General features: G+C 40.4%; 2 protein-coding genes across 10 annotated transcripts; one reads left to right on the forward strand and one right to left on the reverse strand.

The window, feature by feature from the left end:
• Positions 1–11,112: 11,112 nt before the first annotated feature.
• On the forward strand, positions 11,113–53,134 carry COQ8A (coenzyme Q8A). 3 transcript variants are annotated; one of them, XM_066316301.1, is made up of 15 exons: positions 11,113–11,235; positions 22,580–22,774; positions 25,020–25,430; positions 26,370–26,436; positions 33,655–33,735; positions 39,743–39,865; positions 43,298–43,383; positions 44,408–44,548; positions 45,635–45,716; positions 47,096–47,189; positions 47,994–48,135; positions 49,572–49,679; positions 50,402–50,467; positions 51,210–51,296; positions 51,775–53,134. In XM_066316301.1, the coding sequence occupies exons 2-15, from the start codon at positions 22,598–22,600 to the stop codon at positions 52,066–52,068; spliced, it is 1,959 nt and encodes a 652-aa protein (XP_066172398.1). In that variant the 5' UTR covers positions 11,113–11,235; positions 22,580–22,597; the 3' UTR covers positions 52,069–53,134. The 3 variants fall into 3 exon arrangements, with proteins under 3 accessions (XP_066172398.1, XP_066172400.1, XP_066172399.1); XM_066316303.1 differs by having other exon boundaries at positions 33,655–33,729; XM_066316302.1 differs by having other exon boundaries at positions 11,212–11,235; positions 22,585–22,774.
• A 584-nt stretch (positions 53,135–53,718) lies between these two features.
• CDC42BPA (CDC42 binding protein kinase alpha) lies at positions 53,719–240,154 on the reverse strand. Of its 7 annotated transcripts, XM_066316304.1 has the most exons (41): positions 239,673–240,154; positions 238,717–238,942; positions 180,878–180,969; positions 174,623–174,706; positions 170,245–170,340; positions 165,652–165,800; positions 136,977–137,070; positions 136,024–136,224; positions 135,189–135,437; positions 131,434–131,513; positions 130,316–130,482; positions 129,739–129,861; positions 123,611–123,744; positions 121,729–121,971; positions 121,348–121,458; positions 117,269–117,516; positions 112,363–112,468; positions 110,499–110,623; positions 103,561–103,666; positions 102,826–102,974; positions 101,601–101,692; positions 98,984–99,060; positions 97,774–97,821; positions 90,611–90,730; positions 89,850–89,930; positions 87,704–87,809; positions 86,045–86,181; positions 85,256–85,395; positions 84,299–84,380; positions 82,892–83,108; positions 82,072–82,134; positions 80,622–81,215; positions 78,610–78,707; positions 77,100–77,184; positions 75,478–75,601; positions 74,033–74,150; positions 67,820–68,005; positions 62,951–63,068; positions 62,078–62,235; positions 60,805–60,918; positions 53,719–53,979 (listed from the first exon to the last, which is right to left on the reverse strand). In XM_066316304.1, the coding sequence occupies exons 2-41, from the start codon at positions 238,910–238,912 to the stop codon at positions 53,947–53,949; spliced, it is 5,544 nt and encodes a 1,847-aa protein (XP_066172401.1). In that variant the 5' UTR covers positions 238,913–238,942; positions 239,673–240,154; the 3' UTR covers positions 53,719–53,946. The 7 variants fall into 7 exon arrangements, with proteins under 7 accessions (XP_066172401.1, XP_066172402.1, XP_066172403.1 ...); XM_066316305.1 differs by lacking the exon at positions 53,719–53,979 and having other exon boundaries at positions 56,056–60,918; XM_066316306.1 differs by lacking the exons at positions 53,719–53,979; positions 97,774–97,821 and having other exon boundaries at positions 56,056–60,918.
• Between the last annotated feature and the right edge of the window lie 48,204 nt (positions 240,155–288,358).

A 288,358-nucleotide genomic window follows, 5' to 3' on the forward strand; every position in this document is an offset into this window, starting at 1 on the left:
CATGCTGTTCATGCTATTCATTTAAAACCAGCTGTTTTCAGTGTGATGCCATGTTCAGCACTGCAGTCCTGGGTGAGATGCTGCTGTTGCATCACTCACTCCATTTTGTTTGCATTCTCTCCCTCCTTTCTTTTTGTAATAAATCATCCAGTCCTAGTTTCATTCCTCAAAGCCCCAAGCATAAGTCAGGGGCTCCCCCAGGCACTGCTAAATTCAATTTATTACATAAATAAAGATTTCTTCTGAGCATCTTCAAGAAGGAAAGAAATAAACCTACTGATCTGTCATTCTTCCTCTCACTTCCAGTCTCCTATCCCAGTAGGTCTCGCTAGTCTGGGTGGATAAAAGAGCACACAGCTGTCATTCCAGCTCTTGGCACTGAGAAATCTAGGGACAAGCTTGATATTGTTGGACGGGGCTTTGGGCAGCATGGTCTAACAGAAGGTGTCCCTGCCCATTGCAGGGGGGTTGGTGTTAGATGGTTTTTAAGGTCCCCTCCAACCCAAACCATTCCATGATTCTCTGTTGTTTGTGTCCTCAGGAGGACGAGGGGGTATCTTACTTCCTTGAACGCAGTTGTTTTGTAAGAAAGTAGTCTGGAGAGAGGTGGTACCTTTGCCAGAAGTTCTCCTACAACACTATTTGCGTGCTCCCAACACATGCTGTATTCCTCACTGAATTTACACCTTCTTCCTCTGCCCTCAGTCAGGTAAAGTGATGTGAGCTGTTCCCATTCTACAAGTGGGAAACAAAGCAAGAGAGTAAATCATGGAATCATAGAGCGGTTTGGGTGGGGAGGGACCTTAAAATCATCAAGTTCCAACTGGTACCTTGTTCATTACACCTTCTACTAGACCAGGTTGCTTTATCCAGCCTGGCCTTGAACACTTCCAGGGATGGGCATCCACAACTTCTCTGGGCAACCTGTGCCAGTGTCTCATCACCCTCACAGCAAAGAATTTCTTCCTAAACTCACCCTCTTTCAGTTTGAAGCTGTTCCCCCTTTGCCCTGTCACTACATGCCCTTGTAAAAAGTACCTCTCCCTGTTTCTTTTGGGCTCCTCTCTGGTACTGGAAGGCCACATGAGCATGCTGGCTTTGAGCTTGGATACATAAGGAAGATCTGTCTACATCAGATCATGGCATCAAACACCACCACACAAGTTACTGTTACTTCTTTTTTACATATTGCTTTGCAGCAGGTTTGCTATTACCCACCTGCTGCCACTCTAAATGCAAGACGTTTGCCCTGAGCACTGAAGGGGTTAAGCAAATATGAACTGTTATCTTCTTTGTGCAACACATTTGACAGGTGCCCAAGAGCACAATTTGGGAGGTGTCAGTGCTCAGCACTATTTGTGGCTCACTATTAAAAAGATATAAATAAACAGAGACTTCGAAGTGGAACTAGCTAAACTCCTTGATATAGAAGCATGAGACAGGTACAGGGCCAACTAGACGGAGTGGAAGTTTTCCAAAATGGGGAACTGTTTCAGCCCTATCAAATGCAGCCTGAGGTAAGGACAGCTCCCACAGCCAACTCGGGATTGGATTGGTGCAGAAACAAATGCCAGGAAGCCTGGCACTTCTGAACTTGCCTTGCAGAAGGGGGTGGAGTAGGAAAAGCATTTGGCCTATTTTCTCCTGCATCACTGGTTTCTGTGATTTCAAGGAGACCTTGCTTACCCTGGTATAACTAAAATATGAGTAACTCCACAACTAATTTGCATTTAAGCAGATTAGGAACAGTGTAAAAAGTGAAAGTGTGGAAAACTGATCCAGCCTATTTAACTTAAGCCATGCCATCTTCAACCTTCACAAAGCTTAATACAAGCATTAAAAATTCTCTCTGACTTCACGGAGCTGCATCTGTGTATGAAAGAAAATGAGCCTTCCTTCAAAACTTCAAGACGAGCAAAATCCCTGGAGGTAGGATTCAGGATTATTTTAAAGGCTACCTATCCTGTGTAACAACAGTTAGTAGCAATAAAATGCCAGTAGCATTAACAGAACTGCTCTAAACAGGAATGCCATTTCTTAATCAAGCCAAAAAAGACATGCCCTCTCTTTAAGCCCCTACCAAATAGAGTCTTTGTGGTATTCTGGGAAGTTCAGATTTGAGCTATTTTTGTTCTCCAGCTATTGTACTAATAGTTTTCTCAAGTGTTCTGTGAGTTTCAAGAGGCATGGAAACTGTTTAACTTTCTTTTTTAATATGGAAAAAAATCGCCCTGATTTGTGCCCCTGTGTGATTTGGGTGGGCAAGCAAGAATGAAATAGCAAATGCACCAAATGAGGACTTAAATAGGATGGGAAAATGAGGGCATTTTGCATGTAAAGGGCTAAGGCCCCTTCTCTGCTAGTCTTGTGTGCACATGCTACATAACACTGTCATGAAATAGGAGCGCTGCTGCAGAACAGTGAGAACATCTCTATTTCAGGAGAAGAGTAACATTTCCTATGCTGGGAAAGCAGACCACCAGCTAAACTGAAGCCACAGTTGGTACAGTGCACTGAGTGGAGGGTGCAGGGTGTAGTCACTCTGCAGGCTGCATCCTTAGATGCTGTATCTAGTGGGACTGCTGAAGGAAAGAGTCATCTTTGTGCTCACACCTTGGGCCAGAAATCTCACAAGTCTCTGGGAGCTGATGGGAGAGTGAACCTGCAGTGCTGGTTCTCAGCACTGCTGTGCTGGAAGGCAAAGCCTTTTTCCCTGCACACTAACACAGAGCACATTGAAATTACTCTGCCGTGCTTCCACTAAGGCTTTCCAAACACTTCTTTAGGCTTCAGGAGCACAACAGAGCAGAAGAATGCCATTAAACCTATTTTACAGATAGGAGCTGAATAATTTGCTCAGGGTCAAATGAAGGGCTTACCCTGGATGTCTGGAGCATCTCTCAATCAGTCACTCCTACCAGAGGCTCGTTAATTGCTGGTGTCTCCCTCTTAGTGGCACTCTGGTACGTGTCAGTCAGGATGTTCTGCCACCAGTCGGTCCCTCTCTGTCCAGGTATGCAGACACAGATAGAGATAGCAGAGGTTAAATTATGCAGTCCTGCTCAAATGGCCTCTGGAATTGGATTGATAGCCACAGCAAAGCAGGAAAAGGGTCAGTCAGCATCCAATGGTAGCAACGATCCTGCCTTCCCATCATGGTTTTGGCTTTTGGCTTTTGAAGCCACAACATCCCTGCAGACTGACTGCTAGAAGTAAACTGTCATGACTATTTGTGAATCATTGTCTGGCAAGTGGATGAAGGTTATGAATTTGTCCATTTGCCACACAGGCACTCAGAAACACCCTGCAGCTTTCCTTGTCTGTCCCACACCTTGCTGTGTTTGGAACAGCGAGGCAGGAAGACAGGAAGCCAGAACAAGTACTGGCTTTCAGGGCAGTGAAAAAACCCACGGTGTCTTGGGGATGATTCAAGGCTAGGGCAAGGTGGCTCCCTGCTCTCCAGCTCCGTGAGACATGGCAATGCTGTGCCAAAAGCTGGGCCAATGGCTGAGTTTGGCAGCACACTTTGCCATTAACCAGCAGAATTATGATGACTAATGTTAATTCTTAATTCCAGTAAAGTGTTCAAAAATAACCCTGTTTCTCCCATGTTCTCTGGCTCCAGCCTGCCTTTCCATTTAAAACAACTCTGCCCAAACTGTTCAGATAGCCCTTCTGTCCTTGGCAAAAGGCTTTTCAGAGCAGCTAAACACAGGCAAAGGACTCATTTCTGTTTGCCTAGCTTCAAAATTAATTTGCCATGTTTGCCCAGGGAGTGAATGGCTTTGCCAGTTATAATCTGTAAAGTGAATCCTGGCTGGAAGCTCCAAAGAACTGAGCCCTTCCACCTTGTTCATGCAGGATCGATTAAGGTACGTGTAAACAATCACATGCCAAGGGGAGAGAGCAGAACACCAAACTTTGCAAGCAAATGCAATTTACAATGAGGAGAAACAATTGATCTGTCTAGTCCAGACAAAGAACTACAGACTGAATAATGTTTAACTGAGTTGAACGTAGAAACAGAAATGCCATATTCTTGAGGCACACAGCTGCTAATCAGGCTACTGCACTCTTCCTCTTATTGAAAATGGTTTTGCTCAACACCCATAAAAAAGCACTGTTGTGTAACACAATTTGAACTGGCAAGTATAATATTGTGAATGTTTTACTATATAAATTGCTAAGGTGGCAGGGGCAATGGTGCCTGTCCCTGCCCTGCACTGTCCCACACACTATCCCAAGACAAGGACTGGTATCCTTTTCTTCCATTTAGTGCTTGTATCTGCACCTCTTCACTTGGCACTGTCCTCTTAATGCACTCCACCCCCACAGGCTCGTCTCCAGTCTCCGAAGCACCCGGGACCCACTTGGCACCCACATGGTGAAGTTTGGAGGAGAGGTGGGTGGCATGAGGCAGAGCCACGCCTGGCGTGGTGGTGTTTTCATGGTGTGCTGCACAGCCCTTTCTGGCAGCCTCCTGTCACCGAGGAACATGGTGTAGCTCAGGCTTGTTATGGCTTGTTACCACCTCACCCTGACAGTAGCACCTAGTTTTGTTTTCTTTCGTCATCCTTCCTTCCCCAGAGCAGCCCCCTTCTGGGTGATGTGGAAAGGAGAGAGGTGTGTGCGCGGGCACAGAGAAGCAAGGCAAAACACAGGGGGCAAAGGAAAGGTTTCTGTGTCTTCTTCACCCTCCCTTTTTTTTCAACTAGGGGACAAGACCATCCTTCAGCAGCCCCCTCTCCTCCACAGAACTTGACAGCCACCTCTGCTTACCTCCTCCCAGCCAGGGGTCTCGGAGCCCTCCAGCAGCCTCACTGACATTCCCTGCCCTCTCCAGCTGTGCAGAACAAGGCTGCTCACTGAAAGCCCCAGAAGGAAAACGGGGGTGGGAATCATGAATTTTCTCTGTGGTGACCAGGGACATGACCTGAGGGAATGGGGTAAAGTCATGTCAGGGGGTGTTTAGGTTAGACACTAGGAAAAGGTTCTTCAGCCGGACAGTGGCTGGGCACTGGAACAGGCTCCCCAGGGAAGTGGTCACAGCACCAAGCCTGACAGAATCTGAGAGGTGTTTGCCAGCTCTCAGGCACATGGTGTGATTCTTGTGGTGTCCTGTGCAGGCCCAGAAGTCGGACTCAATGATCCTTGTGGGTCCCTTTCAACTCAGCATATTCTGTGATTCTAGGAAATACCTGTCCTGCTCCCTGCACTACATCTTCCCCTTGGAGAGAAAATAATTATCTTGAGAACTGCCACACGACCCCCTGATGCTGTTTTACAACAACACAGACTCTGAGCTTCAGAAGGCTGAAATGATTCTTTTTTTTTGGGATGTGTCTCCTTTATATACTATTTTACACAGAATTTGATTGGTGACAAAAAGGCAAAGTTCTTCAATCACATTGGTCAGACCAGAGAGACATCAAGAAGAAGTCCCTCCTAGGAAAAGGAATGAATAAAGTTACAGCTACAAAAACATGCCTCTTGTTTACAGAAAATTCTTTGGGAAAAGAATTTCAGAAAACCAAAATATCTCAGGCACGAAACCAGGGGTGCAAACCGCTTCTGACAACACTAAATCATATTAAATTTAAAGTGCTAACTGAAACAGCATCTTGTCTCTGTCCCTTTGCAGTGAGTGGAGAGAGAAAAAGGAAGGACAAGTGCAATGAATGCCAGAATGCTCTGGGATGAAAATACACAGCTCAGAAACCAGAGCAGTACTGAGCTTAACAAAAAAAGCTCATCATTTGAATCCTATGATGATACTGGGTGTGCATCTACCACTAACTGCGTCAGAGAGATCCCATTTCTCTGAGAGCTCTTGCTCTCATTCTTGGCCATAAAGCCATATAAATAACATACAGTACAAACAGCATCACGGACACCTGCCAAAGTTTTGAAATACCTACAAGCTAACTACTAAACCCAAGCCACCTGTCCAGTGACTTCCACTGGAGTTGTTCCACTTCATCATCCCTATATTATTATGTTGATGGAATGCCATAAATCTACGTAGTCAGAGAAGACATTCCATCCGCCCTGAAGAAATTACCCTCTAGAGAAGATGAGTGAACTCAAGGCAAAACCCCTCAAGAGGTAACTCATCTGAGCCTCAGAAGCTGCATGAAGAAGGAGGGCTGAGGGAAACACTTCCAGAGCATTTTTGCTTTGTGGTTAACTGTATGAACATGAGAGAAGGATGGTGATGTATATTAGACATTCCTAGAATCATTAAGGTTGGAAAAGACCTCCAAGTTCATGGAGCTCGACCATACACATTGTGGTTGGAGAAACAGCTTGAGCTTGTCCCACAGAAGGGAATTTCTGAGTGTTCTCTGAACAGCCTGGATATTTTTCAACCTAATTACATGACCAGTTGCTGCTTAATTGAAGCTCCATTAACTTTTTTCCACAGGTTAGTAGTCTGCCTACTAATTTTCTGTTGCAATGGAACCCTTCTTACTGCAGGGCCCAAAGATCCTTCCAGGCTCTGGTTCTCTTAATTTCTTCTATTTGTAGAAGTTTAGCCCTTCTGGCTCATTCCTCTCTGGGATCATGTCCCACTTTGTACAAGGCTTTGAGGAAGTCAGCTTTCACCAAGTGCTTCAGGCAGCATCAGCAGTGGCAGAGGTTTATTTGGGTGCTTCCTGGCACCCAGTAAATGGTGAGCTGATCTCTGGTGGGCAAACAGACTCCTCTCAGAACTAGCAGTGAACAGGAAGAAAATCCCACCCAAGGGCCCCTACTGGAAGTCACAGCCAGGGAGCCTTGTGCTCGCCCTTCCCAGTGCCCTTCTTGCTGCTCCTACCCCAGGCCTGCAGCAGAGCTGTTTGTGCAGCCCATGAAATTGCACCATGAAGCCCTTCATTACAAAAATATCAACAAGCAATATCAGGTGGGGATAGGATGGCACAGCTAAAGCTTCTGCTGTGGAGTCAGCACTTCCAGCTGCTACATGAGGCTTTCCCACTGACCCGCAAAATTAGGGTATTTTGAGATTTAAGTAATCTTGAACAAACCATTTTAACACTAGCAGGGAGAAGCTTCTGGGGGACTCCCACACTAGTTAAATTGTAACTATTGGTTATAATATAAATTCATTATAATTTTGATTATATTTATATATATTATGAGAATAGATAGATCATTGTAGTACTTATACTTTATAATAATTAATATTACTATAATCAAACTAATAATGATTTCATCATAATTTAATAAAAGATTGATTTATATACTCCTCATAGTTGTAAGTTTCTTGCTAGAAATGCTCAGAAATGTTTCTAGATAAGGGAGTGAGTGTTGAAATTTGACTGAACAGACTGAATAGAACACTACCAAACTAGCTACAAGAAGTAAATGACAGCTGTATTGCCAAAAATGTTTTTTAGCTGATTTATTAATAATGGTCACTTCTTGTTATTAGAGCTAATCAGGAGTTCCTCAAAGTCTAGGAATTTCCTTTTTCACAAGACTGCTTTGGCTTGCTCTGAAAATTCAGCTCTGCACTGCACACACCTCCAAAAGAGTGCAGGTAATACAGCACAAAAATTGAATGAGGTTTAGACACTGACACAAAACCTGTTAACCTGCAACAACCTCATTCTGCTGTCACATCCCACTAGAGGCACTAAAGCATGAATGGATGTCAATGTTTAGGTATTTACAAAGAAGTTTCATACAATCATAGAGTGGTTTGAGTTGGAAGGGATCTTGAAGTTTGACTAGTTCCAACACTCTGCCGTGGACAGGGACATTTTCCACTACCCCAGGTTGCTCAGAGCCCCATCCAACCTGGCCTTGAACACTTCCAGGGATCAGGCAGCTACAGCTTCTCTGGGCAACCCGTGCCAGTGCCTCATCACCCTCAGTGTAAAGAATTGCTTTTTAATATCTATCCTAAGCCTAATCTCCTTTACTTTGAATCCATTCCTCCTTGTCCTGTTCCGACAGGCCCTCATAAAAAGGGCCTCTCTATAGGGACTAATTTCTTCCCTCTGTGCTGCTTGGAAGGGCTTTTTGTGTTAATGTTTGCACAGCACATCGAGCAGATCAGTTTCTACACAAACCCTGCCCAGATTCAGTGCTTGGATGAAGCTGCTGTTTCACCCACACTGCTTTGGTGGAGGGCACAAAACCAGGATCAGCCTGGGCTGATCCCCACAGGATTCCTGTCCACGTCTCCTGCCACTGGACAAGGCACAGCTTGCACAAGGCCTGACAGCATATTCATCTGGGATTTGGATTGGAGGAGTGCTCCATTCTCATTTCCTCTTGATGAACCTTCCCATTAAATAATATGACTAAGGCTGAAGAGAGAAGACAAGAGTATGCATAATGATTAGGGTCTCAGTGTGCAGGTGGGGTGCTGGTAAGTCTTCACAAGCAGAGAAAGGCACCTGAATTTGAACATCCCAAAGCCCAGAGGAACAGCCAGCAAGGCTGTTACTTAAACCACTGACACCCTTCCTGACAAAAAGGATTACTCCTTGGTCTGCTTTCCAAGTACAACACTCTGCCCCTTCTTTTTTTCAGGATTGAAGGGTGTCAATCTCATAATTGGTACCACTAAACCAATCCCAAATACTGACAATATTTTTTTCTCTATTACCATTTTTCCTCCATTTACAGGGAGATCTGCCATGGAACAGCTCTCCCAGTGCATCACATACATCATGTTCAACTTTTTATTCAGGATTTTGGACAAAGTAGGCAGCCATCCCCACAAAAAATTAGCCTCTGGATTCTGCATTGAGTCCTGGGTGTGCTGTCCCTACTCCCCCTAAGAACTAAAAAGTAACAAAGGGGGACATACACTATTTTTTCCCCAGCAGCTTCTGTCCAGCTTTCAGTCCTACCTCTTTGCACTCCAAATTAGGTGGGAACACAGACATTTCTCTCTTTAAGTACAGAAAGAGCTAGCCCTGAGCTCAAGTTCAATGGGTCTTTTAAGGCTGCAGAAAGTCTGGCAGGGGAAGGTGTGATGCAAATTGAACAGCAGTGGCAGAAATATCAAATGGTTTACCACGTGTGAATAAAGGGAACCAGCCAGGCCTGTCTTTGAGAGATGAGGAGAGCTTCACCCTGTGCTTGCTCTGCCTCCATCTCTGCATGGCAGCCTGCTTATGCAGAAACCCTCCAGTTCTCCGTGCTCAGCACAGTGAGTAAGATATTTCACAATTAATGCCAAGCTGATGCAAGCAAAGTGATGTTACACAGAAACTGAGCACTGACATCCAAATTTGGTACAGGAACAGATAAAAACCCTGAAACTTACCTCTTTCCAGATGAGGGCATATATGATCTTCCCTTTATTAGAAACAGTATGAACCTAATCAAAAATAGAACAATTAATTTGTGTGAATTTCCAGAGGTGTGAGTATTGAAATTAAGAAAACTAGGCTTTTTCTTTTTTTTTTTTTTACAAAACTTTTCAAGGCTGGTATCTTATTACAGTCAGGTTTTTGCTTCATCTACATATTGACTGTTTATCCCCTCAGCAAAAAAATCAGTGTCGTGTCTACTCTTTTCACTTCAGATATATTTTGTCTCCACACAGCCTGTGTGTTAAGCATTTAATTCAATAATGTGCCTTTCCCAGGGAACTGTTTCTTTTTCACCTTTCAAATTCAAATCCAGCCTTTCTAGCTGTGACTGGGGCTGGCTTCTAATTCGATAGTGTTTCAGTGATGAGTTTGCTAAATTTATTTGTAGCTGTCTGTTCAGTGCCTTACAGAGACCTCCTCATGGCTTATCTGGGAAGCTGAGAGGGGCTTGGGGAAGATGTAAATATTTTTATTTTTTAAAAAAACATGAAGGAATATGTGTAATACTTGAACATTTTTTGGTAGGATCATAAATACCAGCCAAGCAACCTTCAGTCTGAGCAGCTGGAGATATTAATCGTCTCCCTCTGCAGAGGAGGGCAACTTTGGCAATAGCAGGTTGGCAGTAATCTTCACAGGTTTATTACAGTTAAACCCCTCTACACACTTACAGCAGACCATTTATCCATTTTCCTTCTTCACAAATCCACAGCATCTGCAGCTCCTACTGACTTAGCTACAGGTCCTCTGGTGTGGATTTAAGAGCTCAATTCAAGCTACTAGTTAGCTGAAAAGGCCGGCCAAAGCAAGCAACTGACAGGGGTGAAAATAAAGCTGAGGGCTGTTTGTTGGTCACTCCCGCAGGTTATGCTACAACTAGAGAAGGACTGTGAATCCTGTTTGGTTTAGGAAGAAATGAATGATTTAATCTCCAAACGCTATCCGAATGCAGTCCTGCGCTGATGCAGCCGTGTGGCAAATGCACCAGAACGCCTGTATTGTTATTTTTCAGACAGGAAAGTTGCTGACAGCGGCGGGCGCTTACCGGGGCATCCGGACAATCCCGGAGCTGCTGCGGGCGCCCCGCCGCCTCTGCGAGACGGCACATCCCGGGATGGACTGCAGGGAACAAGGCTCCGCATTCGTCTCCAACGTGCACGCGAGCATTTCCCAACAACCTGACTAATTCCCAATGTCTTTCTGAGACGATGCTTTTTTGAAACCACACAGGCAGCCACAAACAGAGCTTTCCCGGACACGGAGCGCCACGAATGTGGAGCTGGGCGCTTCGCCTGGCATTTCCCTGGAGCCCGCCGGGCGCGGGGCTCCCGCCGGTCTCCTCACGCACATTAACGAGCGCTGTGGGAGCGGCGACACCGCGGCCCCCCGAGCCCTCCTTTCCCACCGCGGGACCACCCTCCCCCGCCCCGCCAGCCGGGACCGCGGCGAGACGCCGCCACCTCCGACCGCCACCGCGACCCGGCCAGTCCGCATTCGCTGCAGAAGGCCAGCCCGGGGGGAGGCAGCCCAGCGCCGGCAGACGGCCGCCGCCGCCCCGCTCGCAGCACACGCTCCTCACGCCCCGGCCCGCGCCCCCCCCGCCCGCCGCCGCACGGACCTCACGGGCCTCACGTCCCCCTGCAGCCGCCGCGCGCGCCGCGCCGGCCCCGCCCCGCACTGCCCGCGGCCCCGCCCGAGCCCGCCGCCCATTGGCGGAGGCGCGGGGCGCGCGGGCTCGGCCAATGGGAGCGCGGCGGGGGCGGGGCGCGCGGCCGGGCCGCGGCCGGGGGCGGCGGCGGTAAACAGGCGTGCGGGCCCGGGCCGCGGCCGCTGAGCAGAGCGGAGCCGAGCCGAGCCGAGCCGGTGGCCCCTGGGCTGTGCCGTGCTGTGCCGGGCCAGGGTATGGGAAGCGACCGCGGCGGCGGGGAGGACGGGCCGGGCCGGCCTGGTCTGGCTTGGGCCGGGTTGAGCCGGGCCGGGCCGGGCCGGCGGCGGGGGCAGTGGAGCACCCCGTAGTGGTGATGCCCCCGGCTGTGGTAGTGCCCCGGCTGTGGGAGTTGGTCCGTTGCGATGCGGGGCAGCGGCGCGGGAAGGGACGCGGGCGATGGCGGTGCTGCTGCGGGGAGCACGGCCGTGTCCGGCGCGGCGCCTCGGGCCGGGGGTCGCTGGCCCGGGGCGCGTTCCCCGGCGGGGGGACGTGTGCGGGGTCCGGCGGTCGATGGCGGCAGCGGGGCTGCGCCGGGGCAGGAGGCGCCTGGGGCCGCGGCCTTCCCGTGCCCTTGGCCGCGTCCCGTCGCGGTGCGAGCGGGGCCGGCCGGGTTCCGCCTCCTGCCCCGGGAGCCCCGCGCTCGCAGGCCCGGAGCGGCGCCTCAGGTGAGCGGGGAGAAGGGAGCCCGCCGTTCCGCCTGCCCCGAGGGCATGACGAGACTCTGGTGCCGTGCTGCTTTCCGGGCTGCTCCGGCTTGGAGCCTCGCTCCTCTCTGTCGCCGAGACCCATCCGCCCGGGTGGAGATGGGTGTGCAATAAAGCTGTTGGCTGTTTCTAAAGCTTTGCTTGTAGCTGAAATAGGGGTAAAAAACCCCTACACCCTGTGAGCCCCCTGACTCTGATAAAGTGCCTGAGGAAATGATCTTTTTATAGACAGTCTTGTAAAGTCTTTGTAACAATGTGAACAAGAGCTGATGGGGGGATACTTAGTTTTAAACAGACCTCGAACAAGCTACCTATAAATAACTACAAATATGAAAGTTTGGTTTGTATAATGTTTTTTCGTGGTTACTGACCACTTTGATTTTTGCAGGACTGTATCAGAAGAAATAACAGTATTTCTGATAGCCCAACAAGGTCTAGCAGGAATGTAGGTCAGGAGATTCTCTAAATTCACCTCCATGCAATGAAAATCCGAACTTTGTGGTCAGTTTTATGAAAGAAAAGCAAATAACTGAAAGAATAATTTTCCTAATAAGAATTAACCTAACAATTTCTGGAGGTTTTTTTTTTTCTGAGTTGCTTGTCTTTAAGTTAGATTGTTTTACTAGACTAGAGAATATGCAAAATAAGTCTTAGCACTGAGTGCAGAAGAATAGTGGCCAAAGTCAATAGTAGCTCAATAAAAGAGTTTAGAAGGTCTTACGAAGTTTTTCTTTATACAGACTGAATGCAGATTGGTGTCTAGGGGTATATCGGTGGTTTTGTATTTCTCTGTCTTGGGATAAGAACATTCATGTGTTGTCAGAGGGAGTTCAGCTGCAGTTCACAGGACCTGCAGCTGGCAAAGGGCAAGCAAGAACCTTCCTGCTCTTAGACCAGGTGAGGGATTTTTTTGTATTCTCTAGAGTTTTTTTCATTGCTGTTAATTAGCAGTGACCTTGGTAACCTTGAATAAGATATGCTTAGAATAAACAGTTTTATATTGTCCAGTCTTACTCGAGCTGGGGAAAAAAAATGTGTGACCTGCTGTGCTTTGACAATGTCTCCCTTTTAATAGTGAGGTAGTGAGATCAGTAGAGGAAAAGGTCAGATGTGGAGATTGCCTCACAGCTTTACTGTCCGAGTGCCGATCGCCTTGTTTCACTCCTGCCGATTCCGTGCTGTGCAGTGCGGCTCCGGTTAATTCATTTGTGATATTAACACAAGTTAATCATCGCTCAGTGCAGCCATGCAGCAAGAACAGAACTTGTTTGGGCTTCTCGTCTTCCAGTAGTCCTTTTAAAGGCAAGTGGTGTCTGTTGTTTCACACTCTGTTTTTTGTCAGGTTGTATTATTTTTCTGGAAACTGAGAGGGAACAAGGGACAGGAGCTGAATTCCTGCTTCTTAATTTTTATGTTAAAAGTAGTTGATTGCTTATGGAGTTGGGATTTTTTAGGTACAGATTGGTGGTTTTTTTTTCTGTCTGCATGTGTTTTTTCTTCGTTGTTTGAACCAGGGTGCAAGGGATGACGTTTGTCTCATGGTCTGTCATCTTGTGTCAGTATGCGTGGTATAAATTGTTTGATCCAGGTGGCTTGCCAAATATATCTCAGGACGTAGCTTGGTGCATGAATAAGCATTTCTCTTTTTCCTTAAATCTGTCCTGCTGGGTGAACAGTCCAGCCTAGGATGGAGGTGATGAGTCTGAGGCTGTATTTAGGAATCACGTCTCCAGTGGGATGTAGGTCTTCCTGTCTTGTCCTCTCCCTCTAAAACTGCTGAACAAAGAAGCCTGGAAGAGAGCCTTTTTACCTTAAGGAGCTGTATATTCTGGAACAGAACAGCTTTAAGAGAAGAGTAGCTTCTCTTTCAGCTTGTTTTATTAAAGTGCTGCCTTGTGCTACGAGTGTCTGCTTTCCGTCAGGACCTGAAGAGGAAAATCAGTTATTTGCATGAGGAGCTAAAATGCAAGCTGGCAGTGAAACACAGTAGTTTGAGGGTGTGAGTTCAATCACTGTCTGCTTTCTCACCCAGCACTGAAAGCTCATTCTATAGACACATTCCTATCTTCACATTTAATTTTTTATCTTTAGCTTCTCAGTTTTTTAGATGCCACTTGTTTTCTTCTCACTTCCCCTTCCCTCATATAGTAGATGGCAAAATTAAATCACCCTGAGCTGGTGACAAAGACCCAGAAAATACAGGATGCATGAGTTTTGCCCTTTCTTTGCACAATTGGGTTTCTGCACTTTATTTTAATGGCATTTTAATGGCTTTCATGTTTTGTCAGCCAGTAGAGGTGTAGAGCTAAGTAAAACATGTTCGATTCTGAGCTATCCAGTCTCTGAAATGTTCTGTGTGCTTCTCACAGCATAGAAAACGACATTACTTGCTCTGAAAAACTTAGCTATTAGTCTGTGGAGCTGGCTTTTAGAAACTGCAAGTTTGTATGTCTACTTAAACAAGCCTGCATGCGTATCCACAGTTTAAAAACAGGTGTTTTTATCTGGAAGCTGCACAAGACACTTGTCTTTTCTTAAATGTGTAGATTCTTTATGTGTAGACACCAGGAAAGATGATCTGCTTATGGTCTGTATGGCCCTGGAGCTGTTTCATGTGCAGGTGATAACTTCTACTTACAAAGTTCTCCGACTGTGTTTGTTTTGGCTCTGTAGTTTGTCCTGGTTTTCGATGTAGATTAGATCTTTGTGTGTGGATTATTAGATCTTTCGTTGTGGATTAGATCCTTCATTGCTATTTGTCCCTTCTTTTTAACCAGTTGCATGCCTTGGTTTTTTTCTGGGTCTGCTGAACAAGTGAACTATAAAAAGGCTTGGGGCATTGTTCTGAAATGTCACAGCTCTCCTGCTGTCTGGATTGTGCCATTTGGAAGGATTAAATCCTCATCGTAATTTGATACGGTCAAAGTGCTCATCAACAGAGTAGCTGGGATTAGGGAAGAGATGGAAGGGAGAATGTCTGGGCAGTAAACTGCAAGTGGATTGTTTCTTTTAAAGAACCCTTCTGAAATCAGTAAGCCTACAGTTTTACAGTTTTGCATAGTAAAGCTTTGTGGAGCATGACCTTTCAGAATTCTCTCTAGGAGTTCTGGGATTTTTCAAAGGCAACTGTATAAGCTGCAAAAAGCTTTGGTTTTTCTAGTTGGGAAAGGCAATGTGTTTCTAGTTTGGAAAGGCATTGTATTTATATTGTACAGTATGTGATTTCATAAAGTCTATACATAAAGAGTATAAACAATTGTAGATTACAGATTCTGTATCAGGGTGAGAGCTTGAAGGTTAGGCTTAGCTGTAAGAGAAATAGAGAAGTCATAACTCTCCTTTACCCTGGTGTGAAAAGTACCTGTGTGTGGGGAGCAGGAGCTGACAGAAATAACTTGTCTGTGGCAGAGCTTCCATGCAGGAGCTGTAGGTTCTGATAGACCATGTTCCTCTGCAGCACAGAGATCAGTTTGTATCTTCTTGAGGTAGTCTTTTTTTGCCTATGGCCCTCTTCTCGCAGGGAGGATTTGGCATAGCCAGAGGAGTGAAAGCTCCCACAGCCAGGGCACTGGTATGTCAGGGGGCTGTGAATAGATCAGGATGTGTTGTAAGTTGCTAAATTGGTGCCTAACCCCAGCTTCCAGGGCAAGACTGGAAGCCCTGAGATCCATACAGACACAAATACCTGCAGGATCAATGGTGGGATCAGTGGCTGTGGTGTTTGCCTGCTGCTCACAGTGGTGTCAGGGGGATTGCTCTCAGCACAGGGGCTGTGTCTGTCACCCAGAGGGACCTGTGGGGGTACCACTGACAGACTGGGTAACAGCAGCTCAGCGTGTGTGTGGTCTGCCTGGGCCTGTCCTGGTGCGCACAGAGGGTGATAAGCAAAATACCTTCTTACACCTGAGGGAGAACAGGTGCACAGCACAGTTACACGTTGTGTCTAGTTCTTGGAAAGGTTCTGACTAGAAGCCACTCCTGGTGTGGCAGTCACTCCTGGTGACTGTTGGCAATATATTGTTTAGCTGTTCAGCAAACCAGCTCTAAATCCTTGTTTAGCTTTGTTCTATAGGGGTGGATGTTTAGAGGACTCTGAGGGATAGGCTGTGTGCTGTAAGGATCAGTGTACTATGGAGAGCATTGGGATTCTGTTCCTGACCCATGCTTGACAAGCAATGTAAGTTTGGGCAGATACCTGTTCTCTTCCCTCTAAAGTAGACAACTGTGATATCAGTCCCCTTTCCTGAGCTTTTTGAGAGTTATAAGTGAAGAGAGGGGTGTGTGTTTAAATGCAAGAGGAAGATCTGCTCTTGTTCTTAAGACTTTTGCTTTAAGTAGTGTTGTATTTGAGTCTAAAGGAATCTGCAGTTGTTTGTGAGGCATAGCACTTTATTGGTTTCCATTTCCTAAATTGGACTCGATGTGCTTTTGGAAAGTCAAAACTTCCAATAAAAACAATTGTAGCATAACAGTGCATGCAAAAAAATTAGCTGCAAGTTGATGACCTCTTTTATTTATACTTTATATTCTAATTCAGAGTGCAAGACCAGTGGGGGAGATCTGTTGATTCCTGTGCAGAACTGTGCATCAGAAGGAGCTGAGCTTTGGTGGTCTCTTCTGCTCTAACTACTGAAGTGACTGAGAGAATAGAGCTGCTCTGCAGACTTGGGAAGGTGTTTGTAGTCTTCAGATTTTGTTTGAAGCTCAGTGTTTGGGTTTGATCAGTGAAGAGCTTTAGTGTAACCTTTTTATGAATACTGCTAGGTAGAGTTATTCCATATGGATGTGGGAGATTTGTCTTCTCAAGTAATGCTGGATGTTACCATTGATGGGGTGACTTGGCACTAATGAACTGTGCTTTCATGTAAACTTGCCATAAACCTAAATAAAGGTTCATCTTGTAGTGGTTCTGTTTCTTAAGTACATGCTTCAAGTATTGTATCTGCCAGAACCTCATATTAATCTGTGTGCTTGGAGGTCATGCTCCATTTTGATTTTAATATACTATTGTCATTGTTGCTGAGTGAATGATCTACATGCATGGAAGTAACCTTAATCCAGAGTTTATCAGAATCATTCATGTGCTTAAAGTTACACTTAAGGCTTTTGAGCTCTCCAGAGGGTGCAGTGCAATGCACTTATGAGTACAGCCCACTGCATAAGCAGGAGAGAAAACCCTTTTTTTCTTGTCCTCTAATTGTTTCTCCCTTTCCTCTTGGTAACAGAGGTAATACAAGATTGTGTTTTGGGTATAAATGCAACTCCAGATTGAATCCATCCCCAAGACCTAAAACTTTTTGCAAATGAGATAAATGGAATTTTTTTTTTTGGGCCCCCAACTGCAAAGACTTAATACTCAGGAGCAGACAGAGATCATGTTCTTGGGGGAAAGTGAAGGAGCAGTGACCTTAAAATGACAAGAGCTGAGCTGGATCTTCCTCAGTGTAATAGTGTGTACCCAGGACAGGATTTATTAGTGTACTGTGTTAAGGCATATCAGAAGTGACCTGTAATGAGGCCTGCACTCTCTTAATTGTGGTAAATCTTAATCATGGCTGAATTATTTCTATGCCTATATAGATAATTTCCATCTGTGGGTAGAAGCATACTGTGTTAATTTCAGGCATGTGGGCTGTGACTGTGCTCTTGCATGTCCCCAGACATTGTCCAGAAAGAAGTAAACTGGACGGGTGGTCCAGAGCATTCACCTAGCACAGCTGTATCTGTGCCTAAAATACAGCAGGCTGTGCTTACTTCTAAAGTGTCCAAGCATTCTTTTCACTCTTATGTGTGTCAAGTCATGTATGGGGAAAACTGGGTTTTGAACTAGCTGTCATTTGCCAAAAATGAGCGCTAAGCCTTCTGAATTTTGGTGGAAAGAGGCATTTGTCTGCCAAGCAACCCATTTTTATCAGTGTGTGTACTGGTATTGTAGTGATTAGGGAGCAAACCAGTTCCGCCTGCCCTTCAAAGGTGTTTGTTTTAAACGGCATTGGCAAACTGCTTTGTGCAAGGGTGGTTGTAAAGCAGCTTTCAGAGACTTGATGAATTCAGCTTGAGGGGGCTTGAGTGCAAGCCACGGGGCAGGACCAAATATAGGGCTCCTTACTCCTCTTACAGGTCACATCTTTAAAGGCATTTCTTTTGAAGCTGCAATGTACAGGAGTTATGGGGAAGGGAAGAATGAAGGATAAGCAAAGTAGTTTTTAGTTTGATTTAAAGGATGATGGTGGCAACTTATTCCTTTTAAAAAGCTGGTTTTGTGCCCTGCATGGTTAAAATTTGGGTCAGCTGCAACCCAAGGAGTCCAGCTAATGAAAATACATCTAGGCAGGGACCTGGCAGTCTGGTATCAAAGGGACTGGTGGGGAGGTGTGTGATGGAACTGAAAAAGGCCATGAATGAAAGGATCACATGAAAGGGTTGGTATGGCAACAAACATAAAAAAGAAATGGGAAAAAAATCTATCAAAGAACAGTTACAGCGCAGCTTAATGAATAATAGTTATATTGAACTTAGTCTGCTGTTGGTTCATGGCCAGCAATGTCCTGAGTATCTGGCCTTCTGCATCTTGTTTGTGGTGTTTATTATTTTATTCCAGCACACTCTTGCCACACTTGCTCTGATGGTGTGGGTGGTTATAACACTGAAGCCAGAGTTTTAGTCCTTGTTTAGATACAACTAAGATAACAGTGATTGTAATAAAGGATAATGGAGAGAGGGAGGATGTAGAGGCTGTTTTCTCTTCCTGACATGTGATACCTAATTATCTGCCTTACTACCTGTCCAAGCTAATATTCTTTTATTATTTATTTTCATTTATTTAGCATAAAAATTGAAGATAAAGAAGGCAGCTAAAACTGCAGACCTGAGAGGGAGAATATGGGCTGCTGTAAAACTGCTCTGGTTTTGTTTGGGAGATTTTTCAATGTTTTTACTTTGGTCAGTTATTTTGCATTATGTTGTTTTGTTTTTTAAATTATTCAGCAGTGTTTGAGTGTTTAGCAAAGTGTTGATAGTAGAAGTAGCTCCCATAAATTAAAAGAGGCTGTGTTATCATGCACAAAAAACTTTCAGATATGTTTCTGCTATTTGTATGATTAGGAATCTTGGTTTAAAACTTGGTCCATCCTATCTGTGTGTCTGTGTGTGTGTGTGTATGCATGTGCATATGTGAGTAAGGTTTTTCATTGTACAAGCATCTGGAAGGAAGCTCATGGAGTCTGAGGCAGATCTGTGTATCTGTAGGAGCACATGGAAAAGAAAGGGAATGAATGGAAGAATGTGTTTTTAAAGCAGGACAAATAGATGTTTTCATCTGTTGCTTGTAGTGAAGCTCTTGGTTTCTGTTATGGGCCTCTGATAAGCTGAGTGTCTCACTACACTTGCTTTTACACCTTCTGCCCAGTAATCTGGACTGTTGAAAAGGGGAGGAAACACTTGGCAGCCAGTCACTCTAGAGAGTGGTGGGTTGTGAGGCTGAGGATTGTTGCCCACAGGAGGATCCCGGGCATTGGTTTAGTTTTGCTGCTATAACTAGGCCCTGAATCAGGTGGCATCTAACCTGTAGAAGCCCCTCTGCCCACCGTGCAGACCTTGCCTGGTGTCCCAGGATGGCTTGGCTCGAGCTTCCACATGCTGGAAGGTGTGTGGGTTTTCCAGGGGTTCATTCAACTGTGTGTGAGAAGTTTACTAAGCCAAGACTGTCACCCCGCCTAATTTTGGAAAAGTGCTCATGGTCAACACTTGTCAGTCCTCTTCAGTCCAGGTTAGAGGCACTCTGACAGCTTGACATCACTGACTTACCCACGCTCTGTGCTAGCAGTGCTGACTTGGCTAGCACTAGGTAAAGAATCCTCAGGAAGCAAGTCAAGTGTGGTATGGACTTTGTACTAATTCCACTGGGAACCACTCCCTAATCTCTTTCTGATAGAGCTTGCTTGTACTGTATTTATTGATTTAGGAGGGTATGAATAGAACTTGTCTTTGGGGGAAAAATGCCTGCTGTCTGTGCTGGGAACTAACACAAGTGGAGTTGTTGGGTATAGCACCAGCCTTCTCAAAAGTATGTGAACCCTCTGTCTCAGTTTTTGTGTCTCTTGTCCTTGTTTGTGCTTACTGCTTTTTTCAGTAAAAAAAAAAAAAAAAGTAATTTTCCTAATGCTTGGAGTTTTTTTGTGTGTGCAATCTTTTACCTTCTTGATTACGTAGTATATATTTTATTTAGAATAGCCTGCCCTTTGGCAGCTCTGCATAGGAGCATGTTGCTGATGTTTCTGAGCTAGGAAACCCTTACCTGTTGCCAAGCTGGTTATAGCTGCTGTGCAGAGCAAGTGGGGCTGATAATAATGGAAGTTAGAGGGGTATTTTTACATATTTGCCCAGTGTAATGTCTTGTAGCTGAATCTGTGCAGGGCAGTAGGTCCTCTTTGCTTGTTGATATATTTAGCAGTGGAGGGTTGAATGAGTGTTGTGCAATATATGTTATCTACTTGTGGCAGCATTAGCTTCCTGAAATTTCTTTGGAGATTTAATCCTTTATAAAACCACACATTTAGCATATCGTAACTGTCACTTTATGACAAGGTTGTTGGCTGGTTTTGGGTGAAAGAAGTGTATAGTTTTACTGCTGTTGATTAGTAAGTATATATGTTAAAAACTATTTTTTGTGTGTCTGTGTTGTCCAAATCCGTATTGGCTTACCTTTTGTTGCCCTTCTTGGGATGGAGGAAATGAACTTTTTTTGCACTCAAGCTTTCCTTGCTGCTAACACTTGTGATCACAAAAGCACTCATTTCTTAATAGTGGCAAACTTTGAATGGTCTTGTTTCAGCTGGGACAGTACTGGGTCCTTGGCTGCTTTCTTTGCCTGGCTCTGAATTACAGGGACAGCCTGCACAGAAATGCTTTGAGTGAGATTCCTGTGGAAATTTCCAATGTGAAGATGTAGGGGTAGAAAAACACTTCCTGTTGACAGAGTAGATTTCCTTACCTGACGGGCAACTTTTGAGTTTAAAAGTGCATTATGCAATGTTAAAACAAATCACAGTGGTTACAGTCAGAGAGATGCAGGAGTTACACTTCTTAGAGGTCTGGAGCATATGGATAGGTCTTGTAATGAGAACCACAGAATAATGACCTAGGAGGGCTTGATTTTTATTTTACAGCTAATCTGTTATGGCCAGATTCATTGTAGGCACTTGACTGTCCTTTTAACTTACAACGTGTGAGCGTAACACTTCCTGACTGCAGTGCTTGTTCCTGATTTTTATCACTGATAAAACAGCGGTGGAACAAATATCCAGGTAACTGGGCTTTATCCTGCATTGGCATAATAACGTCTCACTGAAGTTCAGCTGAAGTAATCCTGGTTTTCCTGTGTGATTGCAGCAAAATTGTGTACTTAGACAGAAATTTAGCTTTAGCAGTCAATTCTTCTCCTTCATGACAGGTACAGCAGACATGTTGAGACAGAGCTTGTGTTTTCTGAGATGGTAACTAGGTCCAATTGCTTGTGGTGTACAGCTGGGTGCAGTGCCTTGTGTGCTGTTGACTCTGACCACTCGAACCACATCAGTGTATTAACATTTATGGTTGAGTATATGTGCATGTTCACAGGGTATCTTCTCAAAATTAATTGATACCTGTGGTATCAATTAAGTATGTGACCTTAGACTAGTGCTCTGTACCTGTTGCAGTCAGAATATTTTTTTTTCCTCTCCAAATCATTGCAGAGACTGCTGCGTGGGCAAGGTTGGACCATAGTCAACATCTTGGTTCAATTACAACTGTCTCTGTTTTCTGTGTCAGTAAAGATGGGAACATGTGCAATTGAGCCAGTCCTGGAACTGTGACCCTGACTGTGCTTTAAAGGTGTAGCGGATGAGTGAAATAAGCAGGTGAAAATCTCCCCTGCAAAATGGTTTTGTACCCCAGTCACTGGATTTCTTTTACTTGAACCATAGTGATATGGGGCAGTCAAGTGTCCTCAGCCTGAGCTTGGTTCTAGGCTGAGCCAAAGGAGTTGATGGAAATTACTCCTGCCAGACACACTCTGTCCTGCGTCCTGCAGTGCCCAGTTTGTATTTGAGGACACTGAAATTGCACAGGCTGTTGGCAATCTGAGATGGAACCCCTTGAAAAGGAAGGAGGGCTGAGTCAAAAACTCACTGTAGTGCAGCACTTTGCAAATGCTCTGGTAGGTAGGTGTTGTGAGCATGCTTAAATTTCCAATTAAAAGCAGCAGAGTGAGCTATGAATTGGGGATGGAACAGACCATGGAGCAGGCTACCTTTAGAGGATGGACAAAGCTTAATCACAGGTGTGGGAGTAAAGATATTTGGCTATGTAAAATGAGCAGGCACAGCTCCAGGGCAGGAATGGAATGTGACAGTGCACTTCATCAGCACTATCAGGACCTGAGAACATGCTCCAAGGCCCTGTAATAATTAATGATCAAATGTTAATGTTTTTAATCCACTTCTAACATCTGGAGGGAATCAAGACATTCTTTGCAGTGTTTACTGATATTTGCCTGTCTTTGCTTGCCCTGGTCAATGGTAACTTGGATATTTGTATGGAGTCCTGGAAAGTTATCCTAACTCATGAGAACAGGGACAGTTCTCTTTTCCTGGTGAGATCAGGTAACTAGCTGTCACTGAGGCTGGCCTGGGTGCTCTCTGGGCTGCAGACAAGTTCCCGTGGTGGCTGCTTGCCAAAGCAGGAAGAGGTTTGCTCAGGATATACTGCCAGCGCTTAGGGGACATGAAACCTGTCGCAAACTGGCTCTTGACATCTTGTCTCCCTGCCCCCTCTCCCTTTTTATCTTTCAGCACAGAAAGACATCAGTCATGGCGAGTGATGCCATCATGGTCATGAGGGGCTTGACCAAGCTCAGTAAAGCCATCCTGGAGACCCAGGCAGGACAGCTTCGGCAGGTGCTCCTCGGGGGAGACGCAGTCACCATTGCAAAGACTCTCCAGGCCACTGCTGAGGAACAGCTCAGTTCTGCCTTGGGGAAGGTGCAGGTAAGCAAAGCTCTTTGTGTGCAGTCTGGTCTGATGTTTTGCTTTTTCTCCAGGTACTTTTTTGGTTTTGTTGTGTGGGTGTTTGGGAACTCACATCTTGACTGAGAGCCTTGTTCTGAAGTGAGGGATTGATAGTAATAATAGTTGTTGCAATGCTCTGGGAGTTCTTTGGAATCCGTGGTGTGTGGAAAGTGCTTGGACGGGAATGGGAGGGGAATGTTACTGTTTTCCTTATGGAGTATTTAAGACATGCTGAATAAGAAAAGTGCTCTGTTCATCTCATCTTGTCAAAGTTCAAGCTCATGCTGAGATTGGTCAGTGGCTTTATTATTTAGAGTCTCCTTTAAATTTTGGGCACTGATTTACCTCTCTTTTTAGAGAGCGTTGGGAGAAGGAGCTCTTTTAGAGTGCATTGGATTTATCTCACTGCTGCTTCCTTTCTTGGCAGAATTGGTGCATGTGATATTTTTCAGAGTGGCTCAGGATCAGGTGTTCGCACGTTCACCACTTACAGGCCAGGCTGGATTTTTGGAACTGACTTTCAAATGAGGAACATAAGGGAAGCCAAACAGCAGCTTCCCTTATTAGAGATGGGGATAGGTTTATAAGAGCTTCACATTTGCTGTGCAGATCTTTCACATCTTTTGAAAGCAAGGGACTTATCTGTGGTACTTCTCTCTCATCATCCTTTAGAAGGAGTGTGTAGCTAAGATGATAATTTTTGAAGCAGAAACTAATGAATGAGATTTTGATGGTTTTTATGCAATGAGCAATCCATAGCTTCAGTCCTAGAATCTGGGCCTGCGTTTTCTTGGTTCTGTTTAAGCTTGCAGTAGAACTGACTTGTTTGTTTATGGGGATAGTGCTTTGTCTTGTCATTGTCCTCCTCTTGCACCCAGGAGGAGAGAGAGATGATGTTTTGTTTCTGTGCATGTTTCTCTGCACAAGAGAAGCTCAATGAGCACAAGAGCAGAACGCTTGCCCTGCATTCTGTAAATGGGTTGCAAGAGAAGCTGCTGCCAAAGCAGGGCTCAGTAAGAAATCTAAACATACATCATTTTGTTTTGAAGAGAGGAAGATCTTTTACATTAAGTGACAGGATTTTAGCTGTCTGGCATGTTTCTAAAAATTTCAGTATGGAAGTAAGGAGGCTTTCTTGCTTGGTCAGTATTGTGGGCCACAGTCCTCACCTGCAAACATTTCTCCTCTCCTCCCCCGCTGTGATGTTGAGGTTCAGAATAGTATGAGACCTGCTGAATAACAGGAAAGACCATGTTCTGGTTTTTTTTTTTCTCTACGGAAGGGAAATTTAATTAGTGTTTAGGAAAGAGCCTGAAATATGCTGCCTGCTTGCCTGACCACAGCAGGATTTAAAATCCTGTTGATTGCCTGTAATAGTCATCAGTTATTTTATGGTATTGCCACTGCTCAGGTAACTAAAATATGTCTACGAGTAAGTGAACAGGTGATTATGCTCTGCTTTTGCAGAGCATCTGCAAAAAAATCTGTTGATTTTTATTTATGTATTTATTTTTGACTGAACAGTGCTAAGAAATATCTGGATTTTGTGGGGCAGCTTTTGCAAGGTTAGGACAGAAATAAGTGTCAGGAGAAGCTTGCCTGGAGTGTGCTGTGCCCAATGCTGTTATCCTTGCTCCAGGCACAGAATTTTATTTATTTTGGGATGACAACACATAGTTTAGTGGTTGAATAATGGAATGTGTTTTGCAGTTGGTAGTGTCATGGCTGTGAAAGGCTTAGCTTACTCTGCCTGTAAGTAGGTATTTGGTATTGCTTCAGGTGGCTTTGGGCTTGGAAGTGCTCATGCTGTGTGACCAAAAACAGGATGAGAGGAGGGAAAACAGTGTTATTCTTATGTGATATTGCAGCTCCCATCACCTGTTGTTTCTGAGCAGTGCACTGCTTCTAGTGAGCTCCACATTTAATGATCCTTTCTGGCAGAGTATGTAAAAAAAGGTGTCTCCAGTTAAGGATACTTGGGAAACTGTTAAAGAATTTGTCCCATCAGTGGAGTTAAAGGGTTGCCAGGGATTTCAGGCATCCTCAGTGTCTCTTCCCTTCATTCTTGTCTCTTACAAGTCTGCAGTGCCAGAGTCTCGAAGTCTCTATAATTCCTTACTGTGGAGACATGACACCTAGCTGCATGCTCATCTATGACGACCATAGGTGGGTAGGGAGCAAGGTTTAAGATCTTTTCTTAAAGTATTTCAATTACTGTTTGCAGGAACTGGGCAAACAGCAGGAGAACTTTACTGACTTTGGTGAGGATTTTGGGAAAGACTATGACTTCTCAGCCCGAGAGCCATCAGATACTCGAATGGACTTCTCCACTGCCCCTGGCAAGCCTCAGGAACACAGCGCTGAAGGCCCTGCTTACTCCTACACAACAAATGGACCTTTTAGAAATGTTGATGAGACTGGAAGTTCTGGCATGAGTCAGAAGCCTTTCCCTCCCAAAATGGATGCAAGGTTATTTGGAGGCATTAGGGACCCTGGAAATCCTTTTGCTACTGCCTTTGGACAAAACAGAGCTTTTCACCAAGACCATTCCTCTGTTGGTGGATTAACAGCTGAAGATATTGATAAAGCCAGACAGGCCAAAACAGGTTCAGGGCAGAAACCCTACAAACAGATGGTATGTTGTTTTAATTAAGGATTCTCTGTACTGTGGTGTCTGTACTAAATTGCCCTTGCTCTCCTTCTGTGTTTCTCTCATTTCTTCCTCTTCTGTTATTCCCATTTTGGGAGGCAAAAGAGGGAAGTGTCAGTGCTCATTAACCCTGTGATCTTTATTCCGTCAACAGCTTTTCAGTCTCTCTTTTCACACTTGCTCCCTCTCTCAGATAATCTGACATGAGAGGATGTTTAAAAAGTGTACATAGGCTTAGAATTGGACCTAAGCTCCTCACAGTGGAGACTGTGGCTTCCTGTGTGGCATCTTGCAGTTGTAGAGGTGGAGGCAATGCTGCCCTAAAGCACAAATAGATTGGAGAGTAGCACAGCTCACAATTGTTGCTTTAGTGCTTCATGCCCTTGTGTGAGAGTGCAGAACTCACAAGTGCAGATGCTTGTCACCTGCTCTGACCTTGTGCCTCCTTCCCCACATCCAGTATCAGATGCCACTGTGGGCTCACTCAGGATATTTGATGAAACTCTACACATAGTGGCTCCTGCTGTTGTGTGTGGAGGAACTGTCTACAATCCTGTGAATCTGATGAGCCTCCATGTGTTCTAATTCCATGCATGGAAGGGAGTTTGAGTTAGCATTGTGCAGCCTCTCCAAGTTCAAAATACAAGGGCTGCTGAGCTGAAAGTGAAAATGGGGTTTCCAAACACAGATCAGCTCTTCTGTCTTTCCCACCCTCTTGTCCTCTCCTCTGCTCAGTGTGTGTGGTTTAGCTTATGATGTGTCTGTTCTGCACCGTATTCCCTTGAGAATCTCCCATTAGGTACAAAGCTTGGGATCAGTGAAAGCTTTCTGCAGCATGGAGTTGTTTGGTGCTCTGGCTTTGCCGGTGTGTGACCAGGTGCCCAGTTAACGTGTGGATCTTTGTTTCTCCTCTCTGCCCTGCAGCTCAGTGAGCGGGCGCGGGAGAGGAAGGTGCCCGTCACCAGGATCGGCCGACTCGCCAACTTCGGAGGTCAGTTTGCACTGCTGTCTGCCACGGTGCTTGCACGGGCTGGGTAATGGCTGCCTGTACAGGGCTCCTGCTCTGCAGCACTGGGCTGCCCTCTGCCACTTCAGCTTGCTAATAGCAAAGTGCTTTCCCACAAACAGCTTAGCTAGCTCAGGGCTCCATTCGGGATCTTTCACTGCTCCTAAAGGGTTTGGGGCAGATGATTGGGGCGTGCATAGTAGAGCTGCAGGTCTTCATGGTGACACATACCATATGGGCTGTGCTGTTTTAGTGGGAGACTGAGGTGCAGGTTGCTCCCCAGCTTGTACAAACACCCCGGTCCTGCAGATGTGATTGCACTGTGAGGAAACTCTCCCAGTTCTTACAGTGTGCTGTGACTGTCAAACAGAGACAGCTGGAGCAGCTGGTGTTTTAAGTAATCTTTTCCCAACCCTATCCTTGCTACTTCTCTGAACAGTGTTTAAATATAAAACATATCCTCCTGGTGTTCCTCTTCGAGCACGGGGGCATGATCACAGTCAAGGTCTGATCGACTTAGCCATTGATTGTAGACCATTTTCTCCCAGGAAGGATGTAAATTCTGAGCTTGTAAGATCAAGCTAGCTGAAACCTAAATGAATTTTACATGCAGAATGGGACTTACTATATGAAAGAAGCAGCTAAATATCTTAAGTAATACTGACAGATGATGCTTATTTAATGTCTTGTATCCAAAGCCATCAAAGGACATAACATGTTCCTGAGGAAAAAGGGATCACAGTATTGCAGGTGGAAAGATGAACACAGCTAGTCCTACTTAAGTAATCACTGGATGAGGGGTCTGTGTTACTGTGGTTGGGTTTTTTATCTGTACTGTTTTGAGATAGTGACCTGTCTAGGTTGTGAACAGTCTCTTGTGGCTCTTGTGATTCTCTTCCACAAAATTTGATAGAGAAGCACACGTACTAAGTAGACATCCTTGTGTTACAGATCCCAGAAGAAAGAAGAATAACCTGTCAAATATAATTCAAATCAACTATTATATTAAAAATGTTCTCTGTGTGTCATTTTGTCAGACTGATAAGCACACTGGGAGGAGCTGGGGCAGGGGCTGATCCTGTGCAGTGCAGGAAAAAACAGCAAGTGAATGTTGTGATCAGTTTTTCATGCTTGTCAGATCTCTTTAACCCTGAGTCTGTTGCAGGCACTCTGGCTTCACAGCATGCTTAGTATTCCTTAAGGGGAAGCAGGGTTCATGATCTATGTTTTGGAGTCACTAGACATTACTTTGAAACTCACTTGGCTGTCTTTTTAAGCTCTAGTAGCACACTGATCTCCATTCTAATCTAACATTGAATGTTATGAGAAATATCACAGCACTTTTATCTGTCATCTTCTGAGTTCATCTGTTGTTGCTTGCTGACAGCTGGTGCATGTGAAGTGGCAGATGACCAAATTTTCTGTGGACTTTGGGTTCCAGTGCTGTTGCTTTATGCTCCAGCTTTTGGCACTCAAGGCTGTTGTGTGAGGGAAGGCTAACTCATGCTTCTAGGGGAAGTATAACCTGTCTTCTCTTAACCTCAAGGTGAAAACCAAAACAAATAGCCCCATTAGACCACAACCACTAACGGAAAGTAGGAAAGAAAGAGATTCTTTATAAGCAGCATCTCCAGACATATGTGTGTCATTATGTGTTTTTGGTCTTGCTACTCTCCTCCAGTTGTCTGCTTTATATGATTAAAATGGCTGGCAAGACAGAGTGGTTGCCTTTAGAGGGCTTCCAAGGAAAAGTTCTTTTGCAGAGGTTGTTCAGATTTTCTAGTCTCTGCAATCTCTTGTTAGCATTCATTGCTTATCTTTCCCTCTGAATTTTAATTTGCAACAGCAAAGAGAAACAGTACTGTCAGTACAGTGTCTTAGCAAACAAGAGATGTGGTCTATAGATAGTTTATTTCAGTTTAAGATATCCCTTGGTAATATTTTGGGACTTTTTACAAGGGCCTGTGGTAGCAGGATGAGCGATAGTGGCTTTAAACTGAGAGAGGACAGGCTTACATTAATTGTTAGGAATAAATCCTTTATTCAGAGGGTGGTGAGGCACTGGCACAGCCTGCCCAGACAGGATGGGGATGTCCCATCTCTGGAAGTGTTCAAGGCCAGGTTGGATGGGGGAAGATGAAGAAGTATTGCAGGAAATACCACTGTTAACCTGTGGAATATTACTGAGGCAGCTTTGTCCTTGCTTCCTAGGACATTCAAATGATTAGAATCAAACCAGGAATGGCAGGTGGTGGAAGGGGTGATTATTTCCTGCTCTACTGCCTGGCTCTTTGCATTGCCTTAAAAATTATTGAGGGCAGGAGGCTGCTCCGTATCTGTGAGGGAATGTAGCTTAGAGCAAGTGAACTTCTTGTGCAGGGATTTTCTTGTGTGCTTTTGGATGCTATCTTCGTTTGAAGACCCCAAGAAATCATTCTGGGAAGTTAAGTGGTTGAGATGGATTCTTCTCCTACAGCCTCCACACCAGTCAAACTAGCATTTGATTCTTTTATTTTAACACTTTAAAAAAAATAAAACTCACTTTCTCCCCTTTATTTCCATATCAGAACAGTATTGTTTTAGGGTTGGATAAGATGGAATGATGTTGAGTAGGTAAAAAACAGAGTTCTTATAACTATTCCTGGGATTCAGATAGCTGAATTCCCAAGCTGTTGGCATGATCCCATTCCTCCTCCACTTTTTGCATGTTTTCTTTTGTCCCCTCCACTGTTATAGGGAGTGTTTAGCTGTGTCTCAGCCATGGTATCAGAACACTCTGGTGGGTGATGGACAAATTAGCAACAGGAAGGAAGAATACTTGGATTGCTGAGTTTGCCTGGCGTCTCACCTTTTCTGTGGGCAAAGAACATTTTACTGGAAAGACTGAAGATCATATTTTCCAATGCTTGCATGTAATACTGAGCTAATATTCCTCTGTGATCAGCATCAGATCCTCTACTGAACTTCTTATTCTTTTACATGTATTTTTGTATGCTTCTTGCAGCAGCCGGAGTGACTGCTGGTAGGTGTATTTATAGTACTAAATAGCATCCTTGACTTTTATTTATTTGTTCTTCCCAGGATTGTAATTGACAAAACAAAATTTTCTGCAGGTTTTTTTGTTCCATGCTTGTTTTGTAGCCTGATGGGTCATCAGTTCCACCTACTCAGTTCTTGATTTTTTTTTTTAAATTTCCATTCTCCCTTCCTTGCCTTATTTGACTTTTCTGAGCTGTTCCTGTCTCCCTTAATCACATTCTTGGTTTCTAAGTTTATTATTTTAATGATATAATAAGATTCTTTGCAATAAAGACAATTCAGGAAGCTTGCGGTGAAGTCCAGATTTAATGTGATTTTAACAATTTTGAAAACAACAAAAGCAGAAACCTGGTCTGTTGAGGTATGTTAGTAAAGTATTATGCAGGCCTGACAGCTGCAGGATTCAGACTGTGATGTGAGTGGCAAGTGAGTGTCTTGGGTTTGCTTGCCAAGGGTTTGGCTGCTGGGTGGTTTTGGTGAGAAGCTGCCAGAAGCTTCCCCCATGTCCGACTGCAGGATGGCTCCAAGCCAAGGCCATCAGCGATGGCGGCAGCGCCTCTGGGATAAGAGTTAAGAAGGGGAAAAAACGTGCACAATTGCAGCTGGAGAGAGGAGTGAGAGAAACAGCCCTGCAGACGCCCAGGTCAGGGAAGGAGGAGGTGGAGAAGGTGCTCCAGAAGCTGGAGCTGAGGTTCTCTGGCAGGCTGTGGTGAAGGCCATGGTAAGGCAGCTGTGCCCCTGCAGCCCGTGGAGGGCCACGATGGAGCAGAGTTCCACCTGCAGCTGCTGGAGGAGCCTGATGCTTGAAGAAAGCTGTGTGAAGCCCACACTGGAACACGTCTGCTGGCAGGACTTGTGACCCTGCGGTGGGCCTGTGCTGGAGCAGCCTGTTCCTGAAGGATTGCACCCTGTGGAAGGGGCCTGTGCTGGGGCAGTCTGTGAGGAACTGCAGCCCACGGAAAGGACTCACACTGGAGAAGTTTGTGGAGAACTGTCTGCTGTGGGAGCAACCCCACGCTGGAGCAGGGGAAGAGTGTGAGGAGTCCTCTCCCTGAGGAGGAAGGAGCAGCAGAAACAACGTGTGGTGGACTGACTGTAACCACTGTCCCCTTCCCCCTGTGTTGCTGGGGAGGGGAAGGAGGTAGAGAATTCAGGAGTAAAGTTAAACTCAGGAAGAAGGGAGAAGTAGGAAGAATGTCTTTTATGATTTGGTATTAATTTCTCATTATCCTACTCTGATTTGATTGGTAATAAGTTGAACAAATTTCCCCAGGTCGAGTCTGCTTTGCCTGTGATGGTGATTGCTGTGATCTCCCTGTCCTTATCTTGACCCAAGGGTGACTTGTTCCTGGTAGCAGGTGAACAGCAGCAGCTAAGCCCCATATAGCTGCTTACTCATTGCCTCCCACTGTAGAAAGGAATAGGAAAGAGCAAAAGAGGGAAAACAGGAGCTGAGATAGTTTAAGAGGGGAAGCAGAGAAAGCTCCATGTTCAAGCAAAGCAGCAAGAAGAGTTCATTCACAACTCCTTACTGGCAGGCAGATGTCCAGGTATTTCCTGTGAAGCAGGACCTCAGCATCCGTAGTGGTTACTTGGGCAGGCAAACGCCTTAACCCCAAACATCCACCCTTACATCCTCCTTTTTTGCAAGCTTGACTGCTAAGCAGCAAACAAACACTGTGATTATCGTTTGAAGATGCCTGAAGCCTTTGAAATTTCAGATCTTTAAAGCTTAGTGGCTGTTTAACCATGCACTTGGTTTTGCCTGACTTTGGTTTGTTTAAAACTATTGGCAATTTGGGTTCTTTGTTTTGTTTTTTGAAATTGGACAGAGTGAGCAGTGAGGAAACTGTAAGAACACCTACTGAAAAAGCAGCTCTTTTTCTAGTGCAGTCTACAATATTAGTACAGATGCTCAGCTGTGCACATCCGTGAGAGGGAAGGTAGAAAACACATTCATTTGTGGTCTGATCTTGCCCACACTGATGTAAACCCTAGCCACTTTTAAGCAAGCTGTAACCTCTCCAGCTTTATTCTGCAAGACAGAGTAGAATCTGGTTCCTAGTCTTTCATTTACCTTAGAAGTGTCTTATTGATGAAGAGATTAGAAACTTCAGATATGTTTTATTTTATGTCCAGGCAGTAAATCTGGTAATTTTTAGTTTTAGACGTTGAACATAGAGCCTTTAGAAGACAATGTGGTGTTTTTAATTTGAAACCAATGACTGCCGCTCAGTTCAGTCTAGCTCTGGTAATGACCAAGCTGATTTATGGTGGGGAGTATTGTTTTGTAGGTGGTGAAAGTGGGATCAAGGCCAACAGAAATGTTCTGTGAGTAGTATTTAGTCTAGAAAAATCACATCTTGTTGATGAGATATGTCTTTATTTGCTTCCTGTCTGACTCTTGGTAACTGCCTGCTCCAAGTTACTGTCTTGCATGTGGGATCTGAATGGAAATTATCGTGTATCAGCATTTTAGTAGGTGTTGTTTATGCTGTGTTTGAAATGCCTTTTTGCTTGTTTCCTGTGAAGCCTAGGGGTATTTTTCTCACTTTGTTTAGCTAATAAAATCTCTGGATTTCTGGTGCAAAGCACTTGCTCATTGGTGATGCATAGTTTGGCACAATTGAAGGGTCTGCATAAGTTAGTTACTGACATCAGACTTCCTTCAGTGCTGCAACTCCATGGAAAAACTTGCAGAAAATACAGAAAAATTTACAAAACCCCCAAATCCCACACAGAAATCATCCCACAAAAACCCTCACCAAACAAATGAAAAAACCCAAACCCCAAGCACCTTTGTAATGTCACTGATGCCTCCGGTGCTTCACCTTAGGCAGGATTCTCTGGCCCCAGTGCATGTAGTCTGTAAGACTAAAAGTAGAGCTGTTTGTGAAGCAGACAGACTACACAAGCCTGAAATTGGACTGGGGTGAGGGGGCTGTAATTGCCTGATGGGAGAGAGGAGAACTTCAGTGCAGGACGAGAGTCACCTTGTTTGTAGCCAGGCTTTCGCACTTGAGTCTACAAAACTTGTGCATGTAGTTCTTCCTGCACACGTGCAGAATGCCATGTGCTGGACAGCTCTGCTTCCTTCATTGTGCTGACTTTGTTCCCTGCTTGTTTTACCTGGGAAGTTCTCCAGTAGTGCCTTGAGGAGAGCTTGGGGTGCTTGGAAAGCAGGTGTACCCAGTACTGTCAGGAGTGTAGGAGTGAGTACGGCACAGCGGGATGCACTATTGCTGAGGAGATGTGGGGCAGCACCATCTGTTCTGGTTGCCCATGTCATTTATTATCCAGAAAAATAAATATTTTGATATTGGGAAGGCAGTGAGACCTTTGGTAGTATGGATTGCTGCCATGATAAGATCCATGCCTCATTTAATCTTCGGTGCTTTTGCTCTGGTTAGCAGAGGCAGATAACGCTGCTTTTGTAGTCACAGCTTAACCTGTGGCTGTGAAGCAGCACCCTGGAATTCACTGCTTGCCAGGGTGATAGTGCATGTGGAGTGCTGGTGCTTTGTCTCCTGGTCTTGCTGTGTGGGATTACTCCCAGCTCTTTGGGACTGCAGGTTGCAGCACTGCTGATACAAGGTGAGCCTCGGGGGAAAACATGTTTCTGTTCATCGCAGTAAATGAGTACATGGAAGGAAGAGGCAGATAATGAGCACAATTAAACCTAATGCTTAGACAGCAGGGTTGCAAAACTTTATGCTCTATTGGCAGTGGCTTCTTCCTAAATACAGTTTTTCCTCCATGGTGGGGAGTGAGAGGGATTCTATTCCTTCTTGAGAATTGTACTTTGAGAATCATGTTTGTGAGAGTTTTGGCTTCTGTTTTTTTCCTTCTTTTAAACTGCATGATTTGAGTCTACAGCAGGACATTAGCCAGAGCTCAAAGCTCTGAGTAACACTTATGACATGCTTTATAAAAGCCAGACTGGCCTAGGCTATGATTCTTGGCTGGCATGCTGGGCTGAAGAAATACAGGAGAAAACTCCTCAGTGTCAAGTGAAGATGACTCCATTGCAAAAGCCAGGATGTTCTATTAGAGCTGTTGTATGTTTGAATGTGTGGCTTAAAGTTAATTACCAAAAATGCCTCTGTATGTAGCTTGGAAGGATTTTTCATTCTGACTTGAGTCTTTTTTTTCCTTATTTTAAAGGACTAGCTGTGGGCCTTGGCATCGGGGCACTGGCAGAAGTGGCAAAGAAGAGCCTTAGACCTGAGGAACGCAGTGGTAATGGTAAGCCCTTTCAACGTCCTGGCATTTTCTTTTTTTCTCCTCTTTATTTTATTCCCAGACACAGTTTACCTGCATTTGCAAGATTTGTATTCTTTTGAAGGCTGGGTGGTAAGACAGAATAACAGGGGATATGGATAGTTCTTTTATTTTCAGTATTCTTCTTCATCTCTTGGCTCTTCTCCCATCGCAGTACACCACAGCCTCACTGCATAGACAGAGGTCAGAGGAATATTCCAGAGAATGTGTTTGTGCCAGCACAATTTGTACAGCTTTACTTTCTCATAGCCAACCCTGAGGTTGAGTACTATCCCTGTGCCCATTCTTGGATTGTCTTGACTTAACAATTTTTTTAAACTGCCCGGTGAAACCATGCATTTCTATCAGTGCAGAAACTTTAGATGAACCTGTCTGAAAATTTTGTTACTGGTTGCAGTCTGTTTGAAATTAAGGGATGTTCTGCCTAGGAGGAACTTGGAGGATGGCTGCTCTCTTGTAAGAGAGACAAAGCACTTTTTGCTCCTGTTAAATGGAAATTACCTATTTCCAGTATCTGTGTTTTGCTGCCTTCTAAATGATTCCCATAACACGCAAAAAGGCTGTGCTGCGCAAATTGACCTGAGCCTCTTTCCTTTCCAGCTTATTTGAAGTTGGAGGTAAACTGTTCCTAAGTTGTACCTGATTGTGTCATGGTGGCTTTCTTCTAAGCATGTGTTGGTAAAATATTGTGGGGGGTGTGTGGATGAATGGTTTGGGGCATAGAGAATTTAGGTGTTCCTCTCCAGAAAACATGAGATTACTCTGAAGTTTGTGGTTCCATTCACTTGTTTGTTATGCAGGAAAAGCTTTGGTGGGATACTGCAAAATTCAAGGTCTGAAACACTAAAAGAAACGAAGCAACCAAACAAAAAAATCCCAACCAATAGAAATTCCCAAACCGCAAAACACTTCAGGATATGAAACACATTCCCATTAGTGGGAGGCAGGGGTTGTGGATGACTCAAGACTTTGCTTGTATTTGGAATACCAAAGTGCAAATATTAACAGCTAGGCAATACAGAACAGCCCAGCAGAGAAGAAGGATCCTTGGCAAAGAGTTCTTGTTTCTCTCTAAGGCCTGAGGTGTTTGAGGATGGGTGGGTTTCTTTGCTTTGATTTAAGAACATGCACTCAGCCAAACACGGCTCATCCTGTAGAGAATCCTTGAAGGCTTTTTGCTTTCAGCACTTGGGCTGTTTGACAGGTTGTTGATACCTGTTGGAAACTGATGATTTGTGTTGTTTTTAACAGGCAGAATTGCACAACTGTTGGTATTTCCCTGCTTGCCAGAGTATTTTCTCATTGGGCACACCCCAAGTGAAAACATGAGCTTGCACAGCTGGGAAGTTTGAGGGAATAACATGAGTGTTGTTCCTCTCTCTTACAGCATGAGAAGGATTACTATTATTATTATTATTATTATTTTTAATTTAGAGGGCAGAAGACACTTTCTCCTTGCAATGAAAACAATTGCGCCTCTAAACTTTTATCTTCTTGATGGGGAAACGTCTATTTTTCTCTGTCAGAAGCCTGCTTTACAGTCTTGAATCCTGCTTTGGAAAGAGTGATTTTCTTGAACAAACCTTAATTAAAAAATAAGGCAATGAGAACTGCCAACCTCAGTGCTAGGCAGGGAATTAGAAAATGACCTGGCTTTTATTTTTAGGTGTTTGTTTGTCTTTCCTTGTTGCTTCCCCTCTTGCTGTCAAGTCTGCTTAGATAAGATCTTGGAGCAGTGGTTGTAAGGAGAGTAATATCAACAGCGGAACTGAGAATGGGCCAAGAGTGGCAAGTGTGGAGGTGAGGCAAAAGTGAAAGGCTTCCAGCCTCTGTACTCCTCTGGAGCTTCTCAGGCCAAGGACACAGGAGGGTTTCCAGGTGACCCAGGTACAGCCCCTAGCTAGTGTCCCTGGATGTGTTTTCCACAGTATTAGAGTGCTGGTAAGGCTCCAGGAGTGACAGCTGTCTCCATGGGCTCTGCTCCTGCAGAAATGCCCAGCAGAGGATAGGTGTACAGTGGGAGTCCAAGATTCCATTTTCTTACTGCTTTTCTGACAGTACCAGCCTGAGCTGTTCTTGGGGGAAGTCTCATGACATAAGTACCTCTACATTTCTTCAAAAATACTTTTCCTGATTTCAGCTTGAGGCATTTATTCCCGAGTTTTGTGGCTGCCAGCACCATGAGTTTGGGCTGAGAACCTGTCTCTCGTGAGAATGACATATTGTCGTGTTCCTGGGAAGCTGCTGGAGGATGTAATTTCTCTCCCTACTGCTGCAATATTAATAGGAACTTCTTGGCACTCTAGACTTAAACAAGTGAGATGTGTGTATGCCCAAAGGCATGCCTAAGGATTTCACACTCTCATTGGCATCCAGGAGTAATGAGGAAGAGTTTTCTCTTAGTTGCCCTCCTCTTGCCTAGTTAGTACAAACTAAAGTGTCTTCACACCTTTAAAATGGAGTTAAAAACACTGGTCCTTTAGTCCCAGCCCCTTAGCCAGACACTCCTGAGCTACACATGATCCTGATAGCACAGCTTGTACTTCTTCTTTCCATTGCTGTTATCACAGGGACTGCAAATTGGTACTCTCCTGCACATTCCCTAGCAATTGTGCTAGTGCTGATCTGTTTTTTCCTGCTCAGCTTCCCCATCCTGGTTTAGTAGCCACAGGACTCTTCTCTCCCTGCTCTGGATTGTCTCTGTTTCCATAAACAATTCACTTCTTCGGGGATTTAGCCTAGAATAAATATGTCTGGTAAAAGAGTTGAAAGAATTTCATCCTTTTCCATCCAAGCCTGATGTCCTGGGCATAAATTCATTCTGCTGCCAAATTCTTGTAAGTAGGTGCAGATTTCTTTGGGTTTTTTTTGTTTTCTTTTAAGCACTTAAGGCCCTGATTCTGCCATCTTGAGGAGCTTTGGCTCATCATATTTTGTTAAAAAGAGGATGACTGACTTGATTTCGTTTGAATTTTCGTGGTAGGCTGATAACCTCTGTCACTGGTGACCTTCATGGCAGCCTCAGTATTTAAAGTGTGTATGTAAGTACACGCTTGTATGTAAATACAGTATGAGGCCCACACAGGGTGGGAATGGAAAAGTAGAATAAATTCCCAGGAATTAAAATGAGAGTGCCCAAATAAACAGCTGCTGATACAAATATAGAGACTCTGGGTTCAAGGACAACTTTGTCACTTATTAATGATCTGTCCTGGGCAGTTCTTGGGGCACTGCACAAATGCCAGGCTGGACAGAGCCCTGACAGGCTGGCATTTGGCCTGGATTTGAACACAGTGGGATTTTCTTACAAAAGGCAGTCGTTCAATATCCTTGGGTTGTCAGTCTCAAGTGCTTAGGCCATGTTCTTGAGTATTCCCTTGCCTCAAAGTTTCTGTGGCAGATGGTCCTAAAAAAAATACCAAGTCCATTCACTAGTTCTCCATTTTACAGTGGTAAAGAAGGTGGAAAATGCAGCAGTGGGTTGCACCCAGGTTTGGAAAGGTTCATGCTGATTCTGAATTTGGGAAGGAAAGAAAATAAAAGTGGGTTAAGCAGTAGTGAGGGTGTGTTTGCTGCCTGTTCTGTGGAAGAGCTCACAGGCCCAGGCACTGTGGCTGCAGAAGTCTTGATTTCTGAGGTGTCCATGTTGCCTCACCTTGTATGTGATTCTATTTGCCTTTTTTTGCTTTCCCTCGGTAAATAGGTGAAACCAGCTTTGTCCTCTGAAGATGGGGAGGAAATAATGTGAGCCACCAAAAAGGTGCCAGCCCACTGAAAATTGGCCTATTTATTTCTGAACTTGCGGTGGGTTTTCTCCCCACTCCCTTTCCACTCAGCCTTGGAAGCCTGTGTCTGTTTTCTGTCTGCATGCCACTGACATAGTACTGCTTTCCACTCTTGCTCCCAGGTCACCTTCTGTTCATGCACACCCTTGTGGCAAAGTATGTAACCAAGAGCTGCTCCTGTGCTGTTGGCCTGCCTGGTGATCAGGTGTTGCCCCTGGAGGCTTGACTTCAGTGAGAAGCCTGCCAGAAGAGGATTTGGGACTGGCTGTGTTTGGCCCTTGCTCTGATAAGAGTTAAAATTGTCAGGGTTCACTGGCTTCTGATGTGGGTTTAATCATTAACTAACCCCTTTATTCTGTTGCTGACTCAAAGGAGGATGTTTCTGTTTCTGTGTGCAGTGGTGGGAAGGAAGATACGGCTTTGATTCGGTACTTTCCCTAGGTCCTGTGTGTCATCACATACAGGATTTGCCTCATCATTGCTAAGGACACAGTTTTCCTGATAGGACACTTGAGAGACAGTTTTTCAGGTGTGCAAAGCCAGATCCTTCTGCCCTGGGTAGCTCTACGTGTTCAGTCTCTAGGTCTCCTTACATCCATTATCCAGAGCAATATGTGCTCCGAGGATTGCAGTGTGCTGGAAATGGTGAATTCGAGACCTGTCCTGTTTTCCTGTATCTTGCTCTCAAGAGTAGGATGGCTGTCCTGTGTACTTGTGTTTTTATTCCTCTTTTTCCTGTACATTCTTTACCTGGGACAGGGATTCATAGATACATGTCCCACCTACAGTGCCATCTTGCTGCTATCCCACAAAACAGATGAAACAAAGAGGGAGGATGAAGGGCAGGAGAGCAGCCTGTACCTGACACATCTGTGCTCTGCCAGTGGAGAGTTCTGTGCAGTCACTTCTGCAGGGAAGGTCTGTAAGCAGTCCATCTGTTTGCAGGGACTGAAGGGTCTCTGTCAGATCAGTCACATGCATGGCACCTCAAGAAAATGGTACCAAGTTGTGGGAGCTACCAGAGTTTAGACAGCAGCTTCTTCCATCTGTCTCTGTTATCTCTCCTGTCCCCTGGCCAGTCTAAGCCCCTCTGTGTACCTTCCTGAGAGCTACCAGGAGATGGAGAGCATCTCTGGCTGCTCTAGTCAGCACAGACATACCAGTAATTTCCATCTGCTGCCTGAGATATCCAGGACTGTTTTCATCTGCTGTGCCTTTTTGGGTGCTGCTTATTGTTTATGGGGGCTTCAGCTGTTCTGTCCTTTGTTCCTGTAAAGTATTCTGAAAACGATATAGCTGCAAGATCAGCATATTAGCTGTGAGCTCTGCAGCCTGGCTGCAAGGCCTGACCTTCCTCCTGCTTGGCTCTCTGTCAGCAGGAGCTGATCTGCAGCCCCAGCAGAGGAGGTGGGTGGGTGCCTGCCTGCCCCCTCTGTCCCTGTCTACTGGGCATTGCCCTGGAAGGTAGTTCTGGGTTGCTTCTCCCAAAGGGACCACAAACTAGAATCCTTCCCCTCTTCCTTAATAAAAAAAAGGTGAAGTGGAGGGGAAGTGCTTCTTACACCACCCAATCCCCCTGTTGCAGACTTGGAACTGTGGCACTGGTTCGTACCTGGCTGTGTGACCTCTCTAAGCCTGTCAGACATGAGGCTTTACACATGCTTGGGGACAGGAAAGTGTGTGTTCGAGTGTGTATATTTTGGCCCTGTTCTGTCCACATTAAGAGGTTGGAAGAGGCCTGTTGGTTTGTGCCAGTGTGCTTCCAAGGCTTTTCAGGATTCCCCTTTGCTGTGGCTGACTCCTGCTGCCCTTCTGAGGCTATGGCTGTGCTGCAGCCCGTGGTGTGGGACTCAAGACACCTTTGCACAGTGTTTTAGGCTGTGCTGTCTGGCACAGTGAGTTCAAGCACCAGTGTCTACCCAGGATCCCAGACAGTTTGCAGAGCAGCACTGACATTCTTGGAGGCTGTGGCTTGCTGCTCTGGCCCTCAAGCCAACGATGTCAAAGTTGTCTAACGGCACATGTACAACTTCAGTCCGTGCCCCTGGGATTCAGTGAAAGCACTCAGTGTAGTCCTGGTTTGATGTCCCTAGGGAAGGGCAAATCTGTTGAATGTGGGCTAACACAGTGAAGTGGGCTTGCCAGGATAAGGGTGTTCTTCATCCACACTCTCTCCTTGCCCTCAGGGAAGAAAGCAGTGATGGATTCCAGCCCGTTCCTGTCAGAGGCCAATGCAGAACGGATCGTGAGGACGCTGTGCAAGGTCCGGGGAGCAGCACTGAAGCTGGGACAGATGCTGAGCATTCAAGGTAAGTGGCGGCACAGGTCCTCAGCTGTCCTTAGTGCTGCCAGGTGTCACACAGGGTCAGCTGTCTGCAATCAGGCAGCTTCAAGTGAATGTGGAGACTGAACAAATGGCTTTCTCCTGTGAGAGCAGTGATGGAAATGTTTGAGTTCCTCTAATCCCAGTATGAGATAAATAGATGCATGCACTTACACACCAGCACTTTCTCCATGTCTTTACTGTGTGTAACTGAAATTGGTTGACAATAGGGTGACGCTGTGAATTTTAGTGTCTGTGTTACAAGCAGTTGTTAAGAAGCAGAGCTCTGTTACACTCTGATTGCAGGTATCATGCTAGAAAGGAGGAGGGTCACAACAAGAATGTGATTGTGTTCTTTGTTCACCAGAAGTGGTCAAGGTTATGTCCACAGTACTCTCCCATTATAGCAACCTGTTTGTGGTTTACATGCTCTGTGGGCACTGAAGCTTTACTGGAAAGGCCAGTACAGCTGATCATCTTATCAGGAATAAAACACTTGTTTCCATGCTGAGAAGACTTCAAACTGCTGTTTAACCCACTGAGCTCTGAGGCCAGGGACCACAGGTGATGGCATGAGTGACATCAGTGTCTGCACTGAACTGTTAGGTTACCCCTTGAGGATGGCGGGTGTGCTCAGTTCAAACCTTATCTGGATCTTTCCAATTTGCCTTCCTGCCCAGCCTGACAGGGAAGGAAAGAACCAGCCAAAAATAGCTGTAGGACTTGTCTGGAAATAGATTTCAATATGTTTCTGAAACTGAGTGTCTGAAGTGCTCACTTTATTTGCCTTGTGCTGATACTTGAATTTTTGTAGATACTAGCTGATGAGACTGAATCTAGTAGAGTATTAAATACTTTGGGCTCACCAACAAAACAAGATCAGCCCACTGTCGCAGAGAACCCTGACTGGCATTTCATTTGCTAATCAATTGTTTAGCTGAGTGCCAGGCCCATGGCCACCTGGCAGAGCCTGGTGGGAGGTATCAGCTGCTGTGTCAAAGGCTGCCACCCACATGCTGTTTTCTCACCCTCTAGAAACTGCCAGGTGCCACTGATGGCTCAGTGCAGATCCTGTGCTCCTTGCTTTTCAGTGCCTCTGGTATGTGTGCTGAGCAAGCCGTGCCTGGAAATCAGCTCTGCAGTTAAACTCACCTCCATAGGTGGGATTGATTTCAGATTCTCGGGACACCACTGAGTTGTGCCTGCTGTGTGCCCAAGCCTGGTCACAGCTGCCCTAGGCCTGGATGTGAGTGCAGAGGGGGGAGCTGTGAAAGGCTGGCTCTGAGGAGCAGAAGTGCTCTGGATTTTTATAACTTGCCTGCTGTCTCCTAATGTTACGGTGCTCTGGCAGGAGTTCAAATGCTTGCTGATTGACTTCACTCTGGTGTCAGGAACAGGCCTCCAGCAACCTCAGTGGTTGTACCCAGCCTCCATTTGGACTCTTGCTATAAGTGTGTGGACTCTGCTGTGCCTGGCAAGAGCACAGGCCCATGGTGACCTTGCTGGGGAACAGCTGTGGTGAAATGAATCAGACACCATCAGCAGACTGTTCCTTGGGGTGGCTGTTTGGGCAGGAGGGTTTCATGCAGGTGCTGCCACTTCATGGGCTTCTCTGTGGCCTGGTGAGTGAATTCACTGCTTCTGTCAGCAGGTCTGGGTGCTAACTGGGGGCAGGGGCTCTCTGTAGCTGAGCACAAGTCACAAAGCAGTGTCCTTAAACCCCTGATGTCTGTTGTGTCTCCCTGATGTGGGAGTCGGTGGATTTGTTAGGAACCTACATTCCTTAAAGGTCATGCACAGAAAAGATGCCAAAGGCCCCCAGTCATCCTGTGTTCTGGGAGGTGTTGGAAAGGCAGCTGCGTTTGCCAGCTGAGAGTGCCCTACCTTGGCTCCTGCTTCGTGTTTTGTTCCTGTAAGGCCTCACCACTTCACCACAAAGACGTAAAATCTTATTCATCAGCATGTTGTAAGCCTGGCTTTGGCAGAGTTGCTTCCATGGCAAGACTGATTTTTGACATTGCTACTGAGTTTCTGTACAGTCAGCCTGGACTTGCAGGTTTCTTGGCTATTTGACGTTGTGCTGATCAACAAAGGGTGAGGGTGGTCAAGCATCCCAGTAAGGATGGATATCCTCTCCATTCTCCTGCCCAGTCACCAGGTGACACGTTGGAGCATGATGGTTAATACCTTCACGTAGCCCTGAGAATATTTTTTATAGTGTTCAGAGGCTGGGCAGTGATACACTATCAGTGACAGGGCAGGTATGTCTTTGTGTTTGCAGTGCACACGCAAATGCAATGTCTCACCTTCTTGCGGGTTTGTAACGTCACTGCAGGAGTTCTATTCACTGTTCCTGCAAAGCCTGCTCCTCTGCAGCTTCCAGTGATGGAAAGGGAGCTCCTCTTAAAAACAGTTGGTTCCACAGTGGGGTTTTGTTAGTACTTTTAAATGGTGCTATGGCTTCAGTGGGAATTTGTAAACAATGCTGAGTGTAATGTCACATCTCTGCATTATTTACCTTTTTTCTCTGTTTCTTTCCGCCCTTCTTCCCAGGACAGTCCTCTTAAGGTCTCTGTTTGTTTCTTGTTTCCTGAGACAGACATAAGGTGGTTCATGCATGTGTATTTGGAGAGGAACAGTAAATTTCTGTTTCAATGTCACAATTGTGTGTGCAGGTTCAGTTCTCAGGATCAAGGCCTGTAGCCTGAACTTCTCTGGTGTTGGGAGAGCAGCAGATAAATCTGATTCCTCTGTGATTGTTTATGAGATGAATAGTTTGCCAGCAATGGTAGTTTTTCTCTGAATTGTTGTAGAATCCTTTGCTCAAGCAGAGGACTAATCTTTCAAGATGCCCAGCCCCCTCCTGTTCTGAATGTAAATATTTGCTTGCTAAATCCTTCTGACTTAAAAGTTTTGCCTCAGTTGTGTTCTCTTCTGCCTACTTGTAGTTGCTCTGCCTTTGGTTAGTTGTTTACAGGAAAAGATGCTGAATCCTGATTTCTCCAAGAGTTCAGTGCTTGTGTAAGTGGTGTTTTGCCATTGCACAGCGTTCTAGAGGAGCTGCTGCCCCTTAAAATGAACTGGATTAAACCACATTGGGAGCCTCGGAGCACTGAGATGGCTCTCCAGGGGTCCCTTCTGTGACCCGTGTTTCCATGAGGCAGTGGCCACTCCTAGACCTGGATGTTTCACTGTTGGCAGCCAGAGGATGGGCTGGTGTATGACAGAGGCAGAGCACTTTGCTCTTGGGTTTGTGCAGCCTGTCACCACACCAAAAGAACTAAAGTATTACTTCTAAAACCTTCACTAGGGTGTGCCTGGGGCAGGACAGCCTGACAGTCTGAATGCAGGAGCATGTTTCTTTGTGTGTTGAAGAATGCAGCGCCTGCACTGACTGCTGTGTGCTTTCCCTTGGCAGATGATGCCTTCATCAACCCCCATCTCCAGAGGATTTTTGAGCGTGTACGTCAGAGTGCTGACTTCATGCCAATAAAGCAGATGATGGTGAGAAATATTCCTAAATGCTTGTCAGAGAAAGAGACAATGGACAGAAAAAATGTCACCTGTGACATGCTCTAGTAATGAGGTGGATGAGGATTTTAAAGAATATTTCCATGTTACATATTTTCAGTTGTGGGTAGCGTGTGATTCCTTCTCTCAATTATGTGCTGCCTTTTCTCCCCCCCAAAAAAATGGAAGAAGGGAAAAAAATGTGTGAGGTTTTCATGTTCTAAGATTAATGTTGATGGAGCAGGATGCTGCGTACAAATATGGTTATAGGGTCTTGTTGAGTGTAGCCTCTTCTTGTGTTTCCTCTTTCTTGTGCATCTTAAGCTGGTGTCTCGATATGTCTACATCCCATTTTAGAAACAGACTCACAAGCCTTTGTCTGCTGGAAAATTAACAGCAGCTTTGTCCTTACCATTTTGGTTAACGTGCCATCGAGAAGACCCAGAATGAAGTGAATTAAGTTTGCTTTCCCCAGTGTACATGTTCTCTGTAAATTCCCATGTAAAGGGTGATGCAAAAGGAACTGCCAGCACTACTTGTCTTCTGAAAGACACTAAGCAGAGTTAGAACTTAAATGTGGCAGTCTGGCAGGGTAGCAAAAAAGATGTGAAAGCAGGCTGTGATATTTCATTGTCAATATTGCCTTAAAGAGAGTCATGCCTGGATTGCTTCTGTTCAGCTTGGCAGCATGAAGAAAGAGGAGAAATAGTCAACTCATTTTCCAGAAGATAGCAAGTGGCGCCTAAAAGGAGATGTTTGTATTGCCAAGGCAGTGGTGTTTGTGTTCAAGATTAGGGCAGAGCCCCACAGAGATCCAATCAACACCTGTGCAGTGCTGGGGCAGCATTGCTGGCTGGGCCACTTCTTGCCTTGGTGTGCAATGACAAGGCACAGAGGATGATCTAGAAAGCAGGTTATAGGTACTCAGAACTCAGTCACCTTAGAGGAACATGATTTCCAAGGCTAGAAGTCTTAAATTTTTGCTTCTCATACTCTGATCCTTTTTGTTTATTTGTAGAAAACTCTGAACAATGATCTCGGCCCCCACTGGAGGGATAAACTGGAGTCCTTTGAAGAACGCCCCTTTGCTGCTGCTTCAATTGGTCAGGTTCATCTGGCACGCTTGAAAAATGGGAAGGAAGTTGCCATGAAAATCCAGGTGGGCTTTACAGACCAGCCATGTTATGTTTGTGCTTACAGAAAGGATGGGGAGCTACGTGTGTACTGCTAGACAAGCAAGAAACATTTTAATTCAAGTGAAGATACCATCTCTTACCTAGTGCAAGCTGAGTGGAAAAGACAGGAAAGGTTTTGCAGCTTGAGCCAGTCCAGATAAGCAGGACATATCCCACAGATATTTCACTGCAGTATGGGATAATGGTGCTGAAGGACTGCTTGTACTTTTAGGGCTGTATGGGAGGGTCCTACCTGCTCCATAGGTCAGTCCCCTTTCTGGGATGTGCACAAGCCCCAGACCCCTTTCTGAGAGTCAGCAACCTCAGGTGGCTGTTTCCAACAAAACTAAGTTCTAGCTAAAGCTCTTTGTACAGCATGGTTTATAATCCCAAGGAGTGAGGTCCCTTGCTGACTGAGCAGTATCCCAGGCAAAAGTGATCAGGTCATTGGTGGGTTTTTTGTAAGATGGGGAGACTTTAGAAATAGTATCAGTGGGTGCTGATGTCTTCTCAAGCTGTTTGTGTCCCAAGTACTCTCTGAAGTCGGGCCAAGGTAACAGCAGCAGAAACTCAGCCCTCTGGCATTAGCACACCTTCTCCTCAGCAGTGCAGGCTCCTTCCCTTCTTGACAGACGAGGTGAGAACAGGAGGAGGTGCCTCTGCCAGGGCTGAGCTGGGGCCTCACCATTTGCCCTACTGCTGGGAATGACACACTGGGGCTTCCAGGGGTGTGGGCTTTCAGCTGTGGGAGGGAAATGACTGACTGCTGTGGCTGCTGTGAGATTGGTGTGTCTGAGAACCCATCATATGTTGAAAGAATTCCCATCAGAGAATCTGAACAAGCCATTCTGATTGCAAGGAGCTGCATCTTAGCCTTTCTGTCTGTCCCCTGGTTTAGATGCTGGGCTTTGAATAAGCTTTTAGAGAAGGGATGCGTGGCTCAGGAATGCCCTGGCTTGTTGCCAGGCTGTAGGTGGATATGATGTGGGGGCAGTGGATGCTGAGCCAGGTGTTTTTATCATGTCCTGTTGTCTAATCTCCACACTGCCCTCTCCCATTCTGTCGCACAGTATCCTGGAGTTGCCCAGAGCATCAACAGTGATGTCAACAACCTGATGGCTGTCCTGAGCATGAGCAATATTCTCCCTGAAGGTAAAAAGACAGAGTCCCTGGCAGGCCCTGTGTTCCCACTGGTGCAGGTTGAGTTCTGCCAACCCCTTTCAAGCAGCGCATTTCTTGTATCCCCCTGAAGACTGGGGAAAGGGATTTAAGGGTACTGAGTCTGCCCAGGAGCAGATTTCCTGCAGAAAGCAGGAGAGGGAATAGATGTGGGCAGAGGGTGCAGGGCCAGCTTGGGGAGCCATCCTCTGTTCCCCTGTTCTGCTGCAGAGCTGCTGCTGCCTTTGCCTGTTCCCAGCCCTTGGTGGGGTGGGAAGTGCACTGGTGTTTATTTCTGGCCAGGTGGATGCAGACATCCACCAAAGTAACCTGCACTTGTCTCTGTGTGCTGTCTTTAGAGACAGACCCACAGGGATTATTAGCAAAGTATAAAGTGCCTGGGATTACTCACTTTTGATGGCTTTCTAGGCTTGGAGTGTGGGCAGTGTTCAGGTGAGGTAGTCTTGCTTTGTCCCATTATTTTCTGGTACATTAGGCAGAACTCAGTTCTTCTCCTTGTTTCCTTGTAGCCCTCCATGCCTACCATTGTATGCCCTTCCCAGATGTTCTCTATTCTTTCCAATCAGAGTTGTGGAGAACTGTCAGACTTAGAACTTGCTCAGTGTCCCAGCACATGGATAAGTCCCTTTTCCCACACGGGAATGCAGGACTTATTACTCCTTTTTCCAAATACCTACCTGCAGCAGCTGTAAATATTAGTGGGACTGTACAAAAAGTGGGACTGCTGCTCTAAAATCAGGCTGGGTGCTGACAGAACCTGGGACTGTTCTCTCTGGTGGCTGGGCAGGGCCCTGCAGAGGTTGCTGCAGCCCCAGCTGTGTCTGGTCCGAGAAGTAGATTGGGTTTCCAACTTCAAGGCTGAGAAGACTGGGCTTGGCATCTCCGGCGCTGGCTACGTGCTGCTGCTGCAGTGTGCTGTATTAGTCATGCTGACTGTTCTACCTGGCAGTGCCTGCTGCCACGTGGAGGCACATACTGTTTGGAGCCTGTTTTTGCTGCGTTTGCCCCGTGTTTGGGTGCTTGTCTTTGGTGTGTGTCCTGCACAGCCATGCCAACAGCAGGAATGGACAGCTTGGGCTGTGGGGTGGGAGCTGTGAGAGGACAGAGCTCTGCTGCGTAGAGCAGTGGTGTGGATGTACCTTGACTTAGGAGCACTTGTGTAGCCTGGGCCTGGGATTACTGCTCAACCTGCATCTAGCTGGAAATGCACCTTGGCTCTCTGGGGACTCCTGTACTCCTCAGCTCAAGCCTTGGCTGGATAGCAGGCTGCTCCTCAGCTGCAGCTCTGGAAAGCTTAGCCTGAGGAGTTCTTCTTTCTAAGCCTGCTCTCTCCTGTGCTGTTTGACTTTCAGGTTTGTTCCCAGAGCACTTGATTGAAGTTGTGAGCAGAGAGCTGGCCCTAGAGTGTGACTACCTGAGAGAAGCTGCCTGTGCAAGGAAATTCCAGTATGTTCCCATCATTGCCTTCAGCCTCTTCTCTTGTGTGTGTGAGAGGCAGGAGAGGTTGCTTAACTTCAGGGATGGTGGGGAGCTGACTGCCGTGCCCTGCCATGTGGCACAGGGGGAGGGTGTGTGCTTGTGGCTTGAGCTGTCCCCCAGAATCACCACCTTGTCTCAGCTGGGCATGGCTTCAGTCAGCTGAAACGTGATCACCTATCCTCCCTCCTCCCGTGCAAGTCTGTCTCTTCTGCCACTCGTGAAGGTGCTGCAGTAACTCCTGCAGTGCTCTTCTGTGTGCTCTTATCTCAGCCTGTTGTTAACTTCTCCTTTCCTTCAGCCCAGAAAGTTTACAGTTCAGATCTCTTAAAGCAGTTACCATCACCAGTACTGCCTTCTCCCTTGGCTTGTCATAGCATCCAGATTATTTTTACAAGGTGGTTGGATGCTCTTCCCGTCCTGCTGCAGAACTGCCCCTGTGGCACCGCTCCCCTTGGCAGAGTAATTCTTCCACGTGTGTAGTCTGGCCCTGGAGCCAAGTGGGGTGAGGAAAATAGCCCAGTGCCCCTTGATGCACCTGCCTGGAGCCGCCTTAGTATCACTGCTCTGGCAGGAGATGTGATCTCAGGAGCTGGCAGAAGCTGTAAGTCACTGGCAGGGTTTCTGCTGACTTATTCCCTACTGTAACTGCTGAGGAAAGCACCCAGCCAGGGTGTGGGGACAGGCTGGGGAAGGGCTGTGTGAGGTGTTGCTGATGGGTCCATGTGCTCTCAGGGCTCTTAAAACATTTTCCTCTCCTTTCTCCATCCCTAGGGATCTGCTGAAAGACCACCCCTTTTTCTATGTCCCAAGAGTAATAGATGAGCTGTGCAGCAAGCATGTGCTGACCACAGAGCTGGTGTCTGGCTTTCCCTTGGATCAAGCTGAAGGGCTGAGCCAGGAGATTCGCAATGAGGTAAACTGGGGAGTTTGTGCTTCTTGCTCTTGCTCAGAGCGCTGTGCTCAGCCTGCCTGTGACTGCCAGACTGGGGCATGCCTTGTGGCACAGCAAACCCTGAGCAGGGCTGGAGTCAGGGACTGGCTGGAGCCTTTAGGGAAGGTGGCAGTGACACTGGTACCTCTCCTGGCTTGTTTGGCCCTTGCAGGCCCCAGCATTCAGCACAGAGGGGTTGGAGGGGGCAAATGGCAAGGGCAGCTGAAGGGGAGGCAGCCTTGCTGTGTGATGCCATTGCTGATGACCTTAAGTTCGGGAGGGACTGTCAGCAAGGGAAAAGGGGTCTTATGCAGCTGCTCTCCTGGGCAGGATTGCAGAATCATCCCAGTGCAAGCAGTTGGGTGTCATTCCTGCAGGCCTGACCTGTGCTGCACAGGGGCTGCTGGAAAAATACCTGTCAGTAAACAAGACTAGGGATGTGGGGATAGGTAGGCGTTGGTGCTGAATATAGCCAGGGATTGGAGTGCTGTGGTGGGACAAGCAGCTGTTCTTGTAGCAGAAATAACTGTCCTGGTATTTGGATGTGTGTATTTCTTGGTGTGAGCTGTCAGCTGTTAGCAGGTCACTGGGGAAGAGAGCAGAGTCTGTTCCTCTGGATAAAGAGATCTCAGTGTCACATTAGATTTGAAGCTGTGCCAGAGCTGGCTGCCTACTCTTAGGGACTGTCCCCAGCAGTGAGCTGCTCTATCACCAGGACTCATTTTAAGAGGCTGTGAGCTGGGGTGCAGGAGCAGCCCTCCTTTCCTATAAGCAACTGGCCTGGCTGACCCTCTGCCTTCTGACCCAAATGGCAGTGTCCTGTAGCAGGGCTGGGCTTGCAGAGGGTGCTCTCCTCCTTCCACCTTGGATGTGATGTTTCACTCAGCTTTGCAGAAGCTGGACGGGGGCAGAGCGAGGCTGGCAGTTGTGCTGAACAAGCTCCAGCTTAGCAATTCTCACAGAAAAGCTCTGCTGGAGTATGTAGTTCAGCAGGGGGTTATTCAGGGACTGCTACTTTTGCTTCTCTGTGCCTGTTGGTCCTGAGCTGTGGCTCTGCTGCTCCTCCCTCCAGCCGGGTCAGTGCTGAGCCCACAGGAGTGCATGGTGGGTCTCTGTCATGCAAAATTCCCATTCTTGCAGCCACCCAGTGTGCAGTCAATGCTGGGAAGTTAAAAGGCAGGATCAGAATGCAGTTGGACGAGCACTGGAACTTCTGTGCCATCTGCTAAGGACATCCCATGGCAGGTGTGGGCTGGGAGTTGCCGAGAGGTGCTCCTTCAGCTCTGCAGCATAGAGCAGATGGTTCCTGCTGGTGTGGTGATGCGTTCCCTGTTTGCTGATGCCTGCTCCAAGTTACAGGTGTGAGCAGGGCTTGCTGCCCTACTCCTGACGTGTTTCTTGTCTCCTTGTTCTGGCAGATCTGTCACAACATCCTGGTGCTGTGTCTGCGGGAGCTGTTCGAGTTCCGGTACATGCAGACTGACCCCAACTGGTCCAACTTCTTCTATGACCCACAGCTGCACAAGGTAAGCCTGGCAGCCACTGTTCTGCCTGTACAAACATTGCTTTTCACCAGCTTTTGATTATTGCCCACTCCCAGAGTTTAATGAGCCCTTACTTACTGAGACGCCTCAGACTCCTGTCCTTGAGGCATGGGCAGACAGCACAGGGAAACCTCCCTTTGCTCATGCTCTGTAGGAAAGCAGAGCTGCTGTAACCCTGGCCCTTGATCAGTCACAGCTACTTCCTTAGCCTCAGGATCTGTTTGGAAGGTGGTCAGTGGGAAGCTGCAGCTGGCAGTGCTCTACCAGGACACACCTGAGCCCAGGACTCTTCAGTTAAATGCTCTTTTGCTGTGCTGAAGAGTAGCAATTCCTGCTCATTGGTTTGGCTGCTTGTTTGTGCCCTGTAGGGCAGATGGAATTGCTTTTTATTCCTGAGGTCTGTGCTCCAAAGTGCTGGGAAAAGGTTCAGTGCTGCTCTGTCCCTGTACATGCAGCCTGAGCCTGAGCAGTGGAGCTGTCAGCAGAGCAGGTGTGGCAGTGTGGGCACTGGGCACGGGCTATTCCTCCTCAGCCCTGTACTGGTGCAGCTGTTGGGGCTGCAGACTGGGAATAAAGAGGTCAGGGGCAGTTGGGATGCAGAGGAGAGCTGGGAAAGACAGCCTGAAGAAATCAGGAGCTTTCTTAAGATCAGGTTCTACCAGAATGGGTGACTCTCTAACACAGACAGCTTTGTCCATTTCCAGGTGGCCCTGCTGGACTTCGGAGCTACACGAGGGTTTGATGAGAAGTTCACAGATGTCTACATAGAGGTGAGGACTTGCACTGTGTCCTAGAGAGCTGCACTTAATTTTGCAAATACTCTTATCCCATAGCTGTTATCTCTTTGTACTGGAATACCTTTTGGGTGTGGAGGGAAGCAGGGCTGGAGGCAAGAGAGTGATCTCTGTTCCTGTTTCATTTCTTGCCGTGGCTCTTTGCACATGTGCTGCAGGCTGCCGGCTCTCTAAGTTGTGGTGTGCACAAAAGTGCACTGCAGTGATGTTTGCTGTGGGGCTTGGACAACAGGGTCTATCAGAGCACTCACAGTTCTGTGATTTTTATATGAGGATATGCAGGAGTTGCTTGCTCCCCATCTCTTCCTGAGATTCCTAGCTTTTCCACAGATCAGTTGAGGTGGAGTCAAATGTGCTTCCTGTGTGGTCACCATGTTCTGCACGTGGAAACTGAGCTGCCAGGGCCAGCAGCTGCCACCTAAAGCTGTTCACAGTCAGCTCTGCTGGTTCTTTGGGGGAGGGGCTGACTATCTGTGAAGCTTTTTTTTCTGTCCCTTACATTCTCTGAGCCATGTGTAGCCCTGTTGGGAAGAGCTGGATCTTTTAGCCTGTAGCTCTTAACCTGCCCAACATGCAGGCCCCTGAAGAGAGGGCAGAGGCAAGGGAGTGAGCAGGTGCGTGGTGCTGACGTGTGCTCCTGTGGCCTGTGCAGCAGTCCTGTGCTCAAAACGTTGTTCAGTCGTCTCTCGGCTCTCCTGACAGTATTCCTTCTACTCAGGTAATCAAAGCAGCTGCTGACATGGACAGAGAGAGAGTACTGAAGAAGTCCATTGAAATGAAATTCCTCACTGGCTATGAAATCAAGGTATGGAGCAGAAGGGTCTGATTTTGTGTTGGCCACAGAAAAGGTGGTTGCAGGTCTGTGAACTTCCCCAGATTTCTTCATGTGGTAAAAGTGTCAGTCCAAAAGCCCTTTTGATAAGCATGAGGAAGGAGGGTAAAAAAGGTTTTGGCTTTTGTTCTCACTTTAGGGAGCAGGAAATGAGGATACAGCTAGCCCCAAAACCACTGTCCTTCTTTCTCTCCCCCTGCAAGACCTTGCAGGTGATGACAATTCCTGAAGTTTCATGACAATTCCTGAAGTTTCAGATGGTCTTCTGGAAGGTCTAGTTGCTCAAAACTGTGTGAACTAAATGTATGTCAGTCTTGCTGAGGGCTGGAGGTTCTTTGTCATAGACAGGGCTGTTTCTCCTGAGCTGCTGCTATTTGCACTAGCATTTCTTTTCCTCCTTGGTGGTTGTCATGGCTAGTGGTGTTACTTACTTCTCTTTCCTTTTGGGCAGGAAATGGAAGATGCCCATTTAAATGCTGTCCTCATCCTGGGAGAGGCTTTTGCGTCTGAGGAGCCTTTTGATTTTGGCAACCAAAGCACCACTGAAAAGATCCATGGTTTAATCCCAGTCATGCTGAAGCATCGGCTCATCCCCCCGCCAGAGGAGACCTACTCTCTTCATCGGAAGATGGGTGGCTCTTTCCTGATCTGCACCAAACTGAAGGCCAAAATTCCCTGCAAAAACATGTTCCAAGAGGCATATAGCAAATACTGGAGCAGTAGGGGCAAGAAGCCAGAGGAGTAGTAAGCATGAACTTGTCTTGTTCTGAGGGCCCAGTTCAGCTGAGCCTTGCAGAGCGCGTTCCAAGCCTCCCCTGCGTTGCTCCCCAGCTCTCCATCCTCTTGAGATGCAGCAGCCCCGTGCCCTGGAAGCCAAGTGTGCATTCCACGAGGACAAAGCTGCTCTTTCCTGCTGTGTCTGTCCTACCTCGACTGCCAGCACAGCCCGCAGCTTGCAGGGAACTGAGTGCTTCTGTGCTGCTTCAAGGCACCAGCTGACTACCTTGAATGCATTTGTAACGTTGTGATGGTGGCTGCGTATTGAGAGGGTTTTATAACAAGTAGGGGAAGGAGGATGAGAGCAGAATTTAATATTGAAACCTGTTTGTAATTGTCCACAAATTGTTTTTTAAAAACCTTCCCTCTTTCAAGCTGAGGTGGAATTCAAGTAGTTTTAATACTGTGAATTTATAGATTGAAATACCAAGGTGTTCCCTACCACAGACACATCCAGCACCTCCCCCACGTTTTTGTAAGTCAAGTGGTGGCAGTCTGAGAGCCCTCCTGGATTCTACTGACATTGATTTAATGCAAGGGGCGTGTGTGTAAGTAGAAGTTTTATGCTTTCTGCCTCTTTTTGGCTTGCAAGCTAAACATAGGAAATATTTTAAAAGTCCAAAAATTGAGTTCCAGTCTTTTAAACACACACACATACACACTTTCACAACCCATCTCAGTTCTGGGAGTCAAACGTAATCAGCAGAGCTATGTCTGAGCACAAATAGTGGGATTCTGCACTGTCTGGTAGGTCTCAGCTTTCCTGAGGGCAGGTTAGATAAGCTACAACTCTGACACCGACTGCTTGCTGCACTCCTGACTAAGACCCTCCCGTGTGTGTCTCCCTGTAAGGCAGAACTTGCAGCAAGGCAGACAAATGTCCTGCCTCTGGTGAGCAGCTCCAGCTGAAATGTCACACAGTTCAAACCAGACGCACAGTTTTCGAGCTAGGAAATTGACTTTTGTAGGTTTTTGTACAAAGCCTGTACCTGTACGACTTCCTGATGTCAATAAACAAATGCTTGTGCGGTGGGTCTGCTGCCTGTGGCTGTGTCATCATCTGGTGTGGGAATAGAGACACTCAAGTGACCAGTGTTCCTCTTCTGGGGGATAAGCAGCAGTCCCCAGGTCTCCTCTTGTTGCAGTTGTTTGCTCAAGGAATTGCTACTACCCTTGCCATCCACCTGTGGCGTGTTCATGCGCTCATCCTTGCAGCTGTGGCACTGGTGCTAACTGTGACACATTTACTAGGAGCCAGCACATCAGCCTGAACACCTGCCATGAAAATCCCTGGTCCTTTACTTGCTTTTAAACCTTTGTTTTGATCACTCTGTTAGCTGTCTCCTGAACGCAAGGCTCTTTGCCTTTCCTCCACTTGTGAAGGAGAGAGAGGCTGTTGGGGTTAAGGCTTACTTGGAGCTTCTAAGGCAGGTGTCCTCATGTGGCCAGGTATTTCCCAGCAGGCTCAGCTGGTGCTGCTCGGTGACCAGAGCCCAGGAATGCCCAGGTGGTCTGCTCTTGTGCTTCAGCGTGTGTGAAATCCTGACACTTCAGAGGGAAAGAACAGGTAAGTGAATAAATGGTCTCAGGAGGGACCTCTGAGAAATAGGAAAACACGTTATGGTATTACCTTTATTCCAAAGACATAAACATATAAGCCACTTCATTTAAGACTTTGTTGAACGAGATGCAGCGCAGTTTAAATCAAAATAGTGGTGAGATTATTCTTAAGAATTTGAAAAGAGTTAACTCTGCTGTTCAGTGAAGTAGTAGTTTTGCATCAAGCAGTTTGTCACTGTACAAAGTCTCAGTAACTTTCCTTGTTTTGAGTTCTAAGACTCACTGTTTAGTTTTCCTCCTTTGGATCTAGACCTTGCAGCTGTAAAAACAGTGGAATTGTTTGAGCTGTTAAATGCTTATGTTAAAGGGAATTAGATTAGGTGAGCTTCATTTTCTGAAACTGAAGATTCAAGGCCAGCATGTTCAGAGAACTTGCAAAGATGGCAGAGTAAGCTGAAACATTACAGTTCACTTTTCCAGTAAGTACTTGTTCATGTGAGCCCAGAGCTTGTGTATACCATGCTGGGGCAAGAGTGTTCAGCTCCTGGCAAACATTCCCCTTCCTGAGAGTGTTTAGGAATGACATCCAGCTGAACAGTTTGTTTTGCGTTTGCATGAGGGCAGCAGCTTACAGAAGCTGAGATGTTGCTTTATTAGGAGAGCTAATTAGAGCTTTCAATCCCTAGTTCTCCTGGCCTTTTGTGTATGCTCTGAAAGCATTAATAATGGCTGTAGCTTTGTCTGGAGAGATTTGTGACAGGAGGAATTGTATGTCAGAGGAATGGCCAGGTAGAAAACGTGAGCTAGAAACTGGCTTCAAGTCAGAGACGTTGTGACATTGTGCAGTGAGCAGGAAAGCTTGATCAGTGCCAGCCACTGCATTTCCTTGAACTGCACTTGCAGAGTTGAGGATGTGACTGTTTCTATGCTGCAGGAAGCTTCTAGGGTCTAGAAAAACCTCTTGTGAAAACATTCTTTGCACAGGGCAAACTGCAGATTAAAGCTGCCTCTTTAATGACAGTGATTTTCCATTCTAAAGGATCAAGATTCAGGCTACCTCTGGTAGCAGTGATTTTCCTACCTTCTTTCTTTAGTCAGCCTGGCTGCTGCATCAAAACACAAAATGAAGGCTGAGGAGCTGAACAGGAAGTGAACATGCAGTTCAGTTTCTGCTTTTCTGACACCACAAGGCCCATTTCCAAGACCTTCACAGCTGTGATGTGCAAGTAGACCCCTGGGAAATCAGAAATCACTGATTGAAAAGCCAGAGCACAGGCACCAGGGTCTGTCCCAGAGGTACAGCAGCTGCCTCAATGGGATGAGCCATGGGAATAAATCCACATGAACTGGAGTGAAGGGCTGAGAAAGTAAACATTTTGGCTGAAGGAAAGAACAGGAGTCAGGCAGCCTAAGGCCTTGGTAGAGGTGAGACTCATGTTCCTGGAGGGGATTGCTGGTAGGCTTTGGCAATGGAAGAATGCCCAGGCTTGCACTGCTGGCAGTGGGGGATGAGTTAAAGCCCAGTCCTGTATTCCTGCTGCAGGGGGAGTGACTAAAGCAGGTACCAAAGCCAGGACTTAGCCCAGAATCACAGAGGTTGGAAGAGATCTCCAAGACCATCAAACCCAACCCTGAGCCCAGCGCCGCCTTGCTCACCATTAAACCATATCCTTAAGTGCCATATCCACACAGCCTTTGAACACTTCAGGGATGCTTCCCTGGGCAGCCTGTTCCCATATTTCACACGCGTTCCTGTGAACAAAGTTTTACTAATACCTCATCTAAACGGCCCCAGGCCCAATGAGGCCATTTCCAACATTACATCAAGAGGGGAATGAATGGAGGATGTACCAACACTCTCTGGTACAGGGAAAATTCCAGGCTGACTTGTGCCTGATGGGTGGATGACAGGAAAGGGTCATGGCACATGCCAAACTTCACAGGTATTCCAAGATCTACTTAAAAGTGCACAAAGGTCAGTGTGATGGTGGTAGCTCAGAACTAACAATCCAGCCTCTAACACTAGGACAACTGAAACATTTGATGTGTAACGACAAATGAAGGAGGAACACTAAAAACACTGGCTACAACTATATAACCACGCATTTCTTAGGTCATCACAGCATAGCTGACCTAAGAAAAAGATCAGGAAAACTGTAGTTCCATATAGCAAAGTATCCAGTGACTTTGACTTTGTATTTTCAAAAGATCTGGTTCTTTTTTCCAAAAGCTGTTAAAGGGATTTTCTCACATACTCCTTTTCTTCCCACTGTGCACTTGTGCAGATGTGCTAGAACCAGCGTGTTGTATCTCCAAGAACACCATCATTCCTCTTTCCATTTACTCCTCAAAGCTTACTGTGGAGAGGTGGGAAAAAAAGACAGAACATCTGCACTTCTAACAGTTCCCTGTTTTATTGCAGTACATCAAAGTAGGTTAATATTAAGTGTGTTACCAACATAAAATATTGGCGGTAAGTCATTTTTACATTGTTGACTGTTCCACCTTAAATATTTCTGTGCAAAAGAATCTACATCATTGTTCTGTAGCAGAGAATCTCTTACAATGTCCCCTACAACGTTGAGGGCATTAAACAAAAGAGTGAGAAGAGGCAAAAAGCAGAATCTTTCCCCCACACGCACACTTGTCAGCTTTTATACTCTAGAACAAAAAAGTGATTACATCTATGCCATGCAAAACTGTACAATAATATTACAATGAAAAACCTAAAAAACATATTTTAAAAATAAATGATATGAAACTGTCATACATAAAAAGGCAGGTATAGCAACACTGGTTTGTTTGTGGATTTCTTCCCTGTAGATGTGACTGTCTGAAATGGAGAATGGAAACAGGTTGTACTGAGCTGCGGCTGGAATGAGAGGAGTTGGAATTCAGACTGAAAAGCCTGCAGCAGAGCAGCTTCTGGAGGTGTTTATTGAATAAACTGTGAACAGCAAGTGCACAGAAGGATGTACTTTGTGTTAGTGCAGAAAAGTTGTCCCATTTCCTCCATGGAATGGACTTGTATTAACAAAAGAATCCACAGCAGGAATTGCTATGTGCCACTTTGATTCTCAGACTAAGGCTCAGGAGCTGTGGGTACTTGCACTGCAATAAGTTTTACCCTTAATGCATTCATTTAAAATTAAACAGCATTCATAAAATGGAAAAGAAACCCTTTTTCCATCCAAAAGCATGTTTGTCTTGTCATTCAGGGTCTGGCCATGCAATACAACACAGGGCCAGAATCTGTTTCCGTGTTAATAATCCAACTGTTCTGTTTGGAAAGGCTAACACACTGTGAACCAGTTAGGTGCAATTAAACTACATTTCTATAACTTATGCTTTGGACTTTTATGGTATGGCAAGACCCTTAACTTCCCTCTGCCATATACCTGAGAATAACACACCTGGGTTGTAACTTATCAGAATCAAATCAAAGAGAGAACATTCCTGACTCAGTTTTGAAACTCAATTTAAATGGGCAAAATGCACATTCATAAGAAGCCACAGCAATTAATGGAGGGGAAAAGAAACAACTACTTCACCACAGTCTCAGGAATGTTTTTTTTTTGATACCACCAGCTGTCTTCTACAGGCCAAAGGCAAGAGAGAAGAGAGTACTGTAACCCTGCTTTTGGGTTTATGAAATGTGGGAGGAAGCCACATACCTGTGTGTGCACATGTGCAGGGGAAAACTATTTACCAAATCTATTCCATCCTATAACCTGGAATCCTTAGTAGCTGCCTGAATCTGTTCAGATCCTTGTTGCCATCGAAAGAGAGGAAAAAAAAGGAAAAACCCCAACAACTCATCTGTTCAAGCACTGTCAAAAATGCAAACAAACACCTTCAGTCTCAGCCAAAAGGAAAAATAAAAACCAGCTAGATACACATCCTGTGTACAGAGAACATGTGCCACAGTCAGGAATTCAGGGGGAGATTTTAAGCTCCCAGAATAAAATGCAGCCCTCGACCTGTGAAGTTGAAGCAGTGCTACAGTGCAAAGGAGCAAACGTCAAACCTCAGGAGACAACTGCCTTGGAGATACCAGTCAAGAGTCTTACAGTTCAAATGACCAAGTTACTTTTCCTAGCCCAATCAAGCTTTAGAAAGCTCAGCTGCAGTATGCATACCAACAAAAAGAGATGAGCGTGGTTTTGAATTGAGCCTGTAACCAAATGGTCCCCAAATATATAAATCTATTTAAGCCCTAGGACAATTTTTCTCTTTTCAAATAAGTGATGTGGTCATTTGCTTTTCAACTGAGAGAACAGTTGCTGTTTCTCTTCTGAACAGACACGTATAAAAATGCAGAGGACCAAACTAATGATGAAATAAATCCTAGAGAAGACTGCTGAGGCTTGGACATTGTAGTGTACAGAGTGAGCCTGTGGAGCTCTCGTCCTCTGAGCTTAGTGTTTTAACACAGCTGAGCTATGCTCTGCCTGAAAATGTCAGGGGTTGGTATCAATAGATTGCAGGCACTGGAATGGAGTAAACATAGGGGTTTACTCAATTTCATCGTTTGCTGTGTGGTGGCTCTTTGGGTTCCATTTTCAGATAGAGCTTTAGCACAACTGTGGGGAAAAAAAGTCCATGGAAAACGATCCTGTGACCCTCTCTCAGGGGGACTACCATGCAGGCTGCTGTGTCTTTAATGACTTCTGTTTAAATGCCTTCTCTCAACATCAAAATAAGATTATTATTTAAATACAACATACAGTAAATACAAAACTAGTCTGCAAAGGCCTTGAAAAGTGTGTGGACATGCTTCACCAAAACAAGGGAATGGTGGGGAAAAAGCAGTGGCTATACTTGAAGCAATATGCAGCCTTTAAAAAGAAGCTGATGTGGAATTTCAATAATGCCAATAACGCCCTGCCTATCTGTCCCTCAGAAATACACAAACTTTTCTGGGAGGAATTACTTTCAGATGCTTTGCTGTTTGCTAAAGCTTTTAATTTCAAATGCCAGGCTTGCCTAAGTAGGAGGTGTGAAGTGAAAACAAACAACATGACCAGCTTGCTACTCTGAAATACCCAAATAGGAGAAAGACAGGCTTTTGATATGATAGTTTCTACAATAATTTCTTGAATTCCTGTCCCAAAATAACACTGAATGAGCTTAAATTTGGATAAGCCTCTTGATTCAGAGTGAAAGAGAAATCTTACCTAGGAGACCCAGCATGATTAAATGGATTAGACGATCTGTGTCTTGTTCCCTATGTCACATTTAGATCATACCTGGAAATTACTGTACATGGTTTGAACTTACCTACAACTGCTATTAGGAAAGACAGAAACTGCAAAACTACAAACACCTCTGTGTGGGTGAAGCTCTACATAACTGTTGACTGCAAGAATACAGAATGGTTTTAATGAGAGCCATAACAAGTTTCTGAAACCCACAAACCCCAATATTCTAAATACAAAAAGCCCTTATGTGTTTGAGTATGTCATAGTATGAAGTCAGCAACAATACTACTGGGAAGAGAGGATCATCCCAAATGAAAAGCACAATCTGCTTTGCTAACTAAAGAGAAGAGACATCTTCCTCTTACCATACATCTGTGTATCAGTTTTTCATTTATTCTGTCGACTGGGTGACCACTTCAGCTTTTTATTTTTTTTTTCCAACTTCAGCGGGCTCTGCCTTCCGCTGCAATACTTCCTGCCCTCCAACCTGCCCTGCTTTTGGAACCAAACAGCACATGAGCACATAGAAACAACTGCAAATTGCACAAACACACAGCACAGGTAGGGGGCAGAAGAAAACCAACTTTGCCAGTGCAGCAGTTGGGGGTCACCAGGCATCTTTGATTACCACAGTGTGAACAGTGTGAGGTCAGTCTTCAAGGTTCTTTGTTGCTACAGTGACAGCAAAGCCAGCCAGGGCCAGCTTTGAGCTAAGGGCACTCGTTTGGCTTATGTGTGTTAGCAACCAGTATCTGGTAATGACAGTAAGAGTTTTGCTGCTTAGGGGTGGTCAAGGAGATGTGGAAGACTGCTCCCTTCTGAGTTAAACCTGCTCACAGGCTGACCCAGGGAAACAATCCTGCTGAATGCAGCTGCACTGAACTCCCTTGCTGCCTGAAGGACCTCTCCTGTAGCTGCTGCAAGGCTCCAGCTCACAGGTGGCACACACGGAACCCAGGGCAGCTGCCGGGCTGACCAGTGCCCGTGGCTGTCGGGACAGGGCCTCGCTGCCAATTGTTGTCACTTTTGGAAAGGATGGGGACTATGAGGAAAGTAGGAATTACAGCTTCAGTTCTGCTACAGCCAGAAGGAGAGAAGTGTTGTGAGAGCACTGCAGGGGCTGTCCTGGCAGTGCAGCGAGCGCTGCGCACACGGAATCTCTGTCCTGTGGGAGGTTTTAGCCAGGCCTCCGAGTCTGTAAATCACCGAGCATGAAAACAGGGACAACACAAATCTTAAATTAAAGGCTCTCTTAAATAAGCATCCATCTTCTGCTGCATACACAATGCTTTTTTTCTTTGAATATATACATACGTATTTTACTCTAACATCTGCGTATTTATTTAAACTCTGTACTGTAGTAAAATATGCATCATTTTAATTAATAAGGATTTGCTGGCGACAATCAGATTGACATTCAAACGTGGTGGCTGAAAGCTTTTATGTGCCTCTGACATACTGATCATTCCCCATGGGGGGGAAGGGGTCTCTGTGCTACTTTTGTACAGTACAATGAGCTATTGTATGAAAACAAAATCCCTCTGAATTTTCTCTTGTTGATACTGGTCTGGTCTACTTACGCTACCTTTTGGAAAGTGGAAGGGGAGTGGGATAAATATGTCTTTAAAAATGAAGCAGCTGTAACCACAAAAATGAAACCAATACTAATACAAATCTACAGCATCTGATATTTACCAACACCTTAGCTTTGCTCATTCTCTGCTGTCATATCTGGGGAGGTGAGGCAATGCCGAACGGTGCTGAAGGCAGCCAGCTTTTACCTTCCTCTGTACCCCACTCCCCGATCCTTTTCAGACAGGGAATGGGGAGGGTTAGGAGGATGGAGGTGAGAACTGGAGCAAGTGAAGGGGACAGCCATGGGGACAGCAAGCTGATGTGATGCCAAATCTGAATGCTGAAGCAGTTCATGAGTCCCAACTCACGTGGTCAGAGCTCTCCAGGGAGAGGCTCTTGGTCTTGTGAGGAGAAACTGGGCTGGGAGGGCTGCTGAGGTTGGAGCTGTTCGATGCTGTCGAGTGTCTCGGAGAGTCAGAGTCCTGCAGCCCAGAGACACACAAGAACACCAGTAAGTAACAGGATAGCAAGTTTGGGGGTGACTGAGAGTGTCCCAGCAACAGTGGCTGGATTCAAAGGCCTCTGCAGATTTTAAATGTGTCCGAAAATACTGAGCGATCTTTTTTGCTTACAATTTCCAAGGAGACCTGAGATTAAGTGGTCAGGTCACTCTGCTTTCAGCAGGCGTAAGTGACACTGACATAAGGACACAGCACCAGTGGGATTCTGGCAGCCTGTGTGTGCTGTCAAGAGCTGCTTGGCTAGCAGAGTGTGCAGCTTCAGGCTGCCTGTGAAGCTACAACAGCTCCTGCCTTTTCACAGATTATGATCGAGATGCTCTTGCACTAAAATGAGAAATCTTTGTGGCTTCATCACAGCTCCCTCTTCTATGTCAGCCCTGGGGTATCAATTCAAACATCCTATCGAGTTACTTGGATCTTCCAGAGTACAGCAGAATGCAACTCTGAGCCTGAATCTGGGCTTAAGGCTGCCTTTCAGCTTCCACTGTCAGGATATATTCAGTACCATGAAAAGCCTTATATCATCTTTCATTTTCACACTCCTTGGTAAGGAAATGGGTTGGGGAAGTTTTTCAGGCCAGCTTCAGACTGAACCCTCCCATGTAAAACATTCCTGGCTGGAGGGACTGAGTTTAGCACTGGGCAGGATTTCAGTCCTATCATAATGATAGTCTCCACTGCACAGAATAGAAATTATTAAATCCAGTTGCTGCTCTAAATGAAATTATAGTTCTTAAATTACCTCCTTAACTTCTGAGTACAAAGTGTCTCCTGTGAAATGGTTGCTAAGATAGCTTATGAATCTTTGCACAGAAAGGTCAAAAGGAACATCAGCACTTCAAGCTGTTATATGTCACTATCAAGCTGTTACTCTACTGGGCCAGTCAGTATTTGGGGGAGCTTCATTACCCACACATCTCCAGGTAAGGAATGCAGAGATTTTCTGCATCTTAAATACCAGGACCAGAGTTGACACTTTGACCAAAATAGCGTGAAATACAGGAAATCCTTCTCTCCACTGTCAACGACTCCCCAACTTGCAGTCAGCCCCACGACAGGACTGAACTGCCTCATCTTTCTCAACACCCTTAAGGTTTCTCCTCCTCCTGCAGTCACTCACCTCTCGCTCGTAGTCCCTTGTGGGTGCATCGCTGCCTTGCTCCAGGCCCCCGGAGGACAGGGACCCATCTGAGGGCGATGCCATGGGCTGGCGCTTTGCTCCGTAGCTCCCTCCCGAGAATTCCCTCCGCAAAGCGCTGCCGTTCTGTGCAGACGATCCTACAACACAGGATTCAAACTCTGTTTCAGACCCCACTCAACACACCAGGAACTCGGTTAGCTGTTTCTCTGGCTAATTCTACTCTCCTGCAGCGTGTCCCAAGGTCCCTAGCTCATGGCTTGCAGGCTGTGTGAGCTTTTCTCTTGTCCGCTGTTCTTGTGGTTTATCCAGTCCCTCCCTTGGCATGTCAGTGTAAGAACCCTTTACACAGTCACTGTGCTCCCGACAAAGGTGGCAGTTGTAGAAACAGCAGCGGTGGTTACCTAATTCCAGGAGCCTCTTTCAATGCCACTCTTCCGTTCCAGCAGCCAGTTCTCCACTGTTTTATCTTCTCAGTGGTGGCAAGAGAGGCATCAAGTGCTACACAAAGCTCAGCAACAAAATTAATAACCATGGAGCTTGTGAACAACTTGTCACTGATTTAAAACACCTGAGCAGGAGCAAAGCAGCCCTAGGGCTAAGAATGTAATTTGAATTCTAACATCAACTTTAAAAAACTGACAAATTACAAATGTGGGATTCTCAAAAGCACTACCTGCTTATTCATGTGCTCCTTTGAAAGCAAGACTAAAAGACTCTGCTGGCACTGGGCACCAACGCAGCCAACCATCGCTTTGGAAAATCCTTATTCAGCATGGAGAGAAGGAACTGCAGGCAGCCCTTCCCCTGAGACCCCTGTGCCCAGCCCCCAAAGCAACACAGCTGTTTGCTTACGTGCTGCTAACCCGCTGCTTGCGCTCATGGATCGTCCTGGCTCCGTGCGGGATTTTGTGATTGACGGGATGCTGACGGAGCCGCTGAACACCGTCCGGCTCTCCTGGGGCCGAAGGTTCTGAAATGCACACACACACGACACGTTCACTTATCCACTGCTGGCTCGACCTTGCAATTCTGCCTTGTAGGGCCCCAAAACATATTAAATCCCCGACCTTACCACAGCTGAGTATCTGGGCAGCAAGTCAGCAAAAATTGCAAAATAATATTCTGCAGTTTAGTGCAGAGACTGGCAGCACACGCACCGCGGCAGTGAAGTGCTGAATTACATGGACATATGCAGGCAACTGAAAGAATACATGGAATAATTCCAGAATTTCCCTGAAAGAATGCTTTGCAAGCCTAATTAAGCTGCTGTAGATATATTTAAGTTACACTGCATAACGCCTTCTTTCTGAACACAAGCTTCCAAGAATCTCATTACAATTTCTCTTTGATGCCATTGTTTGTGTCATGATTGTGTAAGTTAATACAGTGTCCAGGTTAATCCCTAATGCTTGCAGAGTTATGAATAGATAGTGGATCGATCTGCATAGCAATTACTTATGAAATTCCAAAGGTGTTAACAGCATCCCTCCAAACCTACACTAGTTGAGCCAAAGTGAGAAGCAGCCTCCTGCTTCCAGCCTGCACAAAGAGGAGGATCAGAGCACTGTTTTTCTACATATTTTGATTATTGCTCCTATTTTGAATCCTGAGAGTTCTGGTGTGATTTTCTAAATTAATCAGTTACTGGACTGAAGTGGTCCTTTACCAAGGACATAAACCACAATTTCCTTACTTGGATATGGCAGTTCCTCAAACGTATACTGTCTTTAAAAGAAGGTGTAAGAGTATTTTGAAGCGAGTTCTGGGAGATTTTATTTCTGCTTCTGTTAACCTACAGCTGACTTTAGGGGAAAAGACTTCTCAGATTATTTAGCCCCTCTGTGTATGAGTTGATGAGTTGGTTTCCTAGCCCAGAGGGATGTGCCCATGTGTGTGATTTCAGCTCTGGCTGAACATGAGGCCTCGTCCTGCTCATCCGCAGGGTGTGATTTGCACTATTAAGTCAATACCATTACCTGGAATTAGGTTCAGGGAACCTTCATAGATGCACAATGTGGAAGAACTGCAGGTAGCTCTAAGAATTGCTTCCTTTACCCTTTACAGCTGACCCCCTCTGCAATAACTGTTAGTTTCTTCCTATTTATATTTAATTATTTCCCTATCCTCACACTGAAATGAAATGAATATATAAAACAATAGTTGCAATTGCAGTGCTTCTTTAAACTAGCGTGTTATGAAAATTGCAAACCAGAACAAAGATTCTACCCCCACAAGGATATTCTCAGAGAACCTTGGTACTACTCATGTCTCTATCTGTATTTTAAAATGGGTAATTAAACTGAGGCTTTGCAAGGAACAGATTTTATACAGGTCAGACTTCATCAGATAAATTTTACCAACCTGCTGCCAAATCCAGTCTTACAATAATCCTCGGAATCATTGCTCTGACAGACCACTTTGATCTTACAGTAAACCCTTGGCTTTTCATTCTCCCAGGGTGCCAGAAATGGCTGGTTTTTATGTGCAGCAAATAAGAATTAAAATCTCTCATCTGTTCCCAGATTTCTCACAAACACCAGCAAAAGAGAATTAGAAACCTTACCAATGAAAAAGCCCTTTTTACTTCTCCCTTCTTCCACTGCTGCACCATGAGGATTTATACCTAAAGGCTTGAAACAGTCTCTTAAATTATTTGTGGGATTATATTGCTGTCTCTTGCTTAGCTTCCCCCTTCTTTTTTCTGTTTTTAAATGTGAATAACCAACCTACTTTGTAGTACCAAACACTGAGCTCCTGCTTTTTCCCCATGCAGTAAACTGAGATGCAGAGTTTGAGCATCCTGGCTGTACCTAACCCATGGAGGCTTGCTCCCCTGACAATACACAAAGGAACTGAGGGATGAGTTACTGCTGTGTTTTGAGAGAGAAAGGAAAGCCAAGTGCAGCACCACGTGTGCACTGGGGTTAGTACACTGGGGTTGCAAGGCTGGTATAAACCTGCAGTGGCTCATTTTGCAAAGAACACAATTATGTTTAATGATAAGGTGATTAACCTCCTTCACAGTGACTGAGCAGACAACATACAGGCATCAGGGGAAGGAGGGAACGGGTGGGTGCACAAAAAGAGACTCTGTTTTAACAGGGTGTTTTAAAGATGATTATTTTTTGTGACCTCAGTTCGCAACGTCCATGTAATTCCTTGTAGAAAGTCTCTCCACAAAGCAAATCTTTCATCATTCCTTGTTCTAAAAATAAAATAAGCACATGCCAGGGATGCTGGCATTTTGGACCAAACCTCCTGGAAGTGGTGTGCACATGATGCAGGAAGGGGATTCAAAGGAAAATAAAGGCGGTTATTATTAGCGGTAGTTACAAAGCAGCACAATGCAGCAAGTTAAAAAACACAGAAAACAAAAGGAAACCTGAGCTTGCTTTACTTAGAGAGACAAAAACCCCTCATTTCGAGCAACAATTCAAATCCTAGCAGGAAAATTCATCCCCACTGCTGGACCAAATGGAGAAAGATGAAAGAAGTGGGGCCAAAAGCAGCAGCAGAGAAGCTGCTGCTGAACAAGGTGAATCACTGTGAAATAGGGTGAGAGGCCCAGATTAGTCCAGTGCATCCCATTCCAGATGGAAAGTGGAGCTGTGGGTTCTGTAGGTGCAATCACTGCCAGTGTTACAGAGCTTCTGCTCCTGCCCCAGCTGCTCCCTGGGCACCTTCTCCAGCACTGGGACAAGGGACAGGGTCTGACTGGACAGGTACAGCACCCACAGAAACTGTTCTGCCTCTGTTCCTCTGTCCATTGTGCTGCTTGTTCTTATTTTGGGGTTTGTTTTGTTTTAAAGTAGTGCTCTGTCCATAACACCATAAAACTCAGCTTTCAACTCTTCCATGAAATAATATGACAGACACTAAAAGCCTACTTTGACAGGTCATTTTTCAACTCTCCTATGGATTCCATGCTGTCCTGGTTCCAATATCCAAATCCTACCTGGGACCATGGCACTCTTCTTACACTTAAATCTCCAAACACAAAGGGAGGATGGACAGACATGAAACCAAACTCACAGCCTGGCTTTCCACAGAGCTTCCAGCATCTCTACCCTCAAGCCACAAAGCAGACACTTTCCCTCTCACAAGACTAAACCTCTAGTGCTCTGAGGAGCTAACAGGGCAGGATCTCAATGCTCCAGGCTGCCCACTTCACTTTTTTTCCCCTTCAATTTATGCTAGGAGGCTGCAGCATTAGGATGAAGGATGCTCCTAAAGAAAAAAATTGAGAGTTATTTTCTGAAGCCTTAGGGGTCATTCTCTACTGATCCCAGGGAGACTACTCACATGAGAAAGGGAAGGTAGAGGGAGGGTCACAATCCAGTGATACATCGCTGCACATTAAACACAGACAATTTTATAGTACAGTTGGATTAAAATAATCCTGTTAAAACCAGAACTGAAATACAGCTTCAGTGACCCTATAATGACCCTCTAGGAGAGAAAGAGTTTTCAATTCAACTTAACACTATTTTTTAAATGTTTTGCATTTCAACAGAGCATTCCTCTTGTGTATTAATGGCTGTGACAACTGGGAACTCACAGCAATGACATGACCATGCACGTAACCAGCCAAAGCTCAGCTGGGCAAATTGGTTTTGGAGCCATATGGAGGAGATTTATTTTTCTCCTGCATTTTTAAGTTCTGTCTAGTGCTGGATGCAGGTATGTTTCCAAAACCTTCCCAGTGACAGGGGTCCAGCACAGCAGCCCAGAGGCACTCGAAGCAGCCTGGCAGTGAAGGTTTGCCAGAAACCAAGAGCAAATGTTCCCATGACAGCAATGGGCATGGCCTGAACCCACACAAATCCTGAGCAAACAACAGCATCACACACATCTACCTACAGATTATTCCTGATTTATCTGTCCCAGGCAGAGCTGCAGGCCCCAGCATGGCACACAGCTGTGATGCACTGCAGGTACCTGTGTGCCTGCTTTACTTTGGTTTGTATTTCCACAGGACACAACAACCCCCAGGTAGGCAGACCTGGACGCACAAGGCAGGAACAAAAGGGAAGACCACTTCCATCCCTCCAATTTACACTGAAACTGGAAGGATGCCTACAGAACAGCATCCTACTTTTAGCCTCTGCCTAAAACTACCAGGTTTAATAGGAAGTTGCCATCATCTTTAATTTTTATCCTGTTTCTACATGTTCTAACTTCACTTATTTACTTTAACCTAGAAACTGCCTGAGGAACTATCTGTATCTCTCTCCATCTGTGTACTGTATTGTGCACAAATTCTCACATTCCATATGAATTCATCATAAACAAACAGCTTGAAAGCTTGGTCCAACACAGACAGATCCAGAATCTCTTTCTAATTCAGCCTGAAACACCAGCACTCTGCTGGAGGATGAACACTGTGGAACAGAGAACTTATCATTCAAAATTATCACATCCTTCCCGATTAAAGTATTATTAATTACAATCTTATTAATATGATTAAAAATTTTATTCTCATAGCAAAAGGTTTGGCCTGAACCTTTCTTTTTTTTCCTAAGGCCATGAAGTGTCTGTTTCTTGGCATGTCAGAGCTGTGGGAAGACCCCAGCTCTGATAGTGGCAGGTAAATTGTTTGGGACTAAAGAAAGTGGAGGGTGAAGGAACAGCTTACAAGGGGTTTTCTCCCACGTTAATAGCCAGGCAAAAGGAAAACCACACAGTGTTAGTAGAGTGAACACCTGACTCAGCCGTTCATACCCTCAGAGTGACAAAGTCTGGAGTACCGAGGACAGAGCGTGGAGGCGGGGAAAATGCAGGGTTTATGGAATCGTAAGAGAGGAATTTTTCAGCTGAATTAACAGTCATGTGGTAGATGTGCTCAAAGTTGCTCGGAGAGGAGATCAGACGGGAGTGATGATGAGGGAATTGATAAGGGGAACGCTGCTATCAAAGACAACAGAGAGAGAAAGTAATGAAGGATGGTTGTACAGGTTACACCGGCACCAGCAGTTCCACAAGCGCAGTGAAACACAGAGCAGGGACAGCAGACAGCAAACCCTGCTGGCTGTCAGCACATTGGGTCTGACACTGCCACCCCCAGTCCTCTGAGCACCTTCCTGACACACAGTCTGATGGGCCTGCTGCCCTTGCTGTTGCTAAAACACTAGAAACAAATAAAACTTTTAAGTCATTGGAAATCGATTCTAATATTTATTATTTTTTGATATTTCAAAGAGCACCACAGTTGTAAAAGGTGCTTTACAGACAGTTGAGAAGCATCAGTTCCCTGCCTTGAGGAGCTTACAATCTAAAATAGACGTAACACAAACAAAGGAAGGTGAACACAGGTGAGGTGGTGTGGGGAGAAGAAAAGATGAGCATACACAGCAGTTAGAGTTCGTTAAGAGATTTCCTTCTGTTATTCATGCATATTTAGCGATTCCATTAAAATCACCCGTACAACAAACACAGAGTATTTCCAACACGAGGGAACAGTGTTTCGACAGGGTGGGGACACAGGCTGTGTGGGGAGGTGAAGGGGTTAGTGTCAGACCACTGGGACAAGTCTCTCTCTGCAGACAGGTGACCGAAGCCCATGTCCTGCTCCACACTGACTTAACCCCGACAGTGCTGAGGGAACCTGGCACTGCCAGCCCTGTGCCACAAAGGACTGGGCCTTTCCTCAGCACATAAAGTGTGAGAGCATTGGGAAATTCAAATGGTTTTAATAGGTCAGCTGAGCAGCATGCTCCCAAAGTGTGATGTAAAGAAGAGGGGAGAAATAACCCTGCAAATTAAACAGGAACGGTTTCTAATTCATCCCTGTGGAATGTGCTGACACAAGTGCTCATAAAATTTAAAGCCATCTAAATCCAGATTTAATGGAAGAGATTTTCAAGGCTCGGTTTCCCTCCCTGTGCCATCCATACATGCTCAGTCAGCCTGCAGTGAGCTGGTTTCCTATGGACACCAGCAAATCAGAACACTTTTTTTCCTTTCTAACTTCTAAGTTGCTCTTCCCCTCGTCCAACTGATTTCATCTCCTTAAAACAGATATTTCTGAGTACCATTAGAAATGTTAGGACTTAAAATATAAAATATGATAAAAATATAGCTTACCCCTCCACTAAACCTAAGGCACTACTTCTTGTATGTGGAACGTATTAAAGTCTGGAAGAACATTAAGTCACATCCCAATACATTTTATCAAACATTATTGTTACTGTTCTCTTCAATTCAGCTGGTAAAATCCAACTTTTATTTTTTAAACACATGGTTATTATGAGGCTTTGCCTGTTAACCAAAACATCAATTACCACATTATGGTATATAAGACATAATATATATATTAAACTGTTCTTAGTAACTTTAGCAGCATCTAAATATCAGTACAAGAAGCCACCATTCCAAAATGGTCCAGGACAGCAGACTTTGCTGAGTTCTCTGCTCACAAGAGAGAGCTGCCAACAAAGCCAGCTACATTCCTAAAAGCCAATAAGGGAGATATGGCAGTGTCTAAAACCACAAGCTAAAAAGCAGAGGGTAGGCCAGCTGCAGATCATGAAAATATTTAGCCAGCATTCATGAATGTGAGAAAGCCACGATATGGCAACATTTTAAAAATGATACTCCATGGAACTTTCTCCATAGACTCCACCATTAGATGCATGCATGGGGTTCCCATTTTCTTTAAAGAATACCAAATATAGATATGTATTCATTTACTCTAAAAGTTTCTCAATTGAAACAAGCAAAGCTTCACACATCATCTAGAATGGAAGTAGAATGGCTCATGTATAATGAGGTCAAACTGAAGCATAATGTTCAAATATAATGGCAGTCAAGACCAGCTTTTGTATATAAAAATACTTAGGCATGCAGAATATGAAAGCAAAATCAATCCTGTACATCTGATGTACACAGAGAGGTGGTCTGTGCTGCAGTAAGTGCAGTTCCAGATTTCAGATCTTCACTACAAAGGAGCATCCACGATAAAGTGGCTTCAAGGGACAAGAGGGCAGAAGGGAGGCCAGACTGTACGGCCAGGTTAATTGGTGACAGGCTGCTAGGGAAGAAAAACATGTAAACAAATAAGTTTGGGGATACACTAACAGGAACGATTCTAAATTGTACAAAACAAGACAAAGACCCAGATCACAGCAATAAAACACAAATATGTATTGATTACTGCTCTGCTAATAGAAAACAACAGCTTCTGGTTTCTGCTGTGTTGCAGCCCACAAACACGTGTGCCAAAGCCACACTGTGAATGCTCACCATGAAGAAAAGAAGGATGCAAATTTACAGTTGCCCAAAACCCCCTAAATCTGATCTCTCTCTGAGCCTTGGGTATGGTTCTGCTCAAACACCAGGGCCCTATTCAAGTCAAGGGTGCCTGTTCACAGAGAGAACAAGGTGGGACTAGACCAATGGACTACAACTTCCCACAAACACACCTGAGTGTCTGGTGCATACCAAGAAAACTGGAAAACACTGAAAAACAATGCACAGTAAAAGCATCTTTCCCCCTTGTGTGGCTGCACCATCAAGGGCAAACAAACAGGTAGACATGTTGAACACAAACAAGGCACCTGATTTATCACATCGGGTAATGCAAAAGAGTTTTAAACACTCCCTTTATTCTGGTTACAACACAAACTCTCTACAGCTGGTCTTTTAAAATACATCATTAAAACAGTGGTCAGCAGAGAGCAAAGCAGGCTCTGTACCCATGAGGCCAGGCAGTGCAGGTCCTCTGCTGCCCACAGACACAGCCCAGCCCACACATCAAGGCCCCTCACTACTTCTCTCAGTTCTTGCCATTTCCCTTAAAAAAGGCAGTGGGGCTGAAGAGGATAGCTTTTTCCTGATTCACATTGCATCTATGAAGTGAGTATGTGTATATTAATGAAAAAATATAAATACATACATGCACATTAAATTGTCATTTGCTTTATAAAGTTCACCTATGTGTGCTAGACAAAAGCTAGGCTGAGCTGGCTATTTAGCTTGTAACAATCTCATTCAACACGGAGAATTAAATACCTATTCTCTATTAAAACCTATTTATACCTAAGGACCCTTTTGCCCATACAGCACTATATTGACTTCAGTGAAAGCTCATGCTGGGTGAAAAATTTCTATTGGTAGATCCAGGCAAATTTGGAGGTGCTCAAATAAACCAGAAGAAACCACAAATGAAAAGCCCCACTCCACTCTTTCATGCACTTTCCGCATTCCAGTACACCATAAAAAAAAAAGAAGCTGTACTACCTAAAATAGCTGGAGGAAGAGAATTTGAGAAGACTATTAGCCTTGCACTGCTTGCTACCTCTAGCCTCAGTCCCAAAAATGTATTTTACCATTCATTTCCACAGACAAGAACAGGCATTTCCAAAGTAAAGTGCTGCAATTTTTCCCAAAGTTTGCTAAAAAAATACTTTCTCTTCTGAACCACATTACTCCATTAAAAAATACAAAGGTGTTCCAGCTGCAAAATCAAGACACATGCTTAGCAGCACAGAAATCCCCCAGCTTTTCAACTATTGGGAATAAGGTATGAAACTGGTAAAATAATTCCATGTCCTGGAAAAGGAACCACCATACAGATGAACTGTACACAGGGCTGGATGATTATTCTTTACCTTGTGTACCGATTCTCCAGGAAACATCCTCTGCCCTCTTCTGATCCTAAATTTCTTTGCAATGAAATGTTAGACTCTATACATAACCTCAAATGCCCACATAACTCCTTTCCTTTTATTTCTGTGCCTGAGAAACAAAGTTCTTAGGCTGGAATGGATTAAACGAGAACTCAGTCCAGGCAGATACCTTACAGGAAGCTGTTGGAAAAGAAAAAGCTGCCTGGACTGAAGTAGCTCCTGATAGAACATTTATTTCCTAATTTCAAGCAATATTTTCAAATTCACACAGTCAAGTCACACATCAAGTACTTCATGCAAATCTGTACCAATTAAGTTAAGAATACAAATACAACATGACATTGCAAGGAACCAGTGGGAAAATATACAACAAATTGGCTTTCTCTTGCAGTGAGGTCTCCCAGTATTAAGACTGATACTTACTTGCAAAAAGGAGGTTTTAATAACAACTTTTAAAAAAGAAGCTGCAGCAGTGGAACAAGTGCAGGAATCAACTGTAAATTGTACATTTTCTAATTCTTCTCATCACTTTTAAGTGTGGAAAGAGACTCATGAATTTTTTTCAAAGCATCATATTGATTGGTAATAAGCACAGTACCAGTCCTAACTGGAAACAGGACCTGTGAGCTAATACAAGGCAAGTGCAATTAGAATGGATTCAAAGCCATTGAGAGATGACACTGCTGAAAATACGACATAAAAAATCCCCTTCTATAGGTAGAACCATTCCCTGTTTGACACTTGTGGGGCTTGGTTAAGTGTCCTTGCAGCTTTTGATTCCCATGAACTTTCGACTACTGATGGTGTGACACAGGATGACTTTCGCTCTACCTATAGAGGTAGCAGATTATTTTCTCCACTTGAGAAGAACCACAAATATTTTAAAGAACTTACCAGAAATGCAGAAATGAAGAAAGGCCCTGATCTACATCCTGCCCTCAAGCAAATGATCATTCTTTGTCTAATATTAGACACATGTAGTCTTGTATTCAGGTAAGAAAAACATACCTGCTAACACCTCTTGGATTTATAATGCAATTTCTAGAAATAGTTCCTTCATTATGTATTCATTAATAAAAGTGATTATAATTTATAAAAATGCACACATTCAGTATTGGTTTTTTCTCATTACACTGAATATATCTGTTATTGAGTGGCTTCTCAGAGTGTATCCAATACCAGCTTTAAAATAAATCAAGTGTAGACTTTAGTCAAGCATAACACAAAAGTACCATTTGCTTCAAAAGTGAGGTAAAATAAGTACCCAAAGACAAGAGATCAGGCTTCTAAACTAGTGCAACTGCACTTTATTTTCCAGTCTTATCTTTGTTTGCTTTGCACCTTTCAGCATCAGAAAATCCCAATTTCAGCACCTACTTCCTGCTTTCTGCACAAACTCCAAGTAGTAATGATGATCATTTTAGCCAGCAGATTTATGCTAATGCCTGAGTCCTATGCTGGAACAAATTTCATCTGTGTTTATGATAACATCTTATCTTTCTTACAGTGCTAACTAGCATCTTCTGAATCACATCTGTGTCACTGTGGATGTGCTCAGAAAACAATACAGAACACATAAACACATAAAAGATGCTCAAGGTAGCTTGAAGCAAGCAGTATGGTACTTCCTTATGAGAAAAGTATTAATTAGTCTTTATCTCATCACAGATTTCAGTAACTTCCAAGTGATTATTTCCTACATGAGGTTTTACGGAAATGAACACGTGCTATTACACATTTTCTTTTTTCTTTTTTCAACTTAAAAGGTTAGTTTTTATGCAAGAAGTTCAGTTTCACTGAGACTACTTAATTTGAAGAGAACAGGAAAAACAGCACATTTGGTACGGAAAGAAATTTGAGCAGTATACATTATTGAATTACTACAGGAAAACAGGCTGTAAAGAAATAGGCTAAGTTGGTGCTAAAGACGGGAGGAGAAAAAAGGAACTGAACTACAGTTCATGGAGAAAGGAATTTCTTTTTCAATATCCAGAAAGAGCACAGGCTCAAATAATGTAAACTTTGCCCCTTCGTATGGGTCATAAAAATTATCATCAACACTGCAAAGCCAACATGTCTTGAAACTCCAGGGGCATTAGGCACTCCTCCTCCCCTACTTAAGGCCTGTCCTACTCCTTGCTTCAATTTTTTTACATACAGCAGAGCATTTTTAGCTCCATTCCCCTCATTACACTGTTCCTGATGGAAATACGTCACTGATTATACATTAAAATTGCACTTGTTTTTCTCTCACTTATTTGCAGCCTCTGCAGCAGTCAGTCACTCTCACATGTCCTTTTGTACTTACCATTGGGAGGTCTTTGAGAATCTGTATGCCATCTCCTGGACCCATATGTGCTATGTGGTTAAAATTAGTTGGGTTAGAAATTAACTTATTTCTCATTTCTGGATCACGCAGCATCTCCCTGGAAGAAAAGATACTTGGTTTAGGTATTTCCTTCAAGGTGAGGATGGGCATTTATTTATAAAACATGTACAGCTTTGATTATCAGCTATTTTCAAATGGAAATTAACCAGTCTTAAACAATTCCATGAGTCTATGACTCTTTTAAAGCATGTTAACATGCTTTAAACGTGATAAACCCCTGCTGTCAGTACTGGTGTGGAGAAGGTTCCAGCTGGAAGAGAGGGCAAGGGGCCAGGATAAAAGAATGCTGTTTGCAGCCTGCCCAGTAGTTACTAACATTCACAGAATGAGCTGATAAAAAGCTCTGTAAGATGAGTAAAAGCCAAACTTACTTGTGATATATTACAAAGTGAAGATGAAAATGAAGTATAAAATATGAAAAGAGAATTAAAAATAATACTGCAGTACCTTTCTCAGTCTGTGGTCAGAATTAAAAGCTCTTCAAAATGGCAAGGATGCATTTCAGAATTCAGAATAAATAAAATTTTAAAGAGACCAAATGTCAATCAACTCAGAAAAGGCAAGAACAAGAAATGGAATTTCATCTCCACTGCAGACAGTTGTTACTTTCCTTAAGAGCCAAAAAGAAAGACAAACTGGGAGCCAACCAATGGGGCAAGATGTTGGAACTTAGAAAAGTGAAATACTCAGTTCTTGGACTGTGGCTTAGCACAGTAGCAGGTCACTTCCAGCGAGTGACAGCAAATGGTCAGTAACATCCTCTGCAAACACTGCCAGTAGGGCAGACCTGGTTTTGTTGCCAGTTAGGAAAGTATTTGTAACCTGCTAAAAACTCCCATTAGAAATACACCCTGAAGTCCTATGTCCCCTGAAGAGGTGTGTTTTGTGAACTTTATAGAAATTTTATGTAGTTAAATCTACAAATCAAAGAAAGAGTTGTCCTGGAATACTGCTGAGAGGAGAATCTCCTTCAGAAAGAAAAGCAGAACCAGAGCCTAAGAGTAATTAATCCATATGCATAGTTAGCAAAGTAATCTCCTTTTGCAAAGTGTTTATTGGAGAATTTTATATATACACAGTGTATGTGCACACCTATGCACCTGCATACAGTATGTGGAGGCATGCATTCCAAATTACAGCTGTTTGACATAATTAATCTGAACTAATTGTGCATCCAGTGCATATCCATATCCAAACCGGTATTAACACAAGTTCAACATTGAGGATTAACAGGGTAGAGAAGAGACAGGAACACCTGAATGTGCATTCCAGAAAGCCACACGTGAAGCACAGCCCTGGCATCAGTCAGTGTCCATCAGGGCCCACAGGCATGGACAGAAGACAAGTACAGGTGGAATACCGACCTCCTCTGCTGCATCCTCTCCTCCTCGGGCACGCGGAAGGAGTAGCGCCGCTTGTTGTTGATGCTCCGAACCATCTGCTTCCGGCTGTTGTCTGACGTCTCAGGCACCACCAGCTCATCCCCCTCTGAAATCAGCAGAGACATGGGGATGCAGTGGGGCACTTCCTTAGGTGTTCATGGAACTTGAGTTTCAACACCCTTTCTACCTCTGCTCTGCTAGTGTTGGACACCACCTCTTTCCCATCAAACCTGAACAAACATTCTTTGGTCTATGGCTTTCTTTGGCCACTATCTACCACTCTTATGTAGCAACAGACTTCACCCTTCTTCACACAGGAGCTGCCACACCTGGGTTCTCACAACACCACTGATACATTCTTTGAAATAAACATTTTGATGGGCAGGAAGGGAATCCGAGCCTTGTCTCAAAATTCCCTGGCGGATCTCACCGAGAATCACTAGAACAGTCCTGTTCTGCTGACTGTCTGGGAACTGAATGCAAGATTCTCTTTCATTCATTCCCTGCTCCAAAGAGAATACAGCTTTTGAAATGTCTGAACATTGATGTAATTTGATGAAACTGTGGGAAAAGGGAAGATTTTTTTCCACATGTGTACATCTGGCCAAGGGATCTTTATTAAAGACATGAAAAGGAAAACAGTGATAATCATACAACAGCTCTGTGACTTTGAATGAATGTTGCAACTGCTGTGTCTTGTTTTCTATATATGGAGACTAAAGCGATGCTCTTATTAAGCTACTGCTCACTGACAAAACAGTTTTTGTATGGAACTCAAATCTCTTCTTTCCTTAAGATCAACTCTACTGTTCAGTCTTTATTAGACTAGAAAATTCTCTGTATATACTTCCAGCGTATTTCTTCTCTCTACCACTGCCATTCCTTTTGCACTAATTTGCTGGCAATTTAAATAAGCACTGAAACAGTGCCAGCAGCAGTACATTTTTCTAGAGTGTTTATTTCCACTGTTTTCAGAAAGTTGTTAACAAAAATTTATAGCTTTTGGTTGTTGAAACAGATCATGTCCCCTCTCCACCTAAGAGGTTAAACAAAAGTTTAAGGAAATTCGTCAGGAGCATGCTTTTAAAGGAGCTCTAAAAAAGTAAAAAAAGTCAGAAAGACTCGTAGCAAAACCAGATTTTTGAAGCTAAAACTGTGGCACACAGTCATAGCTGGTGCTAATAATAAGTTATGAATACACCATATTACTTTAAAATGCTTGGAAAACATTTGTTTAGGTTAAATACTGTATTAATTTTAATCTAGTGCTGTCAAAATTACTATTTAGGTCTTTAATTGTGCAGGCATTTTCAGGTAGTGTTCTGGCAGGTGATCCCACATTTGGAGGGAGCGTCCAGTAGTTCTAGTTTCTAGTTCCAGTCTTCATTCAAGTCTTCACAGAATATTCAAAAGGAAAGAAAAAAGTTCAGGGAAGAGACACCATTGTAATCTCTGTGGAATCCATTAACTTTGGTTTTTTCCCAAGCTAACAAGGACGCAGACATTCAAGAGATCCCTTCCTGCAATGCACACATGCAGCCAAAGAAAAACACTCTTTTCTAAACAAAAATTTGCATTATGAAAATTGGCTTCTCTTTACTTACCTGCCATTTTATTTTTGAAATATATTAATCTGACTGTCTCCAGGCCTAAAAGGTTTAGTGATCCTTCTGTATTCAAGGGTCGTACCTGAAACAAGGAGAACAATCCTTGTAATACAGTAACAGTAATACATTAAACAGGAACGATTCCAAGTCATTAAAACCACATAGAAGAGTTCAAAAGAATTTTAAACCCTTTTTTTTGAGAATGAGAACAGAGTGGGTTGCCTAAAATTCCACTTCAAGACACAGGCTTTAACACCATTCCTCCCAGCACTTAAATGAATAGTTGTGTTGGAAGCTTACTTCATACATCAACTCAATTTTTTCTACTACATGTACAAAGCAATAAGCTGAGCTTTTACTTTGTGTTAGCACCATGTCACAATAATGCTCTGCAGCTTGATAAGAGCACACACAGACTGCTAAAACCTACTGGTATTTGTGATTTCCAACATAAAAATGAAAAATGCATTCCACACTCTGTAAACTGTGTTAGAAACAGACTCTTCATAATAAATGGCCATTTTGGAGACTCCTAAGTGTAGTAATTTTGTTTGCTGAAAGTAGCTTCATCCATTCAAGGCGAAGTCTTAAGCCAAGTATTAATCAAAGTACTAAATCACATTCTACTGTGTAGGGAAAATAGATCTCCAATTGCTTAATAACTCAAAGCTTGGACACCAGAAAGAACTTTCCCATAAAAGTCCGCATTGGTCTCTCCTTAAGATGATTAACAGCTGAGCACCTTGATCTTTGCATTATGTATCCTCACAGCACTGCCAGAATATCCTGGTCTGCATCTGACATGTGGGAAACTGATATGCAGAGATGGAATGACCAACACAAGACTAGAGGGGCAATGTCCTGCAGCTCTGTGTCACTGGAATGCCAGCAAAGGAATCAAGATGACCTCGATACAAAGCTTAAGTCAGTCTAAACTAAAGGGGAAAAAACGGACTTTTCTCTCTTCTTTCCAAGTACAGCTGAGCAAACTTCTAAATCTTCTAAATACCAAGGAAGTGTCAGTTTTCAGAAACATCTTCCTTTTGATCAGAGATCCAAACCTGACATCACCCTGTTCTTGGTGTTTCTACTGGTTACAACAAAATGTTCTAACCCTGTCTGTCTACAATATGCTCAAGCAGCAGGAGAAAGATTTTTCAAGGCCTGTTTAATTATCTTAACATCCACCATCCTCTGATAATAACATGAACATAATCAGTCCCAATGAAGCCATATGTAATTAATACCAATTAATTCCTCTCATAATTACAAAATAACAGCAAATCTAACATAGTCATATGCTCCAGATTGACCACTCATCTAAAACAGTGCAACCACATGAAAAACACATTTTGAATCTTCTATTTCCAACAAAAACGCATGAGTTTCTTTGCAGTAGCTCTTTTTAAAATTCAATAATGTCTCCACAAGCACTTTTAATGATGGCTCCTAAAGCAGTATTGAGTCTGGACATAATTCTGTGGCCCATACTGAAATGGGAAGTTACCTTTTTGAGAGGAATAGTTTGAATCCACTCCATGGAGTTCACGTCAAAGATATCAATTGCATTTTCACTGTAGACAGAGAGGTATGGTGCATTGTAACCTGAGAGGGAACAATGAGGTATCATGTCATGTGCTTTTAGACATGGCCCAAAATAGACAATTTCTTACAGTATAACCATATCTACTTAAGAAAATAAAACCAGTGCTCCACAATCCAACAACAAGCTTTGAAAAATGTGCTTTAACTAAAAAATGACCAAGAAATTTATTCTGAAGGCAAACTAGCATCACCTAAAAACTTACAACCTCCATGACTTTTCTTTTAACTTTGCTGAAAACTTTACTACTTTCTGAATTGTACGATGTTAAGGCTTACTCTGCCAAATACTGATGTATTTCAAAGGTTTTTTTCCTCCTAAAAGCCCCATTTTTAATAAAAGTCATATATTGTAAATTATGTGGTAGGAAAATACACTGCTCTATTTAATAACTTGAATGAACTAAGCTCTGAGTCTTTGGATTATGCACTAAATGAGCATCACTTGGAACTAAGCACCATGACACAGTCATAAAAGTCATGTTTCCTTAACTTTAATTCTCTCTTCTCGTTTTCTGGATTGTAAAGAAATCTTCTGCTACTTAACTGGCACATTTCCCCAGGATGAAATTTGGGACCACTTCTAAAGGAGAATTCAGTATTTCCATGTCGGCAATAAGACTGCCATAGTCTGCCAAGACTAACAACAGCATCCAAGTTGTGTTTAAATGTAAATGCTTTTGCTATAAAATACACCTCCATTCTGAGTTGGAATCCCATCAAATCACTTCATTTCAGGCAGTCAAAAAACTGCCACAAATAACAATGGCAAGTATAGATGAATTATGTGTGAAAAATAAGACATTTTTCAATCTATCACATTACAAAACCTTCTGTTTTGATTCATTCATTGTCTGAGTCCACTATAATAATCAATTTCATAAAATTGCTTGAAATCCAGAAGTAGAAGAAACCCTGTAAAAGTTGCTCCCTCTATACTCAGAAGGGCCTTCAGTCAAACGAGGTGAAATACTCCTCCCCTTTACAGTATGACTGGACTGCTGCCAGAATGAGGTAAGAAGGCAGACTATTCTAAAAATCAACACAGAATTGGGCTCATTCACTACTCTGAGTGTGGATTTGGCTAGTCTTTATCTGCATTCAGAAAGACTTTAAAAAGAAGAAGATAGACATTCAGGTCTGTTGTTTGGTTTTGGGTTGTTTTTTTTTTTTTCCCTTGAAACTGTCACAGAAATAAAGCCCCAGCTTTGAAATAAGGTGCAATAAATGTTTAACAGACCTTGGTGAAAACGAAAATATTGAAAAATTAGGATTATGAAATGTATTTTTTATATTGCCTGCTATGCATTGTATTTTGGAAGGGAAGAGAGAGACAGGAGGGAAACTCAGAAAGTGACTTTTTGAAAAAGCAGAGAGGAGATGAATAAGAAGGTTATTGACAAAAACTGCTGAGGAAGAAAAATGAACAAATAAGGAAAAGACAGACTAGTAAGTAGGAACAAATACCATTAGAGAAAAGCAAGTCAAACTACCAGATCCTGATGGCTGTCAGCATGAAGAAAGCTGGAACCACAATGCTGAGCCAAAGTATAACAACATTCCAAGACTGTAAATAACTACAGTCCAGCATTGGTGGTAGCAAATAAGAAGTTCCCATTAGCCTCTGCTGAACCTGAAGCTTTTGCCTGTATCAGAGTTAGAAATCCTGACTCATGATTCCTCTTTGTGTTCCAGCAAGTATAGACCAGTGCCAGAGCTGTTGAAACTAGCATAAATGAAGATTAAACCCTCTGACTAGATTAAAAATGGTGACAGGGGCTGAGAGCATTCATTAACCTGTCAAGTTCATTAAGCTGTAATTAGCCCTGAACTTCACCTCCAGTAGATATCAATACAAGCAGAGATCACTTGAGTGGACAGCAGCAAAGACACACACACACACAGAGCACAACTCACAGCACGAAGATGGAGTTGCAGGCCACATCAACTCTTGTTGCCTGGATCTTCGGCCCTGGCAGTCGACGTAAACCCCGACGCTGCTAAAACACAGCAGGTATTCTTTATTTGAGATCTCGACTGCACAGATGGCATCAGTTGGCTGCTGTGAGATAAATGAGAGCGTGTGGTCGTCTGGATGGAGCAGGCTGTATGGGCTGCCCTCTCCATGAAGGGGGTATTTTAAGAAACCTGACTGGTAGCCTACACAGAGACGGTCACTGAAGATGGACATCCACTGCACGTTTCCCTGCACCTGGATCTCCTTGATCTTTTTGTGGCGTGTCTTACTCTGATTCAGTTCGTAACAGAGCACCTGCCTTTTCATGGCTACACACAGGCAGGTGAGAGCTCCGTGGCGCACGTGTCCAGAAACTATGGACTGGCAGCCCTTGGTCTCTGCCAGCTTATAGAAGTCAGTCTCCCTCCCATCCAGGGCAGCCATGGGGAAGAGCCGCACGTGACGGTTCCGTCCTGAGATTACTGCAATGAGCTGCTCGCTCGGGATGAGCTCAATCTGATGAACCTTCTTATTGTCACCAACACGGATGATCTCTGAAAATCAAAACAACCCCCCCCACAAATTCAAGTAAGTAATGGTGAAGTGTGAATTGATTATAATGTGTATTCGAATAGATGAGCTAGAAAAGAAACCCAAGAAATCCCCTTTATTGCTTCCCTGCAATATTAAAAAGTACAGAATCAAAATCAGTATTTTAACAACACAGTATGTGGCAATTCTGGATAAATCTTCGGCTTTTCCTCATCAGAAATGGGAGAAGCAGATCTGATGCAGTAACAACAACTGTATTATTTCAGTATCCATTTAAAAAACAGTTTATAGCAAAAAACTACTGAATTAAGGAAAAGCCTCAGAGCTGAAACATACAATTAAAGATGTCATTTGTTGAGTTAACTTGGGCAATCTGTTATTACATCCTGCAGTACTGCACAGAAGTTTTCATTTCCAGTACCAAGGAGGAGGTTACACAAAGGATTAAGCTATGATTCTTGCTGAGGTGCACAGCAGGAAGTTCAAATGAGGGAGGTTCCGACTGAATATAAAAAGGAATGTTTCACTCTGAGAGTAATTTGCAACAGGCAGTCCAGAGAGATCATGGAACCTGTGTCCTTGGGGATTTTCAACACTCAACTGGATAAAGCCCTGAGCAACCTAATCTGAAAGCAGTATTGAGCCAGTTTCCAACAGGGAAAAAACCTTCAACTGCATTCCAAAAGCTGTATTTTTGTTACTGGAAAGGATACCCAAACCATGAGAATACCTTCTGGTCTCTCATGGAGCTGTACAGCTGATAATGTAGTAAATGATGAAAAATGAAACCAGGATATAGTAAATAAGAAAAAGATTATTTAGTATTAAGGAAATTATTACCAGTTCCTAGTTTCTTACCATCTTTGGTGACATGCACAACAAACAACCCTTCTTCATTCCCCAGAGCTATTCTTTCATGGTCTATGACATAAAGGAAAAAAAAGGTTATTTTTCTTTGGAAGTACCTTATAAATCACTTAATCAATAGTGATAATTCTCATTAACTGAGACAGTTTTTATAGTATATTGAAATAATTGCATACAAAGCCAAACCTAATATATTCATCTATTAAAAAAAGTTGGCAACCTCTCAATCTTTCAAATTTCTGAAAAAAGAAGTGTTTTCCCATTTCTCCTGTTAGTTAATGTAACAGCTAGAAACACAATTTTTAACAAACTGTTCAGAGAACTTAAGTCTAACAACAGCTTTGAATAATTTAAATAATCAGCATTTAACATATTTTATGCAGTAGTATTTGAAATGCTTAAATTCAATCTCTGATCTTACATTTTCTCAGTGGTCCCACCAGCAGATTTTAACGTGAGTGATTTACACCTACTCTGTTATAGCTCTAATTTTGCCCAGTTAGGGAATTATGTTTACACAGTAATAAAAGAGAAAAGTCCAATTCTCAGTCAAAATTATTCATAATTATGAATATTGGTGAATAATTATGAATATGAAAGAATAGAGGGAATACTCTTAAAAGATCTGACCAAAGTGCTGGGTACTAACTTGCACTTTTCTCTCAGGCCCATACATATTTCCATATGGGATGAAACCACTACATATTACTCGCTGTTCAGTCGACAACCATCTAACACTTCTTTTTCCTAAAAAACTCATATTTTTAGCATACCCCTTTTCCTTAGAGCTTTCTTCTTAATAGTTTCATACCTATGATTGCTGCTGACTGTGTTGTTTTGATGAGGGGCAAGGTGCTGTCATAAGCTTCTTTGGGAACATAGACTGAGCGGTCTTTGAGCTTGTTCTTCTTCAAGATCCTATGCAGCTCATTCAGCACGCCCACCCACTTGCTTTTTTCATTCTCTCCGTCTGCTAGAATCAGGATTGAACACTTGTTGCTGGATGCAGAGAGCTGGGAGGCTGTAACCTGCAAAAAAATAAAACCATAGTTTTAAGTCATGAGTGATAAATAATTTCCTCATGATTGTTTTTACAAGGGAATCAGATGGCTGTAAGTGCCCTTTTAATTAGCTGTCTGAATTAAGGAAGTAAAATTTTCTCTTCAGTTAATAGAAAACACTCTTATCTAAATCAAGAACCCACAGCAGAAAACCAGAGGCAGGTATCTTCAAGAACAGAGAAAATGTTGGCTTTATTTTAAATGCATTTATATTTATTTTATAATTCATAAATGTCTGCTCTAAATAAGGTAGTCAATTGTTTCTCACAGTAATTTTATAACAAAAAGTATTCTTAATAAACTTTTTGTATTTTTAAGAGCTATAGGTTTCATTAATAATTTAATGCAGCAAGAATGTTTTTTATTGAAAGAACGCTCTGTGATCCTTTTCATGCATTTGATACATTACTATAGATAATGTATCTATACGTAATGTAATAAGCTATTATAGATAAAATGGAAAATCCCTTTCGTAGGTTTTATCTCGTCTCAGCACACTGAGTAATGAACAGTCTAAAAACTGGAAAAACAAGAAGTGAAATACAAAGGCGCAGTAAAGAAATGATAGAGGAATTGATAAGACATCAAGGAGATTTCAATGAGGTCAAAGCTTTAAGAGAATATCTAATAAAAATAAGAATATTAGAATAAGCCAATGATGGCAAAATCCTGATACCAGATACTAGACAGAAATTTTGATGAGCATTTTGCTCTAAATTTCTATAGTATCAGATAAATGGGAGTTTCAGATAACCAACGCATAAAAAAAAGAAAGGTGTATAAAACAAAGACTCCAGCAATAACCCAGCCAGTTAAATTGAGAAGCGGAGGACAACTTGAGGAAATGAGAATGTATAAGGTCATGATACACAGAAGAATTTCAAATGACTAAGAGCAAGCAGAGGAAAATACATCATACTGTTAAGATTAAAAAATACAATCCACATGGAGATGAATGCTTGTCTAGATGTACCAGTGCTATTTTTACCACGGAAATGATTTATGTACATATTTTGCATTGCTGCTGCCATGGATACCACATGGGCAGAACCTGCCAAGGAAATAAAACACTGGCAAGCTGTCAGTGAATGCACACCACACACCACCCTGTGAAACCCTGCACGTCTGGGTTAGTAGGGTCAGGATGTAATACTCACCCTAAAGATACAGGGGATATCTTTCCGATTTGCATGGATGACATCTGAGGCCAAGACAGAACTCACTGAGAATTCTTCATCCCTTATGAAGACCATAAACATAATTGGAAAAGAGTTAATGAGCAAAACCTGTATGTTTGGGTTTTAGTTTTCCAATAGCCTTCTTTAGTGAAGGACATAACAAGTCAGCACCGAGATCTGACTTTTAAAATTATCCTTTTATCTGTATCTGCACATAAAATTCACAAATGCAATAATTAATTCCTGGAAAATGCTGATGGAAATAAATCTATTCAGATATTCTGTAACTGTTTTTAATATGTATAAATTAAAACCTTTAAAGAAAAAAGTTCAACTTAAAAAATAAGTGTAACAAAGAACACCTCACCAACTCTCATAAAAATCCAAACTCACCTAAAAGCTATAACCTACAGCAGTTTGGGATTTCCTGGATGAACTAATTTAGCTCAGAGATGAGCTTTACTTAGTTGCTATGTTAAATATTCTCAGCCTTCAGTGAGGCTGACAGTATTTCAGTAATACTGAAGACAGTGGCAACAAACTATTCAGCCCTTCTCAAGCAAAAATTGTAATACATTTACCCTATAACAAAATTTTATGTCTTTCAAAACTCTATTCAATCCCAAAATGATGTTATTTTTAATTCTTTATCCATTCCAATTTTTCTACACAGCTGAACAGATGCTCTTTGCACATAATGTAGTAATGGAAGTTAAAACATCCACATAAGAACAAACAAGTGTAGTTCAGGCTAACTACAAATAAGCTAACTCACTGGTCTTTTATTTTTTTATCCCAGAAAACTCGTGGCTTTCAACATGGATTACAAGGTTTCATAAAAGCTCTGGAGCTTGCTTACTGATTTGACAAAAAGGAAAAGCAGAACAAAACCTACCAGTGCCTCTGCAAAGCACCCACCAGCAGCAAACAGCTTACCTCATATCTATGACCTGACTCACTACCACGCTGGGCTGAGATGCTTTTCCTTCTGCTACATCATACAGGAAGAGTTTAAAATCACATATCACTGCCAGTGCTCTCTGCCAACCTTTCTTTACTCCAGCTGGCTTTGGGACCTTTAGAAAAATAAATTCAGATCAACTCTCTGTAAGTTTAGATGCAATCAAAAAATCAAACAGCACAAAAATCAGTTTGCTCATCTGGGCTGGAAAGTTTTAATTCAGTGGTGATATTAAGCAACATAAACAAGAGCCCAGGAGCAGTAAGACCAACAAATACAGACACACAGACAACATATTGTTTAATAAATAAACAGCACCACAGATTCTTTTTTTTCCTCATTTCACAAATTAATTCAGAGCTGTGTTAACAAATATGGAGAAAGAAACCCATCTCTAGCTGGTCACAGAATTATGGCCAAAACAATGTTGAATAAATCTTTTAATATTTCTTTGTAAATATCCACACCAGTGACCATAGACAGTACTAGCAGAAAGACCCAAAACCTCACAGGGCTTGGAGGATGATCTGATCTCTGGAGATGGAACTATTCAAGACCAACTCAAAGCACATTAACCAACAGAGATGGAGAGAGGATCCCTGCTGACAATGCTAAGAGCTGCTTTGTGAAAATTTAAGTCTTAGTTTCCAAACTGCTATCCTAACATGTAATTGAATCTATCCCCCCAATATTCAAAGTAATACCAGCTCTGGAAAACAATGCATTTAATGGAAGTGCCCCAAATGCAGCTACCTCATACTTACTCGGACATGTCCTTCATAAGCTGTTCCTATGCCTTTTTGGGGATCTATTCCCAAAGGTCCCTTAGTCTGCTCAGGAGGGATTGGACATACTGCAGGGGCCTTGTCTGCACAGGTCACGTGGCAAGAGAACCCACACACTTGTGAGAAGGAGAAGAAACAAAAAGATTTGATGGTTATTTCTTGTGCAATGCAAAAGTTGTGATAATCATGATGTGATTTACAAAGAAATCTCCTTTCTTTTTTTGAGCAGCATCTGAATGATCTCACTGAACTTTGCTACAGACAGAAATAAAACTCTGCACATAGCAGCAGTTCATGTTTTTATCTGCTCTAAGTCCTGAATTTCTCTTTTTCAGATAGTTTATGGATACACCTGGTTTGTTTCATCCAGATAAGAAAGAGCCTAAGATAATCTCTATTATCTTCCTTTAGGCTGAACTCTACTGCTAAACAAAAACCTGGAGCATTAGTTAAAAATAATAAGTGTCATTCTGTGTACATACAAACTAGAATAACTGCCATTCAGTACCAATTTTGCTTCTTTCTGACTTATTGACCAACAACTCAAAATAGATGCCTTTATGTTTGCCCTGCAACATAAAGCAAAGCTGCTGTCAGCATACTTGATCACTCACTGTGGCCTCTTATTGCTATTTTGAGTAAACTGAACTAAGCTCTTCTACCATCAACTGGAGTAGGAGTGTCCCCAGATAACTGGGCTGTAGGCAAATCCGCGGACGGCGGGGACAAGGAATTCTGCTGACCTGAGATATTCTAGAACACGTGGTTTTATTGCAAGGGTCGTGGGTAAAAGGGCCTTCCTTCAGCCACCAGCCTCGGCTGAAGGGGAGTCCCAAAGAGAGAGGGAGAAAGAACAGCAGGGTGAGAGCTGAGAGAGAAGGGAGCCAGAGAGCAAGGGGGCAGGGGGAAGAGAGCAGGAGAGTGAGAGTAGGGGGAAGAGCCAGAGGTAAGAGTTAAGAGCTAAGGGGTAAGAGGTAAGAGCAAGAGATAAGAGTTAAGAGCAGGAGAGGTAAGAGCAGTGGGAAGGAGAGGAGGAAGAGGTAATGTACTATCTTTGTGACAACACATTTATATCTCCTTTTGTGATGAATATTCTAATTTACAGTGACCAACCAATACAAGACACAAGATCCTATAGAGTCTACATACAGCCTGTAAGAACTACTATATTACCATACTGTGTTATATTTTAAACTCTAAAAACTACTCTTTAGACTTCTGTTTTGCTACATTGACCTTTGGATCCCTTAGCCAGCAGAAAGGTATTGTTCAATCTAAAGGGATTCTCCTTCAGCTAGCTATGCAATTGTTTTCAGGTTATATAGTACCTAAGATTCGGTATCCTACAACTCAAAGTAAGCTTTCATTTCTATTTCGATCATAGGTTTCATATTTTCAGAATTTTTGCTAAGGAATCATATTTATAAAGTTTCCTTGATTCATCTTTCCCAACACTGGGCAATCTGTTATGTTTGTTCAAAATGTTTGGCTTCTACTGTTAAAAGGCTGAAGCATGAGAATATACTGCTACTCCAAATATAAGCAGAAGATTCCTGCATCACCACACTACATTTTCTGTACCATTTGCATCTGTAAGACCTTCAGTTCACACTTGTTTGTGCCCTCCCAAGCGCTTACCTTCACAAGTACAGCCCTGTCGTATCAGACCAACCATCAGGGATGTGCACTGATTGCATTTTGTTGGTGTGTTAAACGATTTCACTACAAACTGGTGAGCTTTAGGCTGTGAAATGAGTAGACAAGGATGTTACCACCTGTAACACTTCTCAAGTACAGTTATTTCTTTCACAGATGAGGGCATAGGTGCACTGAATAAGGCAGCTTGTTTGTGTTTGCTGAAATGAGATCTGAACCAAAAAAATTTCCGTATCACAGTGCTTGTTGTTGCTAACTTAAAGCACCCTCTGTAAACAAAGCCATGGAAACTGGACCCTGACTCAGAACATGAGTTTGCTTCCCCTGCAGACAGGAAAGCTGCCAAAATGATTCTGCTACACTTCAGAAGCTGAACGTGTATAATAAACATGTGCTTGGTGGGCACCTGACTGTCAGCCCAGATCAACCCATAACAGTATTTTCTAAGCTGCAAATTCAGTGCTCCTCTGTCAGGAGAATTGCCTTAGCTGAAAGAAAAACAGCAGACTTTTTCAAAACTTTAAATTTTATGCCAGAAAGCCCTGACAGAGCCCCCTTTTATGGTGTTTAGCAGAGGCAATTCAGAGCACCCAATCTGAAGGCAAGAGCTGAAGTTGATAGATGAAGTTGATTTTGAAAGGGTTTTTCTTCCTGTTATTCCTTGGCAACACAGAGCACACGAGTAAGTGGTTTCATTCTCTCCCTCATCTCAAGGATGGCCGTGCTGATGCTGCTATACAGAGGCTAAATGCCTATGTAATGTTGCAGGATGATTCACAGATGGCCTTACATAAAATCCAGGAAGCTGTTTTGCTTTTCTGTAAAAACTCCCAGTGAAGTGACTACTGGGAAGAAAGGCCAGAACATAGGGTGAATGCAAACACTGTCCAAAAAATCCTGATCATGTATGTGATCTGAAACAAGACAATTTTGCAGACTGCTCTGGAGAGTAGGCATGTTAAAATTTTACTCACTTTCTGTTTTTCAGAGCGTAAGATAGCACAGCTAAGGCTCAAACTTATCCATATTTAATGACAGCTTTACAGCTACAAAGGCAGATTTCTGTCTACAGAATGTTCTGAGACTTGCAGAGAAACAACATCCAGCTTTAAACACTGATGTAATCAAAAAGTAAGAAGGTTCTTTAGGGGACACAATAAACTATAAAGCAAGTCATTACTTACGGAGCAAAATGTTTGCAAAAATTAATTTATGTGCACAGTAAAGTCCATTTTGCATGATTCCAAGTGCACTTACAGTATTTTTTTAATTGATCTACTAAGATGCTGCCAACAGAACACTGTCTGCTCAAAATTTCTAGCTCGCCTTTACACAAATGAATCTTCTGCTACTTTGCAATTTATCAAAGCAGAGAAACAGACCTATTAGAAAGGCTTACTTCATTTTAAGTTGCAGGAAAAACTGTCATTTTGAAATACACAGGAGATTCCTAAACCACTTTTCATTTTCAAAAATTTCAGAAGAATTTTTTTCCTTTAATAGCTTGTATTTATTCTTCATTTGCTTGAACAGACATAACCAACTGAGAATTAGCATACACTAGCTTATTTGGCAACAGCAAAATGGTTTCAACAACTGATGGAAAATCAGTACTTATGCAGTTAAAAGACAAAAGAATTGGAAATCTCTTTCTGCAGTGCTCACTCTACACTGCTTAAAACCAGGCAATTCTGTGGTTTCATTTTTAGGGCTACTCTTTGCCTTTTTTCAAGAATAAGCATCTAATTAGCACACAGACATGCTAATCTGAGACTTTCTTGTATGTAAAGCGCAGAGAGGCATGTTGGTCAGACACATGTCACAGAACACTAATTTCCTGGGACAGCACTTTCCTTTCTCCACATTCTGGCTCATTTAGCCCTTTCTAATATCCAAACTATCATTTTTCCTACAATCAAGTGTCTGTGGAATTCCTAGTGCAGCTTGTCACATCCCATAATGTAAGAACCAAGGATTTTTAACTTTAGAGAGCAACCAGCTAGCACATAAACACTCCTTCTAGGGAGTTCTGGTAAGATCAATGTGATAATCAGTTCTCCTGAAGCTGTAGCCCAGGGGTGACACATTGCCCTTGCTCCACAAAAAGTGTGAATGCTTGACAGGATACCTTTGGTGCAGAGAGTCCCGAGCCAATATATGCTGTCCTCATGGTCGGTGTGTGAATTGATCGGGGAGGATGATCTGTAACCTGGACAGAGTCCCCAAAGGATCAATCAGACATCAAGAACACACTATCAAAAGAAGTCTGGATAAAGGAAGAAGAGCATGTTGTCCCACCCACCCCATCTCCCAGCATCCAAAACATGAAACCAAACTGATTAATGCAGGACTGAAAAAAACAAATCTTATTTCTCAGCAAGATTCATCTCCTAAATGTCAAAACCAACTTCACATTAAACAACTGACTGGATATTTTCTAATAGAAAATAACCAGAAAACTATTTCTTTATCAGGGAAAGAGGATAATAATTATAGTTGCAGTCTTGCTAACATTTGGTAATAACAGGACTTCCAGCAGGGCTTTAAAGTGTGTTTTTACTAACTACATTATAACATAATCTTTGTGCCAACATTTCTTACATATTCATGACTGAGGATATGTTATGAAGAGAGACCATAACTAATAATTAATTCGTAGTTCCCATCCCTATTCAATTAACCATATGTAAAAGGAAATACAACATTCCTCAAATCACAGTTCATCACTAGTCCTAAGCTATTACAGAGTCCTAAACAGTTCTGTGGCAGAAGAATGAACTTCACCCTAAACAAAAGATTTGCAGTAGTAATTTTTATACAAGTGAAACTGTTACTCCTTAAAAATAAAAATAATAAAAAAATGACAAATATCTTTCAACTCTTAAGTACCTCAATTGGTTCAATCTCACTGGCTGTAGAAGGAGACCGTGATCTTGAATGGAGGTGAGACTTGCTATCTTCATCCCGTGATGGAGTATTAGACAACGTAAAATTCTCAACTGAATCAATCTATGAGAACAATTCAAGAGAGAAAAAAACAAAACAAAACAAAACAAACCAAAGAAATAAATCATGAATCAAAGACATCATTAAAAAAGAATTCTCAACTCTTACCAAAATAAGACATGGGAGCAGTAGAATTCCTAAGAGAGAACTGAGAGGATAAAAATTCAATTTTAAGCCACTTCCTAATTAAAAGCAACAACATGGAATGAAAATTGTTGCATGTAAACACGCCAAGGCTTCTGCTGAGAGGTGAGCACATGCATTAGAGCTGCTAGTTCAGGGCCCTGATAACCACATGAAGACACTTGTAATTCAGCATTTTTCAAGGCTAAGTATTTTTTAAATGCTACTGGGTTTTGTCCACTGGTAGCAGGGATTTGTTAGAAGTGAATTTCCACATAGGACATGTAAATTCCGGCAAACACATTTAGGAGAAAACAAAGAGAAAAAGCAGAGCGGAGTATATCCTGATAACTATATTTACAGAGAATTGAGGGGGTTTTGCACCCCATTTGAACTACAGAAACATCCTTACCAGGAACACAGTTTCTGCTGGGTAATATTTTCCTAGTCCTGGATATACAGAATGAAACTAAACCCAACACAGAGCTACACTGAACAAGGCACATAGGTACAAACAGGTATCTTGGATAACAAGTCATCTTTTGTTAGTACAGCTGAAAAAATCAGAGAAAAGCAGGATTCTTCCGTGAAAACAAGACATCTCCACAAAGTCTTCTATGTAAAATTATATGAGAAAAAAAGAGAAAAGGTGAAAATGCTTTTTTCCACTAATTAAAAAAGTACAAGCTGCAGGCCTGCAGAAGGCTCCATGGCATGCCTCGATTTTCTGGAGCAATGCTGTCATCAATTCTCCATTGCCAAGGATATGCCTAGCTTGCAGATAAACTAAAATAAGCAGCCATGTTTACAGAAAGCGTTTTAACATTCCACTGTTTCTCATCTCATTTGCCACTGACAATACTAAGAATTCCACAAACTTTACTGCTTTTTGGGAATCAGTTATAGTGCCAAGCCAATTTTATACATGCACACACAGTCCTGTTCTTCACGAGCTCAGTCACAGTAGCAAACAGGTTCAGTTGCTAATTTTATATATATATATACATATTTTTTTTAAATAGTGAGTTAAGTTTGATGGCTTCTAGTTTTCCCATAGCCTTCCAAAAATTATCTGGTGGCAAATGGTCATCAGTTTAATCAACTTAGGCATATTACCATGCCTGCAAGCATTCCTGAAATGAAAATGGGATATTCTCACACTGGGATACACCTGTTTACTACACATATATCATGTGTTTCAAGCATTGAGGCAAAAAGTAGCAGTAAAGCAAACATTTTGTGCTCAGATTTATCAGAAGCAAATAATAATTGAAAGCTTTACCCAGTATTAGAAACACTGATGCCTTAAGTAGTAAATCCTCAAATGCAACACGTTTCAATTATTTTCAACTTCTTTTTAATCCAGTCTAAACATGTGATAACTTGGAGTCCACCCAAAGACTGTTTAACCTTCAACAATTCTACCTCCTCCTTAAAAATGTTACTAAAAAATAAACCCAGTGAGTGACTACAGGCAAACTTTTTCATAGCAAGAAACAGACACTCCTTCTCTCCTACATGTTAAACTCAGAGATCTAATCTATCATTTCATAAATGTTTCCAGATACTCCAAAAGCTTTTCCTTTCAAAGTAGCATCTGCATACCAAAGAATTTTCATGGTGTCTATGAAAAAATGCAGTACAAGCCTGATATCAGTGATGGAACCTTTCTGGAATGTGCTACAAAGCCTTTGTGGTTGAAGACAACTGCTGAAATAGTAACAAATGCATTTTCACTTTACTTACAAACATAAAAAGCCCACAAAACACACAGAACCTGATCCACCACTGCAGAAGGGAATTTAATCACCACCTTCAGCGCAGAAACAAGGGCCTTAAGCTGTATTGCTGCAGTGATCTTGAGTTCCTGGCTTTAATGAGAACAACTAAGTACAAAAGCAACCTGACTCAACTATGGTCAACAGTTTATGAAGACCATGTTAGCACCTGTCAAACTGGTTTTAAACTAATCCACTGGACTACCAAAAGCAGATTTCACTATTTCCTACCAAACTGTAACAGCGTGGTTGTCTTCCACAGGGCTGTGCAGGTCTGAGCCAAAGCTGGCCAGTGTATAAACACATCTGGAGCAGAGAGAACTTCTGAACTGGAGGCACCACCAACAAAAACAACCAGTTATTCTAAGTTTGTTGGAGAGACTCAGCAGTGTGCTTTGAACTGCATGGGTAAGGACATCCTTAGAGCTGTTGGGCATTACTGCTTATTTATTGAACATTCAACAGAAATGCTTTGTATGCTTATTTATCCCTTCCATCATATCTGTATAAAAGAAACAAAAGTGGAAATATGAGATTAAAATGGGCATAGCATAACTGGTAGGAATTGGTCCTCACTGAGTCTGCTTTCATAACGTGTGTAGACATGTGTTTAAAAACCCACCTTGATTTTTGAAACACCTTAGACTTTTCCAGTTTAACCAGCTACAACACAGCCATCTGTTTTCTTTGTATGAATTTTTCCTATCCTACTCAATGCTCCATTTACTCAATTCCCCATTTCATGTTTATTTATCTTCATACTGTGATATTTTATATCATTTGCTATGATGCGCCTCCCAAATGCCAAACTTTGACCTTCTATGGGCAATTCCCATGACTTAACACATGCCCTCTGCTAAGGGCAAGGAAACAAATACACCCTTATCTGATGTTTGCCCATCTTCCCAGCCTGCATCTGCCTGATCAGCTTCCATACAGAACTTTCACATTAAAATGAGAAAGTACCCAAGGCATCCTCTCCAGTTTCAGAGATATTCCACTCATAGAGTTAACTGAAATGTGAAAGCACCCAAAGCATCTTCTCCAGTTACTGTGATATTCTGCTCATAGGATTTCCAAATGAAATAGTCCAAAAGCTTTGAGCCCATGGCTGTAAAACAACAAAAAGCACAGCAGGAGCAGCAGCAAACAGCAGCAGCAGCAGCACAAGACATGCAGTGAGGTAAATACACAATCCATACATTAAACATAGGCATGGACACAACAGGCAAAAAATAAAGGGCCACATAGAGTAAGACAGCCTCTTACACGTCTGCCTTTGTTAGCTGGAATACAGGAAGGAGAGCGCTTTAACAAAGAAAGGAGGAGAATATGTTACAAAACCAAACAGTGACATACATCACCTCAGAATTCCTCACTAAATCTCCAGACGTAGTGTTTAGACACACACAGACATGTTCATTGTTACAAGTATTGTTACAATCTATTCTGGGCCAACAAGAAGGAAGAAACATTAACAAAAAAAAAAAAAAAAAAAAAAAAAAAAAAAAAAAAAAAAAAAGGAACAGCTATTCGAAGTCCATAGTCTTACACTGTGCAATAGCAGCAAAACTGCAGACTACACTGCACAATTTATTTGCAGATGGCATCTCTATGCTTTGAACAAGATGAATGAAGTCATCCATTGGAGGCACAGTATGTCCAATTTAAAGTATCAGTATGAACCAGATTTAATCAACTTTATTATGAAAGCGCAGGTAAAGTCAAGGCTCTCACCACACACTACTGTGACTTATGCTGCTCAATAGTAAGAATTCAGAACACCATTTATTCTGTGGCTACTTACAGAGTTCAGATTCGTTTAGTCTAGCCAAAGACCATGGGGACTGCATGTGAGGTGAGACTACAGGAGAACTTAAAAAATCTATTTCTAATTTCTAATGTGTTACCAACAGGACAAAAAACACTATTTCTGAGCATGTAGGAAAAATAATTTTGTCAAGGGAAAATCGGATTCCACTTTATTGTTATGAAATCATCACAAATTCATCCTTAAATAGAACCTATTAAGTGTTTCTCGTAGCTAGTGAGATACAAAGATCCACCTGGCAAAGAACAAAACCCAATACTTCCACTGTCAGACACTTCTAGTGAACACAGGAGACAACACCTAGACAGTGTTACTGAGACAGCCTGCAACGCACAGGAGAAACAGCAGCAAGGGTTTAGAGTCACTGGGGATGATTTCCCTCCCCACCAAGACTGGAATTCAGGGACTGCAAACACATTCCTGCTCCCCTGTGTGCAGAGGACATACAAGGATTGTTTCTGAACGTGAGGGCTGTCACAGCTAGGAGGATTTACGCATCAGTTCTGCCAACCTGACCCAGCATCTTTTCAAGACAGGAATCAACAGCGAGTGCTACTCATCTGAGTAGTGAGCTACCACTTTCTCCTCAGCATCTGCAGGCTATAGAGGCAGCAGGACATCTATTTTTCTTTCTCTCCAGCAGAAATTGCAAAACTACTGTTTTTCTCACTGGAAAAATTAGAATCAACTCCAGTCATTTAGAGAGTGCTATAAATAGTTATGTTGTTTGGATGGCAGACAGACAAGACATATCCACCCTAGGAAACCCAGTGCCGTGTGCACATCTGTGTGCTAAACAGACTTCAGAGATCCTGCAAGGAATGCCTTGCAACTGCATCTGCACATTATTTTACATGCTCTCTGACCTTCCTTAACGAGGCACAGAGTCTGAAGAAACAATCCAGGCCATTAGAAATATTTACTTGGGGTTCTTTATTACAAGAGAGGCTTACCTGAACCCCAAGCAATATTGCAGCACTGCGTGAGCCTGACCTTGGTCTTGATTCTTCCTTGGTCTTAATACAAAGAACCCAATGAACCCTCACACTTCTGATGTTTCACTGAGAAGTTAATTCTTCTGGAGATGCTACAAGAAACACTGCCCTTCAAGGTAACTGCTGCCAATAAGAATCATTGGGAAGGGAATGGAGGTCACAGTGGACCAGTGGACAGGGAGCTTTAATACCCTTATTTTAAGTCCATATTGATACTAAACCAACTCAGTGAGCTAAATCATAAGCAAACAGTCATTTAGATAATTCAGACTATAAATTATGCTGTGAATGAATCAAGTGATTGTCCAATAAATCAAAGATGCAGAACTGACTTTCATAACATAATGAATGATATTGCTTTTCATCTACTAACACAGAGAACAGCTTTATCCCTCTTTCTAACAAAGACAGAATGTCCTGTACTTTTCTGCAAGGTGCTCTTCCCATCTTTGAGCAGCCAACTCTTCTTTTTCTGCAGTTTTGTCAGATGAGAGAGAATTCTGCCTTGGTGTAAAGAGACATGAGCCCTTGGTCAGTCTAGCCCAGAGACCCACTTTTGTCCAGTGGAACTGAGAAAAAAAACACTCCTGTTGGACTCAAATTGAAGATGGAACAGGGGAAGTTTGAATCCATGTGCAGGCAGCTAATTACATGCAACAATATAAATATTAATACCTGAAACTTTACCCAAGACTAAAAGGTAGGTATCCGCAAAGATTTGATCAGGGTGGACCAATCAAGAAGAACTGCTATCAAAGGATGTATGTCAGCAGTTGAAAATTACTCACTTGCATAAAGAAAAATAAAATTTTGTCAAAATGCTTGTGGAAAAAAAATGCTGCCTTCTTTAAAAAAGAATAAAGAACAGACAACAAAAACTAAGCAAAAATAAATACAGTATAAAGTACTTAAGTCTGCAAAATTAACTAGACAGCAACCAGGAAAATATCCAAGCTTCCCCTTGCAAAACAGAACATTATCAGCAACTGCCAATATGTCCTTTATTTCTCTTTTAACAGGTTTTAGGGGAATGTTTTAGATATTATAAAAGATAAATTTCTGTTCAAGAACCTGCTGATACAAACTAAGTATTCCTAATACTCAGGTAACATAGAACATATTTTCTTTAATCTAGATAAAGAAGATAAATACTATTCATTTTTTGTGGATTTACACAACAGGAAATTGTATATTTTAATTTTCTTCTTTTTTTTGAGTGTGTGGGTAAGAAAATTCCAACAGCATCAGCAAGCCAGAAGCTTTCTGTACGCTATACCAAAAAGCAGGTAAGTGCCTTCTACTACGACACCACAAATGAACCTTCATATACTGTCTGGGGTATAAATCTGATTTACAGAGAAAACATCCAGAAGGAAAGCATTTTTTCAAAATATATAAAAGGAAATGAAAGCAGCAGAAAAGACCCATATACCTCATCCCTTTTGCTACAGCCTTCAGAGCAGACATTTCTCAAACAATATTAATTTTATCTAATTTCGATGCCAATAGGATTACACTGTGTTAAACACATATGTATAACTATGTGTGAATGTATGTATGTATAATATGTATAAACAAAACTACGAGCACAGACACACACACACACAAAATTACTCCTACAGATCTGTAATGGATGGGGCTCTATACACCTGGATTTCAAAAATTTTATTAATAATTACTTTTATGGACCCACTACTTCAGTTTGGAAGAAATATAATGCAGTCAATTTTCAGTTTTTAACTCAATTCCCTTAGTATGCAATTAACTAGTGGGAATATTTGAACAAAGTCCTGACAGAAAACCTGCATCTCAAATGGCAATAAAAAGTACTAAGTTCACTTCAGTCATAATGAAAATGACACCTCACAATGCAGGATAAAAAAGAGAAAATATTTTATTTGAGCAAACAGAAATTAACTGTCTGCAAGGGAAGCATTTTAAGAGAAGTGAACAGAAAACTTATGGAAACAAGTCATGATAAAGGAATAAGATGAAGCAAAAGAATGAAATACATAAATGTGCTGATGATTTTAGAACTGCTTTTCACAGGCCATATCAACAGACAAGACCTAAAAGCAGTTTTCCCCCATCAGAAAAGCTTTTTGCAATAATGAATTCTTCACCTGCATTAAAGAAAAGCTTTTATTTCAAACCAAAACACCCATCTGTATAAATAGGTGTAAGGGTGCTATTACAGAAATACTATGTTCTCCACTGCAGTTGCAGATTTTTGAAGTTGACTGCATTAATGTTTGAATATTCCAAATCAATCAACTGATCTCTTATTGAGGGATTTACTGGGTTCAAAGTCAGACTTACGTCATCCATAAAATCAATCAATGAGGATGAAGAGGAGGAAAAGGAATCCTATTTTAATGAAAACAGCAGTAAAAAAAGAGAGAGAGAGAGAAAGAAAAGGATGAAGAAAACGGTTCAATATAAATAAAAGTGCAAAAATAAAGAACTGTAAACAACCAGTGGCAGTAATAGTTACCTCAGTCAGTTTTCATTAATTGCCTTTCACAGACAATTAATTAACATACTATCTGTAAAAAAACCAGTGTTTTTCCAGCACTTACTCAATAAAGTATTATTGCTATACTCTCAACAGGATTCTTATACTGAAAGTAATTTATAAGATAAATTATTACAAAGGAAAGTTTAAAACTATGTTAATTGTGAGAACTTCAAGAGAGAACAATGAATTAGTGAATACATACTGGAAAAAAGAGAATTTTGGGGCATCAGTAACAGCAGAAAGAGCAGGGATTATGCTCTTCCATTAGCTAAACGTGATGGTCCTTTATTTGTATCAGGAAAAAATGGGCAAACTTTAGATTACTGTTTAACTGTAAAGGTGGTGGCCTGTATCCTCTGAATTCAGTTTGACTGATATTTCACCTCAGCTATTCTTTTAAAAGAAAGATGATGCTTTGCTTACTGTTGATTAGAAAAGAAGATGATAAATGTACAGTATTTTTTCAAATTTTTCCTGCCAGGCTTTCTACCTAATCTGGTCTTTTGTCTAGAAGTGACGAAGGTATTAAACAGATTCATTTTTTAAATAAAAAGATCTGTAGAGAGGAGACGAATAGCAATTATCTGGATTTTACAGATCTGTGTAAAATGAGCAGATGATGAAAACAACCTAATAAACAGTAACAATGACTTCATGGAATACAATCAAGGATGATTTAGTAGTGTCTTGTTTTTACCAAACCACTACCTGCATTACTTAGCATTTTTTTGAATACAAAGAAAAGCCATTTAAACAACTATGCTTCTCATGTTCAGTGTAAAATCAGGCAAATTTCTGCATTCAAGATTTGAGAGAGAATTCACTGTGATTACAAGCATTCAAGAGAAGACAGCCAGCACTGTTAATGAAAAACAATCCTCAGGTACAATTATATACAAATATTATTGGTGCAATAGAATTAAAATACAGGAGCAAACTCTCAGCAAATACGCGCAGAACCCACACACAACAGCAGTTCCAATGACTGAGTTAGAATAGCTGTGCACTTACTTCAAATTGATCCAGAGCAGAGGTAGGCGCATTCAAAAATGCCAAGAAAGAATTCTGTGAGTCTTGGTGCTTTACACCTAGAAAACAGCAGCAGGTTTTTAAGCTACAGAAAAAAAATGACCTTCTCCTGGAGGACCTTTGCCTTGCTGAATCAGAGTTTTGAGTGTCCACCTGAAACACCTACATGTTTTAAAATAAGCTGCACATTTGGTTATTTTCCAGGGTAAATGATTTTTTTAACGGACAAGCACGTGTTTAATCAACCTTTCCCGAGCTAGGATGTGTGTGATGTGAGTTCCATGTGGAAACACGCTCTGTGTCCGTGTCTGTTATGCAGAGGGCACTGGTTTCTTAGGGGCTCATGTCCATCTGCTCCACACACTAATGCAGCAGGTGTCACCCCTGCTCTGGTGACAAAGGAGATGTCCCACTGTGGCAGGACAGTTGGAGCCAACAAAAACATGGCATTTCCAAACAAGATGGGATCCTTGAGCCACGCTCTGTGCCTGCCTGCCTCCTCTCCCTGCTGAGTGCCCAGCAGTAACACAGTCCTGGGTGAAGCTTCAGGTGTTTCTGTCACACCACACCATTTAAGGGATGCTCAGTCAGCGAGCAGAGTGAGAACGCTGCATCCCCAGAGGCTGGTGCACAATTTGCTCTAATTGGTATTTTTTAATTTCTTCTTTTCTAATTCAAGTTGCTGTGTGGGCATCTGTACTTCACAGATGTGTACAAACTCTATTCTTCTCAATGCTATAAACACATTGTATGCACATACTTATATATATTTATTATGACCAGAGCCTGCAGGACTGTGTGCATCTCAAAACAATGATGCTATCGGAAGCTACCTATTCCTTTTTTAAAATGTCAGTTTCTTGCTCTAATTAGCCGTATCACCCTGTATGTTCTAGATATAATCCACAGTGAATGAAGTTACAAAGAACTCTTTCCTCTTTAAAATATAAATACACTGAAATCACAGTGTAATTAAATACTAAAACTGGACTTCAAATTACTGCCAACTGTATGGAATACTCTCAGCAATCTTTTCTCCACTTGTCTAAATTTCTGGAACATATTTATAAACAGGAAAGGATTAGATGCTAATCTAAACAATCCCTTCCTAGAAATCAACTTCCACACACTGCAAGTTACTCTACCACTGTATCTTAACTACATTTAAACCTTTGATACAGTTCATAATTCAAACAGCAATGTATTTCTTTTAAGAGAAATCCAAATCAAAAATGGTAATGATTTAGATTTATATTTATATCAGATTATTTGAATAACTGCAGTAGAATATTACTAATATAATTCTGTTAAGAAACATGACTAATGTTTCCTTGAACAGTACTTGTTTTTGCTTGCTTGTTTTCAGCAAAGAGTAAGCATTTATCTCACCAAAACAGTAAGGTTTTAAACACTGGAAAAAATATAGGGTAAAATATGAATTATAAATTCTTAACATTATTTAACACAAAGGAAGATTTCAGAAGTCAAGTAACCATGCAAAATATTTAAGGAAGTTCAAGAACATATAAATGAAAGCTAAACATGACAAAGTATTTTTGTCTCCAGGGAGATGCTATCAAGAGCTTCTCTCCAAGCACTTGGAGGAAGCATAATCCTGGTATCGATGCTAAGCATGAAGACAAGGCAGTATCAATTCCCTAAGTCTTATTTGCTAACAGGCCCCATTTTTTAATGTTCTGTATAGGTTTGAATTATTTTTACCAGTCAATCAGCACTGGGAGGCCTATATATATAAGAGATGAATGTAAACTGTAATACTTTATTGACTGGCCAGCCATTAAGTTGGAAAGGCTGAACAATATTTGACATCCCAATGCAGCAATTGTTGCCAGGATATTTAAATTCTGGAGTTCACATAGTTCCCTACAGAAAATTAGGTAATTCCATTTGGTCTGAAAAATACTTCTTCCCATGTGACTCATAAAACACAAATATTAGAGCTACTACAGAAACTGCAAAGAATCAGCCAAGTCATTAATCAACTCTTAATGAATTTTTTTCATTGCAGAATTACCAAAAAAGTCTCTTCTCCCAGCAACAGTGTTGGACAGATGCAACAGTAATCCCAGAACATACTCTTAATACCACAGCAAAGCACTCATGACCACACTGCTCGTGTGGCTGCAAAGCCTATCAATGAAGTTATCCCAGAAACAAACAAATGCTATGAATTCCTCTGCAGTTGTTTACTCTCTGTGTAGACAGGTCCAAAACATTCAGAGATGAGCAACACTATGATCAGTACTGATGTCTAAACACCTTCACCCACCATAAAGGAGAAAAGGTTAGAAATATAGCTATATATGCTAACAGTTTTCTGGCAGTAGATTACCTTATGCAGGCCAAATGAAAACAATGCAGTCTCAACTCAAATAATACCTTACTGGTTCAAAGGCATCATAAAACAAAGGTGTATTACAAGTATTACAAGTGCAAATGCAACTACTGTGGGTACATCTTGACATACAAGTGTTGTGCTCACGTGTTGGTACAATATTTTAGTTTCAAGGTGACACTTGATTGATAAGATGCACCCACCAATGTAACACACTATTTACTTGGATATCAGTTGCCATACCCTTTTCTGATCTAAGCTCTTCTGTCTCCTTTTTCAGCCTTTCGATGTCTGCCAAAAGTTCCATGTTCTTCTTCTCAGATTCTTGCAATTTACTTTAAAAGAACACAAAAAATGTATATAAGCATTAAGAACCCAAGATACAAGTCACTCTTGTTCCTGATGTCTTCAAATGCCAGAATAAATCTACTGGGACCTGTTAAGCTCACAGAAAAAAACCCAGTTATCTAATTAATAGGTTCATGTTTTTCATGTTTCTAATTTCTAAGTAATTGCATGAGCTTGTATCCTGTGAATGAGAAAAAAAGACTGTATGTATTTTTATGTTTTAAAAAATCCTGGTTTTCATTAAAATTTATTTGTTAATTAAATACCTGTGATACTAATAGATTCAGCTGAACTATTTTTTTCTCAGTTCCTTTACAGTTAGTTGTTTCAGTGCTTTCTGACTCACAGCTGAAAGGTAACACTACTCTGCAATTTGAGCACATTTCTCATTCTTGCCTGTCAAAGCAAACACTGGTTCTCCTGTTCTTACAGAATTTCCAGCGTTGCCTGTCATCCCATTACCTGGCCTGAAAAGCATTCAAGGTAGGTGAACCAGATGTTCCCATTTTACAGGTAACATACTTGAATCTCAGCTCTGTCCTGCTGCTTTCCTAAAGCTGCATAACACACCAGAGCTCTGAGCTGAACCTGGACACCTACATATGGAATGACTTTCTACCAACCCCCGTTTTAGGCATTCATGTAACTCAGAATAAATTCTGTTGTAGGGGTAGCGAAGTAAAAGTGAGAAAGAGAGAGGTCTAAGGAAGGAATAAAATAATTCAAAATAGTCCATTAAGCATCATTACTTCTTACTGTGCAAATCAGTATGCAATAATTGATTTTAGACAGCTAATACAGTGCAGCTATCAGCAGAATGGAAAAAAATATACTCTAAGACAGAAACCCAAACTGTGGATTTGGATTTGTCATCACAACTAGGAGAGATCGTATTATTAAAGAGAAAGTGCTCCCTCTGAAATTCTTCAAGATTTCAACTTCCCCCCACAAGTGCTCAAACAATGAAGAGAGATGCTGTGGGTTTTTTCTCATCTGGGTGTATGAATCTGGCATATCATTCATGATCAAATTTCCACAGACAAGGTAGATAAATTAATGATTTGATGACATTTCCTGGGAGGTATCAAAGTAAATTTGCATGAGAAGAATTCAGTCTTACCATTCTGTGGAGATACAGGAAGCTTTGACTTTGTTCAGCTCATCTTGAATAGCCTGTTTGGCTCGGATTTCAGCATCCAGAGCAGACTGGAGCTCCAGCCTTGCAGACATATCCAGCTTTGCAAATCGCCGCATCTTCCAAGGCATGTCCTAGGAAAGAATCAAAAAAGGGGAGTAGAAAGAGTAAGAGGAAAGGAAGTTGAACATGAGGAATGTAATTAACTTCCAGAACTGCATTTCCCAGTCCAGTATGTCCTTAACGTAAGAGTTCATTAATTCCAAAATAATCTAAAATTAAGAGTCGTGTTAGTAGTGGTATTTCTGAATTCAAGTAACAAGTTCTACATTTTATGCTGATCTCAAAAGCGAAGAGATTTTGTGAAATCTGGTTTTGATGTGCCTCAATTCAGATGACAGCTATGAAGGACATCCACACTTCACAAGTGAAAGACTTGAAGGTTTTCATGAGCAAAAGCATAATTTCCTTCAACAAATTCATATATGATTATAAATTAGACACTTCAACTCTAACATAGATAAAATCACATTATAAAGATATTGGTGTTGAATTAACTGATAAACAGTAAATTTGGTATTCAGTTATTCAGAAGCTGTAGGAAAGTTTAACTTCCAATTAACATAGACTCTACAGATAGATTATTGCTGCAGTGGAAACTGTCAAACCATTGGTTTTTTCAAACAAAAAACCTTCTGGCATATGGAAGTAAAGTCTTACTGTAGCTCTTGCACCCAAACTGGAGTTCCTCAGGGCTTCCAGCTCTTCTGTCATTTTAGAGGCCAAGGCTTGAAGATAACCCCGAGCATCTTTTTCATCGCTTACCCTAAATGATTACACAAGAAAAAATAAGGTGTTTTAACCAAAAAATCTAAAAAAAAAAATGGAAGTCCCTTCAACAAGCCAACAACCAGAAACAGATAAATACAGAATACAAAAAGGGTCATAAAACATAAGGATAAAAACAACAACAAAAGCCCAAACAGTAAACCACACAGACCTAATTCTTTGCTGCTCTGTGGAGTTCCATTAAACAATATGCATCACTAAGACAAAGAATGAAAATTGAAGAACTACCTATCACTACCTATACCTGAAATAGAGATTGTGAGAAAAAAACATCTTCCAGCCTATTTTTAGGGAGTAAATTTAGACAAAATTCACAACAAATAATTAATGATTCAACTGTCCAGATAATGTAGGAAGTCATGGTTAACTTTACTGTACCAACGTGACTATGAGAACTAGCAGTTAAAGAGTGATGTTACTTCAAGAGTTGCTAATTAAACAGGGAGAGTCTACTTTTAATGTTATTAAACAGCATAAGCCAGAAGAGGCTCTCTCATCCACCAAGCTTGTTTTTGATCCAGACATGTTTTCTAGGTGTAAAGACAACAAGGAGGAGACAGGCCTGTTTTTCAGATTCTTTGATCATCAGTTACAAAGAAAGAACAACAACTTTCTCTGATTAATCACAACAGAAGGTTCTTTCTTCATTTTGCCTCAGGTGTTAACATAGAAAAGAAAGTTGCTAAAAAAATTAACTTACTGAAACTAAGTAACTTATTAAAAACCTAAAACAAACAAACAGAAAAAACCCCAACACCATCCCTCCCACCTCATTTCCTTACATACCTGGCTCTAAACATGTTCATTTTGCCCACAGAAGAGCAATCTCAGTTCTGCAACACCAAGCCTCATGCAAGACCCTGAGCTGCTCAGAGACTAGCAAGGTAATACCACAGCTTGATCACAGTTAAGTCTATCAATTCCAAACACTGAAATGTTTAGGATATGCTTTAAGTACTGAACCTCAAATAGCTCTAAATAAAATATAGGAAAGTGGGAAAATAGCTTTTCTATTTCATGAGAATTAACTTACCCTTGCTTCCTGATCTTTAGAACTAACTCTAAACCTAAGTCTGTTGGACTGGAGATAAGAGTTCTCCAGATGGTTGATTTTGTCTTGCAGTGACCTTCCAGCAAGGAAGTGTTTCCCTCTTCGTGCCTATAAGGCAATGAACGTTCTTCTGGTTGATACTACAGGGTTCATACACACACAGAACATGGAAATGGTGCTACTTGGAAGTTTACCATTAATAATAGAAGTTTCAACACAGATTTATAGATAGTTGCCAGGAGGCAAGCAAGACAGGGAACACATACTCTGAACTGTCAGGGGCAAGGGAGGAACTGAAGAGCTTTCCCACAGTGGCCTTAGGGCAAGATCACACTGAAAGCCACAGGGTAAATACCTGCAGTTTGTGGTGACTTCAGGGTGCACAGTTTAAGGTTTATTAAGGGAGGACAGACTACTGTAATACAGAGGAGCCAAAAGCAAAATTAGCAACCATTTTCCACAAAGCTCACACCCGACATCAAAACACAGGTGTTTACTGGGCTTTTTCTTTTTTGTCTCCTGCTTGTAATTTAGTTCAAGAGGTGGGGAGGAATCTAGGAAAACCCTACATGTCCTGACTATTAAAGTCAGTGAGAGTTTTTGTATCAATGACTCACTGTTTTTCCCAAGGTACACCAGAACTCGATGGATGCAGCATATCAACTTCTTTCCCCATAGCATTCTGGGTGACACATTTTGACAACCAGATAAAGACTATCTGAGCCTACAGAAACCACTTAGGCTGCAACTTAGGGCAAAAGATGTGAGAAGTAGCTAAAGATGTTTTTTGAGGTGGTGGGTGCATAATTAAATACACTGTAAAAAGAAAAAGCTTAAGCAGGAATAAAAAGAATGTGGGGCTCTCAAGGTGAGAGTAAGTTTTCCTGATGTATAAGGAGGGAGAGAGATTTAGGAATCAGCATTTAATTTTCTCTGTTCTCTAAAAGGTGAGGGAAGGTGAAGAAACATCATGGAAGGTGAAGAAACACTTCAGTTATTTGGTTTATGGTGCACAGAACCTTCAGGTTCCAAATGCCGAAAAACCGCACATGCAAAAACCTCAGAAGGATGTTCCACAGACAAGCAGAAATCTAGAAAATGAAAATTCGAAGTCAATTTTTACAAATATCTGTACAGAGTTCAAGGGAACTCCTCAAGCTCTGGAATACGGAAAAATTAAAGCAGTACAATTTGGGACTGAGGTGGTTTTGTTGTCCACTAGATGGCAAAATTCTCTCAATAATGACATACGTTATTAAAGATTATGTGGACCCAAGAGTGCTTGGAGCTTTTGTGTTACTGTTTTGCTGGGGTTGTTCCATTTGGTTGGCTTTAAAAAACTAGAATTAAAGAAAAAAAGAGCAAGAATGGCAAATTAACTCTTACTAATGTTGCTCTCCTTGTCCTCATTTTGACAGAGAGCCCTAACAAGCACAGCAAGAACGTTAAGGAAGAAAGGTTCTTCAGGTTCCACCCAGTTCCTTCTTTCTTCACTGAAAATTTGGATTAAATGTTCTCTTTTCAATAGAATTGCCTTTGCAAGCTTAGCTCCTTAATGCAAAGCATCCAGAAGAGCAATATGGTACAAATTCCTGTAAAATTAAACGTAACTTTTTGGTTGGAGCCAACATCGCGACAACCTTCACATAACCACTGGCTGCTATCTGTAGGGGGTTGTCAGGATGCTCAGGATGTCAGATTTCCCCTGGATCTCCGGCTGGGATATTTTACAATACAAAACGGACCCAGAAGACTAAAAATTTTTGCTCAACAGAGTGGTCTTAAAGCCCTGGGGTCTTACACCAAGCTCTGTTTAACCTGATTTAAAAGCGCCAAGGAAATCTGAGTCATGACTCCTCTAGTCTCTCAATGCTTTTAAACTTCTGTTGTCACACCAGTATGCTCAAAGTCTCCAACTTCATTTTTAATTTTTCCCCTGGTGTCTCCAATAAAATTTGGGGTTTTTTTTTAAAAAAAATACTTCTCTAAAAATTTTTAACACTTTCCTCTGCTCTCAAGCCTTGAAATTTCACCCTGCCCTCCAGAATTTGTATTTTAGAGATAATTAACCTGACTATTCTTACCTCAAACACAGCACATCTCAGAATTTTACATGTTTTGAGTTTCTTAACAGTTGGATGTGCACAGAATTGTTGCTATATTTTGTTCACAATTTGTGTGTGCTTTTTATTTTCTGAGAGCAAACAGATGTTAAAACAACCAAAAAAACCCCAACCCAAATTTCAGACCTTTTTAGGTTTGATTTAGTTAAGAAGTGTTGGGACGGGGGTAGTTGGAACTTTTTTTTTTTTTTTTTCATTTGATGGTGTTTTTTTCCATGAAATCAATTAGGATAAAATCAGTAACAGTATAAAAAATCCAGCTGATAAGGAAAATATTAACTAAATATTGTGGTAAACAACTGTGACAGCTTCTGGGCAGGTGAATCGAGGCCCAACATCCATTCTAGAGGTAAAACAGGTAGGATTCAGCTCATCCACATAAACACACTCAACAAAACAGAGTTATCCATCTGATATGAGTTGTGTAGGCTTCCTTTTCAAACAGTGGTGAGGACAACAGACTTCTAGAGTACTACTCACGGGATTTATTGAGTTGTCTCCCTTAGGACCTCTACAACTAGGTTAGATTAATCCCTCCCAAGTCAAGATTCTTGCCAAGTACACTGGGAATCACTACCAAGATTTCCAGCAACCTCCTTTCTGCACAGCACAGAACTACAGTACCACGGCTATTTAAAATATTTCTTTTTAAAGTGACTGCATTAACCTCCAGTGCAATTAATCTCCTTCCCCTCTCCCATAGGAAAATTTATAGTCAACTATAAAAGCCTCAATATTTCTTACTCTTGTCAAGGAATGATGAGTGATTTGGCTAATATAAACTCGTCAATATAATAGCTCCATTAAGGCTGAATGATCCGTGAGGGTTTGTTGAGTCTCCACAATAGAATTTACAGTGATAGTTTGATTCAAGTGTTTATATTAAAATATTGCTTTATTTATGGAATCTGGAGATAACAACAGCAAGATTAGAAGGTTTGCATATACCATCCCTTAATATGCAATAAAGCAGAGTAAGAAAGCAGGGAAAGGCTAAAGGGAATGTGATAAGCCATCAAAATTACTCACAAGTTATAAAATCTGCGAGAACTAGCCATTTAAAAGTGCCCCAGGAATCATGATGAAAGTGACAAATCCTAATCATCCAAAGTGTGAATTCAAAGTGATTTCTTAAGGAGGCGTCCTCTAGATGGCAAAGCACTTAAAAGAATTTAGGGACTTCCTGGGCTTGTGTTACTCCAAGCAGGGCTAAAACAAGTTCCTTGAATTACTACAATCTGCTGAGCAAACTGTTCACAAACCCAGAAACTAATTCCATCTACTGCCTCCTATCCTTCCTGGATCATGGTACAAAAAAAACATGGCAGTTTTTAGGAGGTAGAAATAATGCACACAAAATACATATATTAATGGAATATCAAGTTTTGAAGAGGAAGCCCACAAATTCTCCCCTACTTTGCTAGCTCTAAGGCATTCCATTGTCACACTGAAGATGTGGACAGGTACAGACTGGAACTGCACGTTCCTGTGAGGCAAACACCGGCTTGTGATGGATTAAATAAGACTAGTTTTCTCCAAAGTTAGGAGTGGCTTTTTTTTTCTTTTAAAACGTTTATAATAGATGCTTAAATACTTCATATAGCAGCCACGATCCCCAGAGAAAGGCCTAGTTTCAGTATGCAGTGCTGAATTCTAGGAACAGCAGATGGACATGACCAGATTATCTGGGTAACACATGGAAAAATCTAAACATAACAAGGAAAAAATGTGACCTAAGATAAGGCCTCACATAGCTGAAAAAATTTAACATAAGCAGAGGAAAGTATGGAGAGAAAACTGAGATGTGTTTAGTGATGAAAAACTGGAACCAAGCCAGGCTTTTTAAATTCCCATGTTTGCCCTCAGTATTTCTATTTTTTTCCTTTTCACATAATTATTTAATTTTTAGTTCTGTACTGTTTAGAAGAGATTATATTATCATAAGGAATCAGTAAAATGGTGCCTGTCATTCAGAAAGTTAAATCTTGCATGATCTTTTTTCAATAAGTATCTTCAGAGATAACGAAAAACTCAAGCCCAAACCATTTTACCCTTTACAGTGAAATCCCTACCATGAAAAATACTTTATCATTTGCCTGAACCACATCAGTAATACACCTTAAAATATTAAACACTCTCATTAAAGTAAGGGAGAGGGTATATTCTTAATGGCTATTGGTACATTTTTACATTGTGTTATGTGGAACAATCCACAATTAATTTTGATTTGTCTTTTCCTGTAACTGCCAAGTTATATGAGTGTTTTCGCACGCAAATCAGAAAAATTGTGTTTGATTACCTTGGTGCAATATGATAGATAAGCACTACCTTAAACCAATAAGGAATTTGAAATTATAGCCTTGTCTCACTTGTTACCTTGATCTTTTTTCTGAGTAAATATTTCCAGTTGGCCAGAAATTAAAAGTTGTTTAAATTATGAGTTAATTTTTTAAAAAAAGTTTTTGTGACTCAGGTTGAACACTACTACCACCATTATGAGAGACAAAATTTAAAAGGAACACACACAAAGTGGCCCCTTTAAAATTTTTAACTTCTGTTACAAATACAATGCCTTGAGACAAATTTGACTTCATAAAGTAGATCAGCATTACATACTTTTATACAACAAACATTGCTTAAAACACGCTGGAAACCCAGAGGATGGCCCTTATGCTTTGATATGTATTCACGTGGCACTACTCAAAAGCTAAAACTTCTCTATATCTCAACAAGAAAATTGCACTAACATTACAACAATATCAAATGAGGTTTCTCTAAAACAATGTTTCCCATTTTTGCCTCGACACAACAAATTAGATGTTTTCACTAACACGAGACAGGAAAAATGGGGAGGGAATAATCAATCAGTAACAGAAAAATACTAGTGTATCATGATGAAGTCGTCCTAGAAGTGGATGTAAAACAAAATGTCTGAAGGAAAACGAGTTTTGTAGATGTGAACCACTGCAATGGACCATTAAAGGTGAGGAGGAGACAAACAGGCATGATGAGGAAAAATAAACATAGATTAAAAACTTGGAATACACAATCTTTTTTCCTTTTAATAGTTTCAACCCTTTTTCTTCTCTTTAATTTACTAGAATTGGACAGAAGACTCTAGAAATATAACATCATTATTTAGCAGAAGAATCATTACCAACATCACTTGACTGGCTTTGTGGTAGTCTCAAATACTCTCCTTGTAAAAAAAAAAAATCACATAGAAGTTGCACTGTATTTGCTTCCTTTTGCCACATGCCAAGCAGATGAAGGAAATTAATGCCGAGACAAACACTCAGCCACTACTTTTCCCAGGCTTGTTCCCTCTCGGAGGCATGAGCTCCGCACATGATTCCTTTCAGCATTCTTCCATAGCCACAAGCCACACCCAATGGCCATGATTCTCCTGCACTTTGAAAAGCTCTATTTGGTGAGACACTTTCATTCTTAAGGAGGAACACAATTTTCTGGATTTGTATATTATTAAAATCTCAGCCAAAACCCCGGCAGAATCCCAGACGGGTGCGAGGTTTCACCTCAGCACTTCCAAGTGCCATGTGCAAAGACAAAAACTCAGCACCAGCTCCACCACACACTGAGGGGTTGCCGTCACACCGTGAGAGCAGAGCACTCACCACTGGATGATCTCAGTGATTTGGGCCTCCCAGTGAGCCACGGACTCCTTCTTATCAGCCAGGTCTCTCATCTCTTCCTCCAGCTGCCGATTATTCATACTCAGCCTCTCAAACATGGTGGTGAGCTGAAGGAGAATTTAAACAACTCGTTAAAGTATAAACTGCTGTGACTCCATCTCTGAGCAGACTCAAAACCACATGTTCCCCTCTCCCACACCTTGCATCTGCTTTAGAAATTGGTACTGGCCATGACAATAAACACCATGTAAGGAAAAAAGCCACAATCTCTTCTTATGTATTCTCAGCTGTACTGAAAAGCCACTTTTAAGGACTTGAACAGCATTTTTACTCTACCAATTTAATGAGTTTTCTGAGAATTAGTCTCCAAATACCTCTGAAACTCCTAGAAGGTTTCTGCTTTGCACCATATACATCTGGAATGTATGGTACAGCAAAATCTACAGTGGAAGAGCAAAGCAAAGGCATAAAAATTGTTAGGCTCAGATAAGATTGCTGAACCTTTCCCTTGTTTAGTAACCATGGAGAGAGAGAGAGACTGAACAGATACAGGCATGAGACAGTCCAGAGATTCTCCAGGTGTCTCACATTCCCTTATTTTTTGTTTGACTGACTTGGAGACAGGGAAATCGAAATTAAATGCACATCTCTAAGTACAATATGTTATACTAGCAATTAACCTCTCTCAATTCAAATTGCTGCCATTCATACAGGCACATTCGGCAAGACAAAAGCCACAGCGAACCCAAGCTGGTATTGGGAACTAAACCTTCATTATGTTAAGTAATTATTCAGAGAGTCAAATTGGAATCAGAGATCAAATAGATTTTATAGGAAGGCATGCCTAGGAAAATGAAATCTCAGGTGAAAGCTTCTTTTAGTACTGAAATATATTAACAATTCAAAATGATAAAAGAATGGCCAATTTAAAATCTATTTTGCTTTTTACTCCAAATATGAATAACTCCACACCCTATTTATCATTTAAATGGGCTTATAATTTAAATATGCCTACTTATTATATGTCATTTGACAAGAAAAACACAAAGGTAATGGGGAAGAGAGCAGAAAAACTATCAAAGTGACTAGGCTCTTTCTTAGTTTTCTTGGACTAAGCTTACCTATAGGCATATATATGGTCTGTTTTACACTAGTATGAAAATATACTATAAATTGAGCACAGACATGCAAACATGCTTACTTTGAAGAACACTGAACTTTCATCTTTTTTTTAGAAAATCTAATGCATTACAAAGGGAATAGACAAGTTTAGCAAGACTTAGGATAATGCACAATGAACTTGAATAACCTGTCAAAATGAACAATAAAGAGACAATCCAAATGCACGAAGCATAATTATTTTTTGCTCAACACAGTTCAGTTAATATGCCTTATAATTTGTATTTTTTTAGTATCTCAAAGTAACACTTTAATCTCAAAGGCTAGGAGGGGCCCTGGTATCTCAAACGATTGACATGCAAATGTACTCTAAGTAATCACATCATTAATGATGTATTTTTATATTTGGGTCATACAATGAAATAATCCTTTTTGTTGGCTTACAGTGCTGTCAGGATTAATCTTACCAAAATGCAACACCATCTAATTCCATTCCCACACATAAATACTCGTATGCGTATATATATATATATATATATATGCACATGCCTTCTCCAGTTCAGATGCATGTCAATACTTTATATCTAATATTAATCACCAATTTTTGTGTAACATCAATTTCTGTTTTCATTTAAGAGTTAGTAATAATCCATGCAGCCCCATATTTTCCAATCTGTACATAGCATACAAGAGTTGTAAATTCTGGGCTCAACTAATCAGCATTTACCTTATCAAGTTCATTCGTAAGTTTTTTGTTTTCCTCTGTCAGCAGAATCTTTTCTCGTTCATACTTTTGTTTGAACTCCGTTTCAAATTCCTCTCTCTCACTTTGGCTAAGGAATAAAGTGAAGCAGAATTAGAAAGTTTTCTATTCTAACTCACCCCATTATCCATTTAAACACAAAGAGATCAGTGCACACACACGTTGAAGGGAAGTGCTACACTGATAATAGCACAGCCTATTAAAATTAAGCAGTTTAATATACCACCATCTCAGGACTGCAAGCCAGCCTGTTGAATTTTAGTTAGTACAGAATTAACAGAGCTCCACCAAGCCAGTGTTTATCAACCCATTTATACAAATTTTATTCCTCAGATGTATCCTTGAAACAATGAGCAGCTGTAATCCCGCAGACCAAAGCATGTGTCAGCACTGTAAAATGCTCAGGGCACATTCTCAGCTTGCATGAGCATTATTGGAACACACAGGTTTCTATAATTCCAAGTTCCACATAGAATGACAGGCAAAAACGCCCACACATGAAACCAGAGCATACAGAAGCTAAGCTAGAGCACTTGAGGCTGGGTCTCTGATGAGAAAAGCTTATATGGGGTAGTCTTTGGGCAATGTAGAACAGCAGAGAAGTCATATGTGAACTGTAATTCAGGTATCATATACTCAGTATGAGCAAAAGTGGATGGTTAATTTACACATTCCTAATATCACCAGATTCTGCACCAGGTTTGGACCATTCTTTCTGAGAAAGTCTCACAGTAGCTGTTTTCCCCAAACCTTCCCTTCTCCCATGGATGTAATTCAGTAGATGAGAACCCCTGGCTGATTCTGCTTAATATCAACTTTGATCTTGCACTATGAATGTGAGAACCTGAAAACAAATGAAGCTGCAGGCCCTCTGCCAAAAAACCCATGGAATTTCCTTCAAGTGGTACACAGCAATGTTTTAGATGTGTAACTCCCACCTTGCATTTACTGTTTTCAGATTCATTAGCCTTGCATCTTGTATCACCTATTTACCAATTTTTCAGGTCACTGGTACAAAGTTCATCAGTAGTTGACAGAGCTATACAACAAAAGCCTCACATATAGAAAATATCCACTCAACAAATACCAAATGTCCAGTCTGAAAGACTTGAAAAAGTGTCCAGTATTAAAGTTTAACTCTGTAAAAATAAAATCCAGGAGAAATCTTGTCTTGAGTGCTGCAATTTTTTTTTCTAGATACTGATCAGAATTTTACACAATGCAAACATAAATTACATTCTTGTTTCTTTTTCTGAGATGTAGAAATACTACAGCTTTGCCTAATTGAGAGGACACTCTCCAAAAATGAGAAACGTCAGTGGTTGCAGTGAAACCAGTTAAGAGCAATGCTGGTTTGAATTTCCTACTCTTAATTTGAAATTCATTTAGTGCTTCAACCACTCTTTGAAATCTAGTACATGTTAAACTCCTGGTGAAATTCTATTTTGCCAGGCGTCCTTTGAAACATAACACTTCATCCTAGTAAAGTTACATACTATCTCACTGTTTAAATGCCAAGTTTGAAATTCACCACCACTCCTTTTCTATATCAACAGATTCCAGGCATACGATGAGCAGTGTAGGGAAAAGGCAGGAAGAGATTAAAAAACATTGGCTGTCATAGGAATTAACAATAGGTTCTGCTTCTGTTTTCAAGGCATAGATTCAAAGCTAATTTTGTAGACAGAAGACCAAACTAACTTTTAATGAATTTCTTTTACACAGCTTTCATGGCTTTGTTTAGGATTTTTTTTAAATTTGTCTTATTCCTTTAAGGCTTTAGGGCTCAAAGCAGCCATAAATGGCAGTGGATTAAGGATGCTGTGGATTAGTGAAACAGCCCAACATATTTATAATTTTCTATATTTTATATTCTTAATTCAGCTGGTGGTTGTCATTACTCCAGTAAGTCAGATTGCTACAGTGAAACACAGAAATGAAGATAAATTTGAAACAGAGGAAAATGTGGGTATCGTCTATCGCACCCAAACAGTGACTCAGCAAACAACAGAACTGTGACAGACTCCATAGGTGTACCTTGGACAGGCAGCAAGATCGAAATAATGCTTTTGCTTTGAAGCCTGGCATCCTCCTCTCCCATCAAATTTCTTCTCTCATCTAACATCTAGCTATGTGTCTCCTCTTCAATTTAAGAAAATATACACGACTCAGCTCTCTTTTTATCAGTAAAACTGCAGCAAACCACATACAAGCAATGTGAAATACTGCTTCATGGCATGACTTTGTCACTCCACTACTTTATTGCATCTGTCCAAAGTGGCCAAATATTTTATCTTACTGCTCTGAAACCAAGAAAAATAGACCTGAAACAAACACCAGCCTTCAGGCTTCTTTATATCACACAATTTAAAACCAGCAAATGCTGTTCTATAAAGTTCTCTGCTTTATAAATCCATCATGAAATGACGGGCCTAAAAGAAGTTTCCACAAATGTGATTTATTTTTCACTGCGTCTTCTTCTGAAATATTTCCTAATGGCAAGTCTAAGAAATGGAATCTCATGCTACACAGATCACTGGCCTGATACTGTGTTCCTCTGCTTCCAACGTTAATAGCATACAGTTTATGAGACTTCAGAAAAGCACAATCATTTTGTACAGGAAAGTAATCTCTCCCTTGAACTTATGCTTCTGAAATAGCAAAAGTTTGAAAGCTTAAGATTGAAGGAAACAAAGAAAAATATCTATTTAAAAATACAAAACAGAAACCACAATGTGCAAAGTACACAAAAATCTACATACAGATTTTGTCAAAGCTCTTACTGATCCTTGCTTAGAATAACCTATGCAATTCACTCATCTTACACCAATTGGTAATACAACCACATCCTAATACCAAGATCTTTTTTAATATGCACTGAAGATTATTTTTAGACTACTAAAATATTTTTGCCAAACTGTATAAGCGCACTTCAACTCCACGCCCACCCAAGCCTATTGTTGGAATAATTCCACTTATTTCAGCACAAAGCCTCCAGGTGCTTCCTTTTCAGTGCTTACATTCAACACCTCTCTACTGAAAGACTCACAGAAAGCTTTTCATGCCAGACTACAAAAGCTAAAAACAATATGGTTAAGCAGTTACAAAAAAGCTATGTTCTTTTAAGGAAAACTACCAAATATTGAGTAGCAACAGCAATTCCTGCATTCCTAATGCTTAAACTTCGTTTCTACATTGCAGAAGTCAAATCACAGCATTACTTGAACAGTGGACTTCTGCCTCTCTGTGGAGTCCTAATGCTTGCATGAGATTTTGCAGATTTGCTTAACAAAAGACAGATAAGATCAGGGCTTCACCAATCACTAATCATGTGCTTGGACACCTGACTTAACATGAAGCTGCATCCCTTGCCATGAGGAGCCAAGTGTCAGACGGTTGTTACGTGACCCGTTTCTGCTCACGCTTTAAAATGTTCTCTTACACAAACACTTGAAATACACATAGAAATACATGGTTATGACAGCACACACTGTGGATTTGTACCCAGTTCTTTTTTATTTATAGGGCGAGACCAGACTGAAAGAGCGTTTATGAGCTAGCTAGAATGGACATCTAGTTAGAATGCCTGCCGCTGTACAACATTAGAATTGGGAAAGAAGTTGTTTTTGGTGTGGTCCCTGTTTGGGTGATCCTTACAAACAGTTTAACCTGCAGAAAGAAGTATTCATGATTCTTTATTGAATATTCCTCCTTCTGAGACACTGCTGGACTTAAAAGAGTGTCATACCATCATCTTTGTATTTTACAAGACAGAATAGCCTTTTGTGCATTTGTAACTCATTGGTCAGCAAGATGATTAAGTTCTGTCACAATGAAAACATGCTGTTGAGGCAAATGTTACCTCTCCACCTAAAACAAAGCGGAAAACTCCTGTGCTGTTAGTAGATCCAGCCTATTTAATAGCTGCATGCTAGGAAGAAACAGTTCATGCACTGCATTCTAGGCTGCATGATCTATGATCCCTGCTGAATACAATTTACCAGAGATACAGAGTTTCCACCTCTATTTGCATAATTTTTTTTGAAAAAAATTGTATTTAATTTACTACTTATATTTAAGGTCTTGCTACAGTTTGGCTAAGCTCTCATGAGGGACTTCTCCATGGTTTCTCTCATCTGCCATCTTGCTACAGCAGCAAAAAGACTCATCTATATTAGTGCCTTTAAAGCATTCTGAATTTTTTATGAATGAACATGAGCATGTTCAATTTATAACTTATTCCCACTACTACACCATCCAACAGCAAAACTTGTTTTTATTGATGAATGCCTCTAGGAACAATCTCAAGGCCAGTTATAAGCTCCACCATGTGGGAGAGAAAAAAGCAGGTCTGACAAATTACCATGTCAGAAGAGATAAAGCAGCTTACGCCCACAGTAGTCTGCTGACTGATGTTAACACTGGATGGAACCCAGCATGGATTAGCCTCAGCTCACATAAAGTGACTGCTCCTGTGCTGGCAAAAATGTAAACAATACTTGATCTCTAACACATTAGTTTTGCATCAAAAGATGAAAATACCAAATTAAAGGAAAATGTCAAAAAACTCTTTTAAAGTGCAACATAAGCTTTCAGGGGTCAACTTACCCTGAGCTGCAAGTCTGTAACTCAAGTTACATACCTTGGAATGGTCAGCCAGTAAAACAGTTCTGGTGCAAAATTAACTGTTTCGGTACAAGGACATGGAGTTTTTGTTCTGTTCTGTTTTAAGAGTGACTGTTTTCAACCCTAACATCAGCTCAGCCAAAGTGCATCAGTCTGCATTATATTTAAGAAGTGACAGTGTGTTTGGAACAATACTAGGAGACTTCAAAGGGCTAAAAAACCGTAAATTTCATACAATACTCACTTTTCTCTTCTGGTTTTCTCTAACTTGTCTTTCAAAACCATGATCTCTTTCTTGAGGGCAAGTTGCTGGCTCTCTGCATCCCGCAGCTCTTTTTTCAGACTTTTTATTTCATTAGCATGCATTATTTCACGTTTGGATAATTCCTCTTCATAGAAAACACTCTTCTTTTCCAAGTCTGCCTTTAATTTAGTGATCTCTTGCTGGTGTTCTATACTGCTTACCCCAGGTGAGCGACCAACCTGTTTTTGCTAAAATAAAAAGCCCCAAATTAACACCCAAGAATGCTGAAAACGATGCTTAATGACAACTCAATATTCCAAAGTCTTGTTTATTAATATCCCGTTAGAGCCTTGAGTTAAACACATCTGTCTCAATTATTTTCAAAATTTCTTAAGAGCATGAATCTGAATGTCACTCTATTATTCTGCTATTTAAGTGCACTAATAGTTTTCAAGCCATTGAAAATTCGATCATCACTTTAAAAGCCCCTGGTCACATTCTGACTCCCATTAAATGCAGTCAGGAAGTGACCACAGAATTAAAGACTTGGATGCTTCCGCTCACACAGTCGACAGCAACAAGTTCAAGTGACTTTCAGAAATGCAGAATAAGGATGAGGATATACAGTTAATATATTCTGAAGGACAGATAATTTCTGTAAAAGCTATACTAAGACAAGCAGAGGCTTTACTGAAGGCTGAAGTCTAGCTACAGAAACACTATATGGATTGCATCAGGAGGGAAACCTGACCTATTTTACTTAAACTGCCCATTTCTATCATAGTGGATTAACAGGAAAAACAAGCTTTAAACAATAAGAGTAATTACTTCACTTTTCGCAGTTTCATAGCTCTCTTAGTGAGGTCTTCTGGCATTTCAATAGTCTTTACACACTGCTTCAGGATACAAACACATTTGCACCAAATGCTGCACTCACTAAACTCATTGTCCTGCCATAACATAGAGGAGGAGCAAGATCAGGTTCAAAATGAGATAGTGGCATGACATGCACTGAAATCCAAATATGGAAATAATTTTTTAGTGTCAACATATGGACAACTTGGTTTGGAATTTCTTCTGGTTTTTAAAGTATGTAATTAAAGGTATTCTAAGGAAAGGAAATCCATAAAAACACTGTTTTGAGAAAGTGCAGGCAACTGGAAAATCTACTTCCTTCTGGTGACTGTGTCACACCTTCCAGAGGATTGAAGGTATTTTGTTCATCATACCCCCATTCTTACCATGAGATGTTAAAAACCTCTCAGTCACCCATAATTTGGCATGGCTTTGGGTAATTTTCTTCTGCTGATGTATGAAGAGGCTTTAAAAGCTAAATGTCATTGCAGAACATTCCAATGAGCTCAATATGTACCATGACAAATTCTGTGAGAAAGCTGGGCCTTGCTATTTGTCAGCAAAAAACTGCAAAACCCCCTACATGTATGAGGCAGAGATGTGCTGCTACTGCACTGTTTTCTCTAACTCATCAAAACAACCATCTGTTTTGATCTAAGAGTAAAATCCTGCCCTTAGGATGCAGAAGGATAAACTGGAGCAAGAAGATGCCATCCTAACAGGTGATGCTTTGGAGAAAGAAAGTTTTTTTTTTTTTTTAAAAGCAAGCATCGGAATTTTTCTTTCATGCACAGGCAGTTAATTATGGAACTTGTTTGTTACTGCCCAACATCCTGAATTGTTCACACATACAGGGTAATGGAGCACAGAAAAAGTTTAGGCTTAGCAACATCCTCTATAAGGTATGTAACATTTTAGCGGAATTGCACATTTTTTACCACAATGGAAAGATACTATTGTAACCATAAGACAGATGGTTCAGTAGAAGAGAAAACCAAATGGTATTGAACAATGGCTTAGAGAACTAGAGAGATTTAGTAAACAGAGAATACATTTTTAATTGATGTAAACACATATTCCAAATAGATGCTTTCATACATGCCTATTTCAAATGGAAAAATGGTGCAAATGAGACATAATGCATCTCCTGGCACACTGACAGCTACTGTTTAATGCACCCCTCTCGGCTAACAGGGCACGTTTCTGACTAATATTGAGTCTGATTCTACTGAAAATCAGTAAAAATACATGACATCCTCAGGATCCCCTCTGTCCACACACTTCACTGACAAGTCTGCAGAACTCCAGCAGGTCAGTGCTGCAGCACTTGGCTGGACAGAAGGCACACTGCCTTCTTCCCAACAGGCTCTTCATCCATAAACTCTCTGACCTTATCCTTTACCACAGCCTCTACTCCTTTCCTGAGGAAGCTGCACCCAGTCCTCTGCACCTCCCCAGATGATCTGAATGAGCTACAGTGGCACAGTGGGCTGCCTGTAATAAGGGGGTTCACTTCTTGGCCAGCAGCTCTCTTCTCACTTAAGTTCCTTCAGAATTCCCTCAGGTGACTTCGTGTCTGACTCACCTGCGAGCTCTCCTACTTCCTGCAGTCATCCCAGACACATCCAGCTCATCTGCTCAGCCTGCTGCAAAGAACACACTGTGTGGCAATCTCCCCTCCTTCAGCAGTGAAGTCTGGGACTTGTGGAGCATTTTTTGCCACAGCTCTATTAGCTCAGAGATTGCCTTTTCCATCCCCAAGCAGCCCCATGAGTTTCCTGAGGTTTTCTGCTTTGGATTTAAAGAACTCTCTGCAATCATTCTGCACATCCTCTGCAAAATGCTTCCTAAATTCCCTTCATTTAGCTCTCGACATCCTGTCTACACTTAACTTTTCACCATTTATGGTCTTTTCTATTCTCCTCATTTGGAGAAACCTTCCTTTCTTCTTTAAATACTTCCTTTAGTGTAGGAGAGCTCCCTGAATTTAACTAAGGAGTCATGCAGAGCTTTTACTGAATGAACAGTGCAGTATCACAACAACCACATGTGATACAAAGTGCGCTTACTAGATTGTGAAATATTACCAATAAAGCTAAAATTCCCTTCTCCTCTTCTGACAAACTTGCCCTGCTCCTATAAATCAGTGTATCATTCATTCTCAACAGATCTCCCACAAATTCTTCTCACCTCTTAAACTGTCATACAAACTCCTTGCTGATGGGGAAGATTGATGGAAGCAGAAGAAACTGCTAATTGTTAATCTTCAGATAACAATCCGAATTCACAGCAGTAGAAAGTTTATTAATCCAAATTTCACAGTGAATGGATTTCTTTATTTTATTTTAGAAAGGAAGGACAAATAGAGGAATGTTTGCAAAAAACCACCAAATCTTCCGTGCCAAAACTTGAAGTTCATGAATGTCTTAGAGAATTCTAATGAAAAAAGACTCGGTTGGTCATTTAAATTAAGACCAGATTAAGACTAATCTCACATTTTGCCTAAAAAGTTTAGAATTACCCTACTGCACAAAACATTTGGAACAAGATTTTGCTGTAAATGAAGAGCAATCCACATAAATAAATTAAAAACTTGGTATTCAGTTTTTGAGAAAGCCTAATTCTCTAGAGCACCGCAAAAAAAGCTAAATCACAGAATAAAATAACAGTTAAGGTTCTTGGCTGCTTTAAATTTCTTCTTTTAAAATCACATGCACATGTGAGCAATCTCATCAATATAAACAAAGCCCTCATGCTCAATGCTGTTCTTGGGCAAAAATGCCTCATCTTCTGGCTGAGAGGCAGAATGTGCTAAAACTGCTCCTTTATGGTCACATCAGCTGACATCTATTGCACAGGAAACATGAGGAACAACAAAGCAGACAGAACACCAATACATAAACCTGCCTAGATTGCAGATTTATCTTCAAATATTCAACCATCCTATGCTTAAAAAAAAAAAAGAAGCCTGTAACAGGTAAAGTTAAATAAAATATTAATGGAAACAACGTGTTAAAACATGGTTGATTATTAAGAAATAGCACATCAGGCGAATGTTCATTTTTCTGTGCAATAACGCAATGCATGCCCGTGTTAACATTCAGCGCCAACTGAAGTGACAGACTGACAAAAAACCCTTTTGTCCTACATCTGAAAGCAATCAAACAGATCCAAGGCCTAGTTGACTAGTAAGTTTGCAGGTGTTAATATCAAAACAGACTAACCTTTAGCCCTTCTACTTCGCTTTCCAACTGTTTAGAGTACTGTTCACTCCTCTCTCGCAATTTCCTGTCTTTGGATGCCTCAGCAGCTGCAGCTTCAGCTTGGACTTCCAGCTACAAAAGTACATACGTTTTTAATAGATAGGATTCTGTGGGATTTTTTTCCAAAATCTATTGATGGTTTTCAATATAAGAGAGAAATCTTCAGCACCAAACTGAACACTTCAAAGTCTTAGAAAACAAAATTGATACTGTTTGAAATAACAGACAAAAGGTTAGATTTACAAATTAAAAAAAAAAACAAACACAAAACAACAAAAACCAACTCAGAAAACCTTACATATAACTTATTCATAGAGTCTAAACAGTCTTCTCACCACTTACTTCTTTTTTAAGTCTCTCTGTTCTGCGTAACTCTTGCCTTAAACTTTCTACTTTTTGCATCACCACTTCCATTTCTTCCTCCTTATCTCGGAGCTGGCGGGCAAGCTTTTGTTTTTGAGAGTGCAAGTCTGTCAGCCGCTCGTTCATCTCTGAGAATTCCTGCATTGCCAATTTCCGCTGGCTGTGTGCATCTTTCAGCTCTTTGGCTTGGGATTTTAATCTGTCACTAGACTCTGCCAGTTCCTACAGTTTAAAAAAAGAATTAATAAACCTAGAAAGCTACAAGGCCAATTCTGTCTTTGGATGCACATCTAACACCTTCTCCAGAGTGAACAGAAACGATGTATTCTTTTTTATTTCATGAATGTATCTACAACACAGATTGCATGCCTCTATAAATAAGGAAAGAGGCATGTTTTACACTACTAGAGTTAGTAAAACTCCATAAACGTAAACCAAGTAGGAATCTACTCCATTATTACAGGTAAACACAATGGTTTTCAAGCACTTGCATTACAATATAAAAATACCTTGCTTTCTTAATGCAAAATCGTCATTAGCATTGGGTTTTAAAAATTACTTAAACAAATGACAAGAATCTCAAGTGCTAAATGATTAAAACTGAATGGACAACTCTGCTCTATGAAAATCTTTACCCAAGAAGCTTTTGAAAACTGACCTGCATTGGCAAATGTGATTTCCATACACTGTACCTTAATATCAAATACCAGAGAAAGTTTCAGGCAACAAAACAGTGCAGTGAATAAAAGCAATACATGATAACTATTCTTTCCACCAGCATGAAATAACAGTGATAACTTCACACCACAATACCTTCACAAAGCTTGCTGTGCTGTACATTTGTGCCACCACACTACCAATAAGGAACCACAACAGTTTAAATAGTTCAATGGTGTTCAGTGAAACCAGAGCAGAAAAAAGAAGCAAGGAAAAGCAAATTTAGGATATATAAAAAAAAAAGACCAACAGGAAGAATTAATATTTGGCACTGCTGACATCCATGTAAATCTAAAAACATTTTTAAGGTTCTTAAAAGGAGATCCTAATCACTATGAGTTGGTTTAGAAGAGAGATGGTATTTCTGGGACAAACTGGCAGCTTTCAAAATTTTAAGAGCCTTAAGGGTCAGAAGAAACAGTGTTAAACACAGCTGGCACATCAACTTTAATGTGGACTCTATAATCACAAGGAAAAACAGGTTTTATATATTTCACACGTGATCACAGGTTGATTTAATAAAGAATACAAAAAAGAGCCATGAAAGACAGTATGTTATAAATAAGAAAATGAGGGAAAAGGGAGATAGAGAAGAAGACATAAAATCCAGTGTTCTTGAACTGTAGTTACTTGAAATTACTTTTCAATTTTCATACTTGGGCAATTTTTCACATCTCCCTTCTGGAAACACTTCTGTGACACAGCCTTAATACCAAATTCTTCACATTTTTTCACTGTTAAAGTTTTACCTATACTTCAGATTCAATTGTCTGGAATAGTTTTTCTCTACTCTGTCTTCTAACCCCTATCATTATCACCTAAACGTGAAGCTATAAAACCATTTTGCAGCCATCACGCAATTTGGGTTATGGAGTTGTCCCTATCTGGAAGCAATCACTTAGGGAGCACCCAGCAGTCATATAGACAATGTGTTAAATAATGTCCTTCTCTCCAACAAAAAAAAGGCAGAAAGCTAAGTAGGTCATGCTACACACTTGTTATCTGCCCGTTAGTTTTACACTTTAAAGTTATTACTAGCAAAATGGACCAAAAAAAAAAAACAAAAACAAAAACAAAACCAAAAACCAACCCATACGAAAACAGTCTTGAGGGTTTAGAACAGTTGCTGAAAAAATGATTTTACCTTATTAAGATCTTCTCTCTCTTGCTTCAGCGTTCTGACTTGCTTCTCAAAAGCCTTTATTTGTCTGGAAGCATCATCCAATTCCCGCCTTGCAGTGCTGGCCTCCTCGAGTTGCTGTTCTAGCTGACCAGATTCTAGAAAAAGCAGCAGAACTCTAAATATTCTAAGGGAAAAACTGTAATTCTAGAATAGCAGAGCCTAGCTGCTTGAAGCCACTTCAATATTTTTTCTGGTTTCCATTTAATCACAATATAAGATCATTCTTCTCTGGCTTAGAACAGGGAGCAGGTTGTTTCAGCTGCCATTATCTGCTTTTAAGGGAGCAGAAAGGTCACACCTTGCTGGAATACAACACAAAAATGGTAACAACTTGTCCTCTCACATTATAACAACCATGCTCTATACATAATTCTGTAATGTATGCTTTAACACAACATATACATTTGACTCCTTTGTGTAAGATGTAAGACATAATACACCTTTTATTACACTGTAATTATAAACAGTCTCCCTCCTCCTCCCAATTTTCCCCAAAAAGAAACAGTAAAAGTAATGGATCACTCAAGAGCTGGCAAGTGTTCTCCTGTCGATACTCTTTAAAATTAACTTCAGCTGACTTTACTTATTTCTAGTGTGAAAATCACTTGTTTTTATGTGATCTGCTTTATTACTACTATAAATAAAGGAGAACTATCGCAGCCAGTTTCTTACCAACAGTCAGCTACACAGTAACAGTACTTCTATGGCACAGTTAAATAATGTCATATAAATACCCTCAAAGTCTACAAGAAAAACTGAAATGCATAAAATATGGTAACTTAAATTTTCTAGCTATTGAGTGGGTTTTTTTTGCCTCGTGGGCTTTACTTAAGAACAAGACATAAAAGCAAGATATATAGGAAGGTAAGTTAATTCCAAGTTCTATGGAATCACTGGACATGCTGTCTTCTATTTCAGTTGTGGGCAGGTCTTCAGACCACTTGTATTTACCCAAAGAACAGGAACCCATCTATATTCTTAATAACAGCCTTTAACAACATTTTCATAAATGTAACCCTAAGGGACTGGCTCTTGCAGAAATCAAATATAAAAACACATACATTTTTAAAAGGGTTAATTTATGAAACACAAGAATTTTATAAGCAAATTAATACCATAAGCTTGTAGCCAGAAAAATATTCACTATTGTTTTAATTCATTGACTGTTGTTTAAAATTTTAAAAGAATGCACTTAAATAAGAGATGTAGCTCAAAGCCAGAAATTATTAACTGCCTCCCTTATGCAGTCTACTCTGAAGTCACCAGTGAAAAGAAAGTTTATATATGGCTCTGCTGAGCCAAGATAAATCTCTTTTCTGTGCATGAACTACTTTGTTCCACAGCTCTGTTTTCTTCTTGCATTGCTGCCCTTTACATATTTGGCAATATTAAAGATTCCTCAAAGTTTTCTCCTATGTAACTTAGCGAACAAAAATTATAACTTTGACCTCAAAAATTGAAAGCATATGCTCGCTTGTCATTTCCTGGAAAACCAGATAGACAAGAAAAATGTATTTTTCTAAGCCCTCCTGGTGACACTCCTGAATTTGACACAATTTTGAGTTCATTCTTTATTACTTTTTTAAGCAGGTGTTTACTCTTACAGTTTCAGAAAAGGCAGTAAAACAGGTTAAAGAATGTAACAAAAAGCTAGGTGTGACATGTGTGTTGTAAATGGCAATTTTCCATTTAACTACCCTTCTTGTAACTAACATTTTAGATAATATATGCAAACACTCACTGTGATATATTGTCACATTACATTTAGTTGCACAAGAGATGAGCCCAAAGCATAAAAAACTCAGCTGTGCACCTGAATGGAACCTTTTAAAAGTTCATCAGATTTAGCAAAAAATTAGATCCTTTAAAGGCTATCAGAAAACCTGGGACTAGCTCCCCTATATTTGGAAGAATTCAGATAGGGCCAACATCTAGTTTGTTTCTGTATTCTGCCATTAATATAGTTCTAAAATCAATCTCAAAACCCCCACAAAATCAAGTAAAATATAATATTCCCTTTTTATTTTATCAAATTTGCTTTTATTGGTTATATCTTAAGGCACAAATGAGTGTTTTCTAACAAATGGCTAGACCAGACCAAAGCATTCAAGTATATACTGGCAAAGTTGTGTGGTGACTGGGGATAGGTTAGACAACTCTACATCTTCCTCATTTGATCCCATTATTCGTTTCCAAACCAAACTCCAAAAGTATACGTTCTGTCTAGGAATAAATACACAAATATGTATGTGGTGTGAAGCAGAAAATTACTTTAGGAAAACACTTCTCAGTATTGACCACCCTCACCAGACTTTGACTTCTTTTCAATTTGAAAAGGTGCGCTGGTTTTGCATTGATTGACATTTAGCGAGGAAGGAAGAAGCCACCCACGGAAATGATTTTTCTAAGAGACAGTGTTAACAGTTTCCTCCATGCCCGGCTAGTTTTGAATAATGACACCTTGTTAAACCAGGAAGCTGAACACCCATCTGTGAACACACAAGTTAAAAATCGAACAGACCCCGGGAAAGCTCTCTTTTTTCTTCCACACTGGGGACAGGTAAGAGGCCGGCCCGGCGCCCTCCATGCTGGGCAGGGCTGAGCCGGGCTGGGCCGAGCCGGGCCGGGCTGGGCCGAGCCGGGCTGGGCAGGGCTGGGCCGGGCAGGGCTGGGCTGGCCCTGCCGAGGGGCCGGGGCCCTTCCTGGGGTCACCGGGCCCTGTCCCGGCCGGGCCCCGCGGCCGCCGGTCAGGACAGGGGAGGCTGAGGGAGCCCTGTCCCGGGCAGGGGAGGCTGAGGGACACTGTCCCGGGCAGGGGAGGCTGAGGGGCCATGTCCCGGTCAGGGGAGGCTGAGGGAGCCCTGTCCCGGGCAGGGGAGGCTGAGGGGCCATGTCCCGGGCCCCGCGGCTGTTAACCATCCTGCCCGTTCTCTCCTCCTGCCCGGGCCTGGCGGGGCCCTGCCTCTGCCACAGCGCTGGCCCGGCCCCTGAGATGGCGGCACGGCCCAGCGCAGCCCGAGTCCGTCTCCGTGACTGCTTCGGCCATCGTGACCGCCGCAGGCCCTGAGGACATACCAACTCCTGCACTGCACAGAGGAAACCTGCAAAGCATCCATCCTCTCAAGGGAGAGAAAAGGACAGAGGGAAGGCACCTAGAGAAACAACATGAGGACACCAAGGTCAGCGAAGGAGACAAGTCCCAGATGGGGGAGAATGAGGAGATGCCTTAGTCTTAGGCTGAAATTCTTTCGCAAGACCATAAATTCTTTTGCATAGACCACGGTAATGGACTGTAATACACTAGAATATCCCCTTAATTCATGGAAACAGTATGGGGAGATGGAATGTTCAAATTTCAGACATGAGCAAGGCATTTGTGCTGAAGTAAGTAAATGCTGAAGTAGCTGTGATCTCCTGAGAAGCTTGAAGAGAGAGAGAGATGAGAGTGATGAAGACCTTTTGCCCCCAGGGACAGAGGATGAAGAAGACCTCTGTTCCTGGAGATGAAGATCATCTCAGACAGACAAAGAGAACCTTTGCTTTGAACAGCTCATCCTTAAAATAGTACCCCATAAGTCAGATCTAGCCCATAAATGCAGCTGTGGGAAGGCTGAGATAAGGTGGGAGGGATTTCACAATTGCAGATTTCTGGGCAGCTGCTGTTTGAGAACTGTTTCTTGTGGAGAAGTCTCCATGGCATGGCAAAAGGGACTCCTCTCCCTAAGGGAACTTAACAGAAGACTCTTTTAGAGCTGGTCAGTTGACCTAAGTCCTAAAATTTTGTCTCTATACATCATCAGTGGAGAAGAAAAGAAAGTTGTGAGAGGAGGAAAAGTGTTCTGAAAGTTTTATTCTGTTTCTTACAGTTGTTTTTATAGTTTAGTTTAAAAAAAGATTTCTTTATGCCCTTTAGATTTTTGAGCCTTTGCTCTTTTCCTAGTCCTAATTCACAACAGAAAAAGAGTAAATAATTCTAGTAAGTGCATTGACATTTAGCCATCATTCAACCCACCACATTATTTGGTGCAATAGCTGGGAAACCTCAACTAGGCAAAGGAGAGCCACTACAAAAGGGATAGTAGATAAGTTGGGGAATGTTTCCACACCTTTACAGGTTTTTTTTCATTACCAAGGAAGTGATACTTTCAGCAATGAACTAACTTGTAGCTCAATAGTAAAGAATAAAATATAATTTAAAGGTGATTCTGATGTTTTTCTGTGAATGACTAGTCTCATTCAAAAGCTGATCTTGTAAATGCTGCTTTTCAGTGGCCCCAAAGACTCAAAACCTGATCTAAGGATTGTTGCAGAGAAGGAGTTTCTGATCATGTTGTCTTTATCCTTATTACAGCAGCAAGAGGAAGGACATTTGGCTGGAGCAAAATTTTACAAAACCCTTTGTCCTGATAAAGTGCCAACATGGCATCAAACCAGAGTGATCCTCCCTGAGCTAGCTAAGCCATGTTCCTATCCAAAAATAATGCCTACAGTACAATACAAAATTGCTGCATCACTCCAGAGCAGCTGTCCAACTGTGTATCTGTAATGGGCTTTTTTCAGACTACACAATTTTAACAGGCTGTAATCTATGTGCTGCACTCTGCAGTTCACACACAGCTGTTCTGCCCCATAAGGCAGCTGCAGAGTCTAAACACATCAACTCAAGTGTCTGCAAGTTAAGTTCAAGTTACTCTTTCTGTGGGTGTTGCTGCTGGCATTCCTGACACTTTCAGGATTGAATGAAATCTTGTCACAAATACAAACCAGAACAAATGCTTTTGTAGTTTCCTTCAACCTGTCTGGCTGTTTGTTTTTCCCTTGCCTCAGGCAAGATATGGACATATAACAGAGATATATTTACCACTGCATGTGACTGATTTTTCCACACAAAATGCAGATATTTTCCTATAAGATTAATTGGGTTTTTTTCCCTGTTTCTCTGGTTCCAGACCTGACACCTAACAGTCTCTTGTTAATTTTCCTTAATAAAAAAAGTCTTGCTGTGGTTCCTTCCCCACCCCACCCCCTTTTTTTTTTTTTTTTTTTTTTGAGATGTCTCTGCTCTCAAGATTGTATTTTAAAGACAGGTAGCAAGAGTTCTATGCTAGAATCACTGTGAGAGAAAATTCCCCTTAACTTAGTTCAGAATATCAAATCTAGAATACTGAATACTAGCCTTTAAAGCAGGCTAAAAAGGTATTAGCTAAACAGACAGCAAATTTGTTCACTCATAGCTATATTCAATATAGTGGTGCAATATAAGCCCTCCCTCTCAAAGTTCTTAAAACATGAATTGCCCAGAATCTGGGAAAGTAAGTCTGCAAAAAGATGAATCTTTCCCTAAACATCTCTCATTGCCTCTGTAAAACACACATACAGGCCTAAGTAGATGTTTGCTTTTTGACTAGTTTGAGAGTCCTGATAAAAGGCAGTATAACATTAATTTTAAAACGTTAATCTTTTTAGCTGCACAGATTTTAAAAACACTTCTCAAACTTAAAGTACTGAGGTACTTGACAGCCAAAACTTTAGTTTTCATAAAATCTTCAACAACTCTCAGAAGCAATGAAAATAAATGTTCAGTTTTGAAAGGAATGACAGCTCATGGACAGCAGAGCCGAAAGATGGTTCTTCTCCCTCTCATCTCCCTTTCCTCATATGCATCAATTGCCCACCTTGTGCTGATTTATCTGATCATAAGTTGGTTAAATTCTCTCTAACAGCGTTTTCCTTGTTTAATTGAGTTAATTAAAGTAATGAGAGAGTGCAGGGAATGCACAGATGGAAAAGGGCCATGCAGCTGTAGGCAGGACTTATTTTGGTGGCAGTTTTCTTTGGTGAGCTGGAAGTGCAGCCTCATGGCCCATTGTATCATCTCTCACGCACTACTACTTGCCACTTGGAAAACTCAAACTGAATTTGGAGAAAATGCTGAGGTACAGTGGAAGAGTGAGGGGTAAAATGAAAAGTAAAAATAAACTGGAAAACTCTTTCATACAATTGGAAAGAATTACAATTGGAGAGAAAAAACCAAACTTGACAAAATACAGCCTCCTGTTACAGCTTTTACATAAGTATTTACAACATACCTGTTACCTGTTTCTTCAGTTTTTCAATTTCTTCTTTCAAACTTTTAATTTCTAAATCTTTGCTTGCTGTTATTGGGCCATCCACTGTTGAATACTGTAGAGCCTGCACTGTCTGAGTGGACTCTAGAAAAAGATGAAAGAGAGAGGGACGAGTAACACGTCTGACATCTGAAGAGATCAAAGAGATACTACTCATCAATTAAGACATGCCAAAAGATCCTGCACTGGGAATTCTACAGTTTGTAATTTCCAACTATTAAGTGCCAATTTTTCAGCAATTGTCAGCTGGACAAACTAAGTTCTTAGAAGTTTTAAGAATTAAATGTTTATGCCATATTAACCAAGATACAGTGAGAACAAAGTTAACATAAGAAGTTGCATACATGGTGTATTTCAGGCATAGAAGTAACAGAAATTTAATTTGTCAACAGAAATAATAAAGAGAGTTCTTTTCTGCTAGAATGCATTTCAGGAGCTATATTTAATATTTTTTCCACAGCATAAACAGTACCTTACAAAACTGCAGGTTAATCTAAGTCTAAAAATGATGGAATTATTTTTTTTTAAATGACTATACCTTGCAGTTTTCTGCTAAGTTCAAGCTTTTCCTGTTCTAGACGTCTTATTCTCCTCTCATAAGCTTCTGTTGCTAAACTATCCTCCAAAGTTCTTTGAATGCTGGCATCAAGATCCATGGAGGGTGGTCCAGCTGTCAGTCTTAGACAGCTGCGGTCTGAAAGCACACTGGGGGAAAAAATAAATAGTATTGGATTTTACAACAGCCTGGTTTAAAATAGTGCTATAAAAACATCAACCAATAAACAGTTTGTTTAAGTTGTTAATTACTGTGGCATTTATTATAACATCAAAGAATACCTTGTTAGTATGTGCTCATTGGAAATTGAAATAATTTTTCCCTAGCATGCCTGATCTCCTCAATGCATTTTTTGTTACACAGAGTGGATGAACTTCCTGATTCAAAATCATTATGGGCAGTCTATGCTAGCCAGACAGCAAAAAGCAACAGCCTAGACAGTAAGATTACAATAACAGTTCATTTAAGAATAATTAAATCAAGTATCACAAACGCTTTAACAACAACAATCACTAAAAGTGGTGTGAAATTATCCCATAACAACTAGGGCATGGACATGTCAGAAATGCTGTGGCTACCCATGCACACATGCCACCACTTATGCAAATAATCCTTTTGAAGTCTAGGACATTCTAGGACATAGTCACATTCCCAGCAGAAACACAGGCCTGGTTTTGCAGTGATTGTAAAACATTCTTTCTTTATTTATTTTCATAAACAAGGAGCATATATACGGGACTTCCCTCTTTAGATTTGCAATGGATATGAGCAAAATAAATTCTACATTAATACCAGATATCAATTAAAGTAATTTTTACAAATTTTTACATCTAGTCTTAACTTTGTCATGTGCAGGTAACTTTATACATTCTCTAGTAACAACCTTTCTCATCAAAACTCCCTTGAGAACAGGTGCTGACCTTTACATGTAAGTAAATTTTACCTGCAGAGAGCTCATTCTTTTGAATAGAAAGCATTTTAGATAATGGTAATTTCCTCAATAAACCAGATTCTTTGATATCTGTTCAATATGTTTCAAAGACAGAAAGTTAGAATACTGTGTAATGAGCCTACAGACAATTTTGGAACTCTTAACTTACCAGCTACTTGTATATGTGAAACCCACAAATGGTAAATGATGGCCAGAAAATGCAGTGTGGGATGGTGGAGGCATTGTTTCCTAGAAAAATAATAGGACAGTTGAATAAGCAGTATCCTACTGAACCTAAAATAAACAGATTCTCTAGTTTAACCATATGAGAAGTGTTAGTGACAGTATCATGTGAACTATATTCACTGTCATTCTTATCTACAGCCCAAATATGAAACAGCATCAACTAAATCTATTTATAATAGCATTTAACATATGGAAAAATAGAACATGCTGACATAAAAATGCTTTTCTAATTAAATAGGCTATTGTTGGAGGAAGGCAAACTATTACATATAAGATGTGCCAATTTATTCCATCTTTTTTCCAAGAAGCTCTTAGCACAAAGAGCAATACTGTTTATTCTCTGGTATACTCTCTCTGCTAACCAGTCAACAGGGCTTCCTGCCTGCAGAATCACCAGCCCACTTCTGAGTGGGCCATCTCTATTTGGAGAGAACGATCAGCAGGCAGTTACTAGAAAGAAGTAATACAACAGAGTGTTCTAATCCCATTAGTCCTTTGACCATTCCTTCATTCTTGGCTCCTCTTTCTTGCCAGACAAAGAACTACAAACCAAGACAAATCTTTGAGTTTTTCTTCAGGCTAAAAGAACCTTGTTATTTTACTTGGAGTATTTGAAGTTCTAACATTCTTAAATGTTCTGTTAAAAGCTTCCTGTTTAACCCCAAGATGAAAGGTTTAAGTTAACCCCAAAGAAGATGATTATGGCACTGGAAGTGATAAAAGATTCTAAGTTGTCAGAAAATGTAATGATTTTTTTCTAACCCCAAACAAAAATGAAGAAAGGAAGCAGTTGTACATTTCTTTCACGTAAAACTCAGCAGGAAAGGACAAGGAGTAAGACTGCATTCAAAAGAAATCTGAAATTACCTTTCTAGTGGTGGTGTCAGCTACAATACATCACAACCTTGTCCTCTTAGCTGACAAAAACCTTCATGTAATAAAAGAGTTCCCCAACAACACTAATGATATTGCTAGGTTATGTAAATTCATGAAGTTGAGCTTTTGGAAACTAAGGACAAGACCAAATTACAAAGCCTTAACTTTCCATTAAATCATAATAAAAATACCAATTATTACTATGATTAGAAAAAGTAAAATTTTACTTGTTCTTTACATTTGCTTTCACCTTTCATAGATTCAAATTTCAAAACTCTCTTTACAGATAACTTTAAAAATAACAAATGCTTAATTGCATGATTGTAACAGCCCACATGACAGTTCTCAGGCACCACACAGGTTCCTTTTCTAAACTATTGTATCTATTGATAATAAGGTAAGATTCTGTAAAAGAATCTGTTTTGCAGAGATCAAGATATGTATCTCTTGCTGCTTGTGTGAATTTAATTGTCTTATCATGCTGAGAAAATTATAACTGAATCTATCATACCTCTCAATAAAGCTACTAAACCAAACAGTTAAAAGCTAAACACCAGCACAACTTAGGCTGCCTGAACAGCACAGTTTTGCCTTTTATTCTTCTGTGTATGCTCAACCTACTTTTTATATTTCATTATTATGTATGTAATTTTTCCATGGGACTATGGTTTCATTCAAAGTTCAGGAAGAATAACAATCATGGCTTTTCAACACTGTCTTTTATCTTCAGCATTGAGTTTTCCTCATTTGCTCTATGCAATTCAAATCTTGCCAAGAAGTTTTAGGGGAAAAAAAAAAGTCTCATGGGCTTATCTGTGGTGCTGACTTCTATACCAGCAGTGTGAGTATGTGTAACTTTTTAAAAAGATATATATGAAACATGGAGGAGAAAATACCTCCAAGTTATATATAAGGAATTTGAGGCAAAGCAATATGAAATACAATGTCCACTGGTCAAAGCAAAAATGTAAAATATTCTCAGTCATGCAATGCCTTAGGCTAGGTTTTTTCAGCAGTTCTGAGATACTAGATGTGAAAAGAAATGGCAAGAAAATAACATCCTTATATTAGAACAAAATCTTCACATGTTTCAAATTAGGAAACTGAAAAAGCAGCTCTAGAAACTGGCATTCATCTCTAACAGTTCAGGAGCATTGCTTTTCACCCCAAAAATGTCTTTGCACCTCCAAAAGCAAATTAAGAATTGGACTCGGTCTTTTCAGCTGAGAGTCTATTAACTCAGCAGAGGAGCATTCTTTCTTCACCTGCAGGTTCCTATTTCTTCACAATATAAAGCATTCACACTGCAAAGGCATAGTTTCACATGGGAGACTGGGCTCTAAAAGGAGGAGTGGTGCAATGGACAACACTAAAATGCGTGAACAACCTCTAAAAGGTATTTCAGCTTCACAAAGACCTGCTATACACAGCATCCACTCCAGCTACCCCATCTTCATAGCTGTTGCTGGAAAAAAATAATATGCAAACAGGTATCTGAAGACTGTAAACAAGTTTTAAGATAAAAATACTTCAGTTGTGAAGGAAGATGGAAATAACAGATGCAAGTAAGGAAACAAAATGAAAAAAATGCAAGTCATCCTATGCAGCTACACTGATTTGCTTAATTTGCCCATAAGGAAAAGGGCTCTGAGATTTAATCAGAGATCACAGAATCATTTAGAATAGAAAAGACCTTCAAGATCATTGAGTCCAGCCATTAACTGTCAGGTCCATCGCTGACCATGTCTGCACATGTTTTAAAAACCTCCAGTGATAGTTGACTCCTGGACAGCCCATTGGTAAAGAAATTTTCCCAATATCCAAACTAAACCTCCCCTTGCTCAACTTGAGGTCATTTCCTTTTGTCCTGGGGCTTATTACTTGGGAGAAGAGACTGACACCCACAAAGTGTTTTAGCCAAAGTGCTTTCCTTGTTTTAATGTGCAGCTGGAGAAAAGGGAATGCAAATAATGATCCTTTTGTCTATATCAATTCATGTTGCCTCTTATCTGCAGGCCCAGAAAACTGAGTGAAACTGAGATGCACATGAAGTTCAGAAATCAAAAGCAAAAGTGGTGAAAATGCTTTACCTCACATGTAAACAGTATGTTTCTGTATGTTTCAACAGACACACACACAAACACACCCCAAATATTTCCAAGGAGAGAAAAGAGGGCATTCCTCCAATGCTAAGACATCTACCATCTGTCAAAGGTCCTTTTCAAAAGCATAGAAACAGAAAGTCTAGTAAAATCAATAGTAGCAGAGCATTTCAAGCAAAAGTAAAAATATTTTCTTGCTCCTTAAGAAATGGCTGTACTATTTCTCCTGCATTTCCCAAAACTCAAGTCAGAGAAAAGGCTGGAAAAAGTTGAGTGGAAATGAACTGAATGGAATCCAACCCCCATATATGCAATTAGAGTAGAGCAATAAAACACAATAAAATGCAATATGCAAACTTATACTAAGTCTTAACAATGCACTGCTAGAAACAGTCTTGCAGAGTATCTGTATCTAGATGTATTATTCTTTATAGGACATGGACACTAAACTTGTTGCTGCAACAGATGTATATTAGCTAAAGGCACATAAAGCTACGAGGAATTTACAGAAGTTATCCTTACGCAAGTATGATTTTAGGACCAGCCTACAAACTATGAAAGTATTTCCCTCTCAGTTCTTCAAAGCAGCACCTAACTGTTATTTATGCAGAACACAGTGAAATAAACTGCCTTTTCCATACATTTTGTTTCAAAACACTCTACAAAGGCCGATTCATCAAAATGGTAATTGTACACTTACAGAGTTTTTTAAGCAATCGTCATCCACATCAAAGTTTGATGTATCAGTAGGGCTGCTGACTTCTGGGATATAAGGTGCCTCACAGTTCCTAATGTTGTCCCAATCAATCCCAGCAAAAAATGGATGGTTCTTAAAGTCTTCTATTCCATTTTGTCCAAGTCGATGCTCTCTGCTACAAATGAGCCTTCGGATGAGGTCCTTTGCACTTTCAGAGACATCTGTCACTTGAGCAGGAAACTGAAACCTCTCCTTAAAGATTAAAATAAGAGGAAATAGTTTATTACCAAGAAAAAGTTGGAAACATTACCTTCTTAGTGAAAATCATTATGTAGAAAAAGAAATGTGCAAACACTCCAGCTCTGAAATACATGCAGTAAGGTTTCAAGGTAAAAAGACTTCTGCTAAGGATAGAAACTATTAAGATTTTTTTGTCTTCGAATTTTTTTCCTTTATTTAAATTTCTCTTCCACTACAGCTGTTGAATTCTACAGCTAGCTCCATGTGGAAGAACATTTTAGAATCTTCTGCATAAGCCAAGGAAAATGGGTTCACCAGAAGAAAGAAACCCAACAGGATTGATGTCATATAGCCAACACAGACTCCACAGAGTGAACTAACAGCCATGTTTCCAAACCCAGAGTTTAAGTTTTAGCCTTATTCCAAAGCAAAGTCATCTGCAATCCATAACCATTAACTTGCTACATGGAAACATATTTTTCGTTCTACGTTTATGAACACTTAACATTATTAGTACATTAAAACTTGTATTTAAATACATGTTCAAGTTACTCCATTATTACAAATTAGCTTAGAGACAGACAGAAAGTGCACTAACTTTGTGGTTCATTATTTTCCCATAGGTCTCCACCAAGGACTCAGCATAAAAGGGCGTTTCTCCATAAAGCATTTCATACATGCAAACGCCCAGGGACCACCAGTCACACTCGGGCCCATACTTCCCTTTTCCATCTTCCATGGCCTGCAAGATTTCTGGAGAGATGTAGTCTGGCGTTCCAACTGCCACTGAAGATTGGACCTGGAGAAATTACATTTTCAGGATTAAAATCAACCTTCATCATCACAGACACTGTGGTTCTGTGCCCATGTACATATAAATTTAGCCTAGCTTTTTTGTCATAACAAAAAAAACTAAACTGAAGCAAAAGCCTCTAAATTCATGAAGTAATACTTAAGCATCCAAGGCACTGCATTAATAGGCATCTCAATAATATACTTTTGCTAAATTATTATCAATATTTAAAAACAGAAAAAGGACAGAACTGTCAATTGTCAGGATTAGAGCTAGTAAGCAATTATAAATCGGGTAATCACATATATTAGGTCCAATACTTTGTAACCCCGTGGGACATGACTGAACGTACTGGAATTACATTTTAGTCACACTTACTACATACTGTGCAAATTCAAATGTACATCATCACATTTCAGTATCTCATCCAGCTCACACTAAAGCTTACATTTTCAATAAAGATTAGAGCTCAGAGCTTAAAACCGAGGGATTCATAGTTCATAAACACCTACTTGGCATTGACAGCACAGCTTCTCTTTATTTATATATGAGTTGACTGTATGCTAGAAACTTTTTAATATACTGCAGATCCAAGCAGTCTGCAGCTGTATTTTCAAGAAAGTTAGTTATATACCAATACCATTTACAGTTCCATTTCATTTGCCATAAGGCATCTTTTCCCTTTATCAGCACATTTTGTGGCTATCAATGGACTGAAGAAAGAATATTTAGGCAATGTATCATTCTTTCTAATTTACCGTTCCATCTTCCATCAGTTTCAGACAAGAACCAAAATCTGCTAATCGAATATGTCCATTCATATCCATCAAGATATTGTCTGGTTTTATATCCCTGCAATTAAACAAATTCCAGGATTAGTACAAAATGTATTGCATAAGATGCATTCCAAGCATTAACTCTGCAACAGTCTTTTAATTCAAAACCAGCAACTCATCAGTACACAGAAGACAGTCGCTCATGACACAGTGAAATTTGCACTAGAGACATTCCATGACAAGGGCTGTAAATCAGTCAAATCCTACAGCTTCTTAATTTTAGTAAGAATTGTGTAGTTAAATTCCTCTCATGTCTCAAGGCCAGACAGGAGAATCTTACTTGCTCTGAGCTTTTGTATATAAGATTTTAAATAATCTGAAGAATTTTAGGGAAATGCTCTCAAGTGGAAGATGCATGCTTATACTGGAAAACAGAGCTGGAAATCAACCCCTAGATTTTACAACAGAACAAAAGCCAATGAAATCCTGAAAGAGTTAACATTATAAAATGAATGTTACTGATTGCTTTACAGACAAATCTCAAAATATCCACAAGCTAAAATCTTCACATTGCACCTGAGAGCAAATTTTGTTGTTGGGGGTTTGGTGTTTGGTTTTTGTTGTTTTGGGTTTTTTTTTTCTTCACAACTAGAAATCGAGTTCTAGACAAGGCTTACAGATAATTTACAATGGAAAAAAAAAATTAGAACCACAGCTTGAACAACATTATAGAAGCTATGGCATAAAGGTGTCGCAGTGTCACACACTCGGTGACAATACAGTACCAATTGGTTGTTTGGAAGGAAAGTACTTCCTGAATTTGTGTTGCTCAAAGACAAGTAGCAACCCATGCTGAAAACGAACTTTAGGCAACTTTCAAATACACCAAAATATTTACAAAGTAGAAAGCAAACACTGTAAGAAATCATACTTTCACAACTTGCAACTGAGCATAAAGACAATTCTTTACAAAGTAAATCAGAGAAAATAACCAAGTCCATTCTCAGAAGACTATTCTTCCACTTGAATTTTGCTGACACTGAATATGCCAAAGAATTGCAGCCTCCAGATTGAGATTGTTTTGTTTGTTTAACATTCCTTAAACACACTTCTAAATAAAAACAAACACATGCCATTGAGACTTCTGGAATTATAACTTCAGTTTAAAACACTTTACAAAAACATGCACCTAAAATCCAGTTCCTCCCAGAAACTGGACCTAGTTCAAGCTAAACAAAAACATGAGTCACCCTTGAGGCTCTATTTATCCATTTTCTATCTTTTAATATATTCCCAAGAGAAATAGTAATAACATTAATAATCATCATCATCATCCCAACCCCTCCCATTCAATCTCACAAAACAGCAAGAAAACATGAAAAATCTCATTGTGTTGTCAACACTGCAAAACCAAACCTGCAAACAACAATGAATGCACTTGAAGGAAGGATTTATTGCAGAAAATTTTCTGCATTTGTAGAAATCTTCAGGCATTTGTAATGCTCAGTAATAACTTCATATGAACAAGTTTTACAGTTAAGGAAAAAAGAAAAGACCAACTTAATAAAATACAAATTCTTTTCAGCTCCTGTAACAGAAGCTATGGGCTATGAACAACTGTTCTAAATTCTGAACTACATTAATAAAAGACATTTTGAAAGACAAGAATTGCTGGTACCTGCAGAGCAGAGTAGGCTATAAGCAAAGGGAAGGAAAATTATGAGCCCCAGAGGGGAACAAGGAACGGGAGTAATTATTGCCAGTGTAACTGAAGAGTGCGAAGGTGGTGATTATGGGAAAAAATAATGTCTTAAATCCTGCATCTCTACTGAGCCTGCAGCAGTTAGATGGCATTAGAATGATGAGTTTTGTTACAGGTTTTGTTTTGAATGGCATTTGTATACTCTCTTAAATTATCAGAACTGATCCTGTTCTAAAGAAAATATGGTATTCTCTCTTCAACATTCGCTTGACCTTCCCCAGCTAATCCCATTTTCTTCACTGTAAGGACTGGTTCCTCCTACTTCCATCTCAACTGCATTTTTATTCCTATATCTCCTATAGTCACCCCAAAAGTTGAGATGTCTAATCCTCCACAACATCAACCCCAAATTTCCTCCCCTTCTATTTCCTTCTTTCTCTTTCAGCTTCTTCACTCCTAAGGCCTCATCTCCTACCTGTTCAAATTAAACTAATCTTTTTTATCCCATGTCAGCTCCCAGCAGTTACTATTTACTCACAGTCCTGTTCCCACTGGCTTCCTACTCCCCTGATACAGGACAACTGTCCTCTTTCCTCGTGTCCAGTTCCTGTCCAATTTGCGTAGTGATCTTCTTTGGCACCAAAAGGAAGAGAATTAGTAACAGAGACCCTCCATGCTGTCTCTAGTGTCTGTTTATCAGCATCTCCCCAAATTCCTTCAATATTACAGCTCTGAAGCAGTGCAAAGCTACAGCAGAAGAAAACTGAAAAGTATTTAGGGATCAAACTCTGCACACAGTTCTCTGGAACTCCTATCAACTGGAATATTGAGGGAAAAATTATCATCTGAAAATATCTAGGTGGGGGACAGAGGAACGAAAATCAATCCATGACTCATGGAGGATTCTCTCTTGAGTTTCAAGTCTCCACGTCCCATAGAAGAAGACTTTCTCACTGGTTTTGTAATAATTATTTTATTAATTGAAAATCTACATAGGAAAAGCAATCCATGTCTCTTGATCTTGTTTCTGGAAAAAGGAACACTTACTGCTTCAGGCAAATACTAAGGAACAAAAATTCCAGAACAAGTATCTGAAATCTGGTAAAATTAATGAGCAAATAATGAAAAGTTATATGGCTTAGTGAATAGACCACTGGGCTGAATCTCTGTAGATAAGAGTTACCAGGTGATTGTGGGCAGACCATTTAAACATCACCCAACAAGAACCATGGTGCTCAGCAAACAACTAATATCACCTGGCTGGAAGGCTGTGGAGCCCAAATTCCCTACAAACTCTGTAATTAGTTCACTGCAATAAAAGAAAAAGGTCAGCTCATTTGAAATATTAAATACTAACACACTGTCAAGAAATATAAGCATTTGATATGAGCCAGATTTATCGTGGGAACAATAACTGAATGGAGGCAATTGGTCTGACACCACTGTGCTCTCTGGACACCCTGAGCCTGACCAAGCCCCTGACAGCAGCTTCTGGGGGAAGCTCAATGTGCACAAGGTGCAGGTCGCCAGAGCTGGGCCTGGCACAAGCCAAGCTAGCACTAATTCTTCAAATATGCTCCACACTGAATTAAGGGAACATAGGAACTCAACATACCCAAAGAAACTCTTTTTTCAATGAGTGATTTAACAGCGCCAAAGGAACCAGAAATCTGGATCAAATGAACTTCTCTAGAAACACATATATCCATTAAACTTTGACTCCACCAGAGTGTCCAGGAGCGACTTCTACTTTTCTAAGCTTTGTTGGCCTTGACTGTAAGAGAAAAACAGCTCTGCACAGCAGCTTTGCTGCTGTTTTCTGGAGAATACAATAGGCATAAACAGTTTGTAACACTGAACGCTTCACTTGCACCAAAAATGAGTGTGAAGGCCAATGAAAAGAAAAAATAAAGAAAAATCTCTAATTAATCCTTCCTTATAAAGCTTCTTAGTTTAATTTGGAGAGCCATTCTTCAGATTGGCATGTTTACACAGATGACTTCACTCACCTCTCTTTAAAACTGTTTACTTTCTTAAGCTGTAATTAAAACCCAAACATTTTACATACTAACTGTGTTAATATAAACAATATTCTGAAATAGGACTACAGCAGATACCTGGATTATTGCCATTTATTTTGATTTCTCTCTTAATGAGCCAGAGTAGAATTTCATTTGTTCAGTAAGTCTCAAGAAAAAGTATTCCCTCTGAGACATGCTAAATCCATAGCACATTCCAGCTGTAAAATAAACTAAAAAAGAATTTTTAATACATGTGACCGTATTTTTTCCCTGGATTCATTTCTGATCCTAAAAGAAACTTGAGGAATCGTGAGGTCTTGCATATTGAAATTTGGACTAGAAAACTCCCTTATATTCCTCACAACTTGATTATCTGATCATCTTATGGCTTCAAGGCATACACATTCCTGAGGTTCATCTATGTCATTCCTTGAATCACCGGATCAATGCAATTCTGTTATTTGCAAGACCACATGAAGTCCTCAGGTCTACAGAACAGGAAGCAGCAGATTTAGAAGAATCCTAATTTTGTTTCGAGAGCAGCTTCACAGAAGAGGGGACCAGACAAACAGAATGGAAGATGCATGAAAATTAGAGGGACAGTTATTCCAAGAACTGTATCAGAATGATTGACAGCAGTCATGTCAAAAACTAGCAAAGACTGTGCCAGTGGGTCAATCCACAGGCTTCTATTTTCTAAGTTAATGTGATAAAATTGTGGCATTAAAGATTTTGTGACCAGTAGAGATCCCTCTTCTTGGTAGCTGTACAATTACAGTGCAGAACTTACTTGGTTTAGTTGTTCATCTGTATTATTATCTTTTCTTTCAAAACATAAATGATCAGACAGAAATGGAGGAAAAAGCGAATCCTTCTCCTCAAGATTAACGAAAGTGGCCAGGTGGCACAAGTGGGAACCTCTTAATATGCCCAACATATCCTCCTTGGAATAAGCATTTGAGATGCTGATGTCCTTGCATTCACAACTGAGCTCTCAAAAAACAGCAGAACTGAAATGACAATGACGGGACTCACACTGTTCTAAATGCATCAACCACGATGTGAGCTGATCCTGAATAAAGAAATGGACCAGTCTGAAATCAAAGGATCAATCTGATAGCTGAGCGACTAGTTTATTTGAGCCCAGGAGATAAGGAAGAGATAATCTGGAGAACAAATTTTTATTCCTAATGCTAACATTAGAAAAGCATGGAAATCAATTAATTTTCCCAAACAGGTCACATGCCTCAAGACATGCTATCCTTGAATGGCAAGAAACAAAGTTAATAGCTTACATTAAATTATTTTCTGATAAAAATTCACATGAGCAGGACTTTTTCATGCTACCAAAGCAAATTAAAACACCAGCATTTGAGAAAAATAAATTAGTTTCAGGTGTAACTGCTGGCACAGAGAAACTAATCCAGAAAGCTTGTTGACAATTAAAGATTTCACAGCACATTATTTGCTCATTGTACATGCAAGAGCATTCCCCAAAAGTATAAATCAAAAGTATAAATAAAAGCAGACACCAATGATTGCAATTATTCACTCTTACAAGAGAAATGCCATTCTTTGCCTACTTAAAGAAAAAACACAACCAAGACTCCAGCGTCAGAATGCCTGGACTTTTTATCCAAAATTCCTTCAGAGCACAGGATTATCCTTAGTCGGGACAGAAGTTTGGCAAACTGCTTTTCACTCCTTTCTGTTGTTTCAGGCAGACTTTTCTCCATATACCTCTCTCACAAAGAAATGCTACATCCATGATTAAAAATGAAGACATTTGATTTTGGCAGCACTCCAATGAAATGAGAAAATTTGGTGCCTGTGAAGTTTTTATTAAGGTATTCTGCAAGGCTCTACTGACAGCTTGCTTTAGATACGCAGAGTCAAACAACTAGTGAGCTTCCATCAAGAATGCTGGTCAAATAATGCCTTTTTTCACAGTCAAATGTATGGACATTGATGTCCAGCAGGTTATTTCTATTTTCCATTACAGGGGACTGGGTTATATCAAAGTCAGCATTGCCATATTCTGCCAACTACGGTTTATCTGAATTCTGATGAGCAAAAGTAGAAATAGGCTCCATCTGGCAGAAAGACCAATGTGCACTGAGCCAAATTAGATTTGGACAGTCGGCAGTTATTCTTCAGCAATCCCAACAAGATAGGCTGCAGAAGATAGCAGCATGAGAAAACTGGAATATGTTGTACCTGATTAACCCTGTCTCTTATCAAGACTCTACTGTGCCTTCTCCTAAACAGACACTCCTTTATTTTTGGGTGAAATCCAAAAAGTGTGTATTTTGATTGAAACCAAAATCATTTAAATAACTTTGATCTTAGCCTTATTATTTATATAGCACCCAAACCATTGCAGCATGTTTGTATACTAAACAAAACCTGCTCCATGTAAAGCTGACAAACTAAAGCTTACAAGCAAACACGATGCAGTAGCTTTGCTTATAGCCCTGAAGTCAACAGGAATAGCCAAAAACTGAACACTTCAGAATTTAAGCCTTAATAAGAAGAGCAACCACAGGGAAGAAATAAATGCTGTAATCAACCTTATTTTACAATTATTTTTTCTAAAATAGTATCTCAACACTGAAAAACTCCCTTGTTTTCTCTTTAACTCTTAATAATAAATTATTATGTATTATTATTATGCTCCAGGAATTCACCCAGTAATTTACCTCTGCTAAAAGAATCTCTCTACGTAGCAGGAGATTCCTCTAAATCTCACTACATTCAATGGACACTCTCATCAATTAGTTGGAAACACCAACCAAACCACGACAGTAAAGGTTCTAGATCTGTGATACAGTCATTATTTTTTGATTAGTGAGGAAAATTTTATATTCATATTGCCACACATCCTAACTAAGTTTTATTCTTAGTAATATCACTAAACTAAATTAAAAACACTACAAAATTCAAGGTTCCATGTACTGCATGCAGTACATTTAGTGCAGCACCTACAGAATCAGATATTTCCAAACTAACTTAGTTGCAGACCATACTTTCTGCCAAAGTGTATATTTTTTAATCCCTAATCCAGACTGAGAGAAATAACTTCAGTTTTCACTAAAAGGTAATTACATTACATTCCTCTTTTACTCTGAAGAATCCGCACCACAGACTTGAAACATAGAATGCAAAACATATTAAATTGAATACTCACCCACACTGAGTGTGGTTAACACAAAAAGTAATGAATTTAAGTACCAATGAAAGATACTCAAATGAAGCATTAGAAAACACTTCCATAATGATGACAATAGGACACTGGAACAAAATGCTTCAGGAAACGTCACCATCTCCATCACTTTTCTTTTAAAACCAGTCAAACAAATGTCTGTCAAGACTGGTTTAGCTACAGTTTGATCCTGCCTTGCAGCCCAAGGAAAATACTAGCTGACCTCTCCAAGTCCTCTCCCAGTCCTTTGCTCTACAGTCTTTAATTTCTGCCACTCAGGCAAGTATTCTGGACACAACACAGTGTTTACCTTATGGTATCCAATGTTCTTTATGAATTTCAAATGCTAATAAAGGAAATAATAACAAGCAACAGGGAACGAGTACATCAGCCAACACATATATATCTTGAGTTTGTTCAGGCACTCATATTCATTCCTGAACACTTGAACAGAGTGTAGTTACTGGCTTATAAATATATGCTCTACCACATCATATTATAATATCCTAGAATTAATTTAGCTCACAAAAATGTCTCCCTGTGGGCTTTGTGCATATGTATTTGTTTCCAAGTAATGGATATCTCAAACACGCTAACAGTTGCAAACCAAGAATAATTATTTTTAAAAGCTGCTTATGTCAATTTTCCCCCTTCTTTTCAAAATATAAGTAAAAGGGGTGATTGGAAAAATTCTTTTGGATAAATGCTTGGCAGCTACATACTCCTCATAGCTATTGTCTTAACCTAAAATGCTCATCAGCTGACAGATATCTACGGAAAAAACCCTCACATGCAGGTTAGGCCCCGCATGCAGCATTTTAAAGAGATGTCAGGGCAAAGTCACTTGTGATTGCCTAGGGATTATTTCTATTGTCAGCTTTACAGACCAGGAACACACTGTGCTATTTGTAAATTTGCTACTTTATAAGGCTGAGTTACAGATGTGATTTTTAAACACCGATGAAATAAGAATAAAAGCGTGGCAGACATTATCAGAAAGACAATTCCTTATGCCAAACAATTCAGCATGTAAGAGAAAGTCTAATGCATTCTGAAACCTGTAAAAGTTCAAATTTTAAAAAATGAAAGTTAATTGAAATGGTTTGACATAGGAACTGTTAAAAAAATTTAAAAACACAAAACCAAGTTAACTGGCCTCTCACAGTGGATCAAGAATATAGAAGTTTGTAACTTTCCTCAGGGTTGACTTGTAGCTGAATTACTGATATTAGACAAAAAAATCTTGTGAGGACTCTAATATAAAATTGGGCACACATAAAGTATTGAAGATTTGAATGTTTAATAATGCACTGATCTTGAACAGAACAGTATAATTGAGTAAAATTTAATGCATGAAAATATGAGAGCCTTGTACCTTATTTTTTTGGGGTAATTTTAATAGTTTTTAATAGCTTTTTATGATGGTTTCTCATGGTGCAAAAGACTGAGGTACAATCATAAAAGTTTTGAAAGAGGCACAAACATAAGATGGGAGAAACAAAACAGGAATGTTTTAACTATTTCTTTTTCAGAAACAAAAATTGTTTTGGGAAACAAATACTTGGTTTGAGAAGCCCAAAAATCAACACAGGAAATTAGTAAAAATTTCTACTAACTGAATGTAATTTGTAAAAATCAAGGAGACAACACCTGGGAAATGAGGTAAATATTCTTACACGAAACAAGCTGCAGGAGAATTACAGCACAATATTGTAAAGCTCTGGAGGTACTGTGCCAATCAGTGATCAAAGCCAATCCAGAATTACAGTTAATTTGAAAGGACTACCCAAAAAATCCAGTGGGAAATGGGTCTTGGGAATCTGCTCTCAGTGACCTTGTTCTGAGCAGAAGGGTTAGACCAGCTGACCTAAAGAGGTCCCTTTCAACCTCACCCATCCTGCAATTCTGAAATTATGACTAAAGCTGCCTTTTTAATTTTTTTTTCACTAATAACCTTCTGGTTATATTGTGTTATATTGTCCTCAAACCTAATTCTGAAATCCAGTAACACCGAAGTACTGCAGGTTCAGTTGTAGCAGCCTACATACTTCTGACTTCTTGTGGCTCAAGACAGAAATCATCTTTAGTCCTAGCATTAAGAACATGCCTATTTTTGCACTGAAAATTGCAGATCTTAAAAAATGGCAAATCTCTCTCTCTGTCTCAACTCTGCAGAGACATGACAGGTTAAAACACAAAACTGTGTTGATTGTATCTTGACATTTAATAACAGTCAGGCTTACAAAATTTGTTAAAATTAAAAGCTTCCTTTCCCTGATCTAGAGTCTGACTAACAGAAAGCCCCTATTTATCCCAAAATGCTCAGCAATCAAGGTTAGTCTCTGACATTGTTCAAAATGTTAAGATAATCAGTGCTGGCAAGATTGGCCTGAAGCCATCAGACACCACTCCAGGAGCAGCAAACCATACCACTGCTCTGTCACACAAGTTTTCTCTGTGTAAAAAGTCTTGGCTATCAGAGAAGATTCATTTCCTCACTCATAAGAAAGTCTACAGCATACACATAATATGTGTGCATATATATATATTTCAAATAGCCAGGAGCAAAGCAAGGTTTATAGGAAGACTTTCAGGTGGCAAAACATATAAGAAATTTGCTGAAGATGCAAACTAGGCACTATCTTGGCTCAGACTACTTATTCCAGCGCAGTGGATTACTTTTCTCACCATGTTTTCATGAGCTAAATTGTTTTGTAATTTTGCAGTAATTATATGCATGCATTTTTATTATGATGAAAGACTATTCTCAGAAATATACATTCCCTAGAACGGAGCACTTCAACACATGCAGAAGAAAATTATTTATATTATGGTTGCTTGCTTACAGCTTGCTTCAGAACCCAACTACTTGCAGGCAGAAAGATTCAAAAGAGGTGTTTAAATTACATCCTTATGTGACTAACTAACTGTGCCTACACTGAAAATACTGAAGCAGCCTGAAATACTGAATAAAGTACTGAAGGAGCCTCTGGGAAAAATGGGATGGCAGGGAGTGGATTGCTCACCTAGTAAGGGGCCCTAAAGTAAAAGAACACAATTAAAAATAGGCCATGAACCAGAAGTTGTGCCACAGTAGGCTATGTACTGTTTGTGAAAGAAGAGCTGGGTACCTTGAATTTACACAGCACTTAGAAAAAAAAAAACAAAAAAAAAAACAACAACAAAAAATGGAGTTCATGTTCCCATCTCCATCTGGTGTTCTTCTACTTTTCTAATAAGTTACAAATACACGCAGCAGAGGACCTGGCTGAGGGCACTCATTATTTTTGCCTCTCTAACCTGCCCAGCTGTCACAATGCTTTTTTTGGACCTGATCACTCTGCTTATAGTTTCACATTCCTCAACAGAAACTCCACACCAACAACATTCATCAGGGAAAACTGCCGTTTGAGTCAACATTGGCAAGAATAATGGCCTTCAACCCAAAGTTGCATGAATATTGAGAAATGACATCAAGTACATGACAAACAAGTAACTATCACAGAAGTGCATTCAAGTATCTTCAGCACAGTTTGCTCTTTTTTTGAGGCACCCTATTGGATGATATTTTGAAACACTAAAAAACAAACTAATTTAAGCTGATGGTGGTGGAAACAAGCTTCACTGAGCAGCCAACTTCAAATATTAGGTTTATCTACTTCAGATTTCAATGCAGTTACAATGAATCACCAAACAAATTGCTTGAGCTCTGCGAACTTCAGTTGACAGGGCTGTTTCTGGGTTGTCAAACTTTTGTATCATTCGATATTTTTCCTCCAGAAGATAAGAAAAGAAATATTATCATGACAATTTAAAAAGCAATAAAATGACAGTATATTTGCCATGTTTTGCCACGTCAACTTTACTGGAATTCCATTTTGGCTTCTAAGAACTTAAGTAAACAGATTAAGAACTCCACAAGCACTACTACCCTGCAGCATATTCGAAAGATTAAAAAATTAAAGTCTGCTAAGTAAGGCTAATTCATGTCAAAGCTTTTAGATTTCTAATAGTATCATGAGTTACTGGCGGGTAAGGGAGTAGAAAGAGTAAGCTCCTTAAGAATGTTATGTCCATCTGTGAGTGCCATCTGTCAAAGAAATCCTGAAAGAAGAGGCTAACGAGGAATCCAGAATATGCCCAGCTGTTACACTGTAAATTACTACCTATGCTGAAAAACCTTAACACGTATTTCTAGGCAGATAAATGTTTTCTTTCCTTTTGATTCTCATTTTAGATACGCAGTCTCTGCTCTCTGCTTTTTAGTACAACCACACACAGTCCCTGAAACAGCTCATGGCATTGAGAAATTCTGGGAGTAAACCAGACAACATAAACTGAGGACTTGCACTGGTTTTGATAACAATAGTTAAAAAATCATTCTACATGTTCATTTTCTAAAATCCACTGTTGATACAAAGAAAGCAATTCATAGAAGAGTGTTCACTCAGAAGCTGTCTGGACAATCTAACAAATTTTTATATATATTCTTATATATGTCTTTGTATGTATATCTGTATAGGGCTCACCTACATATCCCTGTATGTAGGTGATACATAGGGGATATTTATAAGTGCCCTGAGCTTAAGCAAGCTATTAGTTGCAAATCACTAGAAAATTTCAGGGACTGGTCAAGAAACAAACTAGCCTGCTGGGTCCATACTGCACGCCATGGCAACTCTTCCTTAGTCCTTTCCTATCTTCCTCCAGGAATAAATACAGTTACAAACAAACCGAGAATCATGGGAGGTGAGGGAAAAGGTCTGTGCAGAAATGTGTTTTGAGATCACTTGATGCTTTTTGTTTCTCCAAAAGAAGGATATATAGTCTTAATATGAGGTTGATCTTATCTCTCTCCCATCCATTTATTTGATCAGCAATAAAAGACTATTAAAAATGTATTAAAGGGAGGGGGGGAAACACAGAAGAAAATAAAACCTATTTTAAGAACACATAAAATATTCGGGAATAGGGAGTACATTACAAAAATTTAAAAGAATTGTTTGTTGTTCCTGAGTTATGTGGGAAACAGAAGAAAGATAAGATGCAAAGCTGCAAGTAAACCCTGGAGACTACATAAAATAATTTACAAGGGGAAGAAAACCAATGCCATCCCAAGCGAACAAATACATACATCAAATAATTGCCATAGCTCTTGCAATATGGGAAGAAGCACTGCTATATCCTATATGTTTTACTGCTCTTCTCCCAGGCTAGTAGCGCTTTAGATTTCCTTTATTTTTTGAAAGACGCCTCAGAAGAAGAATGTCTCCAAAAACAGCATTACTATACAGCCATTTTAATGTGCTGTGCACAACCTTTGCTTTCTTCATTCTTTGCACAATAAAGGTTTATTCAGCAGTTACACAGATACTTGGGATTCCGCTTTTTTTAATAGAAGTCAGTGTTGTTAAGAATATCTACCTCTCTCCAAGAAAAAAAGGAGAGGTGGGGGAAGAGAACAAAAACTACAGAAGAAAGTATAGCTTTTCCAAACCTGCTTTCTACTTAACTGTGCCCTAAATTAACAGTATAGAGGTTAAGTGCTAATAGGAAAGAAGATTCCTTCCTAGTGGAAAAGTAAAAAGTAGAGCAGCGAGGAGCAAAGAACCTACTACTCCTGAAATAATAAAACTAAATTTAGGATAATCTCTCTTGCTTCCCCTCAGCTTGAACATGTTCTTTACTGTATTGTAAAGAACATGTTCATATTTATTTATTTATTACCTCTTGGTTATCAGATAAAAAAACCCAAAAAACTGTATTGAAGCGATTCTATTCACAAGTTGTTAAATACAGCAGAAGATACTGCTACTGAACACAAGAAATGCAAAGTGACTGTTTTCAGGGACAGAGAAAAGGAGACTAAAAGCACCTATATATGTGCAATGGAAGGAAGAAAATTTGCATTGCACTGAAAATTTAGATTTCATGTTATTATTCACTCCATGTCAACCTCTGATCTGACCAATGCTGGTGCAGGCTGAATCAAAGCCTTGATGGAGGCAGCAAGAAAAAGAGTGAGCTCCTTACAGCAGTGTACACAGGCAAGGCTGTATACTGACAAGAAACAAGCAACAAGGCTGCATCATTTCCCGGGTGCTATTCCACAGCCAGGTGAGAAATCATGACCCTCTCATGAAATCCTCAGCCAAGTCCTCCAGAGGGAGGACAGTGCACAGGGTGGAAGAACCCAGCAGTGGAAGGAGCTGAAAAGGGACATAAATCCACAAGGAAAGCAGAAATAAAGAAACATAAAAATCTTCTCACCTCTGTCATGATTTGATTTTTTTTTTAATTTGCTGTATCACTCAGGACTTCAAAATACTTTTTTAAAGGGTGAAAAGTAAACATTGTGCCTTGTTTGGAGTCCTGGTGGGAAGGCAGCCTCAAAGTGCTGCATCACAGTGGCTATGCTAAAAGCAGATAAAATCACTGCTAAAAGAAGATAAATCGTATACTATTATTTGGAATTAAGTTTTCATTTGTGTTAACTAATTCCAGTGAAATTGTAGAGGTTTGTTTCTGACCATGCACAGGGGGATCGCAAGGTGAATTAGGACACTCTCCAGAAGTCTCCTGCGCCCAATACTTCTTAAAAGAGGTTTTTTCTTTTATTTTGCTGTTTTGGGACAGGAAAGGGTGCTTTCCTTTTTGACACTAAAATGACATTCAAAATAACAGATTTCTGGCCTGTATGATGAGGGTTTAGATTTTTATTTTATCAGCCTTTTGTCAGAGGTTCTTCTACCCTGTGTGTTTTTCAGATTGAGAGAATTTGAGTGAGAATTCTGTAACAGACTGAGGCTCTGATTTTTCATCTGACCATGGGATACCAAGCAAGATGTTACACAGTCTGGGAATTTTTTCTTCTAGGAAGACCAGCTCCTTGACCTCTCTTTGCTGTAGAGTATGTACACGAACTGAAGCAGAATGGAAAGAAGAGAAAACTCAACAGCAGGACATGAAGATGTGTTTCAAACTCCTAGCCTGCCTGTCAATTATTTAGTAACAGCCAATTTTTTTTTCTACTGTTCTTTTTCACATTTGATACTCACACAAAAACCATTAACTGCAGAAAGGAGGAGTTTGTCAGAGAGAGACATTTTGAGTCTTGAAAATGCTGAAAAGCAGCACCTTGCACAGACAGCTGTAGGGGAGAGTGGTAAAAGTCAGCTGGTGCTCAGGCAAGAGTCAAGTTTGCTGAAGCACCCAGGTGAAGCACAGCCTGCCTCTCAGAGAAAACTATGGAAAGTGATTCCAGCTTCTTCATTTTTTGTCCTATCACTGAATGCAACAGAATTCATATCAACAAGTTACAATGAGAGAACATATAATAGCAAACTTCACAGCACTGCTGATTTTTTTTTTTTTTAATTATACATTAAGGATATGATTGATGTGCCTGAATTACATGTGTTGTACTATAGAGAGATTCAAATGCAGAACTGCAGATATTGAGAGAAAGCTGTGGCTGAATCCACAGTTTTAAAAGAAAGTCAGAGAATACTATCCTAGAACAAAGAATTATTTAAGAATATTCGAAAGTATAACATACACACCAGCCCTCAAGAAGTCACTCCTAATCTTCCTCTTCTTTGTTTCCCTCACCCCCATGCTTATTTTCTGTCTGGTCTCCTCACCATTTAAATTGCTGGTCACTTGGAGGATCAAAGCTGCTATTTTGAGTCACTTAACCTACAGCTAATCTCACTGTTGCTTGCCTGTTTAAGTAGAATTAGTTGGCTCTGCTGCACCTAATGGTTAACAAGGAGTCTGACAGTAAGTCTTTGGCTATATTACAGAACGTGCACTTCAGAACTTGTATAATGAGCAGTTTTAGCTGGTTTTGACATTAATTCTTAGAGAATTGAGGGATATGTGACTTGATGAATGATGAACTAATCAGTCTGGTTGAAACAGAAGCATTGCTTTTCATTCTGGAAACCAAATGGAAAATAAATTTTTTAAAGCAAGGAACAGCAATTTCCAACATAAACTAGCAAGTAGACCTTTTGCATCTATAAATGATTTATTAACATGATACCTAAGCAGAGTTAATAAAAAACTTCCTTTGGACATGTGTTATGGTTGATCTGTATCAGGAAAAATCTGAATAAAAAGCCCCCTAGTTTTACTTGTTTGAATTTTTTTCAGAACTGTGAAATCAAAGACCTTGGTGCCTGTGCCTCATCTCCAACCAGGAGACCGCCCTTTCCTGAACTCACCACCAGCCAAATAGCTTTCAGCAGTGTTTATTTTTTGAAATGGAGACATTTTTTCCACCGTTCTTGACATTATCAACACCATTACCAAAGCACCACGAGAAAAAAATGCTTCCTAAGTAAGCAAAGTTACCTATGTGCCCAACAGCATTCTTTTTCACAGATTCAAAGACAGGTCCCTATTCTGTGTTGAAACATCAGAATGCAATGGCCACTACTTAAATATCAAATTTTTAGTACTCGGGTTGAGATGACCTGGTCTAAATAGATCACGAAACACCAGGTTGGAAAGGACCACAAGGACCATCTGCTCCAACCTCCTTGGCAAAAGCACAGTGAAGAGAAGACAGCCCAACTCCCTGCAAAACTGATAGCCAACTCAATGCTGCTTCTTTTAATAAACATAACAGTGCAAAATGTCTACAGAAAATATCTTCTTTGTTCTCATGGATCTGGAACCAAGGAGTATATAAAGTTATGTAACAGTGGTTAAGTACTGCCTGCCCAGAGCTGAGATCTCAATGTCATAAATGTTCACTGAAAAAAAGTCGTAGTTCAAAAAGATCTTTTAGACTAGAAATGTACCAAAAAAGTAACACACAGAAGACAAGGTATTCAGAGTTCTTCTACTTAATATATCACGCTAATTTAATTACCAATTTCAGTAAGATTATTACTGGTGCTATTTCAGTGTTGTACAAACTAGTATCTTACCATCAGCTACTTTCAGCCAAGAATTCTCATTACCATAAAACACAAAGTAAATCAAAGCCTGTAGTAGGAATAGCACACTACCACATGTATCTCAACCATTTCACACACAAGCTGTATGTTCACCTTAAATGTACATTTGCTTTTCAGTAACTGCTGCAATGTGTTCAAGCAGACCAGTTACGGAGAATTTCAACCGTAACACAACCCAAGAACTATATCAGGATTGTGTCAAAATTTCTAACAGGGTAGCAGAAACTACTTCAACCCAGTTCAAGATGCTCTGTTTTCATGTGGGAACAGAAATTTTCTGATATTCTCAGAACAATTCTATTATTTCATCACTCTAGAACAGAGGGATTAGAAGATTGTTTTGATGCTGCCAATAATATTCCACACACATGTTGCACTGCACTGATCTGGTACAAGGGAACTGAGAGGCAATAATAGAGACAAAACACGTTTCTGAAATGCTTATTGATCTGAATCATACGAGCACAGCCAAAACATTACACAACATTTCCTAACCCACAGAAATCAGTACCTGCAACATGAAGACATTCACTTGATGCCAAAGTGAAAATCTAGATTTTTAACCCCTACATGATACCCTCAAAAAAGCTCCAGTGTGTTAGAGGTTTTGTGTTAGTTTTGTCAAGACACTTTAAGAAACTCCCATTCAGTTTACTGCACACTGGGTGGAAGGAGGACAAAAACATTAGACAGGCAGAGTTTTGGAAGGCACAAACATAAAAAGGTTCTGGCAAAATGTTCATAGGGTAAGTAGGGAAATCAGAAAGCTGTTTTACATTCATGTATATATTTGCATACTGTAGTTGCTGGCAGAGTACAGAAGTTACTAAATAATTTTTAAAATAATGGGCTAGAATTTTTTTAATTTTGGTATATTCACAGAAGAAGCAGGAAAATGATGGAACAAGCAAAATGGGCCAACAGAACTATTTCGCCAGGGAAAATGCACTGAGCAGCTTCTGTGTTTGTGTTTGTAATGAAGTTGGCATAGTTCTTGATTACAGACTTTTTAAAATTTATTATAGACTGAAAGTCAAACATCATCATTTATTATAGGTCAGTTTTCTTTAACTGGAACTAAATCTGTGAGAAGGCATGCAAATGTCTGGTTTTGAATCATATACCACAACACAAAAATATTGCATGGCTTTCCATGACATCCTCAGATTCTGAATTTTTTGGCAAGAGACAAGTTAATCCCTCTTAGAATATTCAGCTGGCCATCATGATGTTTTACATTTCAGCATTCACAACTGTTTTAAGCATTTGACTGTCAAAAGCAACCATGACATTAGTAATCAGACTCTCAGACAAATATTTTCAAGAAACTACGGTTTTAAAGAAACAAGGTAAGCAAAAGCTGACTCGGTGTTTAAGTAGGAGTTGTGACTTGACAGTAATTTTTTTGAGTTCATTGACAAGTGCTCTCACTGTATATCATACTTTTCTTGCTTAAATTTTCTACCATTTTTTGGATTTTACATTCCTAGAAGAAATACCAGCTTTTTGACACAGGTGAGTAGGAAGAGAATGTTATTTGGAGCTGTTGCAATTAATCAGGCAGAAAACATGTGGACTGTACTGACACAAAACAACCTTCACTTCCTTAAACATAATGTGTAATACTATGAGGAATAACACATTATGCCATGCAAACACTGGGAGCAAAACCTGAATTCTTTTCTGTGCACAATTCATCAGGATCAGGTAATTCTTGTCACAGTATTATGGACTGAGACAATTCCATATTAAAATATTTTTAATTCTTCTCACATGAGAGGAAGCGTCACTAAAAGAACAAATGACAGTACTAGGAAAGGTATTGATAATAAACTGGCTAAAGGAGACATGACTGCATAGGGCTCAAAGAGGTAATAAAATCAGAGGGAGATTATTACTGTTGATCCACTGGGATCAGTTTTGAAACTGATTTAACATTTTAGCTTTAAAACCTGGCATGAAAATAAATGCACACACATAAAATGTGTAGATACTACAAAGCTGAAAAGCAGCAGTAACAGCAGGGAAGACTGGAATATCAAACATACAGAAATGACTAAACTGAAGACTATAGTAACAGAAATCAGATCACACTTAACAGTGTAAAATGTAAATACCTTCCTGGTGAGTGTAACAGCAGAAACCTCTCTTATACACCAGCAGCTTATCAATTGTAAGTGATAGAAATGGATCTGAGTATACCAAATCATTATTTTACATCTGTACCTTTAAACTGTGATGGAACCATGGCTCTTGGTTTCACTGGGAGAAACATTCTAGCAGAGTGAGAAATACTGCAGCTAGAACACAAGTTCTTTCCAAAATGTCATCTCATATAATGTTTACAAACCTTGACAATAAAATTTTACAGGTTGTCTGACAACTCTAAGATTAAACAACTTGAAGAATGACCATACTCAAAATTGTCATGAAACACTATTTTGAAAGTTCTTATCTACAGAAGAAATCTTTAAAATTTTGACTTTCATATAAAGAAACTCCAATCAGACTACCAAATATGCCAAAATCACATTAATTGTCGCTCCTATAATATGAACCAAACCAAAACCAAGTAGTAATGGTGGCACAGAAATTTAGCGCTTTTTTATCACTACTAAACTCTTTAAATAAGATGCACACAAAGAATCGTTATATTCTCCAGTTCTTTCTATTTTGCAACACTGACCACTGATCAAAACCAGTCTTTGAAATACACCTCATGTGGATTTCTTATTTATTGTGGTCTGCAAACCAACTTGCCTTTTTGGAAATATTCATAATCTTAGAGCTTGGCTATTACTACACGTACAGTATCAGAGACAAAATTAACCTGAACTCAAACTCCACAGCTCTACTGCTCCGCCATAAAATTGAAAATATGCCCACCACATGAAATTACACAGTGTTTATTTTTCACTATGCCTGTGCTCCACTTTCTTCATATATTAAATGAGGATATGATAAGCTATCTCCTACTTCCCAAAGTGTTTAGAACTCCAATATACCTAAATGGGATGCTCAGTTGACCCTATTCAGCACCTCATTGTCAAGAATTACTGTGAGACAACTTTCAGCTCTTGCTCGTTTGGTTTTGCAGAGCTTTGTAAAGCTCTCGTGGCTTCTGCTTTATCACTGTGTCCGTGTGGCCCTCTGTAAAGTCACCTCTTTTCAGTCTCTGAGCCAGCCCTGCAAAAGCAGCTGTACAAAGATTTTGATGTACCAGATTAATCAGTACGGAAGCAGTTCTGGTAACAATTTCTCTTTGGTTAATTAAAAATACTGCAGCATATAGACAAGAAAGCACATTAAAAATGAAGCATGCTTGTATAAATATAAAACATTTATATGCAAAATTAGCTTTAAATCAGCTCATGATATCTCTAGCATTTGAGGAGGATTGTGCACATATCCTCTTTTCAGAAGATCACTCCCCTAGAAATCAAAACTGCACTTTTATCCTTTAGCACAGGAATATTTAAATTTTTATTAAAGCAAATCTTAGAAAAAGCAATAGCTCAATTAATAGATAAGCCCCTATCATGTTTAAATCACAACAAAAATATTATCATTTGAGGGGAATAATATGAAAACAATACAATAATTCTTACAAAACAGAAATCAAGGAAAGAATAGAACTATATCCTGAAAGCTCTCATCCTATAAGGCATTCAGAATATGTTTGGGCAGGTTCAACCTGTAATATAATCTTTATTCCAACCAAAAGGCAAGGAAACATGAGGGAATAAGCCAGACCAGGCTTGAAGCATATGTCTACAGTTTCTCTACCGTGTCATGCAAAAACAGACAAATGACATAAATAGTTCAGTATGTATTTTTTGCTTTTGTTGTTGTTAGAAAACAAACAAACCATATTGAAAGGCATGATCCAAATATAATAAGCTCTGTGACATTGGCATAAAACTCCTGACAGCAACAGACTAAGGGAGGAACCGTAGCCAGAGGCTACAAAGGAAGAAATGCATTTGTTCTAAACATATCCCAGTATATCCAGTACTTGCAGTAGCTTGGCAGAAAAGCATCTCAGAAATTTTAAAATAATTAGAAAAATAAAGAGTGTAAACTGTTTGCTCAAACAGTAAAATTACACATATTAAGAATAAAATGTTATGGGAAAAGCCTTTGTATTCAAATTGCATATGTCAAAATTACTTCCTTTGACATAATGCAAAAAGCTCAATGCTTGCCTTAAAAAAAAAAACACAAATATATGTTTTAAAAAGTATCTTGGAAAGAAACTTAAGGGCTGAATTTTCAGCTCTTAAACTTAAGCAGAACTCTAAAGGAGCTGCACTCAAATAAAAGTAAATTCCTCTCTGTGCTAGCTCAACTTCCTATATGAAGAAGACATAACTTTTTTGCCACTACTGTAGCAGATCAGATTTTAGCCCTTCCTCCCTTTTTCCCCTTCTCTAAGCCACTGTTTTCTCTTGGTACCTTTCTAATGCCCTTTTCCAGGACTTCACACACTGTATCTGATTAAGAATTACTGAGTTACAGTGGCAGCGATCTCACTGCTTCCTGCTGCATGAGGAAATGCTAAAGGCTGCCCCCCAATAGCTAATAAAGAAAAACTGAACAGCACAAACATCGCGGCACCTGAGTCAATAAAGATTTTAATACAACTTTTCAGATAAAGCTCCACAAGGTCTTGCTTCCCTGACCCCAACCACAGAACCTTCCACAACTGAACCAAGCCTGACCTCATGCAAGCATCTGCTTGGTAAGCAGTATCCTAATTTGCAGGATGTTAAGTGACCTATTTTTTTTCCTCATTTAAGAAGTTAAAAGCCAGCAGTATTTTGCTGTTATTGAAAAGGAACACAAGGTAGGCTTCTTTACCAATGCAACAACAGCTCTTCTAGAAATGCAAGAGGGAAATGCAAGACAGAAATGCAAGAGGGACTGAAAAACAGCTTCAATGCAGACAAGGTTATTTGGACTAATACTTCCTTAACTGTCCTTCCAGGAACCAGATTCTTGCCCTGATTATCATATATCATATGATATGATATCATATGTTATTATGATAAGATATCTTGCAAGGTTATCACACTTTACTATGAAAAAAAGGAAGTACTTTTAGTGGTTGAGGCAACAGCCATTCAACTCAGAAATTCAAACATTAAATTTCTACTTGTCAGATCTGAAAGTTCAGCTACTTAAGATATTTTCACTCCAGACCCACCAAATATTCACTGCAAATAATGCTCTAGCAAGAAACCAGGTTTTAAAACACTTCTTAATAATACATTCAGGCATCTCAGTGTTGCAGTTTTATATGAACACTGCAGGAATATCTGACTTTAATGCCAAGTTATTGTTACTTATTTGTGCAATGACTAATCTACATGACATTTGAAGTCAGATAATGATAATGAATTTGTTCAGTGCAGTTTCTAATCTTATGTAATCAAATAATATAAACTTAATTGTATTTCAAATATTAAAAAGGAAGCAAAGGGCACATAAAATAAAGGCATTTCATGAAGGAACTTGAGGAACACACAAGGCATTCATAAATAAAAACTGGAGACCCTATGAAAAGAGGTAGTTCTGAAATAAAGACTGTGTTCACACAGATAATTAAATGGAAGGTCTGTAGAAGACAAAATGAGGCAGATAGCTTCCATATTAAAAAATTCTTGAGAATAACAAAGACTCTATCACACAACTGCCATCCTCATTTCTGCCTGCAGCATTCTGAACTTAATAAACAACAACAAAATTACTGAAATGCAATTACCAACTCTATCTTGGTCACCAAACAAAGAGCTAATTACACCCTCAGAACCACAGCCACTGAGACAAAAAATTCAGAAATAAGAAAATTTTTTTTGTCCTACTTTCCTGATGTTGATTTTGGATATCAAAGAAAGCAGTAGGAAAAATATTTCCAGGTCTAAAATGATCAGAAGAGAATGAGTCTAAAATTATAGCTTAACTTACATAAAAACAGCTTGTAAATGGGAATGTTTTGTCCTCAAAAGAAGTTATTACATTCTGTGAACACCTCCTACTTCAGTAAACATTGAAACAGACCTCATGCCAGGGCTATGACTGTTCTAACATAGACCTTTCTTCTGTGAACACCAAAGAAGTCATATCAAGCTTTATGCCACAGGCAGCAGGAGCTCTTGAAAAGTTCCATCACATGTAGCATCCTCTGAGTGTTGCTTTAAACATTGTTACTTGGAAGGGAAGACCACCAGTTTTTCTACAGAAAACTTCAGATATTAATAATATTCTTCTTAAGAGTTAAAAAGGACCCTTTCCAATTAAACTCTATTTCTTGTCTCTCTCTTTCATTTTCACTTTTAGGAAGGTTCACACACTTCTGTTTTATGACAATCACAACCAATTCCTACCTAAGGGAGATTACATACCATCTGGCAGATTGCTCACATCCGTCTGCCTTCCGAGCAACCTCATCCAGAAGGTGCACAAACCAACATGAAAAAAATATCAACTCTTCATCGACACGATCCTCCTTTTCCTGAGTCTCCTTTCTAGTATGGGAGAACTAGTGCCAGCTAAAGGACAGTTAGGGACTCAGAAAGAAAGGAGGGTTGCAGGCCTTGTTCTGCCAGCCTTCCTCAGCTGGCAATAATCAACAACCTCCTTTGCTGGGAGGTCAAACATTAAAGGTGAAGGTTTTACTGTAAGCTGAGGATATCATACATTTATGACACTCCAACTGTTTCTCATGCCCTTTCTTTAGAATCACATTGCTAGATAACCCAAGTACATCAAGGGATGTAGGGCAGAAACAGGCACAACATAATGAACAATGTTTTTATTGAAAAGACTGGCTTAAAGCGACTTCCTACTACTCCCTTTAAGATTGAAGAATTGACCCAGGTTAGTTAAAAGTAAAGTTCCTTCTCACTTGGCCTGGTGTCCCTGTTCAGTTCCCTGCACAGTGCCACAAGCCTTTGTTTCAGCAGAGAAGAAGGAATGCCTGGAGCTTGGGGAGAGAGGAACAATGGGAGAAATAAGGTCTAAAGATACATTTGTAAAGGCACCTCTGCTGAAAGGACTGCTCAAGGCTTCTATCGCTTAAGGGGCTGGTTTTAGGGCTTTTAAACTCCTCCTGCTCAAATGACACAGAATATACATATAGGTCCCTTCCAGCTCAGTCACCCACTATGCAGCTTTCACTCAGATTAACACTGCCATGAGACACTCCAAGAAACCATTTGCCTTCTCCATACTGTACAGCCAGCGTGATCCACTAGCTCTTGGCACTTCAGGCATCTGTGGGCCTTTTATTTCAAAATACTTCTAGGTCATGGCAAGCTCCTTTGGAAATCCTACCGATGAATTGCAGTCAAAGAGCATTAACCTCATGCAGCCCTCAGAGCAGGTCAGGTGCCACCCTGAGGGCACACTTTGAGAGCAGCTGCCAGTGTTTGTACCATACGAGGTCACAGGGCAGAATGAAGGCCCAGATAACCTTTGTATCCAGCCCCTCCTCAGGGGGAAAATGGAGCGGAAACAACTCTCCTACCTTTGTCACAGAATACCTCGTAAGGAAGCACTGGCTTACTAAACACTCACTAAAATAACTTTCTGTCCTGCAGTCCTCCATGTAAAACTAAACCATGCCACATTTCAAAGCAATACATTTTCAGTAACTATCAAAATAATCCAATGTTATTTTTTCCTTATTTTTCTAGCCCTGTTTCCTTCACTCTCAGCACTTTGTAAGGACATCTTCATGTGTGTATTCCACATTATGTCTGTTGCAAAGTTTGGTAAACACTTAAAATACGAGGTTGCTTTCTTTGAAACCCACAATGAGGGCTCACTTTACCAAGGGCCAGAGCACTTGGCTCATCCTTGCGCCAACTCAACTCAGACACACCACGCAATGCAGCTAACTCCCAAGATGGGCCTTCCACCCCTAAATTTTCCACTTAAGCAAATTAATGATCAGTAAAGACGGGATACACCCAGAAGACAGAAAACCACTTATTCAGCAAGTCAAAAATGGATACGCTGGCACTGAAACTTACAGTTGAAAGTGAAATGCATCCTACAAAGGATACCAGATTTCAGCTGCCTGCTGACACTAAATATTTCAGGGATGTCCCTAAGATGATTTCTACTTAGGACAAATAGAACCTCCTTGTTAAAAGCAGAATCCGGCTTGATAGGGAATAGGCAGTTCTTTTATGTCTCTAATGGATTTATTCCCTTATGCTCAGTATTTCTCAGAAAGGATGTCACTTCCTCGGAGAATTCTGCTGCTCTACATTTTAAGAGCTCAAATGTTCCAGTGAAGCTCAGCTTAAATTTCAGAAGCTGACATAGAAAATCAAAAGAGAAGAATAAGAACAGGTATCTGGTGGTTTAGAATGCTAAAATCCTTCCAACTAAAAGACAGCAGCAACCAGAAATCCAGAAATATCCTGATGGAGCTAACTGTAATCTCACATATTTTCTGGAAGTGGGTGTGTTTATGCTTTGCATGCCTCTTTTCACACGCAAAAGACAACACCTGACATGTATGTAACTTAAAGAGTTTGCCCTATAGTCTTAACTATCCTCCCATAAACTTAACCAACAAAAATAGTAATTAACACAGGTGTTTCATAATCTTCCCAAAATATTTTCTTAGTAAGAAGGTAACTAAGGATTGCTTTACCATTCAGTAGAAAAAGATGACTGTTTAATGTGGGTGTGTGCCAATATACGGAAACTATTTTAAATGAATATTTTTGCAGTGGTCTGGAGGATCATGAGTCTAAATGTTGAACACTCCCTAGCTGCAAATTGGTTCTGCCCTAAATCAGTGTGCAACCCTGCACAGAATAAATAGGTGGAGGAAAGAAAGTCAAGAGGAAAATTATTTAAGCACATTAACACTTATAATTCTCTACTTTTCAAGAAGATGTAATGCCCCAAATTAAATTTAGGACAGAGACAGACTTAGATGCACCCTTACTAAGGGGCTGCCTCGGAAGACAGCACAAAAGGCAGCAGCACAGACAGTGCAGGGGTGTGCAAAGCCACCAGTGGCACACTGAGTGTGCCCCAGACAAGCTCCTGTCCAGAGGCATCTTCTGCAATTCTCAGGGAAAATTTCCTCTTGTGGCAAACAGGCCTTCTCCAGTCTTTTTTCACTCTAAAGGATTTAGACAAAACTGAGAATTTCTACTTGACATAAAACTGAGAGGAAACCTGCTTCACAAATAAAATCATAAAGGTGTTATAGGAAAAACAATTGTTTTGTGTTTGTGGTAACACAACATGCATAAAGAAAGTGTAGCTACCTAGCTGAAACTGAGAAGAGTTTTACACTTTACTGCAGTTCACACCTGGGTATCTGATAATGCATGCAAACATAAGCTTTTAACATATGCCATAAGGAATTAAGTAACAACACATCCTTGAAAATAAAATTAATATTAATGCATATAGAGACTTGTTTCAAAGGGGGGAAAGAAAAACAAAAGAAAGGTGCTAAAAATATATAAAAATAAAAGACAAATGTTGTTGATTCCTAACAAATGGGAAATCTTAACCTGTATGATGCTACAATTTGCAGAAGACTGGCACAAGATAACACCTGGCCTAAAAGCAAGCAGCACTTCATTGGTACAAATTGTAATTGAAGATATCAGGGTGAGGTATAAGCTTCCCAAAGAAGTTGTGAATTTGTGAGAGATACAAGTATGTACTTTCTTTCTCATTTTGAACAGCTGCACATAGATTTAACTCAGATGAAGTTTTCTTTCTGAAGCTAGCCTTGGAGCTCTCAACATCACTTGGCAGTGCCAGTGCTAGTGAATTCATACCAATGACAAAAACTAAGACACTAAAGAAAAGGCCATTTTGTTTACATTCTCAGCCATCATTTAGCTACCAGGTAAATTACCACAAAATTTGTTCACAGAAATTAATTAGTCAGAAATGAAAAATTATGCAAGATTTCTGTTCTGACTGATGTTATCTCAAAAACATTGGATCTCACATTCGTTGAAACTAAAAAGAGGATACAACCTGAGAAAACATGAAGAATACCCTAGAAATGGTCGTATTAATTTTATTTTTAGCCAGCAGCTTTTCTTTTTCTTAATTTCATTAGGAATCAGGAGATAGCTTCAAAAACACCAAACAATTGATCTGCACAATTCTATTAATATCTAGATTATAATTTCCTTCCCACTATAAATCCATCCTGCAATTCAATAACACCAGTGCAGAAATAGCATTCAAATTTGGAACTGAAAACCTGAAAAACAGAAATTTAAGTAATGCTGAAGTTGTTTGTATTTGACATTTCAGAATCTTGGCCAATGTACTTCAGGAAAGGAAAGTGTCTTGCATTTGACATCAGAGTGGTTGGCACAAAAACAGCTACTGTAATCAGCATCGCTCCCAAACAAAACTAATTGACAACTAAAAAGTGATTGACGCTAGAAGAGGAGTGACACACTTAGAAGAAAAACAGAAATACCATTTTCAAAAAGTACAAAAACATTCACAGAAAATCAAAAATTCCCATCAAAGTACACCGCTATGAATGATTAATATGAAAATCTATCCTGAAAGAACTGGGGCACTAAAAGGAAACAAAACAAAGCAATCTGCTATCTTACTGTGTGAATAGAACCTTGACCAAAACATGCCTAAAGCACGGTTTCTAGTTCAGTAGCAACAACCCAGATCAAATCCTGATGCACACTGGCTATTCATTTGAAACACCACTACTGCAGCTGCTACATTAATCCAGCTTTTAGCACTATTTCCTCCTTCTTCTCCAACATCCTTTGCTGTGTGCAAGGCACTCCCAAAAAAGGATGTGGCCACCATGGTTAAGCCTTCAGGAAAAGAGCATTAGTGGCATTTAGATGATGTGTTTTCTTTTCCTTTCTTTTGCTTTACCAGTTGCAAACATCTTAATAAAAATAACAGTGAAACGGGTCTCATTTCAAAGGCTGATCATTTAACATATACTCAAGTGCTCTTTACATTTTTAATCTTACCCAACATGCCTTTATAAACAGGCATTGTATTACAGCAGCACTAATGATAAAATGCCAAAGTGGCATTTAGAAATTTATGAACATGAAGTTCACTGGCAATGCCACAAAACAAACAAAAAAGGACCAAGAATGTATTTTGGTAAAAAAATCATATTAATAAACATGCAAGCATAAAAATTAGCATATTTTTTTCAACTGCAATGCTACTATTTTCATCCCAAATTTCACATCAGCACCTACTTAATCTTGGGGACACTACTGTTTGTGGATGGAAAGAAACATCACATCTGTTGCACATTACATACTAGCAGTACTGAATTACAAAGATTTTGATCTGTTTGGAGGGAAAGGTAGGAGGAATCTGTTCTTCTGGAAATAGTTACTACTCCATAGGCAGATTTACTGGGTAAAAGATCTGGCAACAGTAGATAGTGTCTCACCAATTTACCTACAAACACATTTTAAGGATTAGATCCAAATTAAATTGAAAGCAAAACCTTTCACATCAGGTCCTAAGCAAAAAAAAACTAAAACAAGGAAGAGGCAGAAATTACACAATTCAAATCTTCAATACTCAAAGAAAGTACTCTGGGTTTTTCCATGAGATATTATCACACAAAGTTGTCTTTAGCAGGTAGACACAGCTCTTCAGCAAACTAGCAGACTTCAAACTATTCCAGAAGAGTGATTTGCACTTGAGCATCAGCCCACCAGCTCTCTCGTGAGAAGACACAGTTTCAAAGGAAATAAAACACAACCCAGTAACACACCAAAACAAACCACAATACACCTTTTGGATAAAAAAACCACAACCCTAAAACTGCCCCCACTCTTCCCACACACCTTTTTTGCAGTGAAGCAGCCAAGTGGGAACAGTAAAAGAGGACATGGTTAGTACAGACCCTAATTAAGCCTGATAGACGGATGTATCAAACAAGCTCATTCTGCCAACTTAATGATTCAGCTTAAAGAACTGGGAGATTTCCTCCTGACTTCTGTCAGAGTCAAGTGCATCTGTTGAGTGCATTTGAAGATTCTGCCTCTTGTAAGATAACCTTGTTCTCTGCACACAGGAATTACCATGGAGTTCAGCAGAGAATGATATATCAAAGAAAAGATGAGGCTAGTTTTGTGGAAAAATCAATCACGGTCTCCAGAAAAGCTAGACACAAATGACTTAATATTTTTCCTGTGAACACATATATATAAATATATATATGTATACATACATATACACACTAAGGGAAAGATAAGTATCACAGTGGAAGTACTTCTATTCATTTAGCTGCCCTCACTTTATTTTAAATATTTTATCCTTAAGTCCAAAAGAAAATGCTGAAAAAAAACTTCACAGCAGAAAGTTGTGTGTTTTCAGCTTCGGTATAAATCAGACAGATTCATGAAGAAACAAAATTTGACCTTTCAATAAATCTGTTCAAAGTTGATCACATTTCACAAACAGGTTTCCAGTTTTGCTTTTATAAATTATGGATCATTAACTCTCAAACACATCAGCGTGCGAGGTTCATGAGATGCTTTTTGAGGTTCATTCATTGTACGTATGCCTCTGACCATATGTACAAGTTTACCAACAGCTCCAATAACCACAACATACAGAGAGATTGATTCTATGGGGCTGACTATCACAGCAAGGACTTGTTAGCAGCTTAAAATCACTAACAGGAAGTAGTTTCACTCCATCAAGTAACTCTCCATAACTCTAACAGGAATTTGGAGCTCTAATTACTTACCTGTGAACATAATGCAACTGATGGACTGAATCAATGGCTATCACCATTTCAGCCAAATAAAAGCGAGCCATATCTTCAGGGAGTCTGTCCTCAAACTTGCTGAGCAATGTAAGCAGGTCTCCTCCAACATAGTAATCCATAACCAGGTACTAAGGAGTGGGAAGGATGAAAGAACAGTGTGAGGGGGGAAATAATCACAATTTACTGAGTGAATAAAAGACTAAATACTCACTGAAGCATAAAAATTAATTAATTGCAAAAATTATTATGGACATAAAAAAACCTAACCAAGTTGCTTAGGTGCTCTGAAAACAGTAGTCAGTTTAACATTTAGCCTACTTGAATATTTTTCCTATTTATACCTCCACAAATACCAAAAGCCTCATGACAAAACAGTACCAACTTCATCCCATCACCAGTCCCACCATCAAACATGAAATATTTAGATCCTTTGGATTTGGATCCTTTGGATCCCTTCCCTTAAGAAAACGGCACCCTTTGCTGGAATGCTAAATGAGTAAGGATTAAAGTACAGACCTATAAAAATGAAACAAGTGTGTTAATTTGTAATCTCATTTACCTTGCCCTAATTTCCAAGACTTCCCCTCCCCTTTTTCCCTACCAGCTTTTTTTCCCACTAAGTAAATTACTTTGGAGAGTAAAGTTTTTGGACTATTCAGATTAAGGCAAAGTCTGAGAGACTTCCAACGACCCACAGCATAATTCCAGAAACTGTTGACATTACACATGATACAGGACCTGGCAACATAAAATACATGTCACCTTCTCTAATTGAAAGGATGGAGAAAAAAAGTTATTTCTTATGTATTAATGAAACATAAAACTAGCCAGCCATAAAAGTGGATGCAAAGATTTTAAAGAAATCAGAGCCTTTCTGCATTTTACTGTATATAAAGAATAAAATGCCACTTCTTTTAGCAACATAGTTAAAATGACTGGAAAAAGTGAAACTTAAGTGTGAAAATCAGGACTGATATATTTTAGTTTAGTTTAGTTTGTTTTAATTATGAAACAGCACCTGAGGGGCAAATGGGGAAAAGAAAAAAAAATCAAATTAATTACAGCTAACAAACAAATTATAAACATTCTAATTTAACATGTAGTGCTACATTATTACCTTCAAACATCATTGTGGACAGGTTAATTAGAACCACAGAATATCCTGAGCTGGAAGGGACCCACAAAGATCACTGAAGTCCAGCTCCTGGCCCTTCACAGCACAGCTCCAAGAATCAAATTTGCACTAGACTACCTGAAAGGTTTTGCTTAGAGCTCCAGCCTGTTTCCAGGAAGGCAGCCTATCTGCATTTGAAGCAGTGACTCTGAAGAAGACCATAAATAATAAAAAAAGGAAAATGTAATAATGTATACCTTGATTTGTTTCTTTAAAATCCTGAAAACGCAACCCAAAGGGACTATTTATATTAGTTCCTCTCACATGTTTGCCTTTCCCATTTTCAGACAAAGACACTAAAATATGAAGGAAAAAAATCCGTAAAATTATGCCAGCTCTAGGGAAGATGAGGGGCAGGCAGAAATCTTACATCTGTTTCTTTTCCCTCATATTTTCCATAACAATAAAGGTGATGAACAAAGATTTTAACAGCTTGATACAGAATAATGTGGGCATACTCATTGATTCCAAGTGCATAAGAAAGCACAAAAGGCATTTCCACAAGATTTTAAATGTGTTGATAGTCAAATTTTCATCTGTTGCTTTCTGAACAGAATACTAATCTTCTTAAATTATGCTCACAATCCTTATAGAAGATAAGTATCTTCTATTCAGTGGCGCTCCCACGCTCCTTCTGGAACAAGATTGATTGTATTAGTTTCTTGTGTTTTACAGTTTTAGAAAATGCATTAAGCCCTTGGAACTTCGGATATTTATTATTAAATGCATTGCACAGACATCTCCAAGAGCTGAACTTATTGCTTTGAAAGTGTATTAAAAAAACCCTTCAGATTCTCCTAACTGATGTGGGATCTCTGCACTCATTCTTCAGCACTTTCAGAACCTCTGCAACTCAGCTACTGGATATAGCAAAATAATGGAATTTTAGCTCTTAAAACACAGGATTCTGAACCTCCTCCTATGGTTGCAAAAGCAACATAGTAGCCTAATGACACTGAAACCTTCAATTCCTTGAATGAGCCAACACTTAAACTGTAACTCATGGTATTAGGCTGTGAAAATGAATACAGGAGAGGAATGACAGTTAAACCTAAAAACTACATTTTCCATTAAAAAATTCCATCCAATGGCCAATGTCAAATATCCACATCCTTATAAAAATAGGGAGTTTTTTTAAGCTTTAAAAATACTTTATAAATGTACACAATCATCCAGCTCTATCCAAGTCTCAACTACTTCTCAAAATATGACTATACAACAACACGACCTTTCCAAGAGAAAGAAAAAGCTAAGAACTGTGAATTCTAGTAAGTAGGGGAAGTTCAGCACAGGCATTTAATCCTAAATCACAGATTCATTTCATCTGCAATCACAGATTCAGACCTCATCTGCTCAAGTAGAGTCAGCTAGAAAAGGCTGATGATGAGTGTCTCCAGCTGGGGTTTGAGTATCTCCCAATAAAGAAGGGTTTTCTTGTTTTCTGATGAAACTCCACATGTTTCAGGTTGTGTCCACTGGCTCCTGTCCTTTCCCCAGGCACCACTGAGAGGAATCCAGCTCCCTTATCTCGATTCCCTTCATTCAGTGTTTGTACACATCGATGATATCAATATTGACCTCTCCATCCCACATTTATTTGGGCTGAAGAATCCCAGTTCTCTCATCCCATCTGGGCTGCCCCAGTGTCTCAGTCATCCTTCTGGCCTCACAATGGACTTGCTCCAGTAGTTCCATCTCTCTTTTGCCCTGGGGAGCTCAGATTTGGACATAGCACTTCAGGTGCAGCTGGGACAGGGCTGAGCAGAGAGAAAGGACCTCTCCTGACCTGCTGGCAACACTTTTCCCAGAATACTCCTGGCCTATTTTACTGCAAGAGTGCATTGCTGGCTCATGGTTAGGCTTGTTATCTGCCAGGACCTCAAGTAAAGCTGTTTTCCAATCGCCTGGCCCCCAGCAGGTACTGGGTTTCTTTTATTCCACCCCAGGTGCAGGGCACTGCCTTTCTCTTAGTGGAACTTCATGAGTTTTCACTCTGTTCAGTTCTCCACTCTGTTGGGGTCCATCTCAAGGCAGGCAACAGTCACTGCTCAAGCTCATCTACTGCTCCATCTACACAGATTTTTTTAAAGGCCACTTGTGTTACACATGATTTTAATAAAAAGCATACGGAGAACTAGTGATGATACAAACTCCCAGTATTCCTGATATTTTGCCCAGCAGGCTGCAGAACTAGCTCCTGTCAGCAGACTATCAAAGATGAAGAACAGAACCTGCTCTGTGCTTAGTGGAAACAAGGAAACTGGCAAGAATAAAACAAATTCTATCAGGCCGTTGTGGAATATATAATACTTTCCTTAAAGTGTTGTTAATGATAAGATCAGAATTACACAATACAAGAGATTATTTTTACTGTCCACATTAACAAAGCAGGAAGTTGGCTGGGAGGTATTTACACCAAGAGGTAGACTTACAAATCCAGAGCCCCATTTCTTTACAAATCCACCAAAATCCATGGATCCCCAGGCATCTAACTGACAGAAGTGCAATGACAAAAAACACTGCAAGTCTGCAAGAGTTCCAGGTATAGCACTTTTTGTATTGGACAGACTGGGAAGAAAAAATATTGTGGCTGTATAGTAGATTCTAAAAAACATCATTATAATTGCTAATGATAGAGAATCCAAAGCACGAGGCAATAAAACTCAAATAATCAAAAGCCATCAATGTGTAGCTGTTTACTTTGTCAGGCATAAATATTATTGAAACTGTATCACAATCAAAATACTTTTTAAGTGGAAAAGATTTTATAGAAAATTGGCCACTTTTCCTCATATAAGTTTCTTTTTGTGAGTCATTGAAAACACTCAAAAATTAAATAACATAAAAGAGACATTTTAATCTATAACTACAGCTTCCAATTCTTATTTATGAGCATTTAGTGGCATTCTTCCATGCTGCAATAACATTTTATTGTTTTGTGACAGCTTACTGAGTTTAAGTCCTCAAAATAGTAAGTTGTTTCAAAACAGGGCTACTCCCAATTTCTCTCTGTAAAACAGTAATCAGCATGGTTAATCATTAAAAATTAAAGTAAAATAGAAAATCTACGTTAGTAAGTACACTTTTAATTTTATGAATCCAATTAAACTGGAATGAAAAACTGTAAGAAAGAATCTGCAGATACACCACAGCTTACCAAGAAATGCAAAGTGATTTAGAAAAGAAACCTGCCTTCCTGAGGTATTTATAGCAAAACTTTCAAAGTTTCTGACCAGTTTCCACCCTTTAGAACTTTATGGAAAAATCACACACCCTCACATGGTCTGCATGGCACAGAACACAAAATTAACAATAACCTACTTTTCTGTCTCAGATCACTACCAAGACTCTGCATTTCCACACAGACAGATAGACATCTATATAAAAGCAACACTTACTAAATAGTTTTCATCCTGGAATGCATAATGTAATGTTGTGATCCACTGGTTATCTCCATTCACTAACACGTCTCTCTCTTCTCGAAAGCAGGCTGTCTAAAGGGGAGAAAAATATTACAGGCATTAGGTAAAACACATAAAGAAAAACATTTAGCAAGTTGACTGTGTTTTGACATTATATTTGAGGGGAGAAAACACTTAAGAAGTCATTTATTACACTATCCAAACATGACAAAATAAAACACCCAGATATGAGAAGAGCCCACCTTCTTCAAACTTAAAACAGTTGTACTTCTCTGTACTTTTAAGTGAAGCAAAGGGATAAATAAGCTGCTGCTTCCCATCTTCTAAAATATCAAAATCTTGATGCATCAATAAGGACAGAATAGCAGTGTGTGATTAAGAAAAACAATCAATAATGGCATTAGATAATTGTAACTGCACTAGGAGTCAAAGAGCTGGAATTTAGAGTCTTATGTTGTTTTATCTCATCATGCTGTTAGCCTAGTTTTACACTTGAGTTTTCACATAAGGTTCTCTTCATTTGAAAGTAGCTGCCAATAACTCCACGAAGCCATCACTTGATGATAATCATTTACCACTTTCTCCATAGCCCTTGCTCAGGAAAAGCAGAAAGAAATGAATATTGCTCTTGCCAGAAATAAGCTGTTGACCAGACATCCCAAGAGATTTCCCCTCAATACACTGGAAAGAAAAACAGGAGGCAGGAGGTGCCTTCGTATCAAGTGAAACAGGGGACGAACAAAAACTGCCAACAAATGTTTTACTTGTGGAACACAGGTTTGTACAAAACAAAAGAAGATAAAATGTGAAAAAAACCAAGTGCAAAGAAGCAAAGCATTTAATCCAATGAAGGTCTTGCAATTTGCCCTGAGTAGTGAAAAAAATCTCAGCAGAAACAACTCTGCAGAATGACAGACAAAAATGACCAAACAATGAAAAGCCAAGAAGAAACTATAGCAAAAAAGTCCCATAAATATTTTGAAGGGAGTGAGTTCTGAAGTGAATACCACAAGAAAACAAAAGGTACCAAATAACAAAGCCAACACATAATTTTGTTCAGAAAAAAAAAAATCTAAAAGACAGCGCAAAGGAAAGAATAATATTGTAGGGCCTCTATTTAGAATAGAGTTTGAGAAAAACACAGGCCATATTTTATTCCAGCACACTCTGCTCTTCACAAAGATGTTTCATCATTTTGAACCCTGCTCTGTCTCTTCCATCTTCAAGACAGCTAAGTTTAAAGAAAATTCAAGCCTTTGCTTTTATTTTTTCAGTTTAATTTACAAATCCAATAGAAAAATAACAGAACGCTGGCATGGCTTTTGCTGGCTGTGAGATTTGGAAAGTGAAGAATGAAAAGTGAAATATCATTTGAGATTGAGATATGCACAAGAATACACGCAGCAAAAACAGCACAGCAAGTAACTCCCTCATCCAAGCAAATAAACCATCACAAGTCCTTGGTGAATACAGTGAGGAAGAACGATGCAGACCAGGAAAAATTAAGGTGACATATTTTAATCATTGCACAATACAGGGGATAAATCAGTGAAATTTGAGAAAATAGCTAAATATACTTAAAACAAATGCCTTCAAAGGCTATTGAATGAAAAATTAACTTGAGGTAGAAGAATGAGCATAGATTATCTTCAGAAGGAAGAAAAGCTGTTTGATGCTTCAGCTTGATATTTTTTCCTTCCTTGTTTGTAAACTCTTGACATATTTCAGAGAGAAATAACTAGGAACTCTTGTTTTCACAAGGATGAATAACAGGTAGTTCCTCTACTTGTTATGACACAAATCATAGGATTAGTTACTAGAGAGTTTATATAATTCTACTTGTTTTTGCCATGATTTGACAAAAGACCGTGCATTCCTTGAGCACTCCAGACACCCACCTCTGGGCAGCATGCCTAGAGCTGAAGCAACAGCTACTATCACAGTAGATCACAGCTGAGACAGCAACAGCCAGAGTTGAAGCGGTAAAAAACCAACTCCAACAACAACAAAAAGGGACAGTAGCGGTGGTTCTTTTAATTACTGTAATATGGCTCAATCAGGCTTTTTTAAAATGAAGCCTATTTCTGTGCATTCCATTATTCCAGCATTACATTTCATCTTCCCTAGGCAGTCTCCTTGAACTCTTGGCAGAGATCTCCAGAGGTCATCTGATCCAACCCTCTGTCACAGCAAAGCCAACTCACCGCTGTGGTCCTCTCTCTCCTGTTATCGTGGCCTTCAAGCAGCAAAGAATTTGACTTGCTCTGCTTTTTGGTGCTCATGTTCTCACAGCTCAGAGTCAGCACCCCCAGCAGGTGCTGACTGCTTCCATGCTGCCTAATGTTTGTCCTGGTCTCTCCTGAGCCTCATCTGGCACCAGTGTGGCACACTTGTAATGCTAAGTGACTGTCAACGCTCAGGGTAACAGGTCTGGGAGTGTAACAGCAAGATGTCACACACTTCCAGGTACTCCTTGTATCAGTAATGTTCCCAGTTCTACATCCCATCTCAACAGTGGCTGGTATTTGGAAAATTTATGCTCTGTATTATACAAAAAAGAACACTGACTTTGCAACCTGTATAATTTTATCACAACAAAGTTTTTGCACTCAGAGCTTGCAGTCCTCAACCTTAATCTGGCATTCTCAAGCGTTTTTGGAGTACATACTCCCTTTTTGCTTATACAAAAGACTTCCACTTCCCACACTGTTGATACAGAAGTATATGAACATTTAGATATTTCTATATGCTTGTATTTTTGGACTGCACAATTTTCCTGTGTATCTCAGTGTTAGTGCAGCGTACTGCTAACAGAGGCAAAATGGGTCATTTTCTCCATCAGCAGTAAGAAGTGCATTCATGAATGTTTAAAAATGACAGGTTACAGTTTCTAAAGGTCATGCTTTAGAATACATTTTCACTCCAGATGGTTCTCTTTCCACTATATACCCATGGGTTACAAATACATGGAAAAACATAGCTGTAATTCTTTTTAGGCTAACGGTTCAGACTTCCAGAAATTCAGCTGGACCCATGGGAAGAGTATTTTTAATACCTTGAATAGAGAAAAAATTTTGAAACCTATTTATAACTGTATGTTAATGAAAAGAAACAGTTTTCAAACTCACTTTAAAAGGGTACATTTAAAAATAGAGTGAAGCTTTATTCCTGGTCTTTTCTTTTTCACTGAAATAATAAAAACTTACAGTAATGACATTTGTCTTGGAGAGTAATACCTCTTTAAATCAAAACTACTGCCAGATTGCTCAGTATCTGAATAATTTCTAGATAAAAAGGAAACACATTGTCCACATCTAATCACAATCTGCAAGCCATTTATAATTCTTAATGCGATAACATTTTCATTAAAAGAGACAGGATGTGCACACATCAGAAATTGGCTTTAATTTGTCTGAATATTTTTTTTTCAAAGTGTGATGGTTTCCCATTGATCTCACTTCCTACCAAGATGTAATTAAAACATAAATGTGGAAATCAGAATAAACTTGGAAGCAGTTGAACAGCAAGGCAGCCTGAGAGCAGCAGCAAAGTTGAGGTCTCGAATAAAAACTATATATTTACGAGTGTATTTTTAGTATGCATAAATGAAGAATTTCAAAGCAAATTAGAAGAGGCAGATAACATGTTCCATCTAAAATTAATACACAAGTATTCAGGTGCAGGCTGCATTTTATAAGCTTCCTTTCAAACAAATCCAGGGGAAATATATCAAGGACTTTATGAAGAGCAGAGTTGTATAATGGAAGTAGGCAGCTAAGGCAAATGCAAGGCTGGTTAAAGAGCTGCCTCAGCTTTTTCAGACGCCAGGTATAATGAGGACCTTTTTATCACATAATTTTGCAGATTAACATTTTTTGGAAACATGCACTCTAATTAATGTGAAACTTATCTTTCTGATTTTTCAGTCTACTCACTGGGCCTTTACTAAGGTCTAACTACTGAGAAACTAATAGGCTTGATGAGCTTTAGCTTTGCAATTACCTTCTTATAGCTCACTAACTACCTTCCACCATGGAAAATATTTGCTAAAAACTACATTCTCAACTGGAACAAATGCATTAAAAGATCACTTGTGTAGCTGGTAATTCTTGGGTAATTACAGAAAAGACCTAATGTCAAAAACATCCAGCCCCACAGAAGTCAAGATTCCAGGCTGTTTTAACCCTTCTGATGAACTGTTTCAAGCTTATTTAATATAAATCTTTACACTGTCAGTAAATATTGAAGCACTTCATCTATCTCTCTAGCAAACATGGAGACTTGTGGACAGAGAAATGTCAATTCAGCAGAGTACGAGAGGACACAATCATGAAAAACATTACAGTAATCTTACTTCAGCTCTCTTCAGCATCTCCCACTTATTAAGTATCTTCATGGCAAAAACTTTATCTGCATTTTTCAGTTTTACTACTGCAACCTGGAAAAGAGAAATGAGATATTAGTCACAAAAAGAAAATGCATATTGTTTTCATTTTTATGTAACTTTGCAGTTTTGGAGGTTTTTCCTGAGTGTTCTGGACACATTTTTACTGTGCACACAATGCCGCACAAAACCATCAAGACAGACACACCTCAACAGTAAAGGAAAATTAAAAGTTTATTGTAAGCTTTCCTTATGTATCCCACTTTCCCCACATATAAGTTTTTCTAGGTGACCATCAATGAAGAACTGGCATTTCTGCCCATCACACTTCTTGCTCTATCACGGCGACAGGAAGCTCTCTCTGGCTCTATGCTTTATACTCCTGGATTTCAGTGCTACACACAAATTTAATCTCAGAGCCCTCCAGAAAAGGTAACAGTGTAGCAAATTCTAAATCAAGATAAACAATGTGTTTTTGGTTTTAGATGCAAATAAAACTGTAGGTTTGCCATAAAAAGTCTTCCACTCTTGTTTCAAATAATGCACTAGATTTTCTTCAGATGGAATGACTTGACATTTTTCCACGTGAAGTTCAATGAGCTCCTTATCATTTTTGTTGTAAGCAGCAGGGAAACTCTAAAATGCACAGTTTCTAGAGAAGTAAAACTTAACAAAACAAGCCTGCCCAGCTGCCTCTCCTCCCCTCATAGCTTCTGAAACATTAGATGCCATAGGCCTCTGCAATAATAAATTAACAAAGTTCACTGACACCATCCTTTTCTGAGAATATTAGTTTCATTTAGCTATAATATAAGCTAACAGAATATTTTTAGGAAAGAGGGAGGGAAGAAGTTTACACAAACTTGTTTTCACAAATCAGGCTTCCCTGGGGTATGGAAAACTCAGTGTCTTAACCAAAATGGGTAGGAAAGTACCACAAACTCAAAGCTGCTGATAAGAACTAGACCAGCATTATCATCCCAACTCTAGAAAAGTTCAACAATTACTACATTCTAACCATCATTCTCCAACTATCCTGTTCTGCCTCTTCCCTTTCAAAGGAATCTTAAAACTAAAGCAGATAAAAGTTTATTTCTGTGTGCATCTGGTTACAAACCAACATGCTGTCACACAGATTATCATCTTCATCCTGCAGGCCAGCAACAAAAAAAAAAAAAAAAAAAGAAGGTTGAATCCTACATTCCTTTCACCTCTTTTATAATCAGTAAACCAGCAATGTGTGAAGACAGTGATAAGAGGAAAGAAAATACAGGATCAGACAGTTTGAAGAAGGCGTCATGCAAACCTCTTTCAACCATCTTCAAATGTGTCATTAACCGCAACAGCTTCACAAAGGAGGCAAAAGCGCAGGTTGAAGGCTTGCAATAGATACTCTGATGTCTAAACCAACATGTACCTCCCAGGGCAGCTCTTGCCTAGCTCTGGATTCACAGACCAAGCAGCTGTCACTTCCCATATGGGCATTATCGGCCCTGCCCTTGACACTGCTGCCTTCCAGGGCTGCAGGGGGAGGGAGTGGCGGGGAGATAAAAGGAGGAGATAAGACAGAAAGGTACTACATTTATTTGTTTAAACTCCTTTATGGACTGAAATTTTTAAAGCTTACCTCACATGAGGTTCAAGTTCAGATTTAGAATCCATTAAGGTACTTTCAGATTTGAAAAGCAAAAATGGATTATTACTTTCACCCAAAATATAATAATTTTAATTCATAAAGAATGTTTGTTCTGCTGCGCATGGTAACCCGAGACTGAGGATCACAATTTTTGTTTTTTGAGGGAAAGATGAATCCTCTGCAGCAATACATAGCCCAGAGAGCGGATTTGACCGTGATTACCCTTTTGCTTTAATAGCTAAATCTTAGTTAGAAGCTCTGGTAAGCCATTATCTGTATCAATCTCTAACGAGAAATGGTAGGAGGAGAAAGTCGTAACATTGCACCCAGTCTGTATTCAAACTTTATCCTACATAAACTGGACAACAGGGACGCACAGCCCTGCTGATGCAACCCATGGTGGGAAGCTACAATGCAGTTGTGACCCAGACCTTTAAGGTTTTTGGGACTCTTGCAGGGAAAAATTCAAAGGCTGCTGCTCCTGAAGCTGAGTAGCTCCTGCTGCCCAGCATGGAAAGTAAGTTTCCCCACCATTAACCACTGGAGTAGAGGCAGCTGGAGGCAAAAGACAATACAAGCATTTCAAGGCCAATTTCAGGATTTCATTTCTTGCCTGTAGCATGCTCAGTGCAAGGTTGTGTTATTCTGCAAAGGACTTGGTTATTGGAATACACACAGTAAGACTTCACAGCTGCCTAAATTTCCAGTCTCCTGTTCAGCATTCACTTGGACACAACTGCAGGAGCTACAGCACTGCCTTCAGTGAAGATCTGGAACAAAAGTCTTCTGTGGCATGAACAAGGGCTTGGTAACTTCTGCAAATGTATAACAGCATTGAAGAGTGACTAAAGAACAAAAATAGACTCGTGTTTACCAGCTGTGTTTACAATCAGTCTGAAGCTTTTAGTCTGTGAAAGCCATTAATGTTATTCCATATCAATAATCACCACACACAAAAGACCACAGACATCATCATCATCTTTCTGCAATCACAGCATGTTTTTGGGGGTGTCTCAGTGCTTTATGAAAGTAAATTCTAAAATGCTCATTCCAAGACTGTGAAAATAAAATCTGACACTTCAGCAGTGAGCAGACTGATGTAGTTTCTAATTGTAACCAAAAAAATATTCTGAATCATGATTACAAACCCAGGCAGTGTTTCCATATACACAGAGTATTTACTACCTACACAAAGGCACAAATACACACAGAGTTTTGTTTTGATCTTTTCCCTTCCCCAGTGAAGCTGTCAAAACGAAGAAAAAGTAATCATTCCTGTCCTAGTGATCCTGAAGCGTCTTCTTAAATTAAAGTTCTTCTTCCTAAAGTTCCTGAAGTGGAACTTCTTGAAATTAGACTTTAAGGTTGAGGGTTTTTTAAATTTTGTTTTCCAGTGAGCAGGTACCTCCCCCCCAAAAAAAAAAAAAAAAAGATTGGTATGTGCTGATGTAAACATCTTGGATTTAGTCAGATAGAAAGTTTTTTTCCCAGTCTTCCAAACATTTTCCATATTTCCCACAAACAGCAGTCTAGTTTGGCATGCTATCAGACACCTTCTGCCCCAGGCTTGGCTATTTGTCTCCAGGATATTTGTCTGCACTCTCCCTTTCCTTAAAAAGCAATAGCGTTATACAGAAAGAAACTAGAGCAGAAGCTATTAAAGTTGAAATAAAAAGAAAGAAAAAAGAAGATTCAGCATTGGTTTTCTTGTCCAGCAAGAACAACAGACAAGAAAGAATGACAAAAATTAGGAGTAACTAGCTCATTCTGAAGCTACAAAATTCATCATCTTCAAAATATCAACAACATAACAACCTAATATTTGCTAGCATAAGCATGCACTGAATATTTTTTCAAAGCTACAACTGAATCAACTGAAAATTTTGTATTAGACAGGATTTTCACTAAGCTACACTTTTATAGTGCTGAGGGACATCACTAAGAGCTGTTGCGCAGTTGCTTCACCTCTCCTAGCAGCATTTTTCAGCTCCCAAGTTTAAAGTCTTTTTGTTTTGAGTTAGGTTTTTCAAACCCTGGTGCTCAAAGCCAGCACAATGAAACACTTGAAGCCCACATCATTAATTTAACCATGATAATCCTGCTCCTCCCCCAAGCAAAACATCTGTGTTTTCTAAAGGCAGCACTCTTACATATAATTGTAAATAAGTAAATGTAGGCATGCAGAGGGAAGGGGCACGTGAATAATTTGACAAAAAGGACGCCTTCTCAGAAGGCAGAAAAAAAAGTAAGGGGAAAAACAAAACTAGGAACAATGAACTCTTACAGTTATAAGCAGTAACTTGTTTAAACTACTTTTTTGTCCGCATTAAACTTGTGAAAACAAAAAGGGAAATATTTCTTGACTATGCAAATTGAAGAAATTGAGTAGTGTAAAATCAAAATAAGAACAAGTCTGAGACTGTGCCAAAGAAAACTTATACTAACTTTGTAGTCTACAGAATTTCAGAATTGTGTTGATTCAGGAGACAAAAATTACCCCTCCCAGTAACCTAGAGCAACCTTGGTCTCATTTATAGTTTGCTGGAAAGAAAATACATTCTTTCAGATTTCTTAATCTGTCTCAGTAAATACAAGTATTGTGCAATTTAATATTAATATAGTTTTTTTGTGGTTTAAGTAGCAGTAAAATTTGGTGGTCCTTTTTTCCATCTTACTCAGATATTTACTGGTTATTTTACAGGAAAATTAGCAATTTTGTATAGAACTTCTTTTCATAGACAAATGCCCGTGTAAAACTTCTCTTTGCTAACCCAGCAAGACATATATCCTTCCAAATATTAATTAAGTCCTACTTAAAGAACATAAAAACCCAAACATCTTCACTGAAAGAACTTCAGTTTACCCCTTGCTGGAGATTTTGACCATTAATAGAGTCATGCTATCTTCTTCAGATGAGGAATTAGAAAGAAACACTGTTCCTAGAAGAGAAGAACTAACCAATTACACAGACTGTCCCCAGAAGGGGACAGGGAAAGTTACATTCTCACTGTTCATGGGATGATTCACCACAAAGAACTTCCTGAGAAAGAACTACGGTTTCTTTGCGGTTTAGCTGCTGTGGAGTTTGATGCTGATTTAGCAGACAAGAATGACTTCTCTTAAAAACAGAATGTAAGGCAGGTTTCATGCATGATCCTACTGACAAGCAGGCACCAACATCAGCAATTTTTCTTATATTTAAAACACAATCTCTACATGAACTCAGCTGCAACTCCTATGGTAGCACTGACCAAGGCTAATCTTTTAAGCAGAAGTGTTTACATCAAAATAGAGATTGCAACATTCTCTGTGGCAGAGGTTTAGTCTAAAGATAAATTATCCATTAGTAACTTCAGCCATCAGTCTCCTTTATAAAGAAGCTTTACTCCAGATGGAGCAAAACCAAGAATGATAAAGAAGCTAAATAAATACTACTTTTTTTTTGTTATTTTTCCAGCTGCTCAATGATTATATTTGCACACAGGGATCAGAGTATGTAGTGGCACACACTACAGTGAAAATTCCTCTTCCTTACATACTACATACAGAAGTCTGCTCTTCCATGATCACAGACAGCAAAGACTCAAGATGCAAGCATGTAAGTGAACCTGAGAACAACTCCTCTGTGTCACATGCCAGAGCCTCCAGGAATCCTCTCCTATCAAAGAGAACTTCCATTTCTAAAGGCAATGAAGACTTTGATCAGAAAATCTTTTTTCTTACTCTTTGGGTTTAAGCTCACATGTATTTTCAGGCAGTATGGAGTACCTCCTGCATAAGCTTTACATACTACCCACATCTGCAGTATATTTGGCTATAAAAGCTCAAGCCACTACTGTACATTAGATCGCTCTTCATACAGTGTACTGCATATAAGACAAAGCTCCTGCACCCAGAAGAATTAAGAAAAATGGGGCAGAAAGCTAACACTTCAAAGTTTCCTCGACCTAGAGATCAACAGACTTGTCTGGCAACTTCAAATAAGAGATAGCTTAATCAGAAGCAGCAAAAAACTGTATGGTTTGACAGCAGTAGGTGACTACTGAAAAAGAAAGTAACATCTGCTGAAGTCCTCAAAAGAAATATGGAAAAATATTCAAACATTCATTAAAATAGGAAACTAAATGACAGGAAAAGAGAGATTTCTCTATGTTGTTGTAATGTCAGTGTCAATATTTGGCTATTTAAGCTGTTGAAATCTACTTTCAGACTATATATTTATTAGGAAAATTAGCAATTCTAAGATCTCTGTACCATCAGTTACACACTGGCCTCCACCTCCTGACTGGAATTAGTCCAGCAAATGATTTATCCTCAGACAGTTGAAACACGGTCTCTTAATCCATGTGAACCTGCCTGCTCTCAAAATTCACAAGGCTTAAAAAGAGCTGTCAAGAAATGTACAAAACAAGATGTACTTGCATCAAATAATAGGTGGGCCTAAAATACCCTTTATGGCTAAATAATGTAAAAACCTAATATATATACACTGTAATGTATATCAGCATATTGTTATTAACTGTCTCTCCTCAGTGCTGCAGGTTTGCAAGAGAATTATCCAAACCCTTCCACCTCCTTCTCACACATACCTCCCCAAAGGCTCCTCGACCAATCACCTTCAGAATCTCAAAATCTTCTTTATGTAGTCGCATCTGTTTCACTTTAGATGTAAAAGGTTTGGCTGAAATAAAGGGAAAAAAATCATTAAAAAAACCCCCAAAATAAGCCACACAAAAATCAAAAACCAAGGTAACAGTAACACAGAAGAGATGCAATCAGAGGCCTAAAAACAAGGGATCATTTTGCTTATATACGTGCATATCCTAAAGCAATATAATGAAGTTTAAAGCTAAAAATAACAAAGTAAAAACTAAGTCAAAACTGCTGTGAGAAAAACGTTTACAAAGTAAGCTTGCTTTTGCCTTCTTTTAACAAAAAAAAATTGAGTCAAGCTGTACTTTTCCACAGACTTTTCAGTTCACAGACATCCACTACATCTGTGCTATATAACTCTGGTTGAAAAAGCAATGTATAATATAATATAATGAGTTCACTTTGGACAATATTAATTTATTTGCCAATCAGCTAAACAATACTGTATTCAATCAAAAATGAAAATGGTGATCAATGGTAAGTGGAAGGGCAATATTGGCCTACACAGTGTTTTATGCAATGTTTTTGAAAACTACTTCTTCAACATAGGGAACACTTAATAGTGAATACTTGGCTTTTGCAAGAAAGGAAAGTTACATTCAAGACATTATTAACACATTCAGTGAAGAAAAAACCTGAATGTATTTTCAAGTTAAGCTTCATTTCCCTCTTCTTTTCCCCCCCTCTTTTTTTAAATATATTAGAAAGCAGTAAGCAAAATAATGTATTGTATTCCAGACAGGTAAAACCCCAGCACTGTTTGCAGTAAAAGAGTCTCAGGAGCACTATTCCTCTCTTTCAGCCCCATTTAGCACTACAATTAACCAGTCCTGGTTCATTAATACATGCTCAGTGCATGCATGCAAAACATCCAAGTTACTGATCACTCTGCATCAAAACATACACACCACAACCCTTGGTGAAAAAAGGGAAAAAAAAACCACTGAAGTAATTCAGCAGGAAAAAGAGTTCTTTATAAAATTATTGTCTTAAAGGCACGTTCAACATTTACACAAATGAAATCCTATTACTAAAACAGATACTTCAGTAAATATGGTTCATACAAGAGCTTGTATAATCAGGACTGGGATGGGCCTCAGAAACATGAATTCAATTTCTGGCTCAAAGGCAGTCTAGTTCAAAGATCCCAAATAAGCAACCTGAGATACTTCTCCCAGTTTCACATCTGTGAAAAGGAGACAATATTTTTTAGTAACAGACAAGGCACTGACCATCGCATTCCTGAATCCCAAAACCCCCAAAAAAGCATATTGTAAACTCGCCATTTTACAAGGCCCATAAAAACCTTATTAGTTTATGTTTTCAGGGTACAGGGGCCCATCTGTGTCCATTTCTCTCTCTTCAGAGCGTGATGGAATCACTGCAGCCTTATTTGCAGGGAGGAGTTGTAACAGGCGTTATATTGCAGAACAATTTGTTCAGAATAGCATCTCTAAACAGAAATGGGGAACTGTTTTCAAAAGCTCCAAAAGCTAATGACCCTAAGTAAGAACCAAGTTAAATAAACCCAGACACATGTAAGAGACCAAATTTGAGTTCTCCTAGAATTCAGCATCTTCTCTTTCTAATGTTATGAAATAATCCTTGCTAAAACACTATAATTCAATTTATAACTTCAATATTAATCATGCAGCCCTTCAAGGCTGTACAGAATCCTTGTCCAAAAGCCTACTGCCTTCTATTCAGCAAAGCAATCTTATAAACTGAGTCAAAACACAAGCTACCTGTAGTTTTGATACCTAAAACACCCCAGAAAATATTTTCATCCTAGTCCTTAATGTAGCTTTCTAAACCACATCTGAACAACAATGACACAAAAATGCAAGGATTTACAGCACAGCACAGCTCTACTAACATTCATGGTACAATAGATGAAACCTTTTAAAAATCTCAGCGGTTCCAAAGTCTGAACCTCGTCTCTTTTTTCTGAAATTTCTCGGATACCAGGAATCGATTGTCCCCCAGGAATTACATCTGTTCCAACTACAGGAACATCAGCTTATGATTAAAAAACTCCAGCATTAAGTCCAAATAGTAAAGATGCAGCCATATAACACTGAGATTTCCACTGTAGTGCTACTTTTGCTTTACATTTATTATAACTTCATTCAAAATAGTGAATTACAAAATTAAAATACAGGTTTAATACTACATTTTAAGAGCTGCTAAAATGCAATTTAAACAAAAATATATTACTCAAGTTCACAGAGATCCCCAAAACTTTCAACAATCTTTTATTCCTTTAAAGAAAGGTCTTGCAGTAGAAAAAGCAATAAGAAAATGTATTGCCTTACTTGGACAGCCTGAGCTGTGCTACACTAAGTGACTGAATACAAATATTAATACTACTGACGAATAGTGCTGAACAAATTAAAACAAGCCATTAGAGCCTTTTAACTTGAAAAACAACTGATTGAAAACAAACATGTAGTTCTCAACTTCAACATTTTTTGACCATTATAGGCCTGGCTAAAGTACAAGGCAAAATTTCTTGCTAACAAGCAACAGCAGAGCTGTTTAAACCACAATGCTCTTCCTCACTTTATATTGCAAGGAAAGGCCTGTCATTCTTTAATTATTACATTCTGAAATCTTCCAGGGTTCCCATAGGGACTCCGGAAAAATAAACATCACTATAACTACTTCAGTAAAATAAAGATGACAAAAATAGGTTTGGAGTAGGTTAAATGATTTGTAGTATCAGCTTTAGTGGAAAAGTTTGTAAGACCTTCCTCCTCTGTAACGTTTTTATCACCTCTAGCAGAGATGTCAATGGAGAGCCAAGCAGCTTTTGGAAGATAGAGCCCCAGGGAAGGGGGGGAAAAAAAAAAAAAAAAAAAAAGAATGCCCTAGGAATGTACTCCAAATAGCTTGTTCCAAAAAAGGTCAATTTGCTTTATCATCAACGTTGTTTGTCTACTGTGCAAACATCTGCTGCTCTTGTGGTGAGAGCAATGTTAAGTATAGAAAACTTGGCCTGGCCTGGGGTCTTGGAAGGCCTCTCTTCAGACAGCGTTTCATCCACACAGCTTTCCAGACGAGGAGGTGAACAGGCAGACCTTTTGCAACCAGTCTGGCAGTGTCCTACAAGCCTTACAGAGAGAGCAAACGGTCAGGCCAGGGAATGCTTTGCAAAATAGTGTGCTCCAAGGGGTCCCTGAAAAGCAGATTTGCAGGAACACAGCCCCCATTTACACCCCCATCTCCCTAAGCAGAATCAGCACAAAGTTAACAGAAAACAGCACCCTCTTTTTCCACAGGAGCTGCGGTTTCCTTCGTGGCTGATATGAGAGTGACACACTTTCTCTGCAGATTTTTGAGAGCAAGAGGCAGTATGGGCATTTCCTTTGGTGCTTCATTCAGCCTACAGAAATACACAGGGGGCACAGCTGATTTTTTCCATACACACATCCCTTTTCCAGGTTGTTAGCCATGTGTGATACAGATTAGGGAGCAGCAGCTGTCTGTGCCAAAGAGAACTCCTCCTTGTCCAAACAAGGGGTAAGTGTGGGCAGCCTGGCTGCTGCATCCTCCTGCTGGTTTTCAACTCAGCAAGAACTGGAAGTTCATTATATAAAACTTTCCAGTATGTTCTCTTTGGCCACATGTTAACAAGTCATACACAATGTTCATGGAGACGGCTGCTCTGGAAAATATTCTATGTTATCAATCTCCGTGAAGGAGATGGAGAGATAGGACCTGACCTATAAAATCTGTTCTGTGAAAACACTTGGCCACTCCACCTGGCCAGTACTTCCGATCTCATCCTGCCTGGGAAAACTGTGCCACCACCCTCTTGGCAAGATCTCTTGCACTTATTCAATCAATTACACATGGCAAGGAAAAACAATCTCCCAATTTGCCCTCAGGGCGACCAATGCACTGATGCAGTAAGCTAAACTGTGTTTTCAAACAAGGTGAACCTGCCATGACTATTCTTTCAATTTATTTAAGTTTCTGTGGGTCTTTTCCCATATTTCATGCTCTAGCCATTGATTCCATTTATTCCTATATTGCAAACAAACAGTAAAATTCAGTAAAAGGAGAATACTACAAGTGCTAGAAATTTAGATTTTTCTGGTTGAAATTTAACCAGAACTCCATCAGAAGTAACATGTTAAACGCATAGAAAAACACTCAGGAGGAGTCTAGTTGCCAAGCCAGGCATGCAGAGGAACATATGTTCTACCCCCTGGCCCTGGAAAGGCAGGATTTTATTGTAATTACAACAACTATCTAGCAGGAGAGGCAGAACAATGGGATCTGCAGCAGTAACACTGAGCTTCAACAGTCTGTTTATCATACTTACAGTGGGGAAGGAGTTATTAGCATTACTTACAGCCTATATAATGCTAAGAGGGGTCTCTTTTAAACTCTTGGAAATAAAAGGCCACACCTTCCAAAGAGCTGACACAGGGAGGGCAGTGATACAGATGATAGCCCAATGCAGTTCAGTATTACAATTATACCAAATGACATCAAACTAGTAAAACAGCTGTATTGGATGCTTTATTAGTAAAGTTAGCCTCATGCTCCTGCTTTGCTCACTCTCCCTCCAGCTCCAAGTTTCTGTCTGCAGAGCTTGGGCAGGGCTAGCCCTGGAATCCAGATTTTCCCAGGCTAACCTGCTGGCAGGTTCCTGCGTCCCCCTCACCTGCCAGTGCCCCTTTCCCTTCCCAGCACATCACTGGACCAGGGGTGCTGCAGGCATGGGTTGAAATGGAAACCAAGTGAGATTAAGATCATGTCGACTGTTAAAGAAAGTGCAGCAGACCTGGAGCAGTAACTGGGAATGTGTCCCCACAATCAATTTAAACAGAAAACAAAACATAACAGGACAGTGTTCAGGAACGTCTCTTGGTGTTTTGCTGATGCTGTATTTGCTTTTGGATAAACAACTGGCTAACTCTGCTACGACTGGAGACTGTACCCTTGACTGACAAGCTGCAGTAAGATACCCAGATCTTACTCCCAAATTACAAAACATGCTTCCTTAGTGATCCAGGCATGCCACAGCCAACCCAGCCTTCTGACCACTGCACTGCTCAATGTAAATGCCATGTCAAGCCCAAAATAGAGAAATTAAAAACTCTATCCACCAGAACTGTCAACAACAACGGTGAAAGTTCATTCTGAAGGAAATAGATTGGGAAAGAAAACAACCACTATGGGGAAACTAATTGCTTTCCATTTCAAGACAAAATCCCCTTTGCTTCACTAGCTAAAAGTATCTATTAAAATACATAAGAAGCTTCCCCATGAGAAAAAAGACATAATCTAAGAGACTGTCCTTTAACTGAATACCAGAAGGCTCTCTAATTCTTCCTAGTGCTGTCTGTGGGGAAAAGACAACCCCAAAACTCAACCACGCCAACAAAACAACTCACCACAAACCCAAAGCAGAATAATATATTGACAGTTCTGTTTTTCAAAAGCGCTTTGCAATTTTGAAATTTCAGCTAAATTCCTGAAAGGAACTTAACAAGTGTTTCTACTTTACAGGCTTGATCCAAACCTAAGGTATTTATTTTCCATTGGCTTCTATCAGCTGTGATTATGAAGTGTGTAAATAGCATTTTTGAGTTAAGACAGACCATAACCAAAGCTTTCAAAAAACTCCAGAAAGGAGGTGTGAGAGAAAACCACTCCCAAAATAAACAGTATTTCTCGAAACAACGGGGAAGGAATTGACAATCAGGAAGGCAGAGCGGCTTAAATCATAATTTGAGAGGAGATGGAAAAGAAATCTCTCCTCTCCACCCACCTAAGGTTGGCAGAACAGCCAAAAAAGCTTTGTTGCAGTTTCTGCCAACTCTCTGGAGGAAATTGGGGTGAAACACTGTAGTCAACAGTGATAGCAGCTGAACCACAGAACATTAGTCAAGACAACGAAAAAAATGAAAGCCACAAATACCCTTCTCAGTTTTAAAAGTTAAGATTCAGTTTTCACTCCCTCAGAACATTTTTAACATGTTTTCCCTGACAAACAGTTAAGTGCCAGCATCTCTAAGTACAAGTCAAGAATCTGGCATTTTCCAGGAATGAGAAGCATGTCCACAAATTCCTGTACTATGGTATAGACAGACACAATTCTCTGGATCCTACTGTGTTTGCATCAAGGTCAAGTAGAGACCATCCAGACATCTTTGGCTACAGCTACCACAAAATATTCTTCAAGGGGAACTTGAAAATCAGGGAGAAAAATAAAATACATTTTCCAAACATACTACAGTAGTTCTGGTTTTTCCTTCCCCAGACTCAGACAAAAAATAATCCCTGTGTTCACGGAACACCCACTGCAGATCCGGACAACAGTTCCATACCACATCAAGATATAGCCATTATTTTTTTATATTACCATTCTTTCCCAACCCAAGAATTTCAGTAAACCACCCTATGTTTAAATATTATTATACTAGCAGCAAAGTGAAATATTGAACTTTAATTCATCCTGCTGTGGATTGGAATTCTAGAGCAAGACTAAACTGGTGCTACAAGACTCCTGTTCCACCTATTATAGAAGGTGGAAATGCTCTGGGAGCAAATCGAGGCCAGACAGGAAGAAAGTTTTGTGATATTTAAAAACCCTGAAAGGCTAAAACAAAGGGGAAGAAAGAAGGTGGCCTTATACTTTATAAAGCAGAACGCTGCTTTGACTCTGTCCCTCATGCTGTCCCAGAGCTGGAAACAAGTCAATTAAAATAACACTTCCCACAGTCAAGCCTAAACTTCACATTCCCCAATGTCTGACAAATAACTCAGTATGGCGGTATTTGACTGCCAAAAAGTGCTGGACATTTCAGCTGTAAATAAAATCAATCAGACTTATGTTTAGAATTACTAAATGATCTGAGAAATCAAAATAAATCAGGCATCAAAAATGAATACTTTAAGGAGAATTGTTAGTTCTTCAAAGCATTACTTTTTATTATGTAAAGCAGATACAACACCTAGTCTGATTAGATTCTGAAAAAGAATTGTTTGTGGAACGCTGTGTGTTGATGAATATCAGAGGAAAAAAATTCAAACATTGTGCAATAAACAGAGCATGCAACCATACTCGAATAAGGGAAGGGGAAAAGAAGGAAGGAAAAGGGGAGGAGGAACTTGTCAAGTAACAGCACTCTACTCTGAAGACCAGCTACTGTTATAATCACAACTTAGGCCTGAAACCTATGCCCTCTCAAAGCCGTTGTGGAGGTGTAGGAGAATCCACAGATGGCTGGGACAAGGAATTCTGCCAACCTGTATATTCTAGAACACGTGGTTTTATTGCAAGGGTCGTGGGTAAAAGGGCCTTCCTTCAGCCACCAGCCTCGGCTGAAGGGAAGTCCCAAAGGGAGAGGGAGAAAGAACAGCAGGGTGAGAGCTGAGAGAGAAGGGAGCGAGAGAGCAAGGGGGCAGGGGGAAGAGAGCAGGAGAGTGAGAGTAGGGGGGAGAGCCAGAGGTAAGAGCAGTAAGAGGAAAGGAAAAGGACGGGTAAGAGCGGAGCAGTAAGAGGTAAGAGTAGGGGGAGGAAGAGGAGAGGTAAGAGTTAAGAGCAGGAGAAGCAAGAGTAGTGGGAAGGAGAGGAGGAAGAGGTAAGAGTTAAGAGAGCGAGGTCCTTGTTACAATACATTATATCTCCTTTTGTGATGAATATTCTAATTTACAGTGACCAACCAATACAAGACACAAAATCCTATAGAGTCTACATATAGCCTATAGAACTACTGTATTACCATACTGTGTTATATTTTAAACTCTAAAAAACTACTCTTTAGACTTCTGTTTTGCTACATTGACCTTAGGATCCCTTAGCCAGCAGAAAGGTATTGTTCAATCAACAGGGATTCTCCTTCAGCTAGCCAGGCAATTGTTTTCAGGTTATATAGTAACTAAGATTCGGTATCCTGCAACTCAAAGTAAGCTTTCATTTCTATTTCGATTATAGCTTTCATATTTTCAGAATCTTTTGCTAAGCAATCATATTTATAAGGTTTCCCTGATTCATCTTCCCCAACATGGAGGTAACACAGACATCATGCTTTATCAGAAGGAAGCTGGCAACTTTAGTCCACCGACTCCCCTGCTCAGCTTCCCAGGTATTTCACAGCACTGCAGAAGTCTCCATGTCTGAAGCACAGAAAGGATTTTAAGGGATACTGCTTTACACTCCCTTCTCTTGCCTCCCTTTCACCTCAGGATTTTAATTAAAAGAAAATATCTATATAAAGCAAATATACTGAGGTCAGACATTTGATATTTTTTTTGCTGATACTGAGAGTCTCATTACATCTTACATGAGCAATTAACATTACAAATTTTTGCTTTTGAGGAGATAAAAAAAAGCTGCAAAAGCTCTGTAAAACTCAAAGCACTTTTTAAAAATCTTTTTAATTAGTTAAAAATATGCTCTAATCCTTGCGAAAAGGAGAGTGAGCAGACTCTCCACAAACTTTCCTTCTCTAAAATAACTCATTTGTGCAGCCATATATTCTTAGCCAACACTTACACTTAGAACTTGTCAAAATGCACACCTGTCAAGTCTCACGCAGCACACAAATCATTTGAGTCCTGTCTCTCACTCCTCCACCACAGAGCTTTTCCTCCCAAATTCTCTGCACATCCCTGCAGACACTTCCCACTATGCTGCAAGGGCCTCAGAAGGAGGACAGCAATGCAGCCAAACCCAAAAGTGACAGGCAAATTTCTCCTCAGGATGTCACGGCAGGTGCCCGCAGTATGAACATGAACCAACATACCTTGTTTCCTCTTTCCGAGCATGGCACAAACCTGCTCACAAAGCACATCATATACTGCAGGTGTCACTGACACTTGTTTGTATTTCCATTGTAACACAGCTCAAAAGCCCCAGGCAGAGCTAGAAAACTTGTACAAATGCACACAATTACACTCCTATTTTGGCCCTTATAGACAATATTTGAAATGAAAATGTTATATGAAGTCCCGTGTTCATTAAACTGAATTTCAAATATTAAAATAAAGTTAAATTCAGAAAAGCAAAACCAACTTCAGTATAATGCATGTCAAATGGAAATATTAAAAATTATACTGAGTACGAACTTGGTGTTGTGAGAAGGATTTTTGCCTAGATTAAAATAAGAGTCACCTCCACAACTGCTTGTTATTGAAATTTCACGTCCCCAGTCACAAAAGAAGAAAAAACACCTTCCCTATGTCCACAGAAATTGGTCCATCTGGACAGCTTTAGCTGCTCTTCCACCCATTCCTCACACCATTTTTAATGCCATCACCCTGTCCTATTTGTACTGCAAGGACTGCAAACTACTCATTTGCTTGCTCCTTGTATTTCAAGCTGGGTAATCCAACTGAACAGGTACATTATCGTCTGGTTCTTTTGCATTGACATAAGGATAAAACAACTGCAATTCAAAATTAGGTCATGTTTCAAGAAGTGTTCTTAGTTTTGTGATATTTCAGGGAGTTACAACATCAATAGCAGCCCTTTACTAAAGAAACCACATTCCTTAAAGGTCTCCAAAGATCCTGGAACTTCAGCACTCTTCCAGAGTTACCTTAAAACTAATGCAATTAAAATTAAAAAATAATTATTGATTTGAAAGTTCAGTACCATTAGGATGTAAATTGCCTGTAATAAACTTGATTTGGACCACTTGAGAATAAAGACCATATCATAAGGCTTAAGTACCTAACTGTGCACCAGATCCGGCACTCTATTTCCCAACTACAATCATCTTCACTTTCTTCCTGATTAAGTGATCACTGTAAAATAATGCTGATTAAGATATTTTTATTTTGACCGAACTTCACCTCATGGCAATTTTAATAATTTTACCTTCAATGCAGCTGAATCACTAAAACCTCTTGCTGCTGCAAATCATCCCCATTAACATAAATCAAACTTTCAAGAGAATCTTCATTTTGAAGAAGACAAATATGCCTCCCAACACCTGTAACCAACTTATAATAAACATTTTCTGTAAGCAGGAAGTTCCTACATAAACCACATTTGTCTGTGAGCACACATGCAGGGTCAAGAGATTCTTTTTTGCTTTTTATCCAGCCCTTCTTTTTATCACCAAGGCTGCAGTAAAGAACAATTCTGCAAACCAGAGGATGGATTTAATTGTTTATGAAACCAAAGAGAAACTTGCACTTATTTTTTAATAAGTATCTCGGTCCTGGTTTTAGGCACCCTTAATGCTTATGTTGTCTATACATAAAATGTTTTCAAACCACCCTTTCAGGGCACATTGTTTCAAATTGTCCCTTTAAAATTCCTCATGAATCAAGTGAAGGGATTCACTAGTGGTGAGCCTGAACTGACTTCTGTGCTGCTGAGCACGTCACTTATTTCAGGGTCCCCGACAATGACAAGTTCAGAAATAAGAGAGACCTCAAATCCAAGAACTCTTACATGCACATATTTAGTCATCTTTGAGTAATTTGTAAGAAGATACAATTATTTGGTTTTATTTATCAACTTAAGATCAAAAAAGGAGGCCACAAGTGAAAGTAACAATCTTTCTGTAAAAGATTGATTGGGTCAATTTCAAACTATAAACTAACCAAAAAGAACAACTAAGCTAAATACAAACTGTTCTTTATCTTCCAATTCTAGACATATCTTCAAAATTTTCCCTAAATACAGACAGGAAAAGTGGTCTTATATGAATCTGATACGCTGGAGAATAAATGTTTTGCAAGTTGTGATCTGAAACACATAAAATATCCACCGAGTTCTGAAAATTCTTTGAATGCTTCTGCCCAAGTTTTATCTCAAAAGTCTTGTTTACCAGAAACTTAAAAGGAAAAGTCATGGCAAGACACAGCACACACAAACTAGTTTGAGATAAGTAATGGGATAATATGGAAATTTGATACGTTTTCAGAAGAGTGCAGAACACAAATCCTTTAATTTCTAAAAAATAGCAGCAGTTTTAAGGAGAGTGTCATTCAGTTACCTCAATAAATCAACCCCACTTCAGAAAAAGGCAACATTCAAAAAATCTACTTAGTGCTTATAATTTTTAAAAATTATCAATCCGGATACTTCATAAAAATATTCAAATGGAAACGGCACTCTAATAAAAATAGATTCCTGGGAATAAGACATTTTGCAAATATAATTAAGTCATAAGCAAAATGAATGCTAGAAATTCATTACTCTTTACACTGAAATTAGTGAAGATTTGGTCTGTGAAAAAAGTATTTGCAGGGACATGAATTCATGGCTCATATTTTTACAAATGTCTGTTCCACAGACCACAAAGGAGTAAGTTAAGAAGTAGTTCCCAATAAAATATAAGCAAGCAAATGTTTATTTTTGGTATGGATAATTTATGTTCCACATGATATGGCAAACCCCATTTTGTTAATTATTTCATCATTTTTCCCTGCTCAGCAAGAGTCCTCAGTTCAAACACCTGGTCATGACACCTCTTCTTCCTCGACACTTAAGCAACATAATAAAGTACTGACAGCTAAACAACATTGGGAGAGATGGTCAAAACTTTCTCCAAATTCTGTGAATTTGTAATACTTTTCCACAGGAAAACAGTACTTTAAAATTCTTTTTGGCAATTGGGTCTAGTCTAGGTCAAAGCTAGATTACTTGCATTGTAACCCAGTGCACTCTCTACTTATTACAAAAAACATGAGAAGTGTAACATTTCCCTTCCCAGTCTGAACACTGGGGTTTTTCTCTGATCTCAAATCCTTAGTAAAGTGTGGCAACTCCCGCCCTCATTAACACCTATTTTTAGATTGTTAGTCTGTATTTACTGAGAACTCACCACAAAACATTCCTATTAATTTTAGCTTGGTTTCACAACCTAGCTCATAAAAAAGTTAAGTTGCTCTTCTAGACATTTTCTAGTTATATCTTAGTAAATAAAACCGATTTCTGAAACTAATGTCAAACAGAAGTGGAAAATGAGCATTCAAATGCAATACATGCAAGAATTCCAAATGCATTCTCCCCCAACAACTGACTGAACTCATCCACAATTGATGCCTTTTCTTTCCTATCTATACCTTGACAACTTTCTACTCTGTATTAATATTTCTTTCCACCCAAATATTTCTCCATTTATCAAAAAAATATAATATGCAACTAACTATTTGAATATTCCTGGTTTATCTCGAAGTGCATTCAAAAACCATCTGTTCAGTAAAAAACACACACCTGGAAAACTGAATTCAGTCCGGATATGATAACTACTGTAAACTACTTCAGCAATATTCATTCAGAGGAAACGGGCTGCTTATCTAGCTGCCAAAATGGAAAGGACTCTTTCATACAATAAGGTATTTTGGGATTATTTTCTTATTATGTTTCAAATAATGATGGCATATAAATTAAAAATTTTATATCCAGCAGCAAATGGAAGGCTTGTGTTTACAATAGCCATTGTGTACACAGTCCAAAAAAAGCAAACAAACCAGAAGGGCTGAATCCAGTCCTCACAAAGAGCTGTAACAGAGTTGGTATTCAGAAACATTTGAGTTTCATCCTCTAGATTTACAACCGCTCTCAGACAGATGTGGGTTTATAACGAAATTAGTAATTTTGACTAATCATCATCACCACCAACAAAATCTGTTACACATAAATATACATGACTTCCCGTCAGGAAGGCGACACAGCCTGGAAAGAAGCATCACTCCTGCAGTCACAGCATGTGTGTCTGCATCCAGTGTCCTCATACCGTCACTCCTTCACCTGACTTGAATCAGATGTGACTCGGTGGAAGATGTTTCCAAGACAATTCACTTTTTGCACACTCTGCAAAGGTAGGTGGGTAGCAGGAGAGACTCCTAAACCCACACAGCCTACAACAGCACCCCCTCTTACTCCCTAATCCCAAAAGAACATCCTGGGAAACAGCCACAGGGGTGGGAGCAGACATCTGCTCACACAGATTGTCACAAAACCTTTAACTTGGGGACTCCAGTCAAGCACAAGGCACCATTACCAAAAAATCAAGTTTTATTACTCACTTCTGTTCATAGAATTACTTCTGAAGGTTTGTTCTTTTCCCGTTCCCTGGGATATTTTTAATCAAGAATCTGTGCCCAGACTCTTAGTGGAACCAGCAGATACAACTGCACAAATACCAAGTATTCACTACACATCTTTTAGCAAACAGATAAAAACACAGCTATTTTGCATAAAGGTTGGGGAACTCCAAAGTCACAACTTTTCTGATCTACTGTTTCTTCTGACATACATATATAGAAAAGATGATCCACAGGAAAGTGATGATCACAGGAAAGTGAGATCTCACTCTATAAAGCTGAGAAATCTTTTTCTAGAAACATGACATCCACACAGTATTTCTGGAAACAGGAAAATTATTTACTACACATCTAGAAATTACAGCAATGGATTTCCAACATGTCTCGGGCCTTAATCTTCAGAAGAATGCAAACATTTAACTTCTACTGAAATCAACCAGACACCTGTGACTGCACAACTGTGAACTGCCATGCAAACTGCCAACTTCAGACACCAGAGAATTAGAGTTGTGGAATTTACCTGTGCACACAATGGCTCATTACAAAAGAAAGGAAAAGAAAGGACACCTCAGAGAATGAGAATCAAGTATTCCCTTGTATACTAGAAAGATGCCCAAGTCCATAAAAGGGGAGTAATGAATATACACCACACCCTCAACTGCCTCACTCCTTTTGTTAGTGCCTCATTTCAATTTTTACTTTACAGACGGACATACAAAAGTACAATGAGAAGGAGCATCTTAATATGCTATTTTTTAAGAAATATTCAATACATTAATTTTCTTGCTTTTAATTGTGATTGTTTCCTGATTTAATAAAACAGGTATTTATATACATTTAACTACAAAGGTCTCACTTTCCATTGATAACACAATTTGAACTTTATATATATAAAAAGATCACATATTAGAGTGAGTTTAGTTGTGTATGTTAACAATTACTATTTCTTCATTTTTTTATTTCTGTAAAGTTACCTGGTGTAAAGTTTAAAATGAAATTATTTCCTATAGTTTCTGAGTATTTCCAAGTAGGTCTATCATAAATTTTCATCAAACACCGACTTACCCACCTAACTTACAATGAAGTTATTGGGATCTTCAGTATCAAAACTCATCCAAAATCAAGTTTTCTTAGATGACTTCTACAAACTCTGCAAAAGTTCTTCCTACTGGAGTCAGGCACTGCATGTTCTAGTCATTATGAGTTTTCCCCAGCTGGGATTTTTTGTCCCCTCCCTGTGTTTTCTGCATCAGCCATGGTACAGTGCTTCCCCTCTACATGTTAATCCACAAAGGACCAACATTCACCACAGAGATAAATCTTACTGCTTGCTCCCTTATAAATTTCAAATAAAGAACCTCTCAGCACTACTTCAAATGTCAACAGAATCTCTGGCTCAACACAACTTAATTTAAATCAACTACTTCTTGCGAGAAAGAATGGAAAATGCCTTTGTTTTAACCCAATACCAGCACTTGATTTAATTCACGCCCAAAGATGGTAGCACCAATATAATCACAGCAAGTATAAAACCTGTAGAGCTTAACTTTTCATCTATCTATACTCTGTTCAAGTAGTTCTTCACAAATCTCGGAATAAATGGATGCTTTACCCTTGAAATTCTTCTGGATCTCAAGAAGAATCCGACTTGAGCTGGAGAAACTGTGACTGTCAGTAACTCGGGCTGCTAGCCATTGAAACAGACAACATTTGCTTTAGCTTCTCCAAGCTCTTACCAGCTGGCAGTACAACCTGCCCAGGCTCCATCTGTTAAGAGCTACTCATGCTGCAGTGTTTTCCCCAGCTACAATTACTTAAGTACATTTTAGAACAAATGTGAATTCAATATCTGAGAAAGTAACTGGGCTGACAAGTACTTGCCGAAATAAGGGTGGAGCAGTCAGCATCAGTCAGCAAGGCCTAATAAAATTTACTCCCAAGGGCTTGAGGAAGTAAGTAAAGTAATTTCTGACTCATTAGATATTCTAGTCAAGAACACACAGAGAATGAACACAGCTCTAGAAGATCAAAAATGAACCAAACAAAAAGGGCTTTTCATTTTAGTAAAATCTAAATTCCACATCCAAATCCACCTCCTAAATATATCTGTTATGCTGTCTGAAAGCACAGTGGGAGAATTCAAGCCTGACAGATGAGTGCCACTGCAGGATGTCAACAGGTTACTGAAATTAGCAGTCTAATCACCAAGGGACTAAAAACTGTACACTCTCCAGCTGAAAGCGAACCTATTACCTTCTAACAATCTACAGTGAAGAATAAGGGGTGGGCTGAAATTTGCTGACAGTGAGCTGAATGCCAGTAAGCAAACTGCGCTCAAATCCTGCACTCAAAAGGAACCAACAGGGACAAGGAAATTACGATATAGGTAAGTGAAGAGTTACACCCAAGCTTGCTCCTCCATCTGTCCTCTTTCCCTGACAGTCTATAGATAACAGCAAACAGTCTGTGTTAACTGAGCTATCAAAAAACTTATTTTTACACATATATTGATATATGCATATATATATTTATATATGAGTGTGTGTACCTGCACATACATATATAAATATATTCCATACAAATATGTATATTCTGCTAAATGGAAATTTCCACAGGTAGGGCATGCCTGTAGGTAACACCAGGTCTCTTAGACCAATTACCTCCAAACAAATCTCAACACAAATGATCACAAATGGAGTAATAAAATAGTCAAATTTAGATGCTTTCTTGAGTGGCCCCATCTGTTTTCTATGGGAGATGAAGGGAATAGCTTGAAACCAACCCTGATATGCGTTGGAGGAACAACACAGCAGAGCATAAACAATCCAGGAGAATGCCAAAATGACCTGATAAAAACTTCCTTCTCCAAGTAATAGAGGAACCAAGAAGTGCTATTAATGGTATTGTGGCTTAACCCCAGGCAGCAACCAAGAACCTTTTTCTCACCAAGAAGAAGGAGCTGGTGGGGAATGTGAAGTTCAAGGGCACCCTTGGCTGCATGGACCATGAAATGGTGGTGTTTGAGATCCTTTAAACAGTATATAGATTTTTTTAGTAAGAAAAAACTCTAAAAAGCCATCTTCCAAAATGTTCCTTTCTCTCACAGAAGCACCTAAATCCCTGTGAATCTGTACAATTACATAGCCAGATGAAGATATTTATACATAAGGGACAGAATGCTCTGCTACAAAAGTAATAAGGAAATAAACTCACAACAAAACAACAGATGTCTCAGCAGACCTATGGATGAGGGCAGCTGTCAAGAAAGTCCTCTAATTTTTAAGGCCCCAGAGGAACCCAAGAACAGCGAAGGCAATATTGAAGCAGTCTAAACAGACTTCACTCCCTCAGCCTGTATTGTGGTCTGCAGAGTGAAGGAAGTGTAAGTTTATCCCAGACACATCCAAGTTCTTGTGGCCCAGCCCCTGCAGACACAAGAGCGCCATCAGAAGAAATCAAAGAAAACCAACACCCAACCAATGTATTTCAACACCTGGCCCCGAACCCAGCAGAGAACAGTGGCCCTGATGTGCTGTCAAAACAAGAATTCTTCTGTGCCTGGTGTACAACTACTTGTTCTCTTCAGCAGACACCATCCCTGTGTTTGACACCCAGTGGGAAGTATGCCTCACCTGCTGCAGAGCTACAGCAGAGATGAACTGAAAGAAAATTACCAGATCTTAGGATCTGGCGGGGTTTCTTTAAACACAGGTTTAGCTGGAAGTCGGAAATGTAAGCAGAAGGTAACAAAGACAACAGGATCACAACTAACAACCAAGATTTCAACCAAATTCTGAAAGAAGCAAGAAATGGAGGTGCAACAAGGCATCTTTTCTTATAATGAAACATGCTGTATTTTTTCTGGACAGCACAATTACAGTTTAATGTCACCACATTAGTGATTTGTATCTGTTCTTAGAGGACCTGAAGTGCTGCAAGAGGATGTGGCAGTCAGGAAACGCAGCATCAGTGGAGAATCTAAGAAGATATGGTAAAAGTGGACATAAAAGAGCATTATAACACCATTATGCTGACCAGCATCAAACAGAACTTGACATTATATTAGATGAAAACCAATGTTTACAGGAAAATCCGAAGTTGAGGCCCTTATGCTATGTCAAATTTTTAGACGAATATAAGACAAATAACTCAGACTACATCCTTCATGCTGTAAAACAACAATGGACATTGCCACGTTTGAATGTCTGTACAACTGCAAACGAGCTTACTGTATCTGAAAGAAATTATTTTAGTATCTACTTAGTATTATCTTTTTTAGATTAAAAATTAATCTGTAAGTTATATATTTTCTTGAAAGATTATGTATTATTTCTGAAAATAACTGATTTAAAAGATGACAGATGTAAAGAAAATGTAAATATAACTGCCCAGACATCACATACCAGAATTTCCTAATTACTAGCAGTAAGTTTTATTTTATTCCAAAATCTGATCAGTACATTAGAGAACTGAACCTAAACCAACTTAGTTACAAAAATAAAATATTCCTCTGGGTGGTGGCTAGAATCCATGAAGCTGTGTACATAAAAGCCATCAAAGAAAAAACACCACCTTCCTCATGCCTGAAGTCTCGTATACTGTATTCACTATCTGCACCTAAAGAAAAAGTACCTCATGGAAGGAACACTGTGAACACACCAAACACACCCTTCTGCGCAGTTTTTTCTCAGAGACCATAACATGTCTTCTGGGTTTGTTTTGGGTATTTTTTTTTTTTAATTTATTTTAAGGAAGTAAACTCTAACTTCCTTCTTTGAAATACTGTGCTCATTGGAGCTTTGATAAAGTGCAAAAGAGGTTTAAGGAAGCAGTCATGACTGATGTCACCAGGATGCCTTCGAGGGCATTTCCACTTATAATATGCGTGATCTGCCACTTTTCCCACTACCTAAAGCCGGGTAGGGAGGAGGAAACATTACCATGACTTACTGGAGTTATGCAGGTTTATATGGTGATTTGTTTCCCCAATTCTTTCCTTATCTAATATAGGTAGTAGATAAAAATCTCCCCTGAATCCTGCTTCTTTGCCTCCAGGAAAAGGAAGTCCTGCTTTGTTCCCCATCCCACAAGTCCTGAAGTACACGTGACAGAGAAAACAAAGTTTTGCCCCATGAATAATAATTTCTCTCACTGATCCAAGAAACAAACATTTTGTGCTTACTCAGAACTACAAACAGCCATTTGCCAACTTGCACATGGGGAAAAGAATTATTTCCTGGCCAATTTTATTTGAGAATGTCATGGGTTGAAAACAAAACCACAACAAGAAATACATCAAATGCCATATATACACATGCACAGGCAGACAAATTTGTTGCCAAGATAACAGGCCTGAATTTTTCAGAAGCTGAGAGCAGAGTGGCAGCCAACATTCAGTTCTCACCTGATATTCTCAGCAGAACCCCATGCACATAGTTAAGCACAGTCTGTACAAAAATTCTGAACTGTCATTTCAAGATCACATTTTGAGTTGAAGAAATAGCATATTGGAATATGTGGATCGTTAAAAACATTGAAGTAAATAGATAACTGAGCAATTTTAATAGAGAAAATCAAGATGTTTTGCATTTTAAAATGACCTCATGACACCAAACAGCAAAGATGTGTTGTAAGGGAAATCTTACGTACTTCTGTCTCATTTGGGGGAAAGATTTTAACACATATATGAGTGCTGAGTAACAATGCAGTTATATTATTTTCCTGAAATCAAGAGTATATTTACCCAACTGAATTATTCATTGGCACAAAATCACAAGATAAAACACAAAGATACAATAAATGGGAAGAAAAAAAAATCTTGTTGCAAAAAATGAGTCATCTCTAACAAGATACATGAGGTCTTGTTAGTTAATTATGTAAAAAACAGGGTTTCTTCTTAAATTTCCTCATGTAACACATAGACATCCTTTCATTCACGAGACAAGAACATTTCACTCTATCCTTGAAAGCTAAATAGTTAAAGACACCACAGAAACAAGCCAGCTGTTATTTAATCAATAATAATAGGGGACTGTTATTGACATGATTGGCTGCATTTCCTTCCAGAAGAAATAGGAGGAAAGCCATTTAAAAGAAGATTCAATTTCTTCATTTGCTTGTCACCTTCTCTCCTTTTAGGCAGTGTCTTCTGCTACTCTCTCCTTTTCAAAGTCACCTTATTTTCTATTTAGAAGTTGTAAAGGACCTGACAGAAAACATCACTAGGCTGGATAACAACCAAGGTGGCAAATCTGTGACCGCCCTGCTCTCCTGCCCTCCAGCCCCACACCGGGCTGCTGCTGCTATTTATATCATTGCGTGCACAATAAACACAGTTTTCAAATTCTGTTATGTTTAAAAAGGTGATAACCATTTCCTTGCCTCCAGCTCAACTTCAAAAAGAGCTGTGTCTTCTTCACAACACAAATAATTAAAAATAGCTGCTTGTCACATCACCATTTTCTCCAATGATACGCATTTTAAAAGGCACTAGTTTAAAATCAGTCTCAAATGAAACACATACTAACTATGTTTTATGGCTTTTTAAACATATTACCAAACATTCAGAATAGTCAATCCATCAATCAGGATTTTATTTACTTAAATCTTGATCAATTTTTTAATGTTTTAATCCATAACTCACTACAGAGATCATACAAGATAAAATCAAAAGAAATAATCAAGTATCAATTCAACCATTAAAGAGAATTAGATACCCATTTTTTAATGTTATCATGAAGAGATATAATATGCAAAGTTATGTATGAATATAAACAAAGAGCTAACCCTCCTGTTACTACACTAGAGCAATATAAATGCTTACCACTGGTTATAAACAAGTTACCAAAAAGCGAAGATAAAACACTCTATTTTCAATTGCCCTTTTTTTTAATTAACCTCTTCTAATCTCAAACAAATACATAGGTAAAATACCCAAATTCACGTTCTGTAGACCTTTTTACCTCAAAAGCATTTCTCCCAGGGTACTCTCCCCAGCCACAACCTTGACACTGTGGAGCTCCTCTGCTACAAAGGGTGAAATAAAGCAAGTGTCACCTTCAATGTAAAATACTCTGGAAAAAATTGCCTTCACAGCAGTAGCTTCCCCTTTCTCTTTCAAAGATTCAAACCAAACTTGATAATAGTGAGATTGCCCCTAAAAGAACACTTAGACATAATCTAAACCAGCTTTTCGCAGTACTGCCTGCAAGCAACACTCCAGAACTTGGGTCCAGCAAAGAAAAATAAAAAAACCAGAAAGAAGCCTCCACTAAAGAGTTAACCATTCTATGGGAATGTGAAAAACTGTAGCTATTTCTGTCTAATAAATTCTGCTATTCTGTCCTGGGAAAAACTTAAATATAATACAAATAATATACTTTTCTTGATCTGGAGGCAACAAAAACGACCATTAGGTTTCATCCCCAGTGTCACTCCTAAATAAAGATGGCAGAATTTCATAACCCTTCAGAAGAAGCTCATACCTTTTTTTTTTTTTAAAACTTCATTTTATAGAAGTAGCTGCCATTAAGTGAAACTTTATTTATGTGGAAGAAATGCTGCATAATCTACACTTCTCTAGAATAACCTCTTTTGGCCTAAGGAAAGTTAACGACATCAAATCCACACTTCATAACAGTTGCAATACCCACACAAAATAACAATTTGTGAGCATATTAAGTATTACACAATTGAAAAACACTTTTCAGCTAAGAAGTTATTTTGCATCTGAGATAGCTTACATCTCATACCCACAGGAACACAACTACTTATCTACTTATGGGAGAGTTGTTCAGAACTCTACACATTCAAATAACCAAAAGAGAACACATCACTGATACACATGGAGACACCATCAGGTTTGGTAAATAAATAAAGTTGCTATTTAATGAAAAGCATCAAACTCAGCTGGCTATTAAGACAATGCTATATTGATGAGCCAGAACATCTATTTTTGCCCCATGTAAATTTGGAGGATACCTGCCATGAAATCACTACACCAGTGTGCAAAACAGAGCCCTCTGCATTTGGATTTCTGACCTAGAGCATCAGACCAGCCCTAGCCATGAAGGCCACAGTCATGTAAGAAAAGCCAGGAGATGCTACAAATTCAACCTGATAGTCTACATTCAGCTGTCTTTATACACCAGGTATTCAAGTCAGCATATAAATAAGAGAGAATTTAACTGTGTCTGTGTGTCTAAACTCAGTCTGTACGCTGCACACAACAATGCAGTAATACATAAATGCAGTCACAGAAGTCATCAAGCCACCACAGCAGAGAGCTTCTAATAACATTCCCCACTAACACCAGCGAAGATGCTCTGCTACAATGAATCTGGTGGCACAGGACCCTCCGCTTTATATTGCGGCATACTGCAACATTTTCTCCTGACACTCAGGTTGGACAGGGCTCTGAGTAACTTGGTCTAGTCAAAGGCAGTTTCCATGCCAGGGCTTTGGAATAGGGTGATCTTTAAGAACCCTTACAACCCAAACGATTCTAAGATTCTATGGTCTGTACTGTCTTTGCAGCCCTTTTCAAAAATAGGCAGGTCCTTCATACACCTCTGTATAACTTCTCACTCTTACCTAATATACCCTGTTGATCGCTGTGCAAATATAGCTTCATTTTGCTCCCACTTCTACCCTCACAATATTTTCATTTGACAATCATATTAGCTAGATTTGAACAAACTAATTCAAACACCCATTTGTTAAAACAGCCTGATTCAGTCAGGTGAAATAGCTATTTACTGTTGTCAACAACAGGTCCACCGAAGGTGAATAAAAAGTTTAACTAAGCAGTTAATGTTTGGAACGTATCCTGCTAAAATTTGATTTAGTGTTCTCCCTGAAAAGAGACCTTAACCTTCCTACAGTGATCAGAAGTACATGTTCAGAACTGAGCAACATTTAAAAGAAGTAAGGAAAAGCTTCTGTTATACCTCAACTCCACATAAAACTCATTTTAAATACAGATACATCAAGGCCTCAAGACTGCTAAAAAAGTTGCTTTAACTACTTGTTTCCTGGGGTTTCTTAATTATAATATGAATGACCCCATGAAATAACACTTCCAATAGGATGTTATTCCTTGGTTATTGTGAGGACTTCTCAGCTTCCTTCCTGCACTCTACAAGATCTCATGATTAAAGTTGGGTGGTTGACCTGGAAAATTCTGCCTCATGTGATAAGACATTAAATTTCAAAAAAGACACAATAGCTAAGCACACAAGCCTTCTTTCAAAAAAACCACAAAGAACACAGAACTCTTTTTGAATAGGCTTTATTGCTGTATTAATAGTCGAAATGCAGAGCAGTCAAGGGAGCAAAGCTCTCTTTTCCTCATTTGAACTCACTCAACTGGCACAGGATTTCTTTCCCACTCTCCAATCCCTTGGGTCCCTACAAATCAAGACCAAAACAGGACCCAGCTGTCTCAGCTTGTTGTTCAGGCCCATTCAATTACAGCTGGAAGGCGGAATATTTCCTGGCACAACTTTCCTCTGGGATACTTACTCATGTGAACAAAACCTACAGACTGATCAGGTACATTCATCCACTGCTGGGTACTGGACTTGTTAAATGTACTTCCTACCCTCCTACGTGAGTGCTTAAGTAGTTACCGCTTTAATTAAGCGCTAGCAAACGAATTAACATAAAAAACATGAACGGTAAAGAAACCACAATGATGTAGTTGTCCTGACCACCAATGAGCGTGAGGATCTTTCTGCCACTCAAAATCGTGCAGTCAGGTTCTATAATCAAGGTACAGATATTCCATTTGACTATGCCAAGCTGGTGCGAAGCACGCACAAGATGAGCGGCTATCAGAGAATATACACACAAAACAGTTGTGTTAAATTTGGGGATTCAATGGGGAATATTTCTTCAAACTTCAAAAATGTTGTAACGTCTATGTTCGCTAGCTAGCCTTCTGTCAGAGGACTTAAAAATACACAAATAAAAAATATCCAGTTACACATGCTCCAGAACAGTCATAAAAATGTGATCTCTCTCAGTGAAAATACAGGAGAACACTAGCCAAGACCTCAAGCTAAGCAACAGCAATATTTGAAAAATATTTCCAAATACAGCGTAATCCCAGTTATTTGAGTCAAAACAGAGGACAAAAATTCAATCCTTAGCACTTTACTCCTATTTAGACTGCTCTGAGTACTCACAAACAAAGCTGGGGATTACTCTCACAAACACTCTTCGGGGTTTTTTTATTTTTCAGTCATGGACAAAAATTCTTGAAGAAGAAAAAGGATACACAAATTCTCCTCCCTTTTTGTTTCCATCAGCTAGTCAGACAAGTCTTCTAAGGCACTACTCTTTGTCCTCTGACTGTGAGCACTGCAACAGTTCATGAGTAACTGAAAGAAACTCGTGGATATTACAAACTTAAATGTTCTGTACTGAAGTCCACAGGCCCAGAAGAAATTCTTTGTAAATCCAAAAGGCAGAAAGTTACTACTAAAGGATACCAAATACTGTTTATATTATGCCTATAATTGTCTTTTCGAAAACTCTAATGAGACAATCAATTTACTGTTGTTACTTTAATATTCATTAAATGCAATGCCCCTGTTCAGATGCATGGCTTTGCAAAACACCAAAGCTTTCTGGCACACTGATCCAATATTTTAACCTGACAATGCTTTGTTAATCCATATTGATAACAACGGTGGTACAGCAGAAGAACAATGCCACTCCAGACAACAGCATAATTATTTGGTGCAATGTCTCCAGAGCTGATCCTCCCATGGAAGTTGACTACAGACATTCCCCAACTATTTTTATAAAGTGCTCAGAATCAAAACAAAACAAAATAAAAACAAAAAAAACCAAAACCAAAACCAAACTAACAAACAAAAAACGCAACCCAAACAAAACAGAAAACAACCCCCTCACAAACACAAAAAACCCCAACCAAACAGGTCAGGAAACCAAAATAATGAAGCCACAATATCGTTTAAACTATCTATAGCCTATCCACAGTAACTGATACCAGACAAATAGTATAACTATATTGTAATTAACTACCACATACAACATTTTTGTCCTAAAAATTTAAATAAGCCAAGAACATTTGAAAAAAGTACGTTCAGAAATTCGTCCTTTCCAGATAGGCGCTGACATTAATGCTCAATTACAGCTTAAACATCATCTGTATTAACTAAAATATCCCATGCTTTCTTTGTGTCTAGCATCCACTTTCCTTTTCAATTTCCTCTTTGAATACTGATTAGCTTCGTTAGAATCTATGCTAATGAGGGTACGTGAACAAATAAAAGCTGCATAAAACCAGGAATCCAGCTCAGGAGATTGAGCTTTGCACTGATCTATCAGTATCACTTTTACAGGACTAGTAAAGCTCTACCTAAGAGCTGTTCCAGCTACCTCAGAAAATCACCAATACAAAATCCCAAAACTCAGGATGTAATTGATTCCCAAGCTGAAACCTCTCCTACTGCAATTTGCTCTGTAACACAACTCTCAGTGTTGCTGTCAGGATGCCTAAATGACCTTCAAGCAATACGAGCTCTGCACGGTGCCTATACCATTTGTTTGGTACAAATATGATTTTAACAAACCAAGACAAAATATAATTATCACTAAAGGAAATCAGCATTAAGCACATAACATTTGGTATCTCATTTCAATTACACTTAGTACCTCAGCAACATACCCCTTTAAAAGGCCTCAAGTAATGTAACATTTGAAATTATAATTTATGTACGTATAGCACCCAGTAAGAAGCAAAAATTATTCATTAGCTCTGCAGCAGACAAAAAAAAAAAATCAAATTAGCTACACAGCTCTGAGTAAATAACAGCTGCAGTCTTTTAGGAAACGGTCAGCTGGTGTTAAAATTAGAGATGAATGCTGCTCCTGCAGACCATAATGGGCATTACTCTTCAAAGGCTCCAAACACCAGCCACTGGATCAACAGTGAAACAGATTCTCAGTTCTTCAAGTAGGACACCCAACAGTTACAAAAACTGTTCACTTCAGAAACTTGACTAAGGTTGGTACTGTATGGACAAGAAAGAAATGAAGGTCAGCAACTAGATCATCTTGTCACTACTACGTGCTCAGTGCACTCATTCAGTGTAAAATACATTTCCATATTCCAAACATGTATCTGATTATAAAATCCAGTTATCACTATCCAGTTATCAATGGGCTACAAAAGTTCACATAGTGCTAAAGATTTTACAGCCATAGCAGAAGTCTGGAGATTTTACTTTTTTAAAAATCCTGTATGTTCTTAGTCATGTATCAAAGAAGGCCTCAGAACTTTTAATAAAATTTGAAATAAGCCTCAGAAAGTCATGTTTACCTGAACACTGCTCTCTTGCAATTACTGTATTACATAACTAAATAGCCCCAGTATCTGCAAACAACTGAATTTCTCACAGATAAAGCACAAATTAAGTAACACCAATATACTACAAAATAATATTAACATCAAACAAAAGACCGAAGTGCAAGAATGACAAGTTAATAAACTCCCAAAATGCAGTACCTTTCCCACAATGCAGGGAAACAAGGCAGGGGAGGGGAAAAAACTAATAAAAAATGGCACAAGGCTATTAAACACAAAGGAACCAGTCTCTGGCTCAGCCACTGCCAAAGTGGCAGCAGTATCCAAACCCAAAAGAGAAGCTTTTGCCTGCCTCTTGCCACTCTTCCCAAGGCTCTTCTCCTGACCTCTAAATTTCGTACCTTGGCAATGCCAGTGTGACAAACAACCTCCCATCTGGGCCAGCAGGGTGACTTACCTGGTGGCTCTCCCAGTACTTTAATAGGAACCCACACATAAATGTAGTTGCACTGGCACAATCAAGGACAAACAGCACAACATGGTATTTTCAGAAGTGCTGGGTAGCCATCACATCACTACTAAGTGATACTACTACAGCCTACAGCTTCTCCCAGGAAACAAAAAATTTACAACCTCCAAACACCTTCGCCTTGCATTTTAAACTCCGCTTCAACTGATGACTGCAAACAAAAAAAAAACAATCCTCCTCTTGCTCTGCAAACATCAAACTCACCTCAGACTGGGACGTCTATAAGGGGAGCTGACAAGTTGCATTAGAGCAAAACCAAGTATAAAGTCTGTGTGACTGCACATTTATTTGCATAATATAATAGACGGACATGAGCAAACAAAACCAAGTATTTCTGGAGCAAAGAGTTTTGGTTTACTGAGTATCTCCCTACACAAGGACTTGAAAGTGAATTATGTTTAGGGAAGGAAAAATGTTCAAACATGTAACAGTTGCAAAGCCTCAAGATAGTGTTATTTCAAACAGACTTGAATACTTGAGACAAAAGAAGGATCATTAGATTTGGCAACAGTCCATGAACACTGCTGGTTTAACCTTCAAAGTAGTTAATATCTATGATAACTTGGTAGAGAAAAATGCCATGCAGAATCTTATACCTTAAAAATTTTAAATGGCCAAAAATTCAGTTAAAAGTATTCTAAAATAACACACTCAGTGTTCTGAACTGTCTGCTGTGTATAACCGCTGCTGCCAGTAAACAAGACTGCCTCTGTTAGGGTATTAAAGATTAAGAGCAGAGAAGTAATTTTTGATATATACTGATATTCAGATCAATATATTATTTCAGGCAGTGACACTTCTGTTAAATGTAAAATTTCTCAGCAGTTCTCAGTAAGAAAAACTTCTGTGTACACTACTTGTATGTTTCTCTCCAACACCATCTCCTTCCCTCTGACAGCCTGCTCATCTTACTTGATGCAGTGTTGAACATTACAATACAAACTCCATTTTATACTGGTATTAAAATGATTTGATATCATTTCTGTCAAGCACTTGCTTGACAGAGGTGTAAGACCTCTAATATTCACCTGGCTTTCTACTATATATTAATTTTATGTTTCCATTTCTAGAATTCAGACATTCAAATATGTATATATAACAATATCGATGTTGCATACCAAAAAGGAACAGACTTCACAGTTAAAATGCTTGATCAACTATTTTTATATGTATGCAAGAAGGTAGAAAACAAAATACCATAAGCACCTGGAACATTACGGTTGGATCTGGCAATAACATGTTTTTCCACAAAATATTACTCCAAGTTTAGTAACAGCCTGATCTTAAAGCTTTCTGAAGCTTTTCCAATGGCCTTTTTATCAGACATCAAAAACATAATGAAATTTAAAAAATGTAACATGCACAACATTTCCAGTAATAAATCACAGAGAGAATTATTGGATTTTTCCATGTACTGAGCAGATAAAAATCTTAATTCTTGCCAGGAACTAAGAGTTTAAAACATTTTTGGATAGTATCAGAAATTTGTGGAACTGTGTCTTAAAATTTTAACAAAGATCAAGTACTAAAGCATGTAAGTGGCTTTTTTAAAAATATAAATATATATGTATATGTTTATCTGCATGTATATAGGTGTCTATATACACACCTACACACATGCATATATGCATGAATAGAGTATACCTACATTTACATAGAAGTAGATGAATAATTGAATTCAATGAATTAAAATAAATACAACCTACAGATTCTGCAGGGGCTTAGTCACATGATTTCATTAAGAGCTGTGTGTTGCATAATTAGGTACTACTTTCCTGTACAAGTCCTGGCACTACCTACAGATTTACACCAGTTAGAAAGAATGTTTCCAATATAAATGTGTCCTTCACCTAGTTGATTTTCAGTATTTACTTTACAAGACACCTAATTTGGAAGAACCAAAAAAAGGGTTTTTTTTAAAAAAACAATCAAAACATTAACATCACTAAATATTGCTTAATATTGGACCAACATACTTGATTCCACATAATCTCACCTACTCTACTCCTTAGGGTAATAAAAATAGAAAATGCTTCCTTCTGGAAATTAAAATCCTGCAGTCTTAGTTGATGCTGGTAAATCAGCTGAAGCCATGCTTTCAACAGAACAGATTCCATTTCCCTGAAGAAAGCAAGTTGCTTTCTCATTACTAAGAAATACACTAAATTCCTTAATAAGAACATACAAGTTTACTTGTATTTACTTTACTTGTATTTACTTATATATATCCTATATACGTAGTGATTTACTAATTATTTGCATTGCTGCATCCCATACCACCAACAGTCTTACACTCAATGCTAAGCCTGGAAGAAAAATTAGCTCCTTGCTCAAAAAACACCTGTTCTTGCTGAATGTTTTAAAGCAAACTATCTCCAAAAATTTACTGAATATTTCTGACCACCTTATTACTTTTAGACTAATCACACCAAAAAAAAAAAAAATCAATCAGCATCTTTGAACAGAATGCTAAGGGACACATAGTATTTACAGCGGCTTGAAATAAATTTTTATTAAAAACCTTACGCTTTTAGAAATTGCCACAGTGCAAATTTATTGTGAGGAAAACTGTTCACACTGGCCTAGTTTCGTATTTTCTATAGCTTCACTTTTTCCATGTGTAAGCACTATGTAGAGGTACTTTCAAACCAGCATTATTTTCACAGAGGTGCTTCTACTACTTCAGCTTGATCAGGTGAGTTAAAGTTCTACTGTACGTGCATGAACAATCAAAGCCAAAGACAATTTTTCAAACTGTGTTTGCAAAACAAATCTCCTTTCATCTTTCACTATTGCACAAATGCAACACTCACTTCATTTGAGTTTAGGCTAAAATTTAGCTTAAAAACAAAAATGAAAAGTTTGCTTTAAAGCTACAGCGGCGTTGCAGGTCTTCAGCCCACTTACGAAGATCACACTATGAACTGAAAAACAAAAAGGTACATTCAACAACTTTATTAATATATGAAGTCAAGAGGACCTCAGCCTCTTTACCGAAAATATTCTGCTGTAATAAATACTCTCAAAACACCTTATCCTAAAGAGTGCTGAATAAAGTTTCTCATGATTTTAGGTACCTCCTGTTTATGCTCTTTTCCTCACAACTCCTCCCAATTCGTAGCATATATGTGAATAAACTTATTTGCAGATTCTTTGGATACAGTCTTCAAAACACTCACTCATGCAGTATATTGGAAGAGATTAGTAAATCTGGTTTAGGAATTTAGCTCAAATCTCATCCCATGTATAGTCAAGAACTGTTCAGTGTTTGCTCTCCACGCCCACATCTACGGTTTATGAACATCTTTTGAAGAATTGCTACAGACACTCTGTCCTGCCAAGGAATGATTTCTCTTCCTTCCACCAGAGCTTTACTTCTACTCCTTTCATCCACTTACACCCAACTTGCAACTGCTGAGAAAAAAGGCGTTTCCTCTTTGAATACAAATTAAGTGTTCAGACCTAACCCAATTTTAGTAGTATCTTTGTTTCTGATATACATGTGAGGAAAAGAATTGCACAACTTCATATTTTCTCATGCTGCTATGGATTTTTAGTGCTGTAAAATTTCAAGGTGGGTCACAGCAACTAAAAGGCATGAGAAATACAATGTAAATATTAATTCTTGCTGTTCTAGGTGACAAAACACCTAATGAGGCAATTTCAAAAGGATGGGTTAGACTGGAAGAAAGTGTGTTTCTTCAACATTTTTTCCTCACTAACTAGAAAATCCTTAAATAACCTTCAAGGAGAGGGGGAAGGAAGAGATTGGGAGAAGAGGTACTGTTCTGGAGTTTGGGTGTTTCCACCCCCTCACACTTGAATAGTGTTATTGCTTCTATGTGCATTAAAAGAAACACAACAGTAAATTGCTTCAGTTTAAATAGTGAGCCAGACCTCCAGCTGATATAAACCAGCTCAGTTTCATCCATTTCCACGTCTCACAAGGCTCATGCTCAGTGATCTCCTTTAAAGGTCACTATGGTCAAGGTGATTTTTGTTTGGGTTTCTTTTTGCTGGGTTAAATGTAACCCTCCTATGACTAAACAATATATTTTATAATTAAATTAAGATAGTCTTAAAACGTCTCTGAAATACTTTACACAAAGAGTAGATAATTCTCCAAAGCTTTAAGCTATGCTAGATGACAGGAATTCATTTAGCTATTTTTTCCACTTAGAACTGCATAGAATTAAACATAAATTTTTGCTCTTTCTCCCTTCAAACTTTTATTTTCCACAAAAAACTGCAAAAAAAACCACATACAAAGCCCAATGTCAAAAAATATCCCTACTTGTTGCTGTAAAGCAAGTTCAAAGAAGAAAATTTTCCCAAAACCCCAAGTCTAGACTACTCTTCTAGATAAATTTCATGGACACTCTGATGACCCAAGCAGGTTATCACAGCCACCCACATTCCCATCTCTGGCCCAGACTTCTCAACCAGATAACTGGTCATCATAAATCGCTTTGCAAACAGCAAGCTTCTTCCCCAAATCTATTACTAATGACAACAAAAATTATTACATCACAGAATGCTCTTGATGCTTCAAGCAGGGAAGGAAATGAAGTGAATTCAGTCCAGATTCTGCGAAGTCATTCTCAATCATCTTTCAACTACTACTTTTTTTCAATTCTACTGCTACTTGCTCCAAGAGACACTGTATGTACTGGCCTCTAAGAGAGAGACAAAGAATTACAGGAACGGAATTTAAATAAAAAGGAAACTGAAACTCCTGCTAAATCATCTTCCCACAAACTTCCATGCCTAGTATTGCCATCCAAATTTGTCCCTGCTGGTGCTGCCTCCTTCCCCGCTTTGTTCAAGCCTCCACACAACTTCCCAGGAGATGCAGGTCCTGAGGAGGCTTTGGAGGTATATTGTAACAATCAATACTGAGGAACACTGCTCAGCCATCTGCGTCTCATACAACAACAAGGGACCAACAGCTGCACCAGGTCCAGACCCAGGACAGTGACACAACAGCACAGGTTCCCAGGCAGGCTGGGTAAGCCCAGCTCCGAGGCTGTACACATCCAGTGAGCACACAAACATGAGCTGTACTGGACGGACAGTTGCTGCCCAGAACACAGGAGTTAAGGACTTCAAGGATACCAATACTCTGGGGGTGCTCACCTCAGCATTTCCTGTCCCTTCTTCCTCATCCTGGCTGGTTTTCCAGCCATCCTTCTCTTCTGCCAGTCAGGCATGTCTCAGTCTGGAAATACCAATGGCTTGCCTCCTGCTTGCCACAGTAATCCCCTTTCAGAGAGCCTGTGGTGCACACTCTCTACTAAGAGAGGGGAGATGTTTTTGAAACAATTTATCCTTCCTTTGACCTTTCATCTCAGGGATACATTTATTTCCCATATTTATAGATTATCAAGGCCTAACAGTAACTGCATGTGCAAGCAAGAAAGCAAATGCATTCTGATGAAATCTGTCTTTCCCTAGTACTATTTAATATGCTAATCAAGTCCTTTGAAGTACTTTAAAATGAAAAGGGGGATGGAAGGGGAAGTAATCTGCAGTATATCTGAAGACCTACCTTCACATCACTTCCAATTTTTTTTCAAGAGACTGACATCCAACAATGTTATTATTGTGCTTAACGTCACAGAAGAGCAGGTCCCAAATAAAAATTAACGAGGAATTTACATATTGCTACATCTTAGAAGTAAGGACTTGAAAACAAGGTATAAACTACTTTTGACCAAAAATGGAAGCGCAGACTTATTTAAATCAATTTAAATGCACTGTGTTCTCAGGATGATTACACTTTCCTGACACAGCCTTACTTCATACAAGCACGAGGACTTGTGTAGCTGAACCAGCTCATGGAACACCAAGAAAGAAGTCCTACATGCCTTCATGCACCTCCTACCTTTTAAAGTCTCCAAATGTAGCACACACATCCTGTATTTCCTTTTCCTTCCCATGTGTTAGCATTTGACACTTTCATTTTGTTTGAAGTGACCTACACTGCCAGATTTTCACCCAATTCTCATCAGCAATATTATTTACGTTTAATTTTTTTCAAAAGATGCCTCAGCTCAAAAAAAAGTTAGCCACTTTCTTCATACGTTGCAAAGAGCATCACCTTTTTAAAGTCAAAGTCCAATGCAGTCCTAAATCAAAGACAGTATTCTGCAAATACAAAGTTATTACCAAAAGCAAGCAGAGAACAAAACTGGTTTCAGCCACAGGATTTCCTGTGGTTGTATTGTTACTCTTCAGTCACATAATCAATTTAATGTGACTTCCTATGACAAAGAAGGAGGAAACCAAGAGGAACTTACTCATCTGTCAACCAATACTAAAAAAAAAATCAGCAAATCTCGATGATATCATAGGCCACAAATAATCCACAAGTTCCTACAAAGAACGCTTAGGTTTAGTGAAAGCGGAAAACCGCAGAGATTAGAAGAACAATTGCAGATGAGCAATGACTATGTGTTAATACAGCAGCTGTGCTTTATTTCTACCAGAAGTGACTTCTGCAGGCCAGGAGGTGTAACATCAGGTGCCTTTCAGTTTAGGTGATTTCATTAACACACGTAGAACAAACAGAAATTATGTAATCCATAAGCTTGCAACCTGAAGATCTGATTTGATCTATAGAAATAGTAAAGTAATACTAGCTGGTATCAAACTGTCAGCACACATACATCATCCATAAAAATATGCCCTTTATGAGTTCACTCAGTAATTATGAAAACTGAGATTTCAAACTAAAGACAAATCAAGACCAATATACTGCAGATATCTTTGCCCTGTTCTCAATTACCACATAAGGTATAATGCAAAAATACAAGAGGCGGGAGAAACAGAATACAGAAATATTTTCCAGTAATCCCATGTATTAGTACGCAACCCACACAGGGCTGCAAATAGGTATCTAAAAAGACCAGGTTGAATGCATTTTGAGTAGCTAGAATTATCTAAAACACTGCATAAAAGTAGTATTTACACACTGGGATACAAAAACTGTTGTGTTACCAAAACCTAATTTTAACAAAAATCAATAAATAAGCCTCTAGTAGAAGTGTCCTTGGAGTGACTCCTTCCACCTCTCCATAAAACACACACTACTGGTGACACAAATAAACATCAGCACCATATTTTTTTGCAACAATATTCCTACTGTTGAACTAATGCTATTTATTGCCTTTCAGAAACAAGACGATCCCTGAAATAAACAGCAAATGAGCAGTTTTGCTTACAGTAAATGAAGAGTTAAAAATAGTTCTGCCTCTGCAACTCACCCAGTAAATCAGCCTAAACAGTCCCATTCAATTTCACAGCTCATTGCCTGGAATAGACAGTTAAAGCCCATAGCAGATGCATTCAGTACAAGACAACACTTCCACCTGTACTTAAAAATCCCCGCTCAATTTCAACATGACACATGTGGTGTCTATGCATTTTTTTTTCCTTAGTATGGAAACCACCTTTAGATTTGTTTATAATTTGCTGTATTAGTTATCACCCAGAGAAAACCTAATTAGTACAGACAGGTGGGGTTTTCAAATGACAGGTACTGACTATGGGCAAAGGGTTAATCAAAGATAACATGCAAACATCATTTCTGGTCAGAAATTTATTTCTGTTAACTATATAAAGAGAGTATTAGCACCTAATCTGTAGCACTGCCGTCAATAACATTCTTTTGAAAGAACATGAAATGTCACAATATATTTGTGTAAAATACACAATGTATTTAATCTAAACCCAGACTAGATGACATTGATCTGGTATGATACAGTGCTCTGATTCACTAAAATTCCTCATCAGGCTCCAAAAGAAGCCCTTATCCAGCTTCCCTTTGGCAATAACCTTAATTAGGTTAGGATACAATAAGGAACTGCAGAAAACAAAAGGCAGAAAAAAACCCACTGAAAATCTCTCACTGGCAAGGAAATGTACTGGATGGCCTAACCCTAATAGACTTTTGCCATTTCTAATTTCTACAACTCAAGCAAAATGAAAAGGATGAGCGAAATCCCAGTAACAACCAGAATTAAATGTAATTTACCTACTGGTAGAGATTCTTTTGTATCATTTAAGTAAGGAACACATGTAAGACTTCACATCCTCTACTGGAGTATTCTGTAACTATCCTGCTAAACTCAAGCAAGTCCATGAAAGCAGCCCATATACATATCTAAATCACTATGTTCTCTTATCAGCTCAGGTCTCAGCAGGATGTCATCTAGCTACCATGAAAAATCAGTTTTGTACATTAAATTCTGCTAAATGGAATATAGATTTCAGTTTGGATAAGACTGCAAGTATGTAGAAAAAGACATGCCAGTGCCCTGAAACAACTTCCCTTCCTGCTCCCCCTGAAATTCTCCCTGAATTCTCTACTACAACTGTTTTCCTATTTCAATCAAATCTCAAATTTACCGCTGTTTACCTTGTCCCTTTGGATCATTAAAAAGAGAAAGCACCTAAATCTCTCTATTTTTAATATACTTTCTGGGCAATAGCTATGAACTTTGCCACGATCCCAACTGAAGAGCTTATTTTAGCCCAAATTCAAAGAGCAGTAGGAGCCTTGACCCAGATTCAGGAAAGCATGTGGTTTAAGTACATCCCTGCACTCAGGAAAGCACTTCATGATGTGAATAAAGGCAGCCACCGATTGATGTTCATTTACACCTTTCTTAAACCAATCTCTTTTAATTTATAACTTGGGACCTTTTCTTCCTCTTCCCTCTGACCACAAATCCAACCAAGGCAGAAGAAAACAATCTCTTCATTTTCTGTGTGAACAGGATACAAGAATATCTGAAGATGGCTCCGTGCCAGAAACTACACTTGACAGCTGTTTCAGACCATGGCATAGCTCTCACATTTTCGATGTCTAGTGTTGACAGGGATTACTTAAAAACAACTGTACCAGAAGAAATTGCTCTGCAGCCTATTCCTCTGCAGGGTTTTCGTGAACACAGTAGTTGTCAGAGCAAGTGCTAATTTGTATTTCAAAACAATGATTCCAGTAAATGCAGAAAACTCTTTTTTATAATTAACAATTCCAGAATACTTCTTTATCTCTAAGGACCAGTGGTGGAAAGGTAAGTTTGGCTTTCTGAGCATAAAAATTTTGCATCCATCTTGAAGCGACGATAACTAACTAGTGTACAAGTCTAGAAGCTTTTCACATCCATTTTCAGCATTTCCTCATTTAAAACAGATAAAGTTTAAAAGTCCATTACCGAGCAGGAGGACAGAAGGAGGATTTTGTGGTTGTTGTTGTTTTATAGTCTATGTACTTTGCTCCCAATGAGAAAAACTAACTTCTACCACAGTCAGTGCAAGCTAATTTTGACTAATTTGTGGGCAAACCAGCAACATAGTTCACATGCCAAAAATCAGCCCTGAAGGGATTTAAATACAGCTGACATACTTCACAGAAAACCAGGAAATGGTCTGGTAGTTACTTAACACCTATCAGAACTATTCTTTGGTCTCAAATTGGTCACGTAAAAAACTCCCTCACAGGCCTGAAAAATAGAAAGCTAATGAAAACTCCACACATACCATCCTAAATTTTAAGTTCTAACCTGGTATCATAAATACCAGGTTAGAAAAACTATTTATGTCTGGGTCACAGTCAGGAAAATAGTCTGACAAGCATGCAAATGGTCCTAGAGGTAGTATGGTTAGCTTAATATTTCCTGTGCTGTTGCTGTTTATCAGTAGGACACCCATAAAGGAAGCAGAAGATGCAAATGGCTCTGTACTTAATGACTGCTCAGATTCACAATCATCAGGTGCTGCTTGGGCCAGACAGAAGACAGCCTCTGAACACCACCAGTGGTATTGCCTGACACAAATCCAGTGCATAGCAAAGCAGCCCTCCAGACGCTGGCTCTGCCCGCAGCAGGGACCAGACAGGTGCATTTGAGAGTGTAACTGGATATAGCAAACCCATCCAAGCATCAGGAGCTGGGGAAGTCTCGCCTCCAGGACTGCCCCACGCCTGCAGGAATGGAGGTGACAGTGGCAGATTGTTTGAATGTGCAGGTGGAGAAGGGACAGCGTTTGGTGACTACCAGCACTGGGTACATCCCCCCTGCAGAAAGGCTGTTTATCTCCTCCAAGGAAAGGACAGCAAAGTGAACAGGAGGGCACCAGAACCTGGACCCAACACTAAACTTTTGTACTGGACAGATTTCAGCTCAGTGTGGCAAAGTGAAGCCTATTCATAGCTCTAAAAATTAACCTTCATACTCTCACTCTGTCAGGCTGAAAGGAGTTACGACAAACTTTAATCTTAATAGGTAATGACCTAAGACCTAAAGGTTCAAAGTTGATTCCACAAGAGACAATTTTCAACTAGAACTGCAAGGCATCATAAGGAGAGAGGGAGGGAAAAAAAATCTTTCAGTTGCTTGAATTAGTAAGATAAATTTTTGTTACAATTCTACATCCAATTGCAATTCTAGTTTTGTTGCACTGTGGGCACAGGGCTGTGGGGAATGCAGATAATTTAATACCAGTTAATTTCAGTGCTAGTCGTCTTGACCTACACTCTCCTACCTGCCTAATTATAAATTTACGAAGGGATCGTTAAACCACTGTAACAGAACCAACTTTAACCTGGATTCTTGACCACTCCTTACCACTTTCACCGAGTAAGGAGCATTGGGTGCCTGTGTGGAGGGGTCAGGAGTGGGGGCACTGCCCAGCCCCTCAGCCACAACGCTGGTGGCACCTCAGGGGAAGTGTGCAACGGAAGAGCAAAACACAAATTCAGAGAGAAGTGAGGGTGGAAAAAAAGAAAAAAGAGAGAGAAACAGCCCTTCCAGCACCTGGGTCAGGGAAGGAAGAAGGAAAGAGGTGCTGGGACTGCCCTGCAGCCATGGGGAGCAGACCATGATGAGCCCTTTCTAATATATACAATAAATAGAAGAGAATTGAAATAAAGGCTTTGCCATACTGCATTGTAAATACATGCATCCATCACAATATGAAAACAGGATTTTTGAAAGAAAGCCCAGCCATTTGGTGTCTTTATTGACCTTACATTAGCATTAGCCTTGATTTAGAAAATAAGGTCAGTGGGCAGGCACTTCGGTTTCCTTTACATTAAGCTCATCAAACATCATACCACCACCAAAAAACCCCACTCTTTTCTCTCTTTGGAAATAGCCATTCATTCAATATTATCTATTGATGCTGTGGGCCAGGCTTCCAAAAGCAAAGACATCCATTAAAATGAACCCAAGTGAGTGAAACCTAAAACATTTAATTACTTCCTATCTGGACCCCCACCATCAAATTCCACTTGGCTGCAATCTGTTTATGGAAAGCTGTGCCTCCAGCAGCCCATTTGCAATGCAAGAGTAACTCCAGAAACCAAATTAAGCATGGCCATGCATTCCTGAAAAGGAAACTGATTAGGAACATGGAGCATTTGGAGCTAAATTTCACCACGATGGAATAGCTTTTCTGAACTAAAAATAATATATCTTTTTTAGCGTTCCAACATCTTCCTCCAGTTTTTTATCCACCATGCAATTTCCAATACCAAAATATATTCATAAATTACCCAGATTTTAATTCTTTACAGAATTTTTGAATGCAATCCTTCAAAAATAATGAAACAAGAAAACACATAAAAATGCCCAGCTGACAGTCTGCCTTAAATGTATATCTGTATTTTAAGAGGGAAAATTCCATTTTACCTGAATGAACTGCAGATCAGCAGCCATTACTATATAAAGTCTCACTTAATAACATCTATTTTTCACATCTAAGTACTTCATTTTTATATTGGACCATGCTTTGTTCTCACATAACTATTCATCTATCTGTACATGCCCAAAAGATTTCTAAAAAAACTAATAAAAAATCAATTTCTTCAACTGTTTCATTAGAAAGTGGCTACATGTGACAGAAAAGCCATCTGTCTTTTGTTAGAACAGCTAGAAAACAGCAATTTATCTTAGAAACAATTTTAAAATGTTCCATTTAGTTAAGACAGCTTCCATGATACTGCAGTCATATCTGAGCATGCAGAGTGACTTGTAAATAGTATTAATCAGGCAATGATTCAGTACTTGTTAAACCCAGAAGTTCAATATAAGTCTAGTGAAGTAACTGCCTTTTGCATATAGACATGAGCTAGAATAACTTCCATCCAAAAAACACACATCACCTCTTCTCTGCCACATGGCAATTGACATTTCCACTGTTTTTCAAAAACTTTGCATCTTAAGAATTTGAAATACTCAGATTTCATAGGTGCTCCTTAAAACAATATTTTGTTTATAAAATATCAACAGGGACACAATAACCGCATCACTTTGTTACAACTGCATGAGATCAACAGTAAAGATAGCACAGAAGAAAGGCTGCAATTTGCCCTTACTTCAGGTGAAGTCAAAAATGAGGTCAATACCTCACACAGCTCATGGATAACAAAGCAAAATATGATTAGGAAGATTTTGCTTTGTTCTTAAGAACAGAAATTTTCAACTTGAAACATTCTTTTCAGTACAAGATTTACTGTTTCCCCACAAATGAAAATCAGTTAGGAAATTCACAATAGTTACAAACACTGACTTCATCTGCACACATCAGAATATGACATGGACCATCCTCAAAGGGATATGCTAAGACATTTGAACCATTTCAGCTTTCTTTTGGATTCTGTCCCTGTTCCACTTCTCATATATTTACCAGAAACGAGCCTATAGTCAGAAAAAAACCCAAAACCCATAACCAAAATATAGTCTAAATATCTTCACTCAGGGTGGTAAGCATGGGTGTATTTGTAGGTTAGATCCTTCTCACAGAACTAAGGAGGCAGCAACAATGCACAACATTTCTTACAAACCTCTGCTTAAAAGGTGATTTTTGTGCAGATTAAAATAACTTAAACAGCTCTGATGCACAATACAGGCTTAGTTGTTCCATATGCATCTTGTTTAAATCCCCCATAACCTGGGGTACAGAGGCCATGACCTGGCCTCTCACAGTTTTTCCTGAGCATCACTTACTGGTTACTCCACAAACCCACTGGTTATAAAGATTCTTTGTGCCTCCAAGTCTATCAACAGAGAAAGGTAAGACAGAGATCCAGGTTAAACTCTTAAGTTTATGGCTACACATTATATTTTACATAAATTCTCCAAAGTCCATCACATACAACAGTTCTGAGACTAAGGAAGTCTCAGAACTCCTGAGAAGCACTTATCAACTACCACCTGCATTCTGCAGCTAAAGATGGAGACAGTAATTAGCAGGAATACTGTTAGAATCAAACACGGGGACTGACACTGCCACAAAACACTGCAGAAATAAAATATAAGGCTGTGCCAATTCCTTTCCATATTTGATAACCTTGATATGAAAAAACTAGCCCCTCAAAATTCGAAGACCATCATTAAGAATTGTAGACCATTTCCCTGTGACCCTGCCAATCTACTGTCTGACTAAATGGAAGTACTGCTTTTTCAGGTTCCAGACTACTATTAACAAAGTAGCCAGAAAATACAAGCAGAAAAATCATATTTATTTGCCCATAAAACCTGTCTTGAGTTTCCCTGCTTACATCTGCTACATGATTTGCATAATTTTGCACAAATTAGCCAAGTCCAGTCACCTTTTTGCCACCTCTATAATTACACCATAACCAGCTATACTTCCCCAGGGACAGCACCACTTCCACACTGAATACAAACAGAATGCCAGGAACTTCAGCGTGGATGATGGAGTATGCAACACTAGCATTAAGGCTCTATCTTTTTTTAATGTGCTTAAAAGCAAGTTTTTACCCAAAGAGATCTCAAATTTGGGTGGGGATGTACAAGCTTCCAAGCTTAGGGTCTGAAAAAGACAACAGTATTGACTCATCAGGGGCAAAGGAAACTTCAGCTAACACACAGTGCTGATGAAGAGTGACATGGGAACACTGTCAAAAGCATAATCTGTATCCTGTTTGTTTCCTTTCTCCAAAGAGCATGGAGGTAAGGATTAAGGACTTGGACATTATTAAAGGTATTCTCTCAGTTACCTCTGTTAAAGGCTTTATTTCTCTATTCAGCACTGTATGAATTTGAGCAGGTGTACCAGGGCTAGAAGTGCATCCACCAAGACAGAAAAAAAAGGGCTCAAAATGCCCATATCTATGTCTAAAGGAAAGATCTTCCTAAATCATACACAAAGCACAATGACAGTGGTGCACCTTTAAATATATGATTAACTGAAAAGCAGCTTGCTTTGTTTTTTGTTCTGTAGCAGTTAGATTTTAAAAGGGGAAAGAATAAAAAGGAAAACTTTGGATTTTGGAAAGACAAACTGCTGCTTCTTAATTTAACATTTGGAAAAGTATGTTCCTAGTACAAAGCTGACCACAGGAGAAAGAAAACATAGTGCTCTTTTCCCAAAAATGGTGAAGCAGAAACAATACAGAATGTCCTTTATCTCGGAGCCTGGATGCTGTGGTCTAGCCACAAGTGACTGGAACTGGAATTGAAACACTGCCTTCCTTCCCTACTGGCTGAGGTACACTTAAACACTGAAACATGATGCAGCTGTAGTGTGTCCCTGCAATAACCCCTTCCTCAAATGAACAAGGGAAAAAATACTTGGAACTGTGGCTTTAGAGTCACCTTTGGGTGTTCAAGCCACAACAGCATCAACCCCAAACCTTATATGAGGCAAACTGACAGGTGCACCACACAAAAGTTGAACTGTGCTCCCATAAAGGCTGGGAAAGCACATGCCAGAAATCCTCTAATTCAGGCAGACAGGATCCCTCTCTGGATGCCTTTAAATACATTTACACACTCTCACTGAATCTACAGGAATCCTGAACATGTGCTCTAAAGCGCTCTTACTTCTTTAACACACAGACAATCTTATTTTAAGCATAGCACGCCCCCTCCTTAGCTTTCTACAAACCATAGTGACACTGAGACGAAGCCAAAGGCAACTTGTCACCACTTCTTTTATATAGATTTTTCCCTTTCCACGTCTACCAGTAGCTCCATGACACCCCACTTTAATTCAGAAAAATCCTACTCATCTCTTCCAAAACAGAAGTTGTCTTCCAAAATAGTATCAGCTATGTTCAGACCAACTACAGCTGCAAAAATAAACGAAGTAAATATACATGCCTTGTAATGTGCAATTAACAGAATATTCTGTTAGAAACAGAACAAAAAGACAATCTGTTGGAATGAAACTGGCATTGGACCAGTGTCAAAGAAAAAAAAAAAAAAAAAAACCAAAAAAACCCAAAACAACCAGAATGGGCTAAGAGATCAATGCTGAAGGAGATGAAAGTTTGGGCTGGTGACAGACAAATGATGACAGTCTGCAACTCTTCCAATATTCAGGTAAGATATATTCAGGTGGTTCCTGAAAACAGTCCATCTTTTTTATTGTGCAACAAGTCTTGTGACTTCTCAAAAACTGTTAAACGTATCCTATATGGCAAGAATACTGCCTTTCAAAACAACCCTTGAGGAGCAGTCATCTTATGGCCTTTAAAAGAACAGGAACTGGCACATGATAAATTAAGGGCAAAATAAGTCATCCAATATTAGCTGGTAATTTTAGAAATCCATATACGAACTTTATAGAGCACATAGCATTACACAGAGCTTTAGAGTTTAAAGCAGAGCTCCAACTGATTTCAGTGACAGCTGAGAGTTCTCAGTATCTCTTCATATCAAACCACAGGAAGTCAACCAACTGATGCATATGGTGAGGAATGCACAATACCGGCTACATGCAAAGTATGTGGTTAATATCCAGCATTATATGAAAAAAAGAAGCAAAACAACAAAACAATTCTGTAGCAGCCAGCAAGAAAATAAAATTCTCCATGGCATCATTCAATTCCCTTGTGAAAAAAACCCCAAACATTTTCCTTTCTAGCAAACCACAAATTCATCCACTAAGTAACAGCTTACTTTGACAGCTTAGTCCCCAACAAAAAAATGACTTAAGTTTCCAGAGACCTACTGTCCTATGGGATATGCAGAACAGGTCAAAGAGGGAAACAAGCAGGGAAAACAACATCATACAGCTATTTTGGCTAAAACTGTAAAACATACTCACATAATCCTTTGTTTCAGGCTTGGAGGAATTCTCTGAGCTTTCAAGCAAACCCAGAATTAGCTCAAGCACTACGCAGCCAGGTTACTTTACAGGTACACAAAGAACACAACGTCAATTTCATCATAACAGCAACACTGCCATTCCATGCTCCGTTCTCACACCATTAAAATCTGGTGTTGCAGGGCTGGGAAAGAGACAAATAAAAATCTCCTGTCCACTCAGCAAGGTACAGTTACACAATACATCTTGTTCACTTCTTAAGTCAGTTCTGCTGCAACTGCAGACATAATTCACCCAACAATCAGTTCACTCCCTGAAGGCGTGCAGATGTCAAACTGTGGAGCTGCACTGTAAATCTTTATCACTGAAATAGCACAAAAAATGCTCAACATCCAGTGAGTGTGGAAGGATTCAAAACCTCAACAGATACAAAATCAAAAAGCAGAACATAGTCATTACGTAGGCCTTGCATTTCCAAATGACTAGTAGGACTGGCCTCTGGTCTTAACAGAGATGCCTGAGATCAAGACATCTGCCAGACAGTGGGGACGCTCTCATGTATGACTCCTCAAATTCAGAAATTTGAATCAAGGAGAAACAGTATCTCAGGCAAAACAGCTCAAAGATAATCCTTGTACATTGCCCAACTCATATTGAATGTACAACACACTTGGAATAATTCTGAGAGTTAGATAAGCAAGATTTGGTCCCACCTGTCCTATCATCAAGTTGAAACCACTCAAAAGTAAAATACGTATCTCAGGGGAGCAGAGGCTTTAAAGTTCATGGTTAGGTCAGGATGAAATCTTACATTTTAAGGATGAGTCAGAACTCTCAGCAAGCATGGGAAGGCAGCTCTGAAACTATCATTTATTTGTTCTGTGCTTGTCCAGGCACTAAGCAGAGGCCAGTGCCCTCAACACGACCAGAAGGTCAGTGCTCTGCAGAACCACTGCAATGGCAACACATCAACATCTCTTTTCATGGTAAAGCTTCCTTCCTGAAGCTACCAGGCTTGAAAGAAAAAGGAAAGAAAAATAATCACGTTGATTTTCCTTGTGTTTGTCTTTCTCCCAACAATTGTAAGCAACATTAAAAAAAATAATGCATTACTTCAAGTTTCAAATCCTAACTACTCCTCTCAGCTAATAAGCTCCAAAATTATGCCCCATATGCAGTTAATGAAATCACAAGAAAGACACATGCCTCTTCCTTTCCAGTGCAATCATCTGCAGAAACATTTTTGAGGAACTAAACCAACCCACAGGAAAATTATTATCATGCCTGGTGCAGAAAAGTACCTTAAAACAAAGATACTGACTGTACTAACTAAGTCTTGGAGATTTTTGTGTGTGGCCATTCAGTCACAGTCACCAGTTAAAGGCAGAACCAAGAGGGGAACAGCATTCAAAGGGAGGAGTAAAGGAATTACTCTCCATTTAATCTGCAGTTCACCTACTACAGTACTGAGCTCACAAAATGGAAGTGACTTACTATACTAACCTACATAAAAGAAAGCTGCCTCTGTTACATGGAATTAAAAAGTGAGGGGGAAAAAAGACTCAAGAACCTCCAGGAGAACATTAAATTCTTCTCTGCAGTTTGGGATTTAACTCAAGAAATCACCAATATAAGTAACTTGCTCTATATTCTTCTTTAATATAGTTCAGAGAAGCAGAGACATTCATCAGCAGAAACATATAATGAATAAAAACATTCAGCAGGAGGTAGAATAACTACATTATTTGCAAGCAGGAAAACCACAAATGAGCTATTGCAACTTTCCAGAACAAATACTGATGTAGGATCTGGTTTTGCACTAGCTTGCACTTCATTCAGATATCACAGTTCCATACAAATAAACAAAACAAAACAAATTTTAAGGCCCACTACTAGTCTCTCTTTGATTTTACAAAGGTGTGAATGACCGACCATTATTTCAAATGTCATGTGGTCAGGCTGAAGTCTAATATTTCGTTAATAGTTTTTTTTTCAAGACAGCTCCCTTTAAACAATAAAAGAATTCATTAGAAGTTACTATTTTCTATCCATGTGCTAATGAAGCCAAAACTGGACTAAAACCCCAAATTCCACTGTCCACAGACTAGTAAGGAAACAAACTCATTTTAGTAAGCCTACCACCAGAGCACCAATTCATTGGTGACCTTCCACACCCACAAAAGAAAGGAGGCAAGTTTCTAAAGTCCTGTGGTACCACATCAAGAATAAGAACCCCAAATCCCTGGCATTTAGGAATATTAAATGTGCAACAGCAGAGCAGGGGAATAGTTATTCCTTCCCCTTGTCCAAAAGTATGCACAAGAGCTGGCTATGGCAGAAGGCCATGGAAGTCTAACTCCAACCCTTGCCATACTTTCTCTGAAGAACTCTGAGAGACTCAATGCCAGCTCTGATTCCTCTGTTCTTGGTACATCATAAATAGCTACCTTGGGACACTGGAAGAACTTTTGCATTTGAACCTGGCAGAGCAAAAAGAAATTACAGCAATTCATACAAAATGTTTTTGTGCAAAGTAAATGCAAACTATAATGAGGCAGCAAAAACACTCAGAAATACCCTCATTAAACAAACTGCCCCATAAATAACTTCTGATGTAAAGCATTATGTGCTACGTGAATTACACTGTGCCTCAGAAAGAGTTGCTATCTGCAAAGTAATAGCTCATGTATAGATCTTGAATTTTTCTTTTGCAGTACTATATAAAAAAGAAAAATTCCACATTTCTCTTCTGGTATGTCATGACTAAGTTGCTGTAAAAACAGACTGACCACTAACCAACCTCTGGGCACCCTACAGAATGTGCGCAGAAGTTCTTAAGCAGTAAACACCAAAACGAAGTTAACAAAATATGCAGAGTATCCGTTCTTGAAGAAAGCTGACTTCTACCTAGCACAGTTGCTTTAAAATCAGTTCCTCACAGGGCATATCCGAGTGCCAGTGGAAACAGGCAGGAAGCAGATACTCAGACGCACCAGGCAGAAAAAAAGGAGGGGTAGGAAGGGGGAATTTCCTGATCCACACGAGTGACAGTATTATGAAACTGCCTACCTATACTGTCTTTTTCATCTTAACTGATGATTAAGTAGAAGGTTTTAAGAGAACCCTCCTCAACCTTCAATTAAACTTTTTTGAGCAATACCTATGCAGATACAGCTTTCCAGGAGGTAATTCCCAGCATTAGTTTAAGATAATAATCAAAGAGTTTCTGGTTATCTCGGTTGACAACATGTCTGACTTCCTGAAAGCATATGAAGTTTTACAGGTTAAGTTTTTAGTGATCTGAATTTTGCAGCCTGACAGTTACTTGCTCCAACACCACGACCATCAGTATTCTTCCAAGTCCACTCAAGCTAAATCCTAACATGCAGCAGGAGACAATGCAAACCTATTCCACAAATAGGAAATATGAGACAAGTTTTAAATGTATGCATTTCAATTTATGTAAGACATGACACTCCAGGAAAACTTCTCTGAAATGCCAGTGGCAGGCATATCACGGGGCTGCAGGAAGGACTTTGAAAAGGTGAGGTACTAACAAACCACTGTATGAGTTGCAAGATTAATTTTTATGGAGGTCCAAGTTCAACACACACAAACAGTTGCTCAAAACACAATTCTGGCAAGCATCCACCTGACCACTGCAGAAAAGAGCACTTCCCTTCTGAGAAATAAAACAATTGCCACTGCTTCAAGTTGTACAATGCTGAAGGTACAGGAGAGGGAGGAAAGAGGACATCACAGCAACAAGATCACAGAAATAAGATTATAAAGGCTACCCAAACAGCAGACTGAAAATTTAAGCAAATAAATAAAGCCCTTAAAGACACAGAAGTTACAAACCACCCACACCTTCAGGATTTCCACAACAAACATTTCAAAAAACTTTGAAGAAAAAAATTAAATTGGAAGGAACACAAATATAAACCTAGATCCTAGAAACTGTTCTTCCACTGAATTTTTAAATCACCTTCACAACACACAGCTATGGCTCCATTTCTTTGCAGAGATATTTCATATGCTAATGACCATGTACTTTTCTCAAACAGGTTTTCAAGGCAATATACGCAAGTACCCAATATTACTGTAAATTATCTTCTCACCAGGAAAGTAATTGAAAGGAAAAAAGTATATTTACAACCCGCACAACCAGGAAATAAACACATATTTTAAAAGCATACTATAAAAAAAGTGAAGCAAAATGAAGAAAATATTCTCTCTTGACATCTAGAAAAAGCTAAAGTAATTGAAGTATAGTTTTAAATACTTAACCAGTTAATGCCCTCAGATCGTTTGGCTTCCTTTAGAAGCTCAGCAGCAAATATGAACTGCTATAGTATCATGAGGGCATCAGTGAATTACCATCATGCTTATCTTCATTAAGTGAGCACAAAATTAGGCTTAGAGATGCCTTCTTCTTTCTACCAGACAGACAAAACAATTTTGGCTCATAGCTATTAAAGTCAATGCCTCCCATGTGATGAATCTATCTCCATTCAGATGTCTAAACTTTCTCAAATCTTGACACACCACCTGGGAAATGGCCTTTCAGTGGAGAGGCTGCTTTTCTCTCAAAAAGAAAAAAGTACCAAGGAAAATAGCACCTAGGTCTTTAAGTGCCTGGCATAGAAAAATATGGTTTGAGACAGACACTAAGGCAAAGAGAGAGAAGAGAATCTGGGCTTATTTGTCAAGGCTTATGTTTAAACTGTGAGTCTGAAAATGTCACCAAGCAGCACATTTACAGACTTCAACTACTCATGTCTGAGAAAAATTCTCTGAGAAGGGCCATCAGGTAGTAGCAGCAATGCAGCTCTTCTGCACTGTGTTTTACAAACACACACACACAAAGACCCCAAACCTCTGTGTAAGTTATTATGCTGAATTCAAACATGCAGTTTGACCCTGCTTCTCTTGAAGGCAATGAAAATTCTGCCCCAAGCTTTTAGGATGGTGAGGTGGGGTCTGTGTGTGTGTGGGGGGGTATTATTAACAACAATGATACCAAGAAGAAATCCCTGTAGCTTTGCCAAAATTACTTAATTTACCATCTTCCACCTCCTGCAAACTTCCTCTGATGTCTCCCATACGAAATGGATTTGTACCCCTGATGCTGGAACCATGCTAAGAACGACCTTTACACCCTGTCACTGTAAGAGTGATTTCACATGCCAGGGACAGAACACAGAGAGCTGGAGAAGGTCTGTCCGAGAAAAACTGAAAATCTAAAGTAAAAGCAGCAACAAATGACAGCCTAACGTTAACAAAAGTGCCACACAAATCTAGCAGTCATCAAGTTTTCTTTACTGCTTTAAGAATCAGTGGGATAAGATCAAAACTTCTAAAAAAAATACTTGTCCCAAACACATGAATTAATTTGGTCCAACCTCATCTGACCGTGACATATTAGAAAAAATTGTTTCCTTTAGTTGGAGGAAAAAAAAAAAAAAAAAAAAGAAATCCCCAAAAGATGGAAACCCTCTCTGAAGTGAAGGAAACAAGACAAGAAACTTTATTTTAGAGACAGAATTATATATGATTAATGCCTAAGTCTTAAAGTGTAAAATTTCATTTTGCTGATCATTACCTGTCATCAGCAAGAATTACCAATAAACACTCCACTTCCTAATTAAGGTAGATGGAGAAAAAAAATCACAAGGTCACATGAAATGAAATTATTCAAGTTTTGAATAATCATACGACACTTTGATGCAAACAGAAGATCTTAGTGCCACAAATTCAGCCTGGTTAAGAGCTGAATGCATTGATGCCTTAGAACTAATCAATGGCCAGCAACATCTCAGGTAGAAACTTTTGTAATTTTAACTATGATCATACACATGGTTAAATACATTTACTGACAACATGAACTACCTGACCAAGATAAAGCAAAACCTCTTTAGACAGGTTTGCTTTCTCATCAAGAAAATGTAACGGTGAAATTAAAACAAATTTTTAAGTACTAATATCAAGACTTTACTGGATGAGACTCCCTCCTATTGCTAGTGCCAAGGACCACAAAGTGAATGTAATACTGTCAGTAAGTAATACAAATTCCATTAAATGATCTTAGCTTTGGAGAAGAATGTAAAAAATTCAAGAAGAGTATAGCTAGACAGCAAGTCATCAGCTCCTTCCTCCTGCTGCACACTTTTGTTCTTTCCCAGAAAGTTTAAGCACTAGGCTACTACTGATAAAATCAGATTACATCTTTGCTAAATCACCCAGGAAGAGACATTTTCAGGAGTCACCATCAGCTCCTGCGGCACATACTCAGCAGTGTAACTGCACAGATACTCTGTAACTGCAGTAGCTAAGAAGCTACACCACCAAAAGCAACAGGTTCCCAGATCATCTTCTCTGAAGTCAGTGTTACCCAAGGATAAAGTGAACAAAAAAATCCCACATTAATGAAATAATACACACTAGCTGTGGTAATACACCTTGTATACAATTTTTTCTTGGTAATCTTAACTCTAAATAGTGTTTGCATTTTCAGAGTGTAAATCATTATCAATGGAGGTAGTAAGTCATCCCTTATCTTCAGAAAAACCAGTAACATATAAGGGCATAGACAGCACATTTTTTAGCCAGCCTACACAGATCCAGAAAAACCCATCTGACTAATTTAATTTCAAGAGTTAAATTATGACTTTTATATAGATGCAGAAATTTAGAAGTACATATTTTGTTACCCAGAAGTGGCTGCTAGCTGTGATGGTGAAAATAGTGAATATTGGAGGTAGAATGACATAACAGCAAAATGATCATGGTTTTCTCTACAAATTTCTGTTTGCATAGGAAGCAGTTCCTATAATTTCCTCTAACATATCCGTTGAGAGAGAAAACAAGTCTCTTTTGTGTCAGTCCCTATCAAAATTATAAAAGGAACTTTTTAAATAATCACAAAATAGTACATCATGTGTTTTCTAAAAGTTGGGGGAAATAGAAAGAAACTATTCCAAGTGTGTTAACATAAGAATCCTTGTCTTTCAGTTACAAAGTATACAAGGAAAACAGTGTAAAGACACTGAGTGATACCATGCCAAATACCACAGAACACACAAGACCAACACTTTCTTTTTGCAAGGAATTACCATCATCAAAATCAAACAGTTAGGTTGAAGATCCTTCTTCATGATTAGAAACTTTCTCATAGCAGAAGGAAAAGTTTTGGATACTGTTACAGAGGAAAAAAAAAAAAAATGAGGCTCACTGAATTTCTACACCAAATACCTAAGAGAAGACCTCAAAATTTGTTTCAAATTTGTAGCTCCCATGTATGCTAGAGAGAATATGAGAGGCAACCAGCCTGGAGCATAGGAGCTGTAGTAGATGAAGCCATAGAAGTCTGGGCTGTCACAATCCTAGCCTCTTTCTTTTATATAAACAGCACTACAGTATCTTCACAGAACCACACTGACAGATGTCACCGTGCTTTTGCAGGTTGGTTGCTAACTGGATCGTGTCCCTCTGCCCACACAAGCACCAGCAAAACAAAGATCAGCAGATTTAGCCACCTTTAAGACATTGTCAGCCCCCACCCAAGATAAAACCAGTGAGTTGCAATCAAAATGTGACTTCTATTTCCTCCTCCTCCTCCTGTTACTATGTGTCCTGCAAAACATTCAGACAACACAGCGCTTTATTTACAAAAGGCAGCGTGGTAAAGGTGAAAGAACTTTAATGAGCAAGAGCAGGAAATACCTTGGGACTGTGATGTCTCCATTGCACGAACGACATTCTCTTAAACCACTGGGCAGACAAAAGTAATTGTTACCCTTCCTGTCACTTTTTTCTATTTTAGTTTCAGGTACTAAAATGACAAAGCTATACTCTCACTTAAGTTTCATCCTTAAGTTGTGAAAGAGATCACAACTTCTTACTCACAGCCAGAACAAACAGGCTCCAGTTCCACAAAAGCTAACAAGGCAAAATGATTAGCACTAGTAAATAAATTGATCTAATAAGAAATGTACAGGGTGTTTACAGGAAAACACTGTACAGATGCATGTGTGGGTAAGACCTGTGGGTATTTTTCACACAGGTGACAACTTTTTGCTACTACTCTCCACAAACAATCTCTATATTATGAATCAGTACAAGAAAATCATGAAAGCTTGGGATGACTAGGGAAAAACATAGAAAAAATACCAAACCAAATCCAGAATCTAAGATTCTCACCATGGGAAGACCATGGGTACCCACATCATATTAGAAACACAAACTGAGATTTAGATGGGATGAAAAGCAACAGAATGGAAACAAGGAAGAAGTGCACGAGGTCTCAGCTGAGAAGGTAAGTTGCTTTGGAGTAGCACTATGGAAAACCACAGAGGAAGGAAAAGAGGAAGGACTCAGAAATAGAGACCTGTGGGCCCTCCACCACATTGTCCTCCAAGCCTCAAACTGATACTGAAAGGAAACTGAACAAAAGACCAAAGAAGCACTGCTGTTCTAATCCCACAACATTCGAAGGAAATGCAATTACTGTTATTAACATCTACAAATGCTTTTTCCTCTCCCACTTGGAACGGCACACTAAATTCACTTTTTATCTCTACAAAAAAACTAGTGTACATTTCCACTAAATGGAAGTGTTTGCTGAACAAAACACATTTTTTCCCTCAAAATAGCCTACAAAAATACCACAGTCCATAACATCTTACAAGGTCCCCACAAAAAGCTTTTCAAAAGGTTGCCAAGAGAAGGTGCACTAAGTAGCTGATCCCTAAGAATAGAAGAAATCTGCAATATTGTGTAACAAAACTAATTGAAATCAAACTGGAAGTCTGGATACAGATGAGGAAGAATTATGAAACACAAAGTCATAGGAGTCTGGATATACCTCATGTGGATTTTATCCATGGTGACCACTAGTAAACCTAATTAGGCTGTATTACTAGAAATAAAGCAAACTGACCTCTCTGAATAGAAGATTTTTGCAGTTATTATGAAGTCTAATGTCATGTTTAAACTATTTGAAATAAAAATCTTGTCATTAACAAAAGATTGCACATGACTGACCTAAATCACTTGCATTTTTTAAAGATTTTGGCCCACATTAGTGGCATTCCCGAGCTTAGTGAGGATTTTAGAAAAATAACGTGTTGAGGTAAGTTAGAACAAAATATTCCAGCTGTTTAGCCAGAAAAAGAAAATCAAATTAAACAAGTACAAATGCTTATGGAAGGAATGCTTGTTTTGCCAAAAGATAAAACTTCAAGAGTCTAGAAACTGACCTTTTCTTTCAATCCTGCCTCAGCTATCCACTGTAGCTTTTTTAGTCAGGTTTTAGAGCTTGGCAGCAGGATCTAATTGCTTCTGGAAGTTTTCTGCACAAATGGAGACTGTAAATTTTTTACAGGATAAAAGCAATTAGGGATGCTAAGAATAGGTTAATATTTTTCAAAGATACATCCAGGATAATTTATAACAGTTCACTTTCAGAAAATAATATGGGGAAAATGATTTCCAGGATAGCAGCCTACACCCACTTTGTATCTCGAAATCCTGTATTTGCAATTTATTCATAAGAAAATTTCAAAACAACACTGGTCTTTCCAGCCACAGGTATGACTCAGTAGTAAAATTACTGTTATTTGTTGCTGCTATTCAGGATTCAAACACTGATCTATGACTGTAAGGCAGAGCTTAAAAAAGAACAGTAGCTTCTACCTGTCTTTGCGAAAATAGATATATAGACATTCTAAGAATTGAACTATATTGGACCAATTAAGCTCATTGCTTTTGGAGCACAATATCCATACTTTAGTGAACTGTGATATAATAATATGCTGCAGGTTATAAAAAAACGTCAGTAAAGTCCAGGAGAGAAGAGCCAAAAGACAAGGAAGGAGTTTAATCAGGCGCATACACACAGAGCCTCCTATCCCACACAGAGGTTAAAAATTCAAACACACCTTCAGCAGTACATTTTACAGTTATGATCTTACCATAAAAAAAAACCCTACCGGATGAACCCTTAAACATGATATGTCCCAGTAACTGGGAATTTATTGTGTTGTCATGAGGTTTATAATGCCCACTGAGCAGACTAACTCATATAATTGTATTTCTCCATTTGTCCCCATTAGATCAAAGCATGCGAGGAATTTCTGTACAGAATAAAGGCATTTTTAAAATTCCTGGAAACTAAGTATTAGTTAGCTTTCTATCTAAGCAAGCCACACTCCTTTGCAACAAACAGGACATTACTGACAGAAGTCAGTCAACCTGAAGACACACACCCCAAATATGCTCCAAAATAAGGAGTACTTCCAAACTTCCCCCGCCCAACAGAACAAAAACAGCCAAAAAGACCACCCTTTAAACTTATTTCTACTTAAAATTAAGGGTTAAAAAATAAAACAAAACAAACAGTGTAATGAAAATGTGCAAAGAAATAAACATGCTACAGTGGATTAATGCCTCACTCTACTGGAAACTAATCAAAAACAAGCAGAATTAACTGGATGGTCTCACAGCTCATTTGATCACATCAGAACTGTTGATAAACTTACAGCAATTAGTTTACTGTGTTCAAGGAAAGAATCAAAACTGAAATATATGTGGGGGGAAAATCACAATTTAAAAGGTATAGACCTTAAACACAGAGCTACCTAACACTACACGGGCAACCATTCTTCTATGTATTTCCCTGCAAGTACTGTTTCCTTCTTTTTCAAGTAATTTGGTCTAGAACTGCATCTGTATAAAAGATGTTTACACCATATTCTTAAACATAGAGATTTGAAGGTCGTTTCTATTTGAGAGCACTGAAGAACCTTCTTCTTTCGCTCTAATCAATAAAAACCATTTAATTGTTGGCTGCAGCTGTGTAACAGAAACAACAGATTACAAAAATAAGCAGTAAAGTGTTACCGTAAACAGTGTCAGAAATGTATGTGTCAAGAATGCCACAATGCCTTCTACATTGATGGAGCCCCAGCAGCTCCCATGGCTCAGCTGCGAGCAACGAAACAACTCACACTTGAAATTAGGAATATGCCTAAGCACATTAAATGGCCTTGACAAGCAAGATGCTCATTCTTTCCCAGAAAGAACTTAATAACTGGTTTTGCTTATGTCACACCAGGAGGTATTCAAATTTTTCTGACCAGAATAAAAAGAAGTTGATACCTTTTAGAATGCAATTAGGAAAAGAAAAATATTTCTAATGGGTTGCTAAGTAGTGAGCACCAAAGTCTACTTTAAAAAACAACCAAAACAACAAAAACTTGGAAAAGTTTATTACTGAGTCTTTTACTGTCTGCTAAGAATAGAACCTAAATGAACATTTCTTTTTCAACAATCTGTTTTAAAAACAAAATATAAGCAACTCACAGCTGAAAATGACTGTGATTTTGTTTAGAATCTATCTAGCAATAAATAAGAAAGAAGAGGTGCAGAAGCCTAGAGGCAAGGTTTTGTTTTCTTTTGTGACCAATATGCAAAACCAAACCTAGCTCAAAAAGAGGCTTAGCATTTTTCTCAAGAAAAAGCATGAGAGAGAACAGCAGAAGGATACCACAGACCTCTCCACAACTCTGCCTTGAAAAATTGGTTGTATGCTGATAGAACCATTTTCAATATCCAGAAAGATGCTGCACAACTGAATAACAGAAGTATGAGACCAATGATGAGAGTCTAGTGTTTGACCATATCAGCACTGCACAAACACCCCACATTTCAGTTCTACTAAAGATGAAATGAGAACAATTTAATCCATCTTCCAAAGCTTTCTTTGGCAGGAAAAACCAACCAAGCAACCAAAACCCAACAAAAATAAAACAAAAACAACAACAAACTGAACAAAACCAACCAAACAAAAAGTTTACTAAAGGCTAGTTTACATTTTTCCAACAAAAGCACAGATTTAATCAAGTCACTGACCTCACCAGAATTGGTGTATTATTGGTGCCCTCCATCTTCCCTTGCTTCATCCACACACTTTCAGGTTTATTCTACTACTCTTTCAAGATATCCCATATAACATTGTTCATAGTTTCTTTTTAAAAGCAATTCAAATTGGAGCCATTAGAAAGAAAGTTTTCCCAGAACCAAAACATCCCCAAAAGCTTATTTTTATCACTATAGCTCTCTTTCAAGTTCACCTTATCAGCCTTTGTTACCTCCCTTACACTCTTGCGTCAGCATGGCAACTCACACACAAGTAGAAAAGAAAAAGCAAAGTGCTTGGAATTCTCAACAGCTTTTTCTGGTAAGCTCCAGTTGCTATAATTAGACAAGTCCTTTTCTAAATCACAAATACAACTATCAATAGAGATAAAAATGAAAACTAGCATCGAATACGTAGAACAAACCAAATCTAAATGTTCCAGTTTCTTCCTGTTATCTCAAAGTGTGCCCTGATTTAACCCTCAGAACACAAACACAATGGCTGTTTCCATGGCTGTGTTAGCATATAAGATACTTATGTAACATAAAAAACAAAATCAAGACATCTTATTAACAAGGCACAAAACTAATACTGTATAAGCATAGGGAAAGCAATTGTGTTTTCATTTAAAGCCAAAGATGGGATTTTAGAAGCAAAGCAGCTTCTGAATCATACAAAAGCTAACATGACACTTCCAACCAGTCTAACGTCATTTCAAGCATCAAAGAAGACTGAAATCCTGCAAAAATTTAAAACTCAGCTTCACATTCTAGAGACCTTACTTTCTCCACTTGCTGAGTTAAACTTGCAGTATCAAATAAAAAATAAGAACAATTAGTTCAGATCTCAATAGTTTTACCCTGATTCATTTTTAAGTAAGTTATAGTTCTAGATTACAAGTTCATAAAGTAGTCCTAAAAGATCTAAGTACTAGAACATGAAGCTTCTTAGTTCTCCTAAATATAGCAGCAGTCACATGGCTGTCATTAAGCTCTTCCATGGTAGAATACCTCCTAAACCTTTCCCCCAAAAAATCAGATTGTGATTCAGTCTTACATGAAATACAGCAGATAACATCTCAGACCAGAACAGTCTGTATAAAAATACACACCCACAAATGCAACCTCAGCTCAAACCCTCCATAAAACCAAACAGTAACACCTCAAAACTACACTGCTGAAAAGCAAAAAAAAATTATTTGCTGCTCAACAGGAATCTGTGATCACTGAACAGCTGTTTATTAGCTTTTTCTTAAAATTAACAGACCATATAAATAAATCTTACTTGCTTCTAAGAAGCATACTTTATTTTAAAAAAAGGCAGTTTAAGATGACAATCAGTTCTCAGGAGTAAATTTGTACTCTGCATTTTGTAAACACACAAACATACCAGTTCATACCAGTTCCCTGACCAGTTCCAATACATTCAGATTGCACTCTACATAGTAATCAAGCAAACCTGTGGATGTTTGGCAGAAACTCACAAAATGCCAGCATCCAACTGACATCCACCAGTAGATATACCAGGCCCCAAGTTTTATTCCACTGATGGGAAAAATAAATTAATACATACTGGTTTATATGGTACATTCAAAACCAAGAGCGCTTCCCATGCAGCAACTTTCAGAACTCCCTGGTGTAAAATTTGTGCTATTTTTCCTGCTGTTCAAATAGAGAAGCTGAAAAAACCGAGCTGAAAGTACTTCAACACTGAGTCCTTCAGAGAGGTGTGGGCAGAGTCCATGATTTCTGGCTGCACGCCTTCCACTTCTGCCACTACTCAGCACATCTCTGACTCTGAAACCACATATAACCTCTTTCTAATCAACCACTTGCACTGTTTCTCCTTCTGGGGAGGGAGATAGGAGAGGTTGTGATTATCAAAGCACAGGGTACCCTCAGTAACTCCACTGCACCAGAGCACTGGAGGGTACCCGACCTCTCCAAGAGCCTGATTCTGCCAACTCCTGATCCCAAGAGGAATGCCAGAGACCAGCAGTTTCACTAGGAAGGCTGGCCCTCAGAGGAGAGACACTCCTGGGAGTGTTTGCAGGATAAAGACATCATTCACACAGGCACTTCCACCAGCAGGAAACAAGCAACCACTGGCTCTTCCACATCACCTCACAAACCCTCCTGAAAAAGCTCCCAGGGCAGAAGCCTGGACAGCAGAGCTGGGAGCAGACAGAGGAGCACAGCAACTCAGCCCTGGAAACGGGAGCAACTGGTCTTCTCTGAAGCCTAAGAGTCCTGCTACGGCACAGCTGGAGCACGAGAGTGGAAAAATAGCAGGAAAAATAGGCCAGCAAGAAACCTTATTCCAGTCCAGCCTTTCCAAAACAGTGTATTATTTCCATCAGCAGACAGGAAAGCTTATTACAAAAATATTCAGGTACTGTCAAGAGCCTTGCAATGATGCATTTACCTATCAAACAACCACCAGTGAATGCACCAGCACCCAATACAATGGGTCCTAAACACCTTGTTGCTCTGATCATCTAGATATGGTTAACTTGGTTATTATTATTATTACTTACAGGGTATCAGCTGGCTAGATGCACTGCAGACTACACTAAGTTCCTGCATAGAAAATACCCTTGGAGCCATCATATTTTCCCAGTCTTTCACAGCTTCTGTATGCCAGTGACAGTTTGAGAGGCAAGATTCTTCAGAAGTACTTTTAATTACTATTTCCTCCTTAGCTAGAATGCATTAATTATAGCCTGTTCCTCCAGATAATAAGAAAACAAAAAACAGTGCAATATGAACACTACAAGAAGCTTAATTACTGAGTCAGATGTCCTTTAGATGTCAGTATGACTACAGAGAGGAGCAGGAAAATAAAACACACACATATCAGCCTCAAGTTGTTAGATCAGTTATCAAAACAATGTCTTTCCTCAGCGACTTCATTTTGAAGAGCTCAAACACCTAATTAATCAAATGCCTGTTACGAATTTCAAAAATATGCTTTTTTTAATAAAGGAGGTCTGCTGATGTATTTATTACAAAGCAAATGTGGTAAATGGTTCTGTATGCAAAAGCAGAAGTGCAGTATGACTTTGAAGTTTGAAGCTCAGATAGAGTAACCATTCTCATCAAGGTTCTTGTGTCCGACTCCATCTCCTGGTTTACATCCGAGTTTAGGAGGAGGAAGAAAGAGAATTAAAAAGAAAAAAAAAAATCGAGTCAACCAGTTCTGTGACAACTTAAGAAGAACTGGCACAATATCATTCACCTGCTTTCCTTTAAAAATCTACTAATACCCTATCTCCCACAAAATAAAAAGTCTGCCAAGGACACACAGACTTTCATTCTACTTTTCAACTTTGATTTTCCTGATGAAAAAACCAATCTACTTAAGTCAGCAACAATTTTGCATTAAAGAACCGAATGTCATCTTCTCCATCTTCACAGATGTTTCAAACCCTTTTCATTTCAGAAAGCTGAAGGATTTTCTTTATTCTAAAGGAGTATGGCTTCAACTGCAGAAGCAAATCAGAGGATTGTGCACTGATATTTTTCCAGGCATCAGAGAATTTATCCCTCACCATTCCGTATTGCCAGTAACTTTAGGATATAAAACTCAACAGCTGGGCCTGAAGACAAACAAATATGCTTCGAATACAAGAGCCTGATCCATGTCAAAAAAGAATAAAAAATATGAAGCATGTTTTACATGCATACCTCAAAGACAAAAAAACCAACAGAGATTTCTTTTTAACACCACCACCAGGTTTAAATACAGTGAAACTGATAACACTTCCCAGTAAAACACTGAGTTATAAACAATCCCCTCTCACACATAAATAACAGAGACATTATACAAAGCAGACAGGAACATGGACGGATGTACACAAAATAAACACATTCAAACTTACCCCACTCCAGATACTCAAGGATGTTCTTCTCTCTTCTCAGAGGGGAATTATTACATTCATCATAAAGGCAGATGAGTATATCCAGCAAGGTTTCCACACTGAAGCATTGCCCATTAGTCTGTGTTGGCCCATCCAAAATAAACTGCTCCAACTGCTTCAAACGCACTTCTCCAGACATGGTTGTTTCAGTTTGCATTGGGGGTTTCTTTTTTAATGATTATTATTACTTTGTCAGAAAAACAACAACAACAACAACAAAAAAAACTTTTGAGGGTTTTGTCGTTTAAAAAGAAGTCAACAGTATTTTTAACAAGTGTCAAACTGTGGCAGTCCTTAATTGCCAGCCCACCTCGGTGATCCCAGCCTGAAACTAAACCCTTGGAGTTTCAGACACACACATACAGTGTGGATATCTGTGTATGCATGTCATTTAAGAGAAGAAAATAGTTATCCTAAAAAAAAGAAAAATTAACAGCCATAGTAAGAAGCGGGGCAAAAACATATATGGGCATTCCTGATGCTTTAACAATAATAATTGCACTCGAATTCAACTGAGACTGCCTGACACCGATTTCACCGCGCGTGCACGGGCACACGCACTTATATACTTAAGAAGGTCTTCTCCTTCATTCCCAATGCAGATCATGCAGCGCGATCCTGCGAGGAGCCCCGCCGCAGCACCACGGGCTAACAGCCCCTCCGGTTCCGCTTCCCAGGACGGCCGGGAAGGGAAAAACAGATGTATTTAGGTATTTACATAAGCGAAAGGCAGCAGAAGGGAGGGCGCCCAGCGGCAGGAGCGAGGCAGGGATGAGGGGCCGCGCAGCCCCGCCGCCCCCCGCCGCCCCCCGGGCCCGGCAGCGCCTCAGCGGCCAGCGCGGGGTGGGGCGCAGCCCCCCCTCCTCAGGGCGCAGCCACGTCCTGCCCCGGGCAGCCTTTCCCTTCCTCCTCCTTACCGAGTCTCCTTTTAAGGCTTTTCAGTGATTCAAAAAAACTAAAGTCTTCATTGTCGCCCCCTTCTCCTCCGCTGCGCCAAGGGGCGGCGGGCGGGACGCGCGCCCCGACACACCGGCAAAAGCGCTCCGAGCCCTGTCAAATCCTTCCCATGGCTGCGGCGGCGGCTGCTGCTGCTGCGGAGACGGCGCCCTCCTCCTCCTCCTCGTCCTCCACCCGGTGCGCGTCCTGGGGCGGAGGGAAAGCGCCGGCGTCTCCGCTCCGGCCGCACGCTGCGGGCCGGGAGGCCCCGACGACGGCGACGGCGGCGGCGGCTTCACTCCCGGCGGCGCGATGGTGTCCCGGCTTCGCCCCCCCGGGCAAAGGGCATCCTCGGGCGGTGCGTGTGCGGGGTGTGTGTGTGTGTGTGTGCGTGCGCGGGGCGGCGGGGAGGGGTAGCGGCGGCGCCCTCCCTCCCCGGCTCGCTCCCTCCCTCCGCTTCCGCGCCCTCCTCTCCCCGCCGCTCCCTCCTTCCCTCCCTCCCCCCGCGGTCACACGCGGCAGCCGCCGCCAAGCGCGCAGCAGCCCAACATGGCGGCCGCGGCGGGGGGAGCCGCCGCCGAGCGCCGCCGCAGCGCGGGGAGCCGAGCCCGGGCCGCCGCTACTGATGGGATTGAGGGGAGGAGGGGATGCTGCAGCAGGGAATGCAGGGATACGGGCGGACCCAGGGATACGGCGGGGACAGAGGGCGGGAGTGGCGCGGCCGCCGCGCAGCTGCCCGCGGGCTGTGGCCGCCCCGGCTGGGCTGTCCCGGGCGGACTCGCCCTGCCGGCCGGGGATCGCTCCGGGCTTTGCCCCGAGCCGAGGGGAGCAGCCGCCGCCGTTCCCCGGCCCGGTTCCGCTCAGCCGCCTCCTCGGCAATAAGGCCTTTGATTAAAAATCCCGGCCTGGTTATGGAGGGCGGGCAGGGGGAGCAGCGCCTGCCTGGTCTTCCAAGGGGATCAGCCGAGCTCCAGGTGCGAGCAGGGACTCCGGCTTCCTCACGGTTCGGGGCCTTAAAAACGTGACAGAAAATGCGCCGGCTCTTGGCGGTTCTGTTCCCGCTGGCGGAGTGCCTCCCCTCATCGAGGAGCCCGCCGTGCCGCCAGAGTACACGCTGGGGAAAGAAGCCCCTTTCGCGGGCATTTCAAGCCCAAAACCTTTAGGAGAGCCGGAGGACATTCTTGTTGATCAACGTGTTTTATTTTAAGGCGGTACAGACTCAACTGCAGAAGCACCTCAGAGGATTTTGCGCTGACCTCTTCGCCGGGCCGTCTGTGGGATGGAAAATGGCAGCTGCCCACCGGCACACCAGGAGCAGTTCTCCTGGCCAGAGGTGTCAGGGATGGGCTCTGCTGCTCCGGGCATTGATTGTCATCTCTAAGGCAACGTGTAACTTCAGTTTGTCCTTCCTCAGAAGTCAGGTGAAAGGGGAGGAAGGCCATACAGCCCTCAAAGGTCACTGGCTATAGGTGAACTTAAGCATTCTCCCGAAGCCCCACCAAGTCTTCTGGAGTTCAAGGGAAGGAGGAAGCTCAGGCATCTTCTTCCTCGGTTCACTAACCAAGAGATGACCCTCAATTGGGTCAAGCATCTATAGAATGCTTTTTTTTTAAAACTGGCCTTTTTACCAGCTGATATAAAGCATCAACAGTCTTACATCCCCAGTAAGATGTAATACCCATTATGACTAAAGTCCCATATGTTTGCTCAGAATCACTCAGCAGTATGTAAAGTCACTGGTGCCAAGCTGGAGAGGACAGTGACTGCATTCAGAATGGCAGAGCAGGCTCTTGGCGAATGAAGAAGTGTGTAGAGAATTTAATTCTAAAAGCTTTTTGTGCAAAAACTGCCCAAGAAATGTTAGAACCACTACAACTGTAAGTGATCTTGTGATGGGTAGAAGACAGGATTAAATTGAGGATTAAGCTAGTAAGGAGAGGGTTTCTCCTTCCTGTGCTGGGGTACACTGTTGGTATGACAGGAGCCCTGTGCCAGTGTCTTTGACAGTGCTGGTCCTTGACTGCTGCAGTCACAGCAGTGCCTCTGTGGTAGGAGCCTGCTCCAAAGCTGTGGCACACAGGCAGTTTTACAGTGAGAGTGAGGCATTTCCTGCTGGCTCTCCGCTGAACTTGTGGAAATTGGGATTGAAGCTGGGGGTGGGGGATGCCTGATGACAGCAATAAAAATAAATTGCTATTGCAGGGGTAGGTGGCCCAGATCAGATAGCACTTCCTATAGGAGTTGGAGACACGTCATCCAAGTTCATCCTGAGCATAGATTAACCATTAATAGGGTTGCAGAGGGAAAATGGAGAAGACTAAGAGTTAAAGGGATGTTAGCTCCTTGGACTTTGGCACCGCTTGGTAGGGAAGGGAACTGAAGAACCAATGCCAGAGATATGATGATGGGTGTGGATATTTCAGTTATTTACTTAGGTTACTGTGTTTTCCTTAGCCAATTATAAAGTCTTTCCTTGTTCTAATTGCGGACTAAGTGTTTGCAAACAAGCATGGATACCCAGCAAAGGCAATCACTTTCCCTATATTTCTGGTTTTTAAACTGAACCCTTGTTTCTGCCAGCATCACTTGACAGAAGTTTCACATCAAGCCAGTATTTGCAGTGTTCTTTTCAGCCTGAGTGAGGCTACAGGTAAAACTTAAACTGCAGTGGAACACAAAACCCAGGAATTTTTTGTTCTCTCCTTGTTTTATAGCCTGTCCAGAAATAAAAAAAGGCATCCGCATAACAACTGGTGATACACCCACTGGGCTGTAGTCAGCTGTCGTGCCACAGAAGCTGTGAGGAACAGGTAACGCCAACAATGACTGGTGGCACTTCTATTTGCTGGGAGTAATCATGTACCAGATGAGTAATTCTCACAGTACACCCGTGGGATGGAAAAATATTTTCTCTGTCTTATAAGAAAGACTTTAGTCCAGAATATTTAAAAAGCCAGCAAATTAATTTAGTGTAATGCGCAGAAATTCCTCCTCTCTTGTACATTCTGTCACTAAGACACCCTGTCCTAAAAATATACCCAAGTTGTGCAAATATACCCGAGTATCTTTCATAATAATCATGTGTTTGTTTCACCCTGTTCTTGTTTTAATAATATCACAATAATATTTTCATCTTACTGCTTAGCTTTACAAATGTTTACAGTGCTTAAAACATAACTAATGATAATAAGGAATTTATATCTTACAATAAGTTAAGCAAGCTGATAGCAGCAGAGGGAATAGTGTGGAATGAGGAGGATATGGTTGGAACAATGTAGTTTATATATTATAAATAACACATATGTTGAGTATTTCAATAGTTATTGTTGGTACAAAAGAGTAAGCGGCCTTTTCCCTTCGGGGACAAAGGTTTGTTTATGGTAAAGTATTGTGGATATCTATTTTTGGTGTGCAAACCCTTTCTGAAGTTGAGAAAGACCCCACATGCTTCCCAGCAGGTGAATAATGCTTGTGACAGGTAGACCTACTACATGCCCAGGGATATGTGCTCAAGAATGGCATTTATGCATTGACAAAATTTTGCATCCAGGCTTTTTTGGTCTCTAAAACTTCACTTTGTAGGCACATGTTTGTACTGATAAATCTCCCAAGTGTTTCATCTCCCAGGCAAAAATTTTCAGTATTCTGAACAAACAGTGCTGGCACCCAATTTAGAGGGTGTGTTTATAGACATGGGGTGGTACTGTTTGAAAAGAGGTCCTACAGCTGTTGCCTAAACTGTAGTAATAACTTAGGTTATTGGAAGAGATTGCAGGTAGCTGCAGATGGAGCACACAGTAGTTGCACTCTAGGAGGACACTGAAGACCAGCGTGTGTGAATTGTGCAACATTTGTTCTATAATCTGTTTCACTGTAATTTCACATAAATCTTGCTGCTGGGGCAGACTTAATCCTAGTGAACAGAGATCTCTTCACTGAAACTGATAGCCGTTGTAGAACTTTAATTAGTCTCAATACCTATAATAATGCAGTTAGTAGCACGCTTTAGTGTTTTTAAAGACTTGTAAATCTCCTATTCTTTCCCTCTCTAGCTGCTTTGCCAAGACCTGTTTCTCCTGTGAGGTCTACAGCAAAGTCCAACTACAAGCACTAAATGGTACCTGGCAAAATTGATGCTTATTACTGACCTAATCCCAAAACAACAATCATAAACATGTATGTATATATAGGCATTGTAAATATGGAATTATCTTTCTCTTCCCTCATGCTTCTTTTATTGGTCTTTGGAGTCTTATTTATAGTCTTAACGATTTTCTGTGAATGGCTGAACATAATAATTTTACCTCAGAGAGAAATTACATGATGCTGATCTCACTACACTGGATCTGTACTGGCCTCATCCCCCTGGTTTTAGTCTTTATTTAAAACTAATGAGAATGTGGCCACCACCAGCATACAATTTTCTGTGAAGAATGAAGCATGTTTGACCCTGCTGAAGTATCCAGGGGTGCTGTGCTCTGAACAGAAACAAGATAGCCTCTGTGATTAAAGAAGAGAAGAGGAAGTAATGGAATTACATTTATAACTGTGTGAGATTGCTATAATTTGAATCCTGCTTTTCTGATGCAGACTAGGAACTGACCAAAGTCACGTCTCATTTTTACCTCCAAATAGGACCCTGTGTTTGCACTCTGACAATGCTATTTCATCTCTCAGTATGTTGTTTGCTTCCTGTGAAAGTGGGGCCAAGGCTGCCAAAGCTCTTAGGGCTGCTGTAAACCTTCATTAATGTCAGTGTAGCAGTCTGAGATTCTTTTTTTTATTTTCCTTTCCTTCCTAACATAAATCCAGGACTGTTAATTTATTTTCTCTCATTTTTGTAGTCTGTAATTGTCTGCAACTTTTCAAGCCTTCAGTCCCTTCATAATCCAGTTCTTTCCTGTGGGTTTCTCTGTCTTTGCTGATATTTTATTCCACTGTGTCCAGAACCTGTGTTCTGCTGTCTTCAAAAGTTGAACTCTCCTCAAGATAACTCACTCCCTTAAATGAAGATATTTAATGACATAGAACTCTTTGTCAGGTCAAATTGCTTCTTAAACTGAAGAGTTTTGAGGAACCACATATTTACTTGTGAAACTGGATGGATGCAAATTTCTGCCGCTGCCACACCAAATGCAGATAATCAATTGATTCAAAAGGAAAGTGGATGCATTTGCATTATCTGGCTGATGCCTATACAAAGCTAGTGTTACTCAACTTAGAACAGCAATAATTCAGCACAAGAGCTGCTTCTAAACCTACTCTCTTTGCAGTGGTTCATAGTTTCTGTTGATCATAATCAAGGCTTTCAATGTCTGTTGCTTTAGAACCAGTACCTCTTCTGCTGGTAAACACTCAGTGCTGTATTATGGACTTTATTTATTATTAAAAGGGCATAGTTAGAGATTAATTTAGTGGGGATTTCACTGTGAAAGTTGACTTTCAGAAAACAGTTGCTACTGTCATATATGCAACATTGATGGAAGGGGTGAGGAATGAGGAAACTCGTGACTAAGAGGTCTTTGATTGGGTGAGGAAACAGGATGAAGTGGGGAAGAATGGGGTAGATGAAAGAGGGAGGGAACATGATGACTAACTTGGAAATCACATGGGAAGGAAGAGTGATTTAGAAAGGGGAAGTCAAGGACAGGGAATTTGGCAAGAAAGTGGGAGGGAAGCTTGTGAAGAGGGAAGGGGGGAAATATTTACTTGTAAAACCTAGTAAATTCTGTACTTAGATGAGAACAAGACCAGAAAGAGCCTAATTTGGAATGTGAACCCAGGGTGGATGGAGCTGGATTAACTTTATGTCAGAGAAAGGCTTAGAGTGTTTAGCTCATTACAAAGAGAGTCCGAGAGATCACACACTGATCTCGATTTCCCCAAGACTATGGAATTTTCAGATTAGAGGTCTGACCAATTCAGTTGTTGTTTTAAAGTACTGTTTTGCTTTATTTGAATTTGATTAAAAGAATATTGATGCCTTTATTTTAGGTAGCTTATTTTTAACTTAGGAATTGTAAAAATGGCATCAAAGGTCTAAAGTACATATTTCATTGGGAGAATAGATACAGACAATGACAACAGATGCAATTCAGACTGAAGTCTGTTTCAATCAGAGGCAGGACACTTAATGTAGAGAGACACTTGCATCACGGTCTGCAGATTGAAATCACAGTATTGTGGCTTATCAACAGTTGGCATTTTGAGTTTGTTTGCTAAATTTTATTTGGAAGCAGAGGTAGCAAGCCCCACCTCTCCCTTCAGGGATTAAATTTCCAATCCATCATCACATTTTAAGTAAGTGATGGCAGTAAGTGCAGGTAACAATGACTAGAAACCAGCACTTCTATTGTTTGCCAGTACTACATTTTGCAGACTGATTCTTTCTGCAGTGAAAACTAACAGAAAAAATGAAGCGCTCTGTAAAATTTGAGATGCTTGTGGAAAACATTTGTTGTAAGTAAACATCTCTTGCTACTCAGCAGGTAACTTCAGGTCACCTCCCAAAGAAAAGAAAATCTTGAAATCATGAAACCATGGAATGGTTGGGGTTGAAGGGAACTAAAAGATCGTCCAGTTCCAACCCCTCTGCCAAGGGCAGGGACACCTTCCACCACATTGCTCAAAGCCCCATCCAATCTGATCTTGAGCACTTCCAGGGATGAGGCACCCACAGCTTTGTGCTACCTGTGTCAGTGCCTCAGCACTTCCTAATGAAGAATTTCTTCCTAACATCTATTCTAACCAGTTTAAAATGTTATGTACTGTTCAATAGTGATCCCACTAAACCCAATGCCAAAAAAAGCCTCCTTGATCTCAGCAAGAGCCTAAGTGAACTCATAATTCCTTCTGAAACAAACAAAACTGTTTGGACTTAGTTTTATGAAAAATAAGAGTGGTTTATATCTTTGCATGGTGTCAACCATTTTTCTTGGTAAACTGTCACTGCACAAATGAAGATATTTAATTATATGGAAAGGTTACAAGTGTGATTACAAGTGGTTTTTGAGGTAGAGAAAGGCAAATATTTGTACTAGTTTAATCAAAAAGTGTGAACATAACGCTGGCTCAAATCTTTGTGTGTGGATAGCACCGGGAATAATTGTCCTTGTGGGAGGAGGTGCTGGCCAGTGGTACAGCTTTGTTTTGTTGATAGTGCTGCCTGGGTGAATGGAACCTCCCTGAGCAAGGTGAGAGCAGATCTGCTGGCAGGAGTGCTCCCTACCTGCATCTGTACAGGAGGGTGAGGTTAGCCATGCACCACTTTGTTAGTGTTTCAAGTAACCCAGCTCACCTCAGCTGAAATAAGCTAGGCCTCAATTAGACCTCCTTTGAACATCAAAAGGAGGGGCAGCCTCCAGCGTATGAGCAAAGGCAGGCACCAGAGATTGTATCGTGGACAATAACCTCTCCCAGTGGGGCATGCACAGATCAGGAAAAGGACATTGCTCTACAGCCATAGTCATTCGGGGGATGAGTTTATGTGACAGTGAATTTTTCTTTAAGCAAGAATGTTGCTATGGATTAATTCAACTCAATCAATCAATCAAAGTGAAGACTAGGACTAAAAGTACTAATTAAAAGTAAATATTTCCAATCAGAGTAAGTTTTAGCAACTCGTAACTTGAAAGTAATTTGGCAGGTTTTCCTCAGTTTTTGCAAAAGTGACTAAAATAGACCTGGCAGGCTTCAGACTCAAGCAACTTTCCAAGCCAAAGTTATGATGAAGGGATGGAAACAGGGTGCTGTAACAGAAGCTAGCTTCAGCCTTAACCACAAAGATGTTGCTGCCTCCCCTTAACATCACAAATTATGCCAAAACACACTGTAGGCGAATTAAAATCATTAAATGAAATGGAATGTTTCTAATACTTCAGTCAAGTAATGTCATAGAAACATAAATCATAATACAGCTATAAGTCAAAACCTTTTCTTCCCCAGTTAGCTCAGAACACCAACAATTTCCATGTGTGGCGCATCAGGAGGAAGCAAGGTCCAGCTACATTCATCACCTGGAGTCCAGCATTTGCTGCCATAACTTTCTTGGCTTCCTCCTGAAACACAGGATTCCATTTTAGAGGCCATGAAAACTGGGTTTCCAATTTTCCAATGGAATTTGGTAATGAAAAGAGATTTTTGAAGATGTTAAAAAAGATTTATATTTTTACAATGAAGAGTGATAGCCACAGTTAAGTTACAAAAAAGATGTCAGCAGCTACCAGCTGTTCTTTTGGGTCTTTCAACAAAGTGAAGATTTTTGTCCTTGACTGAATAGCGAGGGAAGTGGCGAGCGGATGTTTAATTAGCTTCCAGCTATGGCTAGCACAGCTCTACACATCAGCAATCCTACTAATCTCACTGCTGTCTCCTACAGGAGGAGAAAATGAGCTGGGCCGAGGTCTCTGAACCTCATTTTCCCTCTGGTCAGGGACACTGACAGAACCAGGGTACAGAGCTGCAGGATATTCAGTTTATTGCTCCAGTTTGCTTCAAGGCGTTTCCTAAGACTTAATTTCCTCACCCTGCAGTAAAAGTGATAATAATAAAAAAGGTCTGTGATTCACAGTTGAAGCACTGTATCTTGCTTAAGTTAAACAAGTACCTAAGTGCTCTGCTGAACTGGGGCCAAGGGTGGATTACTGAGAGAGCTGGGCAGTTTTCCCATCTCCAGCCAGTTCACCAAGTAGTCTCAGGCTAATCTTGGAGTTTTCTGAGACTTAGTTTCCTGCACATGTTTATCATAGGGTATCTATTCTGACTGGTAAAGATAAGGAGATAATGAGGGAACATGAAAAAACTTAACAACATGGAAGAGGGGAGGTGCTGTATAGAAAACAGGCTTCTGCATATTGGATATAAATTTCACATTACATTCTCCTTATGACTTTTCTTTAGTTTCTGGATTCTAGTCAGTAATCATAAAACAACATCAGGCAGCTTATTAACTGAGAGCCCCCTTCCACTTTAAATGGCAAGAGAGTAGTCTGAATCCCACCAGAACCAGTGGAAGGAGATCCAGCACTGCATGCAACCAGCATTCCAGGGCGGCTCAAGCTGTGTTGCCTTCGAGCAGCCTCATCATCCTGGCGGCACTGGCCTGCTGTAGGATGTGAATCCAGCAGATTTTGTTCAGGCTGTTGCCTTCATGCCATACAGCAGCCTGAAAAATTAACTCAGCCCTCTTTGGAATAGCTTCTTAAAAGGGAAATGGAACAACATCTTTGTCGGTCGGTGCCTGACCTGCACTGGGAGAGTTTCTTCTGATCAGATATGGAGCTTTTAAGGCTGTTTTGCATTTCTCTGATTCCTACCTGGCAGAAAATGGGTAGAGAAAGGGCAAGAGTGTCACTGTGGAGAGCTTTTTATTGATATGGGAGAGGCCTGATTGCCACATAATAGTTTGTAAGAACAGACTTTCCTTTAAATACTTTTTTCTACTTGGAAATTTATATTTAGTTTTGCAAAGTTAGAGCAAAATAGCTTAGTGTATTGAATGGCAAGAGAGCTATCCTAGTACATATGTTTACTGTATCTTTTGATACAGAGGAAATTAGCATTAAAAAAATCCTGCAACTGTAAAAAACTTAGTAAAAAAATCTTTACTAAGAATGGAGTGTGCCAGAATATTAGTTTTGTAGCATAACAAACAGACCATGCTAATCCATCCTGTGCAAGTTAAGAGCTGAGGCAAGGTAGTCTCCATTAACAACTGCTACCTGATGTTATAAACACAATTGTGGAGATTTTAGTACCACGTTACAGAATCGAGTGTGAAGCCAGAAAACACCAATGCTGCTTTTTTGTGGATTTTAACCTACAGTTCTGAAAGAGATTAAACTCTTTTTTCTTTACAGTAAGAGGCTGTATTTTGTTTATCCATAGATAAAGCAGCACTGTAGTATGCTTCTGCTTCTTTGACCTCCTCAAAACCTTTTTGCAGGCATTTCCTGATTCTCGAGTTCTGCAGATTTAGAACCAAAAAAGACAGAAGAGCAGTGAGTATCAGCAGTATTTCCTTTTTCTGTTGCACACTCACGGGTCAGTCCAGAAGGAATTGGCACAGACCGAAATAACTGGTTTTGCTCAGGTCCCCTTTCTGCAAGGACAGAATTCCCAAATTCTAATCTCACCCCCAATTTTGACTTGCTTTCTGTGTGTGAGGTGTGAGGTGGCTGGGGCCAATGTGCAGACAAAGGATACCCATAGGGAATGAGCTGTTTTCACCTCCCCCTGCATGACTGTGGATTTGAAGGCTAAGTTTTTTACCTCTTTTGCAGTAAGTGAAGGGGAAAATCCAGTCTACTAATATAAGAAATGGAAATGCAGTCAATGAGGAGGGACTGTGGAAAGGGGGTTGTAACTAGGACATACCCCGTGTGAGGGGCTTTCAAGGCCCACCTTCTCTTCTTTCCACAGGGAATCCACAGGAGAACAAGCAATACAAGCCTATTCTGGTGATTTCCAGCCATGGAAAAGGTCTCCTGAGTGGTTTTCCAGTTGATACAGCAGCCCATCTTTACTTGACCCAAGGCTACAGGTGAGGAGTTGGTTAAGTAAAATCTGTTCTTTGTCATCTCCTCCAGGGTAGGATGTGTGGGAAAATCTTAATCCTGACAGACAGCAAATCCAGGGTTTGCCAGTCCTTAGCTGAAAACAAACTGTTTAGAGAAGACTTAATTCAAGGGCAAATACTATGACGGAAAGAGCAAATCCAAAAGATAGGTATGGTATTTAAGACAGTTGCAGGAAAAATCCACAACACTATAAATGCAGGCAGTGCCCACTAAAGGCATTGTTCAGCTAGGATGAAGGTTGATCCGGGAGCTAATAAAAAAGGATATGATTCATCCCTTACAGAAACAGCAATAATATTTTTCACCAAATGATAAAAAAACTTTAATGCATTAATTACATCCAAGTGGACACTCTATCAAAAGCATAGAGTCTGTTGCTTAGAGAGAGAGAGAGAGTTCATAGTTATAGTCAATACAATATCACTGAAGACTACAGCTTATGTGTTTTAGGTATGTCAGCTGTCCAGCTGCACTTAAGTATCTTTCAGCATATCCATTACATTTGCATATGATGTATGTAAATTAATATGTCCTTAACTCATGCCTATTTCTGTATGCATAGATGCAGTATGCATGTATATACATGTATGCATACATAGGTATGATATAAGCACATATTCATTCAGAGCATTTTAATACAGTTAAAAAACACTGTGCCAAAAATGTACACCATCTGTTTTCAATCAAAATAGCCTATTTCAGAGGAAGGGAGTGTTGTCTGGTGATCAGAGCGGGGGAACTAAAGACTCAGGACTCACGGATTCCATTCCTGAATCTGCCAGGACTTGGCTGCACAGTTTTGACAAGATCTGTGATTCTTGTGTACCCTGGTTTCCCCATTTGCAAAATGGAGCAGTATCTACTCCTAGAATGTTGCAGTGGAAAACATAAACAGTATATTCTTGGAAAAATACAGAAGTTCTTGTTATGTCATCATGGTGTGTTTGAAGAGTGGAATTTAATTGAAAAATACAGTATAGGATTTGTTCTAGAGACATACATGGCAGTGGAGTGCATAATTATAGCTTAGTACACACTTAGATTGCCTAATTTTTGAATGATAGTACCTGTAATAAAATTAATGGGGGAAAAATGGTGCTCAACACTTTATGAACCCAGCCAGTCCTGTAAAAGTTTTCACACTCTATTGAACAGGGTTTCCACAGTGACAGCTGTACACCAGTGAGTGAAATATGTACTGTACCTAATTTTCATCCAGAAATAGGAACATATGAGTGAGTATTGGGATTTTTCTGGCAAGGTCCATGCAGAGAAAGCCTAGCTCCATTGAAGGCAATTACAATACTCCTATTAACATAGCTAGGACAAGATTTCACCCCATCCACTTCCTTAGCTTCAGTGCATCCCTTTCAGGAATACAGCAGGGATTGAAATGGCCATCCCACAGTGCTTCCTCTTGGGCATGCTGGCACTGCGGCACAGGACATTGTCCTTCCTGTGCTCGGTGGGTGGCACAGGGCTGGCCCCAGGTGGGTTTGGTGGGAGTGTGCCAAGGGTCACAGCGGGTAGAATGCTGAGGGTGCCCCATGCTCCTGTTCTCCCACCATCCTCAGCTCTCAGCTCTCACACCCCTTGGCTTCCCCTGTAGTGCACACATCTGTGGGGTGTCAAGGCTGTGCCTTGCCTCTGGAGAGAGAGAGCAGAGGCACTTTGTGTTGGGATGAGGAACACCATAGGGCAAATTCAACAAATGCAGCAGTTGCATATAGTGTTGGAGAGGAGAAGGAGCAGTGTTTGTATGTCAGGGCTTGCCTGGCTGCCTGTACCAAAGCGGCAGTGAGAGAAATCCTGTGTGCTGAACACTGCTTATGTATGCTGCAAATGGAGGCATTCAAGTATGTGATAAGTATTTGATGTAAATATGAATGTATTTCAACATCTGTGTCTTTGTAACAAAGAAAAATGGGCTGAGCTTGTTTGGTTTGGATGTTTTTGACAGTTGCTGTTCCCCAGGTTGCACCTCATATCTCAGTAGTGCTGTTGCTTAAGTGCAGCTTCAAAAGTACATTTAGGATCTTACCATGCACACACCTAAAATGAGCTACTTACTTATCCGAGTGAGCTGGTACAGTGACATACATAATAAAGCAAGAAAAAGAGAAAGCAATATGAATCTCACAGCTATTAAGTGGATTTACAGGTTTGTCATTCAAAGAAATACTTCTACCCAAATGAATGAGGACAATGTGCAACATAAGGTTACATTGGAGACATGAAACAGTTGATTCAAACACCAGTTCTGGAGAATTGTATCTCCATGTCTGAGATCTTAAAAGCTATCATGGTTCTGTCTGTATCTGTAAACATATCTGATCTTTGGATCCCACCTGCTACATTTTAAAGAAAGAGTGTATTCATGTAGTGCCCAGGAAATGCTTTGAAAATCCAGCTTTCAAGCCTCTTTCAAGCCTATGAAGAGTTTCCATCATATGTATGAGAGTTTCCATCATATATATGAGAATTTCCATCATAGACATGTGCCACCCTCATTTTCAGCTGCCTTTACTCAGAGTGTTAAAGATAACAAACTTGTTAACCAGGATAAACTCTTCCATTCTTGAACTTCTGTTAAATGAGATTCCTCTCTAAAGGAGGTACAATAATCAGCCAAATGAGACAGCAGCTTCTAATTTCAGAATACCAGTGACACAAAGAAGCAACTAGGGAGAATGGAGCAGGTAAGGAGGGTAGGGCCTGGTGGGAGAGGACCAAGGATCTAAATTCTGCCTTTTCTTTATGGCAGTCTGTACCTGAAGGAGAGAGGGGGAGATAAATCTCTCATGTACAATAAATAGGAGCAGTTCATTCTATCAGTTCATGCAGTAGGCTCATACAAATGCTCCAGAGGCTCTTCTTATGCATAGACTTGCATTTTGGGAAGAGACAGGTTTTGCTCTTATGGCCCATTTGTTTTTCTGTCTCTCCACTGTGACTTCTAGCAGGGAGTCATGAAATAAGGGGGTATTGCCAAATGAGTATCAGCCAGTTCTGGGGCCAGGGCCAAGAGGCAGTGATAGGAAGCTCATGAAGAGTGCTGCCTCTTGGCATGCCCCACGTGGAGGGCAGTGAATTCCTGGGTCTGACCTTGAGCAGTCAGGAAGAGAATGAGGAGGCTGAGCCAGGCAGCCCAGCTCCCTGCAGAGGCCACAGCCCTGGTGCAGAGCAGGGCTTGCTGTAGGTTAGCAGTCACTTCCACTGAACCGGGGCAAACGGAGTCTGGCACAGCCTGGCTTGGGAGGCCTGCTGGCTTGCCTTGTTTTTGAGGACACTCGTCTGACCCAAATAACAAGGATTTTGCACATTGCCAAATGCACTGGACATGTCAACAAATGCATAAAAGTGTTTGGTTTACCACCAGACTGAAAAAAATATTTAGAATCAGAAACACAATAAACTACAGATATTTTTCCCCCGTCATGCCAAAGAGTATGACTTTTAAATTATGTATCACTTCCTAAACACAAGAATTGTTCCGCAGTCTGTCGGCAATGGTGTTCTCAGGAATTTATAACTCAAAAAACTTTATTTTGTTTTGTAATATCTCTTCACTATATCCAGGGATTATTCCTGACAGTGCCAAGAAGAGCCTCATGACTTCACTTCATGCAGACTTCTCCTCAGAGGAGGAAAAGTGACAAGAATAACTTACTTAAATTCTTTATTCACATAAGATAGATGCAGTTTGTCAATGATTTTTTGACTGTGGAATTCTGCAGGTGTTCCAAGCTGTAAGGCAGCATTACCAGCATGTGAGTTGAGATGGGTCATAGAACGGGAGATGCTCTTTAATGTTTTACATATAAATACTCCACACTGCCATTGCCATTCTTAGGCAGGTGCTACACAGTGCAATGGTCTGACATAGCTAACAGCTGTTGTGTCATTGTTTGGAACACGAGGTCACCACAATACACCACAATATTTTCTTCTCAGGGATTGAATTGAGCTAGTATACATTGATCTTTTTTTTCCAGTTTCTGCTGCTTTCTGTGTCGAGCTCTTTCTCACACATGAAGTGCAAAAGCAGGCCTTGAGGTGAGCAGTGGCTGATGCTACAAGCGAGAAGTAGCATATGTGATTCGAGTCTCATGTGGGAATCAATATCCACCTCCTGCTTTTGTTTCCTATCCATTCCTCAGTGTCTGGACTGTGGCAAAATACATCTCAGGTGGGACAGAGGAGGACGGGGGCTTCTCTATGTCAGACATGAAACGTCTGCTTTTATTACAAAGAAAATGGAACAATCTGCAATGAGAGTGCCGCTGCACTCCAAACCACAGCCCTCCTAGTCTTCTTCTTCCAAGTCTGATGGGGATCCAGATGCAAAGGAACTTTTCCAAAAAAACAGACCTTGGCCCTGAGTGCTTCATGCTGCAGAGAATTATGCACTTTCTGAAATTTTTTTCTTTGAGAACATTTGTTTTCCCCATGGTGTTACTTCATGGACTGTATTTACTTTTTCCATTTTGTTCATAGTTACCAGTGTGTCTATTTTCATAGTCATGTTCTAGAAACAGAAGTTCCTTTCCCTCTCTCCACTAATCCTTGTAACCCTCACCAAAGGTAGGGGCAGAAGCCAAAGCTTAACACCTAATTTGGATAATGATTCCTGCCCACCATGTCCCTCCTCCCACATCACTCTCTCCCGTTATTACATTACTTATACAGAGTGAAGTGCTAACGGGTGCTTTCTAAATGCTTTGAAAAACTCCGTCATGAAAGAAGCCAAGTAGGAAAACAGAACGTTTGGCACCAGTAACGGAACACAAAACCTTTTACCTTCGCCCATGGGTTTGAATCTAACCCAGCTCAGTAACAGCCCAAGTTGTTAACATGTCAGGGTCATGTGGTAGCCTGAAATAGTTCAGGTTCTTAGTCCATGTTATCAGATTTGGGACACAGAACCCTGGACTCCATGCGTGGTCTTGAATGTAATCCAGCTCTGTTCTTACTGTCAGGGCAGTGTGGTTGGCTGGCAATCCATGCGTTTAGCCCACTTTCAAGCAGAAAATCTTCCTCATCAAAGAAACAGTCAGGTCAAATAGGTCCCCCATCACACTGGCCATCCAAGTGGCAGGGAATGGTGAAGGGTTGGCATACTTTAAGAAGACAGTTCCATCTTTCAGAGGCACAGGAATTATGCTGCATGCGGCACCAAGAAGCACAGCAGCACCCCTGGAATTAGTAAAGAGATTGGGACAAATGAACAGTGTTTCCAGGAGATCCTGGCATTTGAAAACTATGTCTCTTAATGCTTTTTCTGTGGAATGTAATAGGACGAATTTTTAAAAGACCCTTGTTTTCTCTAAAGTAGCTGACTTCCAGAGCCTGTATTAGAGTTGTTACCCAACAAGCTGCTGTCTCCATCTATGACTAATGCTGCTGTTCAGCCCAAGTGTACCCTTTGGACAAGGCTGCTCTGGAGTGTCTTTGCATGTGGGTTGCTGGGAACTCCTGCAGAAATGCGGAGGTTCAGATGTGTGTCTAAACACAGAGGAGTCCCAGGTCAGGGCAGAGCAAAAAGGGAAGCCCATTCCTCCACAGTGCTTTGGGCTCATAGGAGTAGTCTGGGAGCTCCCTGGCCCAAACAGCACCAGTGCTGAGGATGGTCAAGGTCTCACAAAAGGGGCTTCAAACCAATGTGAAACACATCTCAAGCTTGGCTTTCGGAGTGTTAGATTCACTTTATTTTGTGCTTCCAGTAAGAACTCTGTCAATAACAGATCTTTCTAGTCTAAGAATGTTCCAGTTGTATGTCAGCTTTACACAGCTTTTCTTTTTCATACCCAATTTTTTGCAGTCGTAGCACAGGCCTTCCCCAAAGAGTTTTATTGGAGAAAGAGTTCATACCAGTATTTTTGCCCCATTTGCAGCTACTTTACCATTGTCTAGAGCCAGAGCCAAAGCAGTGCAAGGGAAGGAAAGGTTAATATGACCTCCATTTTAGCAGTCTTGGATGATGTCTTTCTCTTTCAAGGATCAGCTACATAAAGATGTTCCTGAATGTCCTGCCTCCTGCATTAAGAGGCTTTGTCCCTTACAGACCAATTCTCAGTCTCCTGTAGTTTCTGTAGTATTCCCATGAAATGTCCTTTTTTATGATGAGAGAACCCTAGTAAATTTAAATAATAAATTTTAAATTTATTTTGACCAGCTTTGCCACGGCTTATTCTCTGTGAGTGCTCAGTTTGGTTGAAATTGTCTGCTGGATTAAAAACAGTCATCCAAGCAAGGCACCTAGTCTGATTTCCCTTGTCCCCTTTACAGTAGACACTAAACCCAAGCTGGGACTGTAGAATTTTTCTTCAAAAGGACAGAACTTGGTTTCAGCTTCATGCCTTATGTAATGTATGTAGAGCAGCTCAGGAGCAACTCCAATTAAACTAAATGTTTCCTCTACATAATGATCCATTCTCGACAGTAATTTATCAGTATTAACATTTAGAATTTATTTCCAGAATGCATGTTTTAAAGTGTGATTAATTTTCAACATGATTAAAATAATTGCTTGTAACATTTTAACTGACTTTTCCAGGTGACAAGAAATTTGTGAATGTCCAATTCCCATCAGAGTTTCAAAATGCACTCACTTACTGTTTCTACAAGTCCAAAAGAATCTTAAATGGAAAATGTCAGCACTAACATCTATCAGCACAGAGATCATCTTTAACAATGTCATTAGTTATGCCTTTAAACTTTTTCAGGAGATCTGGAAGCAGAGCTGTTTATCACATGTGGGGTCCACATTTGCAAGATCTCTCAGTATTAGAACCACAGAAAGCAGCTTCTCTGCTGTGTTTGAGGTCATGGCTCTGAGAGTTCAGTCTTCCTTTATTTTGCAAACACTTTGGACTTTATGTGTTCCTTTCCACCTCTCCTTGTGCACTTCATCCCTGTGTAAGTTGTTATTCAAGTCTCCCAAAGCAGGACGTTCACATGGGACTGATTTGGAAACCGTATTTAGAGCATATTATCCTAATTCTTTATCAGCTTTCATGGGCAAGAGCTTGAAACATTTTTCTGTACTAGTTCTTTGAAAGCACAAATCTTGCTAGTCCTGAATTTGTGTTATCTCCGGTGCAACTGTAGCCTTCAACTCTTACGCTATCAGTGAAGTGAAATTTTCCTTCCACCCTTTTGAGCTTCACAGGAGATAAAAGCCCAGTCCTTTTTTAAGCCCTTGTACTGTTGTATTCTGCAGGACTGAGGGCAGAAGATGTAGGATTGTGGATTCTCCGTGGTCACCTCTGACTTCATGGAGTTGACATAATCCACAGTGCCAGCTGCTCTGTCTTCGGCAGAACTTTGATCAGCACAGTTGCAAAAATAGCTAAATTTTGGTTTGACGTCTTGCTGATCTCTGCTGGACTTTCAAAACTGTGTATGGGTCATAAACGATTCCCTGTAAGGTAAGCCTCAATGGTTTAGGAGCTGTAAAAGAATCCTGTCATTTTTAGAGGACAGAATTTTTCTTTCATTCTCTCTTCCCCTCCAGACACTCTCTCTGTTTATTTTTCATTCTGTCCCAAACCTTCATTGTTTATATCTCACATTTTGGAAATATCTTTCTTCTTCTTCTTCTAACTGCTCTTTTATTCCACACCATTTCTCTGGACAAGGCGAGCAAGATCTGGAAAGAATCAGACATTTACACTGATAATGTTCCAGCCGGATTAGTAAATGTTTGGGAAAGACCTCATGCTTTGGGCACCAACTTCTGTCTGATTGGGGTAAAACACTTTAATGACTGGGGTTATTGCTGGATAGAGGCTTTTTTCCTTTATGGTATCTGGTGCTAGTTATTATCAAAGACAGATTGTTGGACTATGTGGACTGACACTGGGCTAGTCCAGCCTGGCAATTCTCATCTCTGTGCGAATGTAAATCCAGACACATTTCAGTCTAGAATGGGTGTTCTTTTTGATGCATACAGGATAAATCATGAGGTATACTCAGTAGAATTAATAGGCTGCAAGCAGGAACCGTTGATCTCTGTATCCATTGTCCTGTATACTTGCTGAACTGAATCCCTAGTTCCACTGGAAAAGAACGAGCCACAGACCTTTCCACATATTTTAAAATATATGTAATCACAAGCAACAAAGACTTAGCAGAATGCTTCAGTCATCTGGGTTGAGTCTGGGTTGAGACACAAGGCAGGGTTAAATTTAAAGCCCAGACAATACACTTAAAGCTAACTTTTTGACCTCATTCTGTATGTGGGTTCTCTCCATTGCAGAATCCGTGTCATGAGGCTGAGAATGCCAATACACTTTTTAGCTGGGGAGTTGATCCCTTATGCACTTATCTAGCTGAGCTGGAATAATTGCTTCCTTTCCTCTTGTATCGCTTCACGGCATTCTTATATGTTGTATCTTAGTGTTTCTGTTGACCAGAGCAGGAAGGCATACAGCAAGTTGCAGCCAGATTTCAGGGACTAAGCTGATTAACTCTGGTGAAGCTCTAAGGCAAATCCCATCCCATTTAATTCCTCAGCTCGCCTCCACACTGCGTGGTATTCCCTCCGCAGACACAGTCCTACCTTACCAAGTGACACAACACCACCAGCAGCCTCACATAAATCTTGGAGAGCTTGGGGCTGCCAGTCACACTACATAGTTTTTGAGGTGAAATTTCCATCTTGGCACAGGGGCCAAACAATTGATATGTGATGTTCAAGTCACTCAAAGCTTTGCAGAGCAAAGGGAGTTCATGTTTTGCAATAGGGAACTTACTGTGGGTGATTTCTTGGTCTGCTGAAGTGTGCTAACTTACTGTATTGCCTGGATAATGAATTAGTAATTGTTGTAATATCAAATGTCTGCATGTTTATTTATGTTTATAGGTACACAGCTGTAGCTACAGAAGTGTGCTCAAATGTAAGAGCTGGTCTGATGATACTGGTCTGAATAATGTTGAACTGCTAGAGAAATAGAAATCATGGGATTTCTACTGTTTCCAGGGATGATAATCCTTTTCCTGTGAAGACTTTCTAAGATGGCAGTTAGCTGCTAACACAGTAGAGAGGAAAACATGACAGAAAAGATCCTGTTCTGCTGACATCTCTACATACTCATCAGTATAAATTAAATGAGAGTTTAGCTTCAAACTGTTAAAGGGTTGTGAAGCCCATGTTTAACAGAAAGGCTGATGTTATAGTCTGATTTTGACAAGGGTCAGGTTAATACCAGCCAGCTGAATTCCACAGCCATTGGCACACCTCTGAGAGCTGCATATTCACAGACAGAGACAGTTTGACCTCATCCAATTTATACATTTGATCTAATACACTGGAGGCCATCTAAAAATAGAGTTCTGGAGGGGAGGACGGATAATGCTCCTGAGCCACAGACCAACAAAAGCAGCTCTCCTTCGTCCATTCTCTTTTCTCTCTCTGTATGAAGCTTCAGCTCAAACTTTCTTACAGTAAAAAATATTGCTTTTATCACTGATCCCCTCAGAATAGATAACTTCACTCTTAATAAGTCCAAAAGAAAATTTGTCGGCCCTTCATGAATTACCACATGTTGGGAAAATGATGGTGTGTCATTTCCCTGAACAAACATTCTTGGCATTTATGCATTTCCTCCCATATCTCTTTAAATAATGACCGTGTGTAAATTTAGTGCTGACAAAACTGAGGGCCTGGGAGAAAATGGATTACTCACTCATTTGGTAATTTTACTTGGTCAAGGGATGGAATTTTTGTTTTCTGGGAAATTTGACACTGAGATACTCCTTTTTATTCCGATTCAGAGAATTAAAACATAAGTATTACCACTATGCAGAAAATCCAAAATGGCATTTAGATACCCCTTAATTTGAAAATTTCAAGGTGTAATGTTTCTTTCACACTATTTTTTGTTTTCATTACATGGTGTGACCACTGATGGAAACTTGCTTTTAGATCAAGTGCCACTCCTATTTACTGGGCTAGGAAACTTCCGATGGTTCATTCAGTACTAAAGAGGATCCAGCACTTTAGTACTGAAAATGTGTGGTTTTTAGAAAAGGTGTCAAAATAGCATACTTCATTTATTCACAATCATATGCAATCCTTCAGTTAAATGCTAAAGTGCCAGTGATAATGAATCATTTATACTAGCATGGCTATTGAAATTAAATAATTTTAACCCCCTTAATTTTAATATAAAATTTTTAAAATGTCAAAACAAACTCACTTTCTTTACTGCATTTCCCTAAGAATTCTAAGTGTAATCAATTGAACTTCCCATGTAACAATATAGTAGTTCATAAAATGCTTTTACAATTAGGAAAAGTTACTTGAAATATGTGTTTCAAGAAAAAGATCAGGTAGTTGTTATCCCTGTGTTGCTAGAATTCTGTCCATGTCCAAACAGATGGATGATGATTATGAAGGTTTATGTGTATTTGGTGTTTCCATTCATATCGTTCTCACACAGTTATCTGCAAGATTACTTCTCTCAGTATTGGTATTCTGTTGGTAATTTTCACAGCAAGATGAAACAATTAATTGACGTGGATGATGGACTTGGTAAATGAAACCCCAGTTGTCTGATTCCATTCCTTGTGTATAGAACAGAGGTATTGAAACATTGTCTGTGAAATGAAAAACACACCTGTGATTCACCTATATTGCAAAATGATTGAACAAAATAACTCTCTGGGAGCCAATGTACCATTACCCTCTTTTGGAATGTCAGTCATTTTCCTCTCTGGGTTGTGATCCTGATTTCAAGAGGGGACAGAGCAGGAAAACCAGTGTGGCTCTGCCAATTGAGCAATGTAGTGGCAGAACCATCAGTTATAAAGAGAATTATTCTGTCTTCACTGAAGGAGGCATAACAGTGGCAGAAAGGAAGCAGAGCCAATAGGGCAACTGATGGTTGTTGCATGGCTGTTTTTTCATGTGTGGGGGAATTTCTCTGCCATGTGATTTTGCACACTGTGTAACTTCAAAAAGTCGTATGTCATATGGAGAACCGCAGCTCATGAATCCACAACTGCCTCTAGTAAGTGCTGTCATAGAAGAAAAGTGAAAGTTAATGGACCACATTTTGTCCTCTGTTTAAAGTTACTACACTGGTGCTTCCACGGGCAAAACCAAGGCTACTGTACCTTTGCCAGGGTTTAACATGTTCTCATATATTTACGGTATCAATTTGTATTTATTTTCATTTATGAAATTGATTTAAAAGAATACATTAGAGCAGAGCCTTTTTCCTTCATCTGAAGCTGAATCAGCATTCTGGTGTGCTCATTGCACCTCAGAAATCCTTCGTGCTGTCCTAGCAGTGCCCTGCACTCATGGAATGGACGTGCTTGATGTGGGTCAATGGTTGGCAGGGGAGCGTGGCCATCCAGGTGCTGTCCTGATGCCATGTGGCACGTTTGGCAAGGAATATACCACCTTTCGTGTGCCATTTGTGCATCTTTGAAATAGGTTTTCTTGTCTTGTTTAAGGGTATAATGATGTGTGGATGAGAGAGAAATGTAACGAGACGAGCTGCCAGAAGTCTCTGTGCTCTGACACTGTACGTCACATCCTGAACTCAGCAATTGAACAGAGTCCAGCTGAAATACCACATTCATATTGCTTTCTACTCTGCACTTAGAAACGTCTTTTTCTTCCGTCCTCTTCCCATGCAGGCATTTCTTCCAGTGAGGTAGCTGCGGGCAAACTCCCTTCATCAGTCTGTTGCCTTACCTACAATGATCCGTTTGTCCGCTACAGTTTCCCAGACACTTCCATTGTGGCCCTTACAGTACGCGTAAAGCGATGCTGCCCTCTCGTGTTCACTCTTGACCCGAACGATCTGCTTCCAGGCAAAGGCTGCAGATGTCTTTGTGACCACCTCGAGCTAAAGCGTAGCCAGGGGAAAAGGCCCGCAGTTTAACTGTACTTTTATCAGTCTCTTAAGATCTGCATGGATAGCACACCACTGAAATGTTCTTGAAAATTTTATCTTTTGAAAATTCTATTCCTTGAAAATTTCCCTTCCTAACATTCCTTCTCTCTCTCATTTCCCATCCCCCCTTATATTCTCTGTTTTTTTTTTTTTTTTTAATCCACCTGTTCCTTAACAATCTCTTCATCTCCCGAGAACTTTCTAAACACACTCCTCCTCTAGACCCAGTTAAAATAATGCAGGTTCTAATTGCAACAAACAGCTCATTAAAAATCAGAGGAGACAGTCAAAGCCTGGTTCCATTATTTGGTTCCTGAAATAAGAGTTTGACACAATAATTGCTGCTAGCTCAGACAGCTCCCCAGAAGATCCCATCAGGGAGCTAAAACCCTCTTCAGGAGAAAGGGCAAATGTATGACGGCACCGAGGTCTAAAGAGACAAAATAACAATAATTTCGGTTTTCTATTGTTCTTGTTACCACCCCTCCTGTTCAATACTTAAAATATTCACACAGCTCCTTTTAGGAACAATGCCTTAAACACTGATTCAAGTCATTATTGAATGCATGTATAGTTCCCTCATTCTAAAACCAGATTTTCCAAACCATGGGCTGTGGGGGAAATTCAAAAGGATCACTGGAAGGCTAGGGGGGGAAAAAATCTTATTGTTAATTTACTTGTTTAAATTATGATTTATTTAATATCAAAAGAAAACATAATTTTATTTCTATTGTTCTTTTTCGTAACTTTTGTGCTGACAGCATCTCATTTTTCCCAGGGTGAGGGCAATTGAGAAGTGCCTGTAAATAGTGACTGCAAGCAGTTATACTAATCAGCCTTTAAATGCTGGCTGCAACTCAGTCTCTGCATTACCAGGGGGAGTTCTGTGTTCTCCTCCTGTAATTATGGCCAATTCTCTCTCCTCTGCCCTGGAGGAGCTGAACTGCTCCTGTCATGGAAAGGTAACTAGCTATTTCCTGCCTAGGGACAGTCGAATGGAGATGGATGAGCTCAAAAGCCTTAAATACTCTCAGCACCAAACACTGCTGCTCTACTCCTTGAACATCCACAGCTCTTAGTGCCGCTGGGTTAATCGTTCTTGGGTGTGTTTGTTGTCGCCTCTCTGGCGCCGAGTGTGTCCAGGGACAGGTTCTCCAGTCAGGCTCCTCGTGTCCTCAGGTGGGGAACTCAGTGCTGCCAAGTGTTGAACTCTCTGTACAAGAGCTGAGGGGTGGCAGTTCACTGGGCTGAGAGTGTCAGCGCTTTGCAAACACTGAATTCGTGTGTCCTGATATCTGTGCTCATGTCTCACCCTGGGAGCATAGACCTGTTTAAACCGGGGGTTGGCTGTTGTCTTTCATCTAGCTCTTTTGAGGAACACAGTCCTCCATGTATTGTTCCACCCCAATAGCTACTGGATTTTGTTCCTTTAAAACTAGTGTGCATTTTGATAAAATTTCTTCAGAATATCCCTGTTTCCTTTTCCTCTGTATTCACAAGCACCCTCAAAATCCCACACACTGCTGTCTGTTTAACAAAGAACTCAGATTTGCTTCCTGAGCTATGCACAGACACATCTTAAAATACCTTGCCAACTCATCTTTCATTCACCTGGAAGCCATATAAGAAGGCAGACTGCCTTGAGTACTCACTGTCATCTGTCAGCTCTCAAGGTGTTCATCAGGCTCACAGCACCCACGTCATTTGCAATCTTCATTTCGAGGCACGCCTGCAGGTCTTGTGATGTGCTGCGTTGGAAAACTTTGCTTACATCTGGAATCATTGTTCTTGACATCTCAGATGGGGGTGAGAGGAAACCTTTATAAGGGGAAAAGGACAATGAAGCAAGATGTTAAGGCAGCTAGTTGGTCAATGAGTCACAGCTACTAAAAATTTGGCAGGAGCCACAAAGCAGCTAAATGTAACCAGCTCTAAAAGGCCCACAGGATGTCTCTTGCTCATTCACTCACACATGCAAACGCAGAGTTTAGACAAGCAATACCCTGCTCCTCATGCTCTTGAGATGAACTTGTAAGCAACTTGGGCATAGGGTTTAATTTCTACAGGAAGTATTTATTTTGCTTTCCTTAGCTGGTCTCTAACCTCCATCACTCTGATGGTATCTCAGGGTCTGACTTGCAGCCTGCTGAAGCCAGTGGGAGTCTCTCCTTGACGTTCAGTGGAGAGACCATGGATCAAGCCCTTTACAGTCAGTTTGGATCACATGTTGATGACTAAGAAGGTACATGCTGACAGTGTAGAACAATAGCAGAGGAGGCATAAAAGGGGACTGACTGTCTGTCTGATGTTGTATGATGGCTGCTAATGTTGATTGTGGCCTCTTCGTCTATTATTTTGGTACTGCTGACGTGGCAACAGCTTTGAAGAAAAGGTAAAAACTTGAACTCCCTGGAGAAGGAAGAGCAGAGAGACAACAGGATGTTGAAAAATAAGGGTCAGGAGGAGCAATGATGAGCAGTTGTGAAGGGAAGTGAAAAGGGATGTGAGGAAACTGCAAAGGAAAAAAATTACTCGAAAGAGAAAGCAGGTTTTCACACTCACTCCCGTGGGTAAAATGCCAATAACAGCAACTAATACAACAATTTACTAAAAAAAAAAAGAACATACAACTTGACCCATAAGTGAAAAAAGACTTCTAAAAATTCTTGCAGTGGTACTGTAATAATGTAGTATTGGTAGACAACTGTAACCAGAGAAAAAAGTGTTTTTATGAGCCTCAGATCACCTACTCAAACTGGGAGGTGCCCACTTGTGCCAGCTGTGAATTTGGTCCCTGATTTTTGTAATATTTCAGATCCTTTGAAGGCTGTTTTAAAGAGGAAGTTCTTCAGTCCCCTTTCTACAAAATAAGGAGGTATAATCAAGGAATTGTTCATTTCCAAACTGGATGAGTAATACACTATCAAATTCAAATGTTTTATATTGTGAGCCTGAAAACCTTTTGTTCAAAATGTGTTACAGGTTGGAGAACAGGTTTTAAAAGACTAAATCTATTCCAAAACCATCATGAATGGTTTTCTGGGAAGGAAAGATTATATATTACACTTGGTTCCTCTCCAAGATTTGTATGTCTTACATGAATACTCCTCTGTCTCCTTCTGTGGTGACATATCTGAGATCAATTATGCCAACAGTAAAGTCTGGAATTTTTATAGTCCAGCTCTTTACGAGCATTTTCATAGAAAAACTTATGAAGACTGAGGCATAGGAAAAGTCCAATAATCCTGGCCTGCTATCTTCATCATCTCCAGCCTTCTGTCTTTTCTCTTTACCCTCTCCAAGTGAAAACACTGGCTCACATAATACACATACTGCATTGAGGTGATTTAAATGGCCATCTGTATGTTTATCTGAGGCCTCTGTGAATGGGCAGCCTCATTAGTGCTTGTGTCATGGACGGATGGGCCAACACAAATTCTGTTTGTGTAAGATAAATTCTCCTCTCCTGGCTTTATCTCTTTTGTTCATTCCTTTTGCACTCTCTCATTTTTCCTTTCTTTCCTCTCTGGGAGTTTATTCCTGCTAGAGCTCACTTTCCTTATTTCTGAGGTTGGATCCTGATGCCTTTACTTTCCTTTTTTCTCTGCACATGCTTAGCAGAAATCAAGGTGAAAAGAAATGTATTATAAACCTGATTGTGCCTCTTCTGTAGGAGTGATGTTTCTGACATTTGTGGGACTAATTGGAGAAAATAATGTTATTCAGGACAAGGGGGTACCAGGAGTAGTTCCTTAGTAATAACTTTTTAAGCTGTGACTGGGGACTTGAAAGGTTTGAGGGCTGCCCTTAGGTTTATTTACTTTTTACAATGATAAGAAGCAGTGAGTCTCTATTATTTGTCAGTAATTAATATCTACTTTGTGTCACCTTCCAGAACAATGAAAGAAGGCTTATGAATTATAAGCAAAATGTGTTCATTGGATTGATGTGCTTACCTTTGGCTTTAGATTCTGAAAAACATGTTTATGGGGAGGATGCTGAATCTGTCCTACTTAGTTGCAGTGACTAGCACTTGACTGCTCAAATGCTCCTGCTGGGTGAACTAAGTATTTAATAAATTCCGAGGAGCAGCGTTGTGCTTCGCTGGCTGGGAAATTAGGAAGTGGAGAAGCAATTGTATTAGTCAGTATGAAGGGAGGTCACTATCAGGGCTTTAAATCAAGGCTTAAAGAAAGCAAATGTTGATTCAGACAACCGATGGGGTTTTGCCCCTGTAAGGAAATCACAAGTACGGTATGTTGGGTATCCAACAGAATGTTGACTTTTCCATATAGCTTCTTAGTTCACTGCCTATCCCCCGTGCTGTGTGCAACCTGAGTGCCCTACTGGATCCTTTCTGGTTTATTCCTCAACATTAGTATCAGCTTCAGTGAGAATTTTGAATGTAGGTGAGGACATTAAAGAGATACGTGAGCGATGGTTGAAAATCACCAAGAGTCAAACTATTACTCACTTGTAAGTACTTTTGGAAGCCATCTGCAGAAATTGAGATAACAGAATCCAGTTTTCTCTTTTATCAAAGAGCATGTTCAGGAAGGGTAAGGGCTAAGGAAGGATACATTTGCTTTCAACAATAAGTTATTATCTCTGACTGAAATACACATGCAGCACACATGTGGAAGGAGGAGCAAGTGTAACAGTCTTTTGCTTGGTAAAAAATGCATCTGTAAAACTTAAAAAGGATTCCCCAGACTCACAGAAGACGTTGTACCCTACTGATAGCTTTTTACAACTCAATTTCAGTTCCAGTTTTCTGATTGCTTCAGCACGACTATGAGAAAACATAACCCTGGTCCTAGGAATAGGAAGGAATGTCTATTTTTCATCCTCACATAATTGAAAACTGACTGAAAACAATTGGCAGGAATCTAAGTATTCACATTTGGGCAGACACCAAACATGGGAAATTTCAGGCCAAGGGAATTTAATTTGGGAAAATTATGAGAAAGTGCTTAAGAATAGGGGTGGCTTTTTTGTTATTGTTTGGTTTTTTTGGGGGGTTATTATTTTTTTCTTCTTTTTAATGGTAATGGGGTTCCATTAGAGGTGACTCAATGTATAAACTGTCCAACCATTTTTTCCTAGTGCTTATTCTTCAAATCCTGCATTTATTACTTAGTATAAATGTAACAGACAGTGTATCTTTAAATAGAAATTGCATTCCTGTCAGCTTACCCAAAGCCCAAATATGGGACAGAGTGTCAGAGAAAAACAGTAACATGAGGGATGCGGGGACTTGACAAGGTTACAGACTCTGCTTCTGCCTGATAAACAACTTACACTGAGCTGTGCTTCCTGAACTTGTATCTCAGGACATAAAAGTAAGGGGGAAGTAACCCCTTTCTTGAGCAAGAGAGAGATCTAATGTAGGGTGAAGTGTGGGGTATCTGGAAAGCATAGGGTCACAAGCTATTAATATCCCATTTGTTTTGGTTTACTGCCACCTTGGGCTGAGGTTTGATAAAGAGGCACATGGCTTCACTGGCAGAAAGATTTGGCTGTGTGCTGTAAACTATTGTAAATATTACATGGTGTAGCTGAGGAGCCTACACTCCAAATGTAATCTAGTATGGCTCAAACACTGAAGAACCACTCCATAAAAATGGCACTTCTCTGTTCTGCACATCTGTTTCTTGCATGTATTTTAAGAGTCAGAGCTGCTTAAATAACATTTAAATGAGGGTTTTACTGTGGGTTTTTTTTTTTTTTTAAGAAAAAAAACCATCTGCAGAGCTCTGTAGAGCCAAGTCTACTTGGAAAGAGCACTTGCTCTTCTTCAGCATGACTTTTAACTGCAAGATCATTGCTGCTCTCCTTTATTTCTGTGTGTGTGCAGTGAAGATGTGAGTTCAGGAGGAAATGCCTTGTACTAGTTCTGGATTGGAGAGAAGGACCGAAGTTGCATCTGGGATCCTGCAAGCTGATGTGAGCTGGTTTGGGCACAGTTAATTTCAGAGTATTCCCAAAGGAACTTCCTTCCCTACTAAAATCCTGCCATGTTCTGCTGCTCAGCAGTGCTGGAGACCAGAGGCCAGCTATACCCTACACAGAACTGTCCCTCTGGGCGTGTGCTGCTGGCTGGGAGAACCAGTGTTACCCCAGTGCTGCCCTAGTGTTAACAGTACCCTCAGGAAAGCAGCAGCTGCCCAGCTTGTGCCATGCTGGGGTCCTCCTGCAGTGATAAAGGTTAAATTAAAAGCCTCCAAGGAAGTATATCCATGCACCAATGGAGAACCATCAGGACTCTGTGCTGACCTTCTCCTTGATAGCAATCCCAGCTGGGCCCACATCTCTTCTCCCCCACCCCCGGGGGACCCCTTCCTCATTCTTTGTTTCTTAGCCTCTGGGACTAGGATGCTTCCTGGCTAGCTCCATCCTTGTTGAGGGCAATCTTGGCTGCTCCCGCTGGTGGGAGATAGTCACACCCTTCAGAGTCTCGTAGCCGGAGAGCAGCTGTTCCTTTGACTCCCAGTGACCTTCCTTTCCCTCCCCTCCCTGTGGCCGGGCTGTTTTCACATCGCCGCTCACACCACGAGCAGCTTCCAATGTGCTGCTGCGATTTGAACTCCGGCAGCAGGAAAAAACTGACCATCCCGCGCCTGGTGGCTCAGTGCACTGAGCCACCACATCAGCTGGAGTCTGGCTCCTTATTGCATCCAGATGCACAAACAGTTTGCTTGCCAAGAGCATGCTTGGTGCTTTGTGAAACCCTATCACCGAGACGGATTAGTGGCGGGACTGCCAGGAGCGGCTTTCGGGAAAGGCATCGGGAGAGAGGGAAGCCTCGGTACGTGTGGTACATCCACCTCCTGACATGGGCTTGCTTCTGGAAACTGTCTACTCAGAGGTAGTTACAAAAAAACAAAGGAAGAGAGGAAGGTTTGCTAAGTGGTTCCAGGTTATAAATCAAAGCTCCATGAATCTGTTCCCTCTCCATAGTCTCACATCCAGTACCCTTCATTTCTGTTCTTGGTGCTCTACTGTGCAACTCATTTCACTCTGGCTCCATAGCTCTGGGCAGTTCCTTTTCTTCTAGAGCAGCACGAGTCTTCTCTCATAGGTCCTGTTTTATAGGCGACTGTGCCTCCCACCTGTGCATCTTTCTGTGCTTCGCACTTAGCTGAGGAGGCACTCATCCTCCTCAAACCTTCACACTTACTCTACCTGTTACTATAGTGGCAGCTCAACTTAAAATTTAGAAAATGTTAATGGAATTTACAGTGTTAACTACCTGAAGAAAAGACTTAATTACACTTGTCTGAGAAAAACTGATCAGTGTTTTGGCATGAGGCTTAAAAGGCTGTGGGAAGGAGTCAAAAGTTGTTTTCTGTTCTCTGCATAAAAGGGTAGTGGCTGTCATTTGTGCAAAGCTTTGCACACATGTTGCCCACACGGTGTGGGTTTCACCATGAATGAGAATCTGTGAAACAGAATCATTATTTCTGAATTTGCTCATACATCTCTAGCAATTCAATCACCAAAGTTGTTAGATGCTCTGGATTGCCATTTTGCTTGCAAATGGACAATAGCAGAACCCAGAGTTCAGATGTGTATGGAACCAGTTTTCAGAATGTTCAAAATGGGAATCTGCATACTAAAATTTCTTCCATGATAGCTAAATCTTAGGCTATCTAGGGACCATTATCTGTGCAAGAGCTTCCTTATTCAGCAAAATAAGATGTTCCTTCTTACTCAAGGCAAATGATCTGTTAAATCTGTAGACTGGATTTTCTGTCTGGTTTCTGGCCACAAGGGGACAGACAGTAACTGTCACATAAAAACAACACTGTGTCCTTGGTACATTAAGTACATGAAAGATGACCAGAGCCTCAGCATTAACTGTTGCTGAGAAGTCAGAAAAAAACCAGTGCCCTAGGCAGTACGAATCAGATACAAAAATATATCTGCTGAATTCGCACAGCAGAGATCAGAGAAATAAAATACGTATATATTTCAGATGCAGCACAGGAAAAATGCTATAAATGTATACGTGTTTATAGTTTAAAAATATACATGCTGTTAGGAGATTGAAACAACATGTGAAGTGGCATACAGTGCCTGGCCCCAGAGGCTTTAGCCTGTTAAACAGCTTGGAGTAGAAGGCATGAAAACTTGATAGATCAGGGATAAAAAATGTGATTTTAGGACCTGTCGCCTCATGTTCATAGATTCAGGTCCTTAGTGTACTTAATGGGAGCCAGGTACTGCTCTCTGAGCACAAACATTTTCTTTTTAACATCTTGTAGCACCATTGCTGGCAGCTCTGAGTCATGAGAGATGATGGACCTCTGCCTCAGCACTGCAGGACCCATCCCCTGGGTAATCTGCAGGCAAAGAGCTTCATCCACCTCAAACACATCAGCCTAGGGCTCCATCTCCTTCATCACTCAAACTGGGCTGTTTTCACCTCTGAAGGGTTACTCTCTGCAGTCACAAGAAAACTCTCACTTATTGAGATAGCTGGTTTCAGAGTGATTAAATTAATTTGGATATTTCCTCATTCTTCCTTCTGAAGCTGATCAAAGAAAGATTATCTTCAGTGCTTCCTGCATCAGAAATACCACTATAGACACTTTATTCTATTTTCAGTGACCTTTTGTTTGTATTTGTTTCATAAAGTACCAGACTCATTCTAGTACTAGACTAGGGCTATTAATCAGCACTGAATTCAGTAATTTTTGGTACTTTTTGCTGATTATCATCCTCAGAATGGAATATGATCTGGTGTATGGTGGGGGTTAGGGTTAGGGCTGGGTTATGGTTAGGGGGTTGGGGTTAGGGGTTATGGTTGGGGTTAGGGTGGGTTAGGGTTAGAGGTTAGGGTTAGGGTTGGGTTAGGGTTAAGGGGTTAGGGTTAGGGTGGGTTAGGGTTAAGGTGGGTTAGGGTTGGGGCTAGGGTTGGGTTAGGGTTTAGGGTTTGAGTTAGAGTTAGGGTTCAGGTGGGTTAAGGGTTAGGGTTCAGGTTTGGGGTTAGGGGTTAGGTTAAGCTTTTGTTAGGGTTTAGGGTTTAGGATTTAGGGTTGTGGTGTTTTAGGGTTAGGGTTGGGTTATGCTTTATTTTTAGGGTATAGGGTGAAGTGTTAGGGTTAGGGGTTTGAGTTAGGGTTTAGAGCTTAGGGTTATGGTTAGGTTTAGAGGTTTGGGTTAGGAGTTAGAGTTAGGTTTAATGATTAGACTTAGGGGTTAGGCTTAGGGTTATTGGTTAGGGTTAGTGGTTTGGAGTTAGGGTATGGTTTTGTTAGGGTTTAGGGTTATGGTTAGGGTTGGTTAGGGTTAGCATTGGGTTATTCTTTATTTTTAGGGTTTAGGGTTAGGTGTTAGGGTTAGGATGAGGGTTAGGTTTAGGGGTTAGGGTTTAGGGGTTTCAGTTAGGGGTTAGCAGTTAGGGTAGGGGTTAGGGTTAGGGTTTGGGTTAGTGTTGAGGTTAGGGTTAGGTTTAAGGTTTAGGCTTAGGGGTTATGGTTAGTGTTAGGTTTAGGCTTTCTCATGTCTTCATGCTGTGAGTACAGTAAGGAATGCCGCAGGAAGCGTCTTCAAGCTCTGATATTAACAATAAAAACCTTATGTAAGCCAGTGTCATTTTCCTCTCTCGAGTTTTAGTTTGCTCATTCTCTCTCTCTCTCTTTCTCTCTCTTTTTTTTTCTTTACTCATTATAAGAAAGCAAATTCTGGAGATTATTCCTACACAAAACACTTCCTCACATGGATCTGTCAGTACTGCCAAGTCACTGACATAAAATTCCACTGCTCCTAAGAGATCCATGAACACTCAGTGATAAGAGTTTTTCAAGCTTCTTCTGTCTTACTAAAAAATAAGTTTTCATTTAACTTCTCACAGTTGTTAGACAGCTACAACAGTCAGAAATGCCCTTCCAGCTGACCGAGGGAAGATTTTTGAGCATCTCCTGCCATCTTGTGGGGTTGAGGAGAACATTCACTTTCCTTATTAATGATTTGAGATGTCAAAGCTTTCCTTGTGGCCCCTACTGACTAGCAGGCAAATGAGACACAGCCCGTGGCAGTGCACCCTCTTCTGCAGGAACAGGTTTGGGGGAATCTGCTGGCCTTAATGGGACTGCCCTAAGCCTCTCCCAGTATGTGTGTGGCCAGGATGTCCAGTTATAGTCTTGTTATCTGCTCATTGTTAGAGGAAAGGATCAAAGTATCTGAGGGCTTCTCTTGATCTCAGTTCATCTGAGGGGATGTCCACAGTGCCATTTGGGGAAAATCTGCACCACTTTCACCTCTTTATCCAGCAGAGTTGCCAGAGAGTTCGAGAAACTGAGTGTGGGGTTGGGAACCAAAGTGTCTTGCCTGCAACCCTAGCTCACTCCTGCTATGGCTGTGTGGGTGGCCTCAAGCACGGCTCTGAGCACAAAGACGCCAATAATTTCTGACTGATAATCCTGTGTTTGTCCTTTCCTAAAACTTCCCGCTGCAAGGAGCAGCAGAGTTGCTCTGTGTAAATAAAGTAACTGGCAGTAAGTAAACCACACAGTCCTACAGAGCTGTTTGGTTGTGCCTTGTTGACAGCTGAAGCACAGCAAGGTTTGGATACTAGAGGCTGACCCAGGTTAATGCTCCTATGTTTTAACAGTGGGAGGCTGCAAGAACACCACTGTGACTTGCTGTGACTCCTGAGTGAGTGGCAACAATATCTTCAGTGTGAGCAGTTTGTTTTCACACCCATGCACACCATCAGCCTTTTCTCACTAGCTGAAATAGAGTGTGCCTTTGTTTGCTTCAGGCTGCATTGGTTGAGCTTTTCTCAGGTTTTGGAATCGCTTTGGGGTGATTGATTCTGCCATGTGAAAAATGTTCCCTTCACATTGTCGACGTGTTTTTAAATTTGCTGTTTGAAGTCACAGTCAGACTGAATAGAGAGTGAATCCTCATCAGGAAGAGGCTGTAATGGCTTTGGCACATCAGGGGTCAGGACTCGTTTCAAGTAGGTTTCATTGGTAGTCTCTGACAGTGGGGAAGCCATGAAGTGTTGCTTGCCATCCCAGGCTTTGGAGAGGAATATTCTTGTGGATGTAGATTTATCCATTAATTTTCCTGTCTATTACCTTCCATCTCTGTGGTTCCCAGACATAATATCCATTATATCAGTTAGTTTCTCTCTCTCTCTCTCTCTTTAACCTACATTCCTTCCCACCCTTTGTCCTTTGCTACCTCTCCAATTCCCGTTATTTTCCATGGGAACAGACTCTCAAAGAGTCTTTGCTGCCTCCATCCCAGATTTTGTTACCCAGGCTCTTTTTCCCAGTTTACATCCGGGACTTTATTTCCCATATTCTCGATTCAGGTCCTGCTGTAGAATAGCATACATTCCTCCTCCATACTGATTATCAGCTGGAGGGACAGACAAAAACTGCCACCTTGATTTCCCTTGCCCTTGCACCACTCAGCCCAGCCAGAGATGCTGCAAACAGGGAGGTAGCACATGGAAAACACAGAAAACCTACTTCTGCCACATGGAGGTCTGGGCCGTGAGTTTGTGAGGATGGTATATAAACGTAGAGGACAGTAGCACAAAGGATGTGTGAGATTTAGCCATGAGCAGTTGCTCTGTAGGGTGGCACAACCTGAGCAGGCAGAGGAATCGTGTGAATGCATGATCAAGAGGAAATTCCAGCCATTAGATGAAGCCATTAAACAGCTGTACTGAAGATGAACAGATTGCTGTCTTTCAAAGGCTTGGTATTTTGTGCAAACGTGGGCAGATTTTCTGGGGAACAGGAGGTCAAGGTCAAATTTAGACTCTCTTATTCATAGAAAATGTTTCTTTAGCTTTCCTCTACTCAAAGTCGCTGTCCCCCACCCCTCTGAAGAAAACAGCTATCAACGCTGTCATTTTTTAACATCAAAGCCAACCCTTAGACTTATTTTAGAAATGGATGGATTTTTTTGATTGGACATTTCAAAATATTGGGGTACTAAGGCTGATTATTTTTAGCTTAGTATGGATATTTGTAGCCCAGCAGGTTTGGTTGACAAATGCACAAGCAACTGAGACAGGTGCTTTGCACAGGTTTAAAAATAAGGAATTCTGTTAACATTGCTTGTTAAAAGAAAGTCTAGCTCTCTGAGGATGTATTCATTACCCTAGTGAAGTAACTGTGTAAATCCTTGCCGTCTAACCTGAGGAAATCTTTTCCTGTCACCCAAAATTGCCAAATAGGAAGTCCTGCCTGTAGATTGCCTTATTTACAAGTAGTCTGTATTAGATGGTGATACTACTATGAAGTTTAAGAAAAAATACACTGAGGAACTAGTGTCACAGTTCCAGCAGTAGCCAGAAACGCATGTCCCTTATTGGAGTATCTCTTACTACAGAGAACCTGTGGCACATGTTGCCATGTTTTCCCTCATGGAACCTGACCGGAACTGGAAATAGTTATGAGGCTAAGTGGTGCGTATGCAGTTTTTTTCTTGTAGCCTGATGTAATTTTAATGCTCCCTTTTGTCTCATTGCATGCTGCCTGATTATGCCATCACTTTGTATCTTGGGACATCACAAGTCTCTGGAATCACCTTGGTGGCATCTGTCATTTCAACTACTTACCTGTCCTCTGCACACACATATTGGGGAAGACACACTGAAAATAGTCCTTAAAGTTACAATGGTTTTAATGCAGCATAGATGATATTTGAAATAAAAGAGAATCGAATCCCAAGGCTGCATGAATTCTCTGAATTCAATTAGACTTTCATGACATAGCTTGTTATATGTTGAGAAATTAAAAGGCATCCCAGGGGAAAAAAAATGGTATTTTAACAGATCAAGATAATGAATGGATCTAGATATATACAGAATTCTTTTCTGTCACCTCTTGATTAGCAGAGTCTCATCTTTTTTTTTTCTTTTAGGAGAAACTGCCAATATAACATATTAAACTATTGTAGATTTACAGAAGCATGAGCAGAGGATATTTGAGCCTGAAATATTTGCCTAAAATAATGAAGATATATGACTCTGTTGATAGTATTGACTCTTTCACGTAGAGATGCTAAAAGGGTCAGTTATTTTTCTGGCATGTCTTGAGAAAGAATGTGTTATAAACTTAATGACTTAATTTTGCTTTATATGCCAGTAATGTAGGTGCTTTATAGACAATTTGATATCAAATACATGGTTTAGAGACAAAGAGGCTTTGAACCAAAATGCACACTCTTAGAGAGAGTCCTGATTTTAATTGTTATTTATTAAAAATATATGTTATCTCCCTTCCTTGGTTAGTTAGAAATTACAAGGGCTATCTTTGGCATCAGTAAGAAATAGATAAATCTTATTGAGAAAGAGAGATAAGAGACAGAAGGGAATTTAATCTGCCAAAGTCCCTCACATATTAACTCATTCTCTGTATGTGTATAAGGAAAAGATTCAAAATAGTTCAGATGTGTCAAGGAAAATGTGTTTTGAGAATTTAACCTTGGTGCAAATACATTACCATTTTTTTTCTTGAATTTCCTCACCTTTAGTAAGTATTTGTCTTTGAATGTTTTTTTGTCGGTTTTGTTTTTGTTTTGTACATTACAAACACATTTGTTTGCAGTTTACGTTAACCTGATTTGAACCTCAGGTTGGCTGCCTACTGGCAAAACATTTCCTTGTCCCAGGGTATGGTGAAGGTATAAAACAGGTTACTGAGGCCTCAGTGTTAACGAACACCTTCTGTCCTCAGAGAGGCTGTGTGGGTGTCTTGTGGGCTGCTGTCCTCAGCTCACTCAGGGATCAGAGAGAATCCCTGAATACGAGTTCCTCTGAAGTTTTCAGGGGTTGGATGTGTAGAAACTGCCTTCTTACTCAGAAGGGCCCATCCAATGATGTTTGATAGCTAAGAAAAAAATAAAAATATTGTGGTTTTGTAAATAGGAATGTTTTTAATGCAGGAGCTTTGTAGTAGCTACACCAAAGAAAATAAAAGGTATTTCATTGGACACAATCAAATACGTAGATTGGTTAACTTTAGCATTTAGCATTTTAGCAGTGGAGTACAGCAACTAATAAAAACTGCACTGTCATAAAGAGTGTTTAAAGGTTACCCTAAGGCTGGACAGGACACAGTAATTTTTGCTCCCCATTATACAGCTCATTCTGTCATTACTGCGCAGTAAAGGAACTCTTACAGTTTCTCAAGCAGTAGGCCTGAGAAACTCTGACATCACTTACTTTACAGCCTTTTTGAGGAGACTTTTTTGTGTGGTGGCAGATGAGATCACATCTGTGATGCACCACTGGTGTTCTTACTTCATCCAAATCCCAGTAAATCATGCCCTGGGTTTGAACAGGGTTGCAGCCTGTAAAACAATTCAAAAACACCAGGTGGAGACAAGGCAAAACAGGGAAGACAGAGACACAAACCCTTACTGAAATGGACAACTATAATAATATCTTCTAGGGCTGTGATGTGTGGCAGTGTCTGCCTAATGTGCTGTGCACAGGAATTAAAACTCAGAAAAGAAGGAACACTAAGGAGAAAGAGGGCAGGAGGCAAAAAGCATCTCAGATGTACTGACTGGAGATGAGGGAATGAGGCCACTGTGTTTAACAGCTAAATGCAGACTCAGGTTATGTTCTTTAGCTTGCCACAGGACTCTCGAGTGACCTTGGGAAAATAATTTAATTTTTTATACCTCATTTTCAAACTCTTTTTCTGTCTTGCCTATTTAAATTTCAGGCATTTAGGGCTGGGTGTATGTACTTAGAGAATGGAGGGGCTTATGATGAATTTATTGGAACATGTTGATGTGACATGAATAATGCATTGGAATGATGCACCATCCTAACGAGAGCTTACACAGGTTCCCTTCTTTCTGCAGGGAAGGTTCAATAACCTCTGTGGCAGTGATGGCTCTTTGAATTGCTGTGCTTTGCCTAAAGCTGCTCACCCAGTTTATGACAGGAGTGCAGTGTCTACCCAGCTTGTAGGGTCAGACCAGTGCTTCCCAAATTAACTGAGCTGTCAGGTCTGAAAGAGTAAGTAATTCCCTGGAAGCATGTGTGTTTAAATGCAAGGCATAGCTGTGTGATGCTTCATATGGGAAAACAGAGGAATGATAAATTTCTGCCATAGGAAAAACTTTTTCTTTGGCTAAGACTCCCATCAGGATTCAATGCCTCTTGGGGGCTTAAGGGATGGTTCAGGTATAATATCTGCCCCTTCCCTGCCTCCCAACAAATGCCATGACTGTCTTCACAAGTCGTAGCATAAACATTTATTTTTTCTGACCCCAGGAGAAGGGGAAAAAGGATCAGAGATGTTTTTGCTGATCCTTTGATGTGAGGCTCCATTGATGTGGAGCAATGACAAGAACAGCAAACGAACTGAGCACTTTAGTGTGCTCCTGACTTACAAAATGCTGGAATCAGAGCTGAGGCAAAGCATTCATACTAAAAAAAATAGTAGAGAATGATAGGGAGAGAGGAGGCTAAATAAGGCTTTTTTTTTTTTTTTCTTTTTCTTCAGTGGTACTCTGAGGGCCTTGCCCCAGATGGGCTGCGTTAGCAATAAACTGAGTAGTTAATAAATGCAGAGGAAGGAGAGGAGGAGGAGGGCTGCCTGGTGGCTTCACCTGTGGCTGTTCTGGTGTCTCCAGGTTTTGGTGGGAAGAGCTGTCTTTAACCTCAGCTGAGATGGCTTTGCCATCTGAGCAGCCCAGCAGCTGCCGAAGTGCCTTGGCTGGTGGACTGCCGGGGCCACCACAGGTCCTGAGCGCTTAGCAGGAGCAGCTGCATGCTGGCAGCAGGCTGGAGCCCTCTGCCTGCTCTGGGGAGGCTTTTGATGTCTGTGCACGTCCTCATCTTCCCCATTTAAAAGCAAGCAAAACCCTCTGGTGCGTTTTGAATGGTGTATCACTAGATCAGTGCTCACTCCAGCCCCAATGGGCTGGGCTCCACTGTTTCAGGTGGAGGTGTAGCTGTAGCATTTTGGGCAGTGTGGCCCCCCTGCAATGGGGCCAGGGTCTCTGGCTGTCCCTGTTGGGAGCAGGGTGAGGTGACAGCCCTGCAGTCAGGCTGTATTGTCACCTGGAGATCTGCAGCCCTCTGTCACCTGGGCACTGGAATGTCCCGGGAGCAGGGCTCCAGGAGGGGCTGCTGGAGGCAGTGCTTGCTTGAAGAGCCAGCCCAGTGGTTCCCACCAGCTTTCTCCCAGTGTGGTCTGCCTTCCTGCTGCAGGGATGAGGTGTGTCCATGGACTCCTTCTTGGGAATCCTGACAGGCTGGGCTCCTGCTGGTGTTGAGGAACTGGCCCTGTCAGAGGGATCTGTGTGTTCCCCTGCGTGGAACAGCTCTGTGTGTAAGGAGGCAGGTGCCTCCTGTCCTGGCTTTTAGTGAGGCAGAGCAGTTTGAGGTGGTACATCCCCTCCCTTCTCAGGGTGCAGGTCCTGGCGACTCTGTTTTTCTGGCAGCCTGCTTGGTGTGACCTTACCATAAATGAGGTTCAAGGGCTTGAATCTACACAAAGAGGTCTTAAGACAAATGAGGGGAGACTGATGTGCTCTGTAACTCCCCTGGCTTGGCCTCAGCAGTCAGTCCTGGGCTGCTGCACCTGTACCTTAGCCCACTGTAAGCAGGAGCAAAGCCTTTTCCTCTGTGGCTGGTCATCCCTGGCTCTGGATGCTTGGAGTCTGAGCACTGCCAAAAGTTTGGCAGTCCTGGCTTTGGTCAGAACTGCTGGTCCCCTCCTGCCTGTTGGGCAACTCTGGCAGCTACTGGTGAGTACAGGAAATTTGAAAGAACAGACCACATAGATACTGAAGTAGGAGAAATTTGCTAATAGTTAGCATTTCCTATCTTCAAAAGGCACTCCTGGTTTCATTGAATTAATCTGCCTATGATGTAACTTTTTCTCTCTTATTCAGCACATGCTTTTCACTGCTATCCAAGGGCAGTTAGCAACTAGGAGTCTCCTTTAGGAGCTAGAGTAAGATCTATTAGTTTCCCTTTGAGAATGAGAGCAACTGCAGTTGTATTGTCTGAATCACAAAGCCTCCAGGAAAAGTGAAAGCCCCAGCCTGCAACCTCCAAAGATCATTAGTGAAGTTTTTCTTTATTTCTGTGGGAATAGAAGACTATCTGGGGCAATTAGCTGTATTGTAATGAAGCAGATTGCTCAGTGAGTACAGAGGAGCCCTGATAGCTCTGCTCCTTTGTAATCGAAGATGAACTTTTTTAACCTTTGCTTCCGAAGTTCAGCTGAGGAAAAGCTGCCTGATACATTGCCCAGGTATAATTTCTGTGGATACTCTGCAAAGCTCATTAAAATAGGAGTTAGGGACTTCAATATTAATGTCATACTCCATCTGCCTACAGAAATGCAGTTATAGGATATGCCTTTATGATAGGCTGGTGTAAGTAACACAGTGCAAACTCATCCCCAAGGTTCCATATGCGTGTGAAGCATTTAGGAAATGTAACTGTGAAGTTATAAGAGTCTCCTACGCAAAATTGCTTCAAACTACAACCCACTGATAGACTAGTCCTGGAGGAAGTTAATTAGAAAATCTTTTCGCAATCTGCTCAGTTTAATTCTGGTTCTACATCCTGCTAGGTCAAAATGTCTGGCTGCTATTACCAATTGTCTTCTAAAAATGCTGGCATGTCTGAGGAGATGCATGTCATGAATACCTGAGCCTTCAGGTATTTTTGCATACTATCTGATCAGATTTCACAGAGATGCAGCTGGACTTACCTGCCTGGAAAAGTAGGATGAGTGGGCTGAGCTAATGTTGGGAAATTGGAGGAATGATCTTTCTTGATTGGTTTGATCAAAAACCAGAACAAATAAAACCACAGGTTTCCCCCACAAAAAAGGCCTTAAGCTCACAATTTTGCTAGCAGTTCTGTGGTCTGACTTTCTGAGCTTCTTAAACTGTAGGGGGAAGTGGTGCCTGAAACAACAGAGTATCCAAGAGCTACGGGACGTTCCTATGATCTTTGATCTTAGATATAAGGGGCAAAAGTGCTGCCTCAACAAGTTGGAAAACAAACCTTTTAGGCTGAGTGGGTAGTGTAGTCTGTACATCCTACATATGCCTCCTTTAGGATATCTAGCAAAAGAATCTGAAAGGGGTGTGATCAGTGTAGAACAAATCCAAGATATGATCTTGTTTTTCTGAATAGTATAGTCTGAAACTGGGCACACTATCCCCTTGCTCTACTGATGCAGCAACATGTGTGGTGAAAATCAATCCTCTTGTACTAGCTGCACAGAGCAGTTTTTGTCAGGAAAGTTTTTGATGGATGTGAGCTGCTGATTTCCACAGGCTAAAAAGCATTAGCACTGCCTCTGCAGTGAATATGGGCCAGATGTTCACTGCATCCCATAGATGAGCATCAGAAAGATGTCCTTGCCTTGGGCTTAGGTGAATTTCCTGGGGGAAGTAACTTGGAATTGAAGAGAACTTAGGTTTCAGGAAGGAAATTTCAGGGTACTGCAAATAGGTGCCTTTGCAGAGAGCACAACCTGCAGGGATGGGTGACAGACTGCAGGGATGTGCTTCCCTGATATTTCCAGTAAGGCTGCAGGAGCCAAGTACCTTAGTGGAAAAAAAATCTGTAATGTGACAATCATAAAGATGTGCTTGCACGTGTTTTGGTGTCGCAAAGAGTAGAACAAAAAAGTTGTATAAACAGCTTTTGAAAGATAGTCAAATTGTCTTTTTGAGACAGGAGATTAAATGGCCCAAGAGAGAATTCAGACAGTGTTGAGCCAGGGTAAATACTCCCACTTGCTAATAGTGATAGATATTCACTTCAGAAATACATAAGAACCAATTTTTCATGGAGTGCCTGTCTCAAAAATAGATTAGTGTGTCCAGGAAATTGTAGATGTGACACTTGAACTTGCAGGAAAGTGTGACTAGAAGGTTTGAAAAACTCTGTGTGGTGGGATACGCTTCCATCATGGAACAATCCAAGACTATGTGAAGTAGGAAGATATTGAATATCAGTTTCATTTTCTTTTGAAGGGTATTGTGTGCTTTTTCCCTTTCCGTTATCACTGATGTAAGAAACACATATAATCCTTTCCAAAAAAGGAAAGCAGATGCATATGTCCCCAGACATGACTAAATTAAGTGTTGTAAGGAATACTAAACTAGGTGATAACACTTTTCCTAGCAAGCTCTGCCCTGCAGGCATAAGGTAAGGCAACTGCTCTTTCATCAGAATGTGCTTTGTAGGCTCTCACTGCGTTTGAACGGAATCTTGGCTTTTGGGAGCACTCTTAAAAAGCTCTAATTTCAACATTTTCTATTTCTGCCGTTTTCGAAGACGATTAGTGACATGGGCGTGCATGTCATGAATAATCCTTAAGCCAGTTGTGTGCTGTGGGAACAGTGAAATCCTTGGTGAGTGTTTCAAAGTGCGTGGGCTCCTCTCAGGTTGTGCCATTCCAGTGGGGAAGAGGCTGCAAAGGTGTTGCAAGCTACAGCTGATAGATCATCTAGGTGTTTGCTACAAAAGGCTGGATTAAGGTCATGGTAATTCTTTACATACTCATCCATCTCAAGACAACACGTTACTTAAATCAGACTGTGTCTGCTGCTCTGTGATTGTGAAGGGAAAGTCTACACACCTGTGTAAAAATGCCCTCCTCACAGTGATGTTGGGCTTTGAGATGTCACTGAGGCCACAGGAGTCATTTGCTGCTATTGAGGTGAAGAACAAGAGGAAGCTGATCAGGTAGTAATGAGTGCTTCCATGTGACTTATGTAGCATTGATTATTTATTGTAAATTATGGATTTGTAATCTAGAAAGATCTCATGATAATGGACATCTCATAACATTATGAATGGAAGTGAAAAAAGAACTAGTTTAAATTGCTTCTGTTTACTGTGGTCTCACCAAGTGAGTAAACACACATTTTTAGGATATTTCATGATCTGAGCTGGATATAGAATTGACACCATTACTTGTAAAATCATCATTACTGGCTTGATGCCACTAGCAATTATCTACATTATAATGAGGGAATCAGGTGTCATCTGTAGGCTGCACTGCAGGCACAAGTTCTCATGGTACTCAGTCCAGAATAAACTCGAGTGTGTTATTGATTACATCATTACCAGGATAAGCAAACTTAAGGATGTCAAAGTTGTTATTGCCAGGGGGAGAATAAATTTTTGGCCTAACCACAAAGACCAGGGTTGGAATAATTGTCCAACCTAGAACCACAAAGCTTTATGCAGAACTTCTGAATGTTAAAATTCAATCAAAATCTTAGCAAGTATCTTGCTAATTGTACCGTCTTGCTGATTTTTATCAGCATTAAACTGAATTAACAGGAGAAGTCCATCACTGGTATGAATCTAGAAGGAGTAGAAAGAAGAGGCACACATCTCTTTCCAGCAGCAGCAGCAGCAAATCTATTCAGATACTTAATTGGTGTAAATCAATGAAGATCATTTTGGGTTGGGCATCTTTCCTGTTTAAAAGAAACTTCAAGGGGCAGAATTGCCAAAGACTGGAGAAATGAAAGGTAAAATTTAACTGTGGAAAAGCAGGTTTAACTTTAGGTAAGGGCTCTGGTTATCTTAGGTGAAATACCAAAATTTAAAGTGAAACATTAGCAGCTTAATTAAGTGCAAAGTACTGATTTTTACAAATGCTGTCGTTTTCATTTTATTCTATATTTTGTCTTTGAACCAGAGGCAAGTTGGCACTAGCCCTTCAAACTGTAGGAAAAATTTAATCTGCACCACATTATGCAAATAATTTGGCAAGATAAAATGACAAATAATACCCTACAAAGCTTATGCAATTGGTGGTCCCTGAAGCAATCTACATAACTGCTCACTTCTTGGTAAGGGACACCAAGCTTTTGCAGTTTTTGATTGAATGGACTTTTAATAGTCTGAAATTAAACTTTCAAAAGGAGCGTAAGCACATGTTATGAGAATGTTTGAACTGATACATGGAATGGATTTGTTTGTGCAGGACAATCCTTCCTGGATGACAGGTTTACTCTGGGAGGGTGTTCATTGTGTTTCAGGCACTGTGTGGGGGTAGGATGAGACTGGGGACTTGCTTTTCCCTGAGTTTGTGCATGCCAGGTGCTTCTCTGAGGAAGGCTCTAAAGGTAACAGCTATGTTCTGCTCAAAAAAATGCCAGAGGAAGTGGACATACTGATACGTGGGAAGGTAAAGCTGTAACCAAAAGTGCTAGATGATCTTGGGTAACACCTGAAAAAGGTAATTATTTAAAAAGAGGAGGAATTTGCAGGCAAAGGAAGAGTAAAAATCTCTAGTTATAATCAGTGATTTCTCATATCTGTTGCTGGATCAGCTGAGAGAGTCTGGTGGAAAACTCTTCTTCCCCTGATGGGGAAGCAGGTGGGAACATTCTTAATTTTGCTCTGAAGTATTGCATTTGCTGTTTTCTAATAATTTAAGAAGGAACCTGGACTTTTCTTGTAAGAATCCAGAATAAATGAAAATCAAGATCAAGCCTATCATTACTGGGTAAAAAACTGTAATATCAATTTCAGCAAATTATTTTGAAGCAGTAGAATTAGTTGGATGGTTTAGTCACTTAAAAGGGGCTTGGTCAAGACATTGTTGGAGTGGGTTTGTGGAATTATTGTCTTTTATCCTGTGCTACTTCTGATTCACTATATGATCTAGGCATTTCTTTCAGTGTCTCAGCTTCTTCTGTGTGTAAAACTCCATGTAGCCATAATACAGGATGTTGTGCCAATGCTTCTTAATGTTCACAGATTATTTTAGATCTTGTAACATAGAAACACAAAGTTACTACACAGAAAAATATGTGGTCCAGCAATAGTGATGTGCAAAAATGAATTAATATATTCATTAATGTTTGTAAAGCATAGATCCAATCAAATCCACCTTTAACTTTGAGCAAAGTGGACTTAAAGGAATTCTGCTATTTCCTACAGGCTCTTCTCAAATCATTAATATGCACACTGAAGATTTAAAATTTCTGATTTGAATTATAATTTTAATAATCAACTTTAGAAGCCTAATTGGAAAGATACGGGATACATAAGGCCAACTTCATCATTCTCTTGGGGATGTATACCCTATGAAGATCCAACTGAAAGCAGCAATTGGTGGTTTGAAGAAGAGGGTTTCTCTATGTGGAGTTTTAGGATTTTTTTTCAGGAAGCAGTTCAGTTGACCAAAACTACCCTAGGCAGTGCTCTGATGGTTCCTCTGTGATGATCCCGTACTAAAGGGATCCCATTATATACTAAGCTATAGCTTTGATGTCTCTGTTGTAGTTGGCTTATATGTCTTATACATATGGCTTATATGGTTTATACATCTGGGGTGTAACAGTATGAATAAATGCACAGAAGCCTTTTCATTCTTGGTAATTCTGCAATTCTTTTTGGCAAAGAATTTTTTCATTGTAATTTTTCCTTTCCTTTCTTTGGCAAAAGTCAGTATTCTTGTATGCATCCTTTCATCTGTGAGGTATAACTTTTGGCCTGTACCTGATGGGTAAATTGGGTTCCAGTAAGGTGGCTTTAAGTTTACTGTTCATATCCTATTAATTTCAAATCCACACTAAGAGGATACAAAAGGATTATGGTGCAATGGGATGCCTCCATTGGTTTTCCAATTCATAAACAGTTCCTGGGTAATTATGAGTACCTGTACACACTTTCCAGAGTGACTCATTTGACAGTATACCATTGAGTCATTTGAGGCATCCTATTATATGAGTGAGTCGGAGCAGAAATCTTACTTGCTTTGTTTCTGGTATACACTTTGAAGGACTGGTCTGTGACGTGCAGGATCCCATATCTGACTTTACAGTTCCTTTGCCATGTCTGTTTCCCAGAGAGGTTTTGCCATTGTGGGATTGCGTAGCTTATTTTGAAAGAGGAATGTGTTGTTTCCAAATTCTCCTTTCATCTCCAGTTAAGCTTCATGGCACCTTTCACTCTGTTCCAGTGCATGTTGCGGTGACACTCCAGCCCTCTGCTTTCCAGCAGCCAAGATAGCCAGCGTGGTTCATGGAGACTTGATATCTCCATCAGTACTGGACTTGGGCCGTGATGGCAATCCACAAATCTCACACACATTCCTTGCAGTGGTGGTTGTGGAGGCTTGGAGGTGCTGCCTCACTCCTCAACAGCATGGGGCCCTTGTTTGGAGGAGAGAGAAATAGGTGTGGCAGAAAAACTTATGGCCAACTACAGACACACGGAAGGGAGGTGTCCAAGCATCCTGTCAAGAAGAGATCCCTGTGTTTTTGGAATGGGCACTGGTTTAACTGAAGCATTTTGTGGTGTGGGCTGGGACAGAAGGGGAAGCTGTAACTGGGAAAGGTGTGCTTTATTAGAAGAAATTGTCTAGGGCTAGAGAAATCACAGTTAGCTCTGAATTTCTCTTCTCTAAAGTTACGGAGGCTGGACAAAACAGGTATGGATGCTTCATTTTGGGGTTGCCTGTCCAGCAGAGCAGTGACCTCAGGTACAGAGTTCATAAAATAAAATCTGTATAAAAAGCAAGAATCTCAGTTAGGCTCTGCTGCTGTTTTAGGCCTGAAAAGCTTGTTGTCATCAAGCTACTTGCTCTAACAAATACAAAAATAATAAATTATTTTGGACTGTAGAATTTTCCCTTTAGACTACTAAGGGGATCTAGGGTGGTAAGTAAACCAAAGATAACCATTGTTTATTTGGCAGAGACCATCTCTCTACCTCAGGTGAGAGAGGACAGCAGGAGCCTCTCTGTTTTCTACTTCCCCAGGGGGAAACGAGGCACTCTGTTGCTGCTGCTATTTCAGCTTCTGTCTCTGTCTCTGGAGTTCTCCACCTTAGTTTTGGTCCTGGATTGTTGGGAATGTAGTTCTGGTACCTTTGTTAAAGGATGCCAGATAAGAGATACCACACAAGGTGTTGCTACAGCTAGTGTAGGTGGTGACTGAATTGCAAAAGTGGCCATACGTAATTGCCAACTGCATGACACTCAGGCTGGAGGAAGCCAGCTGGCTTGATCCTGGAATGCAGGAGCCCAGCTGCAAGGAGAACCCACTCATCCACACCAAGGAGCCACGGACTGTCCCACTAGGCAGATGATGCTCTTTTCTGCAACCAAGTCTCTCTACAGTGAGGTCAGAAATAGAGGTGCAGAGGAGCATTGCATAGCCAAGGATGGACGTCTGCTGTCTCCACTCTCAAGGAAGTCAAGAAGAGTAATGAATCCGGTCTTTGTTTCAATGGACCAAGTCTAACTGAGGCCTGGGGTGATACTCTGCCTGATGGGCATACCTGTGGATTCTTCATCCTGGTGATCATGTTCTTGGCCAGTTTCCTGGGTTCCTAAGCTGCTTAGGAAATACTACAGGGCTCAGATATTAAGGTTGGAGTTGGCTAGGTAAATCCTTTAAGCTGATCATAGAAGTTTAGGTGAGGAATGCATAGCTGAGTCAGAAAAGGTGACTGGGGGCTGTAACTTGTTTTGTTATGGGAAAAAGCACTGGGAACAGAAAGACTTTAACTGGGGTTAAGAGCACAGATACAAGGGAGGGCTTAAATTTTTTTTCCAGATACTGAAGTCTAAGAATGAAAAGAGGAAAACAATGGACTAATCAGTACAGGCAATGGAGAAGTGCCGAACAGATAACATGGTACGGGTTCACTTCGCACCAAATGGAAGAAGCTTGGAATGAGGAAACTAAAGTTACCAGCTGAGGAAAAAAAGTGCAGAGAATCTATCGAAATCCTGTGTGTGTTATGAACACTTCTTATTTCAAAACTATTTGATTTCCTTCATGGAAGACCAACCAGCTGACAATAAAAGAATGGAAGTTAATTCCAGTGACTGCAGTCATGAAACATTTCCTGAGGTGAGTTCAGTGTCATAGGAGCAGGACGGAAAACAGAATCAGATATCTAAATAAGATATTAAATGTAAGTGTCTGGTTACTCAGGTACTTAGGTGTCTAAATTCTTGCTGTTCAAACATGCTGATCAAAGAGCTGCTTCTGCAGTCAGTCTTATTTTAAACAGTGTATGCTTTTTGTATGTTCACAACAGACCTGAATACATGCGCTTGCATCATGTTTTTAGCCTATTTGGGCAGGTTTTGGATGCTGTTACACTGCCTTAAGAATGCCTAGCAGTAATCAAAAGGGGAAGGAAATTTTTGTTGATAACATGTGAACAGTGAGATGCACCAGCAAAAAAACCCAAGCCACAGCACCTTAATGATCACAAGTTTGAAAAAGTCAATTAGAAAACATTGCTCTGTTTAACATGGTCCTTGAAAAGCACAGCCCAGGAAAAGGAGATTAAATGAGGGAAAGACATTCAAGCAATGTCAGGAAGACTGTATGAAGGGAGCAGTAAGCCAGCCTTGAGTCATTAAACTGCAGAGCACAAGTAGGCAACTGAATAGGGGACAAATACAAGGAAGGTAAATATGCCGTCATGTTTCCAGACAAACAACCTGGAAGAGAGGGGTCATTGCCTTCTGTTGGCAGCATGGTCAGAAGTTGAGGCAGCAGTGATCCACTGTGGAACATGAGTCTGTGATTTAGCATTGCTTCTGCACTCAGACATGGGCTGAAGAGTCTGAAACATGTGGCACGACTCCTGAATCAATTTGGGTTTTCAGTGGAGGTACACAAGATTTTGGCATAGATAGTGTAGTCAGATGAGTTCAAGAAATTCTTTCAGGGGAGTCACTGTCAAAACCTATTTATTATTATTCTGTTTATATACTTCAAAGGAACTTTTGAAGTTACAGTTCTGTATGAATCAAAGACAAAGTGGATTCTGAGTAAAAGCTCAGCTGAAGGCAGTAAGAGTCACAGTCTTAATTACTATGGAAGAGATAGATGAACCTTAATATTTCCTTTTTTATTATTCTTTCAGCTTTTTGTCTATCACAGCCTTTCCTTTCTTGCACCTGGATGTTCTGTGGTGCTAAATGGGAAACTCAAAATACCTGGTCATAATCACAGATGAGATGTCTGACTGTGTGAACACTGTAACCCCTGCTTGGCTTAGTCTGTGGACATATTTATACAAAAAGTCTCCTGTTGAACTTGGGTGCGTTCAATTCAGTGTAGCACTGCCTCCAAGAGTGCTGTAAAATCAGTTTGCCTCTTATGGAACTGCTTGACCCAGACCCAATGCCATGCTACTTAAGGCTTAAAATACAGAAT

Source organism: Sylvia atricapilla, chromosome 3 (genome assembly GCF_009819655.1).
Source record: "Sylvia atricapilla isolate bSylAtr1 chromosome 3, bSylAtr1.pri, whole genome shotgun sequence".
NCBI lineage: Eukaryota > Metazoa > Chordata > Aves > Passeriformes > Sylviidae > Sylvia > Sylvia atricapilla.

Excerpts from the sequence above, each read along its gene's own strand:
- COQ8A (XM_066316301.1), top strand. The coding sequence starts at position 22,598 with ATGGCGAGTGATGCCATCATGGTCATGAGGGGCTTGACCAAGCTCAGT. Across the intron at positions 49,680-50,401 it reads ATGACCCACAGCTGCACAAG|GTGGCCCTGCTGGACTTCGG; the intron begins GTAAGCCTGGCA and ends GTCCATTTCCAG. Across the intron at positions 50,468-51,209 it reads TCACAGATGTCTACATAGAG|GTAATCAAAGCAGCTGCTGA; the intron begins GTGAGGACTTGC and ends CCTTCTACTCAG.
- CDC42BPA (XM_066316304.1), bottom strand. The coding sequence starts at position 238,912 with ATGCAAACTGAAACAACCATGTCTGGAGAAGTGCGTTTGAAGCAGTTG. Across the intron at positions 131,514-135,188 it reads ACGATTGCTTAAAAAACTCT|GAAACAATGCCTCCACCATC; the intron begins GTAAGTGTACAA and ends TTATTTTTCTAG. Across the intron at positions 121,459-121,728 it reads CAGAGAGACTTAAAAAAGAA|CTGGAAGTCCAAGCTGAAGC; the intron begins GTAAGTGGTGAG and ends GTACTTTTGTAG.